Genomic DNA, 288,358 nt, shown 5'->3' with positions numbered 1-288,358 from the left:
CCCTCAAAGGTTCAAATGGGAAAAGTGTAGGAGCCCAGTAAAGCTGGCACTCACTGAACAGCTTGCTATCCATGGTCTTCGCTGTGTTTGGTCTTTCATTTCTGTATTTAAATATGAATATGTTTGTAGAGAGCAGTTTGTATGCTGTGTTGGATATGAAATCTCACCCCTCCTGACTGATCCAAAATCGTTAAAGGAACTATGGACAAATTCTATGCACCAAGTAACATGTTTGGACAAAACAGTGAAAAATATGCTGACATTTGGTGTCACAGTGTTGTTCTCCTGTAACATGGGGGATATATCACATCATCACTAAAGTAGTAGCTTCAAACTATAGCTTGTATCACTCCTGTATATATCCCTATGAAAAATTCAGAAATAAAATGTAAAGGCCTTATTGAAAAGTGTAAAAAGCCCACTACCATCAAGAACCAACATCTAAATTGCCCAAGGATATGCCAAAACACCCGTAAACTGCCAAACCTGAAGATGTCTAAATTCCTTACAGGGCTATTCCTTTGCCAGGAAGCCTCCTTGTGAATTTGAAGGTCTGCTGCTGAGCAGTTAAATCTTGACTGTATTGGGTAGCACAGTATGTAACCTTGCAAGATCTCAAGAAGAAAATCAGCAGTGTGAGCAGGATTCCCCTGTGCACGTGCCCCTCCGGTTTCTGTGATAGCATAGAAATCCATGCCTGGGATCCAGGCAGGTTATTTGCATGCTTGTGATGTGCTGGTGATCTCACCTGGCAGCATGTTCATGGCTCCCCTGTCTGTGCTAGTGCTTGCCATCTCTTTTACTCAACTTTCCTCCATCTTAATTATTACGGGGAGTCTTAGCAAAGAACTTGTGAGAAAAGGTAATCTGAGGACAGGTCTGTATTTTCAAGGCACACATTTTGATTAGGGTGTGGACTTGGAACAAAACAACACTCAGAATGCAATGCTCCTCAAGTCATATACTTAATTAGCTCTGGCAGCCTGGCCAGCTTGCTGTCTAAAGTGTATTTTCAAACAAAAATTTCCCTATAAAAACCAAATTATTTTGAAATCAGAAAAATTGAGTGTTTTTCCCTTTTTAAACCAGAAATCAAAGACAGATGGATATATAAATATGTGAATACTGCCATTTCTGGTTTGTTGTTGCTCCCCTCCATGTTTTCAAGTGAAATCCCTTGTGCCTCCCAAGGTGCCTATGGCTGGGAAGAGACCATTTTCTGAGGTGTGGGAAGTCTCCCAGAGGGAGTTTCTGGTGGCCCCTGCAGGGGCAGGAGAAACAGACATCTGCTGCACACATTTTATGTAGTTCTTGTTTGCAGCCATGCGAGCAGCATAGTGCATCTCACACGTTTTCTCAATCTGTATCTCAACCAGGTAGGATTGACAGCTGGAGAAAACCATATATTCTGGGTGCTAAATAGGTTATCCACCATCCGTAAGAAAGAAAAGCAGAGAGCTTTACAGCCGTGCCTCCCAGCCGTGCCCTTGGTTGTGACTTTGCCACTGGCAAGGCTGAGTGTCTGACCCCTGCTAACGTGCGGTGCCTTTAATAAGGAGAGGGAGGGAAGTAATTTTATACTCAGCATGTGAGTGATTCATGTTCTCAAAGGGGATAAAAATGTTATTAGAAAATTCTCCTGCCAAATGTGTGGCAAATGAAACCAATTTCTTAATGCTGTGAAGCCAACGTGTGAAATTGGGATAAAAGGTGAGGAGCGGTCTCACCCCTGTGCTTGCTGTGGCCGAATGTGCTGCAAGACAAAGAGCTCTTGTCCTCAGAAAGGGGATGCTTCTGTTGTGACCACACACACCAGCAGCAAACAAACACAGCAAGTTTTCTTCAGCACAGATGCCCTTCAAAGTGTTGGGGTGAGAGATACCGAGTTTGAAAGAGCAGACCTTGATCATGAGCGATTGAGCTGCTGCTTGAAACCGATAAAACATTCTCAGGACACCTCTGAAAATGCTTTTATTCTTTCCATAGTTCAAGGCTTCCCATTCATTTAGTTATCATTTATTTGATTATCTGTTAAACAGTCTCAGTGTGCTCTGAGTCAAATAAGGCATGAAACTAAAGCAGTCCCAGACCCCATAATACTTCTGACCTGAAACAAAGTCCACACAAGTAGGGCATAGGTTTGGACCCAAGAGGCCCAGACATGGCCCATGTCTTCATAGTAATATATTTTACATGGGACAATAATGAAGATGTCTGTATGTTCATGAAGTACCTATAAAGTTAGTGTGGTACTATTGACAAAAGCAATAGTTGAAAGAGGTTTATATTGAAGTGACTCCTGAGAGGTCAAGAGTCTTCTGCCTGGTGTCCTTAAGCTAAAAAATTGTGTGAAGATTCCTGTATCACCATAATTTTTACTCTTTCTGCTTAACATCATGCTTGATGCAACTGAACAAGACTGAAACAGTACGGATGGAGCTGTAAGCAGGATGAGCAAGTCTCAGTTCTACTCCTTTTTACCTCATATGCAAATAGCATCATCTCCCTGTTTAGAGCACCTGGAAAACATCAGCATCTGGACAAAAACCAGTCATTCAGATCCTGTCAGGACAGAGGAAATCTGTGGAGGAATTTGTCCCTTGAAAAGCTCATCTTCTCCAGAACAGTATCTGACTTAAAATTTTCATGTAATAGGTATACACAGTTCTTCTGGATTCCTTTCTCTTCCTGAACAGACCCAAAAACATAGATTCTAATAACTCATATCATATAATAACTTCATATCATCAGCTACCAGCACTCAGCTTTCTTGCCATTACATGAGTCCTTCAAAGAGTGAGGTAACCACATCTGTCAGGACACAGTATTCTGAAGTAGAGTCCAAGGTCTCTAACACATAAAAAAACCGAATAAGTAAAAACTACCACTGATTGGCAGAAAAAAATATTCAAGATGCATACATACTTGAGAGTTCTCACCTTCATGAGAGGGGCCAGTGTCATACTCCTAATCCAAGCCCCACAGTGTTTTCACCTTCACAAGCTGCGTATTGTTGTTGCAAGTCCCTTGTTCCTGTATCTCTTAACTTTGTGAGCTTCTACATATTCTACATTTTAAGAAAAGCTTTGCGACTCAAAGCTTAATTCCAGCATTTGTCCACCCTCTTAATGGACGTAACCTCAGAAATCCCTGGCTGTAGGCTCATTAAGTTGTTACAGCCAAGGAAAATCTTAGGTGTTTATTGCACTTTGAAATACATTCAAGTATACACTTGCCTGGATACAATATTTTCTATCTGATCGGCTGTTTCTATGTATTTTTGGGGCCCGTCAACAGCATCAAGAAACAAGTATATTCAATATATGGACTTTCCTAGAAAGGCCTTTTGAGCAGGTAGAATCTGTAGACAACCTTGTCAAAGAATACCTGTGCCTAGATTAAGGCAAGATGGACACCTAGAACTACATCTCAGAAGATAAGTCTGAAAGGAATAAGATGTCTCAATGATTTTCCAACAATTTGTTAACCATATTCCCACCAATTTTTTTTCTTCTATCTCATTATCATGATGCTATTACTATAATCCACTCGGCCATCAAGAAAGCCAGGAAGTGATCCCTGTTGGAATAAGATAAGTCTTCTCCAAGGGGTCCCTGGGGAGCATTGTGCTGTATTTCATGAGATCTGAGAGTTTACAGTCCAGTGTTAATTCTGGAAATGCATTCCCTAAAGAAAGACTGTTATTTTCTCAGTTCTAGTTTGTAGATCTGGTATCTCAATTGTCTAATCCCATGTTAAAGCCTTTCATGTGTCAGAGCTTACAGAAGAACACAGTCTGAATATCAGTAAACACAGTAGAAGACAAATAACTCCATGAATTTTGGAACTAAGGGAATGAGGATGGCATCTGTAGTATCTACCAAAACTTTGGTGTCTAATAATGACGTCAAAGAACTGGAGCTCTTTTTCTGATTGTCTTCAAGAGCGGCTTTCCGAATGGATTCTTTGGGATCTGTGAAGAGTTAAACTTACCTTTCCATCTCCTCGTCAGTGGGGAAACATTGGAAAGGGATTTCCTCAACAGCTAGTTACTCTCATGTTAACTATCTGGAGTTAATAACTCTCAAATATTGTAAGTTGTGTCAGGCATAGTTGAAACTGGATAACCTTTTGAAGCAACATTGCAAAAAGCGACAGAATAGAAAGGAAATTCTAAACAAATTAACACCACAATCTTCCATCTTTCCCTTTGACAGACTACATGTCCTTATAAGCCTTGCTACCTCAGGAAGTGTTTTAATTTACCTTCTGGGCAGCCAAAGCACCCAACAGACTTTTCCACCACAGTTTGATAATTTTGTATGTTACATAGAGACTTAACTGCCAACCCTGATGGAAAGGACAATTAATCAGTTTTTGATGTCACCTGTGCTGGTGTGTCAATCCTTTGAAGCTCTGTTGAAGTCACTGGAATGAGTCTATTTCCACTGGTGAAAGGATATCAAAACATACCTCATTTTTTCTGTAATTAACTTTTTTTGGGGAAGCATAGGGATTTATTTCCATTTTGTATTACAATTAATTGGGAATTGTTTGTTATTCTAGCATTGTTGTCATATGGGCTAAGTGTTAGTGGGCAGAGTCATTTGTCAATGTAATTTTGTATTTCCTGAAATCCCAGATCGTTGGACATCTCAGTAACAGTGTTTTAGCCAGTAGCAGCACAGATGTGACTGCTGTAAGAAACTCTTGGTATTGCTTTACCACATAAACTGTGATTTATAGCTGTGTATCATATCATTTGCATTTGTTGTTGTTTGCAGCTATATAACAGCAGTGTTCTTCACAGTGTGCCAGAACTGTATTCCTTCTTGGATGGTAACATTTTCACAGCAGGACTGTGTGATTTTGGCTAGTCAGCATTCATATGTATATGCATATGTATATGCATTCCTATACATACCCTCTTCTGTCTGCTCCACTGTTCCATTTTATGCTGATCTTAAAATCATAGAATAATTTGGATTGGAAGGGACTTTTAAAGGTCATCTAGTTCCAACCTCCCTGCAAAGTGCAGGGACTTCTTCCACTAGATCTGGTTGCTCAGAGCCCTGTCCAACATGACTTTGAATGTTTCCAGGGATGGGATATCCACCACCACTCCGGGCAACCTGTTCCAGTGTTTAACTATCCTTATGGTAAATATTTACTTCCTTATAGGTAGTCTAAATTTACCTTCTTTTAGTTTAAAACCTTGTCCTAATCCAGCAGGCTCTACTGAAAAATTCATCCCCATCTTTCCTACAAACCCCCTTTAAGTACTAGAAGGCTGCTATAAGGTCACCCAAAGCCTTCTCTTCTCCAGGCTGAACAACCCCAACTCTGTCAACCTTTGTCCATAGGAGGGGTATTCCAGCTTTCTGATTATCATCATGGCTCTCCTTTGGACCTGCTACAAAAGGTCCGAGTCTTTCCTGTGCTGGACTCCAGAGCTGGATGCAGTACTCCTGGTGGGGTCTCATCAAGCAGAGCAGAGAGGCAAAACCATCTCCCTTGAGCTGCCACCCACACTGCTTTGGGTGCAGCCCAGGACATTATTGGCTTTCTGGGCTGCAAGCACATGTTTTTGACTCTTGTCAAGCTTTTCATCTACCAGTATCCCCCAGTCCTTCAACACAGGATTGCTCTCAATCTCTTCTTCTCCCATTATTGACACTAGGGGTTGTCCTGACTCAGGTGCAGGGCATTGCACTTGGCCTTGTTGAACCTCATGGTATTCACATGGGCCCACCTCTTGAGCTTGTTAAAAAACCCACAGAGCCCTGTGAGCTGTGGTACTGCCGGAGCAATGCTGTGACTTGGTATCATGCAGATAGCACAATTACTCTGTGTAGGGAGTTTCTCAGAGGGAAGTTGTGGGCCATAAGCTGGCACTTTCTGTTGAAGCAAGCCTGCAACCTACACAGCATTCAGTGCTTCAGCTGTCAATAGGATTCATTATAGGGGCTTCTTTCTGCATTACTTATGAACGCAAAATGTTACAGCTTTGTCTTCTCTGGACTTCTCATGTGTATGGAAAACATTCACCAGACTTTCTGCTAGTTCCAGGCTGCTGGAACCAATAAGACCATCTCAGGCAGTGAGGACTAGGCAGCATTGAAAGTAGTTGTCTGGAACAAAAGACAGGGAAATGGAGTAAATTTGATAATTGTTCCTAGTCTTACCTTTCTTTCATTTAAATTGTAACTAATGCATTGACTAAAACATAAGGCAGCTTTGGCTGGAAGACAATCAGTACTGTCTCAGTGTGTGACTTTTGGAAAGGGGATGTTTAACTTTGCACACAAGACAAAAAGTGTTATTTCCCTGTTTTCAGATTACAATCTAGGTCAGGATTGTCCAGTCTTCCAGCATAGCAAGACTGCTACTCATAAGCCTTCTATCTCTGTGAGGTGCTGGGAAGCATGACTCTTTGGGAAGCTGGCTGTAAGCAGGGATCGTGCCTGCCCTCCGCTGTCAGGGAGGGGAGTCTATAAGCATTCAGTGTAGAATGGTACGTTAATGTGGAGTGGGAGTTTAGAATGTATTTTTCAAAGCCCCTTCTTCTCCATTCGACAAAATATTTTATGTTTAAGTGAATCTAGATATGTTTTTTAATTTTTATTATAGAAGTTTTGAAGAAGACCTTCAAAAGTGCAAAGTGAGTTTAAGGTGTATCTTTCTAATTTTGTAGATCATCTGTGATAAGAAGCTATATGATACAGATGCATTATTCATACTTGTGAGAGGACAGCCAGGACAGGTGACCCCAACCGACCAAAGGGATATTCCATACCATATGATACCATGATCATTGTATTAAGTGGGGAGAAGGATGAAGGGGGGAACATTTTGAGTTATGGCATTTGTCTTCTCAGGTGATCATTTGAGTGATTGGGCCCTGCTCTCCTGGAGTTGGCTGAACACCTGTCTGTGGGAAGCAGTGACTTAATTATTTGTTTTGCTTTGTTTGTGCACAACTTTTTATTTCCTTATTAAACTTAATTTATCTCAATTTTAATGAGATATACTGAGAATTTATCTCAACCTGTGAGTTTTCTAGCTTTTACCCTTCTGATTCTCTCCCCTGATCCCACTGACTGGGGAGTGAGCAAATGGCTGTGTGGGGATTGGTTGCTGGCTGGCGTTGAACCACAGCAGAGGGCCAGCTGCTCCCTACGGAATAGGGACCTGGAAGCCAACAACTGTAACATGTCTGGCAGGGCAAAAGGTTTACCAGCAAGGTTTACTTTCACCATCTCCAAATGATGTGAGCAGACCAGACCAGGGTCAGGTGCGACCAATGGTCCAGATCATCAGGCAAGTTTGTGATGATGAAGCAAGTGCATGGTCAAAATAGGAAGTCAATCTACTGGACAGAGTCCAGTGGCTGTGGGGAAAGTCTGTAGTGACAAGACAGTCCATGGCCAATGTTTGAAACATAGGGTTGAAAATCAGGCACAGGAAAGGCTGTGGCCTCTCTGGAGACCAGAAGCACTACATCAAAGCTCAAGCAAGGGCTGCAGGTGTCTCAGGGCTGAACTTGCAGGGACGTCCTGGGCCTGTGGACAGGTGTGTTTAGGAGAATTCCAGGTGTAAGCCTTGTCAAGGCAACTAAAGTCAGTTGATCCAGTCAGGTCACTGACAGTTTTAAACTGAAACTACTGTAGGAGTGGTTAGAAATTTGAGTCTTTGTTTGGATGAAATTTTCCTCTGCACAAAATTCTCTGTAAGTATCCTTCCTATGTGCTCGAATTCTGCTTGAACTAGCCCGTGGGAAAAAACATTTTCTCTCAGGAAACAGATTTTTCTCTCTAAATTGATTACAGTCTAGAGCTAATGTGAACTCTAGAGTTTGCAGGAGCTCACAGAGGAGCTTTGCTTGCAACATTCAACCCATTTCAAGGGAGCATGGTTAGTGTGTGTTCATCAAGTTTTTTGTTAGTCCGTTAGTCTCATTTTGTGTGAAAGGGAGTCAAGGCCATGATCTCTTCTCTTAATGGTAAACAGATGCTACACTTTCATTTAGGGGCAGTATTAGATTATGTTAAGAGAAATACTCAGCTGAGAACAGGTCTCCAAAAGAAACTTGTTCTGCAGATGAGAGAATAGTATCTTCAACTTCTCCAGAAGACCTGCAGGTGAAGTGATTTAGCTACATTGTGGGAAGCCCTGCCTGAAGTCCCCACAGTGCCCAATCCACAATCGCAGTCCTTATCTCATGTATTCCTAATGAGAACTCAGTCCAGATTTCTGTTGGATCTTTTCTGGAAGTTCAGCTGTTCACGTGGAAAATGCCACTTTCTATGACTGAGTCTTAACTGGAGAAGAGTCTTGAATCTTGTTTTCACCTGCACAGGGTAAGTGCTGTATCTGCTAAATCTGCAGAACCAGGCACGTGGAGTCAATTGAAGTGATATTTCTCCTATTCTGGCCCACCAAATGTCTGATTGTTTATTTGAAGTGTAATCCTGTCAAAAGGAGAAATCAAAGAGAGGAAATTGCATCTCCAGCAATTGGACTTTGCATAGATAAAACTGAAATCAAGTTCTAGTCAGGAAAATATGTCTGTAGCCAAGAATCCTTTGCACCATTGAATTAATATAATTACAACTCTTAGTGGTTGCCATCTCTCCTAGCACTGGACTATAGGGTGTTGGAATAGATACTCCACAACTGAGCGGAAGGAAGGAATGCAAGATAATAGGAATAACATGTTTCTGTCTTGATAGGATGCTGAGCATTGTAAATCAGTGTGGGCCTCAGCGAGAAAGAGGCTTCAGCCCCTGCTGAGGGTGTCAGCAGCAGAGTTCCCCAACTTTATTTTCCTTTGCACAAAATTTGTACAAATACGAGCCCCTCCTCTCTGGTCCAATAAATTCTGAAATAGATCTTGATTGTCCATTCCTGGAACTACTAATTTTAATCTCAGGGGATTTGGATTTTCTGTATACTTTCCCCTTAAAATGTCTCTGGTGGAATGAAACAAAATTGTTTTTCTGCAGTGTATTGGAAGGAATAATAGAACATCACTCATAGAATCTCAATATATTTTCAGCCTGTGCCTAAAAGTCTGTTCTCATGCTGAGAGTGGACAGTCAAACTTGATGCTGGCCTTAACATCATCTAGTAACACATTGTCTTCACGTGAATTGCATAACCTTGCACTAAGGTTAAATTGGATATTTGAAGGGCAGTTTCTTTATGCTTTAACTCTTGTTTTGACAGAGCTTGCCCTTTGTGGTGAGCTCTTTGAGTGAAATTCCACAGTCCCCAGCTGGAGTGTATATACAAGTGGAAATCCTTAGATGGTGAAAAGTGTTGTATATGGAGTTGGCCAAAAGTCAAGTGAATAAATACAATTTCCATAACATAACCCATAGTAAATGAATAGCATGGCTGAGTGGTATGTGATCAATTTGTTTTTCTCTGCATTTAGATGACCTTTCAAGATTCTATATCAAGAAATAACTCATACTGGGACCTCTCATAGACACCTCATACCTGTTACTTTTCTTCCTTTAAGGTTCATGTCCAATTTCCCAGACTCTCGGGATATAAATGGTGCATCCTGAAGAATTCTCGTTGAGCTGTCACTGAAAGGATATTCCTTACATAGCAGGAGATGCAACTCAAATGTACAATTTGAAAAGGAATTGGTTGGATCTGTTAAATCCCACAGATACTGCTGTGCTATAAGTTGTGAGTTGTCTTATTGTGAAGGTCTGCATGAGGCTGACACAGAGTGCTCCTACCCTGAAGGAAGAAAGTTCTTTTTTTCCCACCTTTTTGAAGTTAATGCAATGCAATACACTAGTTGGACAAAGGAAGTAGGTGGTCCTGGTGTGATGAGGCCTATCAGTTGGAAACTAGTAACCCTAAAAGCCCAGCTTGTGGCGTATGACTGAGTATGACCTTTTGGTGCAATGCTATGGCTGAGTGAGCCCAGTGAGTGATGGCTGGGTAATCACTGGGTATATAAACAGACAACACTGAATAAAGGGATCGTGTTTCCTCTGCAAACAACACTGGTGATATGTATCTGGCACTAGATGTGTGCCTGGTTCTGCTGTCTACACTTCAAAAAGGTGATGAAAAAATGATGAGAGTTTAGAAACAATTACAAATATGACTGCAAAGGGAGTCTTCATAATGAGAAAGTAACTCAAGTGGAAGTTAGATGAAGGCTTATCCATGGTCTGCAGGTAACTATACAGACAGAAGATTTTGATTGAATAATTCAGGCGAAGGCAGAAATTACCAAGAGTCTGCAAGTTTACACATTGTGAAATAGACAAAATCAAACTGAAAATCAAGTTTGGACAGATGGAAAGGCCAAAGAGTTGCTGGAAAAAAATCATCAGCAAGTGTGTGTATTCCTCTTTCCTTGAAGTGACTGCGTAAATTTACATCATGGCAGGCAGTTTGCCTGTGACATGTCCTCCAACTCAGAGGAGTTTTGGGGAGGAATATAGGATTTCCGTGCCTTGCCTTGCACTAAAAGTCAAGATAACCTCCCAGTTTTCTCTTCAGCCATAAAATCTATGTGCCTACCTTCTCACCTGCTTCTTTGGCCTGTGGGATTGCTTATTCTCCTTTGTGGTGGGCTTTGTGCACAATCCTGAAAGCTGAGACAGTTTATATTCCTATCTACAGGAAGGGTGAATTAAATTCACTAGGATTATTTTTCAAATTCTCATCATAAACAAAGAAGCTTGCCTATGCTTATTTCAGTTGTGTTATTGTATGAAAATGTCACGTTTGGCAAATAACTGGGATCTTGTTCCTGCTGCTGCTTTTGTCTTCACCTCACTCCTCAGCTTCTTTGGGCCTACTGCAGCTGTTGTGTTGGTGCTGAGTGGCTGGGAAAATAATGATCTGGAACTCAGCAGCATATTGTGTGAAAGCAATGGATTTATTGCCAACAATATGTATAAAATAAATTACTGCCACAAGCCCTTTGGAAATCCTCCCTTTCCTTAGCTCTATGGCATCTCCTTGGACAGCTCGGCTGTTGCTGGCAATCTCGAGCTCTGGCAGGGACTGTGTGTACCTGGGCAGGAGGCTGTGATTTGGCATGTCACAGCAGCAGGGTGGGAGAGGGAATCAGAAGGGACTGGCTGAAAGGCTCAGGCTTGATTTTGCTTTTTTGTACTGTGAGGTCGAGGTAATTTTTCCGAGACAGTCGGCTGGATGAGAAGAGCAGGACTGAGGTGAGAAAGAATCAGGACAAAGACACATAGTAGGATGGGTTAAAAGGGCCAAATTGGAAGGAAAAAGAAGGATCATCATTCCTTTCCATGCTCTGGATTGAAAACTGAGAATCGTTAATTCCTTTTTTATTCACTTACCAAGGAACAATACTATGAGAGGGCTTCCTAGCTATATGCATGATTAAAGAGGTTGACAATTAGTACTTTTCTGAGATATTTGATAACACAGCATAAATCTGTATTGGTTGGAAAAATTCCTTATCCTGTTGTGCGCCATGCACATGTCATTAGCATGCCATATTTTTTTCAGGAAGCTTTTAAAGAAAATGTGTCATATGGTTGTGTAATTAAGGGTAGAAGCATAGTGTGCATCCACAGGAGAGTCTAATTAAGTTAGGTGGCATAAAAAAATAAGCATGTTATTTTATTCCTGAATTGAGATTATCGGTCATTACAATGGCTACAAAGGTTTTAATAATTTAATTTTTCTGTTTGTTGAATAGTAAGGTTCACCTCAGTAGATAACCTTAGTCTCTCATCTAGTAGGTAGTGAACTGCTTTTTGCAAGACTCATACCTGTGCACACTGGTGTTACAACTCTGCCTTCATTTTCTTGTACTCTTACCATTCCATTTGTATGGATTCTCTGAGTCCCAGCTGTCCAAATCAGCACATGCCAAATTCTGCTGCCCATCTGTTCATCTACACAGAGAACTGTGACCGCATCCCCACAGCCTCAACCAATTTCGTTCACTTCCTGCTGTCTTTGGATTCCAGATAAGGCTTTTTTTTTTTTTTAAAGAAACCTTCCCCTAATCTGTCCATGTATTGATGTTAATGTGTATGCTTTATTTTAGAAGAAGGCTTTGTTGCAATGGCTGTATTGCTTTTCTAAAGATGTCCACGTAAGTAGGTTTGCGAGTTGAGACCACGGGAAGGGCTGGCGTTTCTTTGTGTCTGCTCCCATTAGGCATTCAGTCCTGGGTCTCTCCACAATTCAACTGTCACCTGGTTTCACTAGGAAGTTTTTGTATCAAGACTTTGTGTTTATCCAGTGCTATGTTAGCACTAGTGTCAAAAGCCCCAGTCACCAGTATGGCCCTGTCCTGGTGTTGCATGAACACATGAAAATGTAGCTTCTTCACCAAATTGTGTACAATGTGCTAGAACCACACAACTCATACTCCTGCAGCAAGAACTTCTCATTTTATTCCCTGGCATGGATGCCTCCAAAATGAACGTCATCTGGAAGGAATGGATCATTTTACCTAGGCCACCAAACACGTGTTTGTTGCTAATAACTTTGGTTCACTATTCAAGCATGTCCAAGCAAAATGAATGGTCTGGATTTATAACAAGCCTTTGTAATCCAGCTCCCCTTTTCCCCACACATTATTCTATAACATAAGTCCCTGATCTACGGACGTTTGTTTTATAGCCCAATGTACCATGTGTTTTACAGAACAATAGTAACAGCCCCATTTTCAGTCAATGTGGTTCAGGATTTGGATGTCTTTCCTCTGTCTCTCTCTCACCTCTTTAGGTCACTGTATTGTTTTCAGAGCTGGCATATCTCAGCAATCAGCAAGTTATATATGATTGGGCTCTTCTTTGCCTGGAAACTTCTTGAATCCTGTGCCATGAGTTTGGCACAAATTTAAGACATAAAGTTTTTAGAATAGATAATCCCAGCAAAGTGGTAAAATTTAGCTTCTTTTTTGCAGTCATGACATCCAAGCAATGAGTAAGCCCACCAAAATACCTGTTTGGCATTGTACACAACTGTTGTGCAGGTCTGTAAGCCAAAGCACTTCAAGTGGTGGCCAGTGAAAGCGGGACACCATTGCCTGGGAAACCAAATAAATAGAAGCACACAGCCATCCATCACTGCCATCTGGAAAAGATTGGGCTGAGCGTCTTCCTGTCAGGATCTGCTACAGTATTTATTTGTGTAGCTGAGCTTTGACTTCGGGGATTTCAGCAAAATATGCCTTTCAACGATGATTCAAAGAGAAGATTTGGGTCTGGTTGTCAGGCCAGTGTTAATTCCTCTGTTCAATTTTGCAAAATTGCAACTAACTAATAGTTGTGTTCCTTTTCTTTCACATGTAGGGACTTCACATGTATGGAAACAACTCTGTCATTGTGTACATGTGTTACCAAAGCAGCATGAATGATCATGAGTTGGTGACATGCACAGGTGTAAATGATTCATGATGGACGAGTTTGCTCTTCCAAAATATGTCTAAATCTGATAAGAAGAACAAGTTTTTGGTTAACACAAATAATCTTGTGGGTTCTCCTAATATCAGAATCAAAACAAAAGCTAAAAAATGGAGTTATTTTAAATATTAAAAATTGGAGAATATGAATTTACTTAATATGCAAGGAGTTTGTGGGTCAGATAAGTAGTTCTGTGGATAAGGCTGCACTAATGGATGTCTACTGCAATGCAGTAAAACAAACCTTGAAAAGTACTACAACCATACTTTATACTGGATGGACTGCATGAGGTGTACCGGCTACACAGAACAGAAAAGGGTAAAGAGGAAGTTGTATTGACTCCTTTTTGTAATTGGAGGACACAAGGAAAGGGAAGAAACAAATGTAAATGTGCATTTGTTTCTAACCACGAGGGCAGAAGGAGAATACTAACAAAATTTTCTCAAACCAGCAAATCAGAAATCATTAATACTGGAAAAGACCTCCAGGATAATTGAGTCCAACTTTTGACCAATTATCACCTTGTCAGCTAAACCACTGAGTGACATGTCAAGATTAGGGAAGAGCATAAGCGTTATGTATGCTGATAACTGTTAGAAATTCTCTTTAGTCAAAATAGTTTCCTAGACAGAATAGGAAAAAAAACATTTTTTGGAAAACAGGAAGTCTTGTCAGTGAAGACACTCTTGTATCTGCCTTGCTAACTGAGAGGGCTGGAGAGGATGAGAAAAGCATAAAGTGGTTTGGCACCACGACCTAGGAAGTTCTGCCAACAGAGGACATGGACTGAACTACTGAATTCACCAGTGTCCTGAAGAAATAAAAGAAAGAAGAGAAAAAAGAAAAAAATAGAGGATGAAAGAAGACTGGGAAATATAGAACCAAACCCTCAATCCAATATTCATTGTTTACTTACTTTTTACTTGACTGCGCTCCATTTGACTTCCATGGGAATTCACAGGAATAAAACCACAGTAAAGTAGAATTTGGAGTATTGCAATTGTGATTCTAGCAGATGAGAGAAGAAGCACTAAAAAACTGGGATCCTTAGTGGAAGATGAAGGGCAGCTGTGTGCATTCATTTCCTTGTCTGAAAGGAAAGGATGAGGCTGATAAAAAGCTAGTTCTTTCCATCAGTGTCTTCCCTTTTACACCTTCCCCTACTGTTAGAAGTGAGGGAATAGGGAAAACCAGAGCTTTTCCCTGAGGGTTCATGTGCTCTGGGGGAGGAACAATTTTCCTTCCTGGAAGAGCTGTGTCCTTCCCATAGCCTTCCTAAGAAGTCACCTTGAAGACATCCTCACAGAGTTTGCCTTTCCCCAGAGCCTTCTCTTGCAGACCTATTGTAATTACAGCACAAAGAGCTAGCATTCCTTTATGAAAAAAGAACATTTTCAGAGAACAAGAAAAGACATCATACGTAACAAGGGCCTGTTCTGAGACAGGAGGGTTTAAAAGGAACTGATCCATAAATGGAAATGTCAGGACAGAGAGCATCAAATCAAGATTTACCTGAGACTTGAAGAGAAAGAAGAACAGCAAAGAAAGAAGAATGAGTTAATGCTTAACCCAGAGTGTTTAAAATATCTTTTTCAAAGGGAAAAGAAGGAGAAGGGTAAATCATTCAGGGAGCATTGCTGTTGAACCAGATCTCAGCAAGTCTAGCCCTTGGAAGGACGACTGATGAGGAATATAGATGCTTTCAAAGAATGGATAAATTTTAATGTTTTGGGGTCTTTTTTCTTTTTCCTTTTTCCTTTTTTTTTTTTTTATTTTCTTGCCTTACCAATATAGTTTTTAAGACAGGAAAATGGAATTACAGTGTGCTTATTCTGTGGGAGGACAGACAGAGGTTTAATTATTACATTCAGGGAAAGATCCACTAATAATCAAGAACAGAATTCAGGAGTCACTCTTTAGTCTGCAAAGCTGAAGTGAACATATCTGAGAGTCAGAGCTACTATTAAGGAAAAGATTATGCTGCAGAGGACTTTGGCCTGGCTAAAACCAAGTGCTGCTGATTTGCAGAAAATTTATTTATAGTAGCTTTGGTCCAGAGAAAAACAAACCTCAGAACATGTGCAGACAAGGATCTTCCTTACCTTTCAGCTCTTTGCTAAACCTGTCATTCTTTCCTGTTCAGAGACAGAATGTGCTGCCAAATAGTTTGCAAGATCAGGAATACATAGACGAAGAAATAAGTGTGAAACAAAGGTGAAATTATATGCTTTCAGGGATCAAATAATATCGTGTGTGGTTTCCGTATTATTTTACAGGAAGTCTTATGAAACTGTCAGACTTGAAAGCAAGGGAATGAGAGCAAGAGCAGCAGATGAAATTTTCTCAGTGACTGTTGCTTTCAAGTGAAGATTGCACTTTGGCATTCTGTGAATAAAAAGAGTAAAGTCCTGTCTTCAGTGAAGCTTAAAACAACAACAAATGAAGATAAATAGGAGAATGGAAAATGAGGAGAGGAAATAAAATCAAAAATTCCCTCAGCTGCTAGGCTGAGTCTTTATGTTGTTGGGACAATAACTCTGGTTCTTTTATATATCTTGGTGGTGTATGTACTACCAATGCTTAAAGGTTCAGATGGGCAGATGTTGCAGAGATGCTAAAATAGTCACACCTGCTTCCTGTATCCAGTGCCTTGGTTACTGGGAGGACTCACTCTAGAGATGTCAAACAGCATTGCTTCTGTGTTCCCAGCATATGCGCCATCAGCAAAGCAACAGTTTTGCTTTCTGCTTAGCTCCCCAGAGAAATGGTGACGCATGGTGATCCCTCGGTTGTTGTATTCTCAGCTTCTCCCTAATGACTCCTGCCCGTCCCTCTTCCTGCCTTCTTTGGCTGTGTTACTGCCATGAAGCAGCTCGCCCACAGTGTCCTGCCAACATGGAATGCATGATCAAGTATTCTGAAAGCAGATGTCTTTTATTTTTCTTACCTTACATTCTGTAACAGAACTTAGAAAAGGAAAGCACTTCTACTGTGCATTTTGCCCCCATTTCATGCTGCTATTCATACTATTTACCTGTGTGTCTTGTGACAGGTAGTGTTTTGGTTTATTTCTTTAGTGGAAGGCATTGTATATCTCATCCTTTGTCCATAAAAGTACCATATTTGTATATTAATAGGGTCAAATGTGAAGGCTGGAAATATAGAAAGACATTAAAAACATTGCAATTTCTTATTTTTAAGTGTATTTCATGGTTTTTGCATCAGCTAACAATTTTCTTGCATTTGAGTCATGATTTCTGAACTCTGTGAGGGGCAATACTTTAGTCTGAAGCTGTAGAGAAATTGTTTTCTGTTGGATTCTATAGGTACAAAATGACACCATTATGCAGGGCTCAGATAAGGTGACCTAATCTCTGCTAATAAACTTTGCTTTATTTTGTTTATATAAAGTGTCTCCAACTATGCTGTATGCACTGGTCTGATAAGGGAGGGATTTCTGTCATTTTAAGAAAGAAAGAAAGAAAGAAAGAAAGAAAGAAAGAAAGAAAGAAAGAAAGAAAGAAAGAAAGAAAGAAAGAAAGAAAGAAAGAAAGAAAGAAAGAAAGAAAGAAAGAAAGAAAGAAAGAAAGAAAGAAAGAAAGAAAGAAAGAAAAGAAAAAGAAAGAAAAGGAAGAAAAAGATTTTGCTTTGATGAAGCCACAAAGAATGTGAGCACATATGAAGAACATCTTACGAAAGTTTTTAGAACCCAAAGAAGATATACTTCACTCCTTAAAGCATTAACATTGAGTGAGCCCTCATGTCCTGTTTAGTACATGAGCCACAGCACATCAGCCTAGGCCATTGTCTTTATTCTAGTAGATCTTAAATGTAGGAAGGTGAAGAAGGCAGAAGGACAAAAAACACTGCAGCTTATATCACGCTACTGACAATTATTTTAAAATGATAGAAAATTAAGAAGGAAGCAGGAGGCTGAGTGAAAGCAAATGTAGAGCCCGTCATCAAAAAAAAAGGAGCAAGATTGATGCTAGTGAATGCTGTGGCTGTCTCAGATGGCATGCAGGCTACCAGCTGGACTGTTAGCTGTGATATAAATACTTTGTTGGGTTTTTTAAAATATTCATGGTAACTTTTTGAAAACATTTTTCTCATTTCTGGAGTCACACTCTATGAACTGTAAAGTCACAGTAATGTGCTCTTAGGCCAGGAATTGTTTAGAGTCAAGAGTAGAGCTGGTAGATATTTTTCACTTGAAAACAATTTTTTGATGAAAAATGGCCTCTTCTGTGAAACCCTCTGTATTTAATGAAAAACAGAAAGCAAATATGTTCTTTGACTCCATGTTAAGAGTAAATACCATCCCAAGGCAGGGTGAGCTCCACATGAAGGGAGAAATCAAAGAGTGGGAAAGCACACACACTCCCCAGAGCTTCTTTCGTTCAGAACCTGTCATTTCCTCTGTAGGGGTGCTTAATTTAAACTAGTGCAGGATACAAATCTTGAATACAGAGGAAAATTGCAGTTACAGGAGGAAGACTACAGCTGTTGTATGCCTTATGAGAAAATATCAGCTAAGGGCTGAGCGTAGCTGTCTTCAGATCCTGAGTATTTGGTCTACCTGTTTCAAAGGCTTAGCCATGCAATGATACCATATAGGTACTTTTCATCTCAGTGTTACTAATAATCTTCCTGATTCTGGAGCATTTATGGTCTGATGTGGGCTTGCAAACAGAGTGAGCTATGACTGAGGCATTTTTTAGTCTAAACATAATTACCTTGACGTTGTCATTGTTCCTGATGTGCTTAGTCTCTATTCAGAGCTAGTAATGAGTTGGATTTGTCTCCACCATTTAAGTATTTAAGTAGTGAATAATTTCTGAGTCATATGTCATTGAACATCTCTGTGTTTGAACATACATGAACTCTCAAGGACTAAATTTAATCCCCAGCACCTTGCTTTGAAGGGAGCGTCAGCCTTGCATTCTACCAGGGAGCTTGTTTATTGACTAATTTGGTGCTCCATCTTTAAGCACATAGCATAAGAGAATAATGCTGTGACTGATTGCATTTTACTGATATACTTTTATAAGCTGAAGTCTTAATTAGCTTTCTTGTCAAGGTGAAGGGTTACAGACAGTCCCCAGAGGCAGATCTGTGGAACAGGACCTCTGTGACTTGGACTTTTCTTATGGGAAGCTTGTTCCAGGCAAGGGTACCTCTTCAGCTGAGCAATGAACAGAGGCCATGGATCACCTAAGAACGTAGGTGGCAGCTCTGACAGCTGTGAAATTGTCCTTTCAGCAGTGTCATTGAAGGGAGCACCACACAGATTTCAAAACAGAGCTAAATGACTAGGTATCACCTACTGGACTTCATTTCCTCACGGTGCATCTCATTGGAATAAACTTCATACTTTTCCTTTAAATCTGATCCATTCAGTCATCACTGAGAACCCTCCACAAGAAGAAAAACTGAACATCCAGAGCATATGCTCCCTTAGAAGCCATCCTGCACCCACCACTGGTGTAGAAGTCCTCACTGTCCTCCACTGACACAAACATGCTGTGTTTGGGAAGGGAAGTCTTCCTTGGCATGCAGTATTCACAGCTCTTTGGCAAGCAATAGCAATCCTAGAAAAGAGTTAGTGACTTGCCATTGCCTCGATTTTTTTCTTGATTCCTTGCCTAATAGCACTTTTGATGTCCAAGTTGTTTCTTATGCACTAAGGTGAGTGTTAGGTGCCAGCAGAGGCACAGAGCCTTGTAATGGATGTGCCTATATACCTCTCTGCTCATGCTCCCTAATAATTCTAGTTTGACATGGCTTGAGGGTCATGTTATTTTTTTTAATCCCTTTTATTTATGCTGACATTTTGGAAAAAAATGGATGTTGTTGAAGGAACAGTCGCAACTAAATGACAAAGTTTATCAGTATCAGTCGAGGGACATGATTGCTAAAGCTGAACCTGCAGATTTTTTTCAGTTCAAAGACTTTCTTTGATTTGCTTATCACCATCTGAAATTTTCACCTATGGGAATTGCATTTTCAGTCTGACTTCTGGTCAGATTTTTTATAAAGTATGACAAAAAGTGATTAAGCAATTCCTAAGTATGAGGAGAAATACAAACCCCATGCTTTCTGACTCTGTAGGGAGGGATGGAAATGCTCTAGTAATAATACAGCTGCAGAGAAAAAATTCAAAATAGGCCAAAAAAGCACCAAAGACAAAAGTTTGTGAACATCCCAGTGAAAACTGATTTGCTTTTGTCTGAATAACAAGCACTCAGGGATCACACTCAGTCTAGGCTCAGTTCATTTTAAAGTGCTCTTGTGGTACTCTTAATAACAAACACCCACTGGAGCCTTTACTGTGTTCATTGTGTTTCCTGTATATAAATTATTTTCATGAACTGTTTGTCTGGCACATGCAGTGGTGGAGGGCACTGTACATATGTATTTAAAGTAGGGAAAATGGTATGGCAGAAGGAGGTAGATTTCATTGGTGCTGTAGCATTATGATCGCTGTTTTAATAATTGCCTTGGCATTCAAAGGATCAAAATGCTACAGAAATACAAGTTATAATGTAGTTATATAAAATTAGAGTGGCAGTAAAAATGAGAGTGGGCTAGTGACAGGAGAGGATACATGAAAAAACAGTTCCTCAAGTGAAACATGGATTAAAGGTTCATTTAAACAGGTTGCTGTGTAACTCTGGACTGACCACAAGCATGTTAAGGCAGCATTCAGCTCCTCTGTAAAACATTTGCTGGTCCACAGGAAGAGTTTGTTGCATTAAGTAATTTATGGGGTGCTAAGAAGTTCCTTAAGCTATTATTAAAAACATACAAAATCTTCCCTGGTTAGGATTCTGGTAACTCAGACTTCTAACTAAGCAGAACTGATAGGGCAGGCCCTTTGATGTTTAATGAGTTCTGAAGCAGATGTGAGATGTGATAGACAGGGGAGCTGGGGTGATTTAGTGCTCATGGAACAAAATGATGGGATCTCCTCCTGAAAAAGAAAATGTAGCTAAAAAGGACAGGTTTTTGGTTTTTTTTTAATTCTTCTTCCCCCCCTTCGTCCTTCTTGGTGCATGTGTTTTTGATTTCCTCACCCCGTGCCTCTCAGTGCTGGCTCGTTTCCATTCAAACACACACAGAACACTGAAAACTAATTAGCCCTGGATGCAGCCACAGGAAGTTAGCCTGCCAAGTCCCCTTTCCCCCACAATTCCTCAACTTTCTCAGCTTGCCTCAGGCCAAGGGCCTTGCACTGGGCCTCTCTGTGTAGGTTGCCAGGTCTAATTTTACAATTTCCCTTCACCTTATCAAGTGTGCCCCAGGCCCAACAAAGGGGAAGGGATCAGAGCCAATGTTGTGTTGTGGGCCATTCCCCCCCACACCCAGTCCCCACCCACTTCTTTTCTTTTCTGCATCATTTTTGGGAGTCTTGGTCGTATCTAGTTTCAGTGTTGACTTGTTAATCTGACCTTTGCTAATGCTTTTTAAAGGAACTAACGAGAACTTCAGCATCTTGTAAAACTTGAAAGTCCCTTCTCTCCAAGAACTTTTCTTGAAGGTTAACAAATTTTCCCGAGAGCCAGAGGAGTACAGGTGTCAACCATTTTCAGGCATCTTATTTCAAAGCAGAGCCCACCACAATCCCAACATGAGAAACTAGAGTCTGATTAGAAGAAAGCAGCAGGCTGGATGCCAACCTACAGTGGGCAGAGGCATGACATGTGCAAACTCAACTAGAAAATACCAACATGGCTGAAAAGTTACGGTTGACTGGGTGCATATTGGGTTTTCTTCTTGATTCTTGTGTTTGGTTGCTGCGTGACACTTAGCAAAAGTCACTTGATGTCTTCTGACATCCCTTTCTAAGCTGGTGATAACAGGACATAACCTCTACAGAGAGTACTTTGACCTTTGTGGATGAAAGGTGCTAAAGTACATGGCACATTATCAAATCTCAGTGGAGAGGGGTGGAGAAATTAAAACATAAAGCAACTCTTCATTCTTCTGTGGTATAGACAAGTGGGAACTGATGGTCATGTTGGATTGTTGTCCATCCAGTCTGGTGTCCAGAACCCACAGGATCTAGAACAAAGACTTCAGGGGAAAGACTTGAGGATCCTGTGGTACAACATGAGAAAAGAGACTAGATTGGCCTTGTTTCCCAGCACCAGTCAGATCTCCAGGAGTTAGGAAGTGGCAGAAGCACTCAAGCACAAGATGTTTTCTATTGTTGCCTCTGGCAACCATGGATCTTCTTGAGAGCCATATAAATATTGGATCCATTTTTATTGTTGTTAAGTTTTGAGCTGTGCCAGTTTCCTGAAGCAATGAGTTCCACAGTGTAATTGCATGTTGTGTGAACATCCTTTTTCCATCGATGTGCTCTGTGAATATGTGGAGAAACTCATGCTACATCTGCTGATGCTGCACCTGCTCTGTAGGCAGAGAACTCCAGCAGGCATGGCTGAGAGAGGGGCGTCATCTGGGAACCAGGTCTAAATGAGCTCAGAGTTTGAAAATAACCTGAAGGAAAATATTAAGTACAGTGCTAGGAAGGCCTGCTGTAGGAAGGGAATAATATCCTATTCTTGTTTCGTTCTTCCCTGACGCAAGACTTGAGAAGAGTTTTGTAGTGCTTAAATTTTAAACACATTTACCATCTTGCCTTTGATTTCCATGAATGTTCTTCCTGTAGAGCAGGTGGTGGCACCTGATGTGTGGAATCATGCCTACTGCCAGCCTCTTTTCACAGCCTGCAAAATGCTTGTAGTGCTGTTTTATTTAACATTCTGTACATTTTGTATGCGTTAGTCAGAGCCAACCCAGTGACAGAGAAGGACTTCACTGCACTGGCACACTGTTCTGGAGTGGAGGTCAAATGGGAGCACAGAAATATGACGTTCTAGACTCCAATTTTGAGCATTCTTAAATGTGTGGTGTATGGCATGTGAGTAGCCATTAAAAATGAAAGGGACTACTCTAGTGACTGCTGTAATGTTCTGTTCGAATAACTTACTGAGCTCAGGCAACCTAGGTAAATTTTAGGGACAAAACCAATGGTGTTTTGTGGGTACAGACAATCCCGTTCATCTGATATCAGAGATGTTCCTGTATCATAAGCTCTGTTGTGTAGAACTTGTTTTTAACTCTGCTTCTGGACCTGGTACAAGTGACTTCCAGTCTGTTTGGTCTGTCCCTATTACAGCACTAACAAATGTAAATTTGGGAGTGTGGCAGAACTAGCAGCTCACTGGTTGACCTGTATGCTCTCGCTCTGGCTTCAAGTTTTAACACTTCTCAGAGTACTTGCAACAAAACAGCCTCTTAGTTTTTTGATCTTTGCCTGAGTGTCAGGACTCTTGTCCAAGATTATCATATTGCTATTGATTGCTCTGAGGAAATCTGTAACTCCCAGTGAGAACTAAACAGCAGGACACGTGTGTTTTGAAAGAACAAAGCAAAGACCAAAGCGGTTTTTATGAAAACATACATATTTCTTTTAGAAGGTGCAGAGCAGTGCAGAAAATGGAGCATTTGATAAAAATTGTTTGTGATTTTTGTTTTGAAGTTTTCTGACAGATATTGCCAGATACAATGACGTACAATTCTGGAACTGCAGCACACCTGTGTTGTGTCTGTTTTCCAAAACTGGATGCTTCTAGTTCAGCTAATTTTTCAGAACTCTTCACTTGTCCTAAAGAGCAAAAGGAAGAAAACAAAACTCTAACCTAAGAAGTTTTGTTTCTGTCATATCTGTGAAGTCAATGAAGAGCTTATATTTTACTGAAGTCCTAGCAACATGATCCCATGTGGCTGGTCAAATTTTCGAGTGCTATTTTGGGGTTCTTTGAATATATAAGGTTTTAACAGTTGTTTAAAAATGTGTTTCTTTTCTTTTTCTTTTCTTTCTTTTTTCTTTTCTTTTTTTTCCCTTTTCTTTTCTTTTCTTTTCTTTTTTCTTTTCTTTTCTTTTCTTTTCTTTTCTTTTCTTTTCTTTTCTTTTCTTTTCTTTTCTTTTCTTTTCTTTTCTTTTCTTTTCTTTTCTTTTCTTTTCTTTTCTTTTCTTTTCTTTTCTTTTCTTTTCTTTTCTTTTCTTTTTTCTCTTTTCTTTTCTTTTTTCTTTTTTTCATTTCTTTTTTCTTTTCTTTTCCTTTTTCTCCTCCTCTCCTCTCCTCTCCTCTCCTCTCCTCTCCTCTCCTCTCCTCTCCTCTCCTCTCCTCTCCTCTCCTCTCCTCTCCTCTCCTCTCCTCTCCTCTCCTCTCCTCTCCTCTCCTCTCCTCTCCTCTCCTCTCCTCTCCTCTCCTCTCCTCTCCTCTCCTCTCCTCTCCTCTCCTCTCCTCTCCTCTCCTCTCCTCTCCTCTCCTCTCCTCTCCTCTCCTCTCCTCTCCTCTCCTCTCCTCTCCTCTCCTCTCCTCTCCTCTCCTCTCCTCTCCTCTCCTCTCCTCTCCTCTCCTCTCCTCTTCTCTGTTATAGGTTTTTAAAGTAAATGCTTATTTTAGGTTTCTTCTGTCAAATTTCTCTTTTAGAAATGTTCACATTTCTGCAGTTATTATTGCATGTGTTCCAGTCATGTTTGCTTTTGATAATTCTGTGAAGGGGAAGTTTAGTGTAGCCATTGATGACACAGAGTGTAGTGAACAGCTTCAATTGAGGGCACATAGTTGGGTTTGAGGGGAAAGGAATTTTAAATGTGTGAGAGGTTAAACTCTCACCTCTGAACTTCTGATCAACAGTTGTCTCTCTCCAGTTAGACAGGCTTGAATGTACAAGATCTTAATTATCTTTCTATGAGGTCTTGTAAATTAGTCTAGGTTCCTTCAGGATGCTCCTTATGTAGTACAGAAGATGATGATCTCTGAAGCCCTTTCTCTGACAAGTGCATTTGTGCGCTTTTGCATATGTTCACAGAGACTCACCATAATAAAATTTCTCCTATATTTTGCCATGTAAAAGCAGTGCATAGGAATGGTCTAGATCAGGACTTCAAGACTGATGCACACCCTCACCTGCTGCTATTGTGTCTTGGAGTATAAGAGGAGCAAGAGGAAAGACAGCCAAGTTCAACTGTGATCCTCAGTGCTCTCTCCATCACCTTTGGTGATGTCTTAAGGTTGTGATGCTCAGAGTGTAGTTTCTGAGTATTGTTTTGGCATTAAGTAACAGCCTTCTCAACTTCTCTTTCACATTTCTTATCTTGTTCCTTTCCTCTGCTCCATTTCTGTGCCATCTTTCCTTCATGTGTCCTCAGCCTTTGGTCTCCATATCCCTTCATACACATTCTGCTCTTCAGCATAGGGAAAGGCAAGTGCATATTCCCCAAACAGATCAAGGCTCCAAAAGAAAACAAGAAAATGAGGTAATAATAAGCATATAATAATGGCAACTTCCAAAATGCTCTAGTTGGATATCTTTTCTTTTTTCTCACCTTCCCATTTTATTTATATGCTAGGGAAGGTGGAGTGTTAAATTTTATTTGATTTGGGCATTTTCCCAGGGAACTTGGATTCTTTCAGTAAAATATCAACATGTCCACAGAAGTTAGGATTTGCAGTGTAAAGGTTTTAATTTTTGTAGTTTGCTTGATTTCTAACTTCTCCCTAGTTTTCAGATTTTTGTGTCTCGGAGCATCTCTCCCCATCAGTCCTTTCCTAGTGCACATTGTGCCAGAGCATTAAGTTGTCTAGGACACCACACTAGAGAGGCATAGTGGCATGAGTTACCCAAACAACTCTTCAGAGATGAAATTCAGCATTGCTCAATAGAACTGTCATAAATGCTGCTGGTGCTGCTGGTTATGTGGTTGTGTGGTTGTGTGGTGTCAGCTCTTCTGTTCAATGTTCTTTGTCTGGATCACTAAAGGCAAAATATCCTGTGGGCAGTTTTATGGCAAGAAACATTTGGGACAGGATGCTGAAGTTATATGGGATACATCTTGAAAAGGACTAATTTTTCTGAGATCTGATATCCTATGGACATTTTACACTCATGGCTACTTGGCACATTTCTGGCAGGTATCAGTCACAAAATAACAGTTGCATGGTGTACAGTATGGCAGATAGGATCTAGTGAGAGAAAAAAAATTAAGGTGGTATATGAAAAGCAAACAACATAAAATCGGTGGAGAAGGTGATACAACAACCTTAATTACTCCTACTCTATCAGTGGAAAACAGGTGCACCAGACATCCTTAGAAAGTCTTTGATGCCACAGACATCTTGGGTTCCCATTTCTGAGAAGTTATTTGTCTCACTCTACAATACACCCTTGCATGGCTTTGTACCTTTGAATGCCCTGAAATAATTGACTATAAACTAGAAAATAACTTCCAAATGCCTTCTTTCACCTGCACTCTTCTGAGAACATGTGGGGAAGACAGCACATACTTTTCTTACAAAGAAAATGAAAATGTCATTGTTTTCCCCAAAAGAATTTGAAAAATTGATTTTGAAAAAAATGCATCTTTGAGATCAACCCCTCCCATATCAATATATCAGAGGAGAAACCAGTCACCTCTGCAGAAACATTCATTAGTTTCCATCATGTTGCATTGTTTAAAGATGAGACAGCATGCTCTGCAGAGTATGGGACTTCCTCTCCTCTACGCTCGCCTTTAATTGCATTTCTGTTCTCAGCATTACGTAACTTTAAAGGCATGTTATAAGTATTGTTCTGCATCATAGATCATGTCTATAATTTATACAGCATTTTCACATGCACAGTCTCCTAAAAAAAAAGTAAAACATGGGAAATTAAAATAAAAGAAGCCAACATGCCCATTTGAAAGGTATTTTGCTGCGCTTTTTTTCCAGAAGCTAATTTAATATATTTTGCATAGTATGATTATTCTGCAAGGTCAGATAAGAAAGGTTTGATTTAAAGTCCCTGAAATTTCTTGAAGTCAGAAAAATGTATTTATGGAATCCACCCCCCCACCCCCCACCCCATTTCTATCATTTCATGTCATTGTTTTTGTTGTATTATTTTAAATTCAAGATGAAATCATGTCTGATTTGCACCCAGAGTGAGGTAACCAGATTAACAATAGTGGGGAATGCCACACTAAGATCACAGGCAGACATGAGAACAACCAACTTCATGAGTTTTACAGAGTAGAGAAAGAAAGAGGGGATGCTACAGGTACAGAGGTTTGCTCTTTTCTCCATTTGCTCCAGCAAAGCAGAAGTTCAACTCCTATGACAGAAAATAGGGTCATAATCCAAACACATCTTACTCCTTGTTACAAAATACATATTATTGAAAGAGAGAATTTTGCTAGATTAACAGCCTTTCAATCTAGCCAACATTTTCCTTTTTGTTTATGAAGTAATAGATATGCAAACTGTTGTTTTTATCATTCTGTGTATAAATATATTACCACTTTTCTTCCAGCTGAATCTCTCTGAGTCTCATGTGAATGATCCACCTTAATTCTGAACCTTAGTAATGAGTGGAAATAAATATTTAGGCAAGATATTTTTTCTGAAACATCCTCATAGTAGTATATCAAATACTTGGAGCATCCATTTTCCTACAAATGGAAGTTCTGGACGGCTTTACTCAGAAAGGTTTTTCTTTTTTTATGTCTTCTTTTCTAAAACACAACATTTCAATATCCCTGAATTATGTTTTCTTTTGATTTTTTTTTAGAAACTGTATTTCATTATTTAAATAAGTTTGTGTATTCCATTATAGGCTTCAAGTTACTGTTCTGTCTTAGAAGCTGGGTTCCCTGGCTGGACAACAACTACCAATGATGTACCCAATCTCTAGTTATTGCCAGGACAAACTTTCTCAAGAAAGGAGCAGTATAGGAGATGTATGTGGTGCTAGGATGGATCTCATCAAATGTCTTCAGTAACATACAAAGGATAAGAAAGCAATGAGGGCTTTGCTGATGGCACAGACCTGGGGACATCATCAGTGCAGGAAAGGTCATCATGTTTTACACAGGAAAAAGCAAATGGTCATAAATACTGGTGCATGGAAAGGGGAGGGCAAGGTTATTTCAGAACAAGGTAAGAACTGAGGGTTTTACTTGATTACAGGTTAACTGTGAGTTGCCAGTGGGATATGACTGTGGAGAAAACAGATATCCTACAGTGTATTGAAGCATTTCTAACAGATGTTGACTTTTAGTATCATGATATAAGAGTTCAGTGAGAACTGGAAGTAAAGTTGCAGAGGATGCCTGCTAGCATAGCTGTGAATAGAAGTCTTGTCTCATGCGTGGATACCAAGAAAACTTGTCTTCTTCAACTCAGCCATCAGAATACCAGGAAGAAGATATTAATGTTCTTTATGCATAATCCAGGTCTGAGCAGCCAGGGTACAGAAGAGTAATATAAGCTGAGTGACTATCCTGGCACAAGAACAAATGACTGTGACCTGGAAGAGGGAGGAAAAGCATCAGTAGGAATAATGGAAACTGGAAGATGAACAAACTCTAAGATGGGGCTGGTAAATATTTTAAAGGATTACATGATGTGATTACAGGCTTTGGTAACTTGGGAGGTTCATTATGGTTCTGCATTCCACTTCCTTTCAGCCAACATAGTCCTCCCCTGGACACCAGCCCTTAGAAACCGAGGCTGAAAGAGAGTTCATGGGATAAAACCTCTGCCCACATGTCAATTGCACAGGTTGTGCCAGATGCCCCTTTGCACATTTTAAAGGACGTAGATCAGCCCATTGTGTCTCAGTACATTGCTGATGCTTCAAGCAGTCACGTGGCATCTGCCACAGGTTTGCCAGGTGCTGTGTGGAAAACTTCCACTTCACGTTCTCCATATGGCTGCTGTCTAGCAGATGACATCACCTAAATGCCCTTAGTCCTGGCTCTTTCTTTGGAAGGCAGAGCGATTATGGAAAATATAAACCAAACCTCCTCCCTGATCCTGCTCACCCCTAAAAAGCTGCGAAAGTCAAAACTCAAAATGAATTGTGTCAACTCAGGAGCAGCAACCCATCTTCAGGCCCCTTGATTTGTTATGGATACTTAATTGCAGGGTTGGTTTTCTGTGTTTTTGTTTGGGTGGGAAGCCTGCAATTCCTCTTAAGACTTTGTAGTGTACTTTGCGACATGTGGTAACACTAGGCAGAATAAAGACCAGGAAACATATGTGGCTGACAGGCAGGGCCAGTCCTCTTCCTCCTGCCAAAGTAGGCTGCCTTCATATGTGTTTCTGGCAGTGAGCTGCATGACACCTCTGGTTCCCTCCCATGTCTTCCAAGGGGAACAGAGATTTTCTTCCTTGCAAAGGAAAAATGAAATCATGACAAAAAGTGATAAAAGCCATCATCTCAAGGCACTCAAAGGAGTTTAAGGCAAAAGTTGCGGGGGAGTTCTAGTGCAGGATTATTTTGTTGCAGATTATTACTGGTTATTGTATTTTATCATTTTGCATTTTATTTTGAAGTGTTTCATTTCTTTAAGGTGGTGACCTTCAGCATGTTGAAAGCATAAGTGGATGATCTTACCCCATTTGGTATAGTCCAGGTATCATTATGTGTGTTTCCAACAATATAAGCCACTCCTAAGGTATTTTGAGAACATAGTTTTCTAATTAAACTTTTGTATTGCTTTTACCCTTTATCAGTGTTGGCATAGGTGCATTCTAGGGGAGCAGTGGTAGTTTCTCTGCAGTGCGGAAGGCGCTGGCAGCAAGGTGGGTGGTGCTGTACTGGAACTCGCCTGAAGTACCAATGCTGGGAAGATGGGTGTCCCAAGCCTATTGAAGTGATTAACCCATTCACTTTTAAATATTTATGTATATATGATTCCAGCAATGGCATAAATTGTCTTTCCCTTCTCTCTGTTCTATGACGTCTCTAGTTATTCCATCCTCTCTGAGAAAATTGCTTTTTATTTCTTTCTCTTTCCTCAGGAGAGTCTTCAGTTCCCCAGCCTCTCAACATCTCTTTGTTCTTCCTCTTCTGACCTTTACAGTTCCCTATGGTCCTTAAAATCCTACTACACCACGCAGTCCCCTGAGCTCCCTGTAAGCCCTTCCTTGCACACAGATGCATACAAGTTTTTGTAACTACTTCCTCTTTATTCTCTGTGGTTTCCCCACACATCCCTATTTTCCTTATGTCTCATCCTCCTCCTACATGCTTTATGATCTCTTTGCCAGTGCAAAGCAGTCCCCAGTAAAATATTTACTACTCTTTTAATAATTTCTAATGATTAAAGTGTCATGAGTGGCAGGACTTGCCTAAATAAGTGGTAATTCAAAGATGAGACCCTAATTCTCTTTTTAAAAGTACAATCCAATTTGTCTTCCTTCTCAGTTTTGCCAAAAGTACAGACCAATCTGTCTTACATTTCATATATATGGTCTCATGTCAGAGCAGAAGTTTTCTGGAAAATTTGAGACAAATTGGAAGAGACATTTTTGGATTTGTATAGAAACCCAAGCATTCTTTTAAACAGAATTTTCTTTTTTTTTTCTTTTTTCTTTTTTCTTTTTTTAACACATTTTTTGGCATATCATGACTCAAAAGCAGCACAAACTGGAAAATTCCAGATCTGCTAAAATCATGGGGTTTCTCCACACACCCCAGGTATTCAGGTTCTTCTGAGGGCCCAGAGAGCAAAATCAGAAAAAGATTCATTGTCTTTCTCCTTTCCCAATCTGATGGAGCTGTGCTATGTACCAAGGGACAGCCTTCCATCACCTCTCATTTTCAGAAACAGAGAGTGAGGGAAAGAGCTGACCAAACTGAGCTGAGTCCTCATGTGTTCAATGTCAGCTTTTTCTATGGTTACTGAATACTGCTTTATGAATATGTCATGTTGCGTTATCAATAGGTGGTTTTCCAGCTTGAATTCTGAGTCAATAACTCTGAAATAATTTTTTTGTTAATACGAGTCAATTTTTTTCTTCCAACAAATTAAAACATTCTTTCAAGATGCCTTTTCTTCCTCAATACCAAAACAGAGACTTCAGTTACTTTTTGTGAATTGTTTTTTAGTCTTAAGGATACTACCTGTAAGCAAAGCAAAACAAAATATTTTGTGGAAAAGCCAAAATGCTTATCAAGGAAATGTTAAAATTACTTTTTTCCAGTCCTCCACAAAAAAAAAGTCTCTGTAGACTTACTCAATTCAGTATGGACATATGAATAGATATTTTTTTCTGGGCAAATATGTTAATTATTTGTACCAATGTGTTTTGTAGCTTTATTTCCCAATGTGTTGCTCTGGTGACCTCATCACTGACTATTGCCTGACTAGTTTGGTAAAAGTTTATTTGCTGGACTGCAAAAACCCTATGGATGTCATTTAGAACTTTGCTTGCTGATTTTTATGAGCCAGAAGAAGTCCACCCTAGACAGCTATAATGTATTTAAATTTTTCTGTAGCTTCCCTTCTTTGATACAGCACATGCTGAATTCTCAGTGGGTGTGAGGGAATTTACCCAAGCAGTTATAAACATGGAGAAGGTGATTGGGAGCTGTGTATATCCATTTTTCCTCCATGATAATGCTATAAATCCAAAGATTCAGAAGGCTTTGTCTGCTGTTGTTGAGCTTCTCAGGCCACAGGTGCTCTGTCCCTGTGCAAGCAGCAAGCTATGACATGTTTTTTATTCTTGTCATGATCAGTTCCTATCAGAAACAGAGGAAATGGTACTCAGAATGTTAAAAACCAAAACATAAAATACTATAAAATGTGCTCTGTTTTATCTTGGGAGTGAGAAGAGTGGAGAGGAAACTCTCCATCTTTTCTTGCTCCCTTTTTCTCTTGTACAAAACCTGTGGTGACTCACAAGCAGTGTGGCCATAGTCTGCTATATATGGCTGCAGCTTTGTGAGGAGTTAAGCCAGAAGCAAGGCTTGCATGGGTTTTTTATTACATACAAGTTGGCCTTGATGGACAGTGTGGTGCAGTGCTGCTCAAACAGCATGACTACAAGGGCAGAACATGATCACAGCAGCCCACACAGATTTCATGTCCTACCCTGGTATATAAATTAGGTCTTGTACTGGCCTGTTGCATAAGATTAATTTTATTCCAGAAAGGGGTGACATTTCTTCCACAGAAAAATGAGCACTCCAAACCCAAATTATATTAAAATTAAGAAAATACTACTCATGTCTGAAGAATGAAAAATAACAGTGAAAGAGTTCAAAATAAGTAGTTTTAATGGGAAATTCAGTGAAGTAACTTAAAAATCTAAAACCTCAGAAAGTTCAATGTCCCAAAAATCTGTAGTCTGTTGTCGCCTTGTTGCACATCTTCCATTTATAATACTAAAAATACCCCACACAGATTTGCAATCGCTCTCTATATAGACAAGATGAACAATCAATGTGCATTTTATGTGACTTAAGAACAACTTAAACTCCCACCCAATACATATGGACATCAACACAACAAGAAATTCTCTTCCAACTCTTGTGTCTATGGCAAAATCTTGACCTTTATGTTTTACAAAAGGAACAAAGATTCCCAACTTCCCATTTAAATTCCCTCTTCCATGTACTGAAAATATTAAAACCATTTAATCTCCTTACAATCCCCAGTGGTGTCCTTTAAATCAGCTTTTCATTGGGAATTGACTACATACTTTCTGTAACACAAACTGAAATCTGGGAGTTGTAAGCTGCCAGCAAAGTATGAAGGTATGCTACATTTGCCCAGATATATAAGATATGACAAGATTTAATATGTATTAAATTTAACAGGTGCTGTGATCTCCTGTGTAGATACACAATATTCAGAGGTGTACTCCAGAGAACTCTACATTCCCTGCTGGTTCTGCATTTCTGTCCTGTCCAGCATATTTTTATCTGTAATCTTACCTCCCATTTCTTACAATTCAGATTCATTTTATTTAGGCAACATTATCCATATTTTTATCAAGTTTCTAAAATTACAGGCAACGTATGCAACCTTAGCTCCAGCTTCCCAGAGGTGTTAGTTGGTGTAATTGCAAACTGTTTAGATAAGCTTCAGACTTTGACAGAAACAGAATAAAACTTGGATGTCACATTTCTCACCCACTGAGAAAAGCTGTTTCTCTTACATGCTTACTATTTGAATCTTAGGTGGACAAATCTCTAGGGAGGAGGTGGATGGGGAGAAAAAACAGTTTTTATTTTTATGAAAGCTCCTTAGACTGTGCAGAGCCATCCATTGCTACCTTGAGCTGAGAACACGTCAAATATGAGTGATCACATTTTTTGGTGTTTCATGTGGCCTTGGACATTGACAATAGATGCAAAGCAGCAAAACACAAGACCTGAATGAGGGAACTTAGGGTTGCTCTTGAGCTTGCCATCAAAGCTCAAGAGTCCACATTAATCTAAAAACTATGGGTCTTGGTGGGAAGACCTAATTTTGATTGCCTTTGATTTCACTGGTACTGCAGGTTCTGCCTCCCAAATAGTGACCTTTAGTTTTTTTAATGTCTAACCCATCCAGACATTATTAAAGACATCATCCCCACCCCCACACATACACATTTGTGTTCCACGTTTTCTGGACATACAACACACACCTTCATTCACTCAGCACTCCATATCCACAAGTCCTCTTGTAGCTCAAGGAAGCCACAGTGAGCTTCCAAGCCAGTTTTTGGTGGGGATCTGGCAGCTGAGTACAGGCAGGTTCTCTGAAATTTTGTTTTCCCTTTTCTGTCAAAGGAAGATGTTGAAACATCACTTACTGGGAAAGCTATGTGAGAGGAAAATGTCATCATCTCAGTGGACTAAATAGAACCATATTTTGCTCTCTGTCTGGATCAGTATTTTTAAAAAAGAGTAAGATTTTCCATTGATGATGCCCTGCATACAGAAGGAAGGAGGCTGCTTGACACAAAAAGAGAGACACTTTTAGACATAAAGTAGCTGCATATGGCTAAAAGCTGAAAATCAGCCTATTAAAAATTAAAGAAGTAAACCGAAACTAAACTCCTGTAAACACAAGGCATTGATGTTGTTCCCAGAGATCTTAAAGCCCAGAGGAACCACTGCATTACTTGTAGGCTTTTCCATAAGACAGGCCAAGAATTGCATTTGGTGGTTCCATCAATAGAACAATGTCTTCTACTTTATCTCTAAATTTTCTGTTAGAAATACATTCCATTTTTCATTTGAAAGTCTCAGTTGATGAAGTGTTTCTTGGAGAAGTGGTTTCAATGGCTATTTTCATGGACAAGAATGTAATGTTATTTATACTCTGAAATTATCTTCCTTCAGTTTTCAGTCACTGGATTTCCTTTTGCTTTTATCTGTCTTTCGTTGAGTATCTTTTCCTCATTAACATACTTTAAAAGACTGCATCACACTTCACTTCCTCTTGTATAAATTAACCAGAATGATGTTTTCTTGCTGCAAAGAAGACCATGTCATCGAATTTAATATGAACTGTGATGAGAATCCTTGAGTTTCCTTTCCAAACCTAACATTCTACCACTCCGTGGTGAACAGTATGTCAACTGAAATCTTTCTTTCAAGATATACCCATTCTAAAACAGTGTCTTTGTAAAAGGTATCCTAAACACCAGAAAGAACTTTTTAAACCTACAAGCAAATAGGAATTAAGCACTTCTGAAACAAATTGGATTATTCTCCATGATACAAATGACATCTCAAAAACAGTTGCCCCATCCCAGGTGGTTGTCCAGCAGAGGACCTGGGTACAGCTATGACTAGTTTCTTTCAGAGGACAAAATTGGTGTTCTGGGAATGCACATTATATGTGGAGTGTGAAGGTATATAAATTCTGTATGTTGGATGCATAAGTGGCATCCTTTATGTGGAAATTTGATGTTTTTCTGAATTTCACTGATTTATGGGTAATGTGAACCGAGTCTATTTACTGCTGCAACAGGCCGGTTTCAGTCCCCTGTAATCCTGCTGAAAGAGATGTCTCATATGCTAGCTACTGAAAAAAAAATAGAAAAAAACCCTAAGATTCCTTAATGATGGGTCCAGCCAAGATAACTGCAGAATCAGCAACATATTGCTGGCCATCTATGAAATAGACACCTCTGACAGCCAGAGATGAGCTACTCCAATCACATTTCAAATTTATAGTTTCCTCTGGAAAAATGAGTCTTCCATAAAAATTTCTGTTAGCACTTTTTAATAAGGCATCAGCCACCATATATATAGCAGAGGTGTTAAATTTTCCAAGGGATTACTTTAAAGGTTGAGCCACAGTAATACCATTTAGATTTTAAAAAATCAACAGGGCTTGTATCTTACGGTGTGTAGATTGTATGACAGGTTATAACTCTGGCACAAGAGTTTCAGTGTTTGAAAGCCAAATCTGGTCAAATTCAGATTAGATATGAAGCATGTGCATTGTCGTGGAGTCAATTAATTACTGAAGTAACTTATCTAGGCAAATGGTGGATTTTCTAGTATTTGAAGAGTTTGAATCAAGTCTTGGAGCATATGGGAAGGGTGAGTATCAGGACTGGTTTAGAGAGAAATGTTTCAGATAGTTTGTCTTTACATTCTAGTAAAACCTACAAGACAAAAGGATGACAGGAAATCAAGTTAGCCTCATTTGTGTGGAAAACACAGTACACATAGAATGAATAAATATTTTGTGGTTATGAAGAGGAAGAAGCTTAGAGAGTGAAGATAAAATGCAGAGCAAAATCTTGCTAGGTTTTGGGGTTTGGGTGATTTTTTGGTGGGGTATGCCTAGGCAGCATAGGGTACCTACTGTATAAAATGAAAATAATTGAAGAAAACATGGTATAAACAGCTGTGTCCAGGGAGGTGGACATTCCTCAGTGTGGAGAACTGAAATTTATCTTCTGTGATATACCTTGCTTCTCTCACATGGTTGCGTCGGCTTTGGAGCTTGAGGAGGTGTGTGGGCTCAGTGGGGCACAGAACCCACAGCCCTGATGACTGACAATGACCTACAGGTTCTCACAGACTTTCTACCTGGGCCTTATTTTGTGGTAGAATTTCCAGACATTGTAAACACACCACTGAATGGACATCTCCCAGCCCATCACTCATGGACTGCAGTTGTGTGATGGTTCCATTACAGACAACCAGAAGACAAAACACAAATGGAACAGAAGGTAATCATGTGCAACCACTCTCAATGCTATTTTCTGTTGTAAACCACTGATAATCCACAGTGATGGCACAGCACAACCTAAACCAGAAGGAATCCCCAATTAGCATGGTTAGCCCTGACATCTGATGATCATCCCATATTCACATTGGGATGTTGCTCTGCCACATATCCCATCTCTAAATTCCATGCACATTTTTGCGAAGTGCATTTTTTTATGCTGCAAATTATGTGTCTTTCCATCCCAGCACTTGTTAGTTAATTTAGAAACAATGAGAATAGCATGGAGCAGCACAGAAAATGGAAGCTAAGCTGAGTGAAAAGTAAACAAACAAATATATCTGCAAGACACCCAGATGAGGAGACACTTTTATGGTTGGTATGCTGTTACAACTATCAGGACCCATAGAAGGTATATATGTAGCAAGTAATGATGTAAATCTAGAGACAGATTCCTTTTCTGATGCATTGGGCTATCCAGTTAAGAAACTTTACTATGTTGCCATTAATTATGACAGACTTGATGGCTGTCTTCTGGACTCGCTTTCAACAGGGATATGCTGAAGAAATGTTTGCTAGCAAGTATTTTCTGTGTTCTCATTGTCTGTCTGACAACAGATGTTAAAGTAGGAGTAAAAATACAGAATCATCTTTGGTTGATCTTGAACATTACCTAGCACAGAGAGTGCCAAAAAGCTAAAAGGTTATTGGCAGAGTTACAAAAAACTGTAGGCCTCTAAAGGATTTAAGATCAAAGTCATAAACCTAAAGGATTTAGAATTTTTTTTCAGTGACTTTAGTAGCCTGTGGTTGAGTTATAGCATATTCTTTGCAAATCTTTTCATTTTTGATGTAAAGAATTTTTGTAATGGAAAATACCTCATGGCTCTCAGTAGGTGATTTCATTGCTTAATTAGAAATGCTTTCCAATCCAAATTTGTAACTCTTACAGTCTTTTCTTCCTAAGCTAAAGAGCTCTTTCTTATCAGGTATCTCTTTCCCACATAGTTATTTATAGTTAGGGTTCAAATTCCTTCTCAAGTGTCTATTGGTTAAGATAGATTTGCCTTTCTTCCTTTCTCACTATACAGCAGATACTTATGATCTCATATTAGTCATTAAATCATTTTCTGAATCCCTTCCAATTTTGGCCATCCTTTGATGGGTGCGGACACCAGAACTAGAACCACAGCTCCAATCCCAATAATACTATAGCTGTGGGTATTACTTATTCCACTGCCTGTTTCTGTGCAGAAATTAGGAAGAGGAGAGACACACAGTCATATAGACAGCTCCAGAAAGCAGTGCAGAAGAGCCCAAGATTCAGTCCTCCAAGGTGCCTCTGGGAAAAGCCATTCTACAGACTGTAGAGGAAAGTTAGACCAGTTTCCCTAAGCCAAGGCTGGCCCTAGTAAGAAGACTCAGAGCTTTGTCCATGTTGTTTCTACATGACTATCTAGCAGTGTGTAGACAGATTTTCTCAGGCAGTTGATTCAGAGAGAACCAGATTTACTCTTTGGCCATGAACCAGGTTCCTGGTTCAAAAACTTTCCTGACAGTTTTCCATGTGGGATGTTATTCTGATTCTTGTTTGGTCTGCAGCAGTAATTCAGTTCTTCCATAAAATAATTTTATGCTTTTCTAGCTTATTTTCTTGGAAGATCTCAAAAATGCTATAAATACTCATTGATTTACATTCACGATGATCCAAGGAAGAAAGTAATATGAAGGCCTTAATAACATTATTCTGAGACTTGTTTTAATGTTACATGTGAAGTCAGTTGCAGAGTGAAATAGAGCCAGTTTCTCACACAAACTACTGAGTCCATCCTATCTTTCTATTTGATATTAGTATCACTGTGCTCTGCACTGAAAATTATCTCCTTCTTTATCTGTGTAAGTAGCCAGCCCTGCTGCCATAGTCCACAAGCACTTAGCTATATGCTGGAAGGGAACCTGCAAGTATGTGACATAGCCTGTTGGCATGTACTTGAAGACAAGGTGTTGAATGTGGCTCCCTGTGTCAGCAGCAGGGTATTTTCTTCTCAACATACATAATAAGAAGGAAATGTGAGAATAACATCCCCAAAAGCATAATGGAATATTTCTGATTTGTGCATTCCTCCTTTTGGACTGCACTCCCTTGGCTTGCAGAGAAAAGCATCAAAAGGAGAGGGTAGAAAGTTGTTTTTGAGTATGTTTGTCTAAGCTGTGGTCCTTCGTGCCATGAGAAGCTTCTCAAGCAGTCTCAGCAAGAATCTTCTTTCTGCTCCCCTCCACATCCTCCTTTATTCCTAAGTCCCCTTCCCCCTCCTCACTTTCTTTCATGTGGATCAAGGCCTGGAAAATGACAAACCTCTTGATTAATAGATACAGAAAGTCTTCTTATGTAATTTATTTGCTTTCTGCACCTGACTAGAATCACTAGGTTTATCTGGAAAGGAAAATATATCGTCCTTCCTGACTCCAAGTGGCAGCAGAGAGAGCTGAGCATGTGATATCAAGCTGCGCATGGAAAGCAAACAAAACGCCATTTCTGTATTTTGTAAGCATCTCAGGTCATAAAAGTGTCAGCACGCTATATTTCTTGCTGGAATCCTCTCTGTTTTATTATCTGAGCCCTTTCCATTGTGTTGAATGTGCAAGGAGAGTCTCCAAAGCAGGCAACATCTGTTTCCCTGTCATGTTTTTGATTATGAGCTCCATATTCCTTGCAAGTCTCCTGCTCACATATTCCAATCAAACTCAATGGGGGCTTCAACAGTGAGGACACTTCCTTATCTCCCTTCCCCCAGACTCTCCATCCATCATTCTCACATGCTGGCTCACTAAATGCTGATGCAAGAGGCCTGTTCTTACACTTGGGTAACACACTCATGACCTCTCCAATTTGTTTTGTTTGCTTAAGTCTAATTGCTGTGAGGATACCTGCCTCTCAATCCTTAACAGGGTAGAGGTCAGAGGAAGGAGGCAGGTGGGACATCTGACTGATTTTTGCATTGCTACCTATGGAGAGCAGTTTTCTGATGTAGCTTTAGATTTGTTTCCCAGTTTTCTTCCCTCAAGAGAAAGTTTCTTCCCGTCTTTCTCAGTTCCCAATTGTTAAATCAATCTCTCTGTCCTTTGCCAAGAGATCTGCTTTACGATTTATGCAGGAACTTCATTCTGCAGATGGGGATTCTGCCAGTAAGAATCAATTAAATCAATTGTATTTTGCCTATGGTTTTGCAGGATATCCAGCACACTGAGATTTGGGAAGGCAGAAATGTTAAATTACATCGAACTATGAGTTGTTTCTTCAGTGCCATTTTGCATTTATTTTCATGGAATGTGTTTGAGTCCTTACACAGAGCAGCAATGAACAGTTGTAGAGTGATGCAACTAGTGTTGCAGTTGAGATACAAAAGTGGCAGTCCGTACAAGAGATTTGTATTTTTTTATTTAAAGGGTAGATTCCTACCACCATAAGTAAGGGCTTTGCATCCCATGGCTACCTGCTGAACTTTTGGCATCCCACTCAGCTTCCTGTTCAACTTCTGGTGCTGCTCTTTGGGGAATGGAATACCCCAGGGGCACAGGCCTTCAAGTTCATCTTACAGGGATTCAGATGCTGTGGATGCAAAGTTGAGTGGCAATCTGTATGCAGTATAAGCTCAGACTGAATGTTAGCTGTCCTCAGAGCCTGACAAAGACACCAGGTTCTAGGACATGCTAGATACCTACTAGGTCCAGGGCACCAATAGCACTTTTTGCAACTTGAAAAATGTTACAAATGTTTTCATCAAAGTTTTCTTGTTGTCATATTTTTTATATCACCAGTACTTTCGTTGTTCTATGTGTAGCTCTTGCTCTTTGTGCTACAGAACTCTTATTAGGAACTGGGTTTTAGAAGTGCTATGTGGCTTGTGATGGGCTGTAAGTATGGAAAGAGGCCATTTGGACCTTTTCTGTCCACTCTTTCTTGAAGTCTTCTCCTAGATCTGGGGAAACCTGGACTTCATATTTATGTTGATTGTTGACAGTTCATTGTGCAGTTTGATTAATACGTGTGAAAGAGATTAAGGGCTCAGCAGGTCAATAACAGCACCAAACTGACTTCATGATGAGATGAAAGGTGACAAGGACTGAAGAGAGAAGAAGAGCAAAAGAAAGCGGCTGCTTACAGAGTACCTGTCACTAATGATGCCTGCAGGAAACAAAAAATAAGGGTGAGAAAAAGCAGGGAGAAGAGACAGATTAACATAGATGGATGGACAAAGCTCAAACAGCAGCCAGATATGGAAGACCATAGTCTTTATTGGTGGGCTCACAAAGCTAACTGTGAGCGCAAAGGCAGACCATTGTGAGAGATTGCAGTGCTCGGACAGCTTCAAAATAGGAGTGTCCTAGAGATGGAGTAGGAATTCCTGAGGAAATAAAAGGTGGAGGAGAAGAAAGGGACCTGCAGTAAAGTGGGTTACTGGGATGAGTCAGAAGATGCAGAGGATGAATAGCCTGAATGGAAATCATGGGCCAGGACAGAGTGATCAGGAAGAGAAGGAGGCAATAGGAAATTGTGGTGGAGGAGATTCACGGAGTACTGCATAGGAAAAAGAGATAGGACAGGTGAGGAGAAGAGAGAAGACAAAAAGTGTGAATGAATGTGGGGGTGCCCATAAAACACAGAAGGGGAGGAGAGCAGAGATTGCAAACAGCAGAAGCTTGCTGTCAGGGATTCAAGACCAGAACTCAAAATATCACAGCTGAGGTTACTTATCTACAGCAAAGTGGGAGATGGACAGGTGGAACCCAGCTCACCTTTGTCCACAGCATCAGCAGGTCACAGCTCTGCTCATGTTGAATTACAGTTCCAGTAAAGGAGGCCAGTGATGGGCTTTTAAGTAGAGAGAACCATAAGTATCTGGTAAAAGCATGGGATAGGAAAAACAGCATGAAAAATTCTTGGTTTGCATATCCGGGGACCAAAAACCTTTGTGAGGACACTGATCTTCTCAGAGAGGACATGGAAAGTGAAGATGGCTGCTTGTGATACTTTCAAAAGGCTGTTGAGCTGAACATTCAACAAAGAGGTTCTTGAGTACAAATTAAAGTTAAACTTGTGAAAGCATCACTCTCATTGTAGAAGAAACCGCAAACCTAGGAAGTATCAGAAGCTGATTGAGATTACAGGGAAATTTGGATCCTGTTACTGTGAATTAGTGACTTCGGGTTTGTTCACAGATACTTCAGATTTACTCACCAGGAAATACAGTTCAATAAAGGGTAATGAACTGTGCAGTGGTACAAGGAGAGTCGACTGTGAGATAGATTGACTCAGGGCTCTGCAATGAGTATAAAAGAAAGAGCTAAGGCACATTGAACTTTCAGTTGCAGTTTGGCCCCAGTTTGCTATCTGGCCCCTTCTGCAATATAATGGTGCTACAGAATTCTGTCCTGTCTTGATCTCATCTGCCTGACCTTCCCTGTTTTTTCCCCCATGCTTTGGCAACTCTTCTGCCCTTTCTGCTGCATTTGGGAACCTCCATCTTGCCCTTTCTTCCATACAGTTCCCTTGCAAGTTCCTTCCCTGCAACCCAGGAAGATTGCAATCTTTCCGTCCACTGTGTGCTCCCTTCACCTTTCCTTCCACTACAGATTTCTACACCGAGGCTGTAGTAAGGAGCAGTTTGTAGTGCTTTAACTGCAGACTGGTAGAGCACCAATTCTGCTACCTGGTCTGATTGTTGTTTAATATTCAGGATAGATAGTAGGGTAGATGTAGGTTATATGATTTTTTTTTGCAGGCAAGTTCCCATTCTGTTTGCAAATACAGATTTTATGCTGTATGCATGACTGATAACAGCAGAGACAAATCTGGAAAACCTGATATCTTAGTCCAGCAGGTGGGACCAGTTTATCACTATGTGGGGGTGACGAAAGCTGTGTATTCTACACCCTCAATTCATTTCCCATGAACTGTTAACAATGGACCATTTGCAGCAGCTGCCCAGGGCACACCTGACCCCTCAGGGTGTGAGCTGGGTGTGAAAGACACCTGTGAGATAAGAGCTGGGATAACTCCCTTCCAGCAAGTTGTTAGCACCTCCACACCCAACCTGAGATGTCATGTCTGCTAATGGGCCATCAGTGATTCCAAATACCCCATGACTCACACAGTGAGATTACTCATTGTCTAACTCCCTGCCCTGAGGGAGGTACTGGGCAGTCCCACCTGGACCTGAGGGGATATAATCTTTGAGGTTTTGACTTGGGGATCCACTTGTCAGATCCAGAGGAGGACCAGAGCCTTGACATGAGGAGACCACCACTCTTCACCGGACTGCAATCGTCAGCTGCACCAACAGGTTTTTCACTTCCTTTTACTTTGGACTTGGGGGAACCACATGGGGTTCAGCACAGGGGCTAACAGACCCCTTTGTGTTTTTGCCCCACGGTGCTGAGTCATACTTCTGGGTTTTGTGGGTTAAAACCAACTGCTCTTTGTGCTATTGCATTTATTGTTATACTGTTATTAAATTGTAACTCTGATTTATAATCTCTTTTGTGTTGGACTCATTTCTTCTGCCAGTTTACCTTTAAACCAGCACACCTGACAAAAGAAATTATCATGTTATTAAAAACAGTGTCCCACATGTCCAATTTCTATTCTGTTTAAAAATATTTACTCCTGAGTCCTGTATGCCAGTCATTTGTGATGCAGCATCAGAACCTCTGCAATTTTACAGTCCAGACACCCTAGTTCAGACTGGCAGAGAAGCTGTGGTCATGCTCTGAAGTTTGGAGTGTGCCTCCTTATGACCTGTGCCACTTTATGAAGAACTCCTGACAAACTTTATGTACTTCTGATCTTGCCTTCTGTTGCAGGTGCTTCCCCACAATCCCACAGTGTATACATAATTTACCTAAATCCAGGGTTGTCTTTGAGCCTTGATGCTGTGCATCTGATCTCACCTGTCAGGGGATAAGTAAGTAACAGGATCTATGTCAAGGAAACATGAAGAGAAAGTCGACTTTGTCAGACACAAGCTTTTAAAATAGATTTCAGTAGTGTGTGAAATGAATGGGAAGAGGGAGAGCAGTAGGTGGAGCAAGTCTGACATGAGATCTTTGACAGAAAGCCAGTTTCAAAGGTGCCTTACATGGCCCCCTGAGTACCCCTCTTCCTGTCCTGCACCACAGCAAGCCAGCCACACTGCCTCCTGTTTTATCCCTTCTCCAGGCTGCCAGTGCAAGCATGTCACCTTCACTTTCCACCTGTGCCCATTGTGTCCTGCTTCCACCTGCCTGAGGTTAGTGAGATGAACCAGGGCAGCCTTCAAGCAATTTTAGCTTTTGGAAGGTACTGGTCTGGCAGCCAGACTGGGAAGTGTTGAGTGTGCTTTGTTGCTAGGGTTCCATAGTGCTAAGCTGCTTTGTCCTGTCCTGTCAATCATGTCATAACTCTAGACTTGGGCCTTTAGTTTTAGTATCATAATTTAAAATACTTTGTCAGTAACAGGCAAGCTGAAAACTGCCTGAAAACTGGCTAACAATCAATAGTTCTCCAGAAGTTTGCAGTGTACTTTGCACACTGAGTAACAATGCTGATATTTTCTAGATCTTTCACAATGGGAAAGAGGGTAAGCCTCAACTTTCTCATGTCTGCAAGCAGTAGGGTACTACCTCCAGGTAATGTGAATAGAGAAAAGCCTAAGAATCGGAAAGTAGGTCATAGGTGATAAAATGAAATCCTGCTTGGGAAAAATTAACCAATACATATGGGGAAAATTATCTAAAACACATTATTCACCAAGGGAGCCATGGAAATAGGTAGGCTAAAAGAGACTCAAGTTTCAGAGCAGACCATAAATTAGACATGAGCTTGCAATGTGTCAGTGATGCAGTTTGGGTTGCATACACACAGGCACCACATCAGAGAACATGATAATAAACGCACTCTCTACATGCTTGGTGTGACCAAACCTGAAAGTTTCAGGGACTTTGAAGTCAGTGGAGCTGTGCCAATTAACACCAGCTGAGTGCCTGCCTCTTGGGTTTGGTTATAGCAACATCATTACTAGACAGTTTTTGACAAATTGGATGAATCCAGGGAAGAGGAACAAAAGTTATGACTGAGCTGTTAAGGCCAACACCTGTAAGTGCACATGTGTGTATACATGCGTATATATATGCATGGATGTATGTATAAATAATTAAGTAAACTCTATATGAGAAATGTTCAAATTCCACACAGCTGGCTCATTTAACTGCAGCTATTATGCACTTTAGGATACAGTCCCTAAGGATGTTTATGGAATGGTTGGTCTTTGCATACATTTGCATAAGAACAAAGGTGTGTTTGTGAACAAACATGGGTATCCATTTTTAAATACAGGGTCTTTTCCTGGATGCATTCCTCTGACTCATCTGTATTTAGGCACCTCAGCAAGAGACCAGTTTTTTAGATCTGATAATTACCTACAGTTGTCATGAACTTCATTGCCTAGGGCTAAAAGCTTGTCCTCTGCATGTTTGGCCTCAGTTATACAGAAGTTATATATAGATATATATATCTCAGTATAGATGTCTAGATTTTAATTGCTTAGAGGACAACAGCTGAAGTTGCCATGAAGATCTAGACATTTTCCATTTCATCATCTAAAGATATGCTGACCTTGACAGCTAGTCAAGGCCATTTAATGCAATGTCACTTGAAAGGAATTCCTGAAGATGAAAGTTCCCTGTCATTCTGTATAAGACTATCTAGGACCTGATCCAGAGCTCTGGATGTCAGTGAAAATCTTTCCATTGACTTCAAAGTATTTTCAATCATTCCTAGATAATAGCACAAATTTCACTTCATTCTTCCTTTCCAGTTGGGTTGTCTGAAATTGCACAGTGTATGATTGAATCCCTATGTCCCCTGCATATCTTGCATGCCAGCTTCCTTTAACACCTTCTGTGAAGCTCATGATGTTAAACGACACATTCAGTTGCTGTAGGCATCTTCTTCCCAATCTGGACCCCAGCTGCTTGAGGTCTAACAGATCATTTTAAAGGACAATGTGAAAGCAAAAATTGATGTATCTAGTCAGTGTAGCTAAACACCTCTAAACAGATGACTATGAAAATTATAATCTAATTTTAGACAGAAGCCTCAGCAGCAGACAAGGGATTACAAACTTACCTATTCATTAAGCTTGATAAAGGTAGAGATTTTTTGTGCTGCTAGAGATCCTAATGTAGAAGAGTCTTAATGCTGAAATGTCTGCAGAGAATCTAACCACTTAACCATCAGAGACTCAGATGACCCACATCATATACACAGATGAATGTGAACACATGACCAATTCTGCAGAGAGGTTTTTACTCTCAGAAAATGACAAAACTTATAAACTATGCACTCAAAAAAAGCTTGCTAGAGACAGATAAGCTTCATATGGCGAGAAGTCTTTGAGTTTCTGCCATGTATTGTTGCCACCAGATGATGCCAGATGTTAACATAGGGTTATTCATCTTTGTATGTCAAATGTGGAATAAAAGCAATGGAGCTACCTTTCTGCTGTCCCTAAAATTGTTCAGTCCCTCCAACACTTGACCAATGGCAACATCCTCCAGCAAGGTTTAGCTACTATTTACATCCTATTATTACTTCTGGAAACACAAAATCTGCTAGTTTCGATAACATTTCATATTATTAAAACAAAAACTTAAGTTGGAGGAGGTGAAATTATCTATTCCAGATTAAGTATATGAGTGTTTTTCAGGGGATTCAGACACACCTTTGGAGCTTGTCTAACCTGTGTACAGTTCTCTTAAATTCACAGACTCTGTTTCTCTCCAACACTGTACAATTCATCTGTGCTGTCAGTCTTCTCACTTGGACATTTCTAATGTATGTGACAGTGGAAAAATACTAAAATCTCTAGCTAATACTGATGTCTAATGAATGCAAAGAGCTGGAAGTGGAATAAACACATAGAAGATGAAGCAAGTCTATTTATCCTTGTCATGCCAGCTGACTGGGGAGAGAAAAAAGAACAAAGTTGAGCAAGGCAGAGAAGAGGTCGGTATATTCCCCATCACAGGGGCAAAGCAACAGCATGCCTTACTAATAAAATCTGCACAGAACCAAATAAGAAAGGCCTCATATGTAGAAACACACTCCAAATACCACAATCACTGATGGAGAGGAAATGAGATGATGGGTGAGTGGAATAGGGAGAGCACATCTGGCGAATCAAACAGTAACTCTCTGTATCAAACGGACACAGATTTCAGACTCCAGCCTGCATTTTGAAGTTCCTCAGAAGCTTCTCTGACCATGTCAGGCAGGCCTGCTTTGCCACTCCTGTATCAGTTCCAGTCAACTATAGGCACTTGGAGTATTAACCGTGTTAGAACTTCACACTACCTTTCTTGAATCAATCCATATCTCCTAGAGTAGTGCTTGATCCCTGTTGTGAGCCATAATTTCCAACATCTTTGTGGAAGCACAGTCTTCTAATGTGAAGTCCTTTCTCAAAGGTAATAGGAATTCTGAAAAAATTATGGGTTATGACTTGTGGTGAGCCAAGAACACCTTCTATGACTGAGGGCTTGGAGGTGGACAAAATCGCGTATAATCTTTTGCAGACCAGAGCAGAGGATAAGGGAACAGACAGCAGTGGAATGCACTTAAGAGAAATAGATACACACATGAAAGAAAAAGGCCTTGATATTTAAAATATTTATGGTCTTAAAAGGCAGGAAAACTGATACTAGCCATTAACTAATAGACGTTCTGCCTTTGTGATGCAGCTTACATCCCTAACTAAAACCACATCTCTGCTCTGACTGTCTGAAGCCAGGTGCACAGATGATTAAATTTTGGTCCAGCTATAAGGAGAGTGTCTCCATCCTGTCCTCTCCTCTATGCACACACCATCTGTAAGATACTTATTTGTCTCCTTTTGCTGGACTGACATACTGAGCCCATATTCTTCCAGCATTAGTAGTCCTCATACTGTCAAGCTGTGCAAATGTAAGGGATCTAAGCCTAAGGGAGTAATAGACTCCGGGAATAGGTTTGTGCTGTATTAAGACACTATGAACTGCTCTGCTGTAACCTTGATGTTGTTCATATGTGTTTTCACAGAAGAGATTTGGGGCTCTCACTATCCACGGTTGCCATGACTTACACATCTGTGTTCACTGTATTTGAGTGCTGTGTTGCTGTGAATGTCCGCTGTGTGAATCAGAAAAGGGAAGAGGCTAGCTTTGTACCTCAGAGCATATGGATTCCTTGTAATGAGTGGAGGGTATATTGCTTAAAGCATTTTTGTTTTATTTTCTGAACATAATTTTTGAGCCCCTGTTCCTGTGTCATAGGCCTGCTTGTAGCAGGAAATTATAAACCCAGACCCTGCCTCTTTGAGGAAAGGATAGGTGGAGAAAAGGACTTCAAATATATGTATGTTTTTCATAAAAAGATAAGACAGCTACTTTAAGTGTGCTGAACATACCAGAGAACAGAAACAGGCCCCATTTCTTTTTGCCTTTTTAAAAATTTTTTGTTTGGTTCTTCCTGTGGTCTAAGCCATGAATCCTAACCAGATCAAATATATGCAATACATTTACTCACATGCAAATGTTTTTCAGACCTGGATGCAATGCTGTCACCCAGGTTTTCCACTATAGCAGATGTTAAGCCACAGAAGATGCATTCAGACTTCCTTTTCAAGAATTTCCTCCAAAGCAGGGTGCTACTGACTGACCTTACCCTTCTTTCTTTCTTTGATTCTTTTAAAATGCAAAAAGGCATTTTCTTCCTTGTTTTTCACAAGGTTTTAGGAGCTGTCTTCTGTTGAGAATGGTGCTTTGTTGACATGACTCTGCCCTGTAGTTCTCAGTATTACTTCAGGAATGAGAAGAGCAACAAGGCTGGCAAAGGGACTGGAGCACAAGTCCTGTGGGGAGAGGCTGAGGGAGCTGGGGTTGTTTAGCCTGAAGAAGAGGCTCAGAGGTGATCCCATCACTGTCTAGAACTACCTGAAGGAAAGTTCTAGCCGGGGGGGGGTTGGTCTCTTCTCCCAGGCACTCAGCAATAGGACAAGGGGGCACGGGCTCAAGCTCTGCCAGGGGAAATTGAAGTTGGAGATCAGAAAAAAATTCTTTGCAGAGAGAGTAATCAGGCATTGGAATGGGCTGCCCAGAGAGGTGGTGGATTCCCCATCCCTGGAGGTTTTTAAACTGAGATTGGACATGGCACTGAGTGCCATGATCTGGTAAAGGGACTGGAGTTGGACCAAGGGTTGGACTTGATGACCTTGGAGTTCTTTTCCAACCCAATTGATTCTATGATTCTATGACTTGGGCTGCAGAGGGCACAGCCGTAGGGGCTGGGGCTTTGAATGTGTACACTTTGGGAAGAGCAGGTAGAGAGCAGAGAAAACATCCCATGGACTCCATAGGTGAAGAGGCTGATGGTGGAGATCCAGCTTCCCACCACTGATGGTTGGGTACCTCTTGACAGGAAACAATAGCACCCCTTATCCCAGAGCACCCACGGCTGGAGTTTTGCAAGGCACCAGGACAAGGCACGGCAGCCAAGAAGTACTAGGGTAGATCTGAACTCCCTCTGCTTTACCAGCAGAACATCCATCAGTACAGTGTGTTTCCACCTTGTCTGTCTAGAATTTTTGATATGGTGGGTCTAGGATGGGCCAGATAGACATGCAAAAATTTCTAGAGATAAGGAGAAAGAATTAAAATGTTGACAGAGCAGGCAGCTACTTGACAATACCTGGCAATTACATTCTGTCAAGTGTCCTACACTGTTATTTGGGTGACATAAATAGCATATCCTGCAGGACATTGTCCCTTGATAAAAATAGAAGCCCCAAGTAAAGAACAACTAGAGAAGCGAATTGCTAAAGGTCAGCTAGAGGAGAGTATGGAAATCACGACCTCTGCTTTGCAGGCACTTCCTGGCCACAAAGTCCTTGCTTTCCTCAGCCATTTAAGAAAGCTTGTAAGGAAGAATTGTAGTTCAAGTGGAACTACAAATATATATATATATATATATATATATATATATATATATATATATATATATATATAAAATATAATAAATATTTATCTTCTTTGTCCATTTGATTAGTTGTTTAGCATACAGATATAGATGTAAAGAAAATGTAGAAGAGCGGATCATAGAAGGGCTTCCAGAAGTACCAAGTTCCATATCAACATAGTTTTTTGTTGATAGGTATTTTAGCTCTTACAGGAAATAGGGCAAGAAAGTTTCCACATCATGAACAATTGATATGTAAATGTAGCAAATGTCTGTCTTGTTCAGTCTCCTTTTTTTGGTTGATTGGTTGGGTTTTGGTTTTTTTTCAGTTTGTTTTTTTAAATTGTTTTTTTGTTTGGTTTGGTTTGGTTTTTGTTTTGTTTTGTTGGTGATGTTGTTGTTCTTCAGGAAAGGTCAATAAGTTGGTACAGTTGGTATAAGCTTATTAACTGCCCACTCTGCCACAAACTTGGGACATTAAAGACAAAAATGAATCTTGGTGTTATCAAAAATTTACCCAATGGTCATTCTTGAAGGCCATCCTTAATTCTGCTCTGAGAAAGGCTGTATATTCTGTTCTCTCCAGTATGGAGTTTGGTGAAAAATGTGGAAACAGTGCAAATTAATTAAGAATAATGAGATACAATAATTTTATGGTGACATTATTAGTAAGATGATTTACTGTCCTTGAGACCATAATGCTTTCAATGGGGAAAAAATTGGCCCTGCTGGAGGAAAAGTAAGCAGGAGAGCAATGCAGTAGCCAACAAGTAAGCAACATTTCCAACCAACACCCAAACTAGCACAGCAACAGCCAAACTTCAGGCTTTAAAAGCAACACAGCTGGAAAATCCATTGAGCAGTTACAAAGCCTGAGGAACAGAGGAAGGGAGACAAGATGAATGTCCAGGACTGTCAGTGGGCTCTATCTGCAAGCAGTTGTGTTGGTCTGCTTGGTTAAACCTGTCTATTCTGTAAGTTTTTTGCCATAAAGAAACAATCCTTTTCTTCAGGACAGCTTCCTGATTGCAGAATAATACTACTCTTGCTTCTGGAAGGAGCAGGGCTGGAGGTGCTGCAGGGAATCCAGGCACAGTAAAGAAATTCTGGTGTCCTTCAGGCCAGCCTGAGGAACCCTTTCACAGGCAGTAACACCTGCCACAAACAGCCACCTCACAAACCTTGTTGAGGCTCCAGACATCCATGAAAATGCCTTGAGAGAGGCTGTTTTTAAAGCTTGTGCAGTAGACCCTTCTGTCTGACAGGAGCCAGCAGAAATGACATGCGTGAAATCTGTGTAAATGGAGAAAGAATGCTACATTTGAAAAATAAGAATTACAACTTCATTGGAAGTATTGCTGGCTAAAGAATTTTCTTTAATAGGTTGAGAAGACTGGTAAGAGATTGATTCCTAGAGCAACTACATATATCACTTTCCGTATAAACTTCTCTTTGTTACAGCAATTCAGTACCAGAATAAGCAAGCAGAATACAAAGCTTGTTCCCTCCACTGTACTTTAGGTAGCATAGCATCTTCTCTACTAAAGAGCTGGAAAAAAGCTGGAAATTTAATTCACAGACAAATTAACTGCATTGCATTTAATATTCCCAGTGAGGAAATGAAAAGAAATTTATTCTGTTCCTGCTCTCTACAAATTCACCAGAGGGAATGATATCCCTTAATTAAGGAAGACTGATTGCTTATTTTTTTTCCCAAGCTTTCATTTGCCATAAAATAAAATTATGAGAAATAAATTATGAATATAAAAATACTCAAAACCACACTGGAAATTCTGCAGTCATTCAAATTTCTCATTGTATTAGATGCTACATTCTAAAGAGGTCTGTAATAATCTAGTAGGAGAGCAGGCCAAATGGAGCGATTCATGCCCAGTTTCAATGGAGGAAATCCACTCAAGAACACAAACTAAACCCAAGGAATTGTTTCTGTTCTTTCAGGGCTCATAATTTTAGATAGTATGAAAGTATACATATTTGACAGCCATTTTTTTTCTTTTTTTTTTTTCTTTTTTTGCATAAACAGTATCCATAAATATGAAGAAAAAAGGAAGATCTGGATGAAGGAGGAGATGGATGGTAAAGTAGAAGGGAGCCTAGGACTAGAAGTTCTTGGTGACACCTTGTCATGATAAATGAAATTGAACTAGTAATGCAGGCTAAAGAGAAGAACTGGTTCTAATGCAAACTTAACAAAGAAGTGTGGTTGTGCCTACAGAGCACATATTTTTCAAGATTTAAGGAATGAGATGTGAACTAATACTTGGTTCTGCAGGTCATGTTTCCATTTATTTAAAAATGCAAAATAGAGGAGTTTGAAAGTCTGTTTAGAGAGAAGACTGCTCAGTAGCTTCTACTGTACACTTAGACTGTGAAGGATCACTGACGAATCTGAAGGCAAGGGAGCCTTTTATGAAGTAGGGGATGACTTGCATTGTTTGTTACTCCTGGCCTGAATGTAGCTGTGGTGCACAACCTACACTGGTCACTCAAAGGGCTATTGACACTGTAGTCTTTGATACCATTTCCTACAGCATTCTCCTGGAGAAATTGGCTGCCTATGGCTTGGACAGGTGTCCTCTTTGCTGGGTTAACAACTGTCTCTACAGCCAAGCCCAGAGGGTGGTGGTGAATGGAGTTAAATTCAGCTCACCGCTGGTCACCAGAGGGCTTCCCCAGGGCTCAGTTTTAGTGACTGTCCTGTTTGATATCTTGACCAATGATCTGGACAAGAGAATCAAATGCACCCTCAGTTGGATTGCAGGCAACTCCAAGTTTGGTGGGAGTGTTAATCTGCTGGAGTGTAGGAAGGCTCTGCACAGGTATCTGGACAGGGTGGCTCAAAAGGTTGATGCCAACTGAATTATGTTCAACAAGTGTCAGGTCTTGAACTTGGGTCCCAACCTGCAGCACTACAGGCTGGGGGAAGAGCAGCTGGAAAGCACTGTGGTGATGCTGATCGACAGCAGCTGAACATGAGACAGCAGTGTGCCCAGGTGTCCAAGGAGGCCAATGGCATCCAAGCCATATGGCCAGCAGAAGCAGGCCAGGGATTGTTCTCCTATACTGGGCACCAGTGAGGCCACACCTCAAATCCTGTGTTCAGTTGTTCAGTTTTGAGCCCCACACTACATGAAAGGTGCTGCAGCGTGTCCAGAGAAGGGCAATGGAGCTGGTGAGGGATCTGGAGCACAAGTCTGATAACAAGGGGCTGAGGGATCTTGAGGTGTTTAGTCTGTAGAATAAAAGGCTCAGGGGTGACCATATCGTTCACTACAACTACCTGAAAGGAGGGTGTAGGCAGGTGGGAATCGGTCTTTTCTCTCAGATAACAACCAGTAGAACAAGAAGAATGGCCTCCAGTTGGACTAGGAGAGATTTAGAATGAATATTAGGAAAGATTTCTTCATGGAAAAGATTGTCACGTCCTGAAACAGGGTTGTGTTGATGCTCCCTCAACCAGGGCAGTGGTTGAGTCATCAGCCCTGGATGTGCATTTAGGGACATGATTTAGTTGTGGACTTGGCAGTGTCAGTTCCACAGTTGGATGTGATGATGTTAGAGGTCTTTTCCAACCAAAACAATTGTATGATTCAATGTAAGAAAGAGGTATAGAAGAATTGTTCTTCTGGTTTTGATCAAACATATTTGTATCTCCTTGTGCAGCTCCTCTGGAGACATTTGTCTGTTCTGAAAATTATTGCTACTTTCTACTTCCTTTATTCCAACTAATTTTTTTTCAGAACTTTTCCTTCTTTGGCTGTTTATTGTACTTAGCAGGCTTTGCTGAGGGACTTTTCAAGGCAGATTCTGCTTACAGGGCCATCCTCAACCATCTGCTGCTGATCCTTTCAGGGACATCCAAGCAAGGCTCTCAGACAAGACTTCTCTTTACACAACAATTTTGACTTGTTTGCAGTATATACTATTTATTCACATATCAATGAATTCTGCACTGAATGTTAATGACTTGTCAAGAGCAGAATTTGCCCTGTCCCACATGCACACTCTGGTCTTCTGGAGCTGTGTTGCTCATATTTCTAGGCTTAAAAAATAGTATGAATCACAAGAACTGTGTTTCCCTGATGCCTGCTAGTACCTATTTTAAAGATTTGTTTCCTGTATGTAATTTTTGAGTCTTCAGGTCCCAAGGAGGTTCAAGTGAAAGGTTGCACACTGTGATTAGTAATTCAGTATTTTCATCCTTGATTTCTGCTAGGTATCATGTGACTCCAGCAATTTGTTAACTTTCACTCTGTCTGTTTGAAACATAATATTATCCACAATTACTTTGATTACAGACTTATCTTCTGCATTTTCCCCTTGTATGAAAGCTTTCCACATTTCTTGCCAGTGAAAAGCAATGCAGAATGGCTTTATTGTCTCTGATTCTTGCCTTATCACTAGCTGGCTGTGCAGATCCCTAGCAAGTTTTTTTCTCCTGACATTTTTGATGAAGTACTAATTTTGATTTCTTTAGCTAGTTCTCCTCAAATTCTTTTAGGATTTTTGCTCTTAATCTGCCTGACTACACCATTCTTTTCATTTTATTGGTTTGGACACAATAGACATCTTTTTGAAAATTGCCTTCTTACTGCTAATAAACTTGCTTCCTTGGCTGTCTGTATGTGCTGGCCTCCTTAAATCCATTCTCTGGCCTTTCTCAATAGGTCATACTCAGCAGTGTTGTGCTTCTAGTCTGGTGTTCCTCAGAAGTTTCCAGGCTGTGTATTAGGATTTTTCTTTGGTGACCTTTCTAGCTTCTTTTTAACAAGTTCCCTCATTCCTGCATAGCTTTTCTTGAGGCAGAAGACAATGGCACTGGCGTGTTTGGCCTGCAGTGCTCCTCTAGAGCTGGTGAATCTGTGTCCTCTGTGGTCACCGTCACAGAGTGGAGCTTCCACTGAGCCACAAAACCAAGGAGTGCCTTTGCTCCTGTGGGCTCTAACCAGCTGCTCTGTGGAATAATTGTTGACAGAGCCCAAAAATGTCATCTCTGTTTCATCTACTGGTGTGACATTTGTCAATCTACAGGAGGGCAGTTGATGTCTCCCATTGCTACTGTTTTTCCTGCCTCTCTGGTTTCTTTCAGTGTATTGAATTCAAGGCATTTTGCTGTCCTGGGTTAGTAACATTATCTGTCATAGTTATATTCTGCCTATTCAGGCCCAGAATTTCAACCTGTACAGACTTTATGTTACTTGTTGAGATGATGAACTTGCAAATTTGATTTCACAATGAGCTTTCAATAAGGCAGAACACTGCTTTGCCTCTGGCACAATTTGCCTTTACTGTATAATTTATATCCTGTGTTTAGTGTCCCTTTGATGGTCTTCTTTGCTCCAGGTTTCCAGCATGGATAGTATGTCAGTATCTGCATTTGGGATCATCCATTCTGGTTCCCTTTCTCAATTTTAGATTTCAAACACTGTGTAGAAGTGGGTGTACCACTACTTTGGTTCTTTCATTGGCATTTGTATAAAATTCATTATATTTGTTTCCCTTTCCCTGCTGGATTACTTGTACCTTCTGGATTGTGCTTTTCTTCAGGACTCAGAACTTTCCCATTTTTCCAACATAAGGCTGCTCATGCTGACCCTGGGCTTTTCCATACCTACCAGATTTCCCCAACTGCCTGGGTTTTCCAGCCTCTTCAGCAATATTTTAATTTCAGAATCACAGCCTAGGGCCTTTATTTTGCTAAAAATGTCTGAGAAAGTTTTCAATTTGCTTCAAGATCAAGAAATATCATGAAAGAGATATATTGGATGTTTTCAAATCAGCTGGACTTGATGAAATTCCTGGTACGATACTGGAACGATTGTCTGAAGCAATGCCAGACCCATTAGCTGTTATCTTTGAGGAATCATGGGGTACAGAGATAAATGTGCTGCCTCTCACAATTTTTTCAAGAATGAGGAGGCAGGGTAAGCAATTGTAGAGCCTCCAGAAGTCAACTAGAAGGTGAGTGGTAACCAGTATGGATTTATTAGGAACAAATCCTACCAAACCAATCTAGGATGCTTCCATGATTGGACTTGTGGGTAGGGGAGAACAGCAGAAAGATGTATCTTAACTTTAGTGAAGCTTTGAACATTGGCTCATACGAGCTCTTCAAAAGCAAGCTAAGGAAACACTGGTTGTGTACAATTTTTAGTAGGTGAGTGAATGCAATATTGGTTGAAAAGTATATTCAGAGAGTAGTCCTTAATAGTTCATTCTTAATTTGGAAGTATATGTTGATTAAGATCTCTATTGCTAATTTCTTAATTAATCAATTAGATTACATAATAAAGAATGTATCTGAAGGATTTGAAATTACGTTAAACTGGAGAAATATTCTGGGAAAACTAGGATGCAATTTTGTGAGGAAAACAACCTCTTCTGCCTTTAGCTTTCCATCACCAGCTGTGCAGCTGGAGAGCAGCACAGCAGGGAGAAATCTGGAGGCTGCAATGTATCCCAGGCTGAAAGCTTCATGCAATGCCACTGGGACACAGGTAAAACCTTCACTGGAAAGTTGCCACAGGTGTTTGTACAAACAGGATCATGCTGCCTCAACTCAGCTGCTTCCCTGCTTTTGGACAGTGTCAGCCAGAGGACTCCCTCTGTAGTGTGTCAGCCTTGAGCTGGTTGGGATCAGGGCAGCCTCTGATCACATACTGTGGTCTCTTGAGAGCAAATCAGCTGCTTTCATGAGAGGACTGAAGATCTACTGGGAGTATAGGCATTAGCAATATTAGAAAAGGTAACTTTCAAAGCACCAGCACAGTTTTACTTTTCTGAAGGCATCAGTACTGGGATTCTGGAGATCTAGGGTCAGCTTAAGCACTAATTCAGACTCAAGGCTAAAAGGAGTCCCTGAGTTGTAGTTTTGAGTCCACTTTCTCATCCACACTGAGATTCATGAAAATCTCCTTTTTTTTCTGCCCTTCTACCACCACAAAATCTCAAGGCTGAAAAGGATCTTTCATGATAGAGGTTGTTCTTGACGCTGTTGTTCAAAAGCCTCCTTTACATCATTTTAATTTCTCTGTCTCTGTTTCTCTGAGGTCTCTTCCTGAGTGTGTTAGGGTGTTTTTGTCATAAATTTGGGGTGGAGTCTTTTTCAACATTTTTAGCAAAAGTTGAGAGTTCTTTGCTAGGTGGTTGATTTCTGAGGTTTTAGACTTCTATTACTCTCAGCCTGACTTTTATCCGAGTTGAAAAAGAGATGAGACTATTTCTTTGTTTGGAAGACATAAACAAAATTATTTGTCTCCTTTCTTCATCACAGGATGAAATGGTACTTCTGAAGAAATAAGTAAGGGACATACTGCTGAGTAATGAACACAAAAATACTATGCTATCATCACAGCTGAACAAACAGGAGTATTGACATATTCTTTTTCCTTTGTTCCAGATAAGAGCAGGAGAGGACTCAGCTGGAAGTTCATGTCCAGTTCCTGGTGCTTTAATTAACAGGAGATGTTGATCAGCTGGATAGTCAGAGGAGAGAACTGGAGATGACCAAAATTTTAGAAAACAATGTTCATGACAAAAATCTGAAGGAATTTGCATAATTTCATTTAGAAAAGAGACAGCAGAGGGGGTGGTCCATCAATGAGATTTAAATATTTTAAAGATAGAAATAAGGAGATTGGGAGTGAATCTTTTCTGTGCCCACTATGGGTGGATAATAGCTGAAATTACAGGAAGGGAGATCCGAGTGAAACATCTGTAAATTTTCCTTGTGTAGTCAATCAATGAAATGGGTTTTCTTCGGAGAATGTGCCATCTCTGTGAGTGGATACAGACACAAGTGTAGCTAATTCTGAATTCAGGAACAGAAATGGACCAGATGACTTCTCCTTTCCTCTCTACTTCCCTATTCTTCTATGATTATTATTCAATGACAGAAAAAGACCTAGTTCTCATTGATTTCCAAATGGTGGTCAGAGACTAGTGTCATTCTCACTGCAAATGGAAGTTACCAGAGCTTTTTCCAGCTTATAAAATGGAATTGGGACACCAAGTCCAGAGTAGTCTTTGACTCAGATAGGGGCAGGTCTCTGGTACCTCTTGCTTCTGTTTTTATTGTGCACAAGCCTAGCTGGCCTAGTAGGTCAAATGAGACTATGGATAAAATGATTTGTAGCTAAACTTACACAAAGCTATATCATGGTTAATGTCATATCCAGCTGCCTCTGATTCCCTGGCTTTAAGGGGGTGGAAATCAAGGGGAAAACTCAAAGCTGAGTCATGCCTGAGCTCCTCTGTTGCTCCACGTTGCGTGAGTTCAGTGTAGAGGCAGCTTTGGCAGCAACTGGTGAGAACTAAAGGGTGTTCTGAGAAACACAATTTCTGAATACCTTTCTCCCCAGTTCTCTTCTTGCTTAACTCACATCTTTATCCCTATTTTCCATACATACTGCAAGTTTTACTACTTTGTCCAGTTCTTTGCCTGACAGTAGTACCTGAGATGAGTGGTGCTGTATATTTTCATACTGAGAATGTACCATAATTCTCCCTCCTTCAGCATTTCCCAGCAATAATTCAATGACTGTGCATCTGCTCTCTGAAATATCTTTTTTTTTTGTGGTTGTGGGCTTAGCCTATGACCCCACTTGTGCTCTCCCACCCTGCTTCTTGCAGACCATCACTCCTCACATGACTGATAAGTGGGTCTCCTACATCAAACACTGATGTGATCTTGCCTCTCAGTCCATTGGCTCAACTGCTGGTGTCAGTCTCTAGCTCTAGGGTTTTATGAAGAGGAGTAGCCAGGTGAGAGGACTGCACTACCTCTCCCTAGGGCCACAAAGTACTCCAGATCTTCCTCATCTGAAGAGAAGCAATGGAACAGACTTTCCCTATAGTGGCCAGAGCCATGCTTCTGGTTTCTTCTGGTTTTTTAGGGGGAATGAAGAAAAAGAGTAAGGATGAGATAAAAGAAAGGGTACTAGAAAAAAAACCAGACGATTGAGAAAATCTACAGATGTAGGAAGACACAGATGGCTAGGTGGCAGGGTACGTTATGCTCCACCTATCAGCTGCCATGTCCAGGGATGCTAAAACAGATGCAGTGTGAGCATGAGAGGGAAACTCCAGTACACCAAAGCAGTTCTCAGCTGAAAGGTTCTGCTGCACCTTGGGCTGTGATCAAGTTGGAAAGCAAGCCTGTGATTTGGAAAGTCTGCTGTGCTTGATTCTTTTCACCTTATGAGAAGACAGAAGGGATCACTGCACCTTGTAGGGGAAAATGATAATTGTTCTTCTTACGTAAACTCTCTAGAGGATAAAGAAGAGATTTCACATAGAGGGCTGTAGTTGTTCTTCTTACGTAAACTCTCTAGAGGATAAAGAAGAGATTTCACATAGAGGGCTGTAGTGGTAGTGTGAGGGATAGGATCCCATGAGGCACAGTTTTCCCAACATGTCAGGCAACCTAAGTCCACTATCTCTTGCACAGCCCAGAAAAAAGTACGCTCCTGAACTAGTGCTGTGCATAGTAACAAAGTCATCTCTGTTTAATAGCCAAGGCTGCAGAGTACAAAGTTTAGAACTGGTGTGGTAACCTCAAGAATTGCTCTGAATGAATGCTCACAGACTGGAAGTGTGCTAACACACCACTACTAGCAATTCACTGGCTGTGGATTACCAGTCTTAGTGTTTCTTTCCTGACCCAATCTGCTTTTGCATGCTGCAATTTCACTGTGCTCTTTTGTCACTGGTTTAGCAGATCTTTGCTCAGTGTTCTCTCATGCACAGTGTCAAGCCTGGTGTTCGTCCCTTCTCTCATGCTGGTACAGATGTCAAACTGAGATGCCTGCCCAGTGGGAACACTTGTAGTTAGGTAACCTTCTGTCATGCTAGGTAAGCCAGAAAGAAAGGCTCAGAAATTACATTTTACCATGTGACACTACACAGGAGATCTGAGATTTAACATGGTTGGGCTTCCAGGCACACCATACGGAGCCCAGCCACGTGAGCTAGAGGAGTCATCTACTAGCAGAAAACATTTCCTATTTGATCTAAAACAGGGTAGATGAGACACACTTTCCCAAAGGGCTCTGTAGCTATTTGTTATGCACAGTAATGTTGAGAAAAAAATCAAAATCTCTTCTGGGTTTTGGAGGCAGAGGTAGTTGCAGAAACAATAGCCTAATATCTGGTAGCCTCCTAGAAAACTAGAACAGTGTGTCACAGACAGCCCATTCTGTTTCTTCCCCAAATCTGCCCCCTTCTTTTGATTCTTCTGTCCCCTTGAAGCCCTGCCCTTCTCAATCCCATTTGCTCTATCTCTGACCCTGTGGCCTCTGCCACCCTGTCTGTCTCTAGCTGCTGTCCTACAGCTCATCTTTTGAGCCCTTACTTTTCTCTTTGGATGCTGTTTCAGGCTGATTGCAAGGCAAGGTGACACGGGGTGGGGAGAGTGGGGTGTGCCCAGTGTTCTGTCCTCTGCTCACATCTGGGGCTCTCTGAGTTCCTGTGGCAGAAGCCTACTCTGCACTAGGCAAAGATAACATCTGGATTTCAGACAAGCTCTGCTGAGCATGTGCAAGTGGAAAGCAGTGATTTACAGCTGGGTCAGATCTGACAGGATTTTCATATGGCCAGCAAACCCAGGCTGATGCCCCCAGGGATCAGCCTCTGCTAATTTCAAGACCCTGCATGAAGCACTGAACTGCAGTGAAACCACTGTAAGACATTTTCAGCATGGGCCAACCATCATGTTTTTCACTAACCTCATTCTTGGAAGTTGCTGTCCAACTTTCAGAGAAATGCTCCCAAAAGGAAATTCAGCCCAACACAGAGATCAAGGATGGAAAATTTCCATCATGATTAAAATATGAACAAAAATAGAAGCAGCTGAAAAATGTATCTTATAATCAAAAGTGTTAGACAATGTTAAATATAAGATTTGTTGCCATCTCCACCTATAACAGAGAGATGGCTATTTAAATATTCAATTTGGGAAAAACTTTCTGGCATGACTGACATGCAAGGAGAAAGAATTTTCCTTCCAAACATGAGGCATATGCCCAAGAAAGACATCTGATAAGGAGAAACAGTGGTGACTGTATGCAAACTGTTATGCGATCTGAATTATTTACATAGCTTAGAGCTCACCAGATTCTTCACTGAAGTGTTTCAAAGTCCCAGACTGAACCGACCACTAGTGAATACATCAGTGAGAGAGATGTCAGTTTGACCCACAGTGATTTGCCATCTGTGAAAAGCAAACAAATACAACCAACTGGAGTAACGAGCATCGTGACTGTAATAGGAACTGGAGCACAGATTTACAGAGGATCTTTATGTTTGGACTCACGAGCCTTTGACTATGTTAGCATTGAAAAGTAAGCAGCTGCAAAACCTCAGCTATGCAGATCTGTGCAAAAACTGAGCTTTGGCTGTTGACTGCTTGACATTGTACCTGCAAGCCTGGACCAGATGTGCAATTATTCCTATATTATTTTCCTCAGTTTTCGAAAGGAGACAGCAAGGCTTCCAGTGAAGGTTTTAGAGAGTCTTTATTGTACTCCAATGAAAAGGCTCCAGAACTTTAAAACTTGACCACTTCTTTTGGGTATATACAGAGGCTATAATAAAAGTTACTATCCCTGTGATTTCCTTAGAATTTAACAGCCTCACAGCTAAATCACAGGAGTATTACTGGTATCAGAGAATATACTACTTTTGCAAAAAAAAGTCATTGCTACTTTGAATTGAGTCCACTGCCAAGGAAGAAAATATATCTAGATGCAAAGTACAGCCTCTTAAAAGCCGCAGCACAAATGTAGAGATTTTTCCCCTTTCCCGATCCAAAATACAGTAGTCACAGACTACTTTTAATTCATGTAAAATTATGATAATCATGAAACCATAAACTTTATGGTTTGGTGAGTTGCCTGCAATGTGCATCCCTAAAACAGGGGAGTCCTTAGATCAGCATAACAAGAAATATGACAGAGGACCCTGCAGACAGCTTGTAGGCTGAAACAAAGATCAGGCCAGACCAGATGTAGCTACATTTATTGCTGTGCTGTGCAGCAGAAAATGTTAAGAATAAAACACAGAGAATGAAGACTCCCAAACATATTAGCAGGCACTCTTATGATGTGATCATAGTGGTTTTAAGGCCAACAAGTGGTCTTGAAGGCCAGCAAGTACTGGGGATTTTTTGTTGCTTTGAACAACATAGATTCAAATATATGACCCAAACCTGACATCTAGCGGAGAAAGAATGAGGGCACGATTTTCCTTCCTTTCTCAGGGCTGCTCTAAGTATGCACAGATAGAGAGAGAACTTTGCTCTTCTCTTCAAAAGTGACCCAGAGGACATTTACTGCACAGCTCTTCTGGAGCAGAAAAGCAAACCAAGATGCTCATGGGTACTGTAGCTAAGTGTGCACACCTTGCCTTGTTTGTGACGCCTGTATCCTTAGCTATCTGTGTCAGGAGGTAACCTCACAGTGCTGTCACCAGATAATGCACTCTGAAGGCTAAGCTTTAAGAAGTTTCAGAACATGATGGTAGAGATGACCATGCATGGTTGAGTTTGGGCAGGTTCTTGTGAATGCATCTGACAAAAGAATAGGCGTTCACTACAGCTGCACAGATGGTGTCAGTGACCTACAATTTCTGCTGTTGGGAACTTTCAGTCTGCAGCCCTGGACCAAACCAGCCAGCTGAACACCAGGTCCTGAAGTTGCAGCTCTGCTCAGCTTCCATCTCCTTCCCAGTGCATTGGCTCACTCACTGTCTCAGCTGGGCTACTTGGACTGGGAGAACAATACTGGTAAAACTTTAGGAATGTTTTAACAAGTTTCTTCTTCACTCTCTGCACTTGTTATCATAATATCTCAATTTTGAGTTAGTAAAAATCAAAGCTTCAAGATCTGATAAGTGCATGGAAATGTTGAAAGCATGAACCCTAAAGGCTAAAAAAAGCAAAAGACAAATAAAACTGTCTAGTGTTAATTTTTCATATCTTGTAAATTTAAGATCTGTTGGCACCTCTGTCCTGGTTTGTAATTCTAAACAGGGCAGGTGGAGGTAGGCACAGAGAAGTCTCAGCAGCTCCAAGCACAAGACAAGGAGGATTGGCAGTCCTCTTGGAAGATTACTGACTGGGGGGCCAAGGACGCCCAGGGGGAGAGAAACTGGATCATGAAAGCACTCCACTAAAAATGGCAGAAGGCAAAGAGTATTTCAGATGTTCATATACTGTAGGAAGCAAAAAATATCTCTTCCACACATGCTGCTGAAGACTCCAGGCTCTGTAGCTGTGGGTTGTAACAATTCTCACTGTCTGTGGATCATCATTTTGGTAGGGTCTGCAGCACATGAAGCAGCAAGTTACCAACAGTTTAGAGGCTCAGTAAAACCCCTGCAATACTGCACAGCCATCAGCCACTGCCAAAGAGCTCAGCTCCAGGGCTCTGTCCCAAGCAACCACACTGCTGACAAGGTGATGCATGTTTTTAGAAGGAACTTTTAATCACCTGATAGCAAAACAAAGTTAGTGTTATACAAACAGTACAAAGTTTACCACAGGATTGAGCTTTAATCTCTGGTGGTTGCTTATTGACTCTAGAAAAAACAGAAGCTACTCAGTGAAAAGACCTTTTCTAAATCTTGTTTGCAGTCCACCTTGAGAGAGAAGCTCTCACCTTCTACAGCTCCCCCCGAAACCCTACGTAAGTCTGAACTGAGCTCTGAGATGGGAGACAGGGCTGGGCCTGGGATGTTTAAAATTCCTATATATTCTGCCATGAGAGGACTTGGTTTGTCTTATTGTGCTTTTGAGTTAGAAAAGCAGAAGTTGTAATACATTGTTTAAAGTATGTCACAGTGTATATATGAGGACTTGTGCTATCAGCAGTGCTTGATGTCTTGAAGGCATACAGAGCAGGCTTAGGGTGCTTAACCACTGGCTGCCTAGTGCCTGTCAGATGAGACAAAACAAATCACATTTCTTCTTCATCTCCCAATGAGTCCCTCATCTTGGGCTCTTTAGTAGCATAGAATTGTAAGACCTAATTTTCAAAGGTAAACACAGGTATGTCAGTCAGTGAGACATATCCATGCCTGCAGTTTGACAGGTTGTTTCTGTGTACACAACCTATGTGTTTATCTGTGCCAGAAGTGTACAACACTGGACACATGGGACTGATGATGGTGCAGCTTGCTAGACTGTGGTGGGAGGCTAATCCTGAAAACTAGGAAATTTACTTCTTCCTGTACATTTTTTAGAAAATCAGATTGAGCCACAGCTGTTTTAAAACTTCATGTTTTCATATATCTTGCTAAATGGTTATTTTAATCAGAGCTGCGGAAGGAATTGCAACAAACAATTTAGCAAATTGACTTTGTCTGTGTTTTGTATATGTTTTTCCTCACACAAAGGCATGGTTTGCTAAAACATTAATTTGCATAGCTTTTAGTTCTGGCTACTTCAAAAGTATGTATGTGCAGGCATTTGCTGGGCAGCATTTACATGGGTTTGATTAGACATCTGGGTAACACAACATCACTTCTCTTCCCTGAAAGAAGTTCTTAGAAGCATGTTTCATTTCGTGGCATTTGTTTTTTGCCAGTGTTTTCTCATGGTTTGTCCAAATTCTGTATACTCTTTTTATAGTATATGTCAGTGCTCTAGCATGTAATGCAAACACCCAGAAGATATTTGTTACAGAAGATAAATGGAGATCTGTAGAAAATTCTTTGTTTCTTTCCACAGTGTTGCTGTTCCACTTGCAGTCAGAGCCTGGACATAGTTTTACAATGTGTTCATGCTGAAGCAGGTTAGATGTAGAGTCTGTACTTACTTGTTTCCAGATTTCATAATCTTGAATTCCATCACTGTGTTCCATAACTAATTATTCAGTCAGGGAGCCGTCCTTAGGGGTAATCTAGCATATGATGTTCTGGGACAAACTTTGAGGAGAATGAGTGGAACAAATAACCCAGCTGGTTTTAAGATGGAACTTATGACAGAATTACACAACTAAAAGAGCAGAGGACCTAAAATGTCCTATTCAGGCTGTGGTTTAAAACAGGAAAAAGAGAGACACGGAGATGCAAGCTTCTTAAGGCTGCATCTGCAAGATTTCCTCATATTAGGGGAGAAGATGCATTCATAGCCTGTTGCATAAAGTGGCATTAGAACTCTTAGAACAGAGAATGAAAGTTCAGGGCTCTAATTTCTGCTCCATGTTATTCTTTTCTTCAAGGTTGCCAGAGCCTCCCTCAGCAATGGCTATGGTGTGTCTCTCAGACTTTGAAGCCTATGCTAAAACGTATTTACCCAAGCTTGCTTGGGATTATTTTGCTGCTGGAGCAGATGATTGTAAAACACGAGATGAAAACATACTCGCATATAAAAGGTAATGTGAGGAGGAAATGAGGGGTGTTTTACTGGCAGCTTTTAAACTACATTTTTGTGCTAGTGTTTGGACTTCACAAGCAAAGACACCTAACACTTTGCCCTTTCAAGATGATCCCTGAGCAAAATGCACTTACCTGAATGATATACACTGCATGCTCTGATGCCAGCCTGAGTATGACATGGGTTGTATGAGGCATAAGGGATGCTGAGGGTACAGGCAAGTGGAAGAGTAGGGTATGGTAGGGTAGGCTAAGGTAGGGTAGGGTAGGGTAGGGTATGTATGGCACAACAGGAAAGGGGATGAGTAGCTGTAATAGAATGAGATGCAACAGGGAGCTCTTGGTGAACAGCAGGAAGCCTTTGAGTAAGGAGGATGGGATTGGGGAACATTCTGCAGAGTGTGAGGGCAGGCACACTGTACAGTGAGAACAGACACAAATGGTGGAGCGGAAGGCACCGACCTGGGACTGGACTGCAAGTAGAAGGAACCAGAGGGCTGGACAAGGGGAGAAACGGGAGGTGGGAAATGCAGAAATTATGTAGTGTGGCCAGTTAGCATATTTAATGAAAAGTGAAAGTGGCTGAACTCCTGGCTAAAGTGAACGGAAAGGACAAAGAGCCTTTGTTATATGCTGCTCTATTTATTGACTCAGACTCTTGCTTTGTAATTGGTAAATGAAGACCTGGTTTCCATGAAACTTCAGAAAACTCACTGAAGATCTACTATGCTGAAGGGGGTTTTATTGCCTTACAGAATTCATTTCCGGCCACGTGTGCTGCGGGATGTATCCGTGATGGACATTAGGACTAAGATCCAGGGGACTGAAATCAGCTTTCCTGTAGGAATTGCCCCCACTGGCTTCCACCAGCTAGCATGGCCTGATGGAGAGAAAAGCACGGCCAGAGGTACTCTTCTGGTCTGCTGGCATGTTGCAAAAAGGGGTTGGTGGGAAAGCCTCAAGAAGCTGTTAGGATGGCTTAAAGTGTGACTGAGCAAAATTTGCAGGCTTGAAGGGGCAAACTCCTTTCCCACTTTCTGACAACTTGCCTGGGAAGCTGTATAGACATTGCTCTACTTCTCCAGCTGCCACCATTACAAGATCAGCACTGCAGAATCTGCTGCAAAATTAAGGCAGGGGGAGTGGACACATTTGGACTCACACCAGAAACCACACAAGGTTCTCGGTCCTGGGGGCTCTTGATAGGTCATGAAAGTGGTGGATGGGTTTAAGACTGTGAATTCCTTATTACTGGTTAAGAAAGGTCTCCCTTAAAGAAAAAGATACCCCCTTCACAAATCCTGTGGTGGGTTTGGAGAGCCAATGCCTAGAAATGTCTTTTTTCTTCTGTGAGTTTCTGTGTTCATTGAGTGGAACTGACAGTACATTCCTGTGAGGACTCAGTCACAAAGATAAAATTCATGCTTTTTGAAAAAGATAGTTGGAAAATTGAAGCACAGCTTGGAAAATGACCTCTCTCTTCCCTGCTTTTTTAACCATGATCCTACACTAGTGCATGGTAAATGCAGCTATTTTTAGTCCAGGGGGCATAGTTGCACTGTGCTTTGTGGGATCTACGTGAAACAGGAGTTCAGGTGCTCTGCAACCAGTACAAAATTTTGCATCTGATGTCTGGCAAGACCGTTCAAATGACTTTGTTTCTGATTCTTTTTCAATACGTCCTGGAGCGGCCAAAGCCATGAACACCTGTTACATTGCCAGCACATACTCCACCTGCACGCTGGAGGAGATCTCCATGGCCGCCCCCGGTGGCCTCCGGTGGTTCCAGCTCTACATCCACCGCAATAGGGCAGCTTCCCAGAAACTGGTCCAAAGGGCGGAGGCCTTGAGTTTCCAGGCCCTCGTCCTCACCGCAGATCTGCCCTACACGGGCAAAAGACGTGACGATATCCGCAATGGGTTCCACCTTCCTCCCCACATGAAACTGAAGAACTTGGAACGAGACTTTGAGGTTTGTAAAATGAGCCTGTCCTTTCATTTCCTGCACTGGCATGTACCACATGAGACAAAAACCACTGGGTAACTGATGCTTGGGCATCTTCTGTACCCGGGACGTATCTTCTCCATCTCTGGTTCTGCAGCATTGTGGCTTGACCTTCTGCCAACCTGGGTTCTGTCTTCAAAATCCCCATCCAGCTGCCATAGAGACACTGATCTCCACCCCCACTGTAATTATTCTCCTTCAGAGACATGTGTTTTCTGGAGCTGATGAACATGTCTGCTAGCAAGTTTAATTACTAGGGCATGGAAAGACTTCAAGGGACCTACAGCTTAGATGAGCTTTCCTTTTGTTCTATGGCTGTAGGGAGATGACCGTTCTGAGTACGGACTGCCGCCCAACAGCATAGATCCTTCTGTCACCTGGAATGATATCTACTGGCTGCAGAGCCTGACCCACCTGCCCATCATCATCAAAGGCATCTTGACGAAAGAAGATGCAGAGTTGGCAGTGAGACATGGAGTTCAGGGAATTATTGTGTCCAACCATGGTGGAAGGCAACTGGATGAAGGACCTGCCACTGTAAGTGAAAAAATGGATGTCCCATGACTGTTTACAGTCTGCACACGTGTGTTAACCTGGGTATCTTTATGTTCAGCTTTGTGTGTACACTGCTGGTGGACTGTGTTTGTTCAGTGGTAGATGCACTTTAGCTTTAAGCGGGTATGGGTTAGCCACTGAAGTATTTTCTCAGCTTCTTTAGAGGGTTCTGTACGCATCAGAGATCTCACGGAACTGCAGATAAACCAGTGGCCTAAGTCGGAAAAAGGTTTCTGCCTATGCCTCCATTAGCTGGTGCAGTGCACACAGACTCTTTGCGCACTGCAGCAAAAGGAAAACGAAGCTCTGGAACCAAAAATATACAAATGAGAGCATAATGTATTCTCATTGTTCACATCTGTCAAAACATGCAAAACAATGCAGCTAGATTTAGTGAGAGGTCTGCGTGCGTATTTACAGACTCAAGTCTAAATGGGAATTTATTGACTTTCATGAGCCAGAAAAAGGATAACTTATCTGGAAAGACATTCCCCTGCTTTTTAATCTGTACAAAGAAATCAAGCATTGTTTGGACATTTGTGTATTTCACTGGTTTAATTTGGCTTCTCTCAGTTTTTCCAATTGTTCTTATTTTACAGTTCTGCATTGCATAGTATCTTAGAAACTTTCTTTTATCTGTTTTCCTTTGTAAAACAAAAATAGGTACCAGGGAATTTTCTTCTATTCTGCATCAAGCCTGATAATAACAAATTAAAAAAATCAGTACTGTAAATGCTGAGTGCATAATAACAGAAATGGCATCCACTTTAAATTGTTCTTCTACCTTAGAATTTCGTTTACATACACAGACAAGGCATTAGATACCTAGTTCGGCTCTGCTATTCTTCTGGTACCAAGTCTGGCAGCAGAAGCTCTTGTCCCTGCTCTTGCTGAGCTACTCCTAGAAAATTTCAGCTTGAAAGTTTTCAGTCTGAAATCCTGAAAAACGTAGTGGATTAATTAGAAAAATCTACTTAGTATTCTTAGTTATAGCTACTCTACTTTAAAAAACAGAACAGGGCAAAGCAAACAAAATTAAAAGAAGGCAAAAGGAAGACTGCAGAAAGGAACCATTTGGGTTTGCTAATAGTTAATTAGGTCTAGTGCAATGTCCTGCTCCTGGTTGTGCTGCCTTTGGGACCAGAGCCAGCACCTCTGTGCGGTGCTGCCCTGCACTAGCAACTGGAATCCTGGTCTGTGCTGGACTCTAGAGAAAAGGGGAATCAGGAGAGTTAACCTGGAGGAAATTATATGTTGACTGTACTACAAAGCAAACAAAATCCTTCACAAATGCTTTGGGGACTTTTTGAGGAGGCACTTGACAGGCAGTCCCCAGGATTAGGTTGAAATGTTAAGTTTAGGCAGTTTGGATAGTAGAAATTTGACATCAGCCTTTTTTTACAAACGTTTTTGCCATTCATGATTGTCTCAATGAAAATATTTAAAATCTTTCATAATGCAAGTGAGTATTATACTTTTTCACTGATCAGAAAAGCTAGCAAAGACTATCAGTTTAGGCAAAGCGCTGGAAAATGGCATTAACTGTCTGGCAAACAGAACAGGGAGCTGCACTTTATTCTGCAGCTTTTGGTACTGAGCTATTTGTGATGCATCGTCACGTTTCATTTTGAGAAGGTATGTTCTTAAAGCATTGCATCCCTGTCTATCTCTTTGGAATATATACTCTTCCTCTTGGAATTAAGAGCTGAACCCAAGGTGACACTGGCTGCTTCTTTGCAGATTGATGCCCTGGTTGAGGTTGTGGAGGCAGTACGAGGCAGAGTCGAAGTTTATTTAGATGGTGGAATACGAAAAGGAAGTGACGTATTAAAAGCCCTGGCACTGGGAGCAAAATGTGTCTTTATTGGAAGACCCGCTCTCTGGGGTCTGGCTTACAAGGTGAGTAAGGAGCTTTGAGTTCATATCCCTGCTTCTCATACTCTTCAACACTGTTATTGAAGTCATAGAGGGAGTTTTCACCAGTGAAGAATCTCTTTTTGTTGTTGTTTTTTTTTAATGAATTTTAAGTGGAATCACCCAAATTGACTGAAAATCTGACATTTTCTGTGATTTTAAGATTCCACTGAATTTCATGATTTCCTATATGATTTTGGAGCTAATAACATTCTTTTGTGGGAATTGATTTCTTGTTGTTGCAATTCAGTGCTAAAATACTGTAGGACTTGGGACCATCTGTGCTTTTGAAAATCAGGGATGGGCTTATTTGCCAGAAAGATGAGTCTGAAAAATGTATCTGCTGTCAGCAACCTTGGGAACACTATATGGTTTTGATACAACGGTTTCATGACAGTGTTATGAATTCTTCAGAAATACGTATAGAACTCCACCCCACTGATGTCTGAAACATTTTGGACAAGGCTGAGCACAACAACCATGTCCTGTAGGTTCCTGAACTTGCCACTGCTATCTCAGTTCCAGCTTTGCTGCTTCTTAACTACTGGAATATTTCTACAATCCAGAGTAATAAAATAGTCCTCTGATACAGAAAGTTAACATAATACAGATAAAATTAAATTGTTATCATACCAGTTGTTTGCTTTGCTAAATTTTCGCTTTTTAGACTCTTGGTTGGAGCTTCCAAACTTCTCTAGCAGAAAAAAATTGTTTATTTTTATGGTCTAGAAACATTTCCTATCTTTTGAATTAGACTCTTGTCCAGTGGTTGATTGTTGTAGACTCCTGTATCTAGGCTTTATCATGAAATCACCTGAAACTTCTGAGAAAACTGGAAGAGTTGTCAGTACTGTTTCTTTTGCCAGTAAACATTAAAAAAGGGCCTAACATGGAAAAGGTGCTTCTGTGAGTTGCCTGCATTTTTTCCACAATGCAAACAGCATGGAAATGGGATTTTGGGGGTTTAACTTTGATTTGGTATTATATTCCTAAAGATGAGTAAATCAGAGTATTCCTAAAGATGTGTCTCAGTGCATTACTCTAGCACACAAGAGAGGAAGAGTATGAACATACACTAGCATTGTCTGCACCCTAAACATTCTTTATTACAAGAAATAAAAAGAAAATATAAGAGAAAAAAAGAAAAGAAATGGTTCAGTACTTTAGAGGAAGCTCAAAATCTTATATACAGTTTATTGGATTTTGAGCCTCTTGATGTGACTTACACAGAGAAAAACACACAATATATTATTTTTAAAGATTCAGTCCAGTATTTGAGTAAACTAAATTTTTTAAAGCATAGCATATATAAAACTTTCATTGCTTCATTAAAATCTGTCAGTGTTGTAAGGCTTGACATTTTAAATAACAAGCCCGTTGGCGGAAGAAAACTAAAAGCTAAGAAAAAAAACAGCTAGAAAATGTCAGAAGTGAAAAACAGCTTTGTTTTCTTTCCACGTTCAGATGTATCACAAAAGGAAAAGCACCTAAATTAATCTGTGATGAACTGAGCACATCCATCATATTATTTTAATCATTCATCTATATGAGAGACTGGAATTGGCATGATCTTAAGGGACTGTCCCAGCTCTCACAGCACAAGCATGCTGCAGCATCACTCTGTGCCAGTGCTTCTTTTCCCCTGACTGCTTTCTCTGCTGGAACAGGGGGAAGAAGGCCTCCAGGATGTTTTGAGAATTCTGCAGGATGAGTTTCGTTTGTCAATGGCCTTGGCTGGTAAGTATTTTACAGGTTGTTTGCAACGGATGATACAGAGGTTTCTTCATGCAAGCCACCTGAAATCAGAAGTTTGAAGGATGAGTCACAAAAAGAGAATCCACCTGAGCTGTGCTGATTCTAGTTGCTATGCTTAAGGTGATTCTTTGCTTTCTAGAAAACCACCTGGCATTTCAGGTGTCACAGCAATGAAGCTTGCATGGAGGAAGGAGGTTAAAGAAGCTTTGTGACCCAGCTAAAGAGAAGCAAAACTGCTAAGTACAGCTGAACAAAACTTGGAATTTCTGTTCTGTTGGGAATGGCAGCATAAGTTTTTCAGTATTCAATGTAGTGTTTATCAGGGTAAAATGCAACCAATTTTTTTCTGCATGCAACATTTATTAAAAATGGATGCAGGATTTTTCTGTGCATATGTGCATGGAGTATATAACCTGTTAATGCGGGTTCAAAGCTCTGCATTCCACATGCCATAAAAGCCTTTGTGTCTCCTCCAAGCATTTACTTTTTTTCCTCACTCTCATTTCTCACTATTGCTCCCAACAGTAGATGCCATGTCTGACCCCCTCGCCAAACAGCAGATTTACAGAGCCCAGTACAAACTCCAGTTTCACACATGAACAGGAGGGTGATTGGGCCCTGGAACAGGGTTCCCAGGGAAGTGGCCTCAGCACCAAGCCTGCCAGAGTGCAAGAAGCATTTGGACAATGGTCTCAGGCACATGGGGCGATTCATGGGGCTCTCCTGTGCAAGACCAGGAGATGTGCTTTGATGATCACAGTGGGTTCCTCCCAGCTCAGGATATTCTATGATACTAAGCAGGACATGCAGATCCGGTGCAGAAGTATTCAGACATCAGCAAAGGATCTTATTAAAGATTTTCATGCTCTAGCAACCATGAACTCAAGTGGACAGTAATGATGACTGGGAGACTGGAACTGAAATCCCATTGGGCATTTCTCAACAGGCTGGGTTTATAGGTTACTTTTTTAACTAGTAAAGATTCCTACAAGATGGTTTGTTGTTTGGGTTTTGTTTTTTTTTTAATTTTGGTTTGTTTGGGTTTTTGATTTTTTGGGTTTTTTTCCCAGTGGGCTGTTATACTTCTTTACATGCAAAAGGGCACTGAATTCAGCAAGAGTAACAGCTTGGGATCTTTTTGGTGGAGCAGGAAATTTCAGAATCATAAAATCTTTTAGGTTGGAAAAGATCTTTAAGACCATCAAGTACAACTCCTAACCCACCACTGCCAACTCTGCCAAGAAACCATGTCCCTAAGCACCACATTTCCATGTCTTTAAAATACCTCCAGAGATGGTGACAACAACTTTCCTGGACAGCCTCTTCCAATGCTTGATAACCCTTTCTGTGATGATATTTTTCCTAATATCCAATCTAAATCTCTCCTGAACACAGGATTTGAGGTGTGGCCTCACCAGTGTCCAGTACAAGGGGATGATCACTGCCCAGATACTGCTGGCCACACTGTTTCTGACACAGGCCAGGATGCCACTGGCCTTCTTAGCCACCTGGGCACATGCTGGCTCATGTCCAGCCAGCTGTCGACCAGCACCCCTGTTCCACCCATGTCTGACCAGATGAAACGGCAGTGCAAATCTCCACCTCCAGTCATTTGGCACACAGCGATTCCTGTATCTTTTCTGTGTACCTTTTTTCTGCTGGCTGGATTAAATAGCACCCTGCTCCACTTGTTATAAAATATATTTTTTTCATGTTTCTAACTCTTCCTGTGTGGGAAGTCCAGTACCTAACCTCAAGGCTGAAAAAGCCATTGAGGAGTAGTCCTGCTGTAGTGCCAACCTATCCCAACCTGGCTTACACAAGACAAGACTGTAATTTAGGGAGAGGGGCTTACAAGCTTCATCTGCAAACCTTTCTCTCTCACTGATGTTTCATGTATTTCAGGCTGTGCCAGCGTCTCAGAGATTGGCCGACACCTGGTTCAGTTCTCCAAGTTGTGAACTTCCTCCTGCAATGCCCACAAAACACAGGCAGCTCAAGCTGAGGTCCTAAAACTGAAAGGCCCCTGAAAACAGAAGAAGAAGGTGCAATAAGTATCTAATAAGGCCTTCAGGAAACTTCTGAAGAGATTAGGAAAGTCTCCATGTTAGCAAAGGTTGTGCTCTGCTTTTGTTGAGACCAATGAATTCCTTAACATTTTGGGTAATTGTTATTTGCTTAAATACATTTTCTTTAAACTGGCTGTTCCATGGCATTACCTGTGTTGGACCTTACTCCAGAATTCTGTTACACTGGACAGCCAGACTGTGTGCCTTGCTTTTTGCACTTGGTTTTCCTACCTAGTCTGACTGCAACTCAATTTACACACTTTTCCTGCTCTGGCACAGTAAGTCTTGTGGCTGATATCTTCCATAGCTTGGCTTTTTCCCGGGTGTATTCGTAACAGACACAGAAACAAGATGCATCAGCTAACAGGCACACCAGCTACCCTTTGAAGGAGGGGTCAGGTCTTGCCCACTGCTATTAAATGCAGAGCAATGAAATCCCTAGTAACCAAAGTAGCACCCTTTGCTCCCTGCTGAGAGAGCCTCTTCCTTCACTACCTAGTTAATTTGTAAGGCAAACTCATCTAAAAAGCAGTCAGGACATGTTTGCTCTCAGAGGACAGCCCAGGTTTGTGGCAGTGGGTACATAACCCCCCTGGTCTCTGCCCACGGGTAAGGGCAGCCAGCACAGCCTAACAGAGTAGGCTGGAGCTGCTGGCACCACCCCAGCACTGTGTGGCCTTTGCTCCCTGAGGATGGCTCAGAGACAGTGTCACACCTGCTGCCAGCATAAACACTTGGTCTCCAAGGTAACAGAAATGTGTGCTCATCCCTTCCCTGTCTAAGTTTCTTCCTGAGCCATGAGTGTTGCCTCCCCATGAGGAAGCCAATGGCCCTTGGCTGTGTCAGAGCTGCTTTCTGTCTGCCCAGAGTGGATGGGAAGGAGGCCTGCTGCTTCCCAGAGCAGAGGGAGCTACTGGGAAATGGAGATGAGGGAGAGTGGGGGCACATAGGGTCTTACAGCCAGGGCAGAAATCTACTGACACTCTATTATTTGGAGCTGGTGTCCCTCAGGGTTTGCCTGTGTCAATAGGTTGCAGCATGAGTATTTATCCTGAATTTTTCTCCCTAGGAGGAGTTTAACATCAATTGTTTCTTAATATTTATATAATGCTGTCCAAGTAAAGGTGTAAAAAGAATTATCTATTTAAAATGGCTAAATTTTTAGGTGCATATTTGGTTTTTGTTATGTGTGGCATGTAAATCCGTGGGGAATTGGGCCAGTGTAACTGGAAACAAGCTGAATTTCCATAAAGAGTTTAACTGATTTAACTGCTCTGGCTTAATCAGGTCTTTTAAATGAAGCTAGGTAAACTGGGATTGTACATACATGAAAACTGCTAATGTGGGTAATCCTTAAAAATGCAGTGTGATCTTAAAATATTTGGTAAGACCTGACCTGGTTTTCTTATAACTGTTTTTATAGTCAGACTCACCAGTGCAGTCCCTGATGTTAAAGCAGCATAAAATGGCAGAGGGATGCTGGACAGCAATGGGACACCACATGTCACTTTGTGCCAAAGAAGTACCAACTTGCTCGGCACCTTCCCTGTTTAGTGCACCTCCCAGTGTTTCCTTGCACACAAGGCTCCCTTTCTTGGCAGAAGGCAGCCACGGACAGTGATCTCTTGCAAACTGCACTGCCCTGGGGACTGTGCATGAGCATGTGTCGTGTGCCACTAGGTGGGACCTCTCCCTGCTCCATTTGGAGTTCTGGCACTGTTCAGTAAAAGCACCAAGAGTAAGTGGCTGCAGACAGGGAAGAGTGGTGGTTTGTAGACTAGTGATCAAGGTTGTCCTGTGTATGAGGGTGAAGGTGGAGGTCTGAGGCCATTCATGCACCCAGTATTTCAACCCAGGAATCAGGGGTGCAGGGGGCTGCACAGTTACTTAACCCTGGTGTGGAGTGTTGTGTGGCCAAATTCCAAGAAGAAAGTGCCCACTCTCCTCCCATGAAGCTTCTGTGGTCAAGGCTTTCTCCTGGCAGAGTAGAGGTGCTGCTTTTTCTGTAGAGGAGAGGGCACAGGTTCTCCAATTCCTGCTAAGCATTTTGCCCTCTGGCTCCTGGTGTAAAAAGGCAAACGGGGGCAGCAGCATCATCTCACTTTGCACATATCTTACAAGAATCAAACAAGGTTCATTAGGTCCTAAATTTACTAGAAGAGATGTTTCCAGCTTATGCAAATGGCAGTGGCTGAAGGGGCTTACTGGCTGTCTGGGTACATCTGACTAAGCTCTGGAGAGGAGAAATATTTCCAGCATGCTTCGTCCAATATATCTTGATGACTTGCCTCCAGACATTGGAACTTTTTTAGATCTGCTTCTGGATAATCTATAAGACCTAGACATGGGCATGGAAAGGGTGAGAGTAAGCTAGTGCCTGAATTTAGCTACTGTCTTCTAGAGCTGTTGCTGTGAAATGGGAAAGCAGGTGGTGAGAGGCTGGGATAACAGCATTTATGCTCTGTTTTCATGAAAATGAGCTCCTCTGTCTCCCTAGTAGTTGACCATCTACATCTTTGCTCCTTATTCTATACTTCCATTTACTAAAGAAATCCCTTTTGCCTGGAGAACTCCAAGTACTGAAAGATCATCTATTTCCTACTGGAATTTCACTTAGATACCTTTCACTTGCAGTCAGACTCTCTCAATGTTCCATGCATGCAGCCAGTCTGATGGTTTGTTCATGCTGCTTCTCGCAGCAGTCTGTGTTCCTTGGAGATGAGGTAGGGCTCAAAACTGCTATGCTGAGGCAGAAGAACCACTAATTTCAGGCTCCAGAGTCTCAGCATTCATTTAAAGCCAACAAAACCAAGATGCTGGAATGCATGCCTTTGTTACAATTGTGAAGGAAATCTTTCAAGAAGAAAAGCCATCTTAAGAAACTCAGAGAGTCTGCTGGAGCTGAAATAATAGTGATGAAAGTTGCAATGCTGAGCTGACTTCCAGTGGCTTAATTTACACCATTGCTGAGTATATGAAATCAAAATCTGTTTTAAAGGAAAAGCAGTGTCACATCATGAAAAAAGCATCATAGTTTATTTTGTATCACCTTCTCTGTTCTTCCCATGAACTGAAACTGGGGGATGAAGGACAGGAGGGCAGGTGGAGCTGAAGGATGTGTGAACTCTACTAAGGCAGCCATAGAAATAGCAGCCTTTGATCACACTGTTCTATAAGTTTTTTGTATAAGATAGCATAAACATCTTAAAACAGAAATGTTTGCAGAGGTCACTAATTGGCAAATCCTGTGATCTGGATGTCTAGTGGAGTACATTTGGAGCCAGATTTGAAAAGGCATGGAGCATTTGCCAATGAAATAAAAGTTAGCAAGTGTCCAGGAATGCAGACATATGGAATGAGCAGCATCACAGAGCTGAAGTATCTTCTTCTCCAATCCTGCCTCTTGCTATTGGCCCTTTAAAGCCATACAAATTTTGTATCTGATTTTTCAAACGACACAAATATATAGAACACCCTCCTAGCCTGTTTCCCCCTTTCAGATCAGCATGTATTCCAAAACTGAGGCAATGCTGTATGCCTGGATAGCTCTGCATCCCCCACAGAGAGCAAGGGGAAGGGAAGATTTTGCCAGTCAGCTTTGTGCAAGCAGCGTGCCACAGGAATCAATACCAAATGGGAATCCCCACAGAACTGGGTATGTGCATCTCAGGGACAAGTGGTAAAACTGCTCTTCAGATGATGTCTCAAGGGTGGCCCTGCAGCAGAGAGCCACTACTGGGGCAAAGGGCCACCTCTCAGTGGTACAGACCCCCTGCCACAGCCTGCTCTGCAGCTGGCAAATATCCTGGTGCACACTTCCCTGGCATATGCAGGGGGGACCATGCTGTCAACAGTGACCTTCTGCATAAACCCCACTTCAAATTTGCCCTAAGGAGGTAGAAGAAAGAAACTACCCCTGTTAGTTGTCTCTGTTTAGACTTTAATTTCTCTCAGAGATAAGAGTGTCTGCAGTGATCTTCCAGAGGCCTTCACATGGAGGCCTTCCTCTCTCTTCCAGTAACAATAAACCTTGTCAGCAGACTGACAACCCAGCAGATAAGACCCAGAAATTATTGCACATGTTGATGGAGTTCAAGGATGTACAAGAAGAGAATGAGACAACTGGGAGTATCCAGCCCTGAGAAGGCTAAAGGCACCAGGGTGGGGGGATCACATCACTGTCTTTCATTACTGATTTGGAGAAAATCCAGCCCAACTTCTTGGATGTGAGCAGTAAAAGGGTGAAAGGCAATGGGCCCAAGCTGCAATGAGGAAAATCCCAGGTAGAAATTAGAGAGAAAAAATTGACTGTGAAGGGAGTCAGACACTGCATCAGGGGGGTTTGTGAAACCTCCATCCTTAGAGATATTCAGTGCTTGACTGGACAAGGTCCAGAGCAACCTTGTCTGATCTGAGGCTGCTTTGAGAAGAGGTTGGGTCAGAGACCTCCAGAAGCACCTGTTAATCTAAATTGTTGGGGAATATCATAGAATCATATAATAAGAGCCACACATGAGATCTGTACCATGTTGTACTACTGTGCTGCCATGATCAACCACCATGGAGCTGCAAAGACAGCACATATATCTCTGTGAAAGAGGTTGCAGGAAGCCTTTTCTGAAGGAAAATGAAAGATATTTGGTGAGTGAGCTCAAAGTAAGAGCTTGCAGGGTTTGACTGGGCTGAGAGACTATTTAACAAGCTCATTCTACAGCTATTCCAAGACTTCGGAAGTTTTCTATGATCGGGATTTAGCCTGTGCCAATGTGTACGAACTCATGCCCTCTTGTCTTCACTCTGTTCTGCTTCCTGTATTTGGTTGTTGTGAATATCTCTGATACAAATTCAAGCAAGGTTAAATTTTTCAAAAAAACTGTGCCCAAAGATTGTGAACTTTTGGGTTAAAGACTAATCAAAGCCTGGTGTTTCACAGCATCCCTGGAGGATGTAGCAGGGATAGGGAATCAGTCTGTTTACAAAGGTAGTTTATCTACAAAATGAGTCCAGATATAAACATTTTCCTTTGGCATATGGTGCAAATTCCCCCAGCCTTTAAATATATAATTAATTCGTCAATTTCAACTGAGGAAACAGTTCTTCCTGAAACAAAAGGGAAAAGAAGGCTAAATGTTTGTTTGTAGGTAATTGCCCAACTCATGTGCTGTCTAATATAGCAAAGACTACTACAAATAAGTCTCTTTGATTTTGGAGATCATGTAAGAAGCATTTACAATCACTTTTCCCCTTCTACTGGAAGAATTTTGGTACTACTGAAATAGGAGGTATTTTCTTTTTCGGATTTGAAGACACAGAAACATAGAAGCCTCTTAAGCTGATTATCTTCATACCTTGATTAACGTGTCTTACAACTGTTTCCCACTATGAAAAGTTGTATTTATTCAGAGTTTGATTCAGGACAGCTGCCTAAAATTTAATTATTTAAATCTTGTTCTCTCTTGTCAATGTGTAACCAGAAGAAGAGGAAAATGTTTCCAAGAGGAAACAGTGCCTCCCCCTCTGCAGGGCAGAAGCTTTCCTTGAGGAAATCTATGTCTCAAAGCACAGTGTCTTTCCCAGAGATGTCAGCATGTAGGCATTTTGAGCTTACAGGCACATGGTGGTAAGAAACACATAAATTTTTCACAAGAAGCACCATGAATATTTCGCGTGTGTGTGTGTGTGTGTGTGGTTTTTGGTCACGATTACTCCCTGTTTAGACAGCAAAAAGTCCGGTTAAATAATGATCATGCCTTTGCTTTTCCCTCCTTCAATTCTCATTAGTCCAGACAATAAGGCAGAATTTAGAAACTCCTTTCCTGTTCTTCTCTTAATCCTGGATATCTTCTCTTGCCTGATTGTACAACTAAACAGCATTGTTCTCTGTAAAAGTACATTTTAGCCCATCTAAAACTGCCAAACTCTGCAGTGTTACTGCATTTAATCATTTCAGTGCCATGATACAGTTTGTTCTCAATACTTCTGGGAAGTTTCCCTTCACTATTTCTCATTCTGTCTTCTCATCTCCACTACACTCCCTTCCAATACCATTTTCTTCTTGTGACAAGAGTAAGAAAATGCATTCCCTGACATCTGCCAGCCACTGCCCCAAAGTATCCATCATGCTAAGCCTGAATAAAGCCAGAGGATCAACACTGTTCCTGAACCAGAAATTAGGGACACAGCTGTGATGGGACATGATGGATGGCACATACACTAACATATCCACTTAGTCCATGTGTAGCAATTCTCCAACACATGCCAAATGTGCAAACTCTGATTTTCTAAAATGATACTCTTAGTAATGCAGTCCATTCTACAGCAAAATATCAGATTGTGGTGGCTTTGTTTTACAGTGAAGTCAAAGAGAAAACATCAACATAGTTAAAAAATTACTTGATACAGAATGCAGAATTGGTTAACTTTTTTAGATGCTGCTGAATTATGTTTTAGTCTGCAAATCCCACACCTTTGCAATAACTGAGAATTTCATCAAGTTGTTCCTGTTGGTCAGGGGTCCAGTGGGCTCTGGCCTTGTTACTCATTGACACCACTCTGGGGTGTACAGCCCATTCCAAAATCTGTCTCTGTGTCCTTTGGGGAACACCAAAGCCATTCTTGCCTGAAGCACAGAGGAGCTGTCATGCCACCCAGCAACCCCACATAGCAATGTCTACAAGAATCAAAAGGTGAAAGTGTTGTCTTTAGGTGGGACTGCCAGAAGCACAAGTAGTCTGAGCATGAATTGAGCAAAATGCTGCTGTCTGACCACTGACATCCACAAATGGCAGCTCAGATGAAGGCTGCCATGCAGTGATGTATAAAATTCCCTCAAACTGAGCCAAGCATTTGTCCAAGTAGTGCCTAAGAGGACAAAAGCACAGCAACAATAAATCTCCCTGCAGTCCCTTATGCAGCCCTCATATCTCATACAAGCCCTGATAAACTGGGTCATTTTTATGGGCAAGTGTGGTATAGGGTGTGTTTTCTATCCTAAAAGGCTATATTGTGTTATCCATTATTATAATGCCTCTTTTAAGGCATTTTATTTCTTTTCTAACAGTAAAATGGAGACTCTGTTACAGAAAGCACCACTTGCATCAGCAGGCTTTGGCCAGTTATTTTTCCTTGCAAAGTGCACAAAATTAATTTGCAGCAGCTTCTGATAAGAACATACAATGTCAAGGTCCTGCCTGTGAAAAGCCAAGGAAAGAAGCACTGATAACAATTTTTTTAAAGCTTTGTTGGGGTAAGGAAAGGATTTTCAAGGATGTTGGGATTGAAACAGTTGCCAAAACTTTGTCATCTATGTCAGCTAGAAACATTTCTCCTCCAACAGAAATGATTTTGCTTTCCTCCTGTCACTTACAGGCCCAGTTTTGCTCTGAAAAAGTAACAATGTGGGGGATGCTTCTTCTACAGCTTTTCTCCAGGTTTCTCTTTAATGAGTGAACAAAATCTATGGTAGAATAAAAAAGGGAGCTCAGCACAAATGGAAGAAAAGCATTTTTAGATATCCATTCCAGTTGTGCCCAAAATCAGTGATTCCTTTTCCAGGGATTTCAGACTAATTAATTGTGTTGCTGGGCTTCTTCACAAATTCCTTCTCACTTATAGCAGCTATGTATTTATCATCTTCCTTCAGCAGGGATGTTTGTCTACCCCTGTGAGAGAGAGAAAATACAGCTGCAGACAGCATGTTCTGACAGACCCAGGAAGGCAGTGCAGGTATTAGGAGCTTCAGGCTAATGCCAAAGCCCTGCTCTGGTTTCATACTAGAAAACAGTTTTGCTAGAACTGGAGCAAAACGCTAGGGAGAAACAGCTGGGCATTTTCCCTGGGTTTTGGAGATGTAAACAAGGAACAACAGAGCTCACTGCAGAGGCACAGCCTTATTTTGACTGGGTACACTCACACTAGATATTTCCAGAGGTAAATCTTTTTCTCCCACAGTGTTAATTTGACTTTAATGGTACATCAAACCATTTCATCACCTCGAATGCCTGTAGTATACCAGAAAAAAAAAACAAAACACCAAATCCCAGAGGTTAGTTTTTGATTTTGCACAGAGAAGCCCATGCTATGGGGAAACCCAGTATCCAAAAAATATACAGCAGTAGAGTCCACTCCTCAAACCACTCTAACTAGCTAATCTTGCTATTTACATTTAATTTTAAAGCTCCCTACCTTCATGTTGGCACTGTATTACACAAGCAAGTGGAGCTAGAGAGAATTAGTAGCATGAGGGTTTACTCTCTGAGAATTTAGGACCACAGGACAATATCTAGGCTTAGACCTCACTGCATCCAGAGCCTTCTTCTTCATGAGGGGTGGTGGTGTGCAAGAATCACAACAAAGGAGGCACTCAAGAGGGAGGGGGAGCAAAATGACTGGGGTAGTCCTCTGCAGTATATAAATACAGGCAAATCTCTCCCACAGTCTTCTGAGTGTCAGAGAGGTGGAACCAAGGACTGAGGCAGACTTCTGTGGGGTTTGTTTGGCATTGAAGTTGATTCTGAGTGTTAATGTCATTAGTTTGTAAAGGATTTGTAAAGGATTTTTCCTTTGCATGAAAAAATATACTACTTCTGAATAGGAATAGGTAGCAAAAGTTAAAACATGCTTTAAAAAATTGCTGTTTGTTGTAGGGATTAGACTTTACCTTTCATTAGTCTCTCCTTCTGGTAATACCTTTTGATTTGTAGGAAATCCAGAGGTTGATGTCATATGTTCATTCCCTCAGGCAGGAGGTGAACCAGCCAGTCTAAGCTCCAGAAACAGGCAGTTCACCACCGAGGAGCAACCAAGAGCAATGTCCCTGGCTGGGGTAAACTGCCTGGTGACAGGAGCAGGAGGATTTCTTGGCCAGAGGATTGTGTGCTTGCTGTTGGAAGAAGAGGAGCCGCTGGCTGAGCTCCGTCTGCTGGACAAAGCCTTCAACGATGAAGCACTCAGGAGATTTGAAAGTAAGAATCAATTCACGAGGGTTATGTATTGCAAGTTTGTGTGTTGCTATGTCACAGGATAGCTTGAAAGTCTTTACCTGTCATCCAAACCAGCTTTGCAGATAGATTTTTTATTTCAAGGAAGCCTTGTTTTGTCCCTCCCTCTCCCTCAAGCTCAGAAATCAGATGTATAATGTGAAAACAAGCATTTTTTTATCAGGCTTGAAGTTTCTCTAGATTGGGAGAGAGAGACCTGTTCATGAAGTAAACAGGCTGTCTTCAACCTGTCTTCTATTACAATAAAACCCACAGAGTAAAATTAATGCAAAAATCTGACACTTCTGCTTGGGGGAAAGGAAAACACAAGCTTTTCTCTACTGGGCAGGAGGGCAGTGTTGTCCAGAGCATGCTGTGCTGAGCTCTGATGTGCCAGACTAGAATGCAGTGACAAAGTTGTCAGTGCAAATTCTAACAGTTTTCTTCAACCTGTGGTTAGTTTGGTTAATAGTGATCTTCTGCCTGAGAGTTGTGATGAGGTATTTTAAAAATCATTGCTACTAACATTATCACAGTTTCCTGTGGAGCAGAACACTTGTGCTAAGCAAAGAGGCAGGACGGGTTTGCTACGTGCAAGGCAGGACTCTGGCTTCTTGATAAGACTGGAGACAGCACAAATGAGTGACACACTCAGTGTCAGAAAGAGCCTGTAGCAGGGAAAGCAGCTCAGAGCATTGTATTTCAAGTGTCCCATTTCCTGGGATACTGAGCACATCTATAAAAGTCACATAGGGACCTAAATTCAATCAAAGTCATAAGTCCTTACATTACATTTACTTAACAATGCTTTCCTCCATCACATCTCCACCTCAAGACTCTTCTTATTCTGTACAGGCAACTACATGGGAACCCTTACAGAGTATCTCTATATGATTTTCTAAAATGCCTCAATCTTTCTATAGAGCATTTAAGTGTCTTCGAAGAACAGTAACAGTGCACTGTAAAACTGGTGTAAATGGCAAAAGCCTTTATGATGGCTTTATACAGCTCAGACTTTTTCCTCATTAAATCTGACTCAGCATTTCACTGAGGGTTTGCTAGATGGCCCTGAGCCTTGCCACAGACTTTCCTGCTCTGATGTCCAGAGTGTTCCCACAGAGACAAAACCTGCAACTGCAGTACAGGCTGAGGCAGCAGGAGTGTGTATAGTTTAGCACTGATGCGGAAGGGCAGTAACAAGAGGCATCTGCACTGCTTTGGACCAAAAAGCTTTGTGGGGATAAAGGAGCATCCTAGGAAGTGAAAACAAGTGTTTGTGTGGGCACAGTCTTGGCTGAGCTGCCGCAAAGGTTTCCCTGTTCTTTTTCTGTTGTTGATAGCAAGGTTTATGATCTCTTTTCTTAGCCTCCCTTCTTTCTCCACTGACCACTGCCCACACACTCCCTCTCCTGTTCTTTTAACATTCCTGTTGCCTATCTAACTAGCACAGGAGTTAGGGAAAAATCAATTAACGAAGCCTTATTTTCCCCATATACTGGTAATAGGATCCATAGATTGGCATCCCAGATGTGTTTAAACAGACTTGACCTCCTGCCCTTTGACTGGCAGTTCCTCTGTCTGCATCAGCCCTTCTGGCTACATCTCAAGCATACTGCCAGTGCATGTGCTTGGGACTACCTGAAATATTTCCCTGCCATTCTCTTTCAAGCCTTTCTCTATCACAGTGACTCCTATTCCAAGTGCAGGGTTGCTACAAAACCTGTGGGTCTGGAGTCTCCTGTCCTGCATTATTTTTATTGTGGGGACTTTCACTTGCTAGCAGATGTTATCTGGATTTATTGAATAATCAGAAGCAGAGTTGTGTGTTGGGTTTTTTTCTCACTAATATCTTGAGCACCTTGAACTTGCCATCTCTTTGCAGGGTCAGGGCAGAGACAGAAGAGTATGTGCAGGTTACAGCTCTTTGTGCCAGGAGACAATCAGGGACACTCCTCTTTTGTCCAAGTAGCTTTCCTGCTGAGACCTTGACCATTGCACTCAGCCTGTGTAGAGCAGTGGCATTTACGTTCTTCCACAGCCCTGGGGAGTCCAGGATGATCCAGTTAATGTCAAGTTCTGTGAGCTGGAGCCTACCCAGTTACATTGTGAGGCTGAGAATGAAGGTCAGGTTGAGCGAGGTGGTTTGATGCCTTGGGTTTCCTACGTCTCATATCTGCTTCAGATTTATCTTTCTGCCCTTCCTGTGCTTCCACTTTAAACAATTCTTTTTTCATTCACTACTGCATTGGCATTTCTGGCAAAGTTAGAACTCCAGTGTTGTTCTCAAGAGGATTTCTCACTTGCCCTTGTCACACCTCTCTGCACATCTCTTCCCTCTCTTCCTGAACCCTCTTTTCATGTCATTTTTCAGAGACACATTTATAGATTGTGTGATGCTTGAGCATTGAGTGGTTTTGCACTGCTAACTCAATACTGCTTCAAAAGAGAAGGAAAATGAAGGGAGAAGGAATGTGAGGGGCTTTTTTCCAGGACTTTTTCTGAGGAAAAATTACTATCTTTTTGCTCAACCTTGCAGACATTAATTTGCCTTTATCAGGGAATTCAAAACAGAAAGACAGAGTAGAAACAGAACATCCAAGTAGCTGAAAGTGAGGCAGAATAAACATTTCAGCTTCTCTGGGCTACAGATGCCAATAAATTGCTTTACCCTTTACAAATTTAAATAAGATGCAGTTTTAATTTTTCTCCTATGAATACACAAAGTAGACCCTTTTAATGAACCATCCAGTTAACCAGGAAAATTGAGAACTCTCATGAGGAATGCCTTTCCCCATGCTCCACCTCACAGATGATAGGTCCTCTATAAAAGAGCACGAAGAAATTCAAGCTAAGTCCCACAGACACTGCTGTTTGCCTGAACTTTAAATAACACATAGAAAAAAGAAAGAGACTTTAGGACAAATAGTCTGATTGGATTGCTGAGTCAAACACTGCTCACAACAGGACACTGAATTTTTTTGAGAAATCACTGCATTCCCAGACAAAAATTACTCCACAGCAATCAGGGAGTTTGCTTACAAGTCACAGGATGCAGAAACCACTGGTGAAGTAGAAAAGGCTTTCCCAGTAGATAGGTACTTCCTCATAATTGCTTTATGCAAAAATGGAGAGCTGAGTTGAATTTATTCTGTTCCTTCCCCTTTTACCTGACACACAGGTGCTTTTTTAATGCCTGGGCAATGGTTTGTGTAGACAGAAATCAAGTTCCTCTCTGCTGTCCACCTCAAGCCAAAACTCCTGTCAGTCATTTCTTGTTCTCTCTCTCTGCTTCCAAGTTCACCTGTATTTTTCTCTTCACTCAGAGCAAAACAAGATCAGTCTGCTGGTCCCTTACATATAGATGATGCTGTTAAAATGTGCAAGGCCCATACTGTACTTACTGTGGCAACTTCTGCTGGCTAAAATGGAAGAGAGGAGCAGACTTTGTGACTCACACCACACATAAAAACTGCAAGCCCAAACAAGGCACAAAGCGGCTAGACAGCAGATTTCTAGAGACTGGTACCAACTATCCTTGTGATTAGCTTTGAAAAGGACAGGCTTCTTCTATACTTTCCCTGAAAGCTTTGACTTGCATGTGTAAAAACTTCCATTTTTGTAACTCCTGTGCCTGGGCACTGTGCCTGGGCACTGTGATGATTTTAGAGGGGTCACATGTCAGAATTTATGTTGAGAAACCTATCTATGTCTAAAAGCTCCTCAAGCCTGTTGCATCATGGTAGTTGTTAAATTAATGCAGGATTACATGGAAGTGTGCTATATAATGAGATAAAGCCTTCTTAAGAAGTTTTTCCACTCAGTTCCAGGTCCCAACAGCTGTCTCTCTTAGTGTTTAATATTAATACATGGGATGAAATACTGCCTGCTTTGGAGCTGGTGACAAAGCACTATGATGCACAAGATTTCAGTCACGGTTCAGGCTAACAGCCTTATCAGTGTCTTATCTTATCTTATCTAAAAGGGGCATTTGATTATGGTGGAAGAAGACAGAGGATCTGCCTGTGCTGCACTCCCTCCCCAGGAGCTGTGCCTGGGGAGCCCTCTAGTGCAGCCACAGCAGAGGCTCCGAGAGAGGACTTGCTGCAATGACACCACCTCCTTAAAAGTTGTGAGTCATGCTGAGAAAGTCCCTTTCTCTCCCACAGCATTGCTGCTGCCAGGCCAGATGACTTCCCAGGAAAGTGGCATTGCCTCAGACTGTAATTTTTTCCAAGGGATCATCCTATGCTGGCTCATTTGTTAGTGTAGTTGTGGGGTGAAGAAAGGATGCTTCTGTCCAGCACAACTCTGGGGAAGGATGGCTCCGAGACCTAGAGCTCCACTGGGGTCACACACACACAAGCTGCTGTGGAAAGAGAGGGCTTAAATATCAGGACTTAAAGCAAGCCAGGGCTGAGGTAGCTCAGCACAACAGTCTTGAGAGTCCGGATAAGATGTGCATCTAAAACTGGCCTCACAGCACAGACACTGAAATGGAGCCAGAGCTGGAGCGAGAAGAGGCACAGTAAACCCTGGCGAAGGTACAAGAAAAAGAGGTGTCAGAACTGTATGTAATGTATTAGAAGAGCTGCAATATGGGCAAGGTGCAGAAAACAGGTGTGAACACATCTCTGTGCTGACATGCTGTGGGTGGAGAGGGATCATTCATCACTTTGAAAACAGAAGCAGGCAGTGCCTTGTTGTTTACCACACTTGGGTTAACACATCTATGGTCACCAAGTCTTCAGAAATGCATAACCAAAGCTACTCCCCTGTGAGCTTTAGAACAGTCACACCTGAAGGAAGCTTGTTATCAGTGGAAAAATTTCTCTTGAAAGAATAGAAAAGAAAGTAACATGTTGAGTATTGGCTCCAAATACATGGTAGGTAATACAACATAGACTTTTATAGCACTGTAATTAGTACTTGACAATATAGTCATTGAAAAATGCCTTCCATTCCACCAGTCTTAAAATATCACCTCTGTGCTGGGATGATCAGCCCTTCACCACTCCTTTCAGTGCTCATCTTAGGAAGCTTGTAAGATCTTTGCTTTGTTTTCTGCTGCCCTTGCAGAGTTCCAGGGTAAGACTGAGGTAAAAATCCTGGAAGGGGACATCCGAGATGTGACATTCTTGCACCGTGCCTGTCAGGGGGTGTCCCTCGTCATCCACACGGCTTCCCTTATCGACACCCTGGGCCTCATAGAGAAGAAGTTGCTCTGGGAAGTCAATGTAACAGGTGAGCAGGTGAAACACCTTTCTCAAACCCATGTCTACCGTGTCCTGGTCACCATCTGTTCAGGAAAGGGAGCACCTGACCTGTGTTTATTTTGAGCCAGATAACTGGGTTGTTCTGCATCTTGCACAGGCACACCTAAGAGTGCAAATCATGAGTACATGCAGCCAGCCCTGGGCAGTTCTGGGCCTCTCCACACCCAGTCTCCCACTGCAGGGCAGTGCTAGATCATTCACTCTTGTCAACATTTACACATGCCCATCCTAAGATCTCCACAGGCTCTGCCTTCAGTGGTGATAGCCATAAATCCATGCTCAGTGGAACTTTCTGAAAGCAATTCACCTCAGAAATCCCAATGCCCATCTCAGAAATCAGTTCTTATTCTCCCTCCTCAGATAACATCCCTGCCTGTGTACCTTTCTTAATTTTTACAAACACTTCAGGCTTTGGCTGAAATTACAGTAATGTTGCATTGATAACATCCCAGAGCCTGTGGCTCTTTGTTTGCTATTCTTTTTCTTCTTCCTTTTCTCCTTAGTCTTCCATTTGCCATTAAGTCTCTGTGTGCAAGAAGGCAGTTGAGAGGAACAAGCACTCTCCCACCTTGAGTTTGTCATTAAAAATTGCCTGAAAAACTCAAAGCTATGGAAGGGAAGGGTTTCACTGACTCAGTGAGGGGATCTCCCCTTCTACAAAGGAACTCCCATTCTTACTGAAAAGATTAGATGAAAGGGAAAGTTTTTGACTTAGGAATGGCCTGTGAAGCATCAGTTGCCAGGATGTTTAAATGTATTACCTAAAAGAACAACTTCACCCCTCTCCCTCTGATCCCAAAACTCTCTGTGCCTTTCAGAGAACTGATACTGCCCAAACTGCATGCACACTGATCTTCTTGGTCAGTGCTTCAGCAGGTGAAGATTTGGGAAAGATGTTCTGATTTACATGGATGGTTTTCCCAGTTCTTTGTTCCTCTCTGCCACAGATACAGGGCTTCTTCAGAGAAAAATAAGGAACATATCTCTACAGGCACCACTTTTACAGTTATTTGCTATCCGCCAGTGTTCAGAGCAGGAGAGGATTCTTTGTAGTTTAATTGCCTCTTACACGCACCTTACAAACAGCAAGATGGTATTATAGCTGTTTTAGCCTCACTCATTGACAGCAGCTTCTGCTTCCAGAACCTTTCATTTCTGCTCAAAGTCACAAGTTGCCAGTGACCACAAACTAGAGCCCAATGGGCAGCCTCTTTGGTCCCTGTCAGGAGGAAGAGCAGAAATGCAAGTTCCTGGAAACCTGTGCATTGGGTAGTATGAAAATATACAGAGCTGGTAATTCAAAAGGAGGATTTGCAAAGCTCTGTCTTTATGACCATGCTGCTTCTGCAGTCTCTTTTTTCCCAGCAGAATGTGTTGCCTAAATCCATGGGGAAAAATAATATTAAAAACAACCCCAACTATTCCCAAACCAGAAAGCTTTGTAGCTCTGACTCCCCTTCCCTACTCTGCTGCCAAGAGTGTTTGCCTATGGATGAGAAAAGCCCACTGGGCCAGAGAAGGTTAGCTGATAACATTTGCTAGAATGGAAGCACACACCAGTCCTGCTCCCAGAGCAAACTGACCCTGCTCAGTAAATACAGCTGTCCTTCTTTCCCTGCTTCCTTATGTTTCCATTCTGAAGCTCTTCTGACTTTCTGACCAGCTAAGACACCACTCTGTACCTGATAGGCTTCCAGGGTGAAAGTTTTGGTGCTCCTGGAAAATAAAACTTTCATAATAAAATTGTTTCAAGGATTCAGATGTGGATGTTCACAAAACAGAGCAGAAGGGAACAAGTTAAACTCACCCTGATACAGGGCCTTCATCTGTCTCACACAATGCCTCCGTGCAAAAATATCTTTTTAGGAAGGAAGGGAAGCAAATTTTTTAAAGGAAGAGAATTAAGAACATAATGAAAATTAATCTAAACAAAAGTACACTCTGTGAATCAGATTCTCAGCCAGAAGGGCTTGATGTGCAAGCAAACCATGGAGACCCACTCCATGGAAGATTTACTTTATTACATGATAAAGGAAAGATACTAAAATTCCCATTATTGTAAAAATCTTTACATTTTATACACACAACCATGATTTTCAAATAAACCACATTTTGTTTGGGTGAAATTGGTCTTGAACAGATACCAACTGTCAAGATAATTTTATGTTTGCTTCCTTTAAAACTTGCTATCTCATTTGAGCTTATCTGTCCCTTCTGCACTTTATTACTTTCCTTCACTTTCTAAACAGCATTGATGGCAGGAATTAAGGTATTGATTTTTAAAATAATACACTTTATTAACCAATTAATTTTCCAGATGACCCTGGCTTATGTGTCATCTAAACATAATAACTTCCATGAACTCATTTTTCACATTAATTTTTTCCTGACTGGGTAACATCTTTGTGCTTCTTTAGTGCTTCTTGAAGCCTCATTGAGATTTAGTTTTTATTTGTATCAACTTCTTTCTTTTTCTTGTTCAGGCTTGAAAAAAAGAAATTTTGGTCCCCCAACACTATTCAGTTCAATAATTCTTCCTATTTTTCACTCATTAATCTGTCCATATTTTGCCCACTTTGCTCACTGCGCTTTATGATCTTCGCCTACATGTTATCATGCCTTGTTTTGCCATGAGTCTCTTCAAGCCTTTCTCTCAAATCAGCTGAATAATGGGTAAACTTGCACTGAGTGTAACTGATTTTGGAGCAGACATTCAGGTTCCATATTAATTCTGTCCCTGCTTAGCAAACCACCCAAGGGCATCTTCCAGGCTGGAAAACAAGGGTTTCAGCACACAGAATGGATGGTACCTAATGAGTGGAGCAGCTGCTGAAGGTTGTCTGCCTTCAGCCAAGTCAATCCAACAAATCAGCACAAGCCTCTGAATCTCTGGTCAGTACTTATGCTAAGATAAGGAAGAACAAAATTTGATTATTGGCATAAGGCAACCCCAAAATATGCAATTAAGACCAAATGTTCACCCTTTTTTAAGTTTGGAAGGTGCACTGGTACCGCTTAAATACAGATTCAGAGCAGGTTCAGTTTCACTGAACAAACTTCCCAGTTCAGGACAGGATTCTGGCAGCTGCAGATAGGGGATGTCTGACGAAACTCAGGCCAGATATGCTGTTTCTGATATAAAAAGCCCTCTTTTTCCTGCTTGGGGAGCTCTAGACTGACTTGCATGTTTCACTTTTGAAGGCACTCAGCTCCTGCTGGAGGCGTGTGTCCGCTGCAACGTCCAGCACTTCATATACACCAGTACCATAGAAGTGACAGGCCCAAACTGCAAAGGTGACCCAATTTTCAATGGTGATGAAGATACAGCTTATGAGAGTACATCAAAATTTCCTTATGCCCAAAGTAAGAGACTGGCAGAGGACTCTGTGCTGAAAGCAGATGGCCAGGTGCTAAAGGATGGTGGCACGCTGATGACTTGTGCCTTGAGATCCATGTACATTTTTGGAGAAGGATGCCCATTTCTTCAAGGTCACCTGGATAAGTGTCTGTTGAACCAAAATGTCTACCTGCGCTTCTCCAGGAAGGAGGCCCTGGTGAACCCCGTGTACGTGGGGAACATCGCCTGGGCACACGTGCAGGCAGCCAAAGCCCTCAGAGTCCCACAGAAAGCCAAGCATGTCAGGGGCAAGTTCTACTACATCTCAGATGACACTCCCCATATGAGCTATGCAGATCTAAACTATGAGCTGGCCAAGGACCTGGGGTTTGGAATCGAGCCCCAGCTCCCCATGCCTCTGACAATGCTGTATTACTTCTCGCTGCTGCTGGAGATCGTGAGCTTCCTGCTCCGGCCCTTTGTCAGGTACATCCCTTCCACCAACCGTCACCTGGTCACTCTACTGAACACTCCATTCACCTTTTCCTATAGAAAAGCACAGAAGGATTTTGGCTACGTGCCTCACTACACGTGGGAAGAGGCCAAGCAGTGCACTGCTGAGTGGATTGCCTCTGTGATCCCCCAGCGAAGGCTGCACTTGCAAAGCAACGCTGCTTAAGCTTAAAGAGGAGCTGAAACCCAGCTAAACAAGAAGTGTCTGGAGCTAGAGGAGAGCTGGGAGAGCAGCAGATAACTATAAAGCATTAAAATGAATACTTTGTGTAACAGCCCACTGATCCGTCCACTGCCCCCAACCCCAGAAAAATAAAAGTGAAATGTTCATCTGTTTGTCAAGTACAGGCTGATGAGAGTAACTTTACTTCATAGTCCACACTCACATCTACATCTTTGGTGCACAAAGACTTACTTTAATAAGATTTCACACAGTTCATGGTGTGAACACATCAGCCCTTCTTTCACCCCAACCCACCTTTAAGGCTTTTGTAAAGCACAACTCACCCTAGAACTATGATTACACTTTACAAATATGTGTCACTCAGCTACACTCTACTCACTCAGTGCTTGCCAATCTTACCAAACACACAGCAGGCAGAGGCCACCTGATTGCAAAAGCTGTTACGAATCTTGCTTACTTTTTAAAGAGCCTTGTGCAGTTTTATGTGCCATTCACCTGACAGTCAAACTTTGAGCACTGTAAGCATTGTGAGGTCGAAATGACAATGTAAGTGCAATATTGTTTCAGTAAGGACAGTGTGTGGAGGGAGAGAAGGGAGAGATTTGTTCAGGTCAATACTTTCTCATACATTCTCATTTTCCAAGTTACCAATGTCTCAGTAAATCTGATGGGTGTCCAGCAGAACAGCTTCAAGAAAATGAAAGGGAGAAAAATTTTGCAGGAGAGCCTTGGCCCTCTGCAGAGTCAAGGTATTTGTGAACACTGATGAAAAGTAAACAGTGCTGAAAAAAACTCATGCTATTACCAGGTTTCAGCTGGGAGCAAAGGCTAACTTTAGCAGACAGATGTACATGTGCTGTCCCCATGAGTTTCTGCAGTATGTGTAGCTTGACTTTTGGCCAAAAATGCAGATATTGTCTGAACAAACAGATGTGATCCACTGTTTGTTTCTTCAACATACATCTCACTTGTTGAAAACAACTTTGAGATGGGACTTTCTCTGTTCATCCACAGGATGGTATGAATAGAAATATTTTACCTGACTCAGTACAAATGTAAATAAATCACAATTCCTGAGATGCTGACAGCTTAAATTCTGTGCTGAGTTTAATTATTCAGCGCCCTAGGCATTAGATAGTCCCAGTGAAAATATTACTATTTGCTTTAGTAACCTCTTTGGTTAACTATGGAAGACCTGAAGCATTACAATACCAGACACCAGAACTTTCAGTCACACTCTGGGTATACAGAAATAAGTTTTCCAGTCTTCTATTGAAGGCCTTGTAAACACTCAGAAAAATAGTACTGTGGATGTTATTTAGAATGCCACTGCTTCACAGACCACCATGCCATCATGTTCACCCTTCTCCAATGAGCAAGCAGTTCTTTTAACACCTCCATCAGTTTCTCATCTGTTAGTGAGCACACAGATCCACCCCATCATGAAGGAGACCCATCCCCAGCTGCACTGCCTGATGATAATGCCTCTAGAGACTGAATCATGAAGAGAGTCATGAGGTTTGCAGCAATCATAAGGGACTTGAAAATTAAATTTGGAGTTACAAATCCTGGTTGGAATCTGTATCAAGCAACTTATGTATGCATTGAAGTTTGAAAACATACAAAATGCATAATTTAACTCATCTGAGTTTGCTCATGGCAGAACATCAGAGTGAGAATTGCTAACTAGCTGTATAACCATTACTAGGAGACCCTTATGCCTCAATATCTTGTAAAAAAAACTAAAGATGGTTTAATAAAGAAACTAATTCCGCAGAGAGGCCATGATTTGGTCCAACTGATCTCATGGCAGCAGTGTACAAAGGTCCTGTCCCATCCCTTTGCCTGGGAGCAAAGTCAAGAGAACAGCCCCACATTCTTATGTTTCAGCTGCTCCAGCATTTTGGTATAAGCTGCAGATCCACACAGGACAGCCCAGGCACACCCTATGTTTTCTTCTCTTTGCTCCATCAATGGGGTAAGAATCTGTCACTGAAGCACCTTCCACTGTCACACCTGCTCACTCAAGTAAACTTAAGTAGGAGTCGAAGTTCACCATTTTTCTGTGAATTACACAGCATTTTGAAGAAAAACTGTTGACAGTGAGTAAAGGACCAGCAACATGCTGGCATGGAGAGACCTGAGGCACAAATCCTCTGCGTCAGTGTCCCCAGGGCATACAAAAGCCCTCAGCAGGCCAATATTAAAGGCGCTGTGTCCCCAAGCTGTTTTGTTCCTCAGGCAGGCTCCTTTTGTAGCTCCTCCTGCCTTTGAGGCAGTGTCAGGCACACTCCCTTTCCCGTGCATCCTGTCACTAACCAGAAGAGATCTCAAGTGTCCTAGCCAGTTTTTGCAGATCTCCATACCTATCCTTCCATGCAAATTCACTGGCTTCAAACCCTCAGTTCTCCACAGCCAGGCAAATGGCACACCTGAGTTTCTGAGGTCTCAGCCTGTTCTGCCTGCCCTCCATGCTTTTGGCTTTTCCTCTCTCTATTTGCCAGCACTTCAGGGACAAGGGAACATTATGAAAAGAATCTCTAAGAAAAGGCTTCTGCTCTTGAGAGAGCTGAAGTACTTCTGCAATCCCTTTCCAGCCTTTAATGCTATTTGTCATTGCTGCCAAGCCATAGTCTGATGTGTATGGGCTTGGGTTTCCATATGCTTCTGAGGAGATTCCTTAATCTCCCCTCTCCCTTTTTCAGGTGTGTGATGACTCACTTTTCCTGCCATGATGGCATTATCAAATATCCTGAAGGAACACTTCTGCTTTCTTTGTCAGGGTAATTTCCAGGAGAGGCTTGGGGACAGAAGGAAGAGACATCAGCAGGTCCTTTCAGGCCTCAACTCTTCCTGCAGCTGGGACATTACTCTTCCATTCTCTGTGCTTTCTTCCCCTCCATTCCTTTCCATGGATACTGTTCCTCTTCCCTCCCCTGCATGCACACTCTTATTTTACTTATTGCCCTCTATGCACACCTTGTTCCACTCCTCTCATGTATTTTTCCCCTCCAATCTCCTTTGTGCCCACTCTATTTCCCTCCATTGTATTATGGCAAACTGTTGCTGACCAGAGGGGGATAATCACTGCCCTCCATCTACTAACTGGCTATGCTCTTGTTGAAAGCTTAGGATAATGTCCCACCACCTTTGATACTGAAGCTCAGCACTCCCTCACATCCAGCTGGATGTCTACCAAGATTTCCAGAATTTTTCACCAGAGCTTCCCCTAGCTGGTCAGAGCTCCAGTGTGTGACTTTGCATCAGTCTCTGTTGAATTCCATAAGGTTTCTGTTGGCCTATTCCTCCAGACCACATCATACCTCTGAAAGGCAGCTTTGCCTTCAAGCCTGTCAGCTGTTTCCCCCATTTGGTGTCATCTGCAATCCTGCCAAGAATGTGCTTCATTGCCTCCTGCGGGTCACACTGTTGGCTTTTTTCTCACCAAAAGTTTCCTTTCTATTCCTTTCTGTAAATACTCTGTTCCCCTTCAGTACCTTCTGTTTCTGTATCCATTTCCATTCCCCTCTGGGCCTCTCCATTTGCAGTCTGCAGTCAACACTACTCATAGTGTGCTCCTTTCCAGTTGCCAGCTTACACTTTTTTCTGGGCAGAAGGCTCTGAGCTGTCCATAAGCCTCCAAGTACACACAAGTACACAGAATTCAGAGCCCTTGAGTGCTGCTAGTAAAGCTACAGGTCAGTCCATATATTTACATATTCTCAGTTATCTTAGTTGCTCCAGGGTTGAATGTATCTCCCAGGATGCACAGGACAAAACCCTGCTGAAGGTGGATATCAAACTCTGCTTAGAAAAGCAAAAAGGTGCTTAACACAGTAACACTCATTGTTCAAGTGGGCTAATTATATTTCATCCTAATGTTCAGTGAGACCAAAGGGATGGGGGCAGCCATGGCTCTGTCACTGAAGTAGGAGTAGAAAGGCAATCCAGGCACACAGAAATAGAGCAGGAAAGGAAGGGGGAGAACAACAGAAACAAAGTTTCTATTTAATAGAGGAAGGCACTTAGCACATCAAAGAGTTGGAATATTACAACATACACCAGAAAACTGGGACATCTTTCCCCAGATATAACAGAGGTCCTAAAATACCCACAGAAGCTGCCAGAGAGAATAAAGGACAACTTTTCTTCTGCAGTTCAGTGACTTGTTTCCCAATTGCAAGCTCTCTTTGCTGAAGTCTACTTTGCCATTTTTGCCTTCTCAGTCTGACAGTGGGTTCTTTTTATCTCTCCAAGAGCCTTGCTCCCAACAATCAGACTTATAAGCACCAAATTCCTTCTTTGCTGAACTTCCTTCCTATTTCTTGCTACCACATCCTTTCCTTCAATCCCCATGACAAGCCTCTCCTGCTGACAGGGTGCTTATTCCCCACTTCTGTCCCTTCACTGATACCCCATCCAACCTCATCAGCAAAGTATTCGTACTATAACAGAGACCTTCTTGCCTTTGTGATTTCTTCCTTCTTTTAATCACACCATAGAATTTATAATTGATTCTTTTTAAAGGAGATGCACCAATAATCATAGACCCATGGGAAATTCAGTCCCATTCATTTCAGGTGAAACTCACAGTGCTATTTGAGGTGTGTCTTGTTTTGGAAACACTTCCCACAGTCATAAAGAGGTTTTTTCCTGTGTGGACTCCTGGTGTCTGTTGGGGTGAGTAAACACTCTGTTTGAAGCACTTCTCACACTGCGAACAGACACAGGGCTTCTCACCTGTGTGGGTTTTGTGGTGCTTGGTAAGCACTGAGAAATCCCTGAAGCCTTTTCCACGTTGCATGCATTGGAAGGACGTCTCACCATGGGTTTTCTGGTTCCTAAGGTGAGAGTTTCACCTGAAGCTTTTCCCACATTCAAGGCAAGGGTAAGGTCTCTCTTCTGTGTGCATTTTCCTGTGGGAGACCAGTGGGAGCTCACCACTCACTGCATATGAAGGGCTTCTCACCTGTTTGGGTTCTCTGGTGTTTAATGAAATCAGAGCTCCACCTGAAACCCTTGTCACATTTGGGACATTTGTGGGGTTTGTCTGCCTGGGATGACTCACACTGATGATGATTTGATGTCTGACTCATGATTTCTTCACACTTCCTACATCCAGAATGATTGTCACCTGTAGCATCTTCTGGGTGGAGGAAGACACCAAGGCACCCAAGGCCCTTTTCTGGATGAATGCCATCACGCTGTTTCTCCCCAAAGAGCTCCCTCCAGTGCATTTCTGGTGTGTGCTGGTACTTACAGGCCTCTACCTTGTTACCTCTCTGAAAAGTATTATCTTCAAATGTCTCTTGCAATGTCTCCTTTTGTTTCACAATCTTGGGATTTTCTGCCAGGGGACCATCATCTTCATTGCTACTCATATTAATGAAGGAGAAGCCAGCAGGAATGCTCAGCAAGAAAGCAATATAAGGACTTGGAGAGTGGGAGCCTTTACTAAAGGCTAGTTTAAGGTTGGACTCAGAGGGCAACACCTCTTCTTCACTCAGGGACGCAAGATTGTTCCCATCCTCAACCTCCGATAACTAATGATATCCTGTACTTGCCTGAAAACTCAATGGAGAAGTGACTTTTCTGGCTTTCCCATGTGACTTCTCCATGTTACAGAGGTACTGATCAATTTGGTATATTCCTCACCTTTGGGGAATTGGTGGGGATATTCCTTCCCTGCTATCTTCTTGAAAAAGGTCCTGTATATCTTCTTCTTTCCTTCCATTTGGAGACTACATGTGAATGGACCCTGAAGGAGACTACAAAGCAGTAGAGATTACCACCTAGACCACCATTCTGTTCGGAGGACACTTCAACCTACAGGCTGTCCCAGTGTGATCACTGCACTGTCCCTCATCCCACCACATACTAAATTTGAGCTGTGTATCTCCTCCATGGCAGATGCAGTCCCCATGTTTTCCAGAGTCTGAGGTACCCCAGGCAGGAGAGCATGGAGGGGGACCCTTCACCTTGCCACCCAAGTGGGGAAAAGCCTGCCCCACAGCAGAGGGGTGGGAGTGTGGCCCAAGGGGCACCAGCCTCCTGGGCACTCCTCTCTCCTCCAGTGCTGACACGGGGGGGAAGGTGTTTGGGAGAAGGCCCAACCTTGGGCCTGGGCAGGGGGAGGGCAGCCCATTCCTGGCCCACTCCTCCATCCACTCCCACCAGGGGCTGGTGCAGGAAGCACTTTCTGTGGGGCTGATAGGTTGGGGGGGGCTGGTGGTGGCGCCCGGTGCCACCTGCAGGTGGTGGGTCAGTGCCCCAGAGTGAAATAAGACTTTGGGATGAGGGAAAAACCCCAAACATGGTGAAGATCATGGGATTTGTGGAAAGGGCTCTCTGTGCTGAGCTTCTCACAGCCTCCTGAAAGGGCCTACTGGTGCAAAACCTGCCTTACAGCAGGAAAGGAGGGAAAACATAAGGTCTATATTCCTTATTTTTAGTTGTAATTTTGTGGTGTGGTGGAATTTTTTATGCCTGTAATTAGCTCTTTGAATTTTTCTTGGTGCCAGGGTGCAAGGAGGGCTGGCAGAAGGTGAGGAGGAGAGATGGATCCAGGCACCCACACACTCACCCACGCACCCACCCATCCTGAGTGCCATTGAGTTTGCATCTGTGTTGTTTTTCACTTCAGGTATCTGCTCAAAATAGTGGAGTGCCTGCAATAAAAAATACTGAAATCCCAAGGGAATGGATCCTTGAACACATCCCCCTGCTGCTCAGCAGGCACCAAGAGATGTGCCTGATGCTACCCAGTAACAAAGATGAGCCAATAAAGGCATCCTGAGGGATACCAAGGAGGGGAACAGGCACCCTTATGGCAGTGGTTGGTTTGCTGAAAGTTTACATTTCACTCTGCTTTGCAGCAGCTTGTTTATGTACTCTTAACTTGGCAGGTTAGCAAAAGGGAAACAAAATGTACTTGATCAGTAAGAGCCTTATAATTTTAAAGTTAGCTGACCAGTACCATTCATCTAATTTAATTAGTTTGTTTGGCAATCAGTACAGCAAACTATTGGTTATCGATGAAGTTCCACTGTCAACAGGATTGCAGCCAGCAAGAAAAACTTTACTGCTGTATACACAGTGGAAAAGAAAAAAAAAAAGATTAAGGCTGCTTTGCTGAAACCTACAGGAATGCAGAAAAGGAAGAAGTAACAGAGATATGGCAGTGATACTTACATACTACTGCTGACAAATTAATGACTTCTGATTCCAGTAGGTACAAAAAGATAAGTTTGCTGTTAAATAATTTGCAACCAGAGAGGAACAGAGTTTTGCTTGCTAAAAGGGACCAGGAACTCTATTAATATACATTTCTTATAAATTTAGGGATATCAAAGAACAGAGGAACAGAAGCATAAGCGGCTATTATGTCAATACCAGACATATATGCCTGGCATTGGTCTCGTTAATATAGGATACAGTCAGTGAAGGGCAACTGGATAGTAAATGCCAAATAGCATGTTTTATGAAGGATTCATTTTGTCAGACAAGCATGGCATTGGTATTCTGAGTGCGTTGCAGATTTCAAATAATGATAAAAGTTTAGATTTATTATTAGATGAAGTCTGATTTACAAGTTTTCATTTTACATTATGACATTAAATGAATCAATATAGACTAAATGATAAAAATCAGAGAATAAATGTCCACTTTCATGGCTATGCTCTTTAAATAAAAACTGCATTTTAATTTTTTTTAAAAGAGCTTTGGCTCATTTCATAGGCTTGGTGCAGAAACACAATGTGAAACATTATATATAGCTTCTGTTATGTAGGAAACCAAGAGCACAATGATATCTTAACCTGAAAAATCTATCACTTGCACATCTAGATAGAACAGAGTATAGCATCTGTAAAGCTAATTTGGAAAGTGGGAAAAGAGTAGGATACATTTCAAAAGATATGCTTGTTTCACCAATTCTTGTCCTGACCCCTGCAGTCCCATGTAATACTCTTCTCCCTCTTTAAAGCTCTCCATCTGCATCTCCATCTCAGTTTAAAAATCCCTGGATAACCAGAATTCATATATGGCTGCACAATGGATTTCTTATGTAGCAATGCATTCTCAATACATGGCTTGGAGAATGTCGTGTCAGAAATGGGCTGATGAAGAAAATACACCAGCCACTGAGAATGCTTTAACAACTGATGTTTTTAATGTGGTTTGAATGTACTAAATGTAAAAACTGCATTGTCATTGCTTCTTCTTCCCATAACCCCCTGCCAGGCCAGGGGCTGGGAGAAGGACAGTGACCTCATGTTACCTGAAACCCTCTCCCATTGTATCTAAATTCCCTTACTCCTACTGGCCCAAATCCAGACTCCCCTCTTGTCCCTTATTGGTGAATTTGTATCCATCCGAAGTCCATATAAACCTGTACCCCTGATTAAATTTCCTCTTTGTTCCTGCCTTCACCGGTGGTCCCTGTGTGTCCTTTCTGGGGGCTCTCAGAGACCACATGGTCGGGGTAAGCAGAAGGCACACACTTCTCCTAGGTTAATGGACTAATAATCCAGGACCAGGAGAAGTTCCATATCGTTGCAGATTCCTTCAGCACACAGCATAACGAGGCTACAAGAAACCAACCCTAATATTCTTACTCATATCAATGTTTGCTTTTTCTACAAGTTCCTCATTCGCATAACTAAACTTCTCACATGTCTTAAATAAGATGTGCTTCTCCAGTGCAAGCAGAAAGCACTGAGTATTAAGTAGTTGAAAACTAATCTATGAATGGGAAAAGAGCACTAATTAAAAAATAAGATCTATTAAATCTCCATCTTGGTTCTATTACAGGTGCCACTCAATTCTCTGAGCATCAGCTGGGCTGGTAGGAGGGTTGTTGTCAAATGACCAGAAGCTGGTGACAGTGAGATGCTCAGTTGATAGACTGGTTTGAACTGGAGAGCTCTTGGGGTGGGGCATTGTAGAAGACCCTTGAGATCAAGAAAGACTGATGTTTTTTGCTGACTAAAATGTGGACAGACAGCCTAGAAAGTTAAAAGAAAACAAAATACATGAGGGCAAAGCAATCTTTGCTTTTTGCACATTGTTTTTTCCCAGAGCTGTCAAAAAAAGGAGTAGAGAAGCATTTCTTCAAGTTCAGTCCAAAAGTATCTTTACCTGCTAATATAGAATAAATACCTCTGCCTTTGTGGATCTTCACAGGTATTTCTTAGTTTTTGTAAAAGACCACATGATTGAAGACTTTTATGGTGTCAATAACAGGAACATTTCCCAGCTTGCTAACCAGCTATTACTCTCCAAACCCAGTGTCTCACCTACACCCCTTCTCAAGGACTTTTTCCTTCAATGAGATGCAGTGTGGTTTGAAGATCTTCCTTTCAAAGAGACGCTGTAGCACTTTCTTCTCAGATTAATTCTCAAGTGACACTCTTTAGAAAGTCATCCAATTTTTTTTTTTTAATTAGTGCAATAGTTCTTAAGGCTAAAATGGACAACTGCATGATCTGTTCTTACTGCCTGCAATATGTAGTCCATAGACTTTAACTTCCTTATGCCCAGTGAACTTATTGACTTGGGCCTGATTGAAACATGCAACACAGACAAACATCCAGACTTCATTTCTAGGTGTTAATGGAAGAAGAATTTATCACTTTTCTTGGTGATCAGGCCTTCTCTATGTTAAAAATCTTTTTTTCCAATCTGGATTTGTCAAGGTTCAATTTCTGTCCTTTGATTCTTGTTAGGTTTGCCCTACTAGAATAAAAAGCTTTCAAGAACTCTGAATTTCCTCCCAGTGAAGTCGTTATATATTGTGTAATCATCTCATCCCTTCATATTTTTTTGTAAAAAACCAAATTACTGGAACAAAGCAACTTTGTTTTGTTTTTCATATATCCCTGCATCTCAAATTTTTCAAAGTGGTGATTACTTCAAAAGCTAGATATGCATTTTTCTGATAATTCCACAAGCACATTTAAGTATGCATTTAGCTTTTTATTAAGCTAGACCAAAAGCACACTGGATTTTTTAATGCACTTGGGCTTTCTACATGTTTTTCTTGTAAAGGCAGGTGATGTAACAACAGTGCACACCCACCCCTAAGTTCAAGACAGTCACTCTCATGGCAGGCTTCTTTTGGTCCATTTTGCAACTGAAGTCTCTTGTCTATGAGGTTCTTGAAATAAACTCTGGCACACAGGTATTGCTGGAGCAATATCTTTCTGGCCAGCCACAAGGTATAGTGAAGAGATGAGCAACGAGACTGGTGAAAGGACTTGAGCACAAGTCCTATGAGGAAAGGCTGAGCGACCTGGGGTTGTTTAGCCTGGAGAAGAGGAGTCTCAGGGGAGACCTTATCACTCTCTATAACTACCTGAAAGGAGGTTGTAGCCAGGTGGGGATTGGTCTCTTCTCTCAGGCAATCAACAGTAGGACAAGAGGGCGTGGGCTTAAGCTCTGCCAGGGAAGGTTTAGGTTGGATATCTATCAGGAAGAAGTTCTTTACAGAGAGAGTAATCAGGCATTGGAATGGCCTGTCCAGGGAGGTGGTGGATTTTCCATCCCTGGAGGTTTTTAAGGTGAGACTGGACGTGGCACTGAGTGCCATGATCTGGCAATCAAAGTGGGGTTGGATTAAGTGCTGGACTTGATCTCAGAGGTGTCTTCCAACCCAACTGATTCTATGATTCTATGAAAACTGTTTCACCCTGAGCACAGCACAGTAGGTTTTGCCTGTAAGAAGAGGTTGAGGCATTGTTTTTGCAGTTTTCAAGTTTTCTTGCTTCTAGGGAATTTTCTTCAGTCCCCTTAAATTTACTAGTTGTATATTTACAGAGAGAATGTAGTTACTTTTGTGATGATCTCATTTACTTCGAACTCTCTGTTCCTGATGTTGCTGTAAATGAGGGAAAGGAACTCAGAAAATTTCACAGCAGGAGTTTGATCCCCTCTTGTACCAAGCACTGTGATAAACTGCAAACTGACCGGGTTCCACCGCAGGATACAGATCCCAGCTGGGATCTCCCCCACCTGGCTGTACCCTCAGTGGCTCCCTGCCCGGATTGCGGGTGTGGGAGCTGCAGGGAGCAGGCAGAGGTGCTGTGCTCTGAACGCTGTGCTGGACATCAGCGCCCCAGGCTGCTGGTGGCAGAGGGCAAAGCTTCCTGCTGTGCACCAAAGACAGGTGGGAAGCGGCTACGGATAGATCTGAGTGAGGTCCCAGGGTAAGGACTAGGTCCTTCTGCTATCTCGCCACCCTTTCATGTGGGAAGGTGTTTTGGAAAAGGGATGTCACGGACCGGCCGCTGGGTGGGGTGAGCGCAGTATAAACCTGTCACTCTTCCCGTGTGTCGCCTCCCTGCAGCTCCTGGGCTGGACACAGTGGCCAGAGCAGGATCTGAGCCTAGGACTTACTGGTCGTTGGCATTCTTTGCTTGAAAAGGAAGGCGTTTATGGTCAGCTATTCGGTAGGACCGATGCTTGCTTCACAACATTTAAATCCGCTTGCTCTGCTGGTCCGTGCCTCTTACTACCACCAGATGGTATCTTCAGCTATAGTTTCTCCACGCTTGCTCTGTGAAGCCCAGCTTAATTTTCTGACTGCAGAGTTTCCTCACAAAGTCTGCACTTTTATCACAAATAACTGTGGAAGGTTGCTGGTGCAGACTGCCTGCTCCTGGGTACACTGGATTCAGACAGAGACGATTAACCTGATACATCATGTGCAAGCATTCACGCAGGGAAGTGTTCATCTCACCTCCTCTCCTGCTAACATTCTCGGGTGCTTTGCAGCCCATGAGAACCCCTTTTACAAGTCAAAATTTCACAGTGTAGCTCTGAAGGAATGGCTTGATGCATCTGTTTCCAGAAAAGGTCTCAGGTTCATCCTCTAAGTATTGCCCCAGTGGGAGTCATGCCATGTTTAGCTGTGACAACAGAACAATTAGACCACAGCTGAGACAGTGTCTGGGAGAAGGTCCCAAACACAGAGTGCCACCGTCTAGCTTTCTGTTCCTGTCTGAGGACAAGTGGGAAGTCTCCTTGGGTCTCTCAGTACAAGCGGGCAGGTAGCAACAGGATTAAAAACCCCACAAGTTTCTCCCTTCCTACCTTCCTTCAGGACTCCTACATCAAGTGGGAGAATAACCATGGGTGATAAAGTCAAGGTAAGTGTATGAATCCCATTCATTATTCACTTCAGAGTGGAAAATTTATCCTGCCTCTATCAGGATCTGTGCAAGAATCCAAAAGTAATTGCAGGGCTCACATTTATATCACAGAACATTTTACTTGGATGTCATGTTATTGACTGTTAGGTTTAGTACTTGGTTATTGTGAGCAATCTCATTAAAAACAGGATATTGTCAATTGTTTGAACCAGAGCAATCCACAGGATAAATTGTCTGGTATGTCTGGGGAATGAAGATCCATGACTGCTTCAGATTAAAGTTTTAAAAAATTTTTCTTTCCAAAAAGCAAGTTTTGCCCTTACTTTAGCATTTGTTGCAACACTCAGGGTGAGCTTCATGCAGCAGTCTTCTTTTTCTTTTATTTTTAAGGGTGTTTATCATCATTCAGAAAGAAAAGGGAAGGGCTTGGACACATTGTGATCCAAAAGCTCAAGGTTAAAAAAACCCCCACAAACAAAGCCTTGGAAAAAGATCCTCAAGCTTATTATTTAGAAGCAATCTCATAATTCTTGCAGCCTGACCCAGAGTTTTTTAAAAATCAGGGTTGTCAAGCAGATAAAATACAGTGTTTTCTCAATAGGAGCCAGTTCAAATCTCATGTCCACAAAGGTTATCAGACCTTCCCCAAGAGGTGTTTCTGTTCCCCTCCAGGAAGAGGGCTCACATCCTCATCTCCATCCTTTGTGTTAAATTCCTGATCCATTGAGGGCAGACTGCTGTGTCCCCTGCACTTGGCTGGCTCTGCTGAGCCTCGTTGACTCCTGAAACGGGGAAGTCTGCACATCCTGGCAAGCTACATACACAGAGGTGGGCAAAGGATGTTCACCATTTGAACCTAATGGTGGCATTTCAACCTAATATTCAAAAGTCACCTATTTGGAAGTCAGTCTGATGCTATTATCAAAACCAAATAATGACTTTCAAATTTTGAGCTGACCAGCCTGGATACACCTTGAAAACAGAATACAGCAGCCAACAGAGAGGTGAGCATGGTGGTACCAGCACCTGATCACACCCAGCCACATCAGTACAGCTCAGGCTAGCAGAGAAATTTCTACAGTAGGGCTAAAATATGGATGTGGGCAGAGCATCTTTCTGATGCAGCTAACAAGCATCTGGCTTTGAACACAGCCTGTCCAGAGGGAACACATCCAGGACTACGTGCTGTGCTCTGTGAAGGGGTGGGGGTGCTTTCCCCATAGACCTCTATTAAGAAATAGCATGAGCAGGAGGCAGCATATTGAAAGGTTTACTCAGGCAACACACCTGGAAAAACAGCATTTGTGTATTATTTAAGCTAATAAAAAATCAATGTCATGATGTCTCCTGGATGTAGTGGTAAATTTTTCACTGTCACAACTGAATTCATTGAAATCTGCTTCAGAGTAAAGCAAGTAACTTTTACAAGCTGATGGCTGGTGTGTATTCAAAGATTTGGGAGATTATTTTCCTGTGGAAAATTTTCACTTCTGTTGCAAAATATCTAATGAGAACGTGGAAAGCTAACCTTGCTGTGATACAAGTAGAAATATAGTGTCTGAGCTTGGCATAAAGTTTTAGCAGATTGTTACACTAGTTTGACATAAATGGTTGCCCAAGAAACACTGGTTCTAAGGTTTGAGCATACCAACAGCAATAATCTATGGATTCTTTGAAATTATTTGCCTGGCTAAAGTGTAACAAATGGATAGCCACGTATCAGTGCAGATCTGAGATGACACTTGCAAATATGCCAGAGAACTGTCAGGGAAATCCCTTGATGTGAACATTAATTAGTATAGAAATAACCTGCAGACATAAAGCACCTCAAGTTATAATAGGTCATGTAACCAAATGAAGGACAAAATGAGCCATTTACAAGTATGGGCAAAAAAAAGAATTCAAGTGTATGCAATAGACAGTATCTTCAGAGATTATCTCTCCAAGGGTACTGATGATCTTCATTTATTTTGCCATGTGTTATTTAGTTTGCTCTGTATTATTTATTTTGCACAAAGGTGTTTATTTGTGAACTGTACAACTCTTTTATTTTAGAATCATATTCTTAGTTACTTGGTTTTGGTTCAAAAACAAGTCTGGAGATAAAAAGAGATTGTTATCCTATGAAGCACATTGTACTTCAACACGTTGTAATCCTTCTGATTCAGCCACAGCAAATCAGTGTTGGAAGATTATCAGATAACCATGTTAGAAAATTTAATAGAAAGTATTTTGGTGACTTTCTATTTATCATTACTAAATCAGCATAGCAAACATGAAGATACAAAAGGCTTCTTTTTCTGATCCACTGGCATTTTATACTTGCTCTGCCCTAGAAACAAAAAACAAAGGAAAGGGCTTTTGTAAATTCAGCCCTACATTGAGAGATCCCATAAGTGCTCTAGAACACAGGACAGGGAAGTACCTCCTATACCCTTGATTCAGGTACATGAAATTGCAGTCAGGCACACAACATCATCCTTTTCTTCATCAGATAAATATGTTTTCTATTTCTAGGACCTCATTGTCAGAAATGATTCAGACATTGCAGGTAAGAATTTTTGTGGGTTTTTTTGTGGCAGGTTTGTCCTGTAAGAAAAACAGCTTTTCTCCTCCTCCAGGATGATCAACCACTTGATGTGTTGTGGACAGCAGTAATCCCCTCTGACAGCCTTCCATTTTGCCAGGCTAAGGTCTTCTCATCTCTCCTGACACCAATTGTCCATTCCCTGGTAAGCATCAATACTTCTGTCTTACACCTGTTCCCCTGAGACAAGCCCTTCTAAATGCAGGTGACCAGAACCATACACCACATCTCAGCTGTGTTCATACTGCTTTGTACAACACTGACACTTCTTTGGTGTCATCAGAAATACCCTTTCAATGCATGGATGCCTTGCCAACACCATGAGGCTCTTTGGCAGAGCTTGTTCTGCACACTGACAACCTATATTGATTCAGTAAGAGATTGGACTAATTCCTAAGAATATCCCCCCTCTCTGCATGTCAAGGCCTATTAAACACAAAGATAACCACCTATGGCTCAGGAAGCTGCAGATCGTTTCAAGGTACATTTGTGAAGTATCAATGCTTACTTTCCTGCTCTTCTGTGGGAATTTGCTCTTAATCAGAGTTGAGGTTAGACAGACCTTAGTTTTGACCCAGTACAGCCATTCTTTTAATTTTTACTTGCTTTTTTTCAGCCTGCACTGGTGATCTGGTTGTTATGGCTAACTATACATTCTGTTTTTTCTCACTAACAGTCTGATTTCAGACTGACAACATCCCAGATTACAGCGAAAGGTTTTGTTCTTAGTCCTCAGAGGAACAACTTTTCATTTTGACTTTTAAAATGTGTCTTCTACTGTTCAAGGCCTCAGGATTATCTGATCCTTCATTCTCTTTGACAATTCTAACTTTCTTCTACAAATCAATTCTCCTTGCCATTACAGAAGATTTGTCCTAGTACCAGGATTCAGTGACATTCACTAGGACACCTAGTAGTTTCCTTCTCCATTCTATAGATTCATTTCTCCTATATCCAGTTCCTTACCCACTGTGTAGCTCTTGTGTTCAACTTTGTATTTTCCAGACAAATTAAGCAAGGTACACTATTGCATACTTTACTGGTGTTCAAGTGCATGAGATGTGACATCCATCCTTTACCTGGCAAAAGACAGATCTCATGAAAAGTAGTCTCTGATTACCCTGGGAACTTTGGTATCCCAATTCTGCATCTTCAGGCACTCTTTACTTTAAAACACATTCTGTGGCCTCACAGATGGTTCAAGTTAAGCCAGAAGCTCTGTAAAGGGATTCACAGGAATGCTGGACGTAATCCACACACCAGCCATGGATGGGTCTATTTGTCCACATGGGAAATCTGGCATCTCACCTCCTGGAACCTGTGCACAGGCCTCTGCCACAGCTGCTGTAGCAGTCTGCTGGCATCCACTCATATTCTTTGGGGCCTCCTTCCCTCATTTACTTGCTCCAGCAACAGCATGGATTGGTGAACAGATGGATGTGCAGACATACACTGCACCAGCTTGTGGAAGAGACAACTTGAGGACATTCTTCAATTTTGTTGCTGTATCATAATATAGTTCATACAGGACTTCAGTGTGACCAACACAATGCCATTTTCCCAGTCATGCAGCAGCCCATCCTTTCTGGTTTATATGATAACAGAAGGACACTGTACCTCTTGCATGTGACTGTACAATGGAAACCACATGAGAAAGCAAGCAGTGGTTGGTACACATAGACAGACAGTGCTTTTTTCTTCCTCCTCAAATCCAACCCTGAATTTTTACCTGCAAGTATGTTTGGCTGTATGAGTGAGTGCTCTTCATAAACCTTTTCACATGGGAGTTGGCTCAGCCTGAAATACTGTCAAAAAGACTCTTGTTCTTCACATTAAAAAAAATACCATCACCAACTTTCACACATCCCACATGTGAAGCACAGATAGAGTAATGCTTCCTTTCTAAAGCCCACAGAAAGCCTATGGCTTTGCACTGAGAAAAGGCAGCTCCCAGAGCTACAAGATGAAGGCTAAAAATAACCCATTAAAGGATTAATTTCAGCATTTTTAAATACACCTAATTAATATGCATAGGAAAGGCACATGGTCTCCAGGAAGGAGCACACACAGAGTCTGCAAGGGAAGGCAGGGGGGTGGGTGACACGCAGGCTGTGTGCCAAAGGAGTAATAAAAGAGGATATTCCCTATATATATCCCTTGGATAGAGAACATGCAAAAGAAAATCGTGTTTCAGAAGAGGTAGAAGCAGAGTTTGATGAGGCAGAGACAAGCAGTGGAACCACAAAGGACAGGATCCTGTGTGAAGAGCAGTGAGGACAGTCATGGAGCCTTCTGTGTCAGCCAAAACGCTATACACAAGGACAGAGAGCCTGATGGTACCAGGGCAGGAGGCAACATTCTGTGTGTGAGGACTCAGTGGCTGAGACACTGTGAGGTGAATAGACATAAATATCCTTTGATACACACAGCAAGTTTTAGTGAGGTGGCTTCAGGGCTGAACACACTACAGGGAGACCATTGGATGCAAAACCTGCTGCTTTGGTAGTGGCACTGCAGTTGGAAGCTGGGTGCATCATGAATATACTTGTCTGGAAAGCAAGGGAGCTACAGCTGAATGCAAAACTGAATCTCAAGATAGATGGCATGTCAGGGCAGGAGGCATGGACCTGGTGGCATGTGTTGCACTGGATTATGGCACTTTGGAAGCAATTTTCTCTTATGAAGTAATACTGAGATAGGTCCCTGCATCCTGAGGTTAAAGCACACTGGGAAGGTTGGGCACTGAAATAGGACACATGGGCTAGCAGTTATGGCAAACCATGAAAACAAGATACCATGTATGAGCAACGGGGATGACATCAGACACTAAGGATTATCCACAGGTAGTGTGAATCAGAAAGCAATTCTGGTTATTCAGAGGCTGGACTGCAAAACAGAGAGCTATAGCAGCAGTTCCACTGGATTTAAAGGTGTAGGGGGAAAACAGGGTCACTTGAAGCTAATTCCTCATACCAATTTCCCTGTGAATAACATTTAAAAATACAACTTCTTCCATTTCACAGAGGGCAGGAATGGACAGACAACTGCCCAGTTCACTGGCTACTTAGTCTCAAGAAAATCTGGTATCATAAGAAAATTAAGTTCATTTAGTAGTGCTGCTTGTCTGTCTCTCCTTTTACCCTCATCTCTAAGAATATTTGAACTTTTTAGCCGTTTTCACACAAATTTGACAAAAGGGGAAAAAATCTCATAATTTTGTGAGATTCTGTGGCTTTTACAATGACACACAGAAACAGCCTCAAGCTGCTCTGCATGCAGCTACCTCTTGAGAACCATCAGAGCACTACGGTGACCTGTCAAAAGCAAGCAAGGGGTACAAGGGCTTGATTTTGCACCAAAAGGTCTTGACACATGTTTAAGCTTACAAAGTCCTTAGCAGAGCTGCAGGGGAAAGAAAAGTTGCAGCATCACTAAGCCTATGAAATGGGGATAGCTTCACAGTTCAGTGCAACAGGATGTTACTGTTGGAGGCAAAGGACACAAACCACACCTTTTTCACTTAAAGACATTCTTTATTCAATCTTTTTTATATACAATATTATTTTTTTAATCTGTAAAAAGTACATATGCAGGATTCCAGGTCAGAGGCAGAAGGTTTCCACATCAGAAGATAGACTTTTGCCCTTTTATTATTTTGGAGGAAAAATAATCTGTCAGTTTTAGATGAAGCAAGAATAAAGGCATAATGCAAACCCAGCTTCCACCAAGCAATTAAGATTAAAGGCAACAATTCACCGTAACAAGTCAGGCTGTCTCCTCAGACTTCGGTGGTTCCCAACTTTTCTGGGCAATTACAGAGCAGTTTGTTAGAAGGCGCTGACAGCTGGAGCAGCTCATGCTTATCATCTCTGCTACAGTCATACACATGGAACTTGCAAAAGAGCTTGGGGTTCCTCTTTGTATGGTAACGCAAACCCTTGAGTCAGAAGACTGTTTCTCAAAATTCAAGGAGCAAAAGAGGGATGTCTTATTCCGGGCAAACAGATTCTCCCAATTACAGTACAGATCAAGAACTTGCTTTCACTTTTCACTGGTATCAAGAAGACTGTTTCTTATTTGTCCCCTTAAAAACATGGACTAGACTTACTAATGTAAATATCAGGCTCAGTTTGCTAAAAGCCTGTTAGTGCAGCCCTGAAAATGTAAACTGCCTCACCATTTTCTGTGGATGCCATCTTACATTGTTAATCCTTTCAATGTTAATGCTATTAACCATTTCTCCATTCAAACTGAGGAGAGTCACATTATGAAGGTTTACAACGCATTTCCTCAGGGACAGAAAAGGTGATCACAAACAACAGCCCAATAGGACTTTACTTGAAGAATAAACCTTTAACTGTTAAGGATGGCATTACAGGGAGTAATTATTGTCACTTTTCAAAACCCAGGTAACATTCAAATCTTGTAAAATACTGCTTGGAATACAACAGTCATTGGGAGGCAGAAGACAGTGATCCACAAATTTGGAACAGGGGACTAAAGGATCATTAAAAGTGTGACTGGCACATGGAACTACTTGCTTTTCCTTTTACTCCAGGGCACTTACTATTTTCTATATTTTTCTTACACCTTCTGTTTTAAGGACTACATTGTGCAGCAAAATTAACACAGAATATCATTCAAGGGGTTTGTTTTTATTTAGAGGAGAAAGCTAACAAGTTGACTTCTTGACTGCAGGACACACATAGCTCCAGGGTTGTTAATGGAAGCTGCAGAAATCTGGTGTCTTTGAAAAGTCAAGCTGTAACTGTTAGAAAAAACTTGTACTGCTGGCAGATCCTGACCAACAGGGAATTTTGAGGTTTGGATTAGGAAAAGAACCATACATCCTTGTTTTGACTGCATGCAAACAGGAAGTAGACAATTCTGGGATTTCCAGGCTCTTGCCCAAGTCCAGTGTGCCAAAAATGTACATGATTTTCTGTTCTTTATTTCATTCTATAAGGGGAAAGGGTATTGCGGAAATTGGTAAAATGGTACAACTACCTAAAGAAAATGAGGATAGCTTTGTTAGAGAGTATAGTGCAAGACTTGGAAACAACTAGGACTAAAAAGTCATTTTGTGCTTAAATTTACACTCTTGTCTTCAAGAAAGTAAGTCAGCAGCAACAGAATGAAAATGGAAATATTCTACTGTGCCTTATGTACCCAGAGGGAAAACAGTCTGAACTTTGGGTTGCACGTAATGCAATTCTGCAGATCAGAACCTACTTTTCTGTGAAGGAGTCAGAACAAGGACACACCACTTCAGTCAGAAGTTTCAATACATGCAGTGCTTGGTTATTATTCACAAACCTCATCCAGAACTCAAGACCTCCAAGCTCTGCTTGATCTAGGAAATCTCAGGATGAGATTCATGAAAGACACAGCAATTAGTCCTTAAAATGCATTATTTTGAAAGACTATGCACATCAGTAACTTCTGGGGGGAAAGGACAGTAGGCATTTTAAAGAGTGAGAAAGTAGAAACTGACTGCTGTTGGGGGAGCTGGAAAATAAGAAACAAGTGTCCTTTATTTGGTACCTGCTGCTTATCTACACAAAGAAGAAATAGCAGTACTGTACATCTGCTTTGAGAAAAATACCATCTCATAACATGAAATGGCTTAGTCCTCAACTCAGGCATTCTTGTGGCAGTGAGTTAACCCATTGGGATTTGTGGAGGAATTAATTTGAAGGGTGGCTCTTTAGTTCACAACAGGGGCATGGAGAAGCAGCAATGATAAGAAGTTTGCTGCTTTGGAGACTCTAAGATTCTGTCCTTGACCTTTCTCTGAACAGACTGGCAGCCATTCTACATCTGCATATATTAGGAGGTGTATGGGATGCTTTTTCTTTTACTTTTTTTTAAACAGAAGAGTCTGCTTTTCCTCTTTCTCCTTTGTACCCAAAGAGATTTAGAAGAACAAGGCAATTGAGTGCAGTTTTAAACTAATAACAGTTCTCATGGGATTGGAAAAATAATTTGAAAACTCAACATATGTGAACTTTGGAAAATGAAAAATGAGTAGTTCTTCAGTGACTCACTGAATAATAATTAGAAAAATAAATTAATGTGGGACCGGTAAGAAGAATCCATTTATTAGGCTATTTCTAATTTTAAATAAACAATTACTGGAATCAGTATTACTGTATTAATTACTTTATCAGTTCTCATACTTACTATATTACTTTATCAGTTCTCAAATTATTTTTAAGATACTGCTGCAAATTACAGTAACTAAGTAACTGGTATTAAGGTACAAACATTGAGATAGGAGCTTGTTGCAAGCTCCGCATCTTCTTCCTCTTAAAGTAAAGTAACTGGCTGGAGAAAAGCACCTGATAGCATTTTTATTTAGATCACATGATGATTTCTATGTCTAAGTCAGTGTCATAGACAAATGAAGAATAATTTTAGGGGGCAAACTCTGCAGTCAGATACATTTTAATACGATAAGAAGAAAAGTTTTATATTAAAACTTCATATAAAATTATTTTTGTGGGGGGAAAATAGCACTCACTCCCTTTAGATCTGATGCTGTACTACTGTAGCTCTCTAAAGAATTCTTCCAATCACTTCAGTATGAAAGCATCATGAAGATTTTTTAAAGATTCAACCTGTGCACTAATTAGGAGGGAAAGGAGCACCTAAAAGCTGTTCGTCAGCAAAGGGGCCAGTCACCATGGCAAAAATATTTGAGAGATATATAGGAGAATAAAAAGAGTAATTTGAACTGGAACAACAGGAGAAAGAGATTGAGAAAGACAAAACTGAAAAGACATAAAATCTGAAAAGTCCAAACCTCTTTTAGCAAGTAAGTCAAGACTAAAGCAGACTTCATTCAAGTGATACTATCCAGTCCAGCCATCAAGTACTTGAAAAAACACCCCATGCAGGTAGTAGCATCTCATTGCTCATAAATTAATAGAAGAGACTCTTTAGTTTCTTTTTCCACTCATATGTGAGAGATGTTAAGTTGCTTCTGAAGAAGATCGTGTTGCCTTTGTACTGGAGCATGCAGAAGAAATTAAGTTTTGTAAACTAAATCAAAGGCAGTTTTAGGCTTCTATTGTAAACACACATGCAAAAAAGGTTCAGTGAATAGAATCCAAAGAATGAAATGTAACTTTTAGGAAAAATCTAGATTGTGTAGAAAAATATAAAGCAACAAACTTCTGCTGCTTAGCTCAAGGGGAGCATTTTTTAGTTCCGTATGTATCCTCCTACATAAATCATGAAAGACTGCTTTTCTTATGTTGTCATCTCTGTTTATATAGGTAAAAGAACCAGGACTGAGAATGGGGTTTTTTTCATGTGATGTGATTTGTGAGGAAGTGAAACCTATGCGCCTTCCTACCCCTGCAGTATACTCCAGACTTTGCGACTGTAGCTTGACAAATAAGCCAAACCCATACTGCTGAGAGTGAACTACAAACCAAATGCTTACTAATTGTTTTTTATTTTTGGATATAAACATTATTTTGGAAAAGGAAAATGAGGAGGCAGAACTTTAATACTTTAGAGTTTAGCTTTAATAGCTTAGAAGCCCTGAGAATGGCTGCCAGTCTGGACAAACAGATGCTCCTTAAGAAATTCAGACAGGTACAGAAAAAAATTCAGATCTTGATGCTGCTGGTGCAGTGATGTTGCTTTTTGTTGTTGCTTTGTTCATGCCATCATTAAAAAAAAAAAGAAAAAGAAAACCTAGGCATTTGGAACCCACCCAATCTGAAGAGGTGACTGGTGTGTTGTTCCTTGCAACAGTGAACAGCAGCAGCAAGTTCCTCTCCCTGGATGGGAAAGCCTCTTCTTCCTTAGGCTGCTGCATTAATATTATCAGTAGATTCCATGTCAAAGAGAGTGAAGTCTCTGTCCTGCAAAAATCACACTACTGTGTTTTGGTCACGTATAAAACAGAACTTTCAACTTATCTATGTGTTGAAGAGCTTCATTCCTCATGCCGGTGCTTGCTTGACTTGGAGGTCGAGTTTTACCAAGTGTCTGTCTGTCTGTCTCATCTCCTGCTTAAAGTCTCAAGTGGTCCATGTAAACAAAACAGAGCTGAAAACAGTCTCTCTTCCTCTTCATAGAGCTGTTTTTATCGATATGCAGGATTTCCTGCCAGTGTGGTGTTGGCTAAATGTAAAACAGGCAGAGGATGAGCTTCTGTGTTAAAAACCCAGTTGTCTAATGGCAGAAGATCATCATTGGAGAAAAGCAGATACAAATACCTACATAACAAGACAGAGAGGAAAATTGGGTATTAAAGCAGAGCAACAGGCAGGCAGCAGCCACACTGCAGCTTCAGGACCCACCCTTCAGCAGCTAAAGCAATAAACAAATTACTTACTTTCAACCTTTGTACAGCACCCACACAACCTTCTCTATTATAATGACCTGGAGTGTAATTTTTATTATGATCAAAGCCTTCAATGAGAAGTTGTTTTAAGGATAGCATTTTAATCTTTCCAAGAAACTTTAGTTTTGCAAGTCTTCTTTCAGAGACTTGCAGTGTAAAACAAACATGAAGACACCAAGCACAAGGATTTGGGGGACAAAGTAGCAGAGAGGTAGTTCTCAAAAAACTCTTCTTATCTGAGTCAACCCACTTGGAAATGACTAATCTTCATTAATCTAAATCAAAGATTTCATGGCAGCACAAGAAAAACCACTAGGCCACAGCAGATTCTGACTTTTCATCACTGTTCTGGAAGCTGGTTCAGCTTCTGGTGGGAGGAAATGGGACTAAAAGAGGGGTTTCAGAAGTGTTGTGCATTATAACGTAATGCAGAGGACATGAAGCATGTAATAAAATTAAGATTACTGGACATACATGGGAAAAAAGTATTTGTTGTTTCTTTTTTCTTAATCCACACCTTTGAATGTGGTTATGCTATGCTGCGTAGGAGGTATTGGTATTAAAGATCTCTGTCAAGGCTTCTGAATTCAACTGCTAAAATTCAGAAGACATTTCTCTTGTTACAGAAAATGTGACTGGTGTGAGTGCAAGCACAACACTACTGGTGTGCAGGACCTTTCAGCTCTCTCCATCAGATCCCAGTAGTGTCTGCTGTCTACAGTGGTGTGTCACTACCTGATCGATTCTCCAATTGCTTTTATTTGCCAGCTCTATCCACAGAACATTCCAGTCAGTGGAGCGCTACCTTTTCTTCCTTTCCTCACCAATTAACTGTTTACAGATAAAAATTTCTTGCTGAGATGATTCAGTTTTGTCACACATACCTCTTTCTCCACACTTTTCATTTGTCTGTAAAGCCTCATGCCTTTCATTTCCTCTATACTCCTGCCTCGCTTTTCTCCTCTGCAGCTCTCCAAACTCCTTTTTGCCACAGCAGCAATGTTTCATCTTACTCAAAATCACTTCCTCATTTGATTCACACTTTGAATAACTGAAGCAACCTACTTCTACATGTTTCTCCTTCCCACTCAACAGGTACCTTCCTGCCAGGTACTGCCAAAAACTCTCATAATTTGCTGGGTATCTTTGATGAGACAAAGTATATGAGCAGCAACAATGTCTGTTTGGGAGAGTTATCAATTTTGAAATAAAGGGGAATGAAGATGCAGAAGTGATCCTTAATAGCAGAAGAGATTTCAGCAGGCATTCCATAACACACATTTTATGCCCTTCTTCTAAGAGACATCTTCATTTTCCCCATGGCATCACACCCAATCCTTCTGTCTTTATTTTCATTTGAGCTATCTTGACCTTCTGTTCTCTATTTTATCTCAATGTGAATCCAGTTTCTGGTTTGGCTATGCCAATGGCATTATTGTCAAACACCTAATATCCAGCTTTCCAATAAAACATTGTTTTGTCCCACAAGGAAGAAATTATCCAAACCAAAAGCCAATAAAAATTCCCGAGTTCTTTCCCAAAACTGCCACTTTCTGCAATGCTTGCACTATAGTATATGCAGTTACTCAGTGATGCATCAGTGATTTTTCAGATCTCCTTGTATTTAAGATGCAGACAGGATTCTGGTCATACATCACAAGTCAGCCTTGTCACCACAGAAGTCCCTTAGGAGCAGATTTCATTCTCTAATTTGGGTTTTATAGGCAGATCAATCATATAACATCAGCTCCTGGGGAGGCATTGTTTCTCTGACTGGACCTGTTTGAAACTGCTGCCTCTCTCTTTGGGAGCATAGCTTTTAGTCTCCAGAAAATGAACTTGAAGGAGTAAATTAAATAAAATTAAAGAAGACAAGAGAGCAGGCAGCAGTAGCTCACTTTCCTTTAATGATGATAACACAGGGAAACAAAGAATTGCGATCATGGAGGGGAAATTGGTAAGGAGCCATCAGGACAGAATAGCCACACTATATACCCTTACACACAATGAACTCGGAGCCCCTTCTTGCCAGTGAAACATGTGGTGGTGTCTCAAATAGGCACCAGTACTGCCACTTTGATGACCTGCTTCCAGTCTGCTCCATTTTGTGCTCCCACTGCCTCAAATTAATCTTCAGAGACATCAGCTACAGCAAAAACTTGTTGAGCCACTGTATTCTTCTAGAATTTATATACCAGCTTTTACTGAAGACACAGGAGTAAAGAGGACTTACTTCAAAGTTTCAGCAAGAAAAAAGCTCTGCTGTACGTCATCATATGTAGGAGATGAGGAATAGACATCCTTGACACCAGAAAAGCCACCACTAACTCGGCAATACTTGTCAATTGCCTGCAAAGAGGGAGGGAAAAGACATGGAGAATTTACTTGTAGAACATTTGGGACCATTAAAGGATCTGGTTTGTTCAACAAAGGGCATGGTTCTTTCCATGGCGCTTTATTCTGCTGTGAGTCTCAAAAAAAGAACGGGACACATACAGAAGTAGCATCCTCTCAGGGTTACTAACAACACTGCATTTGGCAAACTGCTACATGCTAAGAAAGTATTGTGGGGAAGGACCCTTTCTTTCCTGGGTATTTACTGTTGACTGGTATTAATGACATGACAAGGACTCCACAGACTTTTGTTTTGAGCTTGTATGGCTCCTCACAGGTAACACCGAGTAGAACATCCATGAGTCAAATCAATGCAATATGTAATGCTATATGCATAGGAATATGACAGACCAGTAGCCACTCATGGAGACTTACTGAACGTAGGAATAAAATACTATACTCATCTTTAGGGACGGTTGATTTCATCTTATAAACTCTTCTAGATGCTGCTGTTTCCCCACACTTCCATCTCCTACATATACTCTTCTCTGTTTTCCCTTTATACAGCTGAAACTCAAGTCAGCTTGTGTGCTGTACTGCAGAAGACCTCTTTAATGCACGGAGTTTAAAACCATAAACATCCCATGCAGAAAGGGGCCAATGGATCTGCGATTCACAAACCGCCCAGCTCCAACACAGTACTGCAAAAAGCACAGTGGAAGAGGAGGAGACTGGAAGGAACGTTGTTAGCAGCTCAGAGCACCTCTCGCCTACGCTTTCATTATTCCACTCGCATGCACGACCTTACAGCACACAAGGATATCAGCCATTAAAACCAGCTCCAAAGAAACAACTCTGAAATGATTCACAGGTTATTTGTGCTTCCCTGCTGCTTTGACTGTGCTTCCTCAGCAGACACCAACTCTTTCAATAGATTCATGCAGGGACAGAAAAGGAACAGAGGTGAAGGAAAATGTTTGGCTCAGGATGCCTGTCATTACCAATGACTGAACGTAGCTACCTGTAGTTCAGTAATCTATGATTCAGCCCGTTAGCTGGTAGGAAGTTTCTCTCCACATGGAGCTTTAGGCCCAGGTTTTCGTTAATTCTGATTTTTGCTAGTTACACTCAACAGAAGCTGAGGGGAGTCAAGGCAGGGGAGCAAATAAGTTTTGAATTATCCACCTTTTATGCACAGAAAACAGATTCAATCAAAGCTAACTCTTCAATGTCCTTACTATCACCTTTGCATACTAGAAATACTGGGAAACAAAGAGGAATTTTCCATTGGACAAATGCACAAAGAATGCTGGCAGATGCCATCACTGAAATCAGGAGGAAAAGTGAAAAGTTGAACAAGACACCCAAGACAGTAACTCGCAGCATATCGGGTACTACAATCAACCTTCTCCTGGTATACACTCTTACCCTGTGGAAATGTGAGATAGTTCATGGACCAAAGAATAATCCAGACTGCACAAAATTCTTTAAAATTTCTGAAGAACAAGGTTTTTGAAGAAGCAAGAGGAGAGACTGTCAAAAGGATGTTACTAGAATGGCTGTGGCTTTGCAGCCTGAGCTTATGCCAAGGAAGATACACTGTTTCTTGGCAAAACTTAATTCTTCCTGTAATTCGCAGCTTTCTTGAAGTTTGGATGGAAATTATTCCCTTTTTTGTTGGGATTGAGTCTAAAAGGAGGAAGTGTCTGGATGGATTCTTTTCAGATCTGGATACTGGTGCAGGCTAGAGGTATGTATGTATGGTCAGACTTGGCGAACGAAGCTTTGGGCTCTCCCCATGTGCCCTTTCAGCCTGTGCAGTGGATGTTTTTTGGTGAGGCACAGCGTGTGCAGAACTGGCCCCACCGTTTCAGTCCTGAGGTCCAATTGCCACGGCTGAGCAAGCTTGGACAGTGACAGGGAAGTCCTCAGGACTGTCACAGCCTCCGGTACTAACTGGGGCTGACCCTGCTGAGCATCCGAGATGTGACGGGATGGGACGGCAGGGAGGCATTGAACTGCCAGGGGACGGTCCCCACTGAGACTTGAACTCAGGACCTTGGGATTCGGAGTCCAGAGTCCCCTCCATTACACCATGGGGTACACTCAGACTATTCATATGCTGGGAGGATTTCGTTGGACCACGTTTTCTCTACAGTCTGGAGGGAAAGGTGTATGTGACACATATAGTCCAACACCATCAAATGCATGACAATCTCTTTGCCTGCACACTCTTGCACACCAAAGTGATGCCAGCTATGACATAGCAGTCAAAAAACAACCCTACCCCCAAAAACCCCAACACCACTCCCAAACAAAAAAACCCCAACCCAAACCATAAACAAACCAAAAACCCCAAAACAAAAACAAACTCAAAATTAATTGCTTAGTCGACTTCTGAAGACATAATGCCTATGCTGTTTATTGAACCCTGGTTGATCAGACTTCTAGGCAGTATAGATAGTAACGAACTGTGGATGAAAAAAGCCTCTGAAAGATTGCTACACAGTTATTAATTGAAATATAAAATTTTAAAATACAAAAAAATAAATTGTCCTTGAATCAGAGGTGGAAACAACTTCAGGACACTGGCTGAAAGCTTGGTGCCATAGAGAAGCTGCTTAAAGGTCACCTGAAATTTGCAGTGTGCTGCTTTCACACAGACCTCAGAGTACCTGGTGTAGTGGCACCTGATTTGCCACCCAGATATAATTTGACTCCAGATCTGAAGTCCAGTCTCTCTGATTAAACAATATCAACTTTACGACACCCCAGAATACAGGGAGGCCCTAGATGACTGGGAAACTATTAAGGTAATGGTACCATTACAAGGCTTTGGCAGACTGAATAATTTTATGATGGCACACCTGATGTTAGTTCCAATCAATAACGGAAACGTGTAAATATACAGAAGAATCAGAGGATAACTGACACCAATCAGCATAGTTTTAGGGAAAACCACTTCACTTACAGGACTGATTTCATTCTTTGAGATCTACAAATTTGAGAAATAAGGGTAATTACAGAGCTGTAATAAACTTAAAAGCTTCTAAGGCGATTGACACGGTACTTTAAGATGTTACGAGAAGACAAGGCAGTGCTACACCATATCAATATAATTCCATTTAAAACTGACTGACAGTGCTCTAGGAACGAACTGGCAATGCAAAATCATCACGAAATAGAGCTGCTTCTCACAGAGATCCACAAGGAGCAGTCTGAAGTTTTATCAATCACTGCAACACTGCTGCTGGCAAAAATGACATAGGGAAATAACATCAGACAGTGTAATCTGGAGGTAACTGGGTGCCAAAATAAAATGAGTTTTGTATAACTAGGCTCATAATCCTAAATCTAGTCAGAAAGGTCGTGTAAGTACAGAACCAGGCTAGCCTGGAAGATAGAGACACTTCATAGACTTCAGTGGCCACATAAGACCATTCAGCCTGAGCTCCTGCTAGGATATTGTGGCAGATGCACACATGGGGACAGTAAACTGTATCAGGGATGTGGTTTTACTTCTGCACAGGGCTGTGGAAGAAGGCAAAACCAGAAGTTGTAATTCTAGAATTCATTTTTGCAGAAGGATGATGAACTAATGTAGGTACAGACATGTGGAGAAAACGCTTTACAGAGAGAGACAATACAATTTGTTTAGCATCTTAAGTAGACTCAGTAGTAAGCTTATAACAATCTATGAAAACTCTGGAAAGAAAACATGAGGGAAATAAAAGACATTTTAATATAGAATAGGAAATCATAGGAAAATCCAGTGATTGAGAACTGAAACAAGGCAAATTCAAATGGGAAATAAAGTATGGCGGTTTTTTAACAGCAAAAGTAATTAAATAATGGAACAATCTATCGCAAGAAGTAGATTTTATAGTTTAATTTATTCAGATTAGAACAGAAGAATATTCAACAGTGTACTCTTGCCAAATACATGTGTCTTGGCTCAAAAATGACACAGAGTGAAATTTCAGTTCCTGTAACTTACAGGCAGGTCATAATTGACCTCAATTCCTTGGAAATAAAATTTGAGGGGCCTCCAGATTGGACCCCGGCTCCCTCAGTTCCTCTGAGAGTGACTTTTCTTGGCTGTGCCAACAACATGCCCACAAAAACCATGCCAGTTTCTTCACTAGCTGTAGTACTCACAGCTTCTAACCCATGAAACTGTGAAACCATGTTTCTTTTACCTCCAATCTATGGTTTCTTTTACCTCCAACCTGGGTCTTTACTGTACTTCACTAAGTAGAATCATAGAATGGTTTTGGTTGGAAGGAACCTTAAAGTTCATCTAGTTCCAACCTTCCTGCATAGGCAGGGATGCCATTCACTAGATCAGGTTGCTTGGCACCCCATCCAACCTAGGCTTGAAAATTTCCAGGGACAGGACTCCCATAACCTGTGTAAACTCTTCTACTGCTTCATCACCCTTTCAGTAAAGAATTTCTTCCTCATATCTAGTCTAAACCTGCCCTCTTTTGGTTTAAAACCATTGCCCCTTGTCCTGTCACTGTCTGCTCATATAAAAACTCCATCTCTCTCCTTTTTTTAAGCCCTCTTCAGGTACTGGAAAGGCTCCAAGGAGGTCTTCCCAAAGCCTTCTCTTCTCCAGGTTAAACAACCCCAACTCTCTCAGCCTGTCTTTGTAGGAGAGGTGCTCCCCCTTTCTGATCATCTTCATGGCCCTCCCCTGAACCCACTTTAACTGGCCCACATCCTTCTTCTGCTAGCGGTCTTTCTAGTTTGTCTTACTATCAATCCTCAACTGGCCAGAAGTTAGCCTGGGGTTGAGGTCTTGTTTATTATTTTCACTGTTAGTAGAAACTCTGAATGAACTCTACAGCCTCTGTGGTACAATCCTACTTAGTCAGATACACAAGTCTGGAAAAAGTATTTTAACCCCTCATTCAGACAGCTTAGATTAGTAATTGGCTTTATGTGCCTATTGTAAAGTGATGACTCTTACTGCTTTCAAATAATTAACCTAAAAAGGATTTTACTAATTTTCTGTGTTTAGCCTGACTGTCTTGCATGCATATTTCTGTAATACTTCAGCCAGCCCCCAGCACACCATCATCCGATTTGGCTGGCCCAGTACAATTCAGATGAATGTTGTCTTTAGTGCTAAGCATAACATCAGGGAGAATTAGCCTTTTTTATTAGGAAAGAGACAGAGACCCTGTCACAGGGATTTATGATCACTGAGGGAATGTAAGATTGAACTTTCAGTATTTCCCTCTCCAGACACTGGATTTGGAGAGATGTGACAACAGGCCTTACACAAAGCGCAGCATCTAAACTGAAATGCCCAAGTTTTGTCCAAAAATATAGATACTAAAGCAGAAAAGTTGTGAATGGTGAAATAGATAAGTGCAGTACAATGATCTGCATACACACACAATCCAGCCCTCTGTGCAGATTTCTTTTACAAAAGGCAGAGAGATCAGGGCTGGGAGTGCTAAGAAATTTAAAAATGCAGTTTACTTAAAAGCCAGGTGACTCTGCAAGCTATCCTGGATCATCTCTGAAGAATTCTTAAAATGACAGAGGCAGACATCCAACAAATCGGTGGAATAACTCAAATCCATTCCGGCAGAGATATAATTATTCATCCAAAGAAGCAAACAAGGAAGACTACAAGAACTCAGCCATCAAACACCAAGTTACACCATGTTCAGTGTAGAAAAATAAGGCCATTTAGAACGCAGAAACAAAACTCCATTTCCCCAAAAGTTTAAAAGAACTACTAGAGTCCTGATGAAGAAACTGTCATTCACCATGAGAGGTCTGTAATACCAATTGCCAAGTATGCTTCAGAGGTTGAAAGGCAAATGGAAGAGAATTCAGACAGTGTTGTAGAAGAGCAGTGAGCCAACTGCTCTGTGTGTCACACCAGATTCTTCGCTATTTATAAGTGGAGGAATAAACACAGCCAGATCCGTGAAGGGTAGAGAAGAAAGAAAAGTACTGAGTAGGTGTGAGGAATAAACACAAGAAATTATTTTCTATGTGCAGAAAACCCTGGGGAAGAAAAAGCTTCAAGCTTCTATGTCAGTATGATGGTGGGGTAAGAAATCTGTAATTGTGGGAAGGAGGGGTTTGCAAAACTGCTTACGAAGAGGTCAGAAATATTTTATGGCTATGTTGAATAAAGAAATCTTTTATTGAGGAAACAAGTGAAAGAAGGCATTCTGTAAGGACAGAGGCAATTAAGCACATGGGTTGCTTGATTTACAGAACTTTGATGCAGGTTGACAGAAGGATAAAATAAAATCCTACCCCACGCACAGAGAAAATTGGAGGCAGCAGGGAGGAAGGGAGGATTTGTTTTGAAAGCATTAATGGTGACCAAGATATGAAAATAAATGGAGAAAACAGAACAAAACACAATTAAAAGACATGTTTGCAGTATGCTTATGAGACTGATCCTGTACTGAAAATCTTTACATTTGTAAATTCTTTAATGAGGTACAAAGGATCCACTCTCAGCTTGGATCATTGAGCCATAGTTTCTGAAAGGAGCAGGTGTTAGATCAGAAAGTATTTGTAGTAGCTTCACTAGCAAGGAGTAGATTCCTAACTGCTCTGTTTCTTTGGCATATTAGAAATATGCATAGTTTGGGCAGGGGGGATGATGAGGCTCAGTATTTGATGTTTTGGAGACAGCAGTAATGCATTCTGGAGTACAAATGCAACAACTGTGGAACCTCTCTCCAGAATAACATAATGCTGATTGTAGCAAAACAGACTGCAATGTAAAACCACACTAAGACTGTAACACAACCATAAAATACTTGGATTCTTAAAATACTTGGACTCTTCTACATAGTTGCAACTGTGTTGAGGGACAGATAATAATGAGCTCAGCTAAATATTCTGAACCTGCCTTAACTATCTTCCACTTGATGAATATGGCACCGCAACACATCTCTTCCTCCAAGTATTTTTTCTCAGTGTCTTGTTTCTGGAGCGAAAGTGGTTTTCACCTGCAGAGTAAAGCTTATGCAAGGTCTTCGTTTGTTTCTTCCTTTGCTCTTCCCTCATCTCCTTTGGCTGTACTCAAAATACTTCATTACTGTCTAGTTATTTCTAATGCTTATTCTCATCTCTGAAACTGGCTTTGGGCAGTTTCCAAAGACTGCTGGAGCGGTAGCAGGGAAGCAGAGGAGCTCTTGGGGTCTGCGGACTACTGATAACAGTAGGAGTCATGACCAGTGGATTCTATTTCCATGCCTAAAACTCATGAGCTGTATAATGCTGAACCCATCTCTCAACTGTGCATTTGATTCAAACAGCAACAACTGTGTGCAGCCCCATGTGTACCCTGGTTTACAGGAACTCATGAGAATAAATTTGAAGTGTTTAAAAGTACCATGAGGTTAAAGTGGCTACAAAAGGAAAATACACAAAATCAAATTACAGATAATGAATACAGTTACCTGTGTGGCCTCCCAGCCCCACTGCCTGTACTTGGGATCGTGGGTGAATCTCCACATATACCAGTAAGTCTCAATCACTTCTGGCCTTAGGATGTAGTACTTCTCATTCTGCCGCACTGCCACTGCCTCTACACCACCATCAAATTTGAATGCTTCTGGGCCCAGCTTTAATGCTGCAGAGGAAAGAAACAGAAAGTAAAGAAAAGGAGGAAAAAATTTATTCCATACCAGTCTTTGCAGGAAGGATGGGCAGGAGACTGCTCTATCCTGAGACTGTGAGAAAAACAGAAAGCAGCTTGTTTTTAAAGCAGTCTCATAAATATTTCCTATTATTGAGGCCAATAATTTTTCTTATGAATAATTTATCCAATTCCTGTGAGAAAACTACCTATTTTGACACAATTACAGTAATCCTCTCAAAAACTAATGAAATGCTAAGAATATAAACACACTAACACATTTGACTGCAGGATAAAATTAAAGTGACCGGCATCAGTTCTTTACAAACAAAAGAGAAAAAAAAGGGTCAGCAGAGGTTTTGATTTCATTTGATCCCGCCCAGCACAGGAGAAAAAGATCTTGGAAATAAACCAGGTAGCACCATCTCAAATAGCATCTTTACCTAAACTGTTGGTTTAAGGAAGTGTCAGGCCATCATAACTGATGAGCTTCATGCTGTGATCCTCAAGTAAAGGGTGCACAACTGGGCAATGAAGTCTTAACTACACCTGAGAATACATCTCTGAAATACAACATTCACTATTTCAGCCTTAAAGGGGCTTTCATATAAAAAAGGATACCTGTAGAAAAACTGTCCATAATATGAAGTTGCAGTCATACATTTTTTTATTATAGAGCTACCCATTAGTCCTCAAATTAACAATGCACTCATCTACAGCTGCATCCCACCTTTTGTTCTGGCAGAGAATTTTTAAGGTGCTGAACTTTGTAGCTCCACTCAAGGTTTATAAAATATCAAAGCAATTAATCATGTAATTCCTATAGACTAGAGGTCCAAATTAACCATTTTCTCACAGGTCTGAAAAGAAAACCTTAGGATACTACAATGGAAAATATGAGTAACTCCCAGTGCATACCCCAGCAGAAAATCTCCAAAGAAAGTTCTTTAATCTTCTTGTTTCAAGGGGGTATGGCTCTGCATGCCAAAAGAAAAAAGCACCACTCTGTTTCAGCCACACACAGAATAAGGAAAACTACATCAAGGAACGTTTACAGTACATCTTTCAAAATGGACCACTTTATCAGTTTCAGCAAAAAAAATTACATTAATTTGACTGCAAAAACAATTAGATTAGAAACAGACTTCTACCTATCCAAAATAAGAACAGAATATGGTCATAGTGAACCAGATGGAATTCTCCCTGGTCCAGTATTACGTTTCCAACAGTGGCCAAAGTCAGACATGGATGGGGAAGTGGAACAACAGGCAAAGCATATGAGATGCCCTTTCCCAGCTTGTTTATCAGTCCGTAACTTTTTTGAGCTCAAGACTTCTCCCAAACTAGATGCATTTTTTTGTGTGGTTCTTAACAGATTTATTGCCCAAGCACTTGTCTGATGTTTCCTTAAACCTGTGTAAGCTTTAAGCATCCAAAACAACCTCTGCTAAGGAGTTCCACATCTCTAACACCGCTTTGATGCAGAATCACTCTCCACTCCCTATGTGATTTTGCAAATCTGCTGAATGTCTCTTTTCCACGCTGAATAACACTAACCAATTCAGCTGTGATTTCAATCAAAACTGTTCCATGTCTGCAGTTTTTTTTCTTGCCTTTCTCTGCAACATTTTCAATTCTACCATATCCTTTGTAAAATGAGAGGACCAGCCTGAATACAGCAAAAAAAGGTGTGGACAAGATTAATACACTGACATAGTGACATCTCCTATTTTGCTCTTTCTCATTTTGTTTTTTCTGTGTGCTACTGAGCTGACATTTTCATAATCTCAAGAGCAATTTCCTGAACTGTAATGGTCAGTTAACTTCTCATCATTTAATATGTGAACTCAGGAATAATTTTTTCATAGGTGCCTCACTTTATATTTAACTACACTGAATTTAATTTAGTAATTTATTATGCAATTACTGGACCTCATAAGGTCCTTGGGTAGTGCTTTTTTATTATCACCAGCACACTTACCTTACTGTTTCTGCCCTTTTCCAATAACTTATATATGTGTATATATTTCATTTATATACATACTGAAATATAAAATGTAAATATATATTTATACACATCTATACACATAATGTGTATAAATATACTATACACCTTACTCATATGTGTATAAACATGTATCAAATACATCAAAGTACCACTGACTAAGAACCATTTATCCAATGCAAGAGCAGACAATTTACCTCTACCTTGTTTGTTTTACTATGCGCCTTTTTCCCCTCTATGCAGGTGCTCCTTACAGGCCTTAGTAAAGAGTTTTGAAAAAGCCTTTTGGAAATCAGCTAAACACGACAACTGTAATTACTCTTACCCACCAAAAAAACTGGATTTCAGGCAGTTCTGGTGATCATAGAATCATAGAATCATAGAATCGATTGGGTTGGAAAAGACCTCCAAGATCATCGAGTCCAACCCTTGGTCCAACTCTAGCTCATTTACTAGATCATGGCACCCAGCGCCACGTCCAATCTGCATTTAAAGATCTCTAGGGATGGTGAATCCACCACCTCTCCGGGCAGCCCATTCCAATGCCTGATTACTCTCTCTGTAAAAAATTTTTTTCTGATATCCAACTTAAATTTCCCCTGGCAGAGCTTAAGCCCATGCCCCCTTGTTCTATTGCTGAGTGCCTGGGAGAAGAGACCAGCCCCCACCTGGCTATAACTTCCCTTCAGGTAGTTATAGACAGTGATGAGGTCACCTCTGAGCCTCCTCTTCTCCAGGCTAAACAACCCCAGCTCCCTCAGCCTCTCCCCATAGGACTTGTGCTCCAGTCCCTTCACCAGCCTTGTTGCTCTTCTCTGGACCCGCTCCAGCATCTCAATATCCTTTCTGAACTGAGGGGCCCAGAACTGAACACAGTACTCAAGGTGTGGCCTCACCAATGCAGAGTACAGGGGAAGGATCACTTCCCTGGTCCTGCTGGCCACGCTATTTTTGATACAGGACAGGATCCCATTGGCCTTCTTGGCCACCTGGGCACACTGTTGACTCATGTTGAGCTTCCTGTCAATTAGTACTCCAAGGTCCTTTTCTGCCTGGCTGCTCTCCAGCCACTCTGTGCCCAGCCTGTAGCGCTGCAGGGGGTTGTTGTGGCCAAAGTGCAGGACCCGGCACTTGGCCTTGTTGAACTTCATCCCATTGGAATCAGCCCATCTCTCAAGTCTATCCAGATCCCTCTGCAGAGCCCTCCTGCCTTCCAGCAGGTCGACACTCCCTCCCAACTTGGTGTCATCAGCAAATTTGCTGATGATGGACTCAATCCCCTCATCTAAATCATCAATAAAGATGTTAAACAGGACTGGACCCAACACAGACCCCTGGGGAACACCACTGGTGACTGGCCGCCAGCTGGATGCAGCTCCGTTCACCAGCACTCTCTGGGCCCGGCCCTCCAGCCAGCTCTTAATCCAGGAGAGGCTACACTTGTCTAAGCCATGGGCTACCAGCTTTTTCAGGAGTATATTATGGGAGACAGTATCAAAGGCCTTGCTGAAGTCCAGATAGACCACATCCACAGCCTTCCCCTCATCCACCAGGTGGGTCACCTGATCGTACCTACAGAAACTGTGATGCCTTCTCTTGCTTTGTAACCTGCTTGTGCATTAAATCTTTAATTATTTACTCATACCTACTTCTTATGTGATTGGGCACTACAGGAAATTATACTACCCAAGGACGGGTGACTCCTGCATATCACAACAATCTCACTGAATTCTTATCTGAAACCAAGGATGTAAAATTAATCACAGCACTTCTACTAATAGCTAACTAAAAATAAGAGGATACTGTGAACATGGTACCATTCAGGGGAGCATTCTTCTAAGCCGAGAACCATCTAAGGCCATTTTGCAATGCTATAGTAGTCACAATTTAATGCAGAAATCTTTATATTAATGGCACTGGTAGGCTACTGTCTAGGCAGGGAGAGCAGATGAGAAACAATTTCATACGAAGTGTGAAACTGCAAAACTAAACTAGTTTTAAAATTTAGTTTTAAACTAAACCATTTTTTAGAACAGATTTAACTGACATAAAATTGACTTCAATAAGAGCTATATTTAGCACTCCTGAAAATCAGGGCAAATCCTCAGAATGCTAGATAAATATTTATATTTCTAATTTGAGAAATATTTTTGAAAACCCTGTTTAATGTTTTGTGTATTCCTTTAAGACTACAGTCAATCTACCAATAAAATTCCTGAAAGTAAGAAAGGTTTTTTTAATTATAATAATATTTTCTAGGCTCTAACTCCTATAAAATTTGAGGAAGAGAAGTTCCAATATACTTTGGTTTGAGGCTCTCTGAACCATTCCCTCGACATGTATTGTAATTTCATACCTCTTACAAAACCAAGTAATTATTCTTGTTTCTTCATCTTTGGCTGTTTAGCTGTGTACTGAGAGTCCTGGGACAGAGACAGCATCTACTCATACCTTTACAATGTCTCAGTTGAAACCTTAGTCACCTGGTTTATTCTGCATTGGAATTGTCAAACATACCCCCACCTGGCTAGAACTTCCCTTCAGGTAGTTCTAGATAGTGATGAGGTCACTTCTAAGTCTCCTTTTCTCCAGGCTAAACACCCCCAGCTCCCTCAGCCTCTCCCCATAGGGCTTGCGCTCCAGTCCCTTCACCAGCCTTGTTGCTCTTCTCTGGACTCGCTCCAGCCCCTCAATATCCTTTCTGAACTGAAGGGCCTAGAACTGAACACAACACTCAAGGTGTGGCCTCACCAACACAGAGTACAGGGGAAGGATCGCTGCCCTGGGCCTGCTGGACACGCTATTTTTGATACAGGACAGGATCCCATTGGCCTTCTTGGCCACCTGGGCACACTGTTGGCTCATGTTGAGCTTCCTGTCAATTAGTACCCCCAGGTCCCTTTCTGCCTGGCTGCTCTCCAGCCACTCTGTCCCCAGCCTGTGGCGTTGCACGGGGTTGCTGTGGCCAAAGTGCAGGACCCGGCACTTGGCCTTATTGAACTTCATCCTTATTGAACTTCATTATGATTTCTTGTGCTGGTACATGGGCATATAGATCAGAGCAGGCTTCCCATCTTTGTTTTTCTCAATCTCCTCTCCAAACTGAGAACACACTGCACTACAGGAAAATCCTGAAATCTTCTGTCATAGGATGGGAGATTTAGGATGGCTGCAGCAATAATCTATCGATAGGTTATGGTACAAAAAAAAGCAGAAGCAGAGGCACAGATTACACATCATAAGACTATTCTCATTACAGTTAAGATTTCTGACTTAGACCATCAATAAGCCTTTCCAAATCCTTGGTGTTTCCAAGGAGTGCCACATGCATTCACAATTTCGTGAAGAGGGGAAGAGCCTTGGGGGTTTCATGCTGTCAAATTCAATGAATTCTGGAAACACAAATACCTTGCTCAGAGGCAGATCAGAATCACAACTGTACTACTCTCTGCCTTCACCTTCCAAAGACCATCAGTTTCCTCCAGCTGGTGAATCAGAAAGGCATCCTATAAGGAATGCTACAGACTGATCATCAGCTTAAGCATAATCTACAGGAATTTTCACAAAGCCATGGCAAGGACCTGAGCTTCTCAGGAAATACCTAGTTGTTTCTCCAGCCTCTGACTCAGGACTCTAAGGTCTTCTGTCAAATATTCCTGGAGAACATTGACAGGTGATTCAGATCATCAGAGAAATTATGTCCCTGCATAAAATCCCCAATGATGGAAGTGAACTTCTCTCATGGAAGTGATGCCACTTATCATTGGGACATAATCCCCATGAAAATATATCAGGAGTGGTCTCAAGGGCTTTCCAGTTTCTCTCTACTAATCACCACTGAAAGAACTAGCTTTTAGAAACTTTTTTTTTAACAGGCTTTCATACCTGCAATATGTGCAACAAGTTGAAAACAGTTGGCTATTTAATGCCCCTATTTTCTAGAAGTGCTTGTATTCTGCAAAATTCTGTTAAGACTGGGCCTTGAAACAGGTGGCTTTTTTTCCCCCTCATGCTCAGCTATGGAAATTTAGGTTGCATCATAAAGTAGTATTTTCATACTGAAATATTGTATCACCAAGTATATACCACAGTTTATTGTGATCACCCCTGTGAAGACAAAGGAAAGGACAGCTCTGGTTGGTCTCTCTAAAGACCAGAGCTGCCTATGCCCAGCACACCACCTCAGTACCTTTCTGTCTCCTCTGGGGATGCAAAACTGGGCAAGAGTTCTTCCAAGTCCATGGGAGAAAAAGCTCAGGCTCTCCCTTTTGCTGACTGAAACATGGACCTATCAGCTGAACCAGGATGACTGTCCACCCTATGAAAAAGGTCTTTTTCTGCAATCAGCTAATTCTGTCATTAAGGTGTACAATTATGTCTCAAATCCTGCTGTTAAAGCATGATGAAGCTGATATTTTGCACATGTAAGTTATTTATTTTCTTTAAAAATCAGATGAGAAAATTAAAAAAAATCCAAATAAAACCAGTCCACATTCCTGGGATTACAAGACTGAAAAGAGGAAAACAAGGGCATTGCGAATTTACAGCTCTGTACAACTTTCAATTTTCCTTGCATGTGTGTTATTACACAGTCATTAAATATGGAATCATAATTTTATCTCCCCCATCTTCTGACTTATTTAGGGTACAGAATAAACATCTGAAGGATAAAATTAGGTCTGCTCAAACAACTGTAAATTTAGCATTGCTTATTTTTAACGTCAATTAAACATTTAAATGAAGTTTTACAGACTAACAATAGCAACAATAGCTAATATGTCCTTCCCTTTTCTCTTAGCAACTTACTTTTTTTTCTTTTTTAATGCTGTTGCTATCCAAATAAAATTATCACTTGTGCGACTGAATTATTTAAAATGACAGGCAACTATACAATGATACAAGGTAATCCTGTGAATAAATAAATGAATCTTATCTTAAAACTGCTTGAGTTTTAGTTACCATTCCTTCTACTGCTAATTTGTTTCAGAAGTTCACTTCTCTGATGGCTTCACACAGCCATTTCCAATTTCCAACCTACATTTATTCATGGTGAGCTTAAAAATCTTGGTCTTGTTACAACTGTGATATTTTATATCTTAAAAAATAATTCCATTGCTTTCCAGTGTTTACCCCTTGAGATGACAATAAATTTGTTCCCTTCTTTGGCATTATTTTTCTAGCCTAAGCAGTCCAATCTCTCTTATTTTCCCCATTGTAAGTTACAAGCTCTGTCATTCTAATAATTCTTTTGGTTCTTCACATTTATTCTGCTTGAAATTCAGATTTGTACAGAGTGTTCTGGGTGACAAATTACACATGCTTTGTAAGGCAGTCTTAATATTATCTAATCTCTGCTGAATATTCTTCACCTAATACAAACTAGGACTGCACTGGCGTTTTTTGACTCCCAGTTCAGATAAAGAGCTCCTGTCTTTTTTCCAGTGAACTTATTTCTGACAGTCCAGTTCTCAAAATCTTCCTGCTTACTATTCTGAGACTTTTCCATTTTATATGTCTTACAACTTTTTAGCCACTCTTAGTGCAATCAGCACACTTCAACTTTACATATCAAGGTCACTACTAAGCTGTAAAATAAACCTGGTCCAAAAGACTGACCTTGAGAAACTTGCAGCCCAGCAGTGAAGTCTGATATTGCCTCCTTTGGCCTCTCATGGTCTGTATATTAGTTTTCATCCTCCCTAGTTCAATTATACTTACCCAGAATGCACTATTACCAAAACCAGTAAAAGGTGTATTTACAAATTTTTCACTCTACATAACTGTAAGAACAATATATATGAAACTAAATGCCCTATATATATGTGAGGACAAGAGTTCACACAAACTGCTTCCTCCCTGACCCATATCTATCTGAGCTGACTGACCCAAAAATAAAGATAAACATGTGTGAAGGAACCAGAGAAAGTCTCATTTTACGTTTACTCAACATAATGTAGAGTAGAAGTAAATACATGGATGTCAAAATTTACACTGCTACAAAACCAGAGCATGTCAGATAAGGCACAGGTCCATAACAAATCCCCCAAATAATTACAACGGTTGCTGTATTCCAGCTATTGAAATAACTAGATTAACAATAGATCTTACCTGTCCTGTCATACGACTCATGACATGTATGTGCAATTTCAGCTCCAAGCTGCAAATAATGTCCAGCTTTATCATCTCTGGAACCATCTGCTCCAAGGGCAAACATTCCCCCTGCAAAACAGGTCAAATGGCCCATCTTTCTTTCAAGGTGTCCATTCTTCCACTCCCCAATGAAGGTCAGTCCTCCATTGGACTTTCTGATGAGATGTTTTTCTATGGCCTACAAAAAGAGGAAGACAATTTTCCAATACTGTTTCACATGCAAGCTTTACATATTAACTCTCCTTCAAGTAACAAAGTACTGTGTTCAAAATGAAAAAAAAATCACCTGCTTTCAAATTCACTTCTGAGCACTACAGGAACAAAGAATATAATTTCAATGCACACAGAAAAATACCCTAGCTGCTAACAATGCTACTGAGATCAAACAAAGGAAAATCACAGCATAGGTAACAGTGTATTTTTAGTTGACAATTCAGCACCTATTTTATGGCTCAAACAGTATTTATCTACCTGTTAACTCTGAGAAGTACCCTTTTGTTCCTCTGTACACTCTGTGCATACTCAGAAAACACATTCACGTTGGAAACTTCTGGTCAGCAACATATGTAAAGGCAGCCCCTGTACCCTCAGTGAGTGATAGGAATGCTCCAGCCACCCTCTAGCTTCTCCATAGCAGCTTACTGATTACACATGCTCAAATGAAGGGTATTAGATCTGCCATTAACAAAAAAACATTATCATTTTATAGGTGAGGCCACTGCTGCTTTCTTTTTGCATATTTGTACCAGTATATGTTGTTGCTTGTGACTTACACTTTCTCTTAGTAAGGAGTTCCAAAGTTTGCAAACTAGATGGAACATCTGCTTAAGCCTCTATCAGAGAGGCTCCAAATTCTCAACAATCTATTGCAGTACTTACTACGTTTAGCACTAGGCAGTGAGAAGGCAATGAAGGAGATGTGCTGGTCTGCATTCCTGTTGGGTTAATTTCTTCACTAATACCACTGACAGATCCAAAGTTTGTTTACAGCAAGATGCAGTGAGAAGAACACAGAAATAACTGACAGAGCAGAAACCAGTGAGTCTCTGACAGCTGACAGAGTGGTAGTCAAACCATGATGCAAATTGGCGTTGAGGACTGGAATGACATCATTGCTTCTGCTGCTAGGGAGCCTGATGTGGTTAACTGTACAGGCTTCATTTGTTCTGAAAATTCTGGCAGGGGAAATATTGGATCTGCTTAAAACTGCCACTGAAAAGGATACTCAGATCTGTAGCATTAACTCTGTTGATTCAATTATCCTAGACTGTGACAAAACTGACATTTTTTGACCATACGGTACTTAAAAGTTGAGTCCTCTTTGAAGGAAAGACACTTTTATTCTAAGAAGCAAGAAGGAATAAAAGGGTATGAATTATTTATTTCCTAAAGGAAAATGGTTTTTTCTAAATGTTGTGTGAAATTTCCTTTTGAATTGTATCTTTTTGTAATTTCATAACTGTTGAGGAGTAAATGGTTGCAGAAGCATTTCCAGTGGGACAAAACTGCTGTGGTTAGCACCAGGAGAGCCAGCAAAGGCCAAATTTATACCCTTCTCCATGAGCTACTCCTTTACTACAGACTTGCTTTCATGGTTTGACTGAAAAACGTGTTCCAGGTGCAGTGTGCCCCTCTTCTGAGCAGAGAACACATTTTCTGAACTTGAACATCACTGCCCTGTAGAAGGGGTAGTTTTTGAAATCTGAAAATCAAGTTCTACCAGTTACTTAATTACTAAGTTAAATTCATGCGTCACAAAGGGAGCATCTGAAAAAGAAATGAATGCAACCCTCTCAAAATTCTTCACAGTTCAGCAACCCACTGCTTGCTAACTGTACAAAAAGGACAATTAATATTTACAGTAACTAACAAGGTACAGCTCGGGATTGTGGGGAGCACTGCCTAGTGGACAGAAAAAGTTTGAGCAGTTTGGGATAGATGTGGCATTTATATCCTGGGCTGGATCTCTGCAGCAACAAAGCTCTCCAACAGATACTGTAAAGCAATGACCTCCAGCTGAACCACATGCATGAGAGTGGACGTGTATACACAAGCTCCCATGGAGAAGATTTAGTTCATATCAACTAAGAGATTAACTGATGGAAGAAGCTTCCCTAGTCTGTAAAATGCCCGAAACAACAGGAGTGGCTGAGGTCACTTGGTTTGTTCAGCCTGGAGAAGACTGAGGGGAAGACCTCACTACAGTCTTCAGCATCCTCACAAGAGGAAGAATAGGAGCAGGCACTGATCTCTGTGGGGACCACTAACAGGACCCAAAGCAATGGCATGAAGCTGAGTCAGGGGAGGTTTAGGCCGGACATCAGAAAAGGCTCTTCCTCCAGAGGGTGGTTGGGCACTGAGCAGGCTCCTCAGGGAAGGGGTCACAGCACCAAAAGCTGCCAGAGCTCAAGGAGTGTTCAGTGTGACTTTTGGGGATGGTCCTGTGCAGGGCCAGGAGTTGGACTCGATGATCCTTGTGAGTCCCTTCTAACTCAGCAAATTCTATGATTCTACGCAAAACCTGAATGTTCTCTATCTGATGTTCATGCTTTCTATGCCTTTTAAAACTACAAAAAAAGCATTTTCTGAGCTGTCTTGCAGCAATACTTGCTATTTTGTGACAGTTGAGCACACAGCTAAACCCTTCTTTTAGCGAGCTAACGCTGTGCAATAAGAAAGAGTTCTTGAGCCTAACAGACTAGACTACTCAACACAGCAGATGAAAAGGAAGCTCTCCTGTCCTCCAGCTTATGTAAGAAGAAGAGACACTTGAGACTAGACTAGCTGGGAGGTCAACACGATGATGGTGAAAACAAAGTTAATGAGGCTCCTCCTCAAATTTCATCACCACAAAAAATTCCTAACAAGTTTCATAATTTCAGCTTCTATCACAGCTGTGACTCTACACACTAGGACATTGCAATGAAGTGTCCTGTGTAGTGGAAGACTGCATTAATGTTATACAGCACAGACAGGTTATGGATATATAACTTGTTTGTACTCTTGTTACAAAGTAAGTGGTGGCCTGGATAAGGCTTCATATGCCATGGATCAGAAATCATGACATCTGCAGAACAGATGTTGTGTTTTTCTTGTTCTTAATACCGCCAAGGAATGAGATATCACTGCCTATTGCAAGACTTGAGAATGAGGTTATGGTTGTCCATATTCCACTCACTCCCCCTGTAACATGCTAAGGGAGTGAAGTGTGGCTGGACAGAAACATTCTTTTAGAGTGGTGGTGCCAAGAACATTTCCAGCTCAGTACTATGAGTGGAAGGAATGTCTTCTATACCATTCCCCTTCTGCTTGCATAAATGATGCAAAGAGCTTCTGCTCTACATTTTGAAAAACAGAGTAAGAAGTGTTAGCTATGGAGGAAGACCCACGTTATAGGCAACAACAAAAGAATGGTAAGAGAACGGGCTCTTAAAAATATTTTAAATAAAAATTCAAATTGCAGTTATGCAAAGCAAATCCTACTTAATGACTCTTTCTCCATGTCTGTCAGTGTCAAGTAGGACCTAGGAGAAACACAAATCCTGAAACAGAATTACATTCCACAATGTATAAATCAGTACAGTTCACGCAGATTTAAATGTAGAGTGGTGGGTTTAGCTGAGAAAAAGCTGAAGAAATCATCTGATGCTTGGATTGCAGGTCATACCATACATGAAGTGGGAACAGCTCAGCTCTTCCTCACTCCTATCCACAGTGTGTTTTCACCAGGTCCCAAACCTACTTTGCTCTGTCTCCATTCAGAGACAGGGACTTGCCCATCCAAAAGGTTTGTGAGATGGCTTACAGTGAAGAGGATGAAAGGAAAAGTTTATTTCCTCTATTTTAAAGTGCTCACAGTTTAGGAATCAAAATAATGTTTCAACAGGAACCAGAATAGATGTTAAACATCAACTTCGTAACATTTTTAAACCCACAGGACTTAACAAATTGTATTTTACCCTATTAAAAGTATTCACCTGATGTTTCGAACTAGCGATGTTGAATTTAACAAACCCTGGAAAGCCAAGGAAGTTCAAAAGGACTGGGAAACAGCTGATGCTTTACCAGTATTTTAAAAGGATGATAATAAAACAATCATATAAAATGAATGATGCCATTTCAAAAATAAATGTCTGATTGAAATGTGCATGCTGATACTGGGAATATTACACATTTTCAGGAATTTTCTTGGCATTTTACAAAATATTTGTCCTAAACAAATTCAAGGTGACACATATGAAGTGGATTAAAAGCTGGCTTGCTAGAACAGTTCAAAGCAAAAAAAAATTGTGAAAAAAATACTCATTATAAAGATTCTGCAAAGATACTTTTATTCAACACTGGGTAGCATTTCTAACAATGATCTGCAAGAAAAATGCCAAAAAAACCTTGCAGATGACACAAAAATTGATAGCATTATAGATAGTGATAAAGTCAGTCCTGTAAAATCGCTCAGAACAGGTGACAAAATGGGGTTTGTCTGAACAATGTTTTGTAATAGAGATAAGGATAAGGTCAAACACTGAGGAACTGGGAATGTAAATCACAGCAGAAGGAAAGCAGTAAATCAAAGAGACTATAACCAGCTTCAGAATAAAGCAACTTAAAAGTGGATAATGGTGTAAGGCAGAGGTTAAGAGCGCAAACACAGCTCCTGGCTGGATGAAGAGGAGAAAACTGAGAAGAAATCAGGCAATGGCACATTAGATGAACCACTACCTTGTTGTTTCCATACTGAAGACACTGGAAAGTACATAGAAAAAAAGCTTAAAAAACCCCCTTGAAATCTGTTTTATATTGTGAGTCTACAGAAAATAATGCATTTTTTCTCCAGGAGAGAAAGGCTGTTGAAAAAACCAGGGCATGCACAGAGTATGGAACACATTAAGCAGCAACCACACATGTGCACTAGGACAAGACTACATGGTTCCTGCTGCTGCCACAGCTCACTTGACTAAAACTAGCTTAGTTACTCTCTACATGCCTAAACTGTCTCTTAGGTGTGGTGGCATAACAGGCACAAGAGAGGCTGATGAGAGAAGATGTCTGGGTGTGAGGAAACTGAGAAAGTAAGAGCTGGGCAGCAAAAAGCTCAGAGCCACCACAAAAAGGCCCCCACCCCAACTCCCACTGAACTGTTGTGCAGTACAGCCCTGCTTGGGCAAGCACTGCTTGGTCTGGGAGGAAGCAAGACCGTATCACAAAAGAACCAAAGAGCAAGGAACAGAAATTAACTAGATTTTACAAGATAAATATAGAATATAACATGTGAATGCCCTAGAAAATAATGTAAAGTATTCAGGACTTCCACTCCTAGAATGATTCTGAACACTGGAGGAAAATTACTTGGCCGTTCCACACATATCTTAGGGTTGCTTGATCTCTTTTTAACAAACTGTGGTTTGGCCTTTTACATTATGCCATTTTGGACAAGCTGATTATTTTTAGCACAATAATCTGCATCAGATGTATTCCACAGTAATACTTTTTAAACTACTCAGAATGAAAGCTAGCATTATTCATCACTTGATTTCTTAAAACTTACATAATCAAAACAAGTCCTATAGTTGGTGGTGATCTTTTTGCTTACTTTTTTTGGTTTTGTTTTTGTTTTTTTTTAAATTGTTAAAGATGATGCCACTGTATTGGAAAACTCAATGAATTATAATCACCTCAATTGCATCGTCGTACATTTTCCTTGCCTCCGTGTCCATCTTGTCTGACATAAGCCAGGCTTTCAATAAATATTCATAAAAACTGTCTCCCAGCCCGCCCACGGATGTGTGATCTGTAGAAGGGAAAGAGGGAAGAGAACAAAAAAAAATGTTGAAGCTGTTATGTAATAGCACCTTCAATTTATTCAAAACATAAACTTATGTTTTTAAGGCTTACTGCTGTAGAATTATTAACACTCTAAGCCAGTTTAGCAGGACAAAGCTACACTCTATCCCCTCCAAACTGACTTCATAGGCATGGAACCTGCTGTATGTATTCACTATTTGTCATTCTGCACAGGCTAGTCCTCATGTTAAAAATGTACTTCATTCCAAAGAACCTAACAGCTTTGTTGCTAGGGTTTGGGGGGTTTAAATTTTTTAATGTATATTGGAAAAAAGTATGTAGATCTCTGTATCCAGGATATAATTAGGCCACATGGCTGGCTATAAACTGCCATGAACTACACAGAATCCAATTTTTCTAGCAGATTTTTACTTCGAACTCGACGGACTAATGAATTCCTCAAACTAAACGTTCTCATTGAAATTATTTTAGTCAAAAAGGACGCAAACTGCATTTGCAGTCTACAACACAAAGTGTGTTCTTTTTCACTGTGTCTGAACCACACCATGTGCTATAGGGTGAGGCTGCTCAACTAGTAGAATCCATCAGCACAAATACTGGGTCACCTAACAAAAAGTTTTCTTTTTTGACCTCTTTTTCACTTCCTTTTTTTTTTCTTGCAGAGGTTGCCTTTCACAAGTAGCATCATCACTATCCTGTGCTGACAGACCACATGAGATCTACCTACACTTCTCTTTGGGTGAACTACCCCCACAAAAAGCCTACTGGTGGTCTGACATCCTTGGAGCTCCTGTTCTAGCCAGGGTAAGCACTCCCTAGTACACTCTTCCTTCAAGAAGCAGCACGGTCTATGAGATTTAATAAGTGACTCTACCAGAACACACATAACCTTTTCCTTCCTAATGTTGCAGCCCTCAAAATACCGGCACAAGAACAGTCTTAGTCTGCTGAAGCTGGATGAGGGAAATGTTTAACATCAACATTGTCACAATGCCAGAAATTCACTGCCCTAAGCACGGCTGTTTTAGTCTTGCAAGTTCCCTTTTACTAGATGAAGAAAAAAGGACCTCAAAAAAGCATTCTTCACAGTCTTTATGAAATAAAGGTGCAAAAGAGGTTGAAACTCTCCTTCTGTTGCTTTTTCCTCCAAGCACCATCCTGCCCTAGCATGCCTGCCTGTCTCTGAAGATGTAAGTAGGAGGCTAAAGCTGGTAGATGAGAGTATCCTAAATCTTCTTGCTGCCTCTTGGCTCCTCTGCTGCTTACAAACGGATTTCTAAACAAAGGAAGGAGCAAGTGGAGAGCCTGTAGCTTTCCCATTTAGTTTCAAGTTGAGAATTTGAAGCAAATTACTTCATGCCCTTCTCTTATATCTCAGAATCTCCTCGACTGCCTTTTCACACCCAGTTACTCAGTGATTATGAGTTCTCATAGGTTTTCTAGCTCTGAGGGTAAGAGGACATGAGTCATTTTCTCACACAAACACAAGGGCTAGAAATTACTGCTTCAATGTACAGTTACATTCTGAAGTAGACACAAGAACTATGGGTCTGTGGTTTTCAGAAAAAAAACCACACAAGACTTCAAAGCTACAGCTCATGTCGGCACTATTCAGGGGCTGTCTTCACAAGAGACACTGTTTAAAACTACTTCTGTTAAGCTGCTGCCTCCTCCCCAGCTGAGCTCTGTCACTTGAGTCAGTGCTGCTCCTTGGCCAGACTTCTTTGACAGATGCACTCAGCCCTCAACGAGGACAGGGTGGTTGAACTCACAGCAGGGCTCGTCTTGAGCAGCTTCAGCTGGGTTTATGGCAGGAAAGAGCAGGAAGATGAATGAAAAAGTATTATTTCCTAAACAGAGAAATCTACATTCCAAGTGAGTTTTCAAAGTCAATTATCAGCAACATGCCCCATTTTATGTCTACTTCTTCAGGCAGTCATTTGAGAACAGTCTCTCTCCTGTCAGGAGCTCCTCTCCTCCTTCACATGGTCTACTCCTGGGATGTGGCAACCCCTGGATGTACATACAGACTGGGGAATGAGATGCTGGAAAGCAGTGCCATGGAAAGGGACTTGTGGGTCCTGGTCTGTGGCAAGTTGGATATGAGTCAGCAGTGCCCTGGCAGCCAGGAGGACCAACCGTGTCCTGGGGGGCATCAGGCACAGCATCGCCCCCCAGGTGAGGGAGGGGATTGTCCCACTCTGCTCTGCACTGGGGTGGCCTCACCTTGAATATTGTTTTGGGTACCACCATATAAGAAAGATACTAAGCTATTAGAAAGTGTCCAAAGGAGGGCAACAAGGATGGTGAAGGCCCTTGAAGGGAAGGCATATGAGGAGCAGCTGACATTACTTGGTTTGTTCAGATTGGAGAAGAGGATGCTGACGGGAGACCTCATTGCAGTTACAATTTCCTCATGAGGCAAAGAGGAAGGGCAAGCACTGATCTCTTCTCTGTGGGGACCAGTAACAGGACCTGAGGGAATGGCCTGAAGTTGTGTCAGGGGAAGTTTAAGTTGGATATCAAAAAAAGGTTCTTCCCCCAGCGGGTGGGTGGGCACTGAACAGGCTCCCCAGGGAAGTGGTCACAGCACCAAAGGCTGCCAGAGCTCAATGAGCATTTGGATGATACTCTCAGGGACAGGGTATGACTTTTTGGGATGGTCCTGTGCAAGCCCAGGAGCGGGACTCGATGATCCTTAGTGGTCCCTTCTAACTCAGCACACTCTGCGATTCTGCTTCTCATCTTAGACAAGAGTGCAGGAAACACAGGAACCACTTGCATCAGGAGACACATGACTCAGAGCCATGCCCTCGACAGCTTTGTTTGCACCTTCTTCATGCAGTTCAGAGAACAGAGCTGCACTAGACTCTAAGATACAGATCTTCCTCCCACTCACTAAGTGAGAAACAAACATGGTAAGAAGCTAGGGCCTTCCAAGGGTCTTGCAACTCCCAGCTGCAGTGTTTTCCTTACTCCTGCTTGGCATACCTCACTCCAGCTCTGACCTGCCAAGAGTTTTCAAGGCTTCTCTCTCATTCCGCAGTGGGTCCCTGCACTACACAGCTCATGCCTTTCACAGCTGGACCAGAGGGGAGACCTATCAGAAAGGGCAAACTGATTCTGTTCCTTCTCTTCAGCAGCAGGAAAGGGACAGATGAAATCTTTCTGGTGGTCACATATAACAGTATTTCAAGGGAACTGGTTGCATCAAGACACAGCCGTCTATGTCCCTGTTCCCTCCCCATCCGCAAAAATAGCCGAAAGAGGGTGGACGTGAAAAGGAGGCCACAGCAGCAGCTGAACTGAGGTTTAAGCACAGCAAGTTTTCCAACTTCTGCAGATGCATTAACTTCATCCTGGCAAGGTCTGCTTCGGGCCTTCTGCTGGTTTCTGAAGGTGTTGCTCAAAGAAGAATCTGCTGCATTTTCTAAGGACTATAAGTAGAAATGACTGAAAATTAACACACTTTTTGTGACAGATTGTGGGTCTTTGACAACTTACTCTCACCTAGAGTGGAAATGTTAAAGAAATATCTTCCAAGATTCCTTAGCAAATATGTAACTGGTGAAAACTGTAGATTTGAGTCATCACATATCATTCTCTGCTAAAACCAAAGCTCTCTACCCAAACTTCCCAGAAGGTCCAGGGTGGTTATCACTTTCTCCTGCTATTTGAGCTACAGCTCAGATGGATTCAAAGATTTAACTTGACTCAGCTCGAAATGTTTTGCTCAGGAACATGTTTTCAAACTCGCCCTAACCTCTCATGTCAATCCAGAGTACTAAAAAGGAAAAACTTGTGATTTGCATAACTGAGCTTACATTAGTATCTCGGCACTAGCTGAGAAGGTAAGCATTAAGTTTAAAATGTTTGCAAGCATTTCAAAAATTTAAAAATGGATTTTTTTCACATATTTGATACAAGAATTAATTAGCTCTATGTCACTTAAAGTTTTTTATTCTGAAGAACTGTTTCACAGTAAAATACCGAAGCAAAAAATCACTCCAGATTAAGACAAATATAGCAAAAAGAACAGAAGTGTGAGGGCACATCAAATACAGCAGAAGCCACATATTCTGTTCAGTGTATACATTTTTAGAACATTCATTCTTTCCAATCAAGACAAATGAAGACATTTTCTTCATTCCTCATTTTTAAAAATGTATGTCCCGATGACTGGGCAAACATAAAAGGATTCCAAGTGAAGGACTCCTTTGGAAGTGTTACTTTAATCTAAAACACATGGTAGCTGCAGCTGGAAGGAATAGCTTAAAGTTTTGCAACCAAAAGCAATTACAAGAAGCCCAGTATTTTGTCTAATTTGTCACACTTGAAAGCATATTGTGTGCAAACCTCTGCAGTCTGTTTGCCAGAAAGAAACAAATAAAACTTTAATAGAAAGACAATGATATTTAAAGCTCATAGCAACATCTTTGCTCAGCTACTACAAAGGATTTACATCCTGTTAAAAATTGGCATTTTTCTTCTTAATAAACAGCATGAAACTGTAAACAAAAAAACCCCAACCAAACAGCAAACCAATCAATCTCATGGCAATATTTTAATGAGTTTTTAATGTATTTATAAAAGATCTATACTGAAGTCAAATATATGCCAAAAATCACATCCATCTCTTTCCCACAGACTGAGTGGGGGACCATCTTTTTAATTCTTACACCATCATTACCTAATAGTCCTAAAGCTACTTCCACTCCAAATGATCTTTTTCACATCAGCAATCCATTAGCTCACTGCTGACACAGCCTCCTCTGATAAGAAGCAGGACAATAATTTCACTGCAAACCACAGACTGTAGCCGGTCAGACGGGGCGTACATACTGTCCACTGAAATGCCAATGAATCTCAGCCCGAGATGGGAGGGAGAGCCTGTGCCACTCCAGTGATTTGTTCTTCCTAAGGAAAATTGGTTCTTTACACATCTGGGGAGACAAATAAACTTGTTTTTCCTCAGCTAGCTCCTCTGGGTGTTGGCAACAGGGCTCGCCCTCCTCAGTGACAGGTGAGGCTCTGAGACAGATCTTGCTGTTCCTTCTCTCCAGGACTAATTTTTGGGGATGGTTGTAGATAATAGGCGTACTAGGCATTCACATAGCTCATCCTCCTTTCTCATACTCGGACCAACTTAATGGCCATAAATAACTTCCTCCACAGCCAGCCAGTTTCCAAATGAATGGCAGTGGTCCCCAAGAACAGGGGTACAGATGCAGACTGCAAGTTACCAACACGTGTTACTTCCTTTTGTTTACAGGGAAAGTTTGGTTCAGTGAGCAGTCACAAATGTTCCACAACAACTGAAAGCCTCCTAAGATAACATTAATAAGAGAGCCTGCTCTAATGAAGGTCTGCCTGCTCTCTAGAGCAAACTTCAGATGTGTAAATTATTTTTAAGCAGATGGCTTTAAGTAGTTAACAGCAGTTTAATGAGGCAAATTAAAAACAGTCCATGATTTGCTAAACCCTCTCTGCTTTGTGCCTTAATTGTTCAATTGTCATTTCTTGGCAAAGAGCAAGAACAAAGAAAGAAGTCAGGCATTGTTTTAAAAGCAGCACATCGTGCCAGAACCGACGCTGTGGTCCTAACACCTGAGGGTGAGGTTTCCTGATAGCCTCGAGCAGATGGGGAGCGAGCCACAGCCTCTCCCTGACCCCAGGGCACCTCCTCCCATCCTTCCAGTGCAGCAGAAACCTTACGCATCACTCGCCGCACACGCAGTAAGAGGGTGAAATACAAGACTGAGCAGCACATTCAGCGTGCATGGGCTGCGGCGCTGGAAAAAGCAGCGTGGTGAGATAACACGGTACCAGTACATAAGCACAAGCAGGCAGAGGTGCGGATCAACTATGCCCACAGGATTTTTAATCCATGAACTGGAACCACAACACTGATTTAATACTTTAAGGTACAGACAGTTGGAAAACAACTAAGCAAAAAATTAGAAATTTGGCAGTATGTAAAAAGAACTCAAATCTCAGAATTTAAATTATCAGTTATGTGAGAAACAAAGTCTCAACCTCGTAGGTTTTTAATTAGAATTTATTGTACGATAAAAGCAATTTCAGCATGCTGGGTACGATGGACGCAAGCGTTGCTCACCATCGCACCTCAAACACAGTGTAATTCTAACATTTATTTAGTCTCTACATACATATTCATTTAACTCATGCATAAACATTTTAAGTACCTTGTTAAGCAGTTTAACATATACCACTATAGCTAAGTCACTCTTACAACCCTAGTGATAACCCAACAATAAATTCTGTTCCCCTTAGATGTGGGAAAGTTTTAACTCTTCAACCTTCCTGTTACAACTCATGTGGTCCTTGACAAAGTTATAGGAGATAAAGTGATTTAACACTACCCTGTTTATCTCTCCATGTGGGTGTAAGTTGGAATTTTTGTTTAATTGGCTGGCCATGTGTTTTTTCTCATGTCACTATAGGAGCTCCAATAACCCATTCGTTTTTATCGACACGAATCACACTCATGCTTCTCACAGTTATGAGTCTAAAGTAAAGGAAAACTAACTCAAGCCTGTGCTGTACTCCATAGACTGGAAACACCAAGATAAACAAACTACTGATTAATTTCAACCAAAAGCATAGTAGTACAAAAGAACAAAGCAATAAAAAGGGAGGCTGATCTTCTGCAAGTATCACAAAAAAAATCTTTAACAAAGTGCTACTGTAATATGTGGGGCGGTCCCGTGGTGTAAAGGAGAGCACTCTGGACTCCGAATCCCAAGGACCTGAGTTCCAGTTTCAGTGGGACCGTCCCCTGGCAGTTCAATGCCTCCCTGCCATCCCATCCCATCACATCTCGGATGCTCAGCAGGGTCAGACCCGGTTAGTACCGGAGGCTGTGACAGTCCTGAGGACTTCCCTGTCACTGTCCAAGCTCGCTCGGCCGTGGCAAATGGACCTCAGGACTGAAACGGTGGGGCCAGTTCTGTGCATGCTGTGCCTCACCTAAAAAATCCCCTGTGCAGGCTGGAAGGGCACACCCACGTGGGGAGAGCCCTGCCCAAATCTGCATTCGCCAAGTCTAGCCATTTATATACTGTAATACATCAGAGAAGAAGTTCGAGAGTGGAAAAATTAAGTGACCAGGAGTGCTATTAACTTTTGTTAAGAAACCCACACACTCCATCACCATTAGTTGTTCTGGCCTGTACCAACTGGCCTTACACTGAAGGAGCCCTCTTTCTCTGTGCAGGAAACTTTCAAAGAACTTTTTTTCTGTTTGTCTGCAGAGTGGCTCTGATTAAATTTCAGTTCAATCTTTACTTCATGTAGTTGTGCTTAGTGCTCCTCAGCTGCTTTAAATAGGTGCAAGCTCCCCTTATAATCCTTTAATCCAGAAAGCTGAGGTCCTGGAAATTGCAGCTGCTGCAATTCACAGCAGAAATTGAACCTAAGGATGTCATAAACCATAGTGGTTGGATTAAAAGTGCAAACACTTGTAAATTAACTGCAGCAGGCGCAGCCCTGATAAAAAAAGGTGGAGGTGCAATTTTCAGTCAGCTATGAACTATTTATCACTAAGGAACACGTCACCAGCATGACAATTTTTCGGAAAACATGCAGCTTAGTTGGTTAGATCATGGTGCTAGTAACATCAGGGTTGTGGGTTTGATCCCCTGTATGGGCCATTCACTTAAGAGTTGGACTCAGTGATTCTCGTGGGTCTCTTCCAACTCAGAATATTCTGTGAAATCTGTGAAGTTCCACTTGTTGAAATCCGAGAAAATCCAAACAGAAGTACCTTCAAAGAATGTAAATTAAGGTTGCAGAGCCAAGAATTCATAAGCTGGGAGATAGCTGAACCGACATTGCTTCCCATTCCACTCTCTGGTACCAGAACAGAATCAAGCAACAAGAAAAACCTTGCTAAGCTTCTCCCAGCCTGGGGCTACATGATCACGCCTGCTCAGCACACACAGCTCTAGAGAACCCAGCAGCTGAAACCTAAACACACCATATGGAGAAGATGGATGAAAGGCTTGGAAATATATGGATGGTTCTTGAGCTCCTTATTTGTATTCTTACTAAAACCAAACTTCAATCTGGATAGAATTACATTCCACTTACAAATGGCTAAAGCATTTTTGTCGAAGTTGTTTAAAAAAAATGCAACAAAATAGCTTGGGGCAGACAGAATATTCCAGTTGGAAGAGCTGAAGTCTGGCAGCTACAAGCTACAATTGAAAACGCAATCACTTAATGGAAAGTATTCAGTAATCTTTATTAAGTCCAACCAATTTGTCTTATAATAAAATTAAGAAAAATTACTTCCTAGAACTGTAGGGATAATCAAACTCAGGATTAAAAATTGCCAAACTTGCACAATTCAAGTGTGTACAAAGATGAAAGAAATAATTTGAAGCAGACCAACAAGTGTAACTGGCTCAACAAATACACATATTTAGGTAACTAATGTTGTTACAATCAAAGCACTTCTTCAAACAGAGTATAATTCATGATCCTGTAATGTCAAAGGAATATCGTAATTTGGTATCTTACAACAGACTGTCCTTTCACTCTCAGCAATTCACAGCTGGAACAAATATTTTCTTTTTTTTTGTGTTCAAACTTTCCTGAAACATCAAAACATTACAGCTATTATTTATAATTCTGGAAAGATTTAGGTCATCTCTCAGAAGACATGTTCACGAATTAAAGACCAATCAACCCATTACATCAAGTCCAAGTGGTAAAATTAGAAACATTAAAACTTCACATTGGTGTTTTTTACTGAGAAGTGGCCTTTTATCACCCGAAGTTGTCTTTTCAAGATGATTACACTCACCCACAGAGCCACCCCCAATGAAGCACACCTGCCTCTGTATGAAGTTTGGAGCCACTGTAACTCCCACCTGTGCAGGCAGCTTTAACTAAACTGCTGGGATTAGCAGTGGATTGATGGGAAGTCAGGTACATGTTTGTCTCCGATGACTTTTTTTACTCGACAGGGTGGCTGTGAAAAGCAGCTAAAGGGTGGTAACATCACCTACTACAAGCAATACTGCTGTAGGTTTGTGCCCACAAAGCAAAGAGTCCCTTTTGAATAAGATCTCCTACACAGGGGGATTGACAAGCTCTTAAGGTCATTATAACCTTTAATTTATTCACCTTAATCTTCCTGGAAGATCTTAACTCTCCTCTTACAAATTAAAAACAGGAGCAGGGGAGAGAGAAACCTTTGTTAGATTAAACCTAGTCCAACACTCATCTCTACAAAATTAGCTGGCAAAACCACTGTCAACAACTACACTCCCTCCCTTCAAGTTGTATCAAGACCATGGCAGTTTACATATTTACATATGTACATGTGTATATATATCACACATGAAAGCTGACAGTCAAAGGGATCCTAAGAAGCATGGGAAGATAGTTCCCGGTTTTAATGTACTTACGGATTATGCTACATGCAATATAAATCCAGGCTACTCTGCCTGTTTCTTTCTCGCAAACTTCTGTGTAAGGATCTCTTACTTTTCTTGTCACAACAGGTGTCTGAAAAGGCACACTCAGTCAGCTGCAGTTTTGATCACTCTGTAGGTGCTAGCAAATTGAGCTGACTTTAAGACTTGCTCAGTCCATGCTCCATGACTGAGATGGAGCTACCACACCATATGTGGACTGCATTTATCACCATCCCTCTCTTACTTTTGACCATATAGGTGAAAAATTGCTATCTACAAGCTATGTTTTCACACAGACCTGCAAGTTACTGTCTTCAAAGCCATCAATGCAAACTCTCACAAACATCCATAAAACATGTCAAATTTTGTTAACACAGATTACTTACTGAATCCCCAGTGAGGAAAATAAATGTTAAAGCTGTTGGGGGACAAATTTCAAATTCTAGATATTAATGCACTCCCCAGCAAGATCATGCTCTAGAAGTATAGTTTGGTGGTACAGCAAAATGAAATATTCATCTCTTTCCACAGCAACATATGCAAACAATTTCAAAACCAGTTACATCACATCCAAATCATTTCTTTAGAAATTATTTATAGACACTCCTTTTCAAATGCATAATTCATATACATGTTTAACCTTCCAGACACTAGAATCTTTAACACATTAAACAAAGCTTTTATTTGTTCACCTTTTCCAGCATCTTGCTCCACAGACCAGCAAAACATCTTAACCTTGTAGTCTTATAAAAGCATATTCCCTGAAATGCACAGTTCTGCTGTATTTCATTAAAACAAAGTTTTAACAGATTATCTTGCTCTTGGCTTCTAATGAATAAACAAATTTGAATGCAGCTTTTTCTTGAAACACAGCTACTTACACTTGTACAATGTTGTAAAGCAAAAGGGCAAGGGGAATTCCCCAGCAGAGATTACACAGATTATTTTCTATTCAAAGCACATGCAGTTCCTAAGAACAGAACAACACAGAATATATTGGAGAGCAAAATTAAGGACATCTGCCAAGATGGCAAAAAAAAATTAAACTGCACAGAACTGTCCCCACCTCCTCACCTGAAACTGCATGCCTATTGCTGGAAGTCTAGGAATAATGCTGTATTTCTATTTGTTCATAATGCAATAACTGAAAGCAAATTTCAAGTAGAAAATTCCACCTCAAGAAATGCTTGCACCAATGTCCAAACCAACCATCACACAGATCACATATCTCCACTTCCGCAACAGACATTCCAACCACAAATCAAAAAAAGTGATTTACTTCTTAAATCAAATAAATGTGCTAAAATGAAGTCAGATTGGAAACTAATCTACAAGTACTTTTACAATATATAATTATTTTAATACTGCACCATTCCTATTTAAGAGAGAGAAAATCTTTTCCTTATGCTGAAAGGAAAAACAAATCACTTGAGAATTAAAGCATTAGAAAGTATTATTGACAAGTCCAAATAGAAGGTAATTATCTGAAGAGTTTTGGAAAATACTTCAGAATATATAGGCTTACTTGACTCTATTTCCTTCAGTTCTGTTTTCGTTATGGATGGTTTGCCAGAACTTGACATGACATTTCACAGTTTGACTTTTCCCAACTCACGGCATTGCCACTTTCTTAGTGTTGTCTAAGGCGGGTAGGATTATTAATAGATATCATTTAAGATACTCCTTCTGCTAAGCAAGGCATTTAGTAAATAAATAAGGGGAAGAGAGGAAATGAAAAGTACCTCCATAGTTAAAGGAGAATACCAGCAGCTTCAGCTGGCAAAGACAGGAATTTTCCAATACTAGTGTCTTTCCCACTACCTGTAACTACACTATCAACCTGTTAATTTATGCTACACTTATACTTTTATCTGAAGTATTTATCTGTAGTATCTCTTTAATCTTTTTAAAGGACCACTTCATTCTTCAGTATTCTTCATTTCACCTTGCAATCTGCAAGGGTTTTAATCTCCCAGAGGCAGATGTAAAGACAGAAAGTTTCTTGCTTAATTTTAAAAATGAAAGACCCAATAACTGATAAATAAATCAGTATTTGGATTGCTATCTCTGCAGCACGTTTGAAAGCCTGCAGTCAAGAGAACCACTTTTCCTATATACAAATATCAGATACAGCTGACACTGTCAGGGCAATACCTTTCAGCTGACATGTTGATTCTTCTCAGCATTAGCATTCTTATATGGGGGGGACATGCAGAATGTGACAGCACCTTCTTTATCAAAGAAGGGTCTGCACCTCATAGGGGTGACTAGATCTGGGTGGCAGAGCCCAGGAGCTGACAGTGGGTCACCAGGCCTGAGGTTTATGTGCCACAACTGGAAACACCCAAGTGTGTTTTTCCCAGTGAATTTAATCACAAGTGCATGTGTGTATGTATGTATGGCCAGACTTGATGAACGCAGATTTGGGCAGGGCTCTCCCCACGTGGCTGTGCCCTTCCAGCCTGCACAGGGGATTTTTTAGGTGAGGCACAGCGTGCACAGAACTGGCCCCACCGTTTCAGTCCTGAGGTCCATTTGCCACAGCCGAGCGAGCTTGGACAGTGACAGGGAAGTCCTCGGGACTGTCACAGCACCCGGGACTAACCAGGGCTGACCCTGCTGAGCATCCGAGATGTGACGGAATGGGATGGCAGGGAGGCATTGAACTGCCAGGGGACGGTCCCACTGAGACTCGAACTCAGGACCTTGGGATTCGGAGTCCGGAGTGCTCTCCTTTACACCACGGTGTGTATGTGTAGTTCATTAGCAAACTTCCAGCTGGACAGCAGGAGATCTGCATCTGAAAAGACCCAATCTCTGAGTTGATGGCTGCATGAAAGGTCCAGGGTGCACGCACAGGTACTGGGTAGGCTGAGAGCCCTTGCCCACACCTGAAGGATCTGTGAGCATGAGGACACCTGTGAAGGGTGCAAGTCCAGCCATCTGTTTGACAGTGAACCTAAACAAGAGGATCAAAACCTGGCTACCTCTATGTGAGCTGGGGATATACAACACGTGGGTGCTACAAAGGCAGTGCTGTCATTGGCAGTGTGGGCAGCTGCCTTAGTGTCCTCTTAGCATATGTGTGCACCACTCTAGGACACATCCTCAGCCTCCCTACAGCCAACTTCAGCAGTCACATCCATCAGACAGGAATGGAGACACCTGTATCTGGCTGGGCTTCAGTAGCTGAGAAGGAGGAATTCCCAGGTCTTGGAGTCTGCTGGATGCAGTGGCTTTCCTAGTATCTTCGTCTAAGTGTGTTAACAACATTTACATCCAATTTATTTTCAATTTCCCTCTAAATTCTGAAAAATAAATATAGACAGATGGTGCTATCTATTTGATACAATGTCTTACCACAAATGAAAATAGATAGGATGTATTGCTCATGACTTGTCTATTACCTGCAACAGTTTAAATTAAGCAGTTCAGTTAATTATCTAGCTCAGTCCAAGAATATTAGCCTAAAACCAGCTGTACAAGCAGGTATAAAAAACCCAGGATAGTCACCCAGTATTTCCAATGATTTAATGACAGTAATTTAAAATTGTTTTTATTGGTTTTCTCACATATGAAAATAGCACCATTTTAACCGAAGTGTAAACCTAATACAAATAAATTAAGTCCACAGAAGCTTTCTCTAAATAATATCTTAAAATTAGAAGTGTTTTATTTAAAGGCTAGTCTACAGCACAAGCAACTGGGAAACAGAGGATATAAGTTTCTCCCACTGAGCCACCTGGGTTGTGCCTCTAAGTACTCTGTAGTAACAGGTGCAGGGAACTGCAAGAAGGTGAGAACATCACCAGAAGCTGCTACAGTAGTATGTGTAACAAAGCAGGCTAAATACCTGTACTGTCTTTAAAGGACAGCCATCGCTTTGTACATGGAAGTCACCATTTAAATTTAGTGCACTAAATACACCTATCACATGTAATTGATACCACATTGTCAGTGAGTCCTTGTAAAGATGCTGACAGAGTGACCCTTGCTGGGCTTCTAACCTAGACTATTTGCAAATATGACTAAGGAGGTTTCATTTTGGTATGGAGACAAAGCACTGTTGATCACATCAGCATTCAGTGGCAGCAAATTCAGCATCTGCTGTTACACTGCTAATAGCAACGCTCAGCTCATGCACTGTAAATTCATGTGCTAACTTACTTTACAGCAACTTGTTAATGTGCTCACATATCACTTAGGAATAATAAACACATAAGATTAACATAGAATAGACATTTCTGCTTATTGTCTTGCATATGGAAGCTACATTTGGCCTAAACCCCAATTTTAGTTAAACTAACAGCTTTCTCAGTAGCCAATCCAGGTAACTCCATAGGCAGCTGAGGTGCAGGAAATGTGATCTGAAGTGAAAGCGATTGGATATCCCTTTCAATAACATTATTACTTGCAAGAGATGTTGGAATCAGAAGAAATGCAGTAATTTATTTTTGGTATTGGAAAGCAAAAAAGGAAGAATGCCCCATTTACAGAAATTTGCAAACACAAGTGCCCTGACTTTGCAATATCATGCAAAGATTGGCATTTCCTTTGTTATTGCTCTTCTAATTGCTATCTCATCTAACCTGTTTGCAAAAGTAAATTAGAATTGAATTTTCTCAACATATTTTTTAAAAAATAGTTTTTCTAAATAATTTCCATAATTCTGAAATCTTTGCTTTTAATCAAGTTTCTGTTTTATCTGTATAGCAGGCTTCCCTACAAGCTTTTGAAAATAATCTAAATTCAAAGTTCTGATGCTAATACCAAACCAACCACTCACCATGTGAAAATGAAGAGCTAACCAAGTTAACTGAGGGTTAATGTGAGAAGTTAAAAAAGGCTTCTTGCTGGCTATTTTCCTTTCAGTCTTAGAGAAACTGAAACCCCAAAGCAGAAGTATCATAAATCACTATTTCCTACTGGACCATCACCTTAGCTCATAAGTAAAAATGGGATCTGTCAACATTCCTGTGGGCATTATAGCTCTGCCTTCCAGCAAATGCCCCAGTGAGCTGACAAATCCTGAGCTGAACCCATTAAAAAGGCTGTCTGTCATGCCACTCACGCTGTAATAATATCTGCAACATTTTAAGCTTAAACACAACTATTTAGCCATAATTTTTCTCCTCCTGGGTATAACTCATTCCTGCTACACAGCAGGAAGTGTCCAGTTGTATTATACAGCATTTGCACTGGAAAGCATGGAGATTTAGCAATGACCAGTAAGTCATTCACCCAGCAGATTTTAGGATTTACAGCTTTTGAAAGGAAAGAAATGATGGGATGGAACTGTAGTCCCTATTCAGCCCTGCCTGCTGTGGCTTCAGACCCTGGCTGCTGCTGCTTCATGAGGAAGGCAGAAAAAGAAAGAAGGTAATCTGCCACCACAACCCTTCTTCAAGGGCTATTTCAAAGGCATTAAATGAAAATTTGTATTAAGAAAATTGTAATCACTTCAAAGACATGGCTATAGATTAATGTCACACAGTATGATCTGACTCATCTTTACAACTTGTTGAGAACCTGGAAGCAATGGTCATGTCCTTCTTGATGAAATCATTATTACTGATGGACTGATAAGCTGTTTCACTGATTATACCTTTTCAGGTATTTGTAACAGAAACATTGACTGGTTTGAATTGAAAACACATCTATCTAAGCTCCAGCAGAAGAACAGTGAGTGAAAAGGATGGTCTGCATGTCTCAGGGCAGTGTCCCCAGAATACCATTCCCCAGCAGTGAAACTGCAGAATATGCTGTTTATATTGAGATCAAAAGGCCTGCACAATGATAAATCAAACCACAGCAGAAATGCTTCACTGGACTCTGCATCCTAACACTGGAGAGATGCCAACACGGTTGGAACATATCACATACACCATTCCTCTTCTCCTAATTCAGGAAGAGCACAGACCACATTTTAAGCATACATTTAAATGAAGAAAAACTGACAAGACATGGCAACATGGCTCAAGATCTACAGAGGCTAAAGACCCAAATATTCCGAGGCACAGAAAAACTCCATAACAACTGCTGATCCCCAAAAGGCCTGACTGATCTCTATGAAAGGTTGTCATCATTTGAGACCCCTGGATAAGCAAAGAGCACCAGGGAGCCAGTGTCCCCTTTTCTTTGAGTCTGGGAAACTTGGACATATCTTGGTATCTATGAGTATTAGTCAATTAAACTCAGAAGATAGTAGCTAAAAATGAGCTTGCTTAAAGAGTCTGTAAACAAATAAATATCGCTTTCCCCTTCCACAAGAACCAGCACTGAATTTTATTACTCTGGTTTTCCAACACCAGCAGCTAGAGATGTTAAGTTTAATACTTATGAATTATATCCAGTTCATATAAACTGGACAGACAACACAGCATTTATATTCTGCAAAGTCTAGGATTCAGAAAACCAGAAATGCAGTAAGTTGTGAGACTTCACTTGCACTAAGTTACTTATGCAGCAGCATAAATTGCTGCACAAGTCTCTGCAGAAAAGAGGAAAAAGTATGGAAATATTTCTAAATGGGGTATTTCAAAGCCACATTAATTGCTCACACTAGCAGTTAATACTTGGGATGACACGTCAAATAAAGTAGATGCAATTTCTGGGTTTTTGGGTTTTTTTGTTAAAACCACAAAAATTAGCACATGCTTCAGCTCCTTGTGCAAACAGCTCTGAGAAGGTGTCAAAATACTCTGTCAAGAATCAAGGTAGAAAGTATCAAGAATTTCCACAAAGTTCTTTTTTCAAGTAGAGATTGAGCCAGCTTACAGCCCTATGGAGCCACACCAAAGCCACAGAAAAAGATGCTTCTCTTATCTTTCACAAATCTGCCCTGCAACAGCAATTTTGTTTAAGAATTCAGGTCTATCTATCAGCCTGTTAGAACAAAATCACCAACACTTCTAGAAGTGTTTCCATTCAAATCATATAATTTTTTTTAAAATAAACTATAAGGTAAAGACAAAACTTGACCTAAATGAATTCTTCCACCATGTATTTTGTCTAATACTCTCTGAGAGTCAACTGGTAGTAATAACATTAATTACACTTGACTGCTATGTGCACATTACTGATGTTTTTATTGCTTTGAATAAAGTTACTCAGCACTAGAATGAAGGGTACACAAATAGAACATAAATCCACCACTATAAAGATGCTATATTGCAGCTACATCTTGTAATTCTTCAACACTGCATTTAGGTATGTATTTATGTAGATTTATTTTGTCTATTTCACACCCCTTGTGACTTGGGATAGCATTCACATTAACAAAAAACTTAACTAGAACCGAGCCAAAAAAAATCCAAGGAGAGAAAAAGTTAGAAGGAAAAGAAAAAAAAAGAAAAAAAGAAAACCCTAAAAGGTCAGTCACGAGTTAGATGTATCTAGGCAAATAATGAGTTCTGAAATAATTCGCAGAAACTATCTGCAGAAAGTACTTTGTACAAGATAAGATGCATCGAAGTAAAGGTCACAGCAAAGATGAAAAGGGCAGACTTCCCAGAAGCTGAAAAAAGTTATGCTTTGGTACTCCTTCCATTGTCTCAGTCTTTCCAGTACAAAAGTATGTAACAAGCCAAATATAATGCTCTTTGAAATTACCTTGTGAGGAGGACATAAAAGCCTTGCCTGCTTTTAATGCCAGCCATGTGATTCAGGTCAGTAACACTACTGGGGACTCCGACACGAGTCCTCCAGTGAATTGGGATTTTGTGTGTGAAAGCATCGCTCTTTCTCCACTGACGTGTGCGATTCAGGACACAAACTCTTCAAGGGAATCAGGAGAAAAAATCCCTGCCTAAGACAGGAATCTAATATATCCAGTGTTTTCAGTCCATGTGCTCCTTTACTGTATGTATGTATGTATGGCCAGACTTGGCGAACGCAGATTTGGGCAGGGCTCTCCCCACGTGCCCTTCCAGCCTGTGCAGGGGATTTTTTAGGTGAGGCACAGCGTGCACAGAACTGGCCCCACCGTTTCAGTCCTGAGGTCCATTTGCCACAGCCAAGCGAGCTTGGACAGTGACAGGGAAGTCCTTGGGACTGTCACAGCACCCAATACTAACCGGGGCTGACCCTGCTGAGCATCCGAGATGTGATGGGATGGGATGGCAGGGAGGCATTGAACTGCCAGGGGACGGTCCCCACTGAGACTCGAACTCAGGACCTTGGGATTCAGAGTCCAGAGGGCTCTCCATTACACCACAGGACCGCCCTCCTTTACTGTAACATGTTAAATTTTGCACATAGGTTCACTGAAGAGTGATCTGTCAGAGATACAGCAAAGACATATTCTCGTCCTTCCATATGGGTTTGTGAAAGGAAAAAGAGAATAATGGATCCTTGTTATCTAGGCTCCATGGAATTTCCCAAATGAGGTTTAAAAATGCTTGTTGCACTGAGAAAATCCTAGAAATGCTACCAGAACACTTGTATATACATTTGGAACCCTATTTGCTAAAAAACCCAACAACCAAACAACAAACAAACAAAAAACTCCAACCACCAAATTCCAGGACAATAGTTTATGTCTCATGAGCAGCACAGAAAAATTTAAGGTTTTATAAATTTATATTTCTTTTTATCCTCAGAACTTAAGTCTCAACCTGCAATCCTAAACTTTAGTCCCAAATGTATTATCTCTCAAAATCCATTTAAATAGTATGTTTCAGCTCCACCAAGCTTCTGCAAAGTTGAAATTTTCACTGTATGTTTATTCTTAGTGATGAGGAGTATTTGATTCCCAAGACGTGAGGTCTGAGCATTGTTATTGAAAGAAAGTTGGAGAAGGACTTTTTATAAGGGCATGCAGTGACAGGACAAGGGGGGATGGCTTCAAACTGAAAGAGAGTGGGTTTAAGATAGGAAAAAATTCTCTACTGTGGGGGTGGTGAGGCACAGGAAAATGTTGCCCAGAGAAGCTGTGGATGCTCCATCCCTGGAAGTGTTCAAGGTCAGGCTGGATGGAGCTCTGAGCAACCTGGTCTACTGGAAGGTGCCCCTGCCTGTGGAATAGGGGTTGGAACTAGATGATCTTTAAGGTCCCTTCCAACTCAAGTCATTCCATAATTCTATGATGCTATGAAACAGTCCCTAAATCTTGGTGATACACCACATTAGACTACCTTTGATAAAACAAGCACAGGCAGTTGATTAGGAATAGAGAAAAAAAGCAATAGAAAAAATATTTCAAAGTAACAGTGTAAAATTGTCTGTTGAATAAATAATACATGAGCATTTCTATTTGCTTACTTTCTTTTTTCTGAATGTGTTGTTAAACCTAAATTTATCAGAAGAATTTATCCCATCAATCCATTTGCCTGTCTCAGGTGGCACAATTCACTCAGAGATATTAGATGAGATATTAGAGAATATCGGCCTTAATGATAGGATTAGACAAGAATTTCACAGTGACTGCAGTAACAGCTGCATTCATCTTCCTCACACACCAGACTCAAAGTCAGGAGTAAATTTTCAGTTTGCAAGCCAGAACATGATCTGCTGGATATTTACAGCCAACTCCTGAAATCCCCCAAACCTATTAATGATGTCAAACAGGCCAGAAATAGATCATCTTGCTTGTTTTTAACTAAATAGACCTGCATTCATAAAAGAAATAAAACCATGGAGAAAAAGATTCTCTTTTATCACAGACACTATGAAAGCACTAAGAACTAAAGAACCACTTCAAGAAAAGGAATCATGTTTGTGTCTCTCATCATGTTTTATCTCTCCACTCAGACTGTCAGCAACAAAACCTACTTTTTCTTTTAATTCCAATGCCTTTTTTTAATGGGAGACACATTGATAACAACAGGATCTATAGGGAGGTTCATCATGCCATTCCACATGCTACTAAGTAAACGAATTATGTTTGTAGATGTCGGTCCCTAATACAATTTAATCACCACAAACATGCATTACCTCTGTATCACCATAGAGTAATCCATTTACCAGATGGTTTCCAAAACAAAGCCAGGAATAGAATCAGAATGAGGAAATACTTTCAGCCTCATTCTTTATTACAGAAGATTTTATTGATTGATAAAAGGACAGGCAGGCATTAGATTTAGTAGGAAACTGTTTTCAGAAAGTACCCTAAAAAGCAAGCTCTGGGACTTCAGAGAGCAACAGGCAAAAACTGGTTTCAGGAGATCTCAAGTGTAAGTCATCCTTCAATGTTGTATGTTTTTAGTCAACACTGTACCGTATAGACTAATCTTTCTGATCTCCAACTCAGCAGCAAAGTAAGAAGTAGAATTGCAATTAGGAATTAATAAAATAAGAATACTTACGCTGACCCCACCGGCCTGTTCTTGGATTCAAATAATTTGGATAAAGTCCATTAGGACGATCCATTTTTTGAAGTAACTTCCGAATGTGCATGACCTAGATTAAATCAAGAATCAGGATCACCACTAACAACGTTCATCTGCGCTCTGCATGTAGTTAAATCTAGTATTTTTTTCTTTTTCTTGGTTTTTTTTAGTAGCAAATTTTCTTAATCTGAACCACAAGCTTTCTTGAGGGCTTTCTTCCGATTTGTACATTTCTGATTTTAAAGCACTGCTCACATAAACGTTTAAAAATTACGATTTTTAAATGTATGCTGAAACAAATAAAGAAACTTGGGCTGTCTCGTATTTCTACTTGAAAAAGACATCTACTTGGTAACAGAAATACAAGCCTGAATAAATTGACCTGCTATCGCGAATGCAGATAGAATTCAATATTGAAAGTACTTCCCTTTTAATGCAATTTATGATGAAACAATAGAAAAAGACCCTAGTATGATAAAAATACTGATTTTGAGACTCACCTTGTTGTAGTATACAGGGTCCCCTGTCAAATAGCTGAGGTGGACAAATTCCATGTGCAGAGTACCAAACTCAGCGAGGATGCTGCTGCCAGCAGAAGCCCAGCCCCAGTTGCGACCAACACCACTGAATTCCAACAAAGATGCACAAAAAAAGGGAGAGAACAACACAATTCCAGAATTACTGTATACAACACAACTACCACAGCTAATTAAACAGGTGACATCTAAATTGTAATCTGCATTTAAGATTATAGCAGTTGTGGTTTGATTGATCAGTTGGTTCACTGGTTGGAAAAGAAACTATGACCTCATCAAGAAAAAGTCCTGCAATTAAAAAAGATAGTATCTTGATGTCACAGAAAGATGATGACTTAACACTGGGCTCAATCTCAGTTGTTTATTTACTGTATGTTCCTAAGGACAAGAAACAAAATGAGTTAAGTACAATTCTGAAGGCGGTAGCTTTCGCTTCCTTGTCCTGCCAAGGATGTGGTGTGTTCCCTTTACTTGTGTGGGATGTGCTTCCCCATCTGTATCCACATAGGAATACAGCATGTTTACTGTAGGCAGAATATATGCGTTCCTCAGGCTCACATAAAGAACCAGCAAAAAGTATCACGTACCTCCTGAGTGATACTATCTTTCTAAGTCGTAACTCCTAAATTACCTGGCTTAATCTAATTTGGGAGTTTTCACCACCTTTCAGGATCAGTTTATTTGATTTCTGGAGTCAATTTCATTTTCCTGAAGTTTATTTCTTTTTCCTCTCACAAAAAATTTCAGTTATCTGTAAGACTACAATCAACTAGGAATGTCTTTTTATTTTTTAAATTACACATTGCAAAGAGGAAATGTAAATAAAAAATGTTGGTTATGGAGCAGTACTTGGAGCCCACACAACACATATTAAGATACAGTAACCAAGGCTTAGAGAGTGTAATGACAGAATTGTAGTTTGTCTCAGAGTGTTTTTTGTTTTTGTCATTATGAATAGAAAAGCTAATATAACACAAGTCAATAATGTTCCAAATATTTCTTTCAGGTCTGGTCTTCTACTGCATGTCAGCCTCATGACAGGTGTTCTCACGTACTCCTCCTGCTGTCACTGCCCTCTGGCATGCCAGCCACTGTTCTCTGCTGTGGCACTGGCTGGGTCTGCCCACTACCAAGAGACTGACACCGTAAATGCATAAGTGACATCAGCATGCAGGAAATTTCTGGCACTCCAATCCTTTCCCCTCTGCCTACTGCAAATCCTCCTCCCTGTCCGGCCTTTCTGACTGAGTTTTGATACGTGACCTATCTGATTGTCCCTATGTTTTACTGATAACTATCCATGCATCTGCTGCTTCAGCTTCTTAAACCTCACCATCTGTGCTGCTTGAGCCAGTGAGTCTGATGCCTGTGCTGCCTGAGGAGCACAGGCCACCCAGGCCCTCCAAACACACTGGAATCATGGTGCAGGTTTGGGCTAAACAAAGCAAAAATGAAAAACTCATTTAAACAAAAATGAACCTCAAGCCCTACTGCAGAAAGAACACAGGACTGAGTAAACCACAGTGCTGTTCAGGAAGTGTGTAGGGAAATTTAACCCAACAATACTGACTGTACAGAGGACCAAAAATGGCCTTAGAGGGGAAAAGCAGGATGGGCAAAGTAGAGAAAACCAGGCAAGGGCAGTGATGCCCTGTAGCAGCAGAAGGGCAAACCACAGCTCTGTGTGCTTCACTCAAGGCTGACAGTGAAGTGAGGAGCATATCCTTACCACAAAAAGGCACTTAAGGGTAATGCTCTCAAAGTAGTCCTAAATCTCTTCACAGTCTTAACAAAGCACAACAAATATCTCTCCCAAAAGTAAAACAACGCAAAACAATTCAAAACTCTTTGTTATTTATTATCCCATGCTGCCTAGTGTACACATGATCTAGACACGCATTCCAATTCAGCTACTGTTTAAGAATGTACTAAAAGTTTAAAGAACGCCTTGCATCAAAACTTGCTCTCTCAGAATCTGAGGGAACTCCCAGCATTGAGCAAGCAATACAAGATGAATTCTCTTCCAGAAGGCAATGCAGACCATCTGAGTCTAGTTTGACCTGAAGAGTCATCTAATGGAGCCTGTCCATCTGCACAGACCACAGTGGACTTTGACACACCAGACTTTATACCTAAGCTAAAATGTACAAGGAAATGGTAACTTCAGAGTCCCCTCATCTTCTCAAATGCTGTGAGTCTTCTAAAGGTAATACACACCTCACACTGTACAGAAAACCCAGTGAGTTCAACCATGTCCTGCAAACAATTTTGGTTTTTAATAGCTTCTTTAATGACTAAAGAAACAATTATTACGTTCTAAAGCAACACACAGAATAATACACTTGGCATGGTGCAATGGCACATTGAATGCTTATTGCAGAATGAGAAAGAAAAAAAACCATGATCACAATTTATTGCAGTTAACGAGTTAGAATGCTCTAAACTCTATTAAAATTACACTAACATGCCAGGAATGACAGTTTGTCTCCATCTTCTACAGCTCCACTACTAAGAAAAACTGATGTATGCCTTTACTAATTTTAAGCTGGAGGGAGGGGGAGGAACACACTTTCCCACAAAAGAAAACTCATTACCTTTTCAGATTCACCATTGCCCATGGTATACCCGTAGGTGTGTTGAAGGCTGGAAGAAGTTTTCCTGCCAGTTGCACTGCTTTGATCTTGAAAACCTAAGATAGTAGGATCAATTGCAAATAGTTACAAAGTCTGAGTTATCTCCAAGAACTATAAAGACTGACATTTCTTTGCTCCACCCACCTCTTTGTATTAGAAAAGCTTTACATTGTAAAAAACATATTAACTTATAATTTTTTGCCACTTGTTCACTTTATAAATTTCGTTTAGATTTGAACATGAAAAGCAAACTTGTCATTTTGATTTCTTTCCTTCCAAGCTCTCCAGCAATATTTCTTAGATTCCTATGGCAGAAGAACATGAGCTCTCCTCCCACCTCTCTCCACAGATACTGGGAATTTCAAGTGCTTTCTGAAGCAGTCTTTAGATTGTACTTCATATTTGATAGCTAAAAATCAAGACACAATTCTCCTACCTGAATATTTTAACTTTGTAACAAACTTCCAATCTCTTTTAAATGAGATTAGTGCAGAAATCCTATTCTTTTATGAACATCATCTACGCAAAACCATATATGCAGTTTCCTGCAGTTCTTCCTTCATTGATAATACATATAAAAAATAATTACAGGCCTAATCTTCCCTCACAGGCTGATTACTCAGAGAAATTACTGACAGGACAAAATCTCTTTCATTTCTAGTGTAATTTCTGCTACTTTTGGAACATACATCTCTAATAGCTTTATTCAAAGCCTAATGTCTGTTAAATAAACTAGCAATTGGGAGAAAGCTACATGAAGCACATTTTCCAAATAAGGTATATTTGGTAGATCCCCATGACATGAGTCTGCTTTGAACAGTTAGTTGCCAGCGTACATTTTAATTAATGCACTTTCAATGTTCAGTACATTTGTGGAGAATTATGATCTAATTTGGAGATAACATTATTCAGCAGTTTGAAGCACCATGTGAACATGCGACAAAAAGAGCCACCATGCCCCAGAATAACTTGGGCAGCATGGACATAATATAGAAACATTATCTCTCCAGTGACCAGCAACAGGACATGAGGAAATTCAATGAATTTCAGGGGAATTTCAGATTGGGAAAAGACTCTTCACCAAGAGAGTGGTCACCAAGCCCATCAGAGCTTAAGGAACATTTGGTCACAAGGTTTAGTTTTAGGTAGTCCTAACAGAAGCAGAGAGTTAGATTTAACAGTCCTTCTCATGTGTGATGTTCTACCATTCTATTATTATCAACTACCTGGCCACAACTCGTGCAATCAAGCAAAATAAGATCTTTAAGAAGGACTACATGAGAGCTCTGTTGGATTTATAAAAGGGATCTTTCCCTTTTATAAAGTCTATGGGAGGAGAACAGAAGAAATGCTCACCGGAGAAGTAAGCTAAAAAATAAGCAATCAAGAACATCCTTATTTTTATATGAATGTGGGAAAAAAAATCAGTATTTTAAATGTTTGAGGAGATGGCTAGTGAGACATGAAATAAACCAGAACAAAATATTAAAGATGACATCTAATTGCATTTGATGCAGTGTGGTATGGAGAGATGGAAGTGGATCTGAAAGCAATGAGCCAGGAAAAAGAACTTCTACAGAGGTACTCCAAATGAATTGTAATATGGGATATGTCTAAACTGAAAAAGAGGATACTTCGGGTTACAATTTGACAGAACTGTGATGTAACAGTGGCAATAGTGGCAATACGGCTTAAATGATTTTTAGCAAAGAAACTGGCAAGAGACAGTCTTTGAGAAAATATGCAGAAATTTAGCAGTAAAATTTAGAAAACGCTCTGACCTTAAAAGAAGGACCAGGTCAAAAATAGGAAGGCGTAGATTAAGGAAGAGGTATAATACATGTGCAGTCTCTTGTAACTGGGGATAAAGAAATCATGAAGAGAACTAAAAGCTCATTCTTGGCCCAGTTACATATAAACTACATGATTTACATCTATAGATAAGTGTCAAAAATTCATATTGAACTTTTAGACTTGTAAGTAGTAGATGGGTCAAGACCAGACAGAACTATCTACAGAGAGTTCCTCTACAGCACACACATGCTTCAACACCTAATCAAGAACAGAATGATGACTTCCAGTTAAATAGTTTGGAGAGACATTTGTAGCATGAATTTGTTTAGTTTCAGCGTTTGGATCCTGCACCCTCTGAAAGTGCTACACATCACTGCATTATGCATTAATAAAAGATACTGAAGCAATAGGGTAAGAATATTCAAAGGAAGAACAACCCTACAAATATCCTTACTAGAAGAATATTCTTAATGGTAATTATTTACATACTGCTATCCAGCTTTTAATAGTTTGAAATGTACTACAATATCTAAGGGACAAGCTATAGGTGTCTTTAGTAGGAGCACATGAAGCACAGGCTGAGCTGATCTAAACGCACATGAATCTACACAAGGCAGTTAAAGCAAGGCAGTCACTGAGCCATTTCAGCATTAGAGCACCAGCAGTAACTGCTGGTTCAGACAACCATGTTGTTAGCAGTACCTGCCAAAACTTGCTGAGATTAGAGGCACCCTCCTGTCACCTCCATTGGGTTAGGACTCTACACACCACTGATTTAGCATCAGAAGGTATAAAACTCTCTCTACATCCCTCTCATGCAAGACCGAATGCAAGGAAAACACTTACAAACAGGTAGAAGGCATGACTTGACTTTCTGTTACTGCCATCTCAGTCTTACCCCGCTGTTGCTTCTGTGTAACAAAACTCAGCACATTGTTTACCTATGCAGGCTGGAGTTGAGAACTGGGATAGGATTTTATGAGGGTCAGGTGACCAGAAGAGCGTATTTGGAGAGATGTGGAGAAAAGAGAAATGTAGCAAGTAGTGGTAGGTAAGGTACCTTTTTGGGGAAACTGCAGATGTCTCCAGAGTGCCCTGCTGAGCTCATTAAAAAGCCTTCTTTTAGCAAGTTCCAGACTTACCATAAGAACAACAATAAAAGCCTCAGGCTCTAGCTTTTAAATAATGTGCTGGTATCAGACAACATGATTACTTATAATATTTTTACTTTATTTTTTTTAAAACAGGTTGAATAGATAAATTCTATTTTAGCCTTGGCAGTTTCCTGTTGACAGGCAATGAATTTCAAAAAATATATAGGCAAGAAGAAAAGAGAAGAACAAAAAATGAATGGCTGCCTTGAAAATAGAGCTCATTAGGAAACAGTAAAAGAATTGGGGCTATTTAGTCGAGATAAAAGATGTTCAAGAAAGGACAAGATAATGACTTTTTAGTATATAAAAGGCTACAACAAGGAAAAGGAAATAATACTTTTTCCATGGACATGAACAGAAAATAACATTGAAGTGGAGCAAGGGAAAGCAAGTTAGTTAATAGGAAAAAGTTGGTGATAAGGATAACTAATAATGCAGCATGGTTGAAATTGCTGCAAAGTCATCACTACAGCATTTAAAAATGCTCTGTACAACAGACACAAGCACAAAGACTGAGAGATTTGACTCTGCCAGGGAAGAGAAGAATAACTGAGAATTACTTAGTTGCCTTACCACTCTTCCAGCCATGTTGCTCCACTGGGTTTGGACGGCAAGGTTTTGGTAGGAGGAACTACAGGGGTGGCTTCTGTGAGAAGCTGCCAGAACCTTCCCCTGTGTTCAACAGAGCCAATGCCAACTGGCTCCCAGACAGACCAAGCACTGATCAAGGCTGAACCCAAGAGCATTGGTGGTAGCACTTGTGGGATAATGTATTGAAGAAGGTGGCAAAAAACCCAACTGCAAAACAGCAACTGCAGCCAGACAGAGGAGTGAGAATATGCAAGAGAAACAGTCCTGCAGACACCAAGGTCAGTGCAGAAGGAGGGGAAGGTGCTCCAGGCGTCAGAACAGAGGACCCTCTGAAGCCTGTGGGGCAGACCCTTATGAGGCAGGCTGTCCTCCTAGAGTCCATGGGTGTCCATGGTGGAGCAGAGATGCACCTGCAGCCTGTGAAAAACCCCCACATCAGAGCTGGGGACACCTAAAGGAGATGGCAACCTCCATGTGAAGCCCACACTGGAGTAGGCTCCTGGCAAGGATCTGTGGCCTTTGGAGAGAAAAGCCTATGCTGGAGCAGGTTCCCTGGAAGGACTTGTGAGCCTGTGTGGGACACACACTGGAACAGTCTGCTCCTGAGGGACTTCACCCCATGGAAAGGACCCATGTGGAACAATGTGCAAACAACTGCAGTCCGTGGAAAGGACACACACTGAAGATCTTAATGAAGTGCCGTCTCCTGTGGGAGGGACCCCGTGCTGAAGCAAGGGGTGCATGTGAAGAGTCCTCCCCCTGAGGATGAAAGAGCAGCAGAGACAACCTGTAATGAACTGACTGCAAACCCACTCCTCGTTCCCCTGCACCACTTTGGGTGAGGAGATAGACAAAAGCATGAGTGAGTAGAGCCTGTGAAGAAGGGAGAGGTGGGGGAAGACGTTTTAAGATTACATTTTGATTTCTCATTATCCTACTTTGATTTGATTGGTAATAAATTAGTTTCCACAAATCAACTTTGTTTTGCCCATGGCAATACTTTGTGAGTGATCTCTCCCTATCTGAACCTCGATCCATGAGCCTTTCCTTACATTTTTTTTTACCTCTTCCATGTTCAGTTGAGGAGGGGGAGTGACAGAGTGGCTTTGGTGGGCACCTGGCATCCAGCCAGGGCCAACCTAACACTATTCCCAAGTAATGAGATTCCTTGTGCCACACATGTAAAGGAAAGTGTTTAGTCTCTGGGGTCATTGTATCTACTCTGTAGATCCACACAGCATCTTTGTAACTGGTGCATATATCATGGAGATCATCCACTCACAAGTTTTTCGCTAGCACAAAACTCAGAAGTATAGAACCCTCTAACAGCGAGGAAGTCACAGAAACCAAAAAGTCAACAGTTCTCAAAAAAGCACCACTCTTGCAGGGCAACTCCACCTTTTTCAAATACACATTCACACTTGCGAAAATTACAGAATTCAGCATGCACTGGCCTTAAGATGTGAAGGTAACTGATTAGAATCTTCTTAAAGACCCCATAACAGCAGTAGCAAGACATGATTCTGAAGATGCAAAAATACTGTAGTAGGTAAACATGCACATTAATTCCAGGGTAGCTGTTCTGTACGCTCTCAAAATATAGACATTTTTCAGAGAAGTTTCAGAAGCCACCACAGACTTGGAAAAGCATTTCCATTTTACATGGCAAAATCTAATACACTAAATCCATTAATTTACATGGCCTTTTCTAGGCTAAATCTTCTTTCTACAAATACTGTAAAGGAATGGAAGAATTCTTCCCCCATTTCAAAAACAAATCAAGCTGTTTACAGCTAGAAGGGAAGACAGTGAAAAAGCAAAACTTAAACCTCAAATCGGATAAGTAGATCCCTCATTATGATGAAAACAGCAATCAGTATTTACAAAGTAGTCTGAACAGCAGGGCAGCTGTGTGGGCCTGAATAATTTCCATCCATTAAATTGATGCTAAACATATCAAACCTGCCACCCACCCCACAACATGAAAGCAAGTTCCTGAGCCTAATCCAAGGCCAAAACATTCTGCAGAAAAGGCCTTAAAGATTTCAATAACTCTTCAAAAGCCTTATTGATGTATTCAGTGACTGACTAGACATACGGCTGCAACTCTCAGAAGACTATATTATGCTAATACTGCTGTTAGGTGCTCCCTTCCAGCACTGTGAATGGCAAACAGCATCGAATGGCCTCTGTTCCTAACTCTGAGGGAGATCATAGATGTTTTATACAAATAAAGAACCTCTTTCATTTATGTGCATAGACCAGCCTTTGAGTCATTCTTATTAAACAGTAATAAATGCCAGACTTCTCCTTAGTCTGATGGTTAACTAGTGAGTATTTATGGCCATGCAATATGGCTGGTTCTGTAGGTTTGGTAACTCTTGATCCTTGAAAAAAAAATCAGACAAGACAGATATATTGCACAAGTTTACAAAAATGTAGTACTCAGATCACCATCAGTCCTACTGTTACTACTAAGTCCTGCACCCATTTCCTTTGACACTAAGGATGAAGATGACAAAGCAGACCTACCTAATTAGTGAATGCAGATCAGAAAAACAGAGTGTCTGACAGTACACTAGACTCAGACCCTTGAGAAAACTATAGGGTACTCCTTGGTGCAATCAGAAATAGTTGTCTTTCTACCTTCAGAGTTCAGACTGCAGCAGTGAACTCTTCACTGCCTTTTGGTGACTAGCCACCCATTTAAAGCTCAACTTGTCAGACTGGACTTCCTGCATGAGTAGAGATAAAGGCTCATGGTGAAAATCAAGCAGCATTGTCCAAATATAAAAGATATATGTAGCTTAATAAGGACTGCTGATTTCATGCCTGTTTATACACAAGCCTTAATGCACAGGAGAAAGATGTCTGCATGCCAGATGAACAGCCCTAAATTCCAACACACTTTATCCCTTCAACACTAGGAACTCCTGGGGTTTACAGTGTTCCTAGGGCCAACTCCCCTGCAAGTGGGGGCCATCCTCCTACCAAGAAATGGGGTTGCTTAGCCTGGAGAAGAGGAGGCTCAGAGGTGACCTCCTCACTGTCTAGAACTACCTGAAGGGAAGTTCTAGCCAGGTGGGGGTTGGGCTCTTCTCCCAGGCACTCAGCAATAGGACAAGGGGGCACAGGCTCAAGCTCTGCCAGGGGAAATTGAAGTTGGAGATCAGAAAAAAATTCTTTGCAGAGAGAGTAATCAGGCATTGGAATGGGCTGCCCAGAGGTGGTGGATTCACCATCCCTGGAGGTTTTTAAGGTGAGATTGGCCATGGCACTGAGTGCCATGATCTGGGAAATGGACTGGAGTTGGACCAAGGGTTGGGCTTGATGATCTCGGAGGTCTTTTCCAACCCAACTGATTCTATGATTCTATGATCATTAATGAACACATTGAACACAATCAATCACAGTATTGATACCTGGGGTACACCACTGGTTACTGGCCTCAGACTGTATTTTGCATCACTGCATTAGTTATCAGGGCTGGTTGAGCCTGAGTTTCCCAATCACCTTGTTGTTCATGGGCCAGGGAATAATTTTCCAAATGAATTGTTCCATCCCCTTTTCAGGGATAGAAGCAATGTTGATCAGCCTGTAGTGCTCTGAGTTCTCGTGCCTGCCCTTTCTGAAGGTCAGACTAATCTAGGGGTGATGCCATTCATCTTGTCAATTAGTTTCAGTGCCCATCATTACTCATTTAAACCTTTGCCTTGTAAGCTACTACATTTCTGTAAGGCAGCAGTTATACAGAGACAATTTACAGAGGCAGAAAGAAAGAAACTGGGTTTAATTCAAACAGTCTTCAAAATTTTGAAACTGTCAAATTCACCCTGATGGGAATCCAGGACCAAATACTTCTGCTCACACAGTTGTTGCTGCAAAGTCCTCCTGTGCCATGAGAATTTCAGTCTCTCAAGAATAACAGGATAAAGCAGATAGTACTTAATCCATAAATATTACATAACTCGATGATTTACTCATAAGACAATAAATGCTTCATAAAATGTTCCTTCTTTGGGGAAAAAGACCTTTATTTTTCAAGGCTGGGTTGACATTTTCTTTAGCCAGTAACACCATACACAAGACTTCTACAAATACTTTTATTAAAGAAAAATACACTGGATGTCTCCCTGAAAGACAGACTTTGCTAACAGTTTTAAACAATGATATGAAGGCAAGGAAGGCTGTCCAGTTTCAGGATGCATGAAATCAGGTGATGTAACAGTTGCCTCTGATCTATAATTCACAGCTACACAAGCCTAACTGTCCTCAGTGTCTCAGTCTGGAAATGCAGAGATTCAGCTTGTAAAAATCTGCTAATGCAGTGTATCAGAATTATCATAACTTCCAAAGGAGAAGCTGCAACTGTGATCTGCATATTACTTCTGAAACCAAAAGCTCAGTAAAGCCCACAGGACTGGGCACGTCCAGTAATACACCAAAGTTGTCAGATCCCCTGTTTCCTAAAGGCTCTAAACTGGTCTGAGATGAAAATACAGGTCATGTTTTTCTGGAATAATGAATACAGGGACAAGGACTAGCAGAAGAGATGGCAAGAAAATGGATCAATTGATCTGGATGGACTAGGCAATCTAGGGAACCATCCTAACAGTAGTTTGTAAGTCAAGAATTGTATTAAAAAGCATTAAAATGCCTATCTGGCCATGTTTTTCAGCTACAGTTTACAAATGAAAAAACCCACAAAACCTGCATCAGTTAACAGTGCATACAATAGATATCCTCCTGGTTGACTACAGCTTCCCTTATTTACATTTTACAAATTAGCAATTATTTTTTCAAATGCTGTTTCTTAGATATAATAAATACTATGGTGGTTTTCTACCATCAGCAAGGAAAGATTTGAAAACAGAATTCTTAAATTACACCATCTTTTTCAAAAGTTTTCCCAAGCTGCTTTCCTGGACAAGAGACATGAAGAATCCAGTTACTGTTGACCGAGGCATCTTAGGATCTAATGAAATATTCATTAGTTTCACACTACTGATAGTTTTGAAAAACCCACATGAGAAAGTTGTGCATATATTAACTTAATAGAAATATTTGACATTTTTCCTTTAGAAGATCTAAACATAAAAATTTGGCATGCACTGGACAACCAGCGAATCACATTCAAACTACCTGGCATTGGCTAATCACACCTCAATTGAACTGCGTAATTTCCATTCACTTCAATAGCTGTATCAGCTTCCTTGGCATGAGTTTCATGCATATCTGAGTAGAAAAGTTACATGTTCTCAATTTTTAAAGGGCCTTCAAATCCAAGGCACTTTACAACAGTCAGTCAACATCACAGATCACTTAAAATTCAGAATTAATGCAATGAAAATCTAGCATATAAATTCCTCCTCAATCTGATAATTCCAGAAGATGTAGCACACTTTTTCACATTCCATTTAACTGTGCCAAAACCTATGGTAGTCTGGAGTTAATTTTCTCTTCTACTATTAGTAAGTTGCTTTCAGCCTAGGCAATTTTTGTGCCTTATCTTTCCTGCTTTTCATATCTCTGGCTTCTTGGCTGTAAGTTTAGCCTCACAAGCACAATTAACCTGCCACATTAGTTACCTTTGTAAAAAAATTGTTCCAGGACTAGAAGCAACAATCTTCAATTTGCCCAACATATCAATCACAACCACTTGTGCCTAAGCATGCCCTAAGAGTCTCTTTTCAGATTATTTCTTCTTGCTGTGGGAGCTACTACAGTAGCAGAGAAAACCTGATGTGAGAGCACAGACAACGTCTGGCATCTGGCTTAAATGTTCCCCCACTAGTTGCTGGCATGGAGAAAGACTGATTTAAACTGTGGAAAAAGAGAACAGAAAAAGAGAAGAGTGAAAAATTATTCTGAACAGCCACCAGGAAACTGAAGAAAAAGAACCACCAAAGGACAGAAAATCACATGGAACTTTGCCAGTGGGGAAGCAGAAGTGGTAAAGGACAGGGATTCCGATGCCACATCTCCCACAAGATGAAGTGTCAGGGAAAGGTTGGTAAAAGGAGGGAGCACAAAGAGGTGGTGAAGGGAAGAAACAAAAGGCATCAAGAGGAAAGACAGAGCATGAATGTAAGTCTAAAGCAGGTAAGACACAAAATGGATGGACTGCCAAGAGTTTAAGGAACAGGAGTATGAGAAACATCTTGGGGAATGCAACAAGGGCGGAATGCTTTCTTATTTCCAGAACGTGCCTTTGCAACCAAACACAACCAGGCAAAGCAAATGGTTAATCTTGGGGTGGGCTTTTTTGTCATATTAACCAGTGATCTTTCATATTTTGGTACTACCAGCTGTTCTACTGAGTTGACATTGCACTGTGCTCCTGAAAGTACCTACCCAACTGATGATCCAGTCTGTGTTTTTTAAGAAAAAAGTCTGTATTAGGAACCTTAAGAAATGGTTCTGATGTCAAATAACTAAGCTATTTGTACTAACAAGTTTATGAGAATCCTTTGCATGCAACAGAAATTATCTACTTTCTGCAATTATTAATCTCTCCTGACATTGGCTTTCTTTTTTGTAACACCTACTCCTAATGCTCCAGTCATGCCAAATATCTCCTTATTTTCCCATATGTTTTTCTGTGCCATTTATCTTTTTTGTCCTTCAGCTCTGTGTTTATATTGTATCAATTTCTACTTTCTTTCTCAGATTATTCCTCTGTCTCCTGTTTCTCTTGAATGTGCTGCCAAGCTTTCCATTTTAAATTTAATCTTGATTTCCCCTTTAGTCTTTGCCAGAAATGACTCAGTCCCTTTTAGACTATATTTGCCTTTACAAAGAAGAAAGTTAAACAGAGATTAAATTACATATTGTTTCACACTATGTGCAGTCATTATACACACAGCCTCCTTTTTCCCACTGGTATGTGACAGATTATAATGCAAAAGTCACACACTAGAAAGAAAAAGTAAAAATCACACAGTTTTTACATCTTCCAAAACATATCCTTTACACAACGCCAGGCTCAAAGTACATTACATTGCACCTGATGAAAACAAATAGTGGTCTGGATTTATTTTTCTGTTTTTTTAATGAATGAACTGGCTTGTTTTCACTGATTAACAGACATTTAGCTTATCTACAGCTAATATTCATGTATATATTGACCAAGTTCTGACACAAAATTAGTTGGCAAGCACAACCTATGAGCAATAAGTTAGTAAGTACTGAATCTTCATAGTTGCATAAATACTGCAAGGCACTTGAAAAAACAGACATTTATTTTGAAAAAATAGTGAGTTAAATACCCTAAACTCCTGTAGCATAATTTATAGATCTCAGGGCCAGAAATATAAGATAAAAATGTTCTTCTTTTATGCCATGCAAACAAAAATAAAAAGGTTCAAGAGCAACAAACTGATCATCTGCATAAAATAAGGAATAAGTACCATGATCCCTTTATAGTTACACCAATAAGTAGTACTTCAGAGAAGCATTCCTTCCAGACACACATCTGGGCTGCATCATGTCCCACACACTGACTATTCATGTGTCCAGGAGGCATAACTATCAGTCCTCTAACTTCCTCTAACTTTCTACGATTTTTTTTACCATTTCTGCTGGTTTTACAAATCCTTCTAAGAACATGATTACCAAGAATCTTGCAGCACACCAACAACAACCCTTACTAATGACTTAAACAGAAATAGATTCCTTGTCATATTCACAGTTCCTGTTTATAAATCCAAATGCTCAAAGGTCTTTTGCCACAGGATTTCATACCAGAAGTTCAAGCTGAGCAGCTTTGCCTTTTCTAAGTTTCCCATGCTCTTCAAAGCCACAACTACTCAAAAGACAATCCCTTGTTCTGTTCCCACATTGGTGTGTCTAACATGGGTTGTTCACCCTTCTTGGAACTTGCAGCCTGCACCTACACTTTTGGCAACATTAAAATGCATTTAATTTATACAAACCAAGTTGAACATTCAATTATATTTCTCTGGAGTTTTCTACTTATTTGCCATCTCAACAAGAGCAAATCTACAGTCAGCTATAAATTTCAAGAGAGGACTTTTACTGTCAAGTCACTACTGTACTGACGATCTTGTATTTTCCATTAAGTGAATTTCAGGGATGAGGAAGAGGAGTGAAATCAGATTATTTGGCTCACACATCTTTTAGGTCACCTTAAAAGATGTGTTCAGAACATGGAGTTGTATTCTTTTAGTTTAGGCACTTATCTGTAGTTTTAAATCTTGAATTAAAAAAATTAATGTTAATAAGACTGAGAGCTTCTTGGTCATTTCTTTAATGATTTGTTCCCAGATTATCCAACTCATAAATAGTAATACAACATTATTGCAGACAGCAATCCCTTGATTCCTAACAGACTAGAAGACTTTTCATCATCTTATCATGCAATAAGGTGAACACATCATTAGAGGCAACATGACTTTTGTTAACATTTTTGCTATTTTTAGTGCATTTGCTTAGCAATGCTTAGTTACTGCAGCATTCAAGGCATTTATTTTTCTCTCACCATATCTGTTCTTAGTTTTTAGTATCCAAACTCGTTTTTAAGATAAAACCATAATAGCTAGCACTGAATGACAGCAAGTTTCAAAAGGCAAAACCAGCTAAAGATGCCTAATGTAAGAGCAGTATCAAATCCAGAGATGTATTTCTGTTCTGTCTTAAAGTGAAAAAAAATCCCACTGCAAGAACTGTGCTTTCAGTTGACAAATGACAATGCCACACTTCCTCTCTGGATCAGATCAAGCATGAAAACCTTAGTGTAGATGTTAACTTAGAAGGAAAGTACATAGGAAAATTCAGTGGGTAGAAATTAACATATTACTGTGTCAACAGTAATGCCATGAAATGCTGAAGCCTGAACAACAGGCCCTGAGCCTGAGTTGACCTCTAGATGAACCTTCCAACCCACTGTTTTGTTTAGCCATGTATCTGCTTATTAGCCAAAATTATGTGTAATTAGTAAAACATGTAGCATGATAAGATTACACCTGTGTAAACATGTATGCTTGTTAAGTAAGATATATTTATATCTGCTTATTAGTGAACATTTGTATCTGTTCATTAACGTATCTATTTTTCTGTATTTATAGACTGGTCAAGGCCATGAGTAGACAGTTGGCCTTGGTCAACAGTAGATTGTCCAAACTGATTCCCTTGATTTTCCTCTGAGCCTTGGACAAGCTTCAGTGAAACTCAAGGAGAGAAGAAAGCCAGATGTTTTCCACACTGAATAATTGCTGTAAGTTTGTTTGTTTAACAGTATAAAAGCTGAACCCTTTCACACCAAAGATGGAGACCTCACCTACGAGTGGACACACAGTGTAGGATTTCCCAGTTCCCAGGAGTAGTTCTCCAACCCTTTGCTGTGACTGGGGCTCCCCAGCTGATGTGCAGGTCTGGATGATGGCGATGCATTAAAGGCTAACTGGTGATTTATCTTTCTCAATCCCCTTAGAGACTCTTTGTAGTAATGATTAGGTGCATTGTTGAACTTACCCTTTTGTAATTCTTTGCTTCTTCTGTAATTCCTTGCTGTTTCACAGTATAGTAAATTTATACACTTATTCTTTGAAGTTGATGTCTGTGCCTCTTGTGCTGTCCCTCATCCCCTGGCAAAACATGCCAATAAATGAATGTTTGAAAAAATAACAGGTGCCCATCAGCATCAGTATGATCAAACTAGTGAAGACCAACACAAAAACTAACAGACTTGGTCAACAGGAGATAAATGACAGTGTACCTATGATCTAATTGTTCTTAGCTTTTATAGCCCTCTGCAGGAACATGACCAAAGAGTTTCACAAGTAGTTATAACTTCATAGTTACTGTATTTTCTATTGCTAAAACAGCTTGCCCTTTACTTCCACCAGTTTAAAGGAAGTTATACTAACAGGAAAATCCTATTTAAAATCAGACCTAAGACTGCAGGAGAAACAAATTTGCAATGAAGTCAGTTTTCCTCTCCACTTCTCTGCTTCAGGTGCTGTGCAGTACCAAGGTACAGCAATAAATTGGGCTAAGTGTCATTTGCAAGTCAAGAAACATTCACTACAAGCCTAGTAAACAAAAACTGCACAAGCATTACAATCTGCACTGCAGTGAGCAGTGGCAACGCCCAGTATGAAACAATGCTTTAGTCAAGGGAAAAAAAGAGTTGTTTTCCAGGCTGTGTCCTGTTAGAGACCAGTGAGCTGTCACAACTACTTATGAATAAGCAGCTCATCTCCTGGCAACAAGCTCAAATCTCATCTTCATTGGACAGGACATATGCAGTGCTATTAACTCCCTCAAGATTTTCAACCTTTGAAAACCTAATTTAGATAAGCCTTAAACCTTTAATTTAGATAATTTCATAGGTACATTTAAGAATTCTGTGAAATCTGAACACCTAATATCACCTGGCTTATTGAAGAACTATATTTTACATAGATATAGATATATGTCTGCTGTTCAGGATGTACATTGCCATACATAACATAATTTGACTGAGTTTTCCTGAAGAGAAGAAATGCTGCCTGTCAGATTCCTAGAAAGGATTAGTTTGATTATCTGTTAATAGAGTGTCAGGTACTTAACAGCCCTCATGCTCTACTTTAAATGAGATTTGAGGATGGATTTATCCACGTGAATTATACTATTATTTTGCCCAGAAAGATATGTCATTTTGATGGCATTTAAAAAGATGAAAAAGACAGCCATGTAAACGAACTGCTTTATATCTAAGGCTGGCAAAGGTAGACACAGTAATTCAATAATCTTTTTTTTATATTGCAAATACCGTAAATAACTTTGTTCAACAAAAATAAAACAATAAGCTACCCTTTTTATTGTACTAATAAATCAGCAGCAGACAAGAACACTTTGTCATAATGGTCTAAATGTCCTCCTGATGCTATCACACAGCAGCCTTTAGAATAATATTCACTTTGTTTTCCTTACTTGATGCCGTTTCTCAAGCACAACAGTGTACACTGTACAACCACCAACCCTCTATCCATCTCTGGGCTTCTGTCATTCCATGCATTATTGCTAGCAGGAATATTTTATCTGCTGCCACCACCAGTCATGCCAGAAGTTTTAATGATTTTTGAAACTCCACTTCATGAAAAAAGCAAGCAGTCAACAGGTCACTTGTGCACTCTCTCCTCAGACAAATGCTGTTTATACCAGATAATGCTCAGTTACTCTAAAGGCAAGATGGGGTCCCTCCTGCACACCCGACAAATCTCTTACGGATTTGACTGGTAACAAACCAGTTTGGGCAGAGCATGTAAGTGTTACATACTTACCTCAATTCTCAGTCACTTTCTTTACAAACTAGAACATATGTAAGAACTGGAAACAACTCCCAGATCCTGGTGCAAACACCTGCAGATAAACTTTTGTGGGGAGGAATTTAAAAGCTAAAGGCTCAATGACTGGTTTTGTTGCAGACTTACTATGAGATACTACTTAAAGGAGTTAAATCCAAGTTTTCAGAGACCACTGCTAGCTATGGCATTCCTTTTTCTGATTCCACCGTGCTTCAGAAAATGTGCTGACTTCTCAGAAGCTTTAAGGCCTCTAATCTCTAAGTGAGGGCCACAGGTGCTCAGAGTCCTAATTGCTGAGAAACAGTAGTCTTACTCCTGATCACTGAAACACTTGAAATCCAGTGACTATCTCCAGTAGTTTTATCCTCAAGTCTATCCAGTTCACAATTACTCATGCCTGAAAATAGCACAACATGCACTTTCAGAAGAATACTGTAAACCTCCATGAATGAACATTTATGGGACACATGCCCAATGTATGTATGTATGGCCAGACTTGATGAACGCAGATTTGGGCAGGGCTCACCCCACATGGGTGTGCCCTTCCAGCCTGCGCAGGGGATTTTTTAGGTGAGGCACAGCGTGCACAGAACTGGCCCCACCGTTTCAGTCCTGAGGTCCATTTGCCACGGCCGAGCGAGCTTGGACAGTGACAGGGAAGTCCTCGGGACTGTCACAGCACCCAGTACTAACCGGGGCTGACCCTGCTGAGCATCCGAGATGTGACGGGATGGGATGGCAGGGAGGCATTGAACTGCCAGGGGACGGTTCCACCGAGACTCAAACTTGGGACCTTGGGATTCGGAGTTCAGAGTGCTCTCCTTTACACCACGGAACCGCCCATACATGCCCAATGCAATTCTATGGAACAGATCAAGAACAGAAGGTTCATCCTGGGTACTTATAGAGACAGGTGTTAGACACAGACACACTTGGCAAGTCTCCTGCACATAAGGTGTGAGTGATGACCACCAAGCTCCTGCCCTGTGATCTCCCCTCTGGCTACAGTTCACGCATTTGCAGGACAGGGAGATACTTCCCAAGCACCCTGTAACCTGCTGACCCCCTCAGATGTGGCACAGAGGAGTGCCAGCAACCAGTACTACAGTCAGCACACATACTCCTTTGGGGGAAGCCCTTAAAATGCTCATCTTAGAAGATGCATTCTAGAACCTGCGATACAATTTCAAAAAAACTTGCAAAAGCAAGTACATGAAACAAGCAATGACTTCTTGTCCGGAAAAAAAATATACTCACCCACTGAAACTTTGTTAATGAATTGTGTTTTTCTGTAGAGATGAGGCCTCTATTTACATGGTTTTGTACCATTTCTTCTTTAATGCTCAGAAAGTCAGGGAAACCCCACATATTTAAAAGTTCCATTGTAATTTGAATAAAGTCTAGGTACCTGAAACAAGGTCTGCAGTGAATAAAAATAAATCCATATTAACACCATGTTCCTCTGACTCTCTCAGCCTCAGTTAACTACCTCTCTTCAGTCTTTGGGTGATGGCAGGTATTTTGCATCCTGCCTTCTCCTACCTGAAGACACAGCTCCAGTAAGCACCTGGATATGTCTGCTCCAGGTACTTTCTCTCAGTATTAGAGGATTTTACTTCTTGCTCTCAGTATGAACAGGATCTTGCCCAACTCCTAACAAACACAATCACGAAAGGGCAGAAAATAAAGCATGCTGGGAACACACAGGGGAAAGACCAAAATTCTTAAACTAGGCTGAAACTGCTATTTGAAGGAGTTTACCAACTTCCGCAGGTGGCACCAAGCCCCAGAACGGGGCCATGGCATTGAGGGCTTGCCACAACAGTGAGTCACATGGAGTCACAGACACAACTGGGGCGGTAACCACGGGTAAGGCGTAGACTTGACATACAGAAGGTAGAAGACTCCTTCCTTACCTGCAGAGATGTCGATAACTCTGTAATGATCAGTGGATGGGACTCTTTTTTTGTTTGACTAGGACTTGCTAAGTAACAAGGAAGTATGCCAAGTCACTCTGGAAACACAAATTTTCTTGAAGCAAGGAGTGAGTAAGAAGAAGCCCCCCAGCATGGAGAAAAAAAATACGACTCAAGGATTATCAACCTCCAGGGAAGACGTCACAGTAACCAGAGACAGTAGATATGCCTATGATTGGGATCACTGTGAAGAGATTACTATTCCTGTAAATTTGCTAAAAAACCTGGACTTTATCTATTATTCAAGAAGTTGGACAGACATTTGGCATGTAACATGAGCATCACTTTCATTCTAGCAGTGGGTATCGTCAATGCCAGAGGCTACTGAGCAGGAGCCATAGAGGAAAAGTGACAGCAAGTCATCATATACAGCTGCAAAAAAAGTCAGATTTTGAACACAGAGAAATCCACTCTGGTACAACATTATTCTTTATCTTACATAAGCTTTATTGCTCTTATGATCATTCAGTGTGTTTAATTACAGGATGATTCTGCATGTATGAAACACTTGGGCTCTGCAGCTGTCTCTCCCTTCTTGAGCAAACTCCCATTTGGAGAGCAGAAAGTTCATTTACAGTGTGTTCACAAAGACCTGGAAGTGAAGATACTGCTCCTAGCAGCATTCAGCATCATAACTGCTGTCTTTTGGATGGCTTTCAGAAATGAGGAATAATGGATCCTGCAAGATGCCTTAGGAATCTCCATCTGCCTTCATGAGCTCAAAGAAGTTCACACAGCCAGTATGAAAGACTGCAGCTGTTTTCTGCTGGCATTGTCATCTATGAAGTCTTCCTTGTACTCATTGTTCCTTTACTACCCAGGTGTGGGGACCATTTGATGCAGCACACCACAATACAACCCAATTTCTGTTGAAGATTGCAGTGTGTTACCCTACATCAGGTTGTGCCAAACCTTCACTGTTATTCCTGGTCTCCCGGTAGTTTACTCTCACAAATTCTACATTCAGACATTCTCATCATGGATCTATTTTGTAAATTCTCCTGCAGCTTATCACTACAGTCTGTTGGCAAGCTCTGTTGTTTCAGTATTAACACAGAAAGATCAGCCAATTCTTTTCTGCTTCATGCCATTCATTTTTACTGCTTGCCTGGTTGTTTTTTTTATGCACCAGAAGTTGAGAGCATTTAGGTCAGGCAGTGATTTTACAAAGCAGTGCTCCTATTCTCTCTCAGAAATCAGTATCAGCTACTCTGCTGTCCAGAAAGATCCAGATCCACAAATGTGACTGAAAAACATAATCAGTCATATACCAAATAAAGATCAATTAGATAATTTGTGTTGAAAAAAACAATTTCCCAATACCGACAAACATGGTGAAGCAAAAACCTCGTGTTACCCAGAGAAAAAGCAGCACCAAACATGACTGATCTTGAATAAAATCTTTAGCCATAGGACTAGACAGACACCATAGGAGATCAAAGAATTCCAGAGTTACATCCTGAGAAACCAGCTATATACTATGGCGGATTTCCAGGCGACCTTCCTGGAAAAAGATTTTAAAAGACCATATGAACAGACAGCTCCACTCTAACAATAAGAGTGTAACTTGCAATAGCATTTTTTTTTGTGAAATGCAAATGGCTTTATCTTGTTCTAATCTCTGAGGATACATGATACTCTTTCACAAAGCATTCTGTCATGATGCTATTACATACAATAGAGTGACATTAAGATATTTTATTTTATTAGTCTTGGATAATAAGTAAAAGAAAATCATAAAGAACACAACATTCTTATACAGTAAGTCTAGATAATTAACTTGGAATAAACAAAGAAACCTACTGTTCTGGGAAAAATGCTATGTAATGCCTTCCTCAGCATCACTGAAAACTATAAAAAACCATGGATTCATAACTAAAGACAAAAACTATATTTGTGCCAGGATGATGCATGAAAGAAAACAAATCTCTTAATGTAGATACACACACCAAAAAAAGGTTGGTTTTTTGTTTTGTTTCGGAATTTTTTGTTATTTTTGTTGTTGTCTGCTTGTTTTTTAATTCCTGTAAGGCTGATTTTCATCCTAAGCTGTCATACTCAATGTTTACTCCAAACTAGGCATATGGAACATTTCATTTCTACTTATTTCTTTTATATTATCAACTGTATCATAGTTTTGTTTCCCCTCACCCAATCCCAAAGCATAATGAAGACTGTATCTGGTTCTTACAGAAATTAAAGGATTGCTGCAGGGATTACTGAGAAACAGCCTGGCTCAATTTAGATAAGAAGTCATTATATATTTTACCACCAGTACATTATTTTGAACTGTTAACTCCATTTGGCAGATGGAAAAGAGGGAGCATCGTGGTACCTCAACTCAGAAGGTGAAAAACTTGCAGTTCACACACTTTAACTCCAATCCTGTTTGATCAAAATTTAAAATGTAAAGATTTTATCCACTCTATCATAACCTGGAGTGGAAAATAGAGTGCCTAGTACTCACATCATGGCTCCTAGTCACTTTCGACTAAGCAGCTCTTTTAAACTGTGTACCTCAAAAATTATTCAATTAGTAACTCCTGACTGACTATAGGCACAATGAATTTAGCACTTCTTTTCTAGAGATTTTGGTACTTAGAGATTATGACTATTAACATACAGCTTAATAAAGAATAGTGATGAGTGAAATAAGCATGTTGCATTGGTTGCTCAGGGGAAACTGGGAAGAAATCTCTGGCAAGCTGAAAAATACAAGAGAGCCTGCCTGGACAGGCTGGACTCTATCTCTGAGGTCTTTTCTAATCTAGGTAATCCTACGATTTTACGACATGCAGCACTCCTGGAAGAAATCACACGTTTTTCTTCTTTTTCTTAAGTCTCTTTTTCTTTCATTGGTTTAACAATGTAAATTCAAAAAACAATCCAGTATACCCCAAGACAGGAAAGAATGTGGACCTGTTGGAACAGATCCAAAAAAGGGTCACAAAAATGATCAAGAGGGTCACAAAAAAGATCAGGCTGGAACACTTCTCCTATGAAGACAGGCTGAGAGGGTTGAGTTGTTCAGTCTAGGGAAGACAAGGCTCTGCAGAGACCTTACAGCAGCCTGCCATTACCTAAAGGGGGTCTGGCTTATAAAAAAGATGAAGAGGACTTTTTACTATGGTCTGTAGTGACAGGAGAAGAGACAACAGTTTTAAAACTCAAAGATGGTAGGTTTAGACATGATATAATCACAGAATTGTTTAGGCTAGAAGGGACCTTAGAGATCACCAGGTTCCAAATCCCTGTCATGTGCAGGGACACCTTCCACTAAACCAGGCTGCTCGAAGCCCTGTGAGGGAAACATTTGTTCCAGTGAGGGTAATGAGGCTACTCACAGGTTGCTCAGAGAAGCTGTGGATGCCCCATCCCTGGATTTGTTCAAGGCCAGGTCAGACAGGGCTCTGAGCAACCTGGTGTGTTGAAAGGTGTCCCTGCCCATGGCCAGGGTGTTGGACTAGATGATCTTTAACGGTCCATTTCAACCCAAACCATTCTATGATTCCATATTCCAGTATCCTAGCATATCTTCATTATATGGTTCAATGAGGTACTTTGGAGAAAAGCCACAGGCTCAAAGGATCTCAAAATCACCGACAGATTGAGACTCCATTCCTACACAGGAGGTGAGGCAAAGAAGGCACTCTTAGAGCTGATAATACACCGAGCCAGACACCAGATGGCCTGTCCATGAGCAGCGAGGCAAAACTTACTGTGCAGAGGATTTAAACAAGGGCCCCCCAGATTGCAGACCTACAACCCCTACCAGATAAATATCAGTGTTGTTTCAACTTGAAAAGAATAAAACAGACACATGGGCAAATTTTTCAAGGTTCACAGGCACATCCTACTTTCTTCTATTCAAAAGCCATTCTGACATGTAAAAACAGAAAAAGATGATGCTTTTTTCCAAATCAGAAGAACTGCAACCAAGACATTTGCATGAAAATGCATTCTTCTCAATCTTTAGTTTTACATGCTCATCACTCAGTGAAGTCCAGCAGGAATTCCCACAAGTGAAAGGCTGAGCTGTTAAAAAATTGACAAGTGTCATGTTTCACAAAGAAAGGCCTGTGACTCCACACTGGACAGGACACAAGCATTTTCAGCCAATCCTTGTCAGTTGCTAAAAACAGCAGCTTTATTTTTGGTTGTAAGGGACATAAAGTTTGTTATGCCGCCATTCACTGAGGTAAGAGGAACTCCTACTGATAAAAGAAAGGACCGCAATACTCACAATCTTTATATGAAAGGCTTAAAATTTTACCATCAACTGTAACCAGCAGTATTAAAACCATGATCACAGATGATCCTCCTCTATGCAATACCAGTTATGTGACAGCTAAAATATAAATACAGCATGGAGACCACAGTCATGCCACTAGACATGCTAAACCATTTTTTAAAACTAATGTTTCCAATAAAAGCTCTAAAAAGGACAATTTTATCTAACTTAATAGTCTGCTGTACTTCAGAACTACAGTCAATATCTACCATGATGATTCAATCAGATAAAATCCTATCAAGCCCTCTCTCTACAAACTACAAAACCATATAGATAAACCATGATGACTATCAAATTCTCCACATGCAGCCATTTAAAAATTATTAAAATTCCACAGTTGATCCTGAGTTTTGGACACTTTCTCTTACGATCGTTCCTCAGCATCTTTAACAAGACTATGTAACAGCAGTCAAAATGAAGTAAGAACAGCTTTTATAACTATCACCAAAGAGCAGCAACTCCTGTTGGGACCTAAGCAGAATGTACATGTATTAAAATGAAAAAAACAGAACTAATTCAAAGCAGCATGTTCATTGTATTGGACCTTACTTTAAACACATCAAACAGGACATGAAAAAGTATGGAAATCAGTATGAAAACATTCTAGACCAGTATCCTCACATGTCTGAATGCAGTAAAAAAAGAAATCAAGCATGCCACAATCCTGAGTCAAGAAATACCTTCCCTTCTTGGGAACAGGAGAGAGAAGACCAGACTGGAAATCACATCTCAAACAAACTCGTTTCCAGCTCCAAGGAGTTCCCAGACACAGGTGTCTCTTCTGGGCCCAGCTGCTGAAAAGCCTCAGATTCCCTTGCTTGTCATATCCACAATGACACATTGCAGAGAAACACCATCCAACCTGGCAAATGAAGTATTCTCTCAGATAGTCAAAGCAATCCTAGCTGCCACACTATTTTGAAAGAAATGCAGTCTGAATGCCTTTTTTTAGCAGCTGTTCTTTAGGAAAATAAAGATGATACATAGGGACATTTGACAGGAATAATCTTGTAGCACAAGTCACAAACCCTTTGAAGTCCATTGGAGAGAATGATGCCACAGAAATCGTCTTAAAAACAAAAGACTCAGACCAGTGGCCAATATTTAGGAAAGACAGAGGATAGATGCTTTCTAAGAAGGGAAGAAATGAAAGCTCTTTAAGGAGAGGAGCTTGTTACTACTCTACCAAGCAGTTAGAACCAACTGAAAGAAGAAATATTCAGCACTACAGTTGCAGGTAAGTAGGTATTTTGGCAGTGTTTGACTGCGCCCATCTGCATATTGGGGGAAACCAGTTCATGCTAAGGGGCTTGTGCACAGATGCAGTATCAATCTATACAAACAATCCAGCTACACATGTGCTTTTTCTCTGGGGCTTTTCATATTTACCGCAGATGCCTCTGAGGAGCAGGCTCCACTTTGAAAACATGAAGCAGCTGCACTTGATGAAAAATAAACTACACATTTCTTTCATGATGTACACTGGATTTTTGCTTTGCCACTAGCTCTTCTTCCAAAGAGAAGACACTCATGTAAGAGAAAATTCACAGATCCCAGAAGGATGCCAAAGACCTAAAGAGCCAACAAATTATGGATTTTCTTTTAGTTATTTTTAGAGTTAAAACCCCCGACAACCTGTTGATATGTATGTGGTGCATCCATAAACAAAGGAGGAAGATACTCATAAACACCTGAAATTGTACCAAACATTAAACCATGGAACATGTCTGGTAGTGGGCTACAGAATAGCCATGAAAAATAAAAGAACGAAACCAAAGAAATCAAAGACACAGGCAATAGATTAAAGACAAGTAGCTGCTGAGACATGAGAGAAAAGAGCCATGACTTAACCTGTAGTTTGGGTCAGGCTCCAGCCTTGTCAAAGCATGTGAAGTAAGAGGTCACAGCAATGTGACTGCTGGACCAAAGAAGTCCATGGTTGCAAGTCTTTGGGTATATGCACCTTTTCAACTATGTCTTTGCATACATGCTCAGAAATTCAAGTGCTTGATCTTTTTCAATAGAAGTTTCAAAAGTATAACAAAATTGGTTTGCTATTTATCAGTTTGTCACTGAGAAAGTGGTAAGAAGATTATGTAGTGCTTTGATGAAACAAACCTACAGCCTTGCAGGACAAGCGACAAAGCTATTATTCCTACCTTCATGCAGTTACAGAATATCAAAACAAGTTATTGTTGGCATGAGAAAGTTGCCATTTCACTTGACATTTCAGGCTGATGCTTATTTGAGTGGGTATCTTCTGAAAACCCTTGGATGAAAGAAGCATTTCAAAGCTCTAACAAAGGGTCCTAAATGGTGAAAGACCTGCACAGAAGCAAACTTCAAAGATTCCATACTCTCAGAATTTGGTTATTTTGGACAATTGACTCCTGTAAAATTAGTTTGCGCACTACTGGGAAATTAAGATTCTAGAAAAGCCTTTGCAGAATACACTGAATTTTGCAGACACCCTCCAGTCTTACCTCTTGTCCTGAAAGGTAATATGCTGCTAGAAGACCGCCAATGAAGCGAATATTGACCTCAAAAACAGATACTTCAGAATTCTAGAACAAAAAGGAAGAATAAATTATTAACCAACTCCTTAATCAAAGGGGGGAAAAAACATCAAAGCAGAGGCAAGCAGTCATCCTAAACCAATCCACATGCAAGGGTCTGTACTGTTGCAGTTTCTAGATCCATACTGAAACTCTTGTGCACATCTTCATGACATCAAATGATAATTCTACTTACAGCTTCAAGTGAATTTTTAAAAATCAACTTAAGTTTTTCTCCTGCCATCTAACCTTATTATCGCCACAAACTGCAATTACAGTGATTTTGGGATGCTGGGTAAGAAGACAATGACCCTACATTTCCATAATTCAGCATCTTTTCTCTTATGTTTAAACATAACACCAAATATTCTAGGTTTACAGGATAAAGCAGAATAATAGAGAATTCCCATGATGCACTTTCTTAACCTGAATTACTAATGTGCAATCTCAAATTCAAAGCTCCATTTTAACATAATCTCTGTCTAGGAATGGCCTTTATGTACTTAATATTATGACAAGAAATACTGCAAGACCACTGAGAAACTCAAGAGAATAAACCATTTTATTGCCTTCCTCCACATTAATTCCTTGGGCTAAATTCCACAGTATCTTTTGACTCATTTAATCCACAGAAAACTTAAGAGGAACCAGGTAGTTCTAATATCTTCCTGACTCCCTCTGTGCCCCATTCCCTCATTTGCCTGCATACACTCCATCTCTCTCCCCCATATACTCTTCTTCAATCCATTAGACAGAGAAATGTAGTTTTATTAGGAGATTTTGAGACAGGGCAGACTTTTCCTTTTATCCAGAAAAGTCACTAGAATGTACACTGTACAAGCTGACTCATCAGTTTGCATACAGAGGAAATAATACTCATAGGTATGTCTTTCCCTTCGTACTACTTCCATCACACTTCCAGTTGTATCAAGCATTTTGCTTGTATCCAAATTAAATGCATTTTGCATGCATTACTTATTTCAGAAAGATTACATGAGTATCTTAAAGATTTCCTCATAAAGCACTGATGATAAAAAGTCTAGTTTTAAGTACTCCCAAATATAGGTTTTTAGGAAAAGGCATTTTCTTTTCACATATTCACAGAGGATAACAAGAAAAATAACATCAATGCAGTATAGGAGTCACCAACAGCTATTAAAGTCATGAATCACACATACAATGGTACAGTGTAAAGTGAAACAACTTATTCCCATTTCCCAGGAAAAGAATCCAAGAGGAACAAATTTATGCATTTATTTATAAACTTCAAACCATATTAAGAAATTACTCAAGTCTGGTGTATATACAAGACAACTCATTAACCTTCAGAGATGGTTTCTGATACACAGAAAGATGCAATTGAATCCCAGTGGGCCATGTAAATTTCTACCATCCAAATCCTAGATTAACTCTGCAAATTTGTATTGAAATTGCCTTAGATCAGAAAAAAGTTATGGAAGCAATTAAATTCACCCTCATAATGGTACCATTATGTCTACACTGTCTCTGATATATTTAGTATCTTCAGTTTTAGATTGAACAATTATATGGCACTAAATGAAAAATCAGAGTAAGATTTCTTTAATGTTTACCAGACAGTTGATGTATAAAACAAAAGCAAACAGCCCAAACAACTAATTTTTGAAAAGGAGGATAAAATATGAAAACAACAGTTAAGTACTTGCTGAATTTTGACTGTATGCCTACATTTCATTATGTGCATTTACTGAATGAACAAGTATTTCTGGTACCATAAGGCAGATCCAAGGACTGAAATAAAAATTCCATCAGAGAGTCTGTGACAGGCCCAAAATTAGAAATAAGAACACTAACCAATAAGACTAAAATGGAGTAATTTCTTCCATGTAATGCTTCCAAACTCTGCATATATGAACAATGTCAGATGCTGTATGACCAACTGGGAAACTCTTGCAATAGAAAACTCAGCAACTCAAGTGGCATATTTCATGTTAAAACTCTTAAGGACATTGAAGAAGATACTGTATTCTTAAGTAATCTTACACTGTGGCTTGGGGAAAATTTGTCTTTCATAGCTCAGTTATTTGCAACTACTCTCAGCTAGTAAAACCTCATCTTTCGCCTTCATTTCTGAGGCCCTGTTGGTTCTCACAAAACATTTTTCCTTTCTTCCATTATCCAACCGTAATTTGCACTTTGAAAACACAATATATATTACTTACGATTCTAAGTGTAAAAGGGTTGGGGTGTATTTTTTTCCCAAAATAAGGTTAGACACACAGAGAACTCAGAGCTTATATATGACACTTGATTTGTAAATTTAAGTTTCAGCTGGAAGACCTCTTCAGTCTCCCTCCAAGAGGAACACAGTGAAAAGGACAGAGAAATAACAGGGCAAGCTCTACTCACCACACTGAAATCAAGATTTTTGTCGATCCATTCTTGTCCTTCTCTGAATTCATCATGAAGACCCATGATATAAAGAGTATCCAATGCATCTACTATGGTAGCACCCATTTGTGAGTTTCCTACATGCAAAAAGAAGAAGGTACATTACAAGTGATTATTTTGTTATTTTTCTTAAACATCACAAATATGAGAAAATAATCCAAGCAGTAGCAAAGTTACTACAAAGATGTCAGCACAAGGAATAAGCAAAACGAGTAAGTAATTATCAGGTGCTTGAGATGATTCCCACTTTTCTTTCGAAGTACCACTCTGGCACGGTTTGGCTTCTGGGCAGAAAAGAAGACTAAAGAAAGAAAAACGGCCCTTCTCGTCTGCTTTCCCAAGCTGAACTCGAGCAACTGTACTTTGACAAAAAAAAAAGGACAGAAAAGACATTCAGCTTCAGAAAATTACTAGGAATTCTAGGACAAAAGTATTAGATAAAAAATCATATGCAAGATAAAACAATCCATACTTGCAGTAATTTCTTGCATTTCCCAACATTTACTTCTGAAATGTTCAAAGTTATGCAATTATGAAAGCTACCTAATTATTGAAAAGCATGGACTGATGAGCAGGGATGCAGTGGCTTGGCTTGACTGGGAAAGCCACAGTCCCAAGATGCTCCCTCAGTGTCTCCGGGGTTCCGCACTAAAGTTGCTAATGGTTTTCTCAACTGTCACCATCTCAAGTGGAGCATTGAAAGACAAATAAAAATCAATGGTGCTTTACCCTAAAATGCCATTCTCTTGAAACAGCAGCAATTTAGAGCTGATTGATGAGTGACTCATCGGTTTGTACACTGGGGATAGGATGATGAGGCTGGCGAGCCATTGCCCATGTTAGCATTGGTCTCCTTAGGGCACCCCTGCCTAAACTGTTGCCCTCAGCAGGCAGAGATCCTTGTTTCTAGAGGAAAGCAAAAATTACCATCTTCATAGGGCATGAAACATCCTATGCACTAAGAAAATAGCTGAATTCCACTGTTCATTTCTGTAATCTAAAAATCAGTACAATAACTATGATTAGCAATTTAATGACAGTAGTGTCCCAACAAGCTAAGCCAATTTTAGAGTTTTTTAATGTGTTTTTCACCCATTAATGGAATCTCCAAAGTGAAGTGTTTCTGCTTGGTGTTTTTTATTCATCCATTTCTGACTTTCACATGGATAGAGCTAATTTTTTCCTCAAGCATAACAACTGAATGAAGCCATCATCCCCATTGTATTTCTTTCACATACCTAAATGACTGACACACATGGAAGTTAAACTTAATTTTCAAGGACTTCTTTTCTCAAGTCATAAAAATTAAACACAACAGCATTTATGACAAAGTAATCACCAACTAATTTCTTCAAAAATAGCCAAGAATCAGTTTTAGTTAATTTCAATTAGATATGGAAAGCTTAAAGTTGGTGGTATTCGTTAAGAATATTCAAATACAGATCGGGACACACTACCTTTTGCAAGATTAATTAAAAGGCATATTTTGACACACTGGCCACCATCTATGCCCGTAACTCTCAGGAAATTAATTCACTGTGGTGCATAAGTACTGTGAGGTTCAACGCCTTCAGTCAAATGACAAATCCATTGCGTGTGCTGAAGCAGAGGTTGCTTTGAGCAGAGCTACAGCACTGCACTTAACTGCGCACCTTCTCATGAGCATATTGTGACAGCCACCTAATATATCACTTCAGAAATATGCAAATGACACCAGCATATAAGGACTACCTTCTGTACCAGCTGACAAAGTATCTTTTGACATAAAGCTGGAGTGTGTTACACTGCTTCCAGAACACACAGAAAGTGACTTCTGTCCCTTTATTCAAACCATGTTGATAAAACTTTCAAATACAGAGTGTCTGCACAAATAGGGATACATACCCTTGAGAAATCCTGAAAGCTCATCTTGTAATAGTTTCAAAAAATAAAAAGCTTGTATCTTAAAACACAGTGATAGTCACATCAGTAAATCCTCATATTCTCCAGCTGGCATGAGATGAGAAGAATACACTCCATGCAAATGCATGGACTGGCATGTCATTGTCCAGGACTCCACACTCCCCACCTTCCCCACCAAAAATTTCAGACACCACAGTTTTCTAGATCTCAGAAGTACATTCCAGTATTCACAATATGGGACGGTAGTATGTTGGGCACAAGAATACATACTCGACAATCTTCAACAAAATATCTTCAAAAACACAATTTTAAACAACCTTTTTTATGGAGTTCTCTGCACAGAACCATGAAAGGGCCATGGGAACGCAAAAGCACGTGATTACTTTTGCCATCTGACAAATCCAACAGATGCATTCAGAGAAAGCGGAACAGCCATCTCTCCAGAACAGACAAAAAGTGTCCACGGTTTCCCTAATGCATCCCACAATGACTGAACAATATGACTTCACCAAATACAGACAATAAATTTGCTCTCATCATCACTGTGTTAAAAGTGAGCCCTCAACCCTGTGTACAGAGATCTCACCTAAACCAGTAGAACCCGAAAGGGACTGCCTGACAACCTGCTTCAAGCTGTTTGCAGCTGCAGAAAAAACACAGCCCAGTACAGTAAAACAGACTTGCTCAGCAATTTTTGACAAGTCAATTAAAAGCATAGGTTGATACTCTAAACTTTTTTCTGGGCCATACTCCAATAGTTTGTTCATGCTCTCCCTCCTGCTCCCTATACACTCTTTTCTCTCATATTTTCATGTTTATTTTTTCTAGGACCACAAATATCAAACAAAACATTACTGAGCAAAGACCCTCCTGCTCACATGTGCCTCTTCCCTAAGCAGAGATGGGTACCTGTTTCTGAGATGCAGATCAATATTGTTATAGTTTCTCGACTCCATGTGAGAGCTCAACTGTTTTTTAACACCATCACTTAAAGATAGCATTTATATCCCAACCTATAATAAAGTATTAGTTTTTCTTCTTTCTTGTAAGTAGGCTAGTTCAACCAAATTTTTCTGCACATGAGTACTTCTTCCTTGAGGAAGAGTCAGAAGAAAAAAAACTTTGGTTTTTTAAACCCTTTTGGTTGAACACATTTTGCAAAGGTCAAGAGATGACAAGTCAATATTTTGCGACAGATTTGTCTACCCTGTCTTCTTCTTTTAGCGTTGCTCAGGCAGCACAAAGCCAGCTAATTCCCTCCTGCGGGGCACTGAGAGGGAAGAGTCCAAAATGAGGAATTCACATTCAGAATCTTGTGCTTACAAGAAGAGAAGGCAGTGCTGGACATAAGCCAATGCTGATGGCAATACTCATGTAACACCTCAGCTGCCCCGTACTCCAGTAGGGGTACAACTTAAAACCATTTGTGGGTTTGGTTAGAGAGTAAAATTAATTGCTCTCAGCTTCTTTATGTGCAAAGTACAGCATTCTAAATTTGATCCTAAGAGTTTCCACTGAATTCTTCTGTATCTGCTCAGGTCTACAATGTAACCAAAACAGGCAGTGATACTGTCATAGCTGTCTTCATCTTAGAATGCATCTTATTAGCAGGAATACCAACGCAGAAAGGCATTAGTGGAAACGCAAGCAGGAAGAAGCAGCAAGTGTCCCAAGATCACTGACCTGAATTAGTGTCACTCATGATGCTCCAGGGAAAGCAGACTACAATGGACAGGCAGCTGTACCTTCCCCTCCTGGTGCTGATAGGAACCATTTGTCTTAAGTCACAAAGAGAAATCACCTTCCATTCATAATAGAGGATGGTTGGTTTTTTGTTTTCATAACCCTGCTAAAATCCATAAATTTTGCCATAAAGGATAAGAGTATAGCCTTCCTGGACTAAGACTGTACAAGATGTCATTCGAAGAGCCATAAAGTAACCTTAAACAACAAGATAAAAGCTCAGAGGAGTACACACTACTTGTTTTACTTCAACCAGTCTGATGTATTATTGCTCCAGATACAGAGAGCACAGATATCTCACTGTGATGAAAAAGGCTATAAATCAATTAAACTATAACAGAAAATAACACTTCTCCTAGCTGAAGGCACTCCTCCCAGGGTCTGCCTCTGTTCAATAAAAAGGCTCAGCTAGTCAAGTTGCATAAGATAATAACTGACTCCAAAAAGGCTCAGTTTTACAGACGTCAGATTAGGAAGTTTCCTCTCCATATAATTATAGCTCTAGTTGATTGAGCTCCAAATTTAATGAATTTTGCCTAATGAATGCTTATTCTTCTAAATAAAACAGAGCATCCGCCATGAGCTAATAGAAAGAATTTAGCAGTTAAATAGCTGAACTACTAAGAAAATCGTGCACACTCTCATTAAGCAAAAGCATTATTCCAAAAGACTGTGAAATAATAATTCAGATTTGTATTTAGGTAGACTTCAGTTTTCCTGAGATAAGCCAAATCATTCCTTCACTTGGTAGCACATAAATCTACAGTTCATATAGCAAATTGTATGACTACGTGAAAAATATCAGGCCTCTAAAAGAAAAATGGTTTTCCCATGTAGAATTCTTTCAGTATGCCAAAGCACTAGATGAAGAACTGGTTTATTTGTATCATTTGAAAGTCTCACAGGAGACTATCAAAGTACAAGGGAGGCAGATCACTGTCATGTGTTCCATGACAAAAGGAATATGAAGAAAACAAATTGCCCATTTTCATTATACCATAAGGATAAGTGTAGAGATTTAGAAATTCTGATATCAGCTACAGGGCTGCTTAGTGTATTTATCATGTGGAAGCAGAGGAGACGATGCAGTGAGGTACTAGAGAAAAGATGTGAATAAGCACAGATCAATTATGAACAGAGAAGACTGAAGATACGAGACACAGACAAGTCAATTAAGGAACAAGATGACAAATTAAAACTCTGCACCAGGAAACTGAAATCGTGCACTTTGAGTTGAAAGGTAGTCATCAAAAAGGTGCTACACAGAAACTTTGATTATTTGACACGTCACCCATACCACTCCTTACTTCAACATGAATACACTACACAAAAATCTCATTACTTGTTCAGAGAAACACTTCCATGGGGGCTTTCATTATCACAAAGTGAGGGTGGAGCAGGTGTGCTCAGTCTGCATGGGACTGAGCTAATTTTCTTCACAGCAGCCTGTATATTGCATGGTTTGGAAGTGTGACTAAACCAGTGTTGATAACACACCAGAATTTTGAATATTGCTAAGGAGTGCTTGCACAGTATCAAGGCTTTCTCTTCCCTCCCCCCCCACTCTGTGCCCCCACAGTGAATAAGCTGAGGGTAGGCAAGAGGCTGGGGTGACAATTTTCCTTCTTACCCTTCTCCCTGTGTCTGTCCTGTAACACTTTTCACTTGGCATTTATCCAGAGACCAGCTAGAGGAGTAACAAACCTGAAGGAAATCCAGCCTATCCAAATGGATCTCTCATTCCCAAAATGCTCACTGCTGGTACCAAGTGAAGGAAACCAGACTAAGTGAAAAATTACTGCGAGGCCACTCTGCTTCCCAGCCGTCATATAAATAGGTCTAATTAAGTGCATGTAACCATTCCTATCTTTCTACCTTATGCAGTGACTGAGAAGGTTCCTTCACACAGGAATCTAACAAAGGCTATTATTCCTGTTTCACAAGGACAGCCTTAGAACCTGAAAACTTGTTTTTCACATAGGCAGGTGTTTTAATCCTTAGCAACAGAGTGAAAATGCTTCTTTGATAAACTCAGCCTGATATTAAATAAAGAGTTGTTGCAATCTTAAAGAAAATAAATATTCTTGTTATTCATGTTCCTGTCAGCCCAGTTTCATAATGGCAGAAAAATGCAGACTTGCACAAGACTCTACTGATCTAAGGAAATTATACCAATATCTACAAAAAAGATTCAAATAATTCAAGTTTTCAGACTGTAGCAACAGGATTTCTTGATGTGACAGACAATTACAGACATGATAGGGAAATACATAACATGAAAATTAAAAGCACACTATTATCAACAGTTTTCTGTATCTCTAATGAGGCTCTGGCAATAAAGCTGCCACTACTGAAGCACACCACTTACAAAATATCTTAATGACTCACAAAGAACAAGATAACATTTAAGAAAATTAATTAAACTTTTAGAAAAGGTAGTTTAATTTCACTGAGAAAACCAGTGCCTCAAAATTAGTCAACGAAACCATACATTTCATACAAAACTGATTTCAGCTCAGTCATAAAACACAATGAATAAGCCTTTAAGTATCCATGAAGAAACCAATTGTCTTTAACAATTTAGACTAATTAAAAGAGCAGAACAAGAAGCTAAGCATGTTGATTGCTTAGTCCTGTTAAATTGCTGATAATAGGCAACATGAAAAGGAGGTCTTAATGTTTGCACTAGACAATAAAGTACTTTAGCATACAAATAACATTAAATAATCAATTGTAATGCTTTCCTTAATTTCATAACTGAGGAAATAACGGGAGTGAAGCACTGAAGTCTATGCTAGTCTTTGAATCGATGAAAAACTGGACCTCCTGCCAGATGTCATGAATCAACAAACTGCTGCTTAAGTAGCTATGTTATTGAGACCCAGATTTCAAAACTTAGTCTAAGAATCTATACTGCAGTAAACATTCCTGTTCTCTGCTTGTCACTTGATTGCTTTACTTTGCTCTCTAACTAGATCTTATATGGCCCTCCAAATTAATTCAAAATTCATGCAAGCAAGACTTGAATGCTGACCCCTGGTAAAAAGTCTAAATGTCCTCAAAACTAAATCTGAAAAGAACTTATGATTAATATCAGAACATTGATTTTCTACATTTCTATCCAATTTTCTCTATATTTTTTGTTATTTTGTTTTTTTAGCACAAACACAAAACTAAATTACTGTAGACGGGAGAAGGACTGTGTGGAGCCCACAATGAAGATTAATGCTGGAAATATGATCTGAGTGCAAGGTTAAGACCTGGTGATAACTGAAAGGCCACAAAGTTAGGAGAGAAAGGTTAGGATGAACTTCAGAGTAGGAAAGGAAGGAGGGAGAAGATACGGCATTAAGTACAAACCAGGGGAAGGAAGTTAATCAGAAGTGAAGCAAGAATAACATGTGAGAAGTGAATGGTGATGGCAATCTGCTACACCCAGGAAACAGTCTATCAAAACTAACCAAAAATACAGATCTGAATCAAGCCCATTTTGAGAAAACAGAAAGTGGAAGACTGAAGGGAAAAGTACCTGAGAATGACAGCTCAGAAATATGAAGAACCTAAACACTGGCAGCAGTCAATTAACCTCAGCAGGAAGCAAAGCAAGGTTAACATTTGACAGTAAATAAGAGGACAAGATGTTATCTGGCTCCCAGTATAGCTGTGTGACCTAATGTATGAAGCAAGTTAAGTACTGATCTTCCAAGACAAGATCTCTTACAGATAATTGTAATCTAAGCTATTTTGTGAGCTAGGCAGCAGGAAAAGCATCATAAAAAAAACCCCAAACACCTAAGAGCCATCATGCCACAAAAGATTTTCTATCTTAGGATAAAAGCTTGGGCCACTTCCACAGATTTTGGTCCAAACCACATTCGAAATTTTCTTTGGAACAGCTGAAGAGGAGCTGATTTCAGTGTGGTAGCCATAAAACTTCACCAGAATGGTGCAAAGCTTGAGCGTACACTACCAGTGTATTAGGCACTGTTTCTGAGTTACAGCTGCCCTGTTCATCTGGCTTCAGATCACACCAAAGTGTACTCACATCTGCCTCCCTCTCTGTACATGTGCCCATGGAGCTGTTCTCAGCATATACAGTTGGAGAGTTCAACATGCTAATTCTTACGTAGCTGTCATGCCTGTTTACTTAATATTTTAACACAGTCCAAAACAGACTGCATAGCCTTAATTTCATTTCCTTATTATATGCTCAACTGTTCTTAATTCCAAATGATAGGAAACAAGTTTAAATTCATGAACAGAATTCCCACAACTTAAATAATTCCCAAATCAAAACAAATGTTAAATCCAAAGGTTTCCAATGGGAAACCATTTTTTTCCCTCAGAGCAAACCATCTGGCTTATATGAGAAGAGCAGGGGAGGATGCTTTTAGAAAGAATGAAAATTCTCAGCCTGAGCCTTAGCCCTGAACTTTGGCATGACTTCATTTCTTCGTTATCATTTCATACAGATGTTCACCTCACTATTTTTCAACACAAGTTACAGAAATGAGGTGTGCTTATCTAATTCAACTTTTCCTTTGTGCATCTCTCTCTCTTTTTTTTTGTTAAAGCAGAATTTTCAATCTTTTGAATTTAACATTATTGGTACAAAAACACGTATAAAAGTCACTGAGAACAACTGACCTAAATGTGTTGTACATGAGCTAACACAAACTGGGTGAGAAGAATTCAGTGGGAATACTGTATTATTAAAAAGAAGAACACAAGACAACAGTTGTTCATGGTGAATTTTCCTGATTTGCATGGGCACACTAGTGACAATTTGATGAAATATCAATGACATACAAAAAAGATGCTTAGCTAAGCAGTTGTTTGTATCCATAGCACCAGTACTGTAAAATAGTTAAGAGGGAACACAGAGGATACTGAATCCTGCCCGCACACACTGGCAAGTTTTAGAAAGAAGCATGTTCTGAATAGTGTGACATGTACTGCAGTGAAGCAAAATAGTGTTAACAAACCACTACTTGCCCAAGTGGCAGCATCAATCAGAAGACAGCTTTAAATTAGGTGAACTGAGGAAAAGCCAAAAATTCATAAAGGGAAGCCTCATCTTCAGATTGATGTTAGGGTCTTTTTAAGAAGTGAAGCTGTATATGGAAAGAGAACATACACAGAAGGGATGTGAGAACATCTCTTACCTAAAACTCTTAAGAAAACTAAACTACCACAGGATAAGAAAAAATTCACATGCAGATGAATAATTGTTTGAAAGATAGGACATGGAATAAATGTAAACAACCACTTATCACTGTGAGGTGAAACCACCAGTAGGATCCTACAGAGATGAATGCTTGGGCAAATGCTTATTTATTAATAATTTGAAAATATTTATTAATATTTATAAATAAATAGAACTGTATACAGTGGATAAGGAGTTTGAAAAGGAAAGCTACTGCAGAAAAGCCACCCTGTAGTACTTTTCTAGGAGCCTAAAAGATACAAAATACAAATAACTAGGAAAGGAACAGTGAACAAAACATAGAACAAAGACTTAGTCTTTCTCTTAAAAACAAACAAACAAAAAAAAGAACTTGAAAAGATACAAAGAAAGGAGATAACATATCAGGTATGAAAAAATATACAAGAAATGAGTGAACAGGTCAAGACTCTCCATACAAAACAGGCACACAACTGGGGGCATAGGCAGTTCTACAAACTCATGACTGGCAAGGAAAAGATGAATAAGAGAGGCTTGTACCAAAACTATTCACCCAGGACAGTGAGCATACTTCAAAAGAAAAATATTCCCCATACACATCAAATCAAACAATGGAACCACTCATAAGGGGGTGTGTTGGGTGCTCTTAAGTTTGCCCAGACTCCAAAGCAGTTTGCACAAAATCAAGGAAAAATATAAGTTATTAAAGAATTTGCTGCCTCTGATCACAGAAGCACCAACACAGCACAAACTTCTGTAAGGCTGTAGAGTACTCAGAGACAAGCTCACTTACTATAAGCTTTTCCTCCTCTTACATTTCTTACCTGCTGTAAACAATTTTTGAAGGATGTGGAATGATCATGTTTGATCTTTCATCCAACCTGAAGGAACTTTTCTTGCAATATCAGAACATGGTTCTAACTCCAAATAAAGCCAGCAACTCAAAGAGTTATGCTCTAAATTTTATCTTTCCAAAATTTCTGTTACTGGCCAAAAAAATACAAATTCAGTGTACGCATATATTCAATATTGTTTCACTGTAGTCACTCATTACTAAGTTTGAAGAGGAACAGGTGCATGGGCCTGTCCTAAGGCCAGCTCCATTTACTTTAAAATTGAATAGAACCTGATCTATAGAGATACGGCTGAAATTTGCATCATGAAAATACTTCTCTTTACTAGTTAGCATGAAAGGATTTTCTTTCCTGTTCCATTTGTTACAGAAAAAGGCAATGATGGGTAGATTACTTGTGCAGGTACAATTAAAAGATAAGAACTACTGTTCACTCAGTAGTTTTTTTCATCAAGGTAACATATAGTCAAGAATATTTTTGTTTACATAAATACCTCATATTCCCTTTTTGTGCTCATTTATCCTCCACATGGATTCAGAGGCTGAACTCATGAACATAAAAAGGATGTTGAACAGCAGCTGTATTTCCTGCCTTTATTAGGATTTTACAGTGAGAAGACACAAGAAGTTTTCAGCCAGATTTTCAGGTCATCCCTCAGTCTTGACTTTAGGGTGTATCATCTATTTTCTTCCAAGTAAAAGTGTGTGTCTCCATACTGTTTACAAATTTTTGCAGGTATTTTGCCAGCTTAAAACAAAAAACAAACAGAAAATACAAACAGCCCACAAAACACCCATGACACTCAATTATGTGAATTTCAGAGGTAAATTAGAACTAATCAGGTGACAGCACCTGACAGTGTCAGAGCAACTCAAAGAACCCAATAACTACTGCAAGACAGATGACAAAAATGTCTAACAAACTAGTGAATATTTCCAAGTATAAATTAAAACAAAAAAAAAAAATCTGTTACAGCATTTCTTGTAGTGCTTACAAGAAATCATAGAATTGATTGGGTTGGAAAAGACCTCCGAGACCATCAAGTCCAACCCTTGGTCCAACTCCAGTCCATTTACCAGATCATGGCACTCAGTGCCACGGCCAATCTCACCTTAAAAACCTCCAGGGATGGGGAATCCACCACCTCTCTGGGCAGACCACTCCAATGCCTGATTACTCTCTCTGCAAAGAATTTTTTTCTGATCTCCAACTTCAATTTCCCCTGGCAGAGCTTGAACCCGTGCCCCCTTGTCCTATTGCTGAGTGCCTGGGAGAAGAGACCAATCCCCACCTGGCTAGAACTTCCCTTCAGGTAGTTCTAGACAGTGATGAGGTCACCTCTGAGCCTCCTCTTCTCCAGACTAAACAACCCCAACTCCCTCAGCCTCTCCCCACAGGACTTGTGCTCCAGTCCCTTCACCAGCCTTGTTGCTCTTCTCTGGACCCGCTCCAGCACCTCAGTATCTTTCCTGAACCTCTCATTTTCAGGACCACAAATTCAATGAAGAAATCATATTTCTCTCCCAAGCTATACTGTGCTTGTCAAAGGTATTGGAAAAACAGACTCCTGTGCCTGACTCAGCTCCTTGCAATAGCCTCATGTTTGTGTGGTCTGACAAATGCATTTTCTGAACGGGGCTTGGGAGCGTCGCTGCTCCCACTCTCAGGCACAGCGGAGAAATGCACTGTCAGATCTCCATTGCTTAGCAACACAAAGCTCTGCACCAGGAGCTCCCCACACTGCAGCAGTGGGCAGTGGGCAGCTGGCTCAGCAACTTCCTCCTATGCCACCAGAGCTTAGCAGTGGCATGGGGAGCAAAGGCTGAGATGGGCTGTGCACAAGACAGGCAACAGGACACACTCATTGAGGTGGTAGAAACAAAGTAGTCCCTGAAAAGTTGAAAAATGCTCAGCACACTACCTGCCTGAGTTGGAGTCTCAGTGGGGAGCGTCCCCTGGCAGTTCAATGCCTCCCTGCCATCCCATCCCGTCACATCTCGGATGCTCAGCAGGGTCAGCCCTGGTTAGTCCCGGGGGCTGTGACAGTCCCAAGGACTTCCCTGTCACTGTCCAAGCTCGCTCGGCCATGGCAAATGGACCTCAGGACTGAAACGGTGGGGCCAGTTCTGCACACGCTGTGCCTCACCTAAAAAATCCCCTGCACAGGCTGGAAGGGCACACCCATGTGGGGAGAGCCCTGCCCAAATCTGCTTTCGCCAAGTCTGGCCATACAATACAATACATTACCTGCCCCAGCTGAATCCTGAAGTTGTTCCCTTGGACAGATCTTGCTCTTAAATGACACTGAATGTGCCAGACAAAATACCCTCACAAAAAAAAGGAGCAACTTCCTTGGGCAAGTTTTAGGGAAGAGACAAGGCACTGCATTGCAGCCTTGAAGCTCTACCAGGTAACACCAATGCAACCACAATGTGACTTGACTGATAATTTCCTCTTCTGCCCCAAGACAGACCTGCCAGACATCTCAGATTAAACTGACTGTTTGGGTGGCATGTGAGATGAGAGGACAGGAGAGGCGTGAAAACACTACTGATGCATGAGACAGCTCTGGTGTGACAAAATAATGATTTTATTAAATCTTTGTGCATGAGAATGGGCATATCTGTATGCAAGAGTGTACAACTAAAACTTCATATTAAGATCTTTTTACACCCTTCGAAGCATATAGACATATAACTGTTTATGGATGTATACATTATCAGATTGCCTCATCTCCTGACAGAATACACCCAAATGCCAGATTTAGAAATGCACTGCTAGTAATATGGGAAGCTTCAAATTTTACAAGAGTTCTATCAGTACTTTGCCATGTACTTATTACCTGAAAAAAATGTACACCTTCACTTTATTTTTAGATAGTTAAAATTGCGAAATCAAAACAAAAAACCAACTCCAAAACAACAAAAAAACACACCAAAACCTTCAGAACTTTCATTTCAGAAAGCATCACATAAGATGATAGTCCATGATTTCTAGTTTGGGTGAGGACAATGTTCCAAATTGCCCAAGAATTGTGGTCTGTTTTCCCTATCTTTTTCCTTAAACTCATTCAGGTTCTCCTACACACATTGTTTTAGAAAAATAAAGATTGAAGACTGGTACAAACTAACCAGTATAAACTAGCCAATTTAACTCACAATAAAGTATCCTTACAGCTTATCATATGGTAATTAGTTCATAAGATACTGAACTAAAAGATACCACAAACAAATACATCTTAAAACTCTGAAGCATAGCTGGACTGAGTAATTTTAATTGTGTTTTCATAAGCTGTTCACCTACAGGTCATCAAAGAAGTGCAGGGACAAATCACCTTCAAACAGCTCGTTTCAGATGGTTACTTTCATCCTCAAAAGCAAATCCAATCAGATTTCATTACAGCAAGAGAATCCAATAGTATCACCAACTACTCTGGTTTTCACTAAACTCAGAAAGCCTTCTGAAGCAAGCTCAGTGTTTGTCATGTTTGCTCATTATCTTACACGCATCATTTTCCATCAGCCTCTTCTCTTCATCCTTTGTGTTCTAACGAGAACTTGACCCAGATCCCATACACCTCTGCAGTAACGCCCTGCGGCTGCCGTCAAATTATTCCAGCAATTTAAACAGTCCAACAAAAAAGGTTAACTTTCTTTTTTTTTTTTTTTTAGCTTAGCTGCTACAACCTTCAGAAGAGCTGGAAATAAAAATTTAATCTGAAAAGGAAATTTACACCTCTCTGCTGTACTTTCTCTTTGCCTTTCATATTTCATCTTATGGGGTAGGAATAAGTAATAAATCTTGAGCATGCCAGCCTTTTCAAAAACAGGTAAGTTATCACCCTGCTTCACCAACAGAGAACACATAAAGGTTTCTTTCATATGTCATCTAAATGTAAGTATCTTTAAAAGCTCACTAATTCCCAATCATACTTTCCCAGAGCAGCACCACACAACTAATGTTGTGACCCAGCAATTGAAGAGCTACTATTCAAGACTGTAACTACTGACTGACTACAGAGCTTGATAGACAATTATTTCTAGCAAGTTTTCCTTTACAATCTACAGTCAGACATCTCAAAAAGACTGGCCAGAGTTTGTAGCTGCAGGCCAACCAAAGCAACCCTAGCAAGTTTTGTTGCAAAAGTCAAGTTAATAATTGAGGAAGCCTATAAATATTCTTGCAGGCGAGCTTCAGTGAGGCACAGACCATCTTGCTTTGAAGTTTATAAAGTTTATCCTTCCTTATATTCTTAATCACTTAACACTAAGATTTGTAAGAGCAGAGCAGGCCACCTCCTCTGCCCTTCTCTGTCCCAGTCTGACCCTGCCAGGTCCTACAACGTTTGAAGCACTGGTGTTCCTCTTGGCATAGGCATAGACATACACTGCTTCAGACAAAAGTACAGTCCACAGAAGACTAATGACTTCTTTGCCTTCTGAATTGAATGATGTTTACCTCACTTGAGAGTTACCAGTAAACCTGATTTCCCAAGGATTCGTGCAAATGGTTGCAGTGTCAACCAGCGACACCACTTCCTTGCAGAATCTCACAGATGTGCTAGGAAGTGAAATGGAAGTACAACAGACTGCAGTAATGGCAGATGTAGTTTTAGCTAGGCCTCAAATTAGCAGGCTCAGAGAATCTACATAATTAGGAGAAACAGATATCACCTGACTTAAGCAACCAAAGAAATATTTCATACCAGATGACGCAAACCTGAGATATCAATACAGGGGTAGGAGGTGTTCACTCAGTTCCATCATGGCCGAAGTAGAGGCAAGACACGCAGCACCTGTCTTGCTGGAGAGGGCCCTGCTGCTGCTGCTTGCAGTTTGTTTGAGTTCAGGGAAGTAGAAACATTTTGTTGTTATACTTTCTGTTTCTTGCTGGGTGTCTTTTGGGGTGCTTATGGATCTAGAGTGATGGAATCTGTTTTTGGTGGGTTGTTATATCTAACTTGTGTAAGTGTGTGTTATATTGCAGTTTGCTTTTAATCTTCTCTTTTCTGCATAAATATATAGTTAGTTTCAGTTTAAATCTAGTTTGAGGGGGTTTTTTCCCTTTCTCCCTTTTCTCAGCTGGGAAGGGGAGAGAGACTGACTCTGTGTTGGGCAGTTGGCACTTTGCCAGCTCAACCCAAGACACAGAAAATAGTTTGGTTCACATCATCTTGCAGGTAGGTGAGTGATAAAAACAGGTACTGCTAAGCATCTCTTTACTAAAACTAGCATGAGATTTCAAAAAGAATTATGTGATCCTTCTATACAGGCAAATACTGCTGGGAATGGTGTCATTTGGGGTGACAGAGATTAGTAAAGAATTAGGAATAACCATACAGCCCAATACAAGTCCTTAGTATGTATTGTATTGTATGGCCAGACTTGGCGAAAGCAGATTTGGGCAGGGCTCTCCCCACATGGGTGTGCCCTTCCAGCCTGTGCAGGGGATTTTTTAGGTGAGGCACAGCGTGTGCAGAACTGGCCTCACCATTTCAGTCCTGAGGTCCATTTGCCATGGCCGAGCGAGCTTGGACAGTGACAGGGAAGTCCTCGAGACTGTCACAGCACCCGGTACTAACCAGGGCTGACCCTGCTGAGCATCCGAGATGTGACGGGATGGGATGGCAGAGGGCATTGAACTGCCAGGGGACGGTCCCCATTGAGACTCGAACTCAGAACCTTGGGATTCAGAGTCCAGAGTGCTCTCCTTTACACCACGGGACCGCTCCGTAAGTCCTTAGTACACAGGCCAATTTCCATACATTGCCCCCATCAACCACCCACCAAATGAACAATAGCTGATTCTATTTTATACTTCATATATACACTAGGCTGTGCATTTAAGAAAAGTTTTCCATAAGAAACAGCCTTGAGCAATCATGACATGACTTGCTAAAAATTACATGGCACAAAATAGAATCTGGATTTTAAAAGGACAGGCACATAGGGAATCAACTGCTAGAGTTAACTGGAACAAGAGGAGCAGAAACTTTACTGTGGACGAAGCCTGCAATTACTTTCAGAAAGCCATGCCAAAACTCAAAAAATACAGCATTCCAAAGAAGAAGCATTCCAAGGAGAAAAAAAGCAGAAGTCCTCCAGGCTCATTAGGAGGCATGTTAGAAGTACGCAGGGAGGAATAGGAAGAAAAGACTACAGTGAAATTGTAATTTATAACTGCTTCAAAATACTTTGTCAATCACATTAAAACCAAAACATTATAAAAATGCTTCTATGCCATATGAAGAAAGAGCCTGACCCATAGAGTCTGGGTTACAAACCAAGGCTAATCCAAAATTATACATGACAAATTAAGCAACAGAATTACATGTAAATTCAACAGCAAAGGCTACATGATCATACAGGTGAACATTAAAGACTTCCCTGTCAGATCCCATTTCATCAGATGGAAAAAATATAAAGGAAAGCCATGAATTAGTCATAACATAAAACTAAATCACAGTAAGTTTCAAAACAGATTTTTCTAGTAGAAATTAAAGCAGTGCCAGTGTACAAGGTAGCAAACGAAGTATCTAAGGATACTACACAATACTCTCCTGGTACCTAAGAAAACTCCTTTAGTCTGTCATGGCAGAAGCCTGTTCCTCCAGTCTTTCTGCCAGCCTCACACTCTCTCCTTGCACTATGCTCAGTACCAGCTGCATTTCAGGCTTCTCCATTTCATGTGCATTCTAACTTGGTTCATCATCTTCCCTCCCCCAGAGAACTCTCCCTTACCCACTCATTTTCTTTATACAGGAATACAAAGAAGGAAAATAACTCCAGAACAATATCAGCTCTCAAAACATACTGAACTGTGAAAAAAACAGATTCCAGCACAAGACCAGAAGAATTCAACACGAGGCTCTAAGGCCTGCAGTAAAGGCAAACAGTCCTTAGGCCTAGCACAGCAGCCGAAATTATTCTCCTACAAATTTAAGTAACCTTCAAAGGACAAAGGGGGTTTATTTGTGGACTCTTTTTGTTGTTTTATTCATTTGGGATTTTTTTAAGCATTGCACAAAATTTAACTCAGAGGCTCTCCTTCTGTTTCTGGGAGCAGAGGAAAGGAGCAGTGTGCCTAGTTAAAGTTCTCCTCCCTTCCCTGCATCTAGCACTTACACAAGGTTGAAATCCATCATGTAAATAAACTTGATGAAAAACTTTTTGGATATAAAGAAAATAACTTGTTTATTTGGTAAGATATAAGAATAGTTTCAAGACAAAATTTAAGGAGATCGGGGAAGGGACAGTGAAAAAAATAATTTAGAAGTCCCTTGAAGTATTACAATACTTCTGAAACACATCCTTTGATTCTTCTTTTGGAACAAGGTTCCTCTGGGACCTTACTTTTTTCCTACTAATGAAAACAAAAAGCTAACCAAATTTTGATTTATGTCAGAATACTTTGTTCTAGATTCAGGCACTATGCACAAAAGAATGAGACAATTATACAATCCTAATCCATATTTCTATCATCTACAAGAAACAAATTCAATGTTTAAAGCAAGATAAGTAATACAAATATCAACTACAATGAGAACCAACCTCACACACAGTCACTAGCCAATTGCCTTACAATAAAAGCCTCAAAAAATCTTGATTTCAAGCAAAAATTTATAAACAACACTAACATAATTAAGGTATACACAGTATATTTACACTCATTCTTGATGCAAAAAGGGGTTATGATAAATTTGTACCTTCCCCAAACACAAGAGTGGAAGAACACAATATGAACACCTGAAAAGAATTCAGAAAATTCTTCCTAGTCTTGGAGCAGCTCTCCTTTGTGCATTTCAGAATAAATGCACAAGCTTTGTAGCTCAGCCATCTTAGGTGTTGTGAATTCTGGATCAATCCAGATTCAACCTTAATTCCTAACATCAAGGTTATGTGTTTTGATATACCAGAGGATGAAACAAAGGGACCTCTGGGGCTCAGTCCTTCAACAGTTACAGTCATGTAACTACATTGGGTTTTATTTTTTTTTAATCATCACTCCTACAGAATTAGAGTCAAAAAATGGATTCTTTCCTATTTTGAATACCAATAAAATGCTTGCCATTTTTCCAGTCACTATTCTGCTTATTCCATCTTGGTGCATTTACACCAAAAAAAGCAGTACTGCTGCAGAGCACTGATACTTTAAGGAAGAAAAGCCATCTAGTCTGATCACACATATGCAGCACAAGACTATTCAGTTTCTTGATCTTTACCTTCCTCATAGTTTACACTATTCTAAATGTCATTTCTAACACTTCTATTCACACTCCACTGCTCCAGCATTCTTACTTCATCCCTTGAATTCCTTCAAAACTTGCCCCTACCCTCAAACTTCTGTATTTTCAATATAACATTTTTCTTTCATTCCAATCTACAGGTTTGGGATACACAAGTCACACACATCAAGTAACAATACATTCTCCTTACCCAGATCCTTTTTAAAAAGCTACTTTAAATTTCACCTTGGTATTTGCAGTTTTTTGGCACCTTAAATGCACATTTTGCTTGTAGCACAACAAGTCTGCCCACAGAAGCTGTGGATGCCCCATCTCTGGAAGTGTTCAAGGCCACGCTGGATGGAGTTCTGAGCAACCTGGTCCAATGGGAGGTGTCCCAGCCCATGGCAGAGGTGATAGGACTAGATCATCTTTAAACTAAAAGATTCCCTCCAACTCAAACTGTTCTATGATTCTCATGGAATTAAACAGAAAGATCTAGACAAGATGAGGGTTTGGTTTAAAAAAAATTATCTCCAAATTCATATTCATTGCATCCCCAAAATATCATCATTGCATTAGAACTTTCATTTATATATACATATACACAAAAATTAACAGTGCAAGTAGACACAGCTTAGCTTTTGCAACAATAGGAACATCTGACTCCCAGAAAAGATAAGTTAGTAAAGTAATTCAGTGAAATACTATTGAAATAATTTATATAATTCTGTCAACCACACTTCGAAAGATTTATATTAAAGCAGTTTGCTAGAAAGTTTGGGTAGAATTTCAAGGAGGACACATGAACAGAAATATTAAAAAAAATAAAATTCACAAACTAGAAAACATAGCCTACCAAATATGTTGGTGGAATGTCCTTTCCGGGCAATTGGCTTGAGCTCATTATGTCCCCATCCATATTGTCTATAATTGTCCCAGGCATGCTTCATCATCTGAGAAATGGAAAAAAATACGATTTGATTACATTATAAAACTACTTTCTATGAATACAATATTTTATTCCTTATATGACTTTAATTACTCCTTATTTGAGACTTCCTATTTCACAGGCATCCCAGTGTACTGATTAATTACTTTGCCACTGCTTCTATCTGTTAGGGAAATCAGATTTTACAGCATCAATAAATTTGGAAACAACTTCAAGTCTATTTGATTTGAGCTATAGAGCCTAATGCTCTGCATTAGACTGTTTTCTTGTTCTTTCTTTGCCTTTAATATATGCACAGACATTTAAGAATGTAAGCATAAGAAATGCATTTAAGCCTAAGGAACTGCTGTAAAACACTGGCTGATGTCTTAAGATGCTGACTAAAAGAAAAAGGTATCTACCAATATCTGAAGCATAAAAGGGATTTATTTACACTGGTACATCCAAGTATGACTAAACAGTTTTGCAAAAGGCATAATGAATTTCTTATTACCAAGACCTACTTGACGAAGATACAGTCATACAGCCTCTACCAAAAGAAATGCCAACAGTTTGCTCTTTAGAAAACAATGAACAAAGCAATATAACATTATCATTTGCTACACAAAACCCTAAACCTTTTAATAGATGTTTCCACCACCTAGTGGGAAAATTACATTTAATAAACCCAAAAGGTCTTGTTAACCCTCAAGTACTAGTTGTACACATCATCCACTAAGCAGTGCTTTTATGGATTTACTAAAACTCTTCAAACTCCTTGCTTCCTGGTATACAGCAGCCTGCAAATTGCAAAGTGAATGCAGTTATAAAAAATAAATATTATTAACAGATGAAAGCGACAAGAAGAAATTATATTTCTAGAGATACTGCCCCAGTGACAGGAAAAAACTCTTCTAGAACAACAACCACGTGTCTGTATCCACAATATTTTATACATACATTATATATATTTTATTTTTAAAATGGTATTAAAATTTTGTTAATATAAACAACATCCCCAAGAACATGTTCCGTACTTAAAATCACAACCTCCACAAGTCTGAGAAATGCTCTCTAAGAGGAGAAACTGTGCGAATGTAACTGACAGATCAATACTAACCATTTAAGAAACTGAGGCAAGGCAATCAGTTTTCACTATGATTTACATGACTGTAGTTCTTAATCAGTGTCACTATATTCACAGAAAATTGGAGGGAACAAGCAGATGCTGGCTGAAAATGAGGTGCAGCCAGTTACCTCACAAGCACTACCTCACATCTCTTCTCGCTACCTCACAGGTTTCTCTTATCGAGTCCAAGATCTAATGGAAATCAGCACCCAGTAATCCCAAATATTTCAAACTGCATCTAAACTGCCTGCTGAGACATGGAAAACAAAGTGCCTGTCTCCTTACAACTATCAAGATATCCCTGCCCAAGCTACACAGCCGTAATCCCTTTGAATGTAAACTCCCTCCAAATTTCCCCATGGCTCAGTTAACTCATGCCAAGACAATAAATTTGAAGCACAGCACACACAGGCCCAGAAGATGGGAAGTACTCCTGTGTTAAACTGGCATCAGCCTAGGCACAGCTTCCCTCTCATGTGCCAGAGGTCCCACTCCTACTGTTTGTCATTCAAAGTCAGCTCATATGTTGCTTTTGGTATTTGCACTAGAAGATTTTCACAGAATCATAGAATCAATTGGGTTGGAAAAGACCTCCAAGATGATCATCAAGTCCAACCCTTGGTCCAACTCCAGTCCATTTATCAGATCATGACACTCAGTGCCATGTCCAGTCTCAGTTTAAAAACCTCCAGGGATGGGGAATCCACCACCTCTCTGGGCAGACCACTCCAATGCCTGATTACTCTCTCTGCAAAGAATTTTTTTCTCATCTCCAACTTCAATTTCCCCTGGCAGAGCTTGAGCCCGTGCCTTCTTGTCCTATTGCTGAGTGCCTGGGAGAAGAGACCAACCCCCACCTGGCTAGAACTTCCCTTCAGGTATTCTGACACCTGAATAGGCAATAACACTGTATCACTTCTTTTAGTGTGATGAACTAGCAGTGTAAGAGAAAGGGGATGCAAATATTACACTAAAAGAGGAAAGAGAAGCCATTTCATTAGCATTCACAAATTCCCTTAAGTTCACAAAGCACTTATCAAACTGACCAATTCACAGAACCTCAAGATGACACAGGTAAAGAGATTCTCTCTTGACAGGTAAGACAACTGCAGCATAACAAATGCAATATAAGCCTGGTCACAGTCAGTAAGTACAGAAGTTCCTCTGAGAGCTCTTGCGAACATTATCCAGAACTAACGTACAAATTTCTATATAAAATTGCTCATTAACTTAAGATCATAAAATTGAGAATCACAGTATCATTCAGCTGGAAAGAGACCTCAGGATGTCTCTCTGGTTAAACCTGCAGTTCAAAACAGGATTAGTTATGGCATCAAACTGGGCTACTTGAGGCTTTATCCAGCCAGGGTAGAGTTAAGGACAGTCGGAATGGGACAGCCAAGGCATCTGTGAAGGGTCCTGCTCTAACTTGCAGCTTGTCAGGCCACTTTTAAGTCCTAAAAACTCTACTTGGCAAAATACAGACCAATAGATTTAGAGGATGAAACTAAAGACTGACTGATCGGTGTGGTTGAAAATAGATGGATGACCAAAAAAGAAGGTGACCATGAAATGGCAGCTCTAACCAACTGGCTTGCACTTAAGGGAAACTGGGCTTCTGAGATATTTGGATGCCTCAAATACACATTTTATGAAGAAGAATCAAATAGTCATTGACATTTTAGCTTTGTAAAATCTCAAAGTGTACGCAAATACCAGTTAAATCCAAGAGAAGAACTTGTTTCCTCATGGCAGAACATTAATTATGGAATATTTCACTGTCCTAATTTGCTGTGCTTCTGGGGAGAAGGTATAGATTTTGTTACAGAATATTTAGTTCTGAAGAAACCCCAAAAATATATGGAAATTACAAAGGGCTAAGACAGAATACATCACAATCTAAGATGTTTCCATATCCATAATCTATCCTAAGATAAAATTCTATTAAGACAGAAACTGTGAAGGAGTACATTTCACCAAATGCATAACTTAATGCAGAAGTAATTTAAGAATACACTACTGAGACCTGAAACTGTTGAACAGAAGAGATTGAACAAGAGACACAGTTGACTGCATCACCGACGGCTGAGACAGGAAATTCTATTTTGAAGAGACTAAACTACTTTGATAACCACAAACACATCTGTCCTGTCCCCTCTGCCTGCCCCAAGCAGTGCACTAAGAATATGGTGTTCTAAGTCCTTGAGAATCCTTTCACTTTATTACAGTAAGCAGTCAACTGATTGTTTCTAGATGAACACTGAACATGATGCTGGCACACAGCTTTCCTCTACCACAAAGCAAGCAGGCCTCATGATACGATAGCAGATTACTGTACATTACATGCAAGTGAGAAACCCCACAGCTCTTGTACACAGCATCACATTTTGGAAGGATGATGTGCCAAGAGATCTTATAACAACATGGAGATTTCTGTTACTGCCAGAACAGGTAGCATGTTATACTACAGTTAGAACATCTATACTATCGGGAACAATTGTTCACACTAAAGCTTTGGAGAGACACAAGAAGACAGATGACAGCCAGCTGAAAATTTAACAGAGAATGGAATTTTGGCTCAGGAATTACAAGCAACAGGAACTCCTGATCAGAAAAACAAAATTATCTCTACAGTCACACTGGATAGTATTTGCATAGTCAAAGTTGGAAATGCTGAAGAATAGCTCCAGGAAGAGACAGTCTCTTCTTAAAACCAAAATCTTGTCTTTAAGAGGAGAGACACTGACTGCAACACCAGTACTATGTATAAGAGTAAGAAGGTAAAACTATTTGCAAAAAAACACACCCAACTCTTAAAGAAATCATGAGAGAGACACTTTAAGCTGAGCTGAATGAAAATAACAAGAGTGAATCAATAATTCTGAAAAATGCAAGACGTGGATTTCCATAGTTGAAATTTCCATACCTATAGCAGTCTGTCACAGTAAGTGCTTGGAGCTTGATGTCACATAAAGATCTTACAATCTGTCCACCAAAGAACAAGTGGTTTTAGCAATGGACTGATCAACACTATTAATGCCACATTTTGCTTTTGAAGGCAAAATTTTTCACAGAGGATAGGTCTGTTGCATACTAATATTGAGTATGTTTATTCTGGCATGCACCAGAAACAACAATCAGCAAGATGCTGCTGCACATACACCTTGATAATTCCACAAAAAAAGTAATTTGGATGAGCGCCAGAATGGCAAGAAGCAGGGCTTGTCCAATGAAACTGCTTTTGTAGGTACACCCTTATCTAGTTGATTTTACTGACCTCAGAACACACTCATGCAATCTGATTCTCTACAGTCACTGGGAAATCAGATTTTTATAAATACAGAGTGGTAATGACATCTTTTGTCAAATTTGTAATTGTAACAGTAAAAAAGGAGGTTACAGTGATTGACTGACTTGTAAGGAAGTTTTATCACAACAGTGACATGTTAGAAACATTAATTCAAACTAAGGATTGGTTCAAAAGCACCTTGCCAGTCCTCAAGAATGGGCAGACAACTAGCAAACAAAACAGGAGTCTTGACACACAAGCAAAAGAAACAATTTACTGGAAAATTGCAGTATTTACTGGTTCCTGCCATTTCATCTGGAATGTGCATTACAGATAGAAAGTAGGTTTTGGTTTCAAAGGAACATACTCTGGTTAAGCATGCGATTTAAAGAGACTTATATAAACCACCTTCAAATTCTGTTTTAAAATTAACCAAGGATTTTTGCTAGACAAAATTACTGCTCAACTGGCAGATTAAAAATTTATAACCATTTTCCTAATGTCTGCAGAGAATACTATTCGGAGGTTAATTTAAAGAATGATCTTTTCCTTGTATACTCAGATTTTTGATGGAACTCAGAAAACTCAGACTTTTTTATTCTTCTGGGAGCTCTACCTAATGAGAAATTATTTCAGGCATCAGTTCATGCCTCTGTCCTGCATTTCTGAATATTGTCACTGAAAAAGTCTGTTTGGAATATGTTCCTAAAACACACAAGTTGGGTTTTCTTTTACTGTCAAATCTGGTAACAAATCCATTACTAAAACAAAACAGTTTATCAAATGGATGAAAAGTGGGAACCTTTTTCTTTTTAGAATTAAGTATTTGAAGTTTTAAGATGCCTGATGAAATTACAGGGAAAACACTTTAAACTGGTGAGAACTGGAACTGTAGATGTAGAGCCTAAATCTGGAGAGCTTACAGCAATGAACCAACTGCTCAAATTTGTACAAGAAAGCCAAATGCTTTTTATCCAAGATGATGAACCAGGATTTTTGACATTGCGCATCCTCATGGTTTCAAGAGAAACCGGTATTCACATGATTGACTGGTCCTGTGGTGTCTAGAAAACTAGAACCTCTTAAAGTAAACAATTTTGTGGAGGAAAAAGGGACACCACACGACAATCAGTATGATTTAGGTAGAATGCCCAAGACATTTATTGATACACTGCAAATGGTTTATATAGGGTCAAAGCTACAAGCTAATTGGCTAAAGTGAATCTCACACCATTAAACTACAATTCTAATTGGTTATAATCTATATCTCACAAGTCCAGTGTTTTGATGAAAACATCCAGACGGTTCCCAGGTGCATCTCCAGAGTTCTGTGAGAAAGTCTGAAGAGTTGCTGTGAACTTCTGGGGAGTGTTTCCTCCCTACCACTCAGCAGCAGCTGGGTCTCTGATCCTTCTTTGTTGGTAGATGTTTCAATCTCACAGAGTCCATACAGACCTGAATTGCTCACATTTAATTTCTCTGTACTTACAACCTCTCAGATCATCTTTGTAAATAACCACAACTGGACATCAGCCAACAAAAAGTAGTTCCTTTCTTCCAGTCTTGTCTTTTCAGGTGTCAGTGTAACCACCTTCCCTGCACCTCCATCAGTTTTACTGCATCTTTTTTGAAGCTGAGAGACCAGACCTATGTGAAACATGCAAGAGGCACCTCAGCTTCACAGGCTGCCATAAGAACCTTGCCTGCTCTATTCATCTTTCCTGAAATACTGAGAATCTGCTCTTTGTCTGCTGCTGAGAACTACAGTGACATTTCCAAGGAACAAAAATAAACACAATTTCTCATTCTCAAATGGTAATGTCACCTCACACCTTCTCATACTAAGCATGAATTTGGAATCTCTCCTTCTCCAGCCCCAATATATATCGTTTTACATTTAGCTGTGACATAAAAGGGGAGATATTAATTCAGTCCCATAGTTTTATTACAATTCTTCACATTGGCAGCAAAGTTACCATACAACTATTCATCCATTTTCAAACTCTAAATAATTTATTTGTATAATTTGGAGCATGGATCCCCAGCACAAGTCCTCTGTGGCCTCCAGCACCATTTATCTGCACTCTCCATTTCCTGCCTTCTAACTAATTTCTCCAGGCAGAGAAACTATCCTCCATCCCATGGTTGCTTAGTTCAACACCTGTTAGCAATGAACCTTGCCAAACATTTTTTGAAAAAATATGTATCTCGCCATATCTCCCTTGTTCACATGTTTGTTGACTCTTTCAGGGACCTTCTGTAGCTTTGTGCATCCTGACATCAATAAAAATATAGCAGGAAATCTTACAGATCTGTGTGCTCAGAGATTCTACTCCCTATTCTGGTTTCTGTTAATCTGCAGTTCATTCAGCAGGCAGAGGGTTCTGCAGTTCTTTGATCTCCTCTTGAAACTCTCTCAAAAATGGATGCCTTGTTAGCCACTAGTCCTCTGATAACAAAGCAGAAAATAAGAATAGATGGCAGCAGTGCAAATCAGGAATCCAAATCTCAAAGCAAACTAATTAGAGTGAACTGTCTCAGATTCTGGGTATTTCAGTTTCATGCGCAGACAGTCTGTGTCTTAACAGAACACGCCATGAAAGGTGACTCAACTTCCAAGAGCTCACACTGTGTATCAATGACATAATTAATATCAATAATTGAGAGGTAACACCATCAGGAAAACTGTATTTTAAGAACACACTGGCATATATTCTATGGAGTTGCTCTGGGAAACACAGAGGGGACCACAGGAGAAATTATGTAAAGATGAGTAGCAAGAGCGTAACAGGATGCTCTGGCTTTCCAATCAAAGTCCCCATAGCCACAAAACACACACACTGTCACTATTATAACAGACCTTGTGTCACTTATAATTGAGATATCTTCCATCTAGCCATAATCAATGATTTTTGCTACTAGCATTTCTGTTGTATGGGAATAAACGGCCTATAAAATACAAAAAATTTAAAAAAATGAAAAGTAGCAGCAAAGTCAATGAGATTTCATGGAGCTTTTGATTCACCCAGTTCTGAATTTAAGTAATTTACATGGAGTTTTCCTCATTTTTGTTTGGCTGATTGTATCAGGGAAGTGAAATATTTCTTTGATTTTATTTTGCATTTATGAATATTAAATACTGCAAAGGTGGTAATTTGTTGCTGAAAGACAGGTTCTTCTCACAATGGTATGGAAAAAAGGCAACTTTAATAATGAAGACCTTCTGGAATTTTTAACATGGTTCCAATAATGCACGAGGGCTGGAGAATTCTGTCGTTGCTACAACTTGAATAAATTGATTCATTTTTAAAATACCCTCAAACAAAAACTTGTATTCTTCATGAGTAGAACTTCTTAAGTTACCAACCAAGCAACTTATCCAGGATGTGCAGCTGAAATACTGAACATAAAACCCCAGGCTTTATTTTCATTCTTCTGTTCCACCAAAATAAATACACCAAGCTACAAAGCTTCTCATAGGCATAAATGAAAGATTTACAAATATAAAGTGAGTTATTTATACAATCATCCCAACAAGCTGGGACAGAACTTTGCACAGGGCCACTCCTAACACATCTGCACTGGCCAAAATACTAATTGCAAAATATTAAAACAGAAAATTAGTTTAGCAACTCAATCAAAAAGATTTTATCCTAAATTTACAGATATCACTTATTCAGTAAAATTAAGATAACTTTTTAAAAAGTGCACTGAAACTAATTGAAAGCCAACTTACCTGTTCTCATCATGTCAAATCACACTGGAGAATCCAGAGCACAGACAATCCAAATTGTGTGCAAACAAAACCACTTAATAAACAACGTGTGTGCACATATACTGATACAAAGACTTGCATATGCACACACACTTACATACAAAATGCATGTGTATATATTTTATACAAACATGCACTTAAATACCAAAAAAGCTGGATCATAATACTTAATGTCCTTCAGTGTCATTGGGATCTATGTCAGGAACAGTGTGCTACAAAATACACTGCAAAACTCTTAATAGACATGGATTATTAAAAGCTCATGTCATAACCAACTAGAAGCCCAAGTAAATTTGATCATGAAAACAAAAGAGTGCAAAGTGTCAGCAATAATGACTTGTTCTCAACTGGGTTTTGATGTTGAAACAAGGTCCCCTCGTCAAAGAAAGCAGCAAAGCAGCCTGTTTGGCTAGATCAGAAACACTGAATTAGAAACAGTAAGTGAGATTAGCACTGAAAGTTGTACGAATAATAACTATGAAAAGAGGAGTTTTTCAGAATTAAAAGATCTCTAGATGATTAAGTATTTCTTCTACACAGCTCTTTGTTCAATAAGCACACTAAATAGAACTCAGGTAAAAGGACACTTACTATTTTTAACCTGATTTCTGAAAAGGCTTATGCAATCTTGCTGTCTGTACATCTGACACACACACACTTGCAGTAGCCTTCAAATCCATTCCCTAATTTCAAACTTGATTTTAAAGAGCTGGAGGAACAAGATACTCCATTTTGGTGTTGGGGGGAGAAAAAAAAAAGGACCAAAAAATACCTGTGTCTAGATAAGGTAGACAGACAAAAATTATTACCCTGACTGAGGCAAAGGAAGTTATAATTCAATCCTTTATTCATTCAGAAGGGCAGCATTTAGCACACAGGTAGCTCTAAAGCAGGCACAAAACACATTGCAATTCATGCAGTCAAACAGGAAGATAAGAGGACATTCGCAGCAACATCTGCATGATGAGCAGAGGGTGGTATAAGGAGATGTAGGTCAAAGAGCCATAGGAAACCATTAGTTTTGCTGCTTATAAAGCAGCCTGTTACTTCTTACTGCTATTAACAGCCTCCTGAGTATCATCCAAAGACCATTAAGAAAATACATTTTAATCACTTTTCTTCTGGGCACATTTCTAGAAGTATTTCCAAAATTGCTTCCACTAATATTAAATAAGTAACTTTCTACCTCTCCTTCTAAGAGGCAATATATTCCAACTCTAATTTTAGAAGAAGATAAATAGAAAGTTTTGCTGAAGGAAATTCACTGGCAAAAGAACTCAAGTCAGAATATCCTCAGTTTCCCAGAGAGGACCTTGTTCCTCAATTGTGCAAAACATTCAAACTTAACAGCAACACATTCTGCAGGTGTCAGATGCAGCAAGTGAATTTTAAGTTGGACTAGATGACTTCCAGAGGTCTCTTCCAACCCGAACTATCCTGTGATTCTATCACCCTTAACTGTGGCACCCAAACTCCCTGTATGTCCATTTCACAACAACTTTTGCTTAAATGTCTTTCTCCGATTTTCCTTTCTTCCAGCAAGCCATGAGAAGCAGGAACAGAACCAAAATTTTGCTGTGTTGAAAACAGCTTATCAGAAAGTAATAAAATATCACCTTGCTATCCCATCTCATTAAACATAACAACTTTTAAACTGGACAAGCAAGGGTGCTACAGCCAGGACCTCCAGTCACTTTATAACTGTAGCTTACCTGTACGAACATCACACCCCCTTTGAGCTCAATTTAGAACAAGTGTATTTACAATCAACTGTCTAATTACAAGACTGCATATGGCAACAAATACAGAACAAGTAGTAGAACAAAAGCTGCAGAGAAGTCAGATTTTCTACTCTATCTTTGAAACCTAGAACATCATTGTTTCACTCTAATTTTATTCCATGCTCTTGTGCAACGTTCTGGAGAGGATTTCTTCCAGCTTGAAGCAGAGCAAGAACCCAGAACCCAAAGAGTTAACACAAAGTATAGTTCCTGGGACTGAGCTCTGAGGGATGTTTAGCTAGAAACCAGGACTTGGGGATTATCCAAGATGGTATTGGGCTGCAAAAGAATGCTTACACCTACATGCCAGGAGATAGGGTAGGAACATAAAGGAGATAAGAGGTCTGAGTCCAAAATTCTTGCAAAACCCACCCTGAAGTCAGCAAAAACCAGGAGAAGTTGAAAAGTTCATGACGATGAAAAGCAGAAATACGACCACTACCAGGATGAAGTAACAGGATGTACCACCAAAATATTCCTCAAAAGGACACCCCTGACTCCACCTGGACTCCACCTGTTATGAATATTATAATTAGTGTTGCAATAATATGAATATTTGTGTAGAAATGTTGTAATCTCTCAAAAAATTGTATAAATACCCTAACTTTTCACTGATAACTTCAGAGTTCTGTGTCCGGTGCGAACCGGGAGTTCCCCAACGTTGTTCAGTTTTGTTACGCCTTTCTGGACATCAAGCCGACAGGCTTAGTCAACAAACATCCTCCTACCACAGACTGGTTGAGGTTAGAAGGGACCTCTGGTATCTGGTCAAGCAGGGTGATCTGGAACAAGCTCCCAGGTCTATTTCCAATCATCTTATAAATATTTCCACAACTTCTATGAGCAACCAGCTCCAGTGCTTGGGTCACCCTGACAACAAACAGTGTTTTACAATGCTCGGTCAGACCCTCTCGTGCCCCAGTTTGTGCCATTGCCTTTGTGCCCGTCACTGGGAACCACTGCAAAGAGCCTGTCTCCTTTCATTCCCCCTTCAGCTACTTCATACACCGGTGAGATTCCCCCTCTCGTCCTGCACAGTCTCAGCCATCTCATCTCTCGCTCCAGTGAGATGCTCCAGTCCCTCAAGCATCTCTGTGGTCCTTCACCCTCTCCAATATGCTCATGTCTCTCCCATGCCGAGAGGCCCAAAACTGGACACACAACTGCAGGTGTGGCCTCACCAGTGCCAAGTGGAGAGGAAGGATCACCTGAATGGGATCAGTACCATTATTGGGTGACATACACTGTTTTAACAAGTATCCAAAATGAATACTGGCAGTAAGATAATACTACAATAATAATACATCTTAGGTTGAAAGCAAAGAAAATCTGAACCTTGAGTGAAAAAATTACCAAATTTTCCTTATTTGACTGGGTAAAATTTAACTTCTAAAGGAAATAAAACTCATTATAGGCCACAGAACACTATGTAATGATCACATTTAAACTGCATGGAAAAAATAATATTCTCAACATAATTTAAAGGATATAATAATGGAAATTAAGTGCTAAAAATTCCGAGCGCTCAAGCAATTTATATTTAATTTAATTTGGAAAGGAAGCCAGTGACTTCCAAAAGACAAGTTTTGTTCTTAATTTCTTTGCATTAAGCACAACAATAAGACACATCTTAAAATCTTTCTGTAAAATTATACAAGTTACTTCTACCATCCTCAAAAACATTTTCTACTTCCAACATTTTTTAAATGGTATAAAAACCCCACTAAAATATTCATAGAAATCTAAAGTGCAGCAGCAAGAATCTGAAAAAATTTCAGACATGTTTGTTCTTAAAATACCAGTTAATTAAACACCATATCATTTTTTAAAGCCAGAACAGCAAGCCCATATACTAGAGAAGTGATACAAAGCATACATGGTAACCAGGTGGAAAACCTTTACTTCCAGAAGAGTTGCCATTGTGCATCAAAATAATCATCCAACTCATAAATACACCTTATTGAAATAACTGAATTAATTGAAGAATAGAAGAATATTGACAAATTATGCAATTCTGTAAATTAGTTACTCGAGAATACAATGTAAAACTAAATATACTTATCGGAACCAAGACACAGAAAAAAGAAAACCAAGAAGATGTAGACTCTGCTCCCAGTTTATTTCATGACCTTGAGAAGGCTCCTGCTCTGTGCTCAACAAACATTCCTATTATATAAAGCTTTCAAATGCTTTACAAAGCTCTCTTAAGAGCATTACACAAATTCTTTTTACTTTTATATGCATTTTTTCAAGAATCAAAATATGCCTTTTAAAAATATTTAAGCCAAACCACTTTTTAGACAGAGATCTGATTTAAAAAAAGACTTCCTCAAGTTGCTATTTGGAAAGAAAAACTGGTACTAAATTTTCTGCAAAAATATTAGAAATTTGAAAATTTCAGCCTCTTTCACAACTATGAAGGCTGTGTCACAAATTGTCCCCACCATTCAGTCTTTTCACCACTTGACAAGAGGTGAAATAGGCTGAATAACATCATTAATTTCATGAATCTAAACAATTTAAAGCTGTTCTTGGAGACTGAAGTTCCCCAGACATTCATGAGCACACTTCAAAATAAACCAAGGCATAGGTCAAATGCCTTCTTGGGATCCCCTGGAATTCTGAATCCAGATATGCAGCCTTCAAAGAGCTAGGAGCTTCCCTGTGCTATTTTTTAGGCTGCAATCCAGGCAACCATAATGTCTTGCATGTCACAAAAGCTATATATGCTACATGGAGATCTATGTAAGAGAACTTCTGTTTTTTGCCAAGTCTCCATCTCATCTACCAAGATAATTTGTATTAGTCTATACTGGATACATAAAACAGTGAGAGAGGAATTCAGAAAGGAATACAGCATATTCCAAAATGCACTTCCCATCCCTGGAATAGATGCAGCCTTCTCTGAGATATTTGATGCTGTCAAAAACAGGTTTCAGGCAAAATATTATTCATCTGACACTGTCGATACATGTTTTTATCTCAGCCACATTATATCACTGCAACACAGCAGATCCACATGCCAGAAGAGGACCTAAAAGCCAAAGGAAAAATGACACTGTACCAACATGGGTTCCTCAGCATTATAATTCATTTATTCTCCCTAGAAGACCGTCCACCCCTGTATTTTCTGCTTTCACATATCCAGCTGTAGAAGTGATAATCTGCTGCGCTGCAGGAAAAAAAAAATTGAAAGTTCTGGAGATCACCTGGTAGCTACAGTAGTAACAAGACTGACTCAATTAAGGCAATTCACACAGCAAGTATATAAATCTCAGTCATGCTAGGGTGATTCTGGGCTGGTCAAGCAAAGTGGTCATACAGCTGAAGGCTGCATAGTACAAAGGCATTATTATCCCAATTGAAGGAACTACTCACCCAATACATAGTCCCAAAAAACACCTGGGTTTGGCTATGAACTGCTACACTTCAGAAACCACACTAGTCATCAATAAGTTATGCAATAGAAAAACAGTTTGTCAGTGTGACTCACACGTAGGCTGATCACCAAAAAAAGGAGTAAGCCTTTTACAGCACAAGGTGTGTGGCAACTGCAACTGACAATCTCCAGAGCTGTAACCTAGTGATCCTTACTCACCACCCTGAAGTCCTTATGAATTGATATACCTTCCCTTTTAGATCAGCAAGAATTGCCAAAGTTTTACTACTTATTCATGATACCAAGAGAATTGCCATTCTATGTCAACCAATAGCTCATCATCTCCTCTCAGTTTACATTCTGACCAAATAACCTTAGCAATGGAAAAACCAATTTTCAACCTTCCCTCCAATTCCAGGCTTGATCTATAGGAACTCTGGTTGATTATTTCTCCCAGCTTGTCCTTCATTGTTAGCTGTGCTCAGTAACTTCACCTTACTTGGTCAAATCGATTTTATTCTACCCATTAAATCCATCATTGGCAAACTCAAAGGTATTTAACTACAGTAACCTGCAGCAAAAATGAAGAAGTATTGACAGCTACATGACTAGACCATTCACTGTTCATCTTCACCCTACAGAGACATTTTGAAAAGCAAAATACCCTTTATAGTCTCACTGAAAATGTTTGAAGACATAGGCTTGAAAAGCAGTAGAACCTTTTCAAAACCACCATTCAGTGCTGTCCTTTGGAGAACAGCCATAACCAAGCAAGGTCAAGGAGGTCCAACATGCCACACACAACATCCCAGTCCAAAATTCCTCTGCACTAATCACTGAGAGGCACATTTTCCAGGGAATGATTTGCTGCTTCGGGGATGCAAACTGTGATACAGCTCTGTATGTAGCAACTACTACAAATGGTGATACAGCCCTATGCTGTATTTCTTACATACCATAAGCAGTTGTTCATTACATGATAAGAGTAGATTCCATCTAGTAATCATTAATATTCAAATTAAAACTCCCGATTAGGTTATCTACCTGCAGGATGGCACACACTTCAGCTGCAACTCCTTCCTATGACAGACAGGTGTATGATTGATCTCTGGTTTTATGAGCTAACTAAACTCAGAGTGGAATTTAAAAGAAGATTTGGCTGATGTAAATACCAAGTGCTGTGGACCTGGATTTTCTTTAATAACAGAGCCTGTGCTTGTCTACCTCTGGCTGAACAATTCCGCCTTGCTAATGGGATTTCAGGCACAAAACTAATCAGACTGAAGGAAAGAAAAAGAAAAATAAGGCTGTACAAGATTCCTGCCATACTAGTTAGAAGGACAGACTCGGAAAACAACCTGGCAAGAGTGATAAGAAATTGCATTGCCAGGACAAAAATGGACACTGAATCTCATGGCCAACCAACAGTGGAAAAGGTAAGGCCAGAAACAGCAATGTGATGGCATAAGCCTAAGCAAGTGTTTTAGTTTGGCTCATTTGCCTGTAAAATATTCAATCTACTTAAATTAACTCACAATTTTTTTAGACCTGTTTAAGTTTTATTTTGAGTAACGTGTGAATTCAGTAATTTTCAAATATTAGCATCAGGTCTTTTTTTCCCTTATCTTTTCAATCTACTTGTTGTATTTTCAAAAATATCCTGTGACACAGTAATATATCCCATTCTTTTGAAAGAAACTAACAAAGTCATGCTCTACTTTAAAGACGCTCTTGTTACTGTTTCATGTGTTAATGACAAACTCACTCTAACCCATACCACTAAGTTGAAGAAACCCTTAAAATAATTAAGTGAAATATTAACACACCAACACAAAAAATGCAATAATGCTGACACTTATTAATACTGGTGTACTTTTATCTTGCTGTTTACTAAAATATTTGTAGACCTGTTTTTCTTTTCTTTTTAGCATAAATCATAGCAATGCCACATAAACAACTGCAATCAGATACAAGAACACATAGGTAGGACTACGCCATCTTTACCTCTTTGACTTTGTTCCTCTTCTCTCGGATATCCGGGTCTGCTGGTTCTCCACTGTTTATCCCTATCAGATTTGGTAAAGGAACAGGGGGCAGTGGCTTGCTGTCTTTCCTTTTCAATTCTTGCACTACTTTGTTCTTTTCTGTCTGAATCTCAGCTTGAATCTCATCACGTGATTTCTTCAATTTCTCTTTAGCCTCTTCCAGAGCCTTTTCATGATCTGCTCGGATCTTATTTCTCAGACGTTCCTCTTCTTCTCTAGAGACACAAATGCCAGTCAGCATTTCATTACTGAAAACATATTGCTTATAACAAACTGCAGCTTCAGAACAGAAGCCACGTCCCAAGTTGGTTTACTCCAAGTATTTCCTATGATTTAGACAAGTTTACTGAATTATGTTAGTGCACAATCCTATGCTATTCTTGCCATGGACCCCAAAACAACAGCAGACACATCAGCAACGTTATTGTGGAAAAATGTATCATAGGAGTTTTCTAGATTCTGTCTCAGCACCTTTGCTTGTCCCCTCAAGGATTTAGAGAGGAAAAGCCCTATATCCTGTACTTCAACTACAGGATATGTGCAGAGGCACATCTAGCAAGTGTTAACTTTTTTTAAAAAATCAGAAGGGCTCTTCCTCACCTTCTGCACAATAAATAGATCATACATGACTTGACGAGACCTGAAGTAACCACCACCAAAAAAGAGAAAAAAATCACAGCCACTTCTTTTATTAACAACCCCCACCACAGCATGTTTTCTCTTGAATTCAGAACTCACTGTTCCAACCAGTACAGTCCTTAAACCTCAAAAGTTAAGAGTAGAATTAATTATAAAGGCTTATAGGAGCATAAGAGCTCTTAGTAAAACATGATTTTGAAATTCACTGTCAACAAAGTCAAGATCATCTTGGTTTTAAGGAGTATCTTACAGTGTGATCTTTAATGATCAGTTAAAGTTTTAAGAGTCACACACAAAACAAAGAGTGCTGTTTTAAAGCCTGGTTTAAACAAGAGATTATTCTGACAGACAAGGTTGGCCCATTCCAGTTCTAAAATATTTCAAGGCATCAGGAAGATGCATATCAAACTCTCAATATAGCACAACCTTTTCAAGGTTCTTTAAAATACAGAGTTGCTCAATGACTAATGCAAGCCAAAAAAAGTTGTAGGGACTTAAAACAAGAACTAGGTAAAAAAATGCATTGTTACATACAGAGTCTTACATTTTTCTGAAGTGCTATTAGGTTTGCATCTAAAATAAATTATAGCAGCATTATTACCTTCAATATTTCAGTACTAGAACTAAAAAGCAACACTTTAATAGATGCACTGACTGAAAGATTTTCAAGTCGAAGTTCTTCAGCCACTTTTCTCAATATGACTCAGGTCACATTCATATTTCTCCCAAACAATAAAAAAACAAAGGACTGAGCTTCTCAATTGGACTGTCAAATCCAAGCTCATTAATATTGTTGAACAGTATCAGTGCCTTTCTCCCTCAACTGCAGAGAAAAAACAACTTTCAAAGTGGCAAAATACCATTCTAAAAAGAGAAAACACAACTCATACCATCTAGGATAACTTTTACTTCTACAGTGACCCCCTTATATGGGAAAATAAATTCACTATTCTCCTGCAAAAGTTACTCACATTCTGTTGTGACAGTGATGTGCTCAATTTTCAATAACAAACACAGATGAAAATTTCTACCACCCAAAAGATTTGAAACCTTGGAAGGCTTTTCCAGAGCTACCAGAGGGCTCTGCAAGGTGCAGTCAGAGAGAATGAGAACGAGGTCACCAGAATGAGACATCATTCCCACACCAAGAGACATGTTCTCACCAAAGGACAGCACCTTATACAGAAGCCAAATGGAGGGCTGACCAAGAATGAGAAATTAGAAGTGTTACTGAACAGCTGAGACTCAAAGTACCTCAGTGTGTGAATAATGTATTTTGGAGGTACATTTCTTATATTCAAAACAGTTTCTGAAGGTGTCAGCCTTTCCTTTCTGACTAAATTTACTCACATTTTGTTAACAGATTCTGGGATTCTTTTTGTAACGGATCAACCATCACTGAAATACCTGAATTTTTAGAAAAAAATGATAATTTATCTCAGACCTTAATAAAAAGATGTTCAAGATATAGTGCCATTGATCTAATTTGAGGATGCTTTACAGTGACTGTGGTTTATTGACAAATAAAAATGCTTTTCGTAAACCCCGTGGTTAACTTGCATGTCCCCAAACACAATCCCCTTAAGTGAAAAAGATTAATGAAGTCTGAGTAGTTACAGTGACTCTGACTCACTGGAATGAGTCACTGGTGATGTGCTTTGTGCACCTTCACAACTTTGCACCATCAAGATCAAGTGCCAGGAAGATTTTGCTTTTACCTTTATTTTAAATTTTCAGTCCCAGGTGCTGCTTACAACAGTGATAATAAAAGTTCCATCACTCTTATCAACTTCATCTATTCAAATCATTCAAATCATCTAGATTTAAACTGCATAAAGCAGTCATAAATTGGAAAACAAGTTTTGAACTCACATCTGTTTACACTGCAGGAGCCACTGCATAAACATACAAAAGTTCTTGATTTCTACTGCACTACAATCCGATTAGTTGTTAAGGAGGTTTGAATGAGTCTGCCTTCCTTCAATCAATCAGAAAAAAATACACAGAAACTCAACAGAGATGAAAAATTCTAGTGCTAACTGTATGATCAGCTCAAAGCCTTCCAGGAAGTGATATTTTGAGATGAACATAAGAAAACAGTAAGATGAAGAGAAAGGTCAACAGGTATTTGAGGGAGTTTACAGGATACAGTACAAGAGCTTCTTCTGCAGACACATATTCTCTGTGCAATTACCACTGATGGACAGCATGAGCTACAATATATGTCATATTCTACGTGCCAGATGAAAACATATTTTACCAAATGTATTCATAGAATCATAGAATAGATTGGGTTGGAAAAGACCACCAAGATCATCAAGTCCAACCCTTGGTCCAACTCCAGTCCATTTATCAGATCATGACACTCAGTGCCATGGCCAATCTCACCTTAAAAACCTCCAGGGATGGGGAATCCACCACCTCTCTGGGCAGCCCATTCCAATGCCTGATTACTCTCTCTGCAAAGAATTTTTTTCTCATCTCCAACTGAAATTTCCCCCAACAGAGCTTGAGCCCGTGCCCCCTTGTCCTATTGCTGAGTGCCTGGGAGAAGAGACCAATCCCCACCTGGCTAGAACTTCTCTTCAGGTAGTTCTAGACAGTGATGAGGTCACCTCTGAGCCTCCTCTTCTCCAGGCTAAACAACCCCAGCTCCCTCAGCCTTTCCCCACAGGACTTGTGCTCCAGTCCCTTCACCAGCCTTGTTGCTCTTCTCTGGACTCACTCCAGCACCTCAATATCTTTCCTGAACTGAGGGGCCCAGAACTGAACACAGTGTTCAAGGTGTGGCCTCACCAATGCAGAGTACAGGGGAAGGATCACTGCCCTGGTCCTGCTGGCCACGCTATTTTTGATACAGGACAGGATCCCACTGGCCTTCTTGGCCACCTGGGCACACTGTTGACTCATGTTGAGCTTCCTGTCCATTAGTACCCCCAGGTCCCTTTCTGCCTGGCTGCCCTCCAGCCACTCTGTGCCCAGCCTGTAGCGCTGCAGGGGGTTGTTGTGGCCAAAGTGAAGGACCGGACACTCGGCCTTATTGAACTTCATCCCACTGGAATCAGTCCATCTCTCAAGTCTATCCAGATCCCTCTGCAGAGCCCTCCTGCCTTCCAGCAGATCGACACTCCCTCCCAACTTGGTGTCATCAGCAAATTTGCTGATGATGGTCTTAATCCCCTCATCTAAATCATCAATAAAGATGTTAAACAGGACTGGACCCAACACAGACCCCTGGGGAACACCACTGGTGACTCGCTGCCAGCTGGATGCAGCTCCGTTCACCAGCACTCTCTGGGCCCAACCCTCCAGCCAGCTCTTAATCCAGGAGAGGGTACACTGGTCCAGGCCATGGGCTACCAGCTTTTCCAGGAGTATATTATGGGAGACAGTGTCAAAGGCCTTGCTGAAGTCCAGATAGACCACATCCACAGCAGCCTTCCCCTCATCCACCATGTGGGTCACCTGATCATAAGAAGAGATCAGGTTGGTCAGACAGGACCTGCCCCTCCTAAACCCATGCTGGCTGGGTCTAATCCCTTGTCCATCCTGAAGGTGCTGTGTGATTGTACTCAGGATGAACTGCTCCATAACCCTGCCAGGCGCGGAGGTCAGGCTGACAGACCTGTAGTTGCCAGGGTCAGCCTTACAGCCCTTTTTGTGGATTGGGGTGACATTCGCCAACCTCCAATCATCTGGGACCTCCCCAGAGAGCCAGGACTGTTGGAAGATGATGGAGAGCGGTTTGGCAAGCTCTTCTGCCAGCTCCCTCATCACCCTGGGATGGATCCCGTCTGGTCCCACAGACTTGTTAGGATCCAGCTGGCTCAGTAAGTCACTATTTCCTCCTGGAATACAGTGGGGCTATTCAGCTCCCTCTCTCTGTTCATGTACCTGAGCCTGACGGAAGAAAAATCACACCCCTAAAAATCAATACTACATGTTTCTTCTGAGTTCTTAAGCAACAAGAACTAAGTGAAAATACAGAATAAAGTTAAGACTGGATATGTGTGAGCAGCTGATGCTTCCTCAAGTAATCAACAAGCTCCCCAGCCAGCATAAGAAAGGGTAAGCAACAGCTTAATACATGTATACATGTAAGAGGTAAGAGACCTCAAGAAAGGATCAATCTAAAAATATAACATTGGAAAGAATCCCAGCATAAACACATACACATACACCAAAACGTGTCAAACTGTTTCCATATCCCATCCCCACTTCTAAGCAACTTAGCAAACTTAAAATTTAGAATATTTGAGTAAATCTTCAAAAACTTTAACAAAAAGCTGCTTTCTAATCAACCCAAAAGCTTATTCGAAAGTCTCAAAACAGGTTCAAATGCCATAAAGCTACAGCAGAAGCTACTTTAAAACAAGCGATGTTATTAAAAGAACCAGTGATTAGACTATTTTTGCCAGCAAGAACCATAAATAGATCTAATAATTAGAATCTGAAACTAGAAACAGGTGCAAGTTTTTTGAACAATCACTGCAATTAACTATTGCAGCTGCTTATGCAGGAACACTGTACACTCTCAGTGTCCATTCAGAAAAGATCACAAATTATAATGCTTGATAACCAAATCACAAACCAAAACTTCATCTGCTTTAACTATGCACACAGTAGTAAGTCTTCTGAACAGCTACTCAAGCTGTACTTGTCAAGACAATGACTTTAAACAGAAGTTTGTCCTATCTGCTGTAACACAACAGGCGCTTTAGAAAGCAAACTGTAAAAAAAAAAACCTGTAAAAATGTTTTCAAATTGCTTTGTAAGACTCAAGATTTTAAAAAAAAAATGAAATAAAAATTAGAATGGAGTCAAGAAAAGCGAACTGGCCACCAGCAACTGTTCTCTCCACTAGAAAAGCAGACTGCTGGCTCACTGTAGCAAAAGGACACCCAGTTTAGTAGCATTTGGATTTTCAGCAGGTGGTTAGGCAAGAACTCGTAAAGCCCATAAATATTTGTATAAGCCTGTTATTCAGACACAGTCTCCTGTGTGGCAATGCTGAACTTCGACCCTTCAGTCAAGTTCGATCTTCAACCAGAGGCTACAGACAGTGAAATAAAAAAACCAGGCACTAATTTAAAAAACCTAAATCTTTCACACATTAACTACAAATGTGAGTTTTACTCCAGTCTTTCAGGATACACCATTATTATAACATCTACACACAACACCAACATGTTCTCCCAGCATATGGAGGATACAAATCCATGACACACAAGGACATAAAAGTATACACATCTCATGACTGAAGATACATATACTGCCCCTCACATGAATGCAGTCTGAAAGAGGAAGAACTGGAAAAAAGGAGCAGTTGTGCAGGTTTTGCTTCTTGCTGGCCCACCCTTCCTGGATGGATGGCTGCATTATTCTTTACTGTCAAGTATACACAAAGAAGGAGGCTTGGCTGTTTTTTCCTGTGTTTGGTTTTCACCATGACCATCCTGCAGAGATAACTGATTTCCTCCCAGTTTGCTGCGCTGCTCTGAGGTAGCAGAAAATATGCTGATGAAAGAGTACCAGATTTGTATATGACTACGACAGCTGAAGAGGTAAACCCCACCACTCTTAACAGTGAGGCTGTTATTTACCAGGAGTCTTCTCTTCCAAGGCAAGTTAAGGTTGTATTTATTCTAGTGATTTTTTTTCTTCAGATAATGAACTTAGCCAGAGATCACTGGTTAGAAAGGAAAGGTTTTTATTGGAAAGTAAGTGAATCATGCAGTAATTAAAATAACTTAAGTGTATCAAAAACATTGTGCCAAAGTATTGGTTATAATGATTTTCCAGCCAAAATTTTAAGAAGAATCTTATGCATGTTTGCAAGAGAATATTTTGCCCCAAACGTGTTTCTTCAAAATCCAGTTTCTAAATCTCTTCTCACCTTGGCTTAAAACACTCTTGTAGACAGACATAGCCTGAAACTCCAGCAGAGGCAGAGTAGATAAGTGGTAACTTAGTGGTAATAGTTATTTTAAAGAAGACTGAAAGTCAAACTGTTCTTTCTGGATATTCTAAACTATTTTAAGAACATTATGCTTTTATTTATCTGCAAACATCCTACCTGCTCACTGTTTTAGCTGAGACAGCAATACCTACATGTAATACACATGCCATAGTTACTTGTGCGTGTATGGAGTGGTGGCCTGGGAATAATGACAAAATGCAGAATATTCCCCATCTCAACCCTTCTCCCTCAAAGGAGAAAATAATAGTTCATTATAGTATCAGAAGGGAACAGATCTAACTGATTTTCCAGATACAAAAAAGCTGTGGAAAGGGACTTGTGGGTCCTGGTGGATGGCAAGCTGAACCTGAGTCAGCAGTGCCCTGGCAGCCAGGAGGGCCAACCGTGTCCTGGAGGCATCAGGCACAGCATCACCAGCAGGGTGAGGGAGGGGATTGTCCGGCTCTGCTCTGCACTGGGGCAGCCTCACCTTGAATACTGTGGGCAGTTTTGGCTATGAAGATCGTGAAGGGCCTTGAGGGGAAACCACATGAGGAGCTGCTGAGGTCACTTGGTTTGTTCAGCCTGGAGAAGAGGAGACTGAGAGGAGACCTCACTGTGGTCTGTAGCTTCCTCATGAGGGGAAGCAGAGGGGCAGCCACTGAGCTCTTCTCTGTGGTGACCAGTGACAGGGAATGGCATGAAGTTGTGTCAGGGCAGGTTTAGGGATACTAGGAAAAGGTTCTTCAGGGAAGAACCAGGGAACATGAATGTTCTAGATGTCTTTGGACAACACTCTCAGACACAGGGTGCAACTCTTGGGGTTGTCCTGTGCAAGATCAGGAGTAGACTCAATGATCCTTGTGGGTCCTTTCCAGTTCAAGATACTCAAAGATTCACTGCCTAGAATATTAAACCACATAACACATTCCTTGAGTGGTTTCTTTTCAACAAAAGTTACAGTAGAATTTATTTCTAGGAAGTGGTTGGATTTGCACATGAACACGAGTAATGCTCCTCAAACATAAGGAATGTGAGACAGAGTCCTTATTCAAATTCTATCCCTTTCCAGCCAGTTTCAGTCTTTTCTTGCCATGACACTTCCTCTTGGCCTTTTCCATGTTCCTATTTCCCGCCTTCCTTTTCTATTACTGGTACCAATTCAGGCTAGAACTTGCTTCCTTGGTCTTCTACAAAGGCACAGCCACCACTCTGACTGCCAGTCCTCCTCACTTGCATCATTCGTCTCATTTGGAGCATGCTGGGGAGAAAGAGAATTAACTCACTGACGCAGGCACTCCTTTAATCCTAAATACCTCCTCCTAAAGTCCCTGCAGACCTCCTCCAAATAAAACTTCCTTCCACTTCTGGGAAATGATGTCCCTAATAGATCTCTTTTGCAGCCAAAATCTTAGACCAAGAATCTGGGCTTTCAGCCACTTTCATCACTGCCCTCTAAACCTCTCTACCATGGAAGCTCCCAGATCCCGTTTCAGATCTGGTCTCTTGTCTAAAGCAAAATCACAATCTGACATTTCTTTGTAGATAGCTACGTGTCACCTTCAAGCCAAATGTAATTAAACTTTTAATCTTCTTTCCACATCTTTTGTTCAGCAATGGAAACCTCCATTTGCCCAGATTGCCACTGTCTGGGCATTCTTACTGCTTAGTTTTCATGTATTTTAAACTTAACTACCAGCATCCTTAAACTGCCTTTCTGGGTTGTTTCTCTTTCCTTCAAATTTAATTCACTATATGTATTTTTTAGGCACAACAGAAAAGCATGGCTACTTCCAGGTGTCCAATATGTTAACTTCATGGATTTCCATGCCGGTCATTGAAGGCCACTGCTGCTTGTTAATTCTTTACTGTCTCTTCCCAATTGTTTGCCTTTGTTTTGTAATTAAGGTATGGCCTTTGGAAGCAGCTCTGAAATGAGGACAAGCAAAATCCATGGGGAAATACATTTAGAGAGAATTTCAAAAACACAAGTTGAATGGGCACACAGAACTTGCAGAAGGGAGTGGAGAGTTGGAGCACATCCTTTATGCATGAAGACTAAGTCCTCTGCAAAACTGAAGACAGAAAGAACCTGAGTATTCCTAGGTATCTTTTATAAGATTTTGGAACACAGCCAGGATCTTTGTGAATCATCATATGGTAATACTTCATTAATAAACATTAACATAAGACATCTCTTGTTTTCTTTCACAACCATAATAAAAGAACAAAACGTACCTCTCAGTTAAGAATAAAACAATACAGATGATACTATGAAATGTGGAACTTGTAAAAACTATGAAGAAACAAAAAATAAAAGGCATCCAGGCAAGGGGTGATCCTTTGGAAATTATTTGCGTCCCATGTTATGAATGGTGACATGAACAGAACTGGTAAAACTTATCTTGAGAATCTGTCCAGTTCTGTGACCATTAGCAAAGGCATTTCCCGTGGTGCAAAGGAGAGCACTCTGGACTCTGAATCCCAAGGACCTGAGTTCCAGTCTCAGTGGGACCGTCCCTGGCAGTTCAATGCCTCCCTGCCATCCCATCCCGTCACATCTCGGATGCTCAGCAGGGTCAGTCCCGGTTAGTACCGGGTGCTGTGACAGTCCCGAGGACTTCCCTGTCACTGTCCAAGCTCGCTCGGCCATGGCAAATGGACCTCAGGACTGAAACGGTGGGGCCAGTTCTGCGCACACTGTGCCTCACCTAAAAAATCCCCTGTGCAGGCTGGAAGGGCACGTGGGAAGAGCCCTGCCCAAATCTGCGTTCACGAAGTCTGGCCATACATTTTCCCTCACCTCTGCAGCAGCTACATAATCTGAAGCACCAATGCAAAGCAAAGAGGAGGGTGCCAAGCTCAGGTCAGTGACTTCCTTTGGACCTGGAAGCACTGTCATGGCTGGTACAGTCAGCTTAAGTTTTACCAGTGAAGAAAAGCAGATGTTTTCTACAAACACTTCCCCAACCAGGCATTTGTCAACACTAAGAAGGGTCATAAACATTTTAAGCTTACATGAAACTTCTGAGTTTTGTAGTTGCGGTACCAGCTGAAACAGATCAACTTTGTAAGACTACGACAGCAACGAATGCAACTTCCACTAGTGCAGAGCAAACAACACAAATTATACATGGCCCTTTACACAAACTTTCCACTGGATGTAAGTCAACCCGTTCAGTTTTTAGTGTCTTAATGCCAATCAGGTATGAAAACACTTCATTAGAAAAAGCAATAGTTGCACCAAGTTCAACAGTGTAGAATTTCAATCATTACAGCTCTATCAAACATCTCATTTAGATCTGTTCTGCTCACACCATGTACAAGAGAATACAACTACATTTGCCTCAAGGCACTAACACACAATCAAAAATAGGCATTATTTCAGATTTTTTGATGATTAAAGAAACTTGAGTTAACATCTGCAGCTAATTACGTCTGTGCAGAGTATTAAGATTCTGCAGAACAAGGTCTTAAAATTTGATTTCCAAAGCACTTAAAATGCTAATACGGAGCAAAAAATTTTATCTTTCAGGAATCCATCTTCCTTCTAAAAAAGTACTCTGAAAAGCCTAAGTCCTACTGAAACTAGGAAATTTAGGATCTCTTCACATTTTATCAAGAAAATTAAATGAGAAGAATGGTACTACCTGCCCTGTGTAAAATGGTTCTAAATAGCTCCTGTCTCCCAACACCACACTGACCGGAGCATCAGGTCTTCCTTTCCAACTCGTATCCCAATGAGACAGACTTTATTTTTTAAGTAATAAAAGTGAAAGACCTTTACAAGCAACAGGAATGAAAAACACATATAGACTATAGGAATAAGAAACAGAAAAAGAAATCAGTACTGAACAAGATAATTGGGTAGGATAAAAAGTTAACAACTCTTCATCTGGCAATATAAGGTTTATTTTGTTGTGGGATTCAAATGGCACCAAAAATAGGAAGATAATTTTCATACATAACTTCAGAACTCCACTATGATTAACAGTGTCAAACCACAGAATTTTCTTTTATAAACCTCTCTAAGTCAAATTCAAACATGTACATAGCAAGGTATTTACACTCAACTCACCACAGTCAAGTAGAAGACAGTATGGACCAACATCTTCCCTACTACATTATTTATTGCTATAAAAGTTTAATTAAGGCAGAATACGACTTAGCTGGCCCTCTCATACTGGGAAAGCAATGAACTGAGTTCTCATGCAAGAGCAACATGTCATCTTTGCTTCTTATTAAGGAAGGAATTTTTATAATTAAGTGCATTTACATACAGGACAAAGCAGTCCCACTGATACTGATGTTGATGGTGCAGCCCAGACACTGCAGCAGAAGGGAAAAGAACCAGAGCGCTCCCACACACAGCATCAAGCTCTTAAATTTTATTTCTAGTCTACTACTACTGCCCAAAACTAAGTTTTCAAAAGGAAAACAAAACAAACAAACAAAAAAAAGGAGTCAAACCCATCAACACAAGCCATGAAGGAAAATAAGGGTGATGCATTCCATGATTTGGCATATATCACAAAAGTTGCTGTAGAGTCTGAAGCATTACTGCATTTTCCATACAATTTAAAGCTCACCGCACTACAATCTTTACAAATATTACTTATTTTTCTTTACTCTATACAAAACTGAACATTAGTAAATTCTTGTTTTTCACAATGATAAACAAAGCTGCTTTGATAGTAGTTTTCCAGGGAAAGACTTGCTGACTTAGCTGCCCAATATTAAACAGAATCCAAAAATTAGCCAGACTTAGACAGCTAATTTTAGATTACAAAAAATAGATTCAAACACCTGAAAACTAATAATATTACTGGTGTCTGCTACACCTTAATTCTTACTCTTTCAAATGCATCCAGATCCACAAGTTGCATGTGCAACTACTACAGTTATGATTTTAACTTCTCTGAAGTGAAAAGTTTGTTTTACCAAATATAATTCTTACATGTTTTTTTACCTAAAGAAAATAATCATGGGTTACATTTTGTACAACAGCACTAAGTATTTCAGCATATGCTCTACAGGAGCTTGTACTACATCTCCAGCACTACACTACTGACTTGCTACTCCTTCATCCTCTGTACCAACTATACTGCCTGAGAGTTGTGCCAAGATGGGATGTTGGGTTCATAATCTTAGACTTGTACAGGAATTCTGGGAGGGGATGGGAAAAAAACAAGAACAAAGTCCAGAGCAGTCCTGCCCAGAGAAAGAAAAATGCCTGGAGGCTTGCAGAAGGTCTTTAGGAGTATTGGAAAGGAACTAAATAGCCTCCAGAAATTGAACAAGTTTTCAGTGGAAGCCTTAGCTGGTTGAAAAATTCCTTTTCCTTCTGCGTATGTCCATGTTAAGGAAAGGAATTTTTTGGCACATCTATTGATTTTATAGTACAATCTTATTCAGGTAGTCTGGCCCAATAACAGAACAGGTGATACTTGTTTGACTAATAAGCAAGGAAGAGCTTTCTAACATTTCACCTGACACAGAGAAACAGTAATATAGGAATGTTTAACCAAAAGAGAAACAGGATTTTACTTGTTTACCTTCATAAAGTATAGCTTGAAACTCTCCTCTAGCAGGGATCAACAGCTTGCAGAAATCACTCTGTAAGAATATCACACATTACAGAGAAAGCTGCATTTATTCCTTGCAATGGGAAGTGCTTAATACAAATGCTTTAAATACTTAATATACCAGAATAGCCTCATTCTCCACAGGTGGTAGGACAGATGATGCTTCTGTGACATTCTGCATAGACATTATAAGCTCATTCTGAAATGAAAGAACAGCAGGGGACAAACTTTTGAAGAATTTGACCAAAAAGGTCCACATTAAACATGTGATTCCAGAAAGAACAATAATAGAAGAAAGAAAACTTCTATTGGGCAGTTTCTATCCTTGTTTTGAAAAAAAAAACAAGCAAACTATAAAACAGATCAAGAAAACCTTTCAAGCAACACAATTAAGAAGCAAACGTGTCTATCAACCCACTTTTTTATTTCATTTTTTTAAGAACAGGGCTTGAAAGCTTTACTTAGTTCAAAGGGCGTGCTTTTTAATGAAACAAAGAAGCAGCAATCACTAAAAATTATGACAATCATTTTAACATCCTAGTGTTTCAAAAGGGTAATGCTGGAGCTTTTCATCCATAAGAGAATCCAATATTTGAGCTGATAGCAGGAGGCTGTCATTCTCTTATCAGTTACTATATAGGTAAACAACAGAGGAAGAAAAAACACCTTGACAGGGTTTCACAGGTAGCAGCTTGCAGCAGAAAAAAATACTCCAGCTACAATTTCTCATTATATTTAAGCTGATTATTACCTAGCTACTGCCAAGTGAAAGGTCCCAGCAGTAATAAGAAAAGGATCTGTTGAAAACTGAGGAGTATTGTGAAAAAACCTGGTGAGATAAACTGAAGGGACAATCCAAACAACAACTACAGCACAGATCACCAATGCATGCACAAGCCATGGCAGGTTGAACTTTGGGAAGTTTTTCTGAAAAACTCAGAGAGGACCCATCTGCAGACCCAACTTCCAGTTGGAGAAGTGATGACACTGCCATCCCTGTATGTGTGAGGTAGAGAAGTCCATCTGTGTGGACTGGTATGAAGATGTATGTTATGTATGTATGTATGTATGTATGTATGGCCAGACCTGGTGAACGCAGATTTGGGCAGGGCTCTCCCCACGTGCCCTTCCAGCCTGCACAGGGGATGTTTTAGGTGAGGCACAGCGTGCGCAGAACTGGCCCCACCGTTTCAGTCCTGAGGTCCATTTGCCACGGCCGAGCGAGCTTGAACAGTGACAGGGAAGTCCTCGGGACTGTCACAGCACCCGGTACTAACCGGGGCTGACCCTGCTGAGCATCCGAGATGTGACGGGATGGCAAGGAGGCATTGAACTGCCAGGGGATGGTCCCACTGAGACTCGAACTCAGGTCCTTGGGATTCGGAGTCCAGAGTGCTCTCCATTACACCACGGGACCGCCCTACTGATTGTGTAAAAGTGCAGCATTAATAGCATGATTGGCTGTAATAGGCACAATATCGGTTTATGTAATAAAGGATATGATAAGTCTGTGTTACTTATGTTGGTCACCATCTCTGTGCAAATTATTCTTTTTTCAGGGCTTTAGTGGCCCTGCAAAAAGGCAGTGCACCTACTCCTTATGCTGGTACTCAGGAGGCCGGGCAACAAGCCATTCAGCCTGTGATGAGCTGAGCCAGCTAAAAAATTATGGCTCATTTCAGGCCAAATCAGGTCTCCTAACTGGCTGACTGCCCAAACACTGATGTTGGGGCAAGGATACAGGCAAGATTAAATGGCTGGGGACACAGCAGAACAGGACATGAGCTTCAAGTGTTATAGACCTACATGTTCAGGGATGTTAAATTGAAGTCCAAGTTATAAGCAGCATATTTTCTGCACACAAATTCACATGGCCATCAACCACAGCCATTCTTTACTACACCACCTCTATCCCCTCACTTAGTCATATGGTTTCCTCTTCTCTAGTTTACCCCACTGATACTGCTTACTCCATCAGCACAAGTCACTCCCTACAATCCTGGATTTTTTTATGTCCTACTAAGTACCAGTTTCCTCTAAAGGTCTCTAGTATCTCACTCAGCCAATGCTCACCTCTTCTTAAGCCTCAAACAATGCTGATCTTTTTCTACTTAGGGAGAAAGAGGAGGAAACCAAAAGGCACTATTTTACAGTAATCCCAGCATCTTTTATTTTGTTCCATGTGCAGTTTCTATTTCCATCTTCCAGGAAAAGAAATGGCTGCTCCTCATCACCACCAAGTCAGCCTCTGCTAGCCCCTCCTACTTCCTTTTCTCCCACCCCCTACACTGGAAAAATGAGAACTATATTAACTGAAGCAACGCCCTCTTCCTGATCTCTGTGTTCAAAAGGGATACCACAGTATGACAGCTCCCTCCTTTTACACCCCGAGTCCTCTTGGCAGCCTGATCTCCAGCAGTGAACACCAAAACTCTCACCAACAGAAGAGAAACAGCTGGAGAAAGTTAGCAATAGCCATGATATTAGTATGGTCTTAGTCTAAAAATTCTCAATTGTTCAAATACAAAATAAGCTGCCAGAAAAAAAAAAAAACACCACCAAACAAACCCAGATGAGGAGAGAATGACTGTTACAAAGTAAAAGTAGCAGCAGCACATAATGCAGACTCAGAGATGGCAAACTTTCAGGTAAACAGATGGTACTAGACTTCTCTGCCCGGGAAACCCTCTGGCAGGTCCTACAGTGCTCTAAGGAAGTGACTACCCTCACACAGATGTTCTGTCAACACAAACTACCACATTTCCATAACGCTATTTTAATCAACCAAAGCTGCCTTGCACATCCTCGAAGCAACACTGCTTTAAACATCCGATTGGAAATTCATACATACTGCTCAGATTCATCTTGCTCCTCCACCTCTAACTGTTACTAGGGGCAGTCCCATGGTGTAAAGGAGAGCACTCTGGACTCTGAATCCCAAGGACCTGAGTTCCAGTCTCAGTGGGGACCATCCCCTGGCAGTTCAATGCCTCCCTGCCATCCCATCCCGTCACATCTCGGATGCTCAGCAGGGTCAGCCCCAGTTAGTACCGGGTGCTGTGACAGTCCCGAGGACTTCCCTGTCACTGTCCAAGCTCGCTCGGCCGTGGCAAATCAGGACTGAAACAGTGGGGCCAGTTCTGTGCACGCTGTGCCTCACCTAAAAATCCACTGCACAGGCTGGAAGGGCACACCCACGTGGGGGAGCCCTGCCCAAATCTGCGTTCGCCAGGTCTGGCCATAACAATACAAAAAATAATTGTTACCACATGGCTATATGGTAAGTTGATACCTGTCTATCAATGTGCTCAAATGAGAATAGCGGTTGATATGCAAGGCACCAAAAGCCATGCACTGCAATGTGGTACGGCAGAGCTTGAAGAGAACATGGAGGGGGAAAATCCTGGGATCTACTCTAGGAAAGTGATACAAGCTCTTCTGTTACAGGGAATCAACACTATTAGGGGTATGCAGCTCAGTCCAAGCACAGGCTTACAGCAATTTCTCTAGATTTGCTCCTCCTGACACCAAGACACAGCTATGCACAACCCTCCTGGCTAATACACCATCAGTGCTACTCAATCTGCCTTGCTGTGGCACAGCAGCAGCGTTGAATCTGTCTGAAAGACACAGATCAGTTCCTCGCAGAGCAGGATTGGAAGCATCACTCCTTTCCATCTATGTAGCAGCAATTTTAAATGTTGTCCTGCTTACAGAACTGGATGAATTATGGGGCAATAACAGCAAGGGAAAAAAATTTAGTTTGAACTCAGTCTCAGCTTATTAATAGATTTCAGAAGGTATTTAGTGACATGTCATGAGAAAAGGCCCTGACAGGACAGGATCTGCAGGGCATGTTTTGTTGTTACAGTTGTCCTTGTTATGGGGGGATGGGGATATACATATGGAGAGAGCATTTACTCTGTGATTTAAGAGAATTTCATACAGAATGACACAGACTGCAGTGTGCATATACTTAACAGTAAAAGTGGATTAATTAAAACAGAAATATAAGTTCTTTCATTCAGCGCCTCTGGGACTACTTAGAAGGAAAGAACATCAAGGTTTTATACCTCTCTACTTAGCAAATCAGCCAAAACAGTAACTAAAGATAGAGCAACAAAATACCTGGAAATCATGACGTACAGTCTAATCTGCACTGTTCCATGGAGCAAAACTGTATCTCATTACTCCCAAAGTTCTTTAATCTTGTCAGTAAAGCAGAGGGTAAGAGACAACTGTGTGACAAATTATTTAGCCTTCCAGGTGCTTTTAATAAGTTTCCACATTAAAATAATCCACACTGCTAATAAAATACACAATTTTGATTCAAGAGACAGATAATTGGGTGTTGGGTTTTTTCCTTTTCAAAAAGGCCAGAAAAGAAACACAGGATCAGTGACTCCCCACCTGAAAAAATACAACAAAGCAAGGGCTCACTCTACTCAGTGCATCTATGAATACGGAAATCACGTTTTTACATGTCCAACAAGAATACAGACCTCATCACACAGTCACACAAAGTTTGAGGTTGGAAGGGATCTCTGGAGGTCATCTAGTCCAAATCCCCTAATCACGCAGGGTCACCTAGAGCTAGTTGCTCAGGACCATGTCCAGATAGCTTCTAAGTACCTTCAAGGATACAGATATCATTGCCATAAATGATGCCATGGAGTGTGTTCATTTGTTCCACTCCATGAGCAAACTGCACAGAATACAAATTATGAGCTTCACTCTGCAAAAGATGCCTTCCCAACTGAAATGTCTTCCCAGCTGAGTAAACAATATTGCTGACAGCCATCTCAGTTAGCAAAATCCAGCATGAAGTCTAAGGAATGACTGACCCACAAACAAGGTAAGGATGTCAGGATCACGATGGCAAACAACAGAATGCAAAAAGAAGTATGAGAGGGAAAAATGTGATGCGCAAACTACTCTTACACATTGCAAATAATTCAGCCAAAGACGACTTGGCACTCTTTGGGAATTGCAAAGCAAATCTTTCTTCATATATATCTGCACTAAAAATACTGTAGGATACAAGAAACAAAACACAGCAAATGAGCCATCTCTCAGCAGTATGTACATCTACAACTATCATGGGTGTTTTTCACAAACCTTTGACAACATTAACAGATTAATGCAATGAAATGTTGATTAAAAGCTCGCAGTGCTATTTTCAGCATCAGTGAAATACTTAAATATTAATATGTTTTACAGGCTACCCATATAGGCTTTAGATGTATGTAACAACAGATGAACTGGACACAAACTGCTCTTGATATGACCAAGACAGAAAATATACAAAAGTACATGAATCTAAACTAGTGAGAGAGTTGAGGGTATAAAATGTCTCAGCAATTTGATCTTCGAATTGTCTTCATCAATAGAATTTCAGATTTTTCAGAGAGCTTTATAAACAGTACATAGTACACACTTATATTCCTCTACTAATTTACATAATACAATCTCATATACATTCAACATGTAAAGTTTAATTTTTTCCTTCTCCACTACCACCATATACAACTTCCTAAATTCCCAGCAACGAAATGCAGCTCATGGATAGTCATAGTAACGTGTTTGATTCCTCAAAGATTAAATTCTGTTTCATTAGCTCAACTTATTATGGCAACTTTCTTACCTCTTTCATGAAAAAGAGATCATCTCACTAACATACACATACACTGTATGTACTGTATAACTGTACATAATTAAGAAAGATGACTCAAACAGGATAAAACTCTTGTTGATTTGACTAATGAAAACTCTGGAACTAGAAAACAACGCACAACTCGTTCCTTCATTTCCCTGGCTGTAAGCAACAGTCATGTCTGAGTTCAGACCTAGTAGTTTTAAACATACTGGTCCAGAGTAAACAAGCATGCAGTCCCAACATCACCAAACTGAGAGATCCAACTCTTTTACAACCCAAATTGCAGTTTGAGCTTGAGCTAAGCTCAAAATAAACTGAAACTTTATGAGCAGATACTCTCACAGCTATAAGCCACAAAAGGTAAGAAACAGAGTATAATTGATGAGACATTAACTTAACCCAAGAGAAAAATATTGACTCCAAAAGGCATAAAAGCTGGGGAAAAAAAAAAGCGGAGCTGGAATATGTTGACTCTGCAAGATCAAGAATCAACCCCCTCCAAGATCAAAAGAGGATGATATTTTCCTACCTTATCCCTTCCAGGCGAGCAGGGACTCACTGAGCTGGTAAGCACATTAATCCACAGCAAACAGCCTACCTGGCTACACTCTCTGCATGAGCCAGCAAATAATTGTTTTGTATCTCCTGCTTGAAGAACCTCTGTGCATGGTAGAAGATGCCAAATACTTACCCATGGCAATTTTCAAGACAGACTATTTCTGAAGATTAATGGCAGAAGGTCATATCCTTGCAGCTACTGCCATGCATGGAAGTTCATATTAGGTGGAAAGTCTTTCCAACCCTAAAGCAAACATGCTGCAAAATTATGCACTCAGACTAGAAAAGTGGAAGCTTAATTCCCTCCCCTGTAAATATTATGCCACCTTCAGTCACTACCACTTTGGAGAGTGGTGGTGGATTCAGTGGCCCTGGAGGTTTTTAAACTGAGATTGGCAGTGGCACTGAGTGCCATGATCTGGTAAATGGACTGGAGTTGGACCAAGGGTTGGACTTGATGATCTCGGAGGTCTTTTCCAACCCAATCAATTCTATGATTCCAGAAATAAGGTATGTGAATAAAAATAACACAAAACATGGTATGTAAGATGTCTGTCAAAGCCTAATGCAGCTTCCATTCTTGAGGATATCTTGGTTTATGGAGCCTTTTATTCATTCTTTCTTTTCAATAGCTAAAGTTCAGTCACTTTATTAATGGGTTCAAAGAAGAAAAGGCATTATTAGCCATCCATCACCACAACATGTTTCAGGACCACACCTGGCCTTTGTGGGAGAAAGGCTGGGCACAGGCTATCTGTGATCTGAAAACCAGCATGGCATAAAGGAACATGAAAAAATTTCTGGGTTACACTTCAATCCAACTTTTCCTATCGTTTCCTCCCCTCCCCACACAGCAGAGAAGATGGTGATGCTGTTTTAGATGTCTTGGACTACAGAACCACTGGAGAGCACCTGCCACCTTCACTGCCCTGTTCTCTTCAAAGTGTTAAACCCCAAACTGAAAACAGGAGGGTCAAATTGCTAAAAATAAGTGAACAATTCTATAAAAAGGAGAGGTAGCACAGAAACTGCAAATAAGATACAAAACCAAAAACCATCTGCCACAAATGTTTTTTAACAGTTTGATGTAAATATAAGCCTTTCTAAATCTCAAAAGGCATTCTATTTTAAGCACTATTGAATACACTTGAAAGCTGGTAAGAGCAAGGTTATGGCTGATGCAGTTTAAGGGAATTTTTCAAGACAGCTTGGAAGAATTCTACTCACAGTCTGTACAGGTTCCTGAATTTTTTCTTCTCAATAGAAGTCAGATAGAAAAACGAATTTGTTATCACATTTAAGGAATAGTTTTTTTATGCTTCCATACATTTCCCAGCTACTAGAACACTAGACAATATTACATAGCTTGCTCCATTTTTTCTAAAAATTCCATACTATGAATACATGAAGGTTCAAAATAGAGAACCAAGGAAAAGCAAGTAATTACAACTTACTCAAAAGTTACACACACCACTTTGGAGCTTGAGCTAGTTGCTATTTTATTTACTTGTTACTGTATGAAAGGAAGTTTAGCTTTTAAACTCAAAAGGCACTTTAAATTTTCTCAGGATCACCAAGACCAAATTCTTGAGAATGAAAACCATTGAATTAAAATTAAATATCTGAATGGACTAAACCACAATCTTGTGAGATGGCTTGTGTCAGTATCTAAACCTTCCACGCCAAGCAAAAGGTGGCATTTTCCTTGCACTGCCTCAAGTTTCTCCTGCAAATCACAGAATCATAAAATCAATTGGGTTGGAAAAGACCTCCGAGATCATCAGGTCCAACCTTTGGTCCAACTCCAGTCCCTTTACCAGATCATGGCACTCAGTGCCATGGCCAATCTCACCTTAAAAACCTCCAGGGATGGGGAATCCACCACCTCTCTGGGCAGCCCATTCCAATGCCTGAGCACTCTCTCTGCAAAGAATTTTTTTCTCATCTCCAACTGAAATTTCCCCCAACAGAGCTTAAGCCCGTGCCCCTTGTCCTATTGCTGAGTGCGTGGGAGAAGAGACCAACCCCCACCTGGCTAGAACTTCCCTTCAGGTAGTTCTAGACAGTGATGAGGTCACCTCTGAGCCTCCTCTTCTCCAGGCTAAACACCCCCAGCTCCCTCAGCCTCTCCCCACAGGACTTGTGCTCCAGTCCCTTCACCAGCCTTATTGCTCTTCTCTGGACTCACTCCAGCACCTCAATCCCTTTCCTGAACTGAGGGGCCCAGAACTGAACACAATACTCAAGGTGTGGCCTCACCAACACAGAGTACAGGGGAAGGGTCACTGCCCTGGGCCTGCTGACCATGCTATTTTTGGTACAGGACAGGATCCCATTGGCCTTCTGGGCCACCTGGGCACACTGTTGACTCATGTTGAGCTTCCTGTCAATTAGTACCCCCAGGTCCCTTTCTGCCTGGCTGCTCTCCAGCCACTCTGTGTCCAGCGTGTAGCACTGCAGGGGGTTGTTGTGGCCAAAGTGTAGGACCCGGCACTTGGCCTTGTTAAACCTCATCCCATTGGAATCAGCCCATTTCTCAAGTCTATCCAGATTCCTCTGCAGAGCCCTCCTGCCTTCCAGCAGGTCGACACTCTCTCCCTCCTGGAGGTTACATTACCACTTGAAACGTCACATATTTCATTGAGCATAATGACTCAGGCACCTTGCCAAATTGACACGAATATGTCAAGCCTCATTTTTCTTTGTAATAGCAGTAGATTGGATGATCCAGTCCCACCGCGGTGAGACGGCCAGATGCTATTCTGAGAAAATTATGTCTAAAGAGGGGAGATGAGGTGTCAAGCCATGACTGCATAACCGCAAGAGCAAATCCCTCTGAACAGAATTAGTACTTCAGTGATTTACACAAACCCAAACAAACATATCACAAGACTATGGATTTATAAAACCCAGAGCAAACCAAGGACCTGGGGTCACATGGAGTGTTAATAACAATCACAAGAATCCAGTTGCTTTACCAACACACACCAGAATAAAGCCAACATTAGGCATTTGGCTTTATGAGTCAATAAACTGCTCCCATTGCCTACTGTGGCCAGCAAGCAGCTGTCAAATGCTGCAATGCCAACAGAGAGCTGAGCAAAAGCCAGTCAGAAAGACGCCAGGTTCTCTTTCATCACTGGTTTTTGTCATTGTTTTTCACATTAAGTAATACCAGGAATGACAAGGTGATGGCAGGGTTTATTTGACCCTGAGATTAGCTCAGTTGGTTAAAACTTGGTTGTAATAATGCCAAAGTCATGGGTTCAATCTCCTATGTGGGCCATTGACTTAAGAGTTGGACTCGATGATCCTTGTGGGTCCCTTCCAACTCAGAACAGTCTGTGATTGTTTGGTTTGAGGTAGAGACTTGGGTGGATTTTGGTGGTTTTTTTAGAAAAGAGCTTCCTTTGGTTATCAATACAACTTTAAATTATTCCCAATCATGTTGTTGATCAATATTACTTGAAGAAAATGCTGAAGCAAGTTCATATGAAAGTTATTTATAAAAACTTCCAGTAGAATATCAGTTATCAGTTTAAAGTTTCACATTCAAGTATTTAAATGATAGCAGTGACAACTGATTATCCAGAGCATTCACAGATATCACATATACAGATACCTTGGTATCCTTCTATAGGCATCAGACTCTCAAAATGAGAAAGTTCTCAGGCATGATAAAAAGCCTAAAAAATTCTTAGCAGAGTGACAGTTACTGAAGAGCACTGAAGTTCCACTCTCTGCCATGTGAAATAGTAACTCATTTCTCATACAAACAGGTGTAACATTCAAATTCTATGAACTTTTCACTGCACTGATCTGGACTAATTTAACAAGTATAACAACTAACAGATCCAATTTGACTGTTTTAAATACCTAAATCAGTATTTTTAACAGTTCAGAGTAAGCACCAGTTAAAATAACACATTTAAAAGTTTAATTGGTAGCATTATTTCTCATTCGTTTTGGTTTGTGTCTATTTATTGGAAAAATGCCTTTTCAGGGACCCATTAATATTTCAATTGCTATGCATTCTGCTGTCTGTAGAAGGTGGAATTATTCACAAATTTGAAATCTGAATTTCTTGAATACCCTTTATAACATCAGAACTCCACAATACAGAAGAGCCCACTTAACCCTCTGCAGTCATTTCTTCTCCAGGATACTATGCACTGCAATTCAGAATTCACTACATGTATTACTTCACTTGGAGAACACTTTCCACTCAAACAGAAGGCAGTGACAGCAGAACAGATGCTTTTAGGAAACTCAGGATGTGTGATTATAGCCCTGCTTGCATCATCTGCAATTATTAACTTTAGAATTAAATAGTCATCAGTGTTTCCAAGATAAACCTGATTAAAAGATTTAAAAGGTCACTAGAAACAGTTCTTTCTCAAACTAGTTCACACTATCAATTTTTCAGGACAGAATTATTTCTTTCTTTGGGAGAAAAAAGGGAGAGAGGAGGGGAATATTGCATCTTAACCAGAAACATAACTTCCCTCTTTTCTAACAACTTTCCCATTACTTTTATCATCTCAAACAAGCCAAGAGAGTGGTGGGTGTTTTTTCAAGTTTTGTTTTTAAAGCATAGAGCAAATCTGATTTCACAAAAGTAGTAAAAACAAACAGGAAGTTTGTGGTCCAGAAAGTAGCTCTGAATTATGGTTTTCTAAATATACTACAGAAAGGATGCAAGCATTCTGGAGCAAAAGCAGATCCAACTTGTATTGGAAAAGCAGCAAAGAGCACTCAAAGCACAATACATTTGTAAAGACAGCAACATATCCAGAAAAGTCTGCCAAGAGAACAGCACATGCTGTAAGCTATTCTTACTAGCCAACAAACCTGAACCAAGTGTAGAACCCAGTATATTCTGCAGAAGTTTTTTTATCCAGCAGGATATTCAAAGCAAGAATATGGCAGATGTGATCTTCCCCTTCTCACTGAAGGATTTTAAGGGATATACCATTCCCACAGATGGTAAGTTTTTCTTACCCTCAGTGAGCACATTCAGTTTGATTTGATAAAAGGTAAATAGGATTAGTTTGATTTCCCACTGATGGTCACCTGCTCCTAAATGGCCTGACTGTACACTTCAGCCATTAAACACGTCAGCAGGTCATAAGAGAGATACGAAAACGAATTACCAAGAGGGAGAAACTGCTTATGCAGCTTGTCTGTGCAAGATTCAGATGCCTTGCCAGCCCATCTTGCGAAAGTTTTCCAACTGGCTACCAGCATACCGAAACCTGGAGCTCCTCTTCTATGAACACAGACTGAGAGAGCTGGAGTTGTTCACCCTGGAGAAAGTCCCATGGAGACCTTGCTGCCTTCCAGTACCCAAAGGAGACCCACAAGAAAGCTGGAGAGGGTCTATTGGGGTCACTAGGTGTAGGGGTAAGCCCCTTAATCCCGAGCAGTGGCACAGCGTGGACTGGCGGTCAGAAGAGCTCAGGCACGGCAGACGTCAGAAGGCTTTGATCAGATGGCTCACAACTTAGAGAGTTTATTCAAGATAGGTAACAGACAGATCCTCACAGCTCATAGTAGAAGTAGATAGTTCCTAGAAGTTCCTATTACATCATCTCTCTTCACTCAGTAACATCCAGACTTCTTATACTCTCCCACATCCAACATGCCACTACATTATTGGTTAACCAATTCACCTTGCATACACCACAGCCTGTCATTGGCTACAAGCCACACACACACCACAGGTAGCTCTCATCTCTTTAAGGTGCACTCCAAACAGCTTTCCTTAAGGGATGCACTCACTGTAACCCCCCACAAGGGACTTTTTACAAAGGCATGTAGTGATAGCACAAGGGGGAATGGCCTTAAACGGAAGGAGGTTTAGATTAGATGTTACGAAGAAATCCTTTACTGTGAGGTGGTGAGGCACAGGAATAGGTTGCCCACAGACACTGTGGACTCCCCATCCCTGGAAGGGTCAAGGTCAAGCTGGACAGGGCTTTCAGCAACCTGGTCTAGTGGAAGGTGTCTCTGTTTGTTGGTACAGAAAAATTAAAGGTGAGCAATTCAGATCTATATAAACCCCGTGAGGCTGAAAGCAGATAAGAATAATCAAGGCCACAGATGCTGCAGATCGTTAAAGCCGAAATCACTTCCCAGGAGTTCTTAGCAACTCTCCAGAAGTTTCTCACGAGAACTCCTCAGGTTTCCCACATAACACTGGAGATGTTCCTGAAAACAGTTAGGATGATTTCACCTAAACACTGGACTTGTGAGATATGGACTATAACCAATTAGGATTTGCAATTAGATGGTTTGAGGTTCAATTTAGCCAACTGAATGTAGCCTTAACCCTAAAACCATGTGCAGTGGGTAATAAATGGCCTTCGCTTGATCACATTGGTCTGTGCGTGGTGTCGATTTTCCTACTTGTTATTTACTGTTTACTTTATCTGTCCATGGCAGGGGGGTGGAGAAAGATGATCTTTAAGGTTCCTTTGAACCCAAAGCATTCTAGGATTCTATAAAAATTCACATTTCTGCATGGTGGTGTTAACAGACACAAAGCAATCTCATTTAAGAGCTCTTAAAGCTTTAGACAGCAAGAAAATACTTTTGTCACATGCACTCCCCTAAAGCTGTAATTTTGCACATGTAATACTGATCAGACTACAAAATCTTAAGCCAAGTGAAAACCTCAAACTCGCTCTCTTAAATAGAATCATAGAAAATATCTGCTGTCCACTGTAAGCCACAATGGCAGTGCTGCTGCAAAGAGCTGGGAAAGCATTTACAAAATCCTCAGGTGGTTTAAAAGGTGACTAGCAAGTAATAGAGCACATAAAACATCCACAAAACTGATGCTGAATACCACATGGAAGGTAATCCTCTCCAGAGGTGTGCATCACAAGACTTTTGAAAAAAAAACAAAAGCAGCAAGACACAATCACAAATATGATTCAACATTTGGGCCAATACATCCTCTAAGAAGAAGAACCAACATATCCCTGCAGTTCAAACATCAATGGCCTTTTGCTTTCTGTCCCAGTGTTTCCAATCACCTCAATAACACACTCCATTGCTACTGCTATGCCACAAAACCCAGTTCTTCCCTGCCACAGCATCCATGTACAAACATCCCCCTCCAGTCATCAGTGAAGAACAGAGGACAAGTGCTGTGGCTGGTTCAGATTTACACCTGTGCAGACTGACTGCAGCAGACCAAGTATCACAAGCTTGGGGCTCACAGCTGTGATTTTTCTTTCAGCACTTATTTTGACAGGTCACTCCTCGCTGCTGAGGAAGGGAAAAAAGAGGAAGAGAGAACAGCAAAGGGTCAGTAAGAGCTACTGGCAACCATACAGCATGTCCACATAAACTTGGTTTGCTCAGAAGACAAGGCCAAAAAGACCTTTAAAAAATAGTCACTAGATAAGAAAAGAATATTATAGGTTATTTATTAACGTATGGGGAGAGGCTGAGGGAGCTGGGGGTGTTTAGCCTGGAGAAGAGGAGGCTCAGAGGTGACCTCAGCACTGTCCATAACTACCTGAGTTACTTACTACATAAGTTCTAGTCAGGTGGGGGTTGGTCTCTTCGCCCAGGCACTCAGCAATAGGACAAGGGGCACGATGGGCTCAAGCTCTGCCAGGGGAAATTTAAGTTGGAGATCAGAAAAAAATTCTTTCCAGAGAGAGTAATCAGGCATTGGAATGGGCTGCCCAGAGAGGTGGTGGATTCCCCACCCCTGGAGGTTTTTAAACTGAGACTGGATGTGGCACTGAGTGCCATGATCTGGTAAACGGACTGGGGTTGGACTAAGGGTTAGACTTGATGATCTTGGAGGTCTTTTCCAACCCAATCAATTCTATGATTCTAAACTTCTTTTTTTATAATTTTAGAGTTAAAATTACCTGCTTGAGTACCTGGTGGGGTACTCAAAAAACCAAGAATAGAAGTCACCAGAAAAGTTATCTCCCTTATTATTCAGTACTTGAAGATCTCAAAAAATAATACAGAACCTCCAGATCTTTAAGCATACAGGATATTAGGTCAGACAACAACACAAAGACAAAAAGAATCAAAATCCTTTAAATTTATGAGCAAACATTTGACAAGAACCTCATAGTCACCAAAACTTTCCCCATCCTCATCCTCCTCCTCCTCCATGAAATGTATTCACTCATAATACAATAAAATAATAAAGCAAAATTAATATGTTGAATTTGAAGACAAATATCCTACGTCATACTGAGCAATTAAGAGATAAATCATTAGATTGTAAAAGTACGTACTTCAGAAAAGTCACATTCATACAGGACGTTTGGAGTTCTCAGACATTTTATTTCAATTTCTTGCCCTTACCAGCTTGTTGGCCTGTTGAACAGTCCTCTCTACACAAGAGCTAACTTAAAAGAGACCTCTGAATTTCAGTAATAAAGTGATCATCAAATTACTGAATTAAGACAGATGATAGCACTCACTTGAGCCTGCATCTGGAAATGAAGGGAAAAGAACAAATCCCACAAGCTATACCCAAACAGGTGTCCCCAAGTTCCCACTTTGTTAGCCTGAGTAACTACTCGGAGAAACAGCTGCCTCCCCATGAAACCAGACGTTTCTCAGCATTGACAGCTGCAATAATGGAAATGCAGGATGGTGGAATAAAAGCACTGACCATGGTTTTTGTATTTTTTGGGCTTCTTAGGAATGGACATAAGAAGAGAAGGAAGGCATTATAAAATTTCTCCTCTTTGCCTATACTGAATCTCAGCTGAGTTGTTATGAAAACATGTACATACACCACACACGTATGTAAAACCAATCGCAAGTTTTGTGACATCTGTTGTAAGGAAGCAAAAACTCCGAACGAGCTGAGTAGGACCGAGATGTTTGTATTTACTACAGGAAACTGAGAGGATCAGAAGATGGGAGAACTACTGTAGTGCAATATGCCTACAGCCAGCCATACTGCTTACTATTGCCTACACTGCTACCACCATCAAGCAATCCACATCTATGCTAAAGTTCTTCTGAGATTTTAATCTACAAAACTCCGAATGAACCAAATTGCTACTGCCTCCCACCCACTCAGCTGGCCTGAATCCAGCCAGAAGGCCTTCTGCAGTTTTCCCACGCCTGATTGTTTTCCAGCATGTAGACAAAATGTAGATCACACAGAGAACCAACAAGTTAAAACTTTTTTTTTAACAGAAAAGTGTTAAGAACTGAAGAACACCAGCTCTTGACTCCCCTCTTTCGTAATACAGGAAATACTTTGAGAAACTGGAATACTGCAAGAGAACATGAAGAAAAGCAGCATTCTACACACGATGTAGGCTGTTCAGCAGATGGGGGGGAGGAGGGAGGACATCTAGACAGATGGTTCAGAATTTGCATTTTGAAATCGAAAATGAAAAGCATTTCTCAGCCTACAACATAATGCACTAATTTCAGCAAAACCTTAGAAATAATACAAGAGAACACCTCTCCCACTGTCCAGTGCAACTTCAGGAGAAATCCCAACTGGGTTTAAGGGTACAATGTGGGCACACTAGAAGAAATCAAATTCCCATAAATCTTCAAGTACCAGCATCATCTCTTGAGCCCCTTCTCAAAATGGAGTCCAGAATAAAGAATGATATTTGTCTACTAAAACTTCCAGTTGAGAAAAGTCTCCAAATAAAGAGGGCCAGTGCCCTCGCAGTAGCTTCAACAGTTAAAGGTTGACACCAGAGAGTTATGTCTACTTTGCCCAAGACATACAAGATGTTTCTGAACCCTAACTTAGAACGTACTAATTCTGCCCTCTTCAGCTCCAGAGGTGTCACCGTGAGGACCTGCATCTCCTGCGTGTTGCACCTTAGAAAATTCTTGCTTCTAGATCAAGTATCTCGCTTAAACTGAGTGCCTACATTTGAGAGAGACCGTGGGGAGTCTGCTCGGAAGACAGGCTCAATCTCACACAATGAGAAAGTGAATGGAGTAGGAGTTGGGGTGCAGACACTACAGTGGCTCCTGATTGTTCAGGGGAATAAACACACTCATTGAATCACAACAGCAAATACTCTTAATTACACTAATGAGCTGTGCCTCAAGTAAAGCTGGGAAAGGAAGAGCAAAGAGTCTTCTGCACTTTTATACCCGATGGCATGGCAAAGGATGACAGAAGACACTGATTTCACTGAGTAATAGAGGTTAAATTATCTCCTCTGCCCACTTTTACTATGGCTAATTAAGTCACATAGATGAGAGAAGATAAAGGGATTCAAAAGAAGCATATTAAGCTTTTCATGTTTCTTATTAAAAATGCAGAATTTAAAAGAAAAAAAACTACTGAAAGCTCCTAAGAATGATTTTTGTTACTTTCACCTCCTAAGGGTAGAGGCAGCAGCTGCTACTGCCATAGAGACAACCACATTTTGAGCAACAGCAGAAAAAGCACTTCTAGACTATTGTGATACAGCTGCTGACCCACAACTGGTCATATCAGACTGCTCAGCTTATACCTTTGCATCAGACAGATGTCAATATTCCCTCATCTTTCCAGAAACAAAGTCAAAAGCATGATTTAAACTGATCTATACCTACTCACAGAGGTCAAGGTAGTTGAGGTGGTCACTTATATTAAACAGCACTATCAACCTGATGACATGAGGCTTGATGTTTTGAGGCTTTTTTTTCAAGCACAGCCAGAAATTATGACTTGAAGTAATAGGCAGGAATTAAGCAGCTGAAGATACAGGTTTGCAAATTCTGAAGGACTTAACCACTAACACAACAGTAGTCCAACTGCTTTACAAAGTAGCTTTGTTGCTTTGAGCTCCTAAAATTACATTTTTCTTGGCCTCTAAGATTAATGTACTTTTACCACAGAAATTATCTTAGCTTTTGTCAATAAATATAAAGAGCAGCTGCTTGACACATCCTTAAAGAAACAAGGCTGATCCATTTTCATATTGCAGATAATCTTGTTTTCAAGAAATCTGAGAAATCAAGGAGATTATGGGTCATCTGCATTCTCACTCCTTTACATCAGATGCCAAGAAGCCACAAGAATGTTTTGATTTGGTTCCTGAGCTGTGTTTTAGGCCTGGTACTGATGAATAAAGCACCTAAGACACCTGAAAAGTCACTGGGTAGTAGGAAACACCTTAAGAATTTTTGTGTGTCAGGAGATGCATAAGTTTGGGAGAACTGACAGTTATCTAAAACTGTGTAACAAATTTTGAGTGATGCACAAGTTAGTTTGGCAAGATAAGTCTTAAAAAACCACACAGCTCTCGTTCCAGAATCTCTGCAATATCCTATTTGAAAGAGAGATAAATTCATCTTCAGGAAATTAAACTGATTTTTGAAAGTGTGTGTGCATACATATCTTCCTAAGTTCTGGACTAGTCTCTTCCACTCTCCTTATTCTCAGAGGCAAAATTTTGTGGTACGTCTTTCCAACATCACTAACTCATTGCCCATGCACTATCCTGCAAGTGCACATGAAGAGCTTACAAATTAAATGAGCAGCTGAAAATGAGTATTACCTTGCAATACAGCCCACCCATTTCCCAAAATATAAACTGCGATGCTACTTCAGATTTTAACCATCTCCTTACATGAAATGTGTTTTTCCTTGGATGGTAGGCAAGGACACTGTAATTCTTGAATAAATAACTAAGAACATCAGGAACTGAGCAGGGCTCCCCCCTGTCCACCCTCGGTGAGCCTTTTTCTGCCTGGAAGGGGAAAGCAAAAAGGGGATGGGAGCAGTAAAGAAAACCATTTAATAGAAGATGTAAAGTTAATGTCAGCAAGGGGTAACCACTGTAACAATAATAATAAAAGCACTCAAGAATGTCAAGGATCCCCAGGGGATGAGGTGGGAAAGCAATGCGAGGAATACAGAAAAGGTCCAGTGGGAACCATTGTTTGTACACCTAACTCTTAAGCATGGATGCATGACAACTATCCACCTACATCATTGCTGTATTTTGCTAGAAGACAGAAACATGAATATTTTTCAATAGCCTACAAAACTAAAAATTTGAGTGCAGCAAAATTAGCATTAAAATATTACAGCCTATGTACCAAGTGAGCAGCGTAACAATAGGAGCACTTTAATATTTGATAGGTTCAATACCAGCCTTCACAGAAGAAACACTTTTCTTTTTAGTGACTAAATCAAAACACCTGTCATTGCATGATGAAGTGTACACTTGATACCAATGACCTTTGATCTGTTTACCTAAGTCCCTCAATTTCCAGAAATACAACTTGTCAATCCACCCTCACACTTCCCATCTAAGACTGCACACTCCTCCTTACTAGGAGTAGGTTAGTTGACACTTGATTTTGCTCCTTGACAGTAGGCAGAACAAACTTTTCCATCCCAAACAGACGTAACAAGTAATCTAAAACTCCCCACCAGAGACTCTATACTTTCTCAAAATACCATTGATCAATGTCCCTGCAATCCAGGAACAGCTCCACAATGGAAATGGCAACAGGTGTTATCCCTTATGGAAAACAGGCACCTCACCAGCTCCAAGCCAGCAAAGAGTCTGTTGATAAGACCACATGGTAATCAGCCAAAGAAACTACTGCAAAAGTAAAAAAGTGTGGCACTCACAGAAGGGTCTTACAAACAGGTTAAGCAGGCAGGCTTTTTAAGCAGTTAAAACATGCCTGGAGTAATCCAGTGGTTTGCAGGACTAAGACAACAGGAATAATATCTATTCTTGCTCAAATAAAAATCCAAAATGTGGCCATAAACAAAACGATGACAGGGAAATTTTGGGTGGAGGGAAGGGGAAGGTTGACACACTTATAGCAATGGAGGAATAGTAGGAGAGTTAACTGATGACAGGATAACCACTTAGTCTGAGAACAGATTCCAAACAACCAAAACTCATTTAGCTCTGTCAGTTTATAGTTACTGCTCACCTGCACACGACTGATAAAAAAGTATATACTTCATTACTAAATCAGTGGCCTCAGTCACTACACTTCAAGAGGGAACCTGTAAAGGACCAACATGAAATATCCCTATCAACAAACTTCTTTTTCTACAGCCCATCTACTGGGCAATACAAGGAACAACAGTCACAGCTGGAGTTCGGAAAATTTCTGAACTCTTCTTTTTGTTTCATCTGTCCTATATTTTAGAAACTGGTTTTGACTGCATATGCCATAGGGACCAGGGAAGCTACGAAATAGTATCACACAAAAAAAAGACTTTACACAGGGAAAGACAAGAACTTCAAAGACATGTTAGAAACTGTCTAAACTTATGCTTAATGCAACATTTAACCACACCAGCAATTAACATCATAAGACAAAATAAGTATTTGTTAAAATTAAGTATCCGTGCCCTTTCAGACAGCGAGAAAGGGCTCATGGTAAGAGCCCTGACACATTCAAAAGCAAGGATGCCTTAAGGAAAAATACTGTAGTATTCAGGTATCCTTTACAACATAACAGATTCATGAAAAGAGGTCAATTAAAACATCTCCTTTTAATCTAGCATAAATAACCTTTATATAATTATTACGTAAATAAGATACATTTAAAACTGTTCTCAAAGGAACACTACCAGCATAAAAAAAAATCTTTAAATTTCACTGTATTACTAATTTGAGTATGGAAGAGCAGATATTTTATCACATATCATCATATTTTAGCACATGTTTGACAGTGAAGAGAAATCTGTCTGCCTCTCTACGATCCAGGCACTGGGGTAGGATTTAAGCAATTAGTGTATGTTGGAAGCAAACAGACTATATAACCATCATTTAGGGGTTTTTTATCTGCGTTTTGAAAGCTGAAGTTCACATGACCCAGCCTTGAGCATTTAGAGGCTTGCACCACACAAAGCTTTAGATGGCCCCAAAAAAGCCATCAACAGCATGACATTTACCCTGGATACTCTTATTTTATCTCCAATTTCTTTACACTGGCGAATACAATTAAGGCAACTCAGCCACCAGCACCTCCAATTGTCTGGAATAACATTAGCACAAGTGATTTTAAGGGCCAGAAAAAGGCAATTGTGCCATCTGCACTAGTTCCGTGTCCTGCACATCATAGGCTGACAGCCTCTGCATCACAGCATGAAGTCTTTGTCAGATCAAAGTTCTTGTACACTATTCAGCAACAAGCAGCTGTTTTGAGTAAGCACATAATAGCTACAGAAGAGACGCAGCAGTTTTTCAGTCACTTATACTGTCTCCACGAATGCCATAACTTAACTCCCTTTTTTCCATGACTGATGCAGGTAATCGGCTAGGGTGAGAAAATATATCAGTCACTGGAGGACAGCTCATATCTATCCTCCCAGCTCTCGTTCGCCAGAAGGCTAAATTCACACTGGGAAAGAAACCACGGAGCCACAGCCACATATGGCAACTGGAGGGCACCAGGCTAGCGCTCAGAAGTTGATACACGTTGGGGAGACACGAGGATGTCGGAGAGAGGAGGGACAGCAGCAGGGGAAGGACCCATTTCAAAGGATCTCCCTTTCCTCCCGTCCCGCTCCCTCACCGCCGAGCGAGGCACCCACCTGTGCCGGTGCTCGTCGTGCCCTTGCCCATGGATGAGGAAGCCGCCGAGGTTCTTGCCCCCTTTGCTGGTGTCCACGTGGGGAATGAGCACATCCTCCAAGCCCAGGTCAAAGCGCTTGTGCTTCGAAGAGTCGGGGAGGAAGAAGAACGCCCCGAAGCACAGGGTGATGAAGGCACTAAGAATAAGGAGCAGGATAAATTTTTCGGAAAGTCTCAAGGTAGCCCTGTGGTGCGGGAAGGCGGAGGCCCCCAGGTTGAGCGGGGGCAGCCTCCGCCCGGAGAGCGGCAGCAGGGCGGGAGTGGTCATCCTGGCGCTAGCGACCACCCGGCGGGGCACGGCTCATCCCCTCAGCCCCCGCGGGGGGCGGCCCCGGCCCGGCTCGGGGGCTGCGGGCGGCTGCACCATCCTCCCCGCCGGGGAAAGCGAGGGCAGGGGGGAGGCCGGGCCGCCCCGACGGCCGCCGCGGGGGCTCGGGCCGGGGCGCGGCCGCCCCGCTACCTGCGCGTCCCTCTCCTCCCTTCCCTGGCCGCGGGGCCGGCCGGGCCCGAGCGGGCGACTCCGGTCAGCGGCGCTCCCCGCGCTCCGCGGGGCTGCGGGACGAGCGGCAGCGGGCGGCCGGCGTCCCGGCCTGACGCGCAGCGTCGCTCCGTCCGCGTCCCCTGTGCCGGGCCGGGCGGAGGCGCATCCCCTCGGCCCGCCGGGGCCCCGCTGCGATCGGCGCCGGCAGCGGCCGCCGCGCCCGTCCCGCTCCGGACCCTCTGTCCGTACACACCGCGCCTGCGCCGCCGCGGCGGGCGGCGCACGCGCGCGGGGCGCGGCCAGGCCTGGGGGCGGGAACGGGAGGGGCCCCGCGGGGGCGGGAACGGGGAGGGCGAGACAGAACAGGACGGGAGAGCCGCGGGGTGCACAGGGATGGTGAGGGCGGAGGGGCCGGGATACCCGCGGGGGGCACAGGGATGGTGAGTGCGGCTGGGCTGGACGGGACAGGACAGGACAGGCTCGGGGGGCACAGCGATGGTGAGGGCGGCGGGGTTGGGACACCCGCGTGGAGCACAGGGATGGTTAGGGCGGAGGGGCCAGGACGGGACAGCCGCGAGGGGCACAGAGATGGTGAAGGCGGCGGGGCCGGGCCACCCGCGGGGGTCACAGGGATGGTGAGGGCGGCGGGGCCGGGCCACCCGCGGGGGTCACAGGGATGGTGAGGGCGGCGGGGCCGGGCCGGGACACCCGCGGGGAGCACAGGGATGGTGAGGGGCGGCGGGGCTGGGACATCCCCGGGGAACCCGGGGACGGTGAGGGCGGGCTGGGACACCCGCGGAAGGCCGGGGACGGTGAGGGCGGCGGAGCCGGGACGGGACACCCATGGGGGGCCGGGAACGGGGAGGGATCTGAAGCACCTCTGGTATGAGGAGAGACTGCGGGAGCTGGGCCTGATTAGTGAAGACTGCGAGGGGATTTCATCAATACATGCAAATATCTCAAAGACCGGTGCCAAGGGGGTGGTGCCCGACTCTTCTCAGTGGTGCCCAGCGACGGGACGAGGAGCAATGGCCATGAACTGAAACGGAAGAATTTTCGCTTCAACATGAGGAAGAAGTTACTATGTGAAGTGTTGCGGAGTGCTGGAGCAGCCGCTCAGGGAGGTCCTGGGGTCTCCCTCTCTGGAGACATTTAAAACCCACCTGGATGCATTCCTATCCTATTATTTGCACCTAGTAACCTGCTCTAGGTGACCCTGGCTTGGCAGGGGAATTGGACTGGATGATCTCCAGAGGTCCCTTCCTAACCATCCTGTGATTCCACATTAGGATTCTGTGATTTGCCCCAGCACAGGGCCATGTAGTCATCCTGGACACCCTGTAGGACAGGTTCCCAAGTAGGAGTGACATTCACCTGCAGTACCTCCCTAGCGAGGTGCACAGAGACCTGAGGGAAACACGGGTTACAAACACCAGAGGCATCAGGCGAAGTTGCTCTGGTTTACCTTTGGGGCTGAGCACCCTGCCCAGGGCAGCTGTCCCGGGGCAGCTGAGAGTTCACCACAAACAGTCATAGAATCAGAGCATATTTTGGGTTAGAAGGAACCTTAAAGATCGTCTATTTTCAACCCCTCTGCCATGCATGGGTGCACCTCTCACTTGCTCAGAGCCCCATCCAGCCTAACCTTCAACACTTCAGGAATGGGGCCATCCCACTCCCTGAGCCACTTCAAACCTGTGGGAATGTTCAGGCAGAAGTGTGGTGACAAGGACGCAGATGAAGTGACAGGCAAAAAACACACCTGAATTGCCCTTTACAAGTATTAAATGTGGCTGTTTTGCGCTGCTCAGCCAGTTTGCTGCCTGCATTCCCCCACAAGGCAGAGCTCCTTAGTAGTATGTTGTATTGGGAATTAAAAGTGTTGACATTTTGGTCTGTGTTTTTTGCTCATGCCACCTGTGAAAAGATTTATCCTTTTCCTGCCAAGTTCTAGGGAACAAAAGCTGATGAGAGTGAAGGCTTCGTCCTTGAGGACAGAGTTTGCATAAACTAAAGTTACTTGGGTCTCTCCTAATAGTTGACAGCTTTTGGAGGAGAGCTGAGGGGAACAGAGCAAGGAGGAAGAAAGAGAGCAGAGCCTGAGACATCTGCCTGGGGGATGCTGGCCACACCTCCCTAGGAGATGTCACCAGTAGGCTCAATAAAGGTGAGAGGACTCGTGCTCTTGGTGGTTTTTTCCCCCAAAAAGACAGCAGAGACGCTTGCTGTCTGCCAACGCCTAGAGGATGTAGCCCCTGCCTTGGTGGGGGGGTGTCCTGAGTTGGTAAGACAACCTTACATGAGTAACTCTTTGGTGAGTGGGGATTTATACATTTGGGCTTACTGCTTTAGTCTCCCTCCTGTATCTCTCTCTCTCTGTCTCTCCCTTCTCTTTGGGTTTCAGCTATTTGGTCACTTCTGTTAATAAAGATACTGTGTTTTCTGAACTCTCAACAGTGCTCAGCCTCACTTTCCTAGCAACTGTAGAACCCACCCTGTTCCATATGTACAAGGTTTAATGAAAAACCAAAAGGAAAGGTGAAGGAAAGGCCTGGGCAAGGTAGCTGCAGGACCAATTCAGAGGAGTTCACATAAAAAAAACAGGTCCATAAGTCTGGGAGACAAGTTACTCCTGAAGCTCTTTTAGAAGTAGGGTGTTTTCCACATTTTAAGGATTTTACATTACTGGAAACTTGGATACTCCCAAATTATGGAGAGCAGAGTCTGTTCAGCAAATCTGGCAGACAAGTCTGAATCACAGCTAAGGAACCATAAAGGCAGGGGAGAGCACAGGTGAGTTCCGCCTGCTGAAGTGAAGCTCGCTGAGGTGTAAGGCAGCATCCCCATATTGGGGTAGGAGTGACAGGATGAGAACTGAACTGAAGCAGTAGGCAGCAGCTCCCTGTGGGAAACCTTGCCCCTCAGACAAGCTCCAGAAATGTGTAAATAGAAAGTAAAGGTGTAAAAAGAAAATGTGAGAGAAAGTACTGAGACATGTGTCCTATAAGTAGACAGAGCAGGCACAGAGCCAAGAGTGGCTTCCACTGCCAGAAATGCCTCCAGTGCCCCTGAGTAGGGTGCACTTGATCCCAGGCGTTTAGGTCTGTTTTCAGGCTTATACTTTGCTTTAAATGTTTTGAATTTTGGGGGAATTCAGAGTGTGGTGTACTCTGCAAATTAAGTTCTCCAGAAAGGTTAATTTGGGAGGATTCCGGGGAGGGAAAGCAACTGAGCTAACAAAAAGTACTCTGACAGTCAAATCTAATGGCACAGGTGTGGGTGTGTCAAAGAAATCCAGGTTAATGAACACTTATGGTTAGTCAAGTTAGCTGAAGCTAACTGATCAAGGTAAAGGAGACCTAGACAAGCTTAACTCTTCTACTCTGATCACTCCTTATGTCGTCACAACAAAGCTATGAATTGCACCTTGCTGGATCTTATTGCATAGCATTGGCCTTTCCCATCCGTCCACCCAGGTAAACTCTTCCATCAACTTCTATTTTTCTTCCTCTTCTCTGTTTTTTTTACAATGAGAACCCGTGACAATGCCATGCAGCAGACAGCTGGACCCTGCTCACTAGTCTTGCATCTATGAAAAGCAGATTAAAGTGAGAAACTCTGCCACAAGGTGATAAAAACCAAAGAGCCAGTGTGGGACAGAAATACCAAAGAGAGAGCACGCGTGAAAAGGACTATATTATCAATGATACTACAGTGCATTCCAGCCAGTATGGTAACTAAACCAAATGTTTAAGTTGTTACTACAGGATGAACATGCTTCAACTGGCTTGTTGGCCATTTCAACTGTCTTCTAGTTGTGGTCTGGTAAAGTATCTTCAAATATGTTCATGTTTTTACTTGTTAAATTGCGTTTATACGCAGTCTGGAAAACAAAGATCAGTCCGTGAAGATTTTTGTTCTTCAGGTTTTTTTGCCCTTTGCTTCACTCTGCCAACAGCTAGTTTTTCTTTTGCGTTAAAAGACTGAGAAGCTTCGAATTTCTTTATAAAATGTTCCTTTGTGTTCAGCTCATTGCAAGAAAGTGACATTTCTGTAGGTTTTGTTATGATGACCTTTCCAAATTCTAAAGCATCTGTGTCTAAACCATGGTGAAGTTTTGGATTTCTACAATTTTGTGCTTGTTTCAACTTTCCTACTTTCTACCAAAGGCTAATAGTAATTTTTCATCCTTTGGTTCTGTTGTACTGGGTAATATGCATATCCCTGTAAGCCTGCCAGTGATTTTCCACGCTGCAGTGGTGTTACTCTGTAGCTGAACAACATTAAATATAGAACTATATTGACTTAGCTGGGGTTTGGGAGCCTGTGCTACACTACAAGATTCTGCATCTATTGGTGCTTTATCAGAGATGCCCAGAACATTCTCTGAATTGTCCTGAGATGAAACCTAAAGATTTTCACAAGAACCAGGAATTTCTGTACTCACTGCCTTGACTTTGATCAATTGCTAATGTAACTGGGAAGTTGATGTCCAAAAGTGCTGGATCATCAGCACTAAAGTCACTCTATGTCCACAAGCCAACATTTCTGCAAAGCTGTCAGGGTAGTTCACATTTTTCAAAGGTAGACAAAGTAAGTCCTGTAGAAGTACAGATCCATATCAGTGTATTTCTTTCTTCTTTAAATGACTGCAGTGATCCTTTCTAGCACCACAATTTCGGCACACAATCTGGATTCATTAATTGCAAAGCCTGTTCTTCAGTTTTCTTCCAAACACTGTCCAGTCTTTCCTGTGACCCCCGTTCCATGGAAAGTCTGATGCAGCTTGAAACAACATTTGTATTCTCTTGGACCTGATGGTGCCTGGCATCCCAAGAGCACATTCTTTATGAAATCCAGTCTCTAATGGCTCCTGTGTCTTTGTCTTCACATTTCTTCTCCAATCCCTCCAATCATTATTTCTTTGGAAATACTGCACCCTCAGCCAAGCTTTGCTACAAAACTTTGGTCTTTGGCACATTGCCCTGCTCTCTCTATACCTCCTTCCTTTGTTGTTGAATATACGTAAACATACATTTTACTATTATTTTTATGTGGACAACTCACAAATCAAACTTCACAATTCAGATTCCCTTACCCTTAAAACTTTCCGAAGACTAGCCTTTCTCATCCTTACCTTGGCTATAGCAGGGTGATTAATACTCTCCCAATCTTACTCTCCTTCTTCCTTTTTCTATCAAGGTGGAGGATACAATCTTTTCCTATTTCAGACCCATAGCCCATGCATGGTCCTCTGCTCTGAACTCACCTTACATCCTCACATCCACATTCTGAATCACACCTTGTTGAGATTTTTCTGTGTAAAAAATCAAAGATGTGGACTTTCTAATCCCTCACCTCAGTCAAACTATTCCACTTAGGCATTGTCTTGCCTCCTTGTCTCCAGTTCTCACAAGGACGGTATTGCACTTTTCATGTCCATTCAAAGTGCTCCAGAAAGAGGGGTTTTTTTGAGTGATTGCCCTTGCTATGTCACTTCAAGCTTTCCATCTTCTCAATCTTTCCTGACATGCTTTCTCCCTCTCCTAGCATCTCTGATTTATCACTAAGACACCAGCTCCTCCTACATTCAGTTGGCCTATAATATCAGCCTCCAGCCTATTTATTGGTGTTTCAAGTACTTCCATGGTTTCTTCTGTGCTTCCCTAAGGCATGAAAGGACTTGCACATCAAAAAGAAATTTGGGAACCATAAAAGAGCATTAGACTATACCAGAAAATTTGCAGCTATGAAAACTGAACTTACTCATGGCAACTTCTCTACAGAGACACAAAATGGGCATAAATATCAGATTGTAAAAGAAAACATTATCTATGAGTGTGTATTGAGGTCAGCAATGGCACTGCTATTCTTTGGCTGAAAAGCAAAAATAAGTTTGCCAAGGATGGTCAGAAAAAAGGGCCGAGAGCTGCATAGTTTTAAGGTCTTGAAACCAAATAGTTGTCTGTAGTGTGCACTGAGAGGACTGAATTATCGCAGCTTGTTAAATGCATGGAAGAGATTGTGTAACAAGCTAAATATATCGTGTGCATAGTGGTCTGGGTTTGCATATGCTGGGACTTGATGGCTGAGGTTGTCCCTGGAAAGAAAAACCAAGCTGATCATTCAGATGGACACAAATCTCACACATTTGATGTTTTATATCCTAGCACAATCTGCTTTAAAAGAAAAACAGGATTTATGCCCCATTTGTGCAATCTTAAAAATAGAATTGCTAAGACATCTCAATGACAATAGAGATGAGAAATTTCTAAGTAAATAAATATAGCTTCCTGTTGCCAGAAGTTTATTACAGAAACAAGTAGAGATAAAAATTTTCAACATTATAAAAAACAAGTCAGAGTCCTCTTCAAAACATAATTAAAAAAAAACATTGCCACAGGCATACTGAGATGGGACAGCATTTAACAGTGGCAGATCAATCAATGTTTGAAAGTGTCATGTTTTTCTTAAAATTCCAGCCCTAGTCTGGTGAGTGCTACAGGAGAACATGAAAATCAAGTTCATATTTCATAGTGAAGTGTTCTTCCATTCTGGAGAGGACAGATTAAAATTTGGCTGAAAAAGAGAGAGATTCTCTCCCTTACAGATGTGTTTTGAAATATCTGCATGTCCCTGTTCCTCTACACAGATCTTCATGCCTGTCTCAATGAGCCTCCCTGCAGGCATATGGGCCCAACTGCACTGATTACTTGCAGAACTGGGGGTTAGAAATTACGAAGCCACATGCTTTATAATTGCAAACTCACTGACTTACCCCAGTCTCACTCAACGATCTTCTCATTCCCAGCACGGCCCATCTGTCACCATTTCACTAACTCCATATTTTAATGACATCCAATTTCATTCTTTGCTTTCAACTGACTTTGTTCTGTGTCTGTACATTATAAGAAAAAAAATAAATTTTCCATTAAAAGAAAGTCATGGAAAGTCAGTCATAAATATGTAGAAAACTGAAGGGCCCCTGCATATATTGCCATTTAAGATTTTATCATTGAGTTATTGATAGTTTTGCATTATCTTCATTCAATGCTAAAAAAGCAATTAAAAGACCTTTTGCTTTAGAAAGAGAAAATATATGAAGGAAAGATGGACATTCAAGTATAAACTGCCTTAGAACTAGAACAAGCTGATAAGAAAGTCCTTTTTGAAGCCTAATCTTTGGGTAAAATGTTCTCATTCAGCTCATGCTACTGAATTAGACTTGGGCCATGAACAGTCAAAGAAGAATTCTGCTGTTAAGGAGAATATACCACTTCATGTAAAAGTAACAGCATCAGCTCCCACTTTATTAGTTCTCTTCATTAGGCCAGACACAGGTTCGGAGGAAAGAAAGGCTCCACACAAACTAACTGGGATCTCCTAGGATAGCTAAAGCCTGAGGGTGGAGTTGAAGGCATCAAGACAAATTGACCAGACAGAATAGCTCTCATTTCACAGGATATATGAGGTACATGTAAAAATGCTCCTTTGTTCCAAATGAATGAAAAACCCAGACCAGGAGCACTATCAGCTACAATGGGCGAATGCCTGACTGTGTTGCATGGATGCAATGCTTGGCCAACAAATTCCTGTCAGACTATTGCCTACCTTGCACTTACCCAGCTGGCTGCAGAGTGACATGCAGCAGGGACAGCTGCACTGCTGTGTCCCATGCACTGTGCTCATCCTTGCTGCCTTGTGAAGCCATCAGGGTGCCTATGAGGATTGGCAGCAATAAGACAGGGATTTTCCAGCAGCTTCTGTGCAGGTTTAAAGTTAAACCAGTGGAACTGTTTTTCATGAGAGAGTATATTCATCATCCAAACACAAGGCTTCCTTTTGGTTTGTTAGTCTACCCATTACACTTTTCAGTAATCTGCCCCCTCGCTTATCTAATACTTTGTCCCTCTTTCCCGTCATTCCCTCCAAGTCTTCTAAAGCCACCGGGACCTCAGGTGGCCAGAGTTCTTCCTACCCACAGTCCCTAAGCTGAGCTTATGCTGTAATTACACATATACAAATATCAGAGAAAACACTGCAGGGCTTCCCTGCAGAAGCTGCAATGGAAATTTATCTGGCAAAGGTCCTACATTGTGCCTCCAAAGTGCCTCTACTTAGAAGCGAGGATATGCCTTGGGCACCTTCTATTGCCCTCCCCAGTCCGACTGCATGAGGCCTTCTAGCCACAAATCCCAGCAGATTCCTGCCTGTGTTCCAGCTGTGCCCTGTGAGGCTGAGTGGCCTCCCACTACTGGTCTGGGATTTCTCAGATGTACATAGGTGTGGGTGAGTAGTAAGCCTGAGCTTTTTGATCATACTGCATTTATTAAGGTATGAATCAAAGTCATACATACACACTGAGCCCAGCATATGCTCAAAATGCTGGTCAGACTCCTCTGGCTGAGTAGCAGACAGAGGGTAATTGAGTCCAGTGCATCCTCGTGGCATCACCTCTGCTTGATGGGTATGCAGCAACTGTGTGAGGTGTGTGTTTGAAACCACTGTGACTTCCAGATACACAGCCCCCCCCAGCTGGAACAGCTATGCAGAAGACTTGCAGCCACTTGGATTTACTAGATACACTTTAAAATCCTCCAGTTCTATCAAGTTTGAAATTCTGTATACCAAAACTGAGCTTCTTTGATGAAATCTAGGCATGGAACAACAGGGGAGAAAAAAAAGTGTTTCTGCTTCTACTAGTTGTGATGACCAGTGTTGCCACTGCTGGTGGAAATGCCCAAAGATGAGACTGTAAACTTCTGCTCTACTGTATCTGTGATTATATACCTTCACCATCACTGTATATTCTCTTCTTTTCCCTTCCAGAAACACTCACATGTGAGCACACACTGAAAGCAAATAACACAGAGCTGCCTCCCCTCAGGAAGAATGAAGCCAGCTTCATCCCTTCTCTCTCAGAATGAATAAAAATCTGCTGATCTTACCTGAACATCTTCAGAACTTTACAGCTAGTACTTTCATGCCTCAAAGAGCCTACCCAGCCTCCCTATAAAAGCTGCAATGGAAGTTTATGTTCCATCCAATAGGTAAATAACTGCTGACAGGTAATTGTGTTGTACCCTTGCTAGATTTTCACATACTCTGTCATGGATAGAGGCAAAGACTAAAGCCAGGATGAAAGATAGCAGCATGAATGCTGTGCTTACTGTTCATGGTTTTGTTTTTGTTAACTGAAATTTGTATATAATAGGTCTTGGATGCAATGGGAGTCCTTAAAATGGAAATCACAAGTCCCAGCAAATACACAAAAAAGAGCAAGACGGTGGAAGATGGTTCCAGGTTCTGCCCTTGAGTGCTAAAATTCCAAGCAACACTACAGGCTTGGGGAAGAATAGGTGAAAAGCTGCCTGGTAGAGAAGGATCTGAAGGTGCTGGTCAGCAGTGGATAAATATGAGCCAGCAGTGTGCCCAGGTGGCCAAGAAGGCCACTGGCATCCTGGCCTGTGGGGTGGCACTGTGTAAATAACATGGCAGCTTTAAAAATTGTGAGAGATTATGATGAAATCCTGAAAAAGCTCAGATTCAAGCAGCATTTCATTTGGGCTAGTAAAAGAGATGATGATTAAAGAAATGGTACTGGTTTGGGGAATATTGTTTGAATTTTGTACAGGGAGATGAAGGGGATGATTGTTTTGAAATGCTAATGCAAAGGTAGGATGAACATTATGTCTATAGAAATAAATGTTACCCATTTTCTCACAAAGTTCGGAATAAAAAGGGGAAGTAGGATTTTCCCCCACCCACCCTGAAGAGTTTTGTTGTGGAATGTTTGGAGGGGCTTTTTTTGTTTGGTGTGGTTTAATCAGAATTATTCATTAATGATCAGAAACTTGTGATTCATTAAAAAAGGAATGTCTGGTTGACCACTGAATCAAGATCCCAAAGGCCTTTAAAAACACAGATTACATGATACTAAGCAACTAATTTTAAACTATTTCAGTAAAGACTAGAGAAATTAAAAAAGCAAAATAAATAAACATGCCAAGCAATATCAGCAAAAAAGCAGCTGGCAGGTGTAATAGAAAACGTCCAGATGCCAGCAGTTATAGTGATGAGCCCAACCAGTTCACAAGGCAGGAAAATTTGGGGTTAAAGATGGAATGACTGGGAAAAAGGTGCTCGTAAGCAGGATAGAGCGGGAATGTGCAATTTACGAAAATACCTAATAAAATCAGGCACAAATGCTTCCTCTTCTAACATGCAGAACAGACAGAACACCAGCAAGGAAAGTGAAAGCAGAAATAAAAATAACTGAAACAAAATTATTTAGGCATGGAGCGATCTTGAAATGTCAAAGAGTAAAATGCCATGCAGGGGGAGAAATTCCAGAACTGAGTATCAGGGCAGCACCAATTCAGAGAAAAGGCAGAATGGTGAGATAAGGACACAGGGGTATTACCCACACCACCAGCAAGTTTCCATCAAAATCTCAGGGGGAGCACATGTGTTTGGCCTTAAGAAGGTGTATGAAACTACAAAAAATCAGCTTCCTTAACAAACCTGACCCAGATCTGAGCGAGCCACTTGCATCACACAGCTGTACTGCAGGAAAGAGATGTCTCTCGGAGACAAAAGAATATTTATAGAAGGCCTTAGAGATCACTGTAACTTGCACATTTTTTACAATACTAAAGACTTGTTCTTCTGATATCTTTGATAGATATTGCCTCATGAAACTCTTTCATAGCAGCTGTGATATTTCTATCCAGGCACAAGGACCTGACTAGGTATTTCCAGGCCTGCTTTCTACCTCATGCTTGCTCCTACTCTGCCTACTTTTGCATAGAGGAGCACTTCTGGCAAAAAGCCTGTGGCTAAACTGACACCCTCCCCAGCCCATCATTAGGTCTATCAGTTTCTCAGTTTTTCAGCTACATTTTATGAGTTTATGACACCCCATAACCACATTTTCTGCCTCCTTTGTGGTATATTTGACTCAACCCAGGTTGCACCTATATCTCAGTATGCATGGATGTTCCAGAAATTCATTCTTCAGTGTTAAAATCTTCTGGCATCTGTTTTAAATTTGGTTGGACTAATATATAGCCATTCATTTTTGCTCAAATGCTACTGTTAAAGTAACAGCATTCAGGTTTTATGATTTCTTTTTATGAAGACTTTGAAATTTAGTTTTGGCTGAATTTTACTCATGGCACAGATTCAGAGGTTGTTCATGGATATCCTATAATAAATACTGCAAATGTCTATAGCATTTAGTGTAGATCTGTGCTTGGAATGGTTCTGTTTATGCTATTTCACATTTTTTTCAGGTCTATTTGCCTAATTACCAACAGGTAGAAGAAATGTACTGTTTACATTAGACAGAAGGCTTTTAAATACAGCTTATAGCACTAAACTTCATATACAGCTAATAACAACACATTAATCTTAGATGTTCTCTATAATAATTTACACTTCATATCCCTCACAGACATTATTTAACAATTGAAATGTATTAGGAAAGTAATTAGATGCACTTTTAAAATAATTTTAAGGTGCACAAATACGTAATAGTCTTGGCACGGACCCTGGGAAACAAAGGAGTGAAAAATTAAGGCAAGCAACCTTCTTTCACCTTCCATACTTCTCCCAAGAGCATGTGCATTGCAAAAGGTACCTTCTGAATTAGCAGCTCAGCTTCCCATCTTCATTTGCCTGGGGACCCCCATTCCCTGTCACACCAGCATGCTCCACCCCCACGGCACAGCACCAAACAGCCATACAGCCAGTCACAGACAATCCTTCAGTCTCACTCTCCTTTTTGTCAGCTCATTCTCTTCTTAGAAATGTGCTGGCACTGCTGCACCCTTCACTCCCTGACACAAGGTATGATTAATGACTGTTCTTAAAAACTACAAATGCCTTTTTTGTCAGCATGGCCAACAACTAGCGTTTCATATGCTAGCAGCTTCATCAGTCTTCAGGCAGGAAACAAATCATGACACATTCCCCACAGGTCAGAATAAATGTTCCACTATGGTACTACTTTATCATTACTGAAAGAGAAATGCACCTAAGTAGAAAGCACCCAAGATTCATTCTGAAAAATCCTTCAAAAATTCCCTTTAGTCTGTCTCTCCTGAGGGCTCCAGGATACAGATTGTGGGAAGCAGAGAAATAAGTGCCTGCACTGAGCCCTTTTTTGGGGGGAAAAATGTTGAAAAATTGAGATTAAACCAAAGATACATAATTTGTAATATAGTTTTATTGAATCAGTAATGCTCATTTTGGTTAGGAGGCATAAGGGTTTAAATGCTAATTTCTTGTCTGCCATTACCCATAATTGTCTTCTGACAAAAATTTCCCATGCCTGGTTTATCCAGTTGCTGAATTTTCTGCTGTTAAGTTTAGGCGAAACCAGTTTCAGCGTCTTTCATCAAGAAAGCAGGGGGAATTCCTATTTTGTTACAAGCTTATCTCCAAACCATCTCAAGCTTGAACAATGAATTGAAAAAGAAAGGTTCTGACTTAAATAAGTGACAAGACTGAAAAAATCTTGCTGGGCCATTCCTGCTATAGCCAGGGAGGATTGAAGATGGCATTCCCACCCAAGAAAAGCCAGCCCATGGTTATCAGACTCTCTGTCCTGATTCACACCAAGTTCCTCTGAGCTATTTGTCCACAAGCATGGAGTATCAGCCAAAGCTGAGGAAGTGGATATTTTCTCTCAAAATCATCTGGGGGGAGAAGTTGTGGTCCATTTTACCTACGTTTTTGTGCTAGAGTTATCACAGTGAGAGTCCTTAGGCTCTTCACAATCGTTCTCACTGCATATGGAGCTGCACAACAGTCCTGTTGAGCAAAAACCCACCTACCAGTGTGTGCTCAGTCACAGCATGGCTGTCCTAAAGAAATTTCAAAGGTATCCACACCACACAGCACGTGACAAGCCACTGCCCAGCTGATACCCACTTCCAAGTAACAACATACGATGGCTCAGCCATGGATTCTGCTCTGCGAACGGATACTGGGAGCCACCCTTTAGCCAGTTATTAATCCATGGGATATGACCTCTCTTCTCATTGCACTGTGCAAAGTTTTAATCAGTGTAATGAGGTACTAAATCAACTGCATTATAAACATCTGTATATACTGTATCAATGCTGTTGTCTTAATCGGTGTGTCTTGCTGTCTTTCCAGCACAACTGTTTGATCTGACTCATTTTCCTAAAAATATGCTAAGTGACATTAATTATAATCTCACCTTTCAGGTCTTTCTCAGCTAATCTCTTAACTGCTTTTTCCTCGTTTTTACCATGACTGAATCAGGCTAACTAACTTATAATTAGCAGTATAATTCTCTTTCTCTGAATATTGACACAACATTATCACTAAGACATGTTTTCCTGGGTTTTTTTCCATCACTTCTATATTTGTTAAAATTATCAGAAGTGCAGAAATCAGGTTGGCTAATACTTTTGTCACATATAGCAGCAAATAATTTGGGCATGCAGCGTTATCAGTGTAGCCTCTGTTACTTAAAATGCTAATAATCAGTGGGTCAGAAAATAGTTAATTTGACATACATGTTTCGCATTGCTTTCTTCCAAATATAGGAAAGAAATTATTATTCTGTCTTCTCTGCACCATGAGGAGTTTTATCAGCTGCATCTACCTGTGGCCAAACATTTCTGGGGTTTGAGGAGGTTTGTTTGTTGTTGGGGTTTTTTTATACTAATGCTCTTAACTTTATATTGTCTTTTGACTTTCCAGTAAGCGACCTTCTTCTTTGGCAGCTTTATCTTCCCATATCAATTTCCCAAGATTTATGGCTTCTCATTCAACATCCTTACTGCCTGTTTCCAATTTTTTCATTAGTTATAAATTGCTTCTTTATTTCTAATCAGGGTTTTCCCTTAACAATTGAAAACAGTATGACCAATGTTCTTTTCTTTGATGGTGACTTTTGGACAGCTAATAAAGCCTCCTCAAGAGCCAGCATCTTCCATGTACATTGTTCTGCCCAGATATATTACCCCAACAGATACTGCTTATAACTTTCCCGAGATTTCATAAATTAAAGCTTTTGAAGCTGTCTGTGTTTGAGACTCTCCTGTGATTGGCCATGCTAAATATAACCAGGCCTTGAACACTGGTCTCTTGGTAACCACCAACTTCCAATTCAACAACTTTCATCTTTATTCCTTGTAGTGAAGTCCAAAATATTTTTCTTATGCTGGTAAGGCTTTTAAGTTATATAAGTGACATTTTACCAACTTTTTGGAAAAAGTGGTTAGGTCACCATTGCTTTGAATGCAGAAGACAAGATTAGATCTCTTTTTAAAAGACATTCTTTGATCTAGTTCTGAAAAAATATTATCCAGACTCTGCATAGGGAGGGTCAGCCTAGGTGAACAGGGAGGTCCCTTCTGTCCAGAGAGTCTGAAAGTCTTTGAACAAAAAATGAAACTCTATTGATGTTTAATTAGTAACTGCAAATCTTCCAGTTTTTAATTCCCCCATAACACTGCAAATTTGAATTCTGACCATTGTAGAAACTTGATTAGGTGTAATTGCAAGTTGTCTAACCCTTCTAAGGGGTTGGCCCTTTTCACATTCCTCTTATTCTCTCCTTCCACTCTGCTACCTTTGCTGTATTTTCCAGCATTAGTTGGCATTCTGGTCTATAAGCATTCAGGAATTTTCAATTGTCATTTATCTCTTCTTGCAGGTGCAAGAGAGAGGCAAAAGGCACACAAGTTAAGACATGAGAAATTTCAATTATAGATCGTATTTTTTGGTTTACTTTGGTTTGTTTTGTCTTTTTTACCTTAAGAGTGGTCACATGCTGGAAAAAATTGCCCAGAGAAGTCTCCTTCCCAAGATGCGTTCAAGACTCAACTAGACATGGCCCTGAGTAACCTGATCTAATTAGACCTGCTTTGAGCAGGGAGGTTCCCCTAGATGACCCTGCAGAGGTCCCTTTCAACCTAAATAATTCATGGTTCTATGAGCTATAGACCTAAAAGAAGGTAATTGTATCTTCCCTGTACAGTCCTACCTCTGAAACTTTTTTTTCCCTCTCTGTCTGTCTTAATCACATCATAACCAGAGGTGTTAACATTCACATCATTAACACCTGAGCAGGTCAATGTAATTGATAATGTCAGTGAAATTAAAATGTCTTTTTACAAAGGCTGTTCCATTTATTCAGGTCTTTTCCTTACCAAACTGGAACCCAGTCTTTATGCTTCATAAAAACAAAGTCTTTGACAAAATGTCTTATTTCAAGTGTTAGAATGCCAGAGGTACTCCAATGCTGCTCATGAATTTTTGTAGGATATAAATAGTATATAACAAAAATAATTCATTGAAGGAGGTGTTTGAATGGCACTACACATAAGCAGATACATCTGTCTCAATTAATGAGGTTTTGACTATACCATTCTTGCACAATACTAGTTTTGGTACATTGCTTCCTTCAGGCCTACATAAATGAGTGCACTGGGCAAGGCAGGTGGAGCGTTATAATGTATGCAGGGATTTCTGAGTTTTGAAGAGCTTGTCTTTGCAATAAAAATGTAAATCTAGAATGTTTAAAAAACATGTTTGTTGATTATATAACCAATTTTTGGCATATTCTGATGGACTAAATATTTCAGAGTATTGCTAATAAACTCCACAGCTTTCCACTTGTGTTTGCCAGAACTGTGATAACAGAAGCACATTAAAAAAACCTCGAAGAATATTTCAAGATCCATTGTCTGTTATGTGTAATGCAAATTCAAGGTGAAGTACTTCGAGTTACAGTAGTTCAAAAAGTAGAGCCTAATGATGAAGGATGTCAAAATACAGTGGGAGCTGCAGTGAGGACCAAACAGACTTTTTGGAGACCATAACTAAACAAACAGTCCATTAAATATTCTGAAGTTGTATATAACTAGAAAATAGCTAGCTTTTTTTTTCCAGGTTCATGCCCTGTTGATATGACACTCAGTGACATACAGGTACATGTAGGCATCTGATGTGAAAACTGAGGTAAGCAAGTGTCTCACACAGATGTGTAAGTGTATAATGTACTACAAAGAACAGAGGTATACATCAAGAGATAGAGACAAATATTTACCAGCACAATGACTACAGCTTTTATAACCTTACTACATTTCTGAAAGGGAAAAACCCTGTGCCCAAAAGCCTTTTACAGGGATGATTACCTAGTAATAAACAAAGAAGCTTCAAATTCATTCAGATCTGATAAAACAGCATTGTCCACTAAGCCAACTGAAATCAAGCAAGATAATGCTCAAATTAAATTACAACTGCAATAAAGTGAATTACTATACTTTTAAGATAGAATATGAAGTAAACAACTGCACTTTAGATGAACACAAATGGGATTCAGGTTGTGAAATTACCTGTCTGAGACTTGAAATGTGTGATAATGGTAATATAACAAACACAACCTTCTTTCAGTCTCTTTGAGGCAGCTGCTCAACTATCAAAATTGCTCTTCGTTGAGGGACTTATGCAATTTTCCATTATTCAACCTAATTGCTCTTGTTTCATTCAAAATGGCTTAAAACCCTCTCTTTTTCTTTTTGGCAAGCTAATACACTACACACACAGTTTCCAACCCTCACAATGCAATATGATTTAAGATAGCTATTCCCACATATTTGGATGTGTACAAGCTACCATGCAGGCACACTTAATCATAGTTTCTAAAGGTTACAAATATTACTCACCAGCAGGGAAGCTACCTATAGGCTAGTTTGCAGAGTCTTGACTGTCATCTGCTTTACACTAGCCTCAGGACAGCAGGAGTCTGCATCTTTCTGGTCCAAGAGGAAACTACCTGTGCTACTTACTCTCATGAAAGAGATCCTTCTTCTCTGCAACTCCCCAAATGTACTGAAGGATGTCACCTCTTGTATCTCTGAAATATGTTGTTTCATCTTCTTTTTCTGACCCCTTTAACTTGAGGGGATTACCTTCAATTTAGGCCCATGTCAAACCCTGAAAATGGAACTCTCTTTCTAGCATTTTGCATGTTGTCAACCTCTTTTAAAGCAATGATAGAAGGGTCTCAACATAGGAAGCTTTCAGGATAAGGAGGAGATTACTACACAGCTCTTTTATTAAATCCCACATAGGATAAGAGATGAGTTGATGATGCTATGATGCTGTCAGTTTCTCTCACTTCCTCTGGCTGTTTAGTTTCATTGATGACCTAATTTACCAATATTTTCTCTGACTATTGATATTCCCAGTGCACTTGTCAATATTTTGTACTCGCTCAACAATTTTTCAATCATTCTTGATCCTATTAGGAGCAAAGTGTCAGGGAAATAAAATAATTTTATTCACCCTAGACGAAGGGAGGTCACCCCTGGCAAAAGAATTTTTTGTAGGTGCAATAATAAGAAATTCAGTTAAGTAAAGAAAAACATCTTTAGCAGAGCATTTGATAGGAGAGTATGTAAAGAGAGGTTTAAATACCCAGGCTTTGTCTAAAGTGGTTTATTACTTCAGTGCTGCCTCCAAATGATGACTTCAAAGACAAGCTAGTTGTTCTCAATATTTATTAAAAAACCCCAAAAACGTGTTTGTAAGTTGTCAACTTAGGTGATTATCTCTATATTTCACAATGACTTTAATCTTTTTTAAGGTACATATAAAAAACTCTCCAAAACATTTAAGAGTAAAATCTGACAGTTCTCTTTTGGTAATATTTCCACACAGTGGACTTGCACTGCAGAAGAGGCTACTTTCAGCCAGTTTTTATTTTTTTATTAGGAGGACTGCCAGATTCTCTTATGCTCTGAGAGGACTTGAATTGAAAAGGATGTCCTCTCTGCTCTGGTCTCAATTGTCATAATTCTTCCAGTTGGCATAATAAAGAAAAATAGTGAATAAGTCTATAGGATGCATGGACAAGAGCACTTCAGTACATCAGCACACATACAAGGCTAAGTGTTTGTAAACTCATTCCCTGTATTTGAATTTTATGTATTTTATTCCCTTGCATGTTACCATCACTTCCACATCAAAGAATCACGTTTTGTTTAAACAAGTTGCTAAACCAGATGCCATGAGAATGAAATCCTTTCCAAATGCACTGGGGACTTTAATCTTCATGTCTCAAAGTGCAGGCATTTTTTACTAAATAAACTTTACTCCCAGTTTAACTAGAACATCCTGTAAAACACAGCAAATTAAATACTCTTAAGGGCTGAAATTTAAAAGTAGTTCCCTTGCCCCATAAAAGCAACTACTTCTTTCTCTGAATCCAAACTAAGCAGGGTGTGACTGAGGGTTCTCATTCTTGGATGACTGTTAGGACTTGCCAAAATGGGCCCCTGGGACCAGCAGAATTTTAATTCTGTCTTTCCTGAGGGGCAGACTGTTTTCCCAGACACTGCTGGCCATGCAGGGGAACCTTCTATATTTCCTTTGATCTCCAGAAGTTTTTGCCGTGATATGAGCTAAGAAGATGTGGGAAGTAATTTTCAGCAGACATTGGTAATCACCAGTATCACTGAAGTTACAACAAAAAACAATGCAGGACCTGCCTCTGGCCATAAAAGAAGAGAAAAAAAAATCTATTCAGTTAGGACAAATCCACCAGTTTTTCAGCATCTAGGGTGGCAAATTCTATAGGCTTCCAGGGTTTCAGGTTTCCAGGTGACGAAACCTGAGATACTTAGAGAAGGTTTACTAACTCAAGCCCTACCAAGAGCCAGTCTCAGCCAAGTCCCAGCCTTTCCTCTGCCTTTTCTGACGGACTTGATATAGTTGGTTGTCTCAGAACATATTTATTAAATCAGTCTCTGCACAGAATTGAATTGCAGGTGCTTATTCCTTTGGAAATATTGTTAGAAGGATGATGTGTCCCTGCCTATTAGATTGGGACTACTTTGGCAGGTGCTTAGTGGTTAGAGCCCTCATTCTGAGGTGAGAAGGGTACAGGCCAATTCCCAGATCTGCCTGTCAGATGTTCATGTGCTTCTGTCTCTCAAGTTATGGAACAGCACTGTAGCACCTATTCCCTGGTAGATTGCAATTCTCAACCACTACTGAACCTGCAAATTAGAAAGGGGAAATACTGTTTAATTTGAATGATGCAAGCAGTCTCACAGAAGAGGTCACTCCCAGTCTCTTCTCAGCCCCAAGCCACCACAGTGCATTTGGCATAATAATACTTAACACAAACTCTTAATACAGTCTTGGGAGAAGCAGTAAGAACCCAGAGCTCCCATATCCCACATGAAGCACTAGTAAATGGAGGTCATTCTGCTCCTTCTCTGACCTAAAGACTTCATCATTCTTCTGTGCAAAGCAGAATTGGTTCAGAAGTGATTTGGTCCTGCCACAGGACTGCCTTTAGCCTGGTACACAGAGTAATCCTGAAGTGTGAAAAAGTAAGTCAGACATTCCTCAGGACGACCATGAACCTGAGCCTCCTAAAGAAGAGAAAGGGGATTTGCTGGTGCCCTTCTGATAGTGATGCATCCTTCTTTTTAAAGGAAGTGATGAAGGTGCCTATTAGCAGGAAAAGCTTTTAGGCTGAGAATCCTGAGGGAAATCAGATACCTATTAGCACAGAATATGAAAGCCACATCCTAGAAAGTGGTCAGACTGAAAACATATTTTTGCAGGCTTCTGCCATAGAGTTATGTAGGCGGCTCCCTCATCAGTGTGCTAATTGTCAACATTTCCATTCAGAAGCATTGCATTCTCCCCATGCAAACTCTATATTTAGCATCTCTTGTCTTCTGGATGTAGACATTCAAAGCCTTAATTATAATAGCACTCTTGCTGTAGCCAGGATAGTCTAAGTAAAGCAAGATTTGTAGAGAGATCATGCTTTCTATTGCAGCAACTCATACAACAGGAAAACAGAAAAGCTGTCAGGCATTTTTCAAGCTTTTTCAAGCTCTTCCTGTTTTTTCCACCAGTATTTGGATCTAATAAAAGATATTCCTCTGTCTACAAAACTTGTCTCATCAATTTATGGCAAAAAACATATCACCACCTTCACTAGATTTTAAAATTTGTCCTGTACAACCCATTTGGGGAATACCCCATGACAGGGTTGTTTTCATTTTTCAGAGTGAGCTGTAACTGTGGCAGTAGAAACAAGGCATTTTGGTTTCTCCCTTTTTTTTTGTGCTTTGTACACTCAGGCAGGTCACTTAGCAGAGGTTTTGGCTTTGTTGGTACCCTGAGATTCTAGGAGGCCCAATGCAAAACAAATTCATAATTATACTTTCAGGATCTCACAATACCTCCTAACAATACCTTCCCTGTTGTTTGCTGTAACACACCTTTTTCTGGAGCTCATCTTGCTTTTAATCAGTCAAGCATCATTTCTGCATCAGCACTTAATGCTCTGGGGCTAATGAAGAATGTTTTGCCATCCCTTATGCCTGACAGAAAACTGAAATCCCACATATGGCTAAAGGGGTTCTCTCACTGTAAACTGAGTTGTTCTCTTTGCCACAGATGCCATCACCCCAGTTTGGGGCTGCCTGCAGGGGGTGGCAGGCACATGTCCCCATATGTCCCCATACGCTTCAGTCAATCTCTTGCTCATCATCTCATAATATAAGTGCCTCACAGTATCACAAACAGCTCCAGCCTGGCAAGTCTTTTTAACCTGCAGCCCTGCGGAACAGTTGTGTATTTCAGGGATGCTCTATGCAGACCATAACATCTTGTCCTTGTTGCTACGTATCTCCAGAGGAGATCCTTCACAGAGCTACAATCCAGGCTGCAAGGAAACATTTCAGCTTTTAGGATTATGCTGTATTAGAAATACACACAATATTTAGTGTGATCTGATTGAACAAAGACCACTTTTTCTCTTTCTATATATACCTGGAGATCTATTTGCAATCCTTATTTTGTATCTTCATATTTCTTCAATTTCAATGACAAGGTATTTCTTCTAGCAAGTAGCCGAACTTCTGATGACAACTCACTCTTAAGCATGTGCTTTCACGTTCAGTCTGTTTTTCTGAATAATTGCTAACCTTCTCTTCATGATGTACCATTAAGTATGTTTTCCCCCAACACTATTAGAGAGTATTCCCATTAACCTCATCTTAAAACCTTATTGTCTGCTGCTAACTCCTAATTCTATTCTGCAAAATTCCTGCCTCTCTAGTTTTCTCATGTAGTTTTTATGTATTTCAATTAAAGCCTGATGTAGTTCCTCTTTCTTTGCCTACTTACTGTCTCTGTCTTGGTCCAAACTTCTTAGATTCTCTTCTGAGTTAGACACACTGGTTTCCTATTTCAGATGCCACCCAACAAGTTTTTAATAGATAATCAGAGGCACTGCATTGCAAACAGAGCTATCAGCATGAAATACCTATTATTATCAGTGTAGGTAAAGCTAACCTATAAATACATAGCAAAACTTTCACCATGAACTAGGAACCAAATCCCATCCTTTCAAAAGCTACCCATGCTCATTTAAAGAGCACTACCTTCTAATGCAACTGCAACCAACCTGGCTGGTTGGTGGTTTGACTCAGATGAAAACTGAACTCAATAAGTTTGTATGACATTCAGTAAAAATTGTAAGACTGTAGGCAGAAAGACAAAGAATATTTAGCATTTCCAATTTGATTACTTTCAGTGCAATGTTCAGGTCTCATCCATCATTACTTTTGGTGATATCTTAGAGTGGGAGGAGGATACTCCATCATGTCTGAAAATCCTATGCACCTCTCTTGCTTTTCTTGTTAACTGCAAGACTAAGTTGCAAGCAAGTAAAAAAACTGAAGCCTGTAAATGCTCCTAGGTTTTAGATTTTTGCTGAGCATGTTTGGGAAACACTTAAATTAGGTCCAATTAGTCTTTAATCAATCTAGTTGAAGAAATTATTCTTTTGGCTGCGTTCATAGGAAACCGTTAAAAGTAAATTATAGTTCTCTGATTGCTACAGACTGGAGAAAAAAATTCCCCTTCTTCACTCTTAACAGCCTACTTCTCTATTTTTAATCAGAGCTGTTGAGTAGTTTGTCCTGGGCAAAGAAAAATGTGTGTATAGAAACTGATTTGGAATTCATTTCTAATAATAGGCAATAGGTACAAGATGTTTAATAGGCAGTAGATATGGGATGGATTTTTCTCCTCCCCAGACACTCCATTTTTGAAAGCCATATGTAAACTGTGATGCAGACAGAAAAAAAGTCAGATCTGAATATTGTTTGATCTACAGCTGGCAAGCACAACTGCAGTCATTAAACTGGACTTCTACAATTCTCACTGCACACTCACAAGCCAACTTGAAACAAATCTTAACAAACGATAAAACTGCAAGTTTTACTAAGCTGGCAGAATCAAAAATGAGGTTACAGGAGAAATCAAATTCATGTAAGTAAATTGGTAGTACAGGAAAATTAAGTTATCAATTTATCAAAGAATTACACATACAAATTGTCAAACACATAAGCATAACTTCTTTACTCAGTCATATAGAAAAGACAATGAGGACATAGCAAGAAGGGCAGCTGTGGCATAGATATCACCTTATATTTCCACGATTTCCCATAAATACTATGGAATCAGTTCTGATATCACTGTTCTTACATAACAATCAATTCAGATGTATTTTTATTGTGTCATCAGTTCTTAAATTAACTTGGTGACTTTCAGAAACAGAGTATTTGGGAAGGACAGACAGTTTTGTTCAATCTCACAGTAGTAACTTCAGTCTTTGCCAAAAATCTATTTCATATTCTATTATTATAAGACCTATTTAAGCAAACAAAAGTGAATGGAATTTGCCAGCCATGAAAACATAGTCTTATTCAAAAAGGGTTATTTCCTTCAGGCAAAATGCAAGCAAAGGTTTTCCTGAACACTGGGGCAACACAGCAGCTCAGGGACACTGTGAATAACACTGACACTTGTGAAAGAATTAAATGTGCTTTGAAAGGGGAATTTCAACTTAAAAAGAGGAAGTTTCTTTTGGACAGAGAGTGCTTGCTATAAGTAGAACAAACGTATTGGTGAGAGGAAAGGGCTGATTTTCTGTGATCTGGGCTTTCTTCACATGGTGGAGGAGAGGTACTGAGGATATAGGAAAGAATGAAGCTTTCTGTTGTCACGATCCATACTGGAGTATTCTGCTGCCTCAGAGAGGAAAGAAACAAGGCATTCTCTAGTATTGTAATAATGCTTTCAATCCAATTGTTTAGCCTTTTTTCTTTATCTGATAATAATTTGAACAGCTACAGATGCAAGGCTTTATAATGCTATCAACAAGTATGTGCATACCTTCATAAAAATATAATTGCTATTAGTGAAGTGACTTCACAGCTGCTCTCTGTTTCATTTGAGCCACAGCTGCTATCATAGCAGCTTCACACACATCCCTTATTCCCTGGAGCAAGCTGACCAACCTATAGCAGAATGAGCCAGAGCCCATGCTTTAGTGGCATCAGCACAATGTTTCTGGAATTCCTGGAGCAGGATGTTTATAACCAGGAACTGGACAAAAGTGGATCTGCAGGGTATTGTCCAATTATGCATTTATAAGGATATCAGTCTTAGACCAGTAGATAGGAGAATCAGGTCCTTTCTTACCAGCTACTGTAATTCTGGAGGTTGACAGGAGGGAACCAAAACCAAAAGGCAAAATCTTTTCCTTTAGCTATGGAAATCAGTTAATGTGCCATGAGAAGCACTGTGAGAAAATCAGTATGTGTCCCCAGAGTGATTTCTGCACTAGAACTGAGAGCAGGAGGGTTTGGCTCATTTAACTGCAGTTCTGAATATCACATCTTCATTTAATAATTGAGATTAATTTATTGCTAGAAAAAGTAGCACCTGATCAGTGATCCTTCTGTTTGAAAAGCTGTATGAGGTTTGTGTCACATGCCCAGCTGATTTTGAAAGATATTTACTGAAAATAAAGAATGTAATACCTGAGCACTAAGCATATAATATGTTGTATGGCTGCTAATCCTCATTGGCTGTGTTTGGGTATAGGTTAGGGATCAGATTCATCCTCTGTATACAGTACATATTTTGACATCAGAGGTGCTCTGAAAAATGCTATTTGAGGTTATGCCTCTACTGCATTGTGTAGCCATGATGGCATTTCCAGGCAGTGTCCTGTGTAGAAATAGTAGGTTTGGAAGAAGGACAACCTGGCAGTGGGCATTTGAATTCCCTCTTCTATACAATGACCCTTAAAGAGATTCCCACAACTGAGTGGTCTGTTAATCACCTGGCAATTCTAAATTGTGATCTGTGTGGGAACAAGGGTGTACTCCTTGTCTTCACTGCATGTCAAGCAAGTTAGTGTGATTTGATAAGAACTGAATCCAGCAATTGCTACTTCCCAGCTGACAAGTTTGCTTGTCTAGCCTTGAGGCAAGTGCGAGGGTTGGAAAAGGAGGACAGATGTCATTTGGTACGGTACCTGTGATGCAGAAGTGGTTCAACCAACTTGCTAAATCTGTGGCCAGGTGTAGTCTACAGTGTGGAAAATTATGTTGACCTGCCCCGTCCTTTAGGTGGAACTCAAACACCACAGTTGATCCTTATAAATGTGTCATTCTGGTTGATGACGTTCTTCCCCTCTGAATTTCCCCTGCAGTTTCTTGCAGGGAGAACTCTGTGTCCTGATTTGTGCAGTGGGACTGTGTGTCACTAGGCAGCTGCTGTGCTCTCTTTCAGAGATACCTGACCGTATTTGTGGATGAAGAGCTCTGCTTGCAGAAGCAGTGGAATGCTCCACGATCTTTGGACCAAAGGTATTATTTAAATGATTGGTGTTTTTTAATTGCTATCAAAAGAGGAGTTTCTAGACATTAGGGCAAAGTGAACCCAGAATCATAGTGAAAGTCATAGTTCTCCTGAAGATCTTAGATATAATAAAAGCATGTTACTGAGAGAGGGGATAATGGAAAGGAATGAAAAATGCATTCAGAAATCAAAAATTAGGGGAACAGAGGGTTGTAGTTTTTTTCATGTTAATAACAGTATAATTAAACAATGACCCCAGAATTTTCAACTGTAACTTAGTGTAAAAGGTTGTTCTAAAAGAATAAGCAATAGAAAAAGTTTATATCAATTAAAACAGTGACACCTTCTAACTGGAGAAGCATGTAGGAAACACAAGTTGCCTGAGTAATTATATGTTTTTAAAATGCGTCCCTTGATGAGTAGTTATGTGGTTGTACAGCTTAGTGTTTGGGTGAAGGGCAGCATAGAATTCTTTGAACTTGCCACCTTAAGGCAATTTTCCTAAGTTGTGATTTCCTTCAGTAACACTTGTTCAATCAACATGTGTTTACATGGAAGAAGGCTGGTAAATACATTTTTAGGATAATTTAACTTTGTAGCTGCTAGGATAGCTTTCAGGTCAGCGGTGGAAAGTCTTAGTCACAGATGTCCTGCCTCCAGGAGACTCACAGCACTGCTCATGGAGCTACTCAGTATTGCAAGTGGGTGGAAATTTTAGAAAAAAACCCCACATTATAGAGTCAGAAGAGTAACTTATGAGTTTGGTGGTTAGTTTTGTTTTCAGTTCAATATGAAAGATGGGACAGGAGTCTTCCCATAGAATATGTGTACTCCGTGTAAGAAAATAAACTAATTACATGTGAGAACAAGAAAGAAGGAAACATTTTGGAAGAAACTGAAGAGCAGTGAAGGAACTTAGGAGTCAAAGAGCACAGATATGACAGTGTCTCTCGGTAGGTAATGACTACATCCAAAACTGAAAACAGCAGAAAAGAGAGCAAATAAAACCCCAGGCAAGTATATTGGTGTAGCTCTTGTTTACTCCAAGACCTTTATGCTTCACTGTGTCTGTGAGGGCTTTACATGCTGGTTTTCACATGCTAGATTGGGAGGAACAGGAGGCAGAAAGCACAAACCAATCTCAACTAAGTCACAAAGGACTTCCTGGCAATTTTCCATGAAAGTAAAGGGAGTGAAGTTGCCACTTTTTCCCAAACATTGAGCTTAGAGCTCTTTGCCATCCAGAGGGACCTTGACAGGCTTGAGTGGTGGGTTGATGCAAACTTCATGAAGTTCAACAAAGTGCAAGGTCCTACACCTGACTTGTGGCAATCCTAGACACAACCCCAAGTTGAATGGAGAAGTGATTGAGAGCAGCCCTGCTGAGAAGGAGTTGATGAAAAACTTGACATGACCCAGCAACATGTGCTGCATCAAGAGAATTGTGGCCAGCAGGTCAAGGGAGATGATTGTCCCTCTCTCCTCTGCTCTTGAGAAAGCCCACCTGGAGTACTGAGTACAGTTCTGGTGTACTCAACATAAGAACATGGAACTGCTGGAGCACATCCAGAGGAGGGCCACGAAGTTTGATAGGAGCACCTCCCTTATGAGAAAAGGCTGAGAAAGTTGGGGCTGGTCAGCCTGGAGAAGACAAGATTGTGTGGAGACCTCGTAACAACCTTCCAGTATCTGAAGAGGGCTACAGGGAAGTTGGAGAGGGACTCTTGTAGTGATAGGTCAAGAAGTAATGGGTGCAAATTAAAAAAGAGGAAATTTAGGCTTGATATTAGAAAGAAATTCTTTACTGCGACACTGGAACAGACTGTGGTTGCCCCAGTCCTGGCAGTGTTCAAGGCTGGGTTGGATAAAACCTTGAGCAATCTGGTCCAGTGGGAAGTGTCCCTGCCCACAGCAGTGGGGCTTGGGACTAGATGATCTTTAAGGTCCCTTGCAACCCTTAACCTTCCATGATTCTATGAATCTATGATTCAAGGCAGGAATCCCCCTGTACTGAGACAATTGGGAACTGTCTCATGAGTTTTTTCAGGCTGGTTTGTGCCAAACCAATACAGTCATGAATCAGGCTTGTAAAGTGCATGTACTCTTATGGTTTCTTCTCCTTTCAGTGATGGGACTGAAAAGATAGTAAATAAAGGGTGGAGTGTCACTACTGGCTGCCTACTGACATAAGTTCAATTAATATACTTCTCCATTTTTCATCTTTGATGTCTACACATGATTTGTAATTGTGAGTCATAAAGACATCTCCAGGAATGTCTGACAGAGCTTCAAAAGGCAAAAAAGACACATCAGGTAGTGCCAGCCTTATTGAGCAAGGGAAAAAGTTTACCTCCCCAAGGGCTGACCTCATATTACTCTGGATGTCAGAGATAATTTTAAAGCCATGGGTCTTGAAACCACTCCCATCTCATCAGTCATCCTAGCACCATGAAAAAGTGCCACTTCCACAGATGCATGCACTCAGCCTGTGGCCAGGAAAACTGCACATCCATTGACGGACCCACAACACTCTGAAGTGGAGCACTGAGTTAATGAACTGAACCATGGCCATGAAGAGGGCAGTTTGGTCTGCACTATTTGCCAGCAGCAGGTCATACCCTGAAGATAAGTCTATCTTTTCCCTCTTACCTAGCCCCCTTTACTAGTCAATTCTGGGACACTAGAAGTCTTTAAGTGGCCTGCAGAAATAAGAGAGAATTGAGTATAGAATTTGTATTGCATACGCCAAAGAAATGGTGTAAGTAGCCAACACAGATACTGTGTAACTCCTCTTCCTTCAGTCTTCTGAACACTGGCTCCAGGGATCTGCATTTGCTTGTTAAAGACATTTTGCAAAAAAGAGGAAGAAAGGCTACATGCAGCACTGAAGTTCTATTGGCCCAATTAATGATTCAGCAACTCTCTACAAAGCAGCTTGCATGAGAGAAGCAGCTTGGCACACACTCAGTGTCAAGCAATTCCCCTCTGCAGGGGATGTGGGTGTACACCCCTCTGCAGACCCATGGGATCCTTCATCATGGAAGCATCCCCAGCAATCTGCCTTCTCCTGGAAGGCAGCAGCCAGGAAACCACGTAGGATTGTTGAAACTTCTGTTCTCACAGCTCCAAATACAACCCATAAACAAAGGCAAACAGTGTTATCTGGTTTTCTTGCCTGAGTTTTGTCTCTCTCTGACTTATTTTCAGTTCCGGTTTTGCTCTTTGCTCCTGTGAGACAGTCATTGCAGAACATGTCTAGTTATAGCAGTACACTCTTTCCACTTACGTCTCCAGTGGCTAAATTTTTTTAACTTCTCCTCTCCCAGACCTGCACTGGATGGAAAAAAATAAAATAAAATAAAAAGTAGGGCTAGCCGTTACTTTTTTCTTAACTAAAAGCAAAAACTCTACTTTGCAGGATGGAAAAATGGCTGCTGAAAAGTAGTTTCTGTAGTTTTAAGTGGCTTGGCACATGCATTTTTATTTAGGCAGTCAGTTGTGTGTTTAATTCAGCCTGGGAGGAAAACCCCTTGATAACAATTCATCATGTAGTAGGGCAGCTGGAGCAGGAACAGAATGGCCTCTGTCTACAACAATGGATTCTGCACAAGCCCTCCCTTGTCTTCCTCCCCTTCTGCTATGACAGGTGGATCACAAAGAAAATGATCTATATTCTCTGAGACATTCAGACTTCTTTCTCCCCTTCCTAAGAAAAGACAGGATGAATCTGAAAAAAATATCATTGGCAGTTCTGTACATTACAGTACACACACACAAAAGATGTCAGTGGACTGAGTGGATTTCTATATTAAACAGAAGAAGAGACCAGAAACCTGACCCAAGTCTACCAGCCTAAAATAAAACATGACAAAAATGGGAAACCATCAGAAAATTGACAGCAGACAGCAATCGCATTGGTTTTTAAGTAGTGTGAGAGCTGGAGAGTTTTTATGTCTGCCCCAGCAAAAGAGGATTTATTTGAGCTGTTTAAAGGAGAAAATGAAGGATCTTGGCAAGGATGAGGTGGATGCTTTTCCCAAATACATGGAAAAGGCACAGAAGAAACACAAAGGCTTTGCTAAAATGCAAACTAGCAAACACAGATCAGTCAGATGCAGGTGCCCTTCTCTCACAGGTGCATGGGAATGACATTTGGCTGTTTACCAGGTTATGGGCCTTTATACCACATGGACGAAAGCACTCAGAGAAGTGTTTTGATTATGAGACAAGTCATAAGAGTTTTTTCTTTTTTTTTTTTAGAGATATCTATTTTTCTTGACCACAAACTAAGTGCTGTTTAGCCTCAACTCTTTAAATCATACAGGATTTCTCTCCACTACCTTTTCCTGTTGGGAAGGATAGGTCCCTATTACGAAACTGAAGGTTACACACTTCATCACTTCTGGTAGCTGACATCATCATGCTGTCTCCCCCACCTCCTCCTTCTGCCTCATCCTCTCCTCCCCCTCTACTTTCAATTCCCCCATCTTACCCCACTACCAGGCCAAGCATGCTCTCCATTCCTCTTTCCTGCGCTTCAGGCATTCCGGGTACTTGTCCTGCCCATTGCGCTCCATGGGCTCTGTGTTCCTCCCATGGCTTACACAGTCTGCAGTAACCTCGCTCCATATCACCTTCTCTGTAAACCAGAGATCTGCTATGGCATGCTTGATATTGTTACTAAAGGCTGGGAAGCTCACAGAAGTCCTTGCACCAGTCTGTGGAAAAAGGTGAGAATAACTTTCTTAATACTCTCTTTCTTGCTAAAACTTCTTGTTTTACCACTTGTTTGGGAGTACTGGAGTGTTTTCAACCTCTAACATATTTCTTTCTTTCCTCCTTCTTACAGTGTCATGGAGGTCTGCATATTCTTCCTTTGTGCTATGATACCTCTCCCAGGTAAAAGGCACATTTTTAGTCATTAAAACTGTTTTGATTGTGTGTGTCCTGCTATATGATACTTTCACATCCACTAAGAAGCTCATTCCTTAGTAGTAATCATTTCCATTACACAATGAAGGTCATATAGCCTATGTGACGTATTTAAATTGTGTGCAGGTACTCTATAAAATATATATAGTAAGTACTTTCTCTCTTCAACTTTATATCTTTACATTACACTTATTTTATGTTGCTCTTAAATTTTCAGTTTAAATCTGTCTTTAAAATGTGTGTATATCACCTGTGTGTAGTATAGAGAAGAACAGTATTAAACTGAAAACTGACAGATTGATATGGGGTAACTGGAGTTTTGGGCAGCTGCAGAGATCATTTTGCAGTCTGGTGCTCTGAAAGACCAGTCAAAACTTTGCAGCAGGAGAGAGACTGTAAATCTTCTTCTCCTTTTGAACTCAGCAGAGGTGCTTGCATCTTCTGGAACAGAGAACTGTCTTTTCTTATTCCAAGAAAAGACAGTTCTCCCAGCTCTTTGCCACCCATAATAATGGATACACAAATGGACAAAAGTGGGAGAAAACTCATCCTTTGTGTAATACAGTTCATCCTTTCTTTCCATGAAGGCATAATTTTGTTTATTGACCATTTCTGTTAACAAGATCAGCAGCAGAACAGTTAAATCTGACATTTAATCTGTCATCAAACTCTAGATTAATTACAGAGTAGTTAAATCTGACATTTAGTTTGTCATTAAACTTCAAATTAATTCTTCATTGAGACTGAAAGTGTCCACCTGTTTCTGACCTTCTGGTCATACATTCCCTAGACACTCACATTTACCACACAGCATGTATTTCACATTTTCTTCAAAACTTCCATGCCATATTATTTTATTACGAGAATGAACTCAACTTTTTAAACAGAAATTCTGCAACTATCTCTTTTGTGACAGAATTTCATTACACTCAGGATGCTACAAACAAGAATGGTTTGGCCTTTGACCTGCAGATAAGCCTTCTAAAATATAGATGCTCACAATCTCTGTGTGGTAGGCCTTCCTGGGAAAGTCAAATATAGGAAGAAAAGTAAGAAACAGTTTTATGACCTGAACTCCACAAGACTAAGTGAGTCAGTTTGAACAACTACGTGTCCTGTCATACCTAGTGGGAGAATTTGTGTTTTTATTGCCACTGTTGTGAAATGTTGCCTCTGTGAGCCCAATTGGGTGTTCTTTTGTAGCTGGTGGCTATCTTAATTTTTCTCTCTCTCTGTCTAAGGTATTGCCGCCAGTGTGCATCAAGTGAAGGCATTTCTCAATCACTCTGCATATCTATCCTGCTATTTTCCAAACTCTCAGAAAATCGACGTAAAGGATTTAATAGTTTTTTGGCAAAAAGGCTCTCAGAAAGTGCTGCACGAAGTATACTATGGCCAAGAAAAGCATGAGAACCTTAGTCCTGAATATATAAACCGAACCAAGGTGGATAAAGACAAATGGATCTTGCAACTGTTAAATGCAGGAATTGAGGATGAGGGACACTATGAGTGTATCGTACAGCACAAGAAAAAAGGACCACCAGAGGTCATACACAAATCTGAGTGCTCACTGCACATCACTGGTAAGTAATCTCTTCCAATTACCATCTGGTTTGAGGGTTTGAGGCAGGATTCTCTGTGACTCTTTTCAATCCAGAATATGGGTTCTGTCTCCAAGCCACTGAGAATATACCTGCACAGAAGCAGAATTTTTAAAGATGGATAAGAGCATTCTCAATAGGAAATCCTCACCTGTGAATTAAAAGTACTCAGGTAGAAGTAATCAGAAGTAGAAATTGAGGCAATGATATGCTCAGTGATCCCTGATTTCTACCCTGTCATACTTTATAGTGAAAACCATTCTGCTTTCTTCCTCTTGCCTCCTGCAAGTTTTATGACTTCTAGGACTCTGGAAACTTCTTTATTTGCATCTGATGCACTACCTTCTATTAAAAGTAGCAGTAGTTATCATCACTGGTGGTACATTAGAATTGAAACATAGCAAGATCTCTGCAAATACCCAGCTATTTTATGATCATATAAATTGCAAGGAGACTAAAGAAAAGAACAGCTCACATGGAGGAGTAGAAATTCATATGTTGAGTTAAAGGAAACTGAAAATATCTCTGAAATAAAAATGCATGCATTAATGAGATTCAACCTAATTTTTTGCATCAGAGATTTTTTTGTAATCAGAGGAAAAGGCAGTAAATCTTTTAACAGGGAGATGGAAATGAGGCACCAATCTTTCCCTAATACTTTCTAACATATTTAATAACTCCTAATGTATAACCCTATTTTTTTTCTATTTTAAACTATTCTGCTAGTACCCTTTATCAATATGCATGTGTTCTGTCTTCCACTGTGATAGTGCTAGTCATTAATAATAGCAGCTTCTAACTTCCACTGGTGTTTTCAGGCTTCAACATGCTGCTCTAAAAGTGAACAGCCCATGTGTAACTGCAGCCAAAAAGGGAGTACAACGACATCTGAGCCTGCTTGGCTTTCTGTTACCAGCAAGTTTTCCCTCTATCCATAGAGAGAAAACCTAATTTGTTAATATTTATTCTCCCAGGATCTACTTGACAAGCATTTTCAGTAAAGTTTTAGAACTCAGAAACTCATATTGTGCACTCAGTACCGGGCCTCCAATTTAAAAGACGCTTAGCATCAGTTGCTCAATTAGTTCAAACAGTTAAGTCAGTTATCAGCTTAGCCAACATCTGAGCAACTTGTTACAGATATCTCATATTTATGCACTTAAAGTCTCCCACACATTGTAAGGTTTAACTTAGAAAGACTGCCTTAACTATGTGCTATTGTGTTCCTTCCAAATGACTCTCTGTTCAATAAATTCCAAAAGGAAGGAGCAGTATAAAACCATATTTTAAAAACAAACCATGAAAATAATTAGAAGAAAAATACAAATGTTTTAGGGAAATACAAATGTTGAAATGTACCTGTGCTTACAAGGTGGTTTTTAATTAGAATCTCATATCACACATGGAGGGCTTTTTGTAGTTTGGCATGTTGCACTTAAAATGAACTCAAGAAAGATTGTGTGCTGTACAAGAGTGACAGGGCAGTCACACTAGATCTCTTGGTAACCAAGCCCATTCAGAAGTACAGAAGTACCTTCTAAAACAGTTTACACGTTATTTTTATGTATTTCATTAATACAATATATAGATAGCATGAAGCTGTGTCAGGAGAGTTTAGGTTGGATATTAGGATAAGGTTCTTCACTCAGAGGGTGTTTGGGCACTAGAACAGCTCCCCAGGGAAGTTATCACAGCACCAAACCTGACAGAGTTCAAGAAGTGTTTGGACAACACTCCCAGGCACATGATGTGATTCATGGGGTGGTCCTGTGCAGAGCCAGGAGTTGGACTTTGATGATCCTTGTGGGTCCCTTCCAACTCAGGAGATTCTACGATTCTATAATATGTATGTTATGTGTTGTGTATAGCCAGGATGACATATAATAATGATGAATTCATATACTGTTCCAGAAAAAAAAAAGAGAAATGGAAAACTTTGGCTCTTAAAGCATGCAAGGTAGGGACCACGGTGACAAGCTGCTTAACTGGAAAATCTGCATGACTGCAGTGCATCCTCTGGATGAAGCAATAAGGGAAGTAGGTGAGAGGAGGGAAGCTGTTTCAAAGTATGCACTACTCAGAGTGCTGGGAATTAAGCTGATGTCAGAACAGAGACTTACAGTTTGTGACCTCCTTTTAAAGGGAATGTTAAAAAACTGAAAAGCATGAAGAAAAGCTTTGCTAGAATTATCTGAAGGCTGGAAAAAATACAGCTCAACTAGAGACATTAAAACAACAATCTGACTACCTTATAACACAGAATGATGAGAACAGTCTTGTTTCCAGAGTGTGGGAACCTGAAATATACATAATATATTGGATATTAAAAAAAATTAAAAATATTAGTTCAGTGACAGTCAGTGTTGGGAAACAAGTGCAAAGTAAGGCACATTGTCACTTGAGAAAATAGAACAAAACCAAGTATGGTAATTAAGCCATTGAGAAAAATATTAAGGGCTTGATGGATCTGCTATGTCTTGAAGTATTTAAACTAAACCACAGCCTTTTTGGAAGATTCTATATTTAAATATGAAAGATGTCCTGAAATGAGCTTTTCTGCTAACAAAAAAACCCTCACATATATGTGGCCCACACCCTGCATGCAACCAACATCACTTCCCAGTAAATAGTTTCCAGAAGCTATAAAACAGAAGTGCAGGGTATATTCCACTATTTCCACTTGCTTACTATCAATAAGATTGAAACTCTTAAATCACTTGGATGATGTGACAAGTTTCACAGCCATGGATTACATTCCTGCCATCTCTCTAAAATACCAAGGAGAGAATAAATACTCCAGACCAGAAGCCTGAAAGCAGTCAGCTATGCAAGTCAGACCTTGAGCAGAAAAAGAAAGCTTGAGCTTTTCTGAGG

The 288,358-nt window shown here is 40.7% G+C and overlaps 4 protein-coding genes, 1 long non-coding RNA gene and 1 other non-coding gene across 11 annotated transcripts in view; 4 read left to right on the top strand and 2 right to left on the bottom strand.

Annotated features, from left to right (window-relative positions):
* Positions 1 to 62,094: 62,094 nt before the first annotated feature.
* HAO2 (hydroxyacid oxidase 2) lies at positions 62,095 to 72,324 on the top strand. Of its 2 annotated transcripts, none has more exons than XM_071559528.1 (8): positions 62,095 to 62,202; positions 63,739 to 63,891; positions 64,648 to 64,799; positions 65,581 to 65,864; positions 66,219 to 66,434; positions 68,193 to 68,351; positions 70,034 to 70,103; positions 72,027 to 72,324. In XM_071559528.1, exons 2-8 carry the CDS (start codon positions 63,761 to 63,763, stop codon positions 72,080 to 72,082), a joined length of 1,068 nt encoding a protein of 355 aa, XP_071415629.1. In that variant the 5' UTR covers positions 62,095 to 62,202; positions 63,739 to 63,760; the 3' UTR covers positions 72,083 to 72,324. The 2 variants fall into 2 exon arrangements, with proteins under 2 accessions (XP_071415629.1, XP_071415637.1); XM_071559536.1 differs by lacking the exon at positions 72,027 to 72,324 and adding an exon at positions 70,261 to 70,772.
* A 5,456-nt stretch (positions 72,325 to 77,780) lies between these two features.
* On the top strand, positions 77,781 to 92,246 carry LOC139673703 (3 beta-hydroxysteroid dehydrogenase/Delta 5-->4-isomerase-like). Of its 4 annotated transcripts, none has more exons than XM_071559498.1 (4): positions 77,781 to 77,810; positions 80,931 to 81,153; positions 86,245 to 86,409; positions 89,643 to 92,246. In XM_071559498.1, the coding sequence occupies exons 1-4, from the start codon at positions 77,805 to 77,807 to the stop codon at positions 90,455 to 90,457; spliced, it is 1,209 nt and encodes a 402-aa protein (XP_071415599.1). In that variant the 5' UTR covers positions 77,781 to 77,804; the 3' UTR covers positions 90,458 to 92,246. The 4 variants fall into 4 exon arrangements, with proteins under 4 accessions (XP_071415599.1, XP_071415615.1, XP_071415606.1 ...); XM_071559514.1 differs by lacking the exon at positions 77,781 to 77,810 and adding an exon at positions 80,645 to 80,678 and having other exon boundaries at positions 80,935 to 81,153; XM_071559505.1 differs by lacking the exon at positions 77,781 to 77,810 and adding an exon at positions 80,645 to 80,678.
* Positions 92,247 to 108,723: 16,477 nt separating this feature from the next.
* On the bottom strand, positions 108,724 to 254,479 carry MAN1A2 (mannosidase alpha class 1A member 2). The gene is made up of 13 exons (XM_071559486.1): positions 253,699 to 254,479; positions 220,731 to 220,986; positions 205,302 to 205,398; positions 186,493 to 186,611; positions 184,033 to 184,113; positions 160,396 to 160,490; positions 157,766 to 157,889; positions 157,242 to 157,335; positions 137,362 to 137,477; positions 131,648 to 131,867; positions 123,356 to 123,528; positions 115,807 to 115,922; positions 108,724 to 113,445 (listed from the first exon to the last, which is right to left on the bottom strand). Exons 1-13 carry the CDS (start codon positions 254,004 to 254,006, stop codon positions 113,313 to 113,315), a joined length of 1,932 nt encoding a protein of 643 aa, XP_071415587.1. The 5' UTR covers positions 254,007 to 254,479; the 3' UTR covers positions 108,724 to 113,312.
* Positions 234,299 to 234,371, bottom strand: TRNAR-CCG (transfer RNA arginine (anticodon CCG)). The gene has a single exon. It is a non-coding gene; the product is annotated as a tRNA-Arg (tRNA).
* Positions 254,480 to 254,570: 91 nt separating the features above from the next.
* Positions 254,571 to 263,567, top strand: LOC139679907 (uncharacterized). Its single transcript, XR_011699267.1, has 3 exons — positions 254,571 to 254,615; positions 263,049 to 263,269; positions 263,434 to 263,567. It is a non-coding gene; the product is annotated as an uncharacterized lncRNA (long non-coding RNA).
* A 15,307-nt stretch (positions 263,568 to 278,874) lies between these two features.
* CD86 (CD86 molecule) overlaps positions 278,875 to 288,358 on the top strand; it is a 15,640-nt gene continuing 6,156 nt past the window's right edge. Inside the window, exons 1-3 of one of the 2 annotated variants that reach the window (XM_071559474.1) lie at positions 278,875 to 278,959; positions 283,801 to 283,850; positions 285,125 to 285,466. In XM_071559474.1, coding sequence (XP_071415575.1) covers positions 283,805 to 283,850; positions 285,125 to 285,466 — 388 coding nt within the window. In that variant the 5' untranslated portion in view covers positions 278,875 to 278,959; positions 283,801 to 283,804. Of the gene's footprint in view, positions 278,960 to 282,095; positions 283,682 to 283,800; positions 283,851 to 285,124; positions 285,467 to 288,358 lie in introns of those variants that run through there. The other variant, XM_071559465.1, reaches the window with a different exon arrangement.

Source organism: Pithys albifrons, chromosome 1 (assembly GCF_047495875.1).
Source record: "Pithys albifrons albifrons isolate INPA30051 chromosome 1, PitAlb_v1, whole genome shotgun sequence".
NCBI classification, from domain to species: domain Eukaryota; kingdom Metazoa; phylum Chordata; class Aves; order Passeriformes; family Thamnophilidae; genus Pithys; species Pithys albifrons.
The sequence above is the reverse complement of the archived record's forward strand: the minus strand, read 5'-3'. Positions and strand labels throughout refer to the sequence as shown.

Excerpts from the sequence above, each read along its gene's own strand:
- HAO2 (XM_071559528.1), top strand. The coding sequence starts at position 63,761 with ATGGCTATGGTGTGTCTCTCAGACTTTGAAGCCTATGCTAAAACGTAT. Across the intron at positions 63,892-64,647 it reads AACATACTCGCATATAAAAG|AATTCATTTCCGGCCACGTG; the intron begins GTAATGTGAGGA and ends ATTGCCTTACAG. Across the intron at positions 70,104-72,026 it reads TTTGTCAATGGCCTTGGCTG|GCTGTGCCAGCGTCTCAGAG; the intron begins GTAAGTATTTTA and ends CATGTATTTCAG.
- MAN1A2 (XM_071559486.1), bottom strand. The coding sequence starts at position 254,006 with ATGACCACTCCCGCCCTGCTGCCGCTCTCCGGGCGGAGGCTGCCCCCG. Across the intron at positions 157,336-157,765 it reads ACCCTGTATACTACAACAAG|GTCATGCACATTCGGAAGTT; the intron begins GTGAGTCTCAAA and ends GATTTAATCTAG. Across the intron at positions 137,478-157,241 it reads AACAGGCCGGTGGGGTCAGC|ATCACACATCCGTGGGCGGG; the intron begins GTAAGTATTCTT and ends TCCCTTCTACAG.
- LOC139673703 (XM_071559498.1), top strand. Across the intron at positions 81,154-86,244 it reads AGCACTCAGGAGATTTGAAA|AGTTCCAGGGTAAGACTGAG; the intron begins GTAAGAATCAAT and ends CTGCCCTTGCAG. Across the intron at positions 86,410-89,642 it reads CTGGGAAGTCAATGTAACAG|GCACTCAGCTCCTGCTGGAG; the intron begins GTGAGCAGGTGA and ends TCACTTTTGAAG.